This window comes from Aythya ferina (genome assembly GCF_964211825.1).
Source record: "Aythya ferina genome assembly, chromosome: 2".
Taxonomy (NCBI): Eukaryota; Metazoa; Chordata; class Aves; order Anseriformes; family Anatidae; genus Aythya; species Aythya ferina.
The window spans coordinates 149,953,742-150,242,099 of NC_140297.1; the positions used below are offsets into that span (position 1 = coordinate 149,953,742).

The 288,358-nt window shown below is 42.3% G+C and overlaps 4 protein-coding genes and 1 long non-coding RNA gene across 8 annotated transcripts in view; 3 read left to right on the forward strand and 2 right to left on the reverse strand.

Moving 5' to 3' along the window:
* SQLE (squalene epoxidase) overlaps nucleotides 1-15,575 on the forward strand; it is a 16,893-nt gene extending 1,318 nt beyond the window's left edge. The window contains exons 2-11 of the mRNA XM_084509006.1: nucleotides 1,757-2,009; nucleotides 2,291-2,471; nucleotides 5,166-5,262; nucleotides 8,962-9,075; nucleotides 11,480-11,651; nucleotides 11,960-12,055; nucleotides 12,621-12,763; nucleotides 13,866-13,962; nucleotides 14,319-14,406; nucleotides 15,046-15,575. Of these exons, the coding sequence (XP_084365132.1) occupies nucleotides 1,757-2,009; nucleotides 2,291-2,471; nucleotides 5,166-5,262; nucleotides 8,962-9,075; nucleotides 11,480-11,651; nucleotides 11,960-12,055; nucleotides 12,621-12,763; nucleotides 13,866-13,962; nucleotides 14,319-14,406; nucleotides 15,046-15,238 (1,434 nt within the window). The 3' untranslated portion in view covers nucleotides 15,239-15,575. The remainder of the gene's footprint in view (nucleotides 1-1,756; nucleotides 2,010-2,290; nucleotides 2,472-5,165; nucleotides 5,263-8,961; nucleotides 9,076-11,479; nucleotides 11,652-11,959; nucleotides 12,056-12,620; nucleotides 12,764-13,865; nucleotides 13,963-14,318; nucleotides 14,407-15,045) is intronic.
* A 7,939-nt stretch (nucleotides 15,576-23,514) lies between these two features.
* Nucleotides 23,515-52,373, reverse strand: WASHC5 (WASH complex subunit 5). Of its 3 annotated transcripts, none has more exons than XM_084507712.1 (29): nucleotides 52,240-52,373; nucleotides 51,067-51,362; nucleotides 48,816-48,961; nucleotides 47,149-47,233; nucleotides 46,777-46,877; nucleotides 45,662-45,854; nucleotides 43,933-44,085; nucleotides 40,890-41,003; nucleotides 39,618-39,789; nucleotides 38,644-38,771; nucleotides 37,837-37,966; nucleotides 36,609-36,721; nucleotides 35,986-36,152; nucleotides 35,286-35,361; nucleotides 34,454-34,564; nucleotides 34,198-34,338; nucleotides 32,642-32,722; nucleotides 31,884-31,985; nucleotides 31,067-31,246; nucleotides 30,211-30,335; nucleotides 29,720-29,882; nucleotides 28,900-29,002; nucleotides 28,738-28,817; nucleotides 27,602-27,705; nucleotides 26,556-26,685; nucleotides 26,371-26,467; nucleotides 25,822-25,975; nucleotides 25,467-25,554; nucleotides 23,515-23,930 (listed from the first exon to the last, which is right to left on the reverse strand). In XM_084507712.1, the coding sequence occupies exons 2-29, from the start codon at nucleotides 51,250-51,252 to the stop codon at nucleotides 23,874-23,876; spliced, it is 3,480 nt and encodes a 1,159-aa protein (XP_084363838.1). In that variant the 5' UTR covers nucleotides 51,253-51,362; nucleotides 52,240-52,373; the 3' UTR covers nucleotides 23,515-23,873. The 3 variants fall into 3 exon arrangements, with proteins under 3 accessions (XP_084363838.1, XP_084363839.1, XP_084363837.1); XM_084507713.1 differs by having other exon boundaries at nucleotides 52,264-52,368; XM_084507711.1 differs by having other exon boundaries at nucleotides 52,233-52,361.
* On the forward strand, nucleotides 52,293-180,409 carry NSMCE2 (NSE2 (MMS21) homolog, SMC5-SMC6 complex SUMO ligase). Of its 2 annotated transcripts, XM_084507729.1 has the most exons (8): nucleotides 52,400-52,566; nucleotides 52,947-53,048; nucleotides 55,792-55,936; nucleotides 81,515-81,621; nucleotides 111,407-111,560; nucleotides 176,701-176,804; nucleotides 177,124-177,230; nucleotides 180,030-180,409. In XM_084507729.1, the coding sequence occupies exons 3-8, from the start codon at nucleotides 55,807-55,809 to the stop codon at nucleotides 180,142-180,144; spliced, it is 717 nt and encodes a 238-aa protein (XP_084363855.1). In that variant the 5' UTR covers nucleotides 52,400-52,566; nucleotides 52,947-53,048; nucleotides 55,792-55,806; the 3' UTR covers nucleotides 180,145-180,409. The 2 variants fall into 2 exon arrangements, with proteins under 2 accessions (XP_084363854.1, XP_084363855.1); XM_084507728.1 differs by lacking the exon at nucleotides 52,947-53,048 and having other exon boundaries at nucleotides 52,293-52,566.
* On the reverse strand, nucleotides 121,720-124,458 carry LOC311430835. The gene is made up of 2 exons (XR_014689052.1): nucleotides 123,816-124,458; nucleotides 121,720-122,982 (listed from the first exon to the last, which is right to left on the reverse strand). It is a non-coding gene; the product is annotated as an uncharacterized lncRNA (long non-coding RNA).
* An 8,384-nt stretch (nucleotides 180,410-188,793) lies between the features above and the next one.
* On the forward strand, nucleotides 188,794-194,192 carry TRIB1 (tribbles pseudokinase 1). The gene is made up of 3 exons (XM_084509988.1): nucleotides 188,794-189,336; nucleotides 189,751-190,043; nucleotides 191,895-194,192. The coding sequence occupies exons 1-3, from the start codon at nucleotides 189,004-189,006 to the stop codon at nucleotides 192,361-192,363; spliced, it is 1,095 nt and encodes a 364-aa protein (XP_084366114.1). The 5' UTR covers nucleotides 188,794-189,003; the 3' UTR covers nucleotides 192,364-194,192.
* Nucleotides 194,193-288,358: the final 94,166 nt, after the last annotated feature.

Consider the following 288,358-nt stretch of genomic DNA (forward strand, 5'->3'; position numbering starts at 1 on the left):
ACGTTTGTCTGGAGAGCTGCAGATACATTTATTTGGGAGTTCCTGCTAAAACAGTGCTTGCACAATATCACAGAGCCCAAGCTCAAGTAGGCAGTGTGGTGAGCCGTGCCCAGCTTACCAGGCTTGCTGGGAGCACTGGGGAGAGCTGGGGTTTGGCAGCGGTGCTGCAATCTAAGAGCACCAAGTGGACATGCATATGCAGTACCTCTGCGGGTCAGCACTGCTTGGCTACCTGCCTGAGCACTTCTGGGCATGTTTCAGCTGAGCACTGACCCCTTGCACAAAAGAACTTGAAACTTTTTGGATGCGTGCCCCATGAAATTTTTTGGTAGGTCCCGGATTTTATTTGATTTTGCTGGTAAAAGCCTGCCTTTCCCCCCATTTCTTGCATTGCTCAAATTCATACTGTTATTTTTGCACGCCCTTGCTGAGTGGTAGGTATAAACATGACACAATGCCCCTAGAAATCCTGGTGTCTGCGTTGTTCTGGCCATTCATTTCACTGATGTAATCGTATTTTTACTGCTGTCAGCAACGAAGTGCTGAGGCATTTGTAAAAGAGTGGATTGGACTCCAGGCTTCATTCTAGTGGCTGGAGAAACAACTTGCAGGTTTGTGCTGGAACTTTTTCTCACTTTGAAGACTGAGTGATTAAATATTGCTATGAGGTTACTACAGCATATTTGGTCATCAGGTACCAGGTACACGTTAATTGGTGTGTAATGTGAAGTATGTCACATCTGGGCAGTTAAATGTCGGCCATTGTACCATGCAATATGGTAATTTTGCACGTATTTTTGACTGTTTGATGAGCTTTCATTCTAGGACCACTTCTTTATAACATTTCCTACATAGCAGTTTCTCCTGACATTTTTCCTTGCTGAGTATTTCCATTATTATTTTTTGACACACAGGTTCACTTACAATAAAATTAGAAAAATACATTTTCCAGTGGATATGGTAATTTTTTAAATTGCTCAGTGCAAAGTCCGCCATGTAGTAGGAACTCACTGATATGAAGGCATTGGAATATTACTTCATAGATCAAGAATATGGGGCGGCCTTGGTTTACTGCCTTTTGTAGGAACTTGACTTTGAGGATATCTGAGACCATGGTTATGTTAATGGTTCCTCTTTGATCAGGATGGCAGTTGTAAGCAGGTGTCTTAGAATCACAGAATGGGTTGGGTTGGAAGGGACCTTAAAGCCCATCTGATTCCAACCCCCTGCCCTGGGCAGGGACACCTCCCACCAGCCCAGGTTACCCAAAGCCCCATCCAGCCTGGCCTTGAACACCTCCAGGGATGGGGCATCCACAGCTTCTCTGGGCAGCCTGTGCCAGGGCCTCACTGCCCTCTGAGTGAAGAATTTATTCCATACATCTAATCTAAATGTACCCTTTTTTAGTTCAAAGCCTTTTCCCCTTGTCCTATCACTACACTCCCTGATAGAGTCTTCATTTGTTTGTTTTGTTTTCCCTGCTTGATTTGAGCAACCTGTCCCTGCCCGTGGCAGGGGGTTGGAGCTAGGTGATTTTTAAGGTCCCTTCCACCCAAATGGTTCTAGGATTTGTTTTTATTGCATTGTTGAGTGTGACTGGTCTCATTTTAAACAAAACTTAAACAGGAAGCTGCCGTCCAACCACAAAAGCTCTCAGTCTGCAGGATGAAAGTAGAACTAGTCCAAGGTCAGCCCTCTGGAAAGGTTTTGGTACAGATATTATCAGCACATGTAACTTTGTCTTTCTTTTCTGCAGGGTAAAATAGAAGTAAACTGCTCAGACATTCATCTGACAGAGACTGCCACAAATACAGCCTTATCACCGCAGTACGATCCAGAAATTATCATCGTGGGTTCGGGTGTCCTTGGTTCTTCCTTGGCCGCAGTGCTCTCACGGGATGGAAGGAAAGTGACTGTAATTGAGAGGGATCTGAAAGAACCCGACAGGATAGTTGGAGAATTGTTGCAACCTGGAGGCTTCAATGCACTTAGAGATTTGGGTCTTGAAGGTGAATGCATTTCAAACCGTACTTTTATCTATAACACAACAGGTACTGCACTCAACTATGTTTTTAGAAAAAGCATGTCTACGGGGAAGATGAAGAAATAGATTACCTGTGATGTATATTTGAATTAAATTAATTGAATTAAAAGCATTTTAAAATATTCTTTCCTCACTTGTTTATGTTTTGATTAAGAAAATGGGAGTTTACATAAATAAAAACTTATAATACATAATCAAGCTTTTAAAAGGCTTTTTAAAACTCTTCTGTTGGCTTTTATTTTGCAGATACGGTAGAAGGTATCGATGCACAAACAGTAAATGGCTACGTAATTCATGACATAGAGACCAAGTCGGAGGTTGAAATTCCTTATCCAACATCTGAAGATGGCCGTGTTGTCAGTGGAAGGTCTTTTCACCATGGCAAGTTCATCATGGGGCTCCGAAAGGCAGCTATGGCAGAGCCCAAGTGAGTCTCATTGTGGTAGTGAATGTCACAGGCTGGATCCTGAGATGCTGTAGCATGGTTCCCAGGGTCAGAGAGGTTCCCTGTCCATTTTGTTCTGTCCCAACACAGAGGGTTCCAGTGGATGAGGCTGAGACAAAGTGACAGCTGTAGTTACTCTTTCTGTTTTCTGTAGACAGACCCATGAATGGAGTATACTTCATACATTCACCTTTGGGATAAATTAATTGTAAGACTTATGGGAATATAGGCTTTAAATGTGAGGCAAGATGCTGGCCTGTCCATGTGAGAGAATAGTCCAGGGCTAAAAGCTGATTCTCTTCTTCTGATTCTTGGGTTTGATATTTACCAGAAGCAGCGACCTCTTCTCAGGGAGCAATGCATAGAACTTCTTTGGTAAAGAAATGTACGATACACCTGGTGTCATTTCTTCTAGAGGTGTTGTTTATGATGCATGCAAGAGAACAAACTTATTTTACATTTGCATGTTCTGCTTTTTCTGCTAACAAGAAGTCAAACGAAATAGCTAGAAATAGCACTAAATACCTGGAAAGAGCTACTGCCAGTAACCTCTGCATTTTAGAATCTTGAAGATGTGTCCTCTTCACAATGAAGCAAAAAGTAGTGTTTGGTATTTCCACTTTAACTGATCACTTCCTTGTATAAAAGAGATAGAAGGTAACTTTTCTTAAAACAGAATAGATTCTGGATGCTGTTTCTATTTGGTACTGTTTGTTTGTTTTTTTTTCTTTACATAAATACTGCTTACCAGAGAAATACACAAGGCATTATCTTCTTTTTACTTTGCATGTCTTTATTCTGAGCTGGAAAATTACTTTCTCTTATCATAGCTTTTATGTGATATGAATTATTAACACTAAAATACAGCAACTCTGAAATACAGTTAAAATCAATGACAATTGCATTTACTAGTGATAAAAGCTAAAGCTTTCTTCTTAAGGCTTCAAGTTCATTGAAATTTCGACATCTGTTGTTGAATTTGTAGGGTACTCCATGAGCTGTACATAAGCTTTTATAAATTTCTGCTTAAAAGGTTATATTTCAGTCATGAATATAATCTTTACCCCTTCTTCCACACTTTATTTAATGTTCATTTTGGATATGCTTGCTTTCCATTTTCATTATAGCACAGAAAACTTCATATTAAATCAAGGCTCAGGGGAGATCAAATAGTGCTGGGAAGCTTTCTTTTTCATCTTATAAGTTATGAAAATATAGGGAATAATTACTGATTAATATATATTTTCATATTTCCTTTATAGTTTTTATTTATTTAAGTGCTTCCTTTTCCGATTCTAGCCCACTATAAAAATAATTCGATGATTCTATATCCTCTTTATCTGTATTAAGCAATATAAATTAATTTCAGATGAGTGAAAATGATTTTGAGGAGAAAAGAGATAGGGCATCATTAATTAATTATTTTTTAGTGGATTAGAATCAGAAAGGGAAGTAAGCACTTCAAAAATGACATAACAGCTATAGAAGAAATATAAAAGCTAGTAGGATCCACAGAACTGGTTCACCTGCTGTTAACTAACAGGCTGCTGCGTTCCCTTGCTGTTGAAGTTCCTGTTGGTGTGCTTATGCATAACCATTCGTATTTTGATAAAGCCCACCCACTTGTTGCCTGGAAAAGTTAAGCTGGTCACTTCCACATCTTACTTGTGAGGTTTAATTTGATAGATGTACTCTGGGAACGCCTAGGAACATGAACTGCTTATGAAGCCCAAGCATGGCTAAGAAATTTTTGCACAACTGGCATGTGGATTAGGGCACTCAGCTGGGATGTGGGAGATCTGCTCTGAAATTTCTGTGGTGGCCAGCTGTAGCAAAGACATGAATTCAATCACTCGTGTTTCCCTTGAGAGCCTAAAGTACCAAGCTGTCATATTCTCATATGGGTCTTCATCTCATTTCTTGAAGCTGTGTTCCATATGGATATGAAAATATTTGTGAAGTAGAGAGAGTGTCTGTTTCAAGCTGGCCTGAACTGCTGGGATCAGATTTAACAGCTCAGACCCCACAAGGGATTTAAGTGGGCAGAAACATAGTTTGTGAAACCCAGGTAGCTCTGGTTGGGAGGTAAAATGCAAGGGATGCTCTGTTCAAACTCTGATCATAAGCGTTATCAGATCTTTATGTTTCTGTCCTAAACAGGTTAGATAGTTTACAGAACTCACAAAGAATAGTCCCAAATCATCTAGATTTTAAAATTAGGTTCCTGTTAATTATTGCAGTGCTGCTTTGGATCTTGCTCTTCTCTTGCACTTGGAGTGTCAGCATTTCTCACCATTCAGCAGAGATGACTCAGCTGGCTGACTTCTGACTGTAAATAGGTGTCAGACTCCTCCCTGTGTCTCTCACGTGGCCATGGAGCACCTAAGGCAAAACTGGGGATTCTGCCAAGTGGCAGGGTGTTTACATTAAGCATTATGGTTTTAGAATATCCTCAAATGTCAAGCCAAATGGCCATGGTGAACTGAAATTAATGAGAAGCACTTTTTGACACTTAGTATGGCTTTGGAATAGTGGTTGAGGACACTTCTTTGTAATATTTTAAAAAAATGTGTTGGCAGAGATTAGTGGAAATCAGTTTTTTCTTCTGTGCCTAGTGCCTTGAAATGCATCCTTAATCCTCTTCCCTTCTGTTCTAACTCCTCTGTTTTACTCCAGCGCAAAATTCATTGAAGGGACTGTGTTACAACTGCTTGAAGAAGATGATTGCGTTGTGGGTGTTCAGTACAAGGACAAGGAAACTGGAGATACCAAGGTGAGACAGTTTTCTGTTTTGAACTTCGTTTAACTGCTGTGGGAGTAGAATTATATGTATATAGCATTTCAGAAACATTGCTATTTCAGATCAGTGATGCAGAGAAACTGCAATTACCGAGGAGGTGAAAGCTTTAATAAAGGGAGATTGCTTTCTAGTGGATGCAGTCCTGGCATATGGGAATTCTTTTTATAACTTCTTGCGCAGCTTCTGATATCAGTGTCTCTGGAGAATTCAGTTTGTTTTTTTCTTCCGTATTTGTATGTCTGGAGCTTAAAATCTTTTGAAAGTTACTGATGGAAAAAGCAATTGATGCTTTGTTTGTACACAGTGGTCTACATTTCCACGTATACCTCCACCATTGACTGAGGTGTCTAAAGGTCAGAATATAGTTGTGTCCAGTCACTGAATCACAGAAAGAGAATTCTGGCCTATTTCAATTGCCTGTGATTGTTCTTTGCCCCAACTAACACTAAATTGCTGCCTAAATGCTATGAAACTGAGTGAAAATATAATAAGTTTAGGAGAGACCAGTTCTGAAGTTCTGGATATACTGCCTACTCTCTAGAAAAGCCAAATTTGAAAGTTTCCACTTTCATGGCTTTAAAATTCCTTTGCTGCCTAAAGTTATGTACTAAGTGTCTTCAGATGTGCTCTGATGGGGGAGGCAGGAATCTCCTGTCTGTGCTCTGCTGCCCTACGTACAAGATGCAGAAAGCTTCCGAGTAGTTGGCAGATTCAGTTCTAGGCATTGCTAACGAAATCTCTCATCTTTAGATCATTTAGAAATGAAAATGGAAATTCTCACATAAAATGTTTCCATAAAACACATTTATGGATTTTATTGTTGTAATTTTAAATATGACCTATGTGACCAGTGGTAGGGTGATAAGTGTTTTAGCTGATAATATTTCTGAGAGCATTGATGTTGTTCTTAAAGCCTTGAGTTTCCCGTCTGTACAATGGGGATATGCAAATTCACATTTTGCTTTGAATGCTGATGTTCCATGGCTGGAAAGAGTGATATTATTTGCTGTCCATTATAGCCTTTGATTATGGAAATGTGGGAAACACAGAAGAATTTTTTATCAGAATTTTCTTACACCATCTGTTAATTTTTACAGCTGGGGAACTACTGGGGTGGGGGAGAGCTTGTGTCTGTTCCTTAGCCTGCTTTCCTAAGGAAAGGAGGATAATGTATGTTGTATGTCTGTGACTTTCAATTCTCCACATCTCCAGTCTCCATCAAATTACCTTTGAGGTTTTTGTTCTGTTAAATGAGGTTTAATTTAGCCAGCATGATAAAAGCCAAGTTATAAAATTTATCAAAAAGAGGCAATTAAACAGAGGAAAGGTCTTAGTGTGTTGACTGTGGAAAAAATGTAGTATGAGTATTCAGCTCATTAAACAACAGGGAATCCATATGGGCAGGAGACCTTGCTCTAATTGCAGGAATAATTAGAGCTTGCAATAGGAAAGAGGTTATGTTAGCTCTGTCTCATGGGCTGTTTCTGAACTCACTTTTGTAAGCTCAGGGACTAGAAAAACATATATTATTCAGGGATATAAATACATTTTTAAAATATATATTACGTATATATTTACTCTCATTTTGTCCAAGTTCACTCAGAAAAAGTTGTAAAGATCGTGTCACACAAGTGACTGAGTCCCACTGCTCTGCAGGAGAGAACTGCGCTTAGAGGAGCTCATTCCATGTAGATGTACAGTTCACATCTACAAGCCCCTGCATGGGGCTTTTGGGCCAAGGTTTTGGTAGCAGGGGGCTGCAGGGGTGGCATCTGTGAGAAGCATCCAGCAGCTGCCTCATGTTAGATAAGGGCCAGTTTCAACCAGCTCCAAAGGGATCCACCACTACCCAGAACCAAGGCAGTAAGTGATGTTTGCACATCTGTGACAGCAGATTTAAGAAAGGGAAAGAAAAAACCTGCTGTGACACAGCAGCTGGGAGAGCAAGAAGTGAGAACCATCCTGCAGCCCCCAGGTGAGTGCAGCAGGAGGGCAGGAGGTGCTCCAGGCAGGCAGCAGCAGTTCCCCTGCAGCCTGTGGAGAGGCCCCTGGTGGAGCAGGCTGTCCCCCTGCAGCCCATGGCTCCCACATGGAGCAGGTCTCCACGCTGCAGCCCCCCCATGGGTGGAGGAGCCCCCGGTGGAGCAGGTGGATGTGGCCTGGAGGAGGCTGTGGCCTATGGAGAGCCCCCGCAGGAGCAGGCCCCGGGCCGGAGCTGCAGCCTGTGGAGAGGAGCCCACGCAGGAGCAGGGGGTCTGCCACCCACCCGTGGGGGACCCGTGCTGGAGCAGTTTGCTCCTGGGGGATGGACCCTGTGGGACGGAGCCGTGTGGGAGCAGTTCCTGAAGAGCTGCTGCCTGTGGGCAGCCCCCACAGGCTCAGTCTGGGAAGGACGGCATCCCGTGGGAGGGACCCCATGGGGAGCAGGGGCAGAGAGGGACCGTGAGGGAGCGGTGGAGACGAAGCGTCAGGGACTGACCACGGCCCCCATTGCCCATTCCCCTCTGGTGCTCATGGGGAGGAGGTGGAAGAGGGTGGGTGGTGTTTTCAGTTGTTTTTAATCTCTCGCTGTTCTAGTCTGTTAGTGATAGATAATAAATTTTATAATCTCTCTACTGTGAGTCTCTTTTGCCCGTGATGACGCCTGTTGTATGATCTCTCTGTCCTTATTTCAACCCTTGAGCCCTTTCTTTTGTATTTTCTCCCCTCTTCCCTTTGAGGAAGGGGAGAAGGAGAGTGGTTGTGGCGGATCTCGACCGCCCAACTGGGTAAAACCAGCACAGTGCCTCACCAGACACTTTTATCCAATAGTAATAATGAAGCACAGTATGCTTTTGTTTTGCCTTGTTGCTTACAACCTGGAAGCTTAAAAGGCAAATTATTTTTTCTGCTTATGCCAAGTGTGTGAAGACAAAGGACTAATGCTCATTATAAATCTATATATTCAGTTATGTATATTCAGTGATTTAACTGCAAATGGCAATGAGAATTCTGTACATAGACGGAAGAAACATCTACCTGTAAAAGCTTTCTCATTCTGGTGTTACATTATCATAACAATAAAATGCTTTAAAATATATTTTAAAAAACAGAATAATTCGCTCATGCTAGGAAACAGTGTATGTATTAAACATTAGGAATTTGTGCATGCGTTTAGGCTGAACCTAATCTGTTTACTCAGTTTTTATTTTGTATTTTCTCTATATACAGTATTTCTGTTTATAGTTCCTAAGTATACTAGGAACTGTTCAGAGTCCAGTGCTTGTTCTTTGAATGGAGATCTGGGCATGTTGACTGCATTTTGGTTTATTGCACTTTGGTTTTTGTTTTCCTGACCAGGATTTTAGGCTGAGTGAAGCAATTATTCTGTTTTTTGTCCCATTTTATCAGAGTTCTGACACAGTCCCCATTACTGTGTTATGTGATTGCATGTCTAAAAAAGCTGAAGAATATTGTTGGGCTAAATTTCAGAATAAATAGTTTAATGTCAAGATGAGGAAAGCAAAAGTATTTTATTTCTAACAGACATTTTATAGGTGTGGTCTGTGGACTTCTTACATGCTTATTGTTTTGAAGAGCATCTAACAGGCAACTGATAAGGAGGGCTTGAGTGTTGTTTCCCATTGTTCCGAAACAAAATTGAAAATATCCTGTCTTTCTATTATGCTGCAGGAACTTCATGCACCTCTTACTGTTGTAGCGGATGGACTTTTCTCCAAATTTAGAAAGAACCTGGTCTCCAACAACGTTACTGTTTCATCCCATTTTGTTGGTTGCATTTTGAAGGTAACTTCTGCGTATTACTGCATATAAGCCACTATGCTACCTCTTCTTAGTGTGGGCCTGGCTTTCACTCAATAATCTTTTATTGTCTTTGTTGTGAACTATACTGAGAAATGAGAAGAATCCCAGAGTCTGATGTCTTACAAAGGCCTTGCAGCATCCAAGTGTTCTTGGAAAGATCATTGCAAGGTGGTACCAAAAACCACCATTTAGTATATATGCTTTGGAAATTGCTTTTACCCGAAAAGGGGGCCAAGCATGTGTTTAGGGGGTACAGTAAGCATTGCTTGGAACACCTTTTATTCATTAATTTGTTGTTAATAACAGACTCATCTGCAGTTATTAATGGCAGATAACTATTCATGTACAGCACGCTGAGTTATTCACTCGTGTACCTGGCTCATGTTCAAAGTTGCTTGGCTGCAGCAGTGCTTAGCAGGCCAAACCTGTCTTTGTAATCAGGAGCAGAGGGTTGTAGTGATACTCCAGGAGCTTCTGAGTGGTGTTTGGAGAGTGCCTCGGGTGTATATAGTCCTGTGTGTATAATAAAGTATTATTAGCTCCTCTGGATCAACAGGTTGCTGGTCTCCACTGGCTGCCTGTTTGTCCTTGGGAAATGTTCACACGCTTTCTTTCCAACACCTCTTTGGCCTGTTTGTTTAGTGGCGTTGTTTTTTTTGTTGTTGTATGGTTGTTTTTTCCATCCAAATGTATAGATGCCTACAGAACCTGTTAATATGAGCTCCTACAGAAGGGGAGTTTATAGTAGAGCTTTGTGAAATGAAAGACATGTCCAGAAGTCTGTGAAAGGAGATTTATGCAAGAAATACTTTAATCAAATGTAACTGCAGAGTTACAGAAGTTTACGTAGGTAGAGAATATTTCAATGAAAGACTTAAGCACTCTTTGTTAAAGCAACTGTTGACACTTTATTGTAAGGACTGTCTTGAATTCTAACATTAAATGTTTTTCAACAGAATCAGTTAGAACAGTGCTTTTAAATATTTGTTCAGCTATTCTATCGGTTTCTCCGCCACACTGAAAAGTGCTTGGAAATTTGCATCTCTGTTTTTTAACTTTTAAATTATTGATGTATACTTTGTCCCATCTCTGGGATAGCTGAACTTGCAGATTTAGGATATTTGGTAAAAGTATAGGTCAGATTTTCAAAACATTTAAATATCTGTGAGCCATGTTTCTTTTTACATTAATATTGTGGTTAAAAGTTGGATTAAGAACAAACTCTACTCTTAAAGCCAGAAACCTAATCAGATAATTTCTCTGCAGTTGAGCAAGAGAGGGTTAAACAACTAGATTAGGTTTCAACATAGCTACTTTAAACTGAGCACTGAAGCAGATTATGGAAAATACTGAAGGAAAAAAAAGTTTCAGGATCTCACATAACCGTTTGCTACGTGTGCACTGGCTTTAATCTGTGGATTAGAGGTAGGCAGTGCTGGAACCTACTTTGTAAAGTTGTCACTCTGGATATGGGTGTTTTGAGTAGTTCACGTTAAGATATCTATACCAAAGATAGTAGCACAGGATTCTTATTATGGCACTTGTTCAGGGAGCAAAGACCTTGAGTTTTTGATATCCTAGCAGCTGTGGGTCAAACCATCTGTGTTTATATCTCAGAAGAATACCCAAAACTCTGTTCCTGCCTAAAAATGGGGTACCTTGTAACAGGGTACATATAAACCTTCAGGATCTATAAATGTGAGTGGGAAAAGTGTGAATTCAGGTTGGTAGCTGGATGGTTGACTGTGTTGTCCTCCAAAGCTGCTGTGTTAACTGTTGGATTAACAATAAAAAAATAATGGAGAGTGAACAAAAACTACAGAACTTCCACTGGCCTCAGAAGTCTGAGTTGGAGGAGCTTCAGCACTTTTGGGGTCCTTATCCCTATAATTATTGCTGCACAACTGCCTTCTTTTTCTGTACTTTTGGAAACTTGCTTAAGCATGAGAAGTGTAGTTGTCTACAGCTTAGTGCCAATCTTTCTCTCCTATAACTTTCTTCATAGAAGTAAAAATGATCCTATGAAAAGCCGCTACACTGATTACATTACAGGTTTTCAGTGGCATGTTTTAAATACTAGTGAGGCTTTCAAATGAAACATATAAAATGTATTTTAATTAATATTAAAATGTGTTGCCAAAATAATTGTAATTACACAGAAGTTCAGAACTTTCTTCTTGAAAACACTCTTATTGTTCATTTAAAGAAAAAAAAATAAATATATTAATAAATATTAATAAAATATTAATAATATTAATAAAAGGATATTATCTTAATATTGATACAGGATTTTATTTTGAAGTATGTCAGAAAATGATTTTGTATATCTGAAGTTTAGCATCCTTTTATTAATTAATTTCAACTGTTCTCCCCTTTTTCTTTTTAGGATGCATCACAGTTTAAAGCTAATTATGCTGAACTTGTTTTAGCTAAAACTAGTCCAGTGTTAATCTATCAGATTTCTTCAACTGAGACTCGAGTCCTTGTTGATATTCGAGGGAAAATGCCAAAAAACTTAAAAGAATATATGATTGAGAACATTCATCCACAACTACCTGGTAAGTTTGGAAAGCATTTATGAAATCCTTTCATGATTGTCCCAATTAGAGTCTGCCAAAAAGGCACGCTTCCTTCAATCCAATGAACTGTGTATTTGTGTTTTGTTTTGTTTTTTCCCATATGTACAGTTCCTGTTTCAGTAACTGTTCTCACGTAGATTCCACATCAAATAGCAGTTTGTTCAGTTGACATCCATGAGTTTAGATGTTTGGAAGGATTACATCTCTGAGAAGAGGTTAAAATGAATTGTATGCAAATTATTTAAGATTCTACCAAAGTAGGGTAACTGAAAAATTGGTTATTTCAGATCACCTGAAGGAACCATTTTTAGCAGCAGTTCAGAACGATCGTTTAAGGACTATGCCAGCAAGCTTCTTACCTCCTTCAGCTGTTAACAAAAAAGGTGTGTATTGTAAAATAAAGAGGGTGGGAGGGTGGCATTATAAACTTCTGGGACTTAAGGCCATGTTTGCACAAATCTATGCTTGTTGCTCAGTACAACTATTTCATCCTTTTATGAAAAAGATAATAGTTTGAAAATGTATGCATTTGGCACAGTTTAACTAGAATGCTTATTTATACACAAAACTTTGAATCAATGTCTGCTTCAGTTTTTAGTTTTAAATGACTCAGTTGCTCATGCTTATATAAGTTTTGTCTTTTTAAGGAAAACTTGTTCTTTAAAAAAGAAATTACCTTGAACTCTATGTATTTTTATTCTTTGATATACACGTATGCATACGTATAGGGGAAAATATTTTGAACTTTTTGTATTTTGAAGTTTTTAAATTTGTTAAAGTAAGGACATCTCTTTTTTCCCCCTTTATATTTATTTTTTCTCAGTTCCTAGTTATTCATCTTATTTCCTGATGGGATTGAATTCTCAATAAGCTTGGTAACAGACGGTTTGAGTTGTAAGATTATATAGTGATTGGGCAGTAGTCCATTAATCTTTTTCTTCTACTTAGGAGTTCTTCTTTTGGGAGATGCATATAATATAAGACACCCTCTGACTGGTGGAGGAATGAGTGTTGTTTTAAACGATGTCAAAATATGGAGGAGCTTGCTCCAGGATATTCCAGACCTGTATGAAGATTCTGATATTCTTAAGGTAAAGCTTTATTTTGGACTTCGTTCAGGTGACTTCTGTTCCACTTTAGATGACACACTTTAAAGTTTTATGCAGCAGGGGAACATGTAAGTTATTAGTGAGTCACGGTTCTTCATACTTCTTACAAATCATGCGTTAGGCATTCGTCAGTAACAGTGGTGATTACTGAGTGCTATGGCTGTGAGGCAGATACAAGACAGGGCTTACAGATCAATCTTGCTTCAGGAGACTGGTGTGTTGTGTCTCGTCATCGTGCTTTGCTAGCGTAGTACCTGATGCTCCTGCATTGGTAGTGTTTTTGTTAACGTAGAGTGAGCTCATATGGGATGGGTTTGGACGGGTTTGCACCATTACCTTGCATGAGTGTACTTAAGGAACAATGAGCACGTACACCTCGTTTGTCAAGGTGCCTCTTGACGCTCCACCAGCCTCTTGCCTGCCACGTTAATCTCACAATAGAGAGTTAGAAGACATCCTTCTTGCCCAGAAATCAGCACCATCACTAAGGTTTAGACCCAAAAATTCTGATCAGTGGATGGTAAGATTTCTGATTTATTTGTTTACCACTTTTGATCAGGGCAGGCATATTGATTTGGCTAAATGACAGCCAAAGTAATTACAGACCACAAATAAATTATTCAAAGAAAAAAGATTTTTGTTTTGTTTTGTTTTGAAGTGAGAAACATTTAAAAGGAACGTCAGGACAATACAGAACTTACCTGACCAAATGCAGATACCTATATCTCAGCTAATCACCTGAGACTTTCAGTTATTTTCTATTTATTCTCAGTCAAGAGGGAGAAATAAGCAAGTATTATCTTTCCAGTGTCTGAATTACTCCAGCCAACTACCATCGGATGAGATGAAGCACACCCTGAAACTGCCCTTTTTTTCTATGTTCAGTGTCAGAGGAGCCACATAACTGGTTTAACAAATATCCAAGGTCCCTTAATGACCTAGCTCGGAACATACCCAGTGTATCTCTAAATCCACTCTGTGTTTTCACATGGGTATGACTCATATCACCTACTTAGAAATCACTTCAATGCTGTTCTATATTGCCTGATATAAATATGGTGTTTGTTTTTTTTTTCTTTTGCAGGCAAAAAAATCATTTTACTGGTCAAGAAAAAAGTCTCATTCTTTTGTAGTGAATGTTCTTGCCCAAGCACTTTATGAACTTTTTGCTGCCACAGATGGTAAATATATTTTAAAGATAACTTCTGGTTAATTCAAATTTGGTAAATAGATATGTCTGGGGAGGGGATGTGTATGTAGAGGAGCATATTAGTATGTGTTTGTGTTTATATTGGTAACAAAACACAAAATAACTGAAATCACTTGTTCTTGTGTCAGTTAGTATTCAGGAATGTGTAGATACTCCATAAGATTAACCTGCACTTAAATAAAACCATCTCCAAATCCAACTGAATTTAACAGAGCAACAGCTACCAAAGTGCCAAAGGCCTGGATTTTATATCTTTGTTGCATTTTCTGAAAAGGTTTTCACTATCTGTTGACAGTCTTTGCTGAGTCATTTTAATTAATTTTATAGATTCCTTGCATCAGCTGAAGAAAGCCTGTTTCCATTACTTCAGACTTGGTGGAGAATGTGTCTCGGGGCCTGTTGGATTGCTGTCTGTGTAAGTTCAGTGCGCTGATAATAGCTAATGTCAGCCAGATCAAGCATTGTGAGCCTCGCTTAGAATCTGCTTTGCTCTCAGTCAGTCAATTTTGCATGGGGAGAACGCTCAACATGAGCCAATATTTTTAGAATTGTACTAAAGCCTGAAGTGTTATTTGCAGCCATGTCTTCGCTGCCTTTTTTAGCTTTTTTTAAAAGGTCCTCTAAAAGCTAGAGAGTTTATATAGGTGGCATGGGAGTTTGAGTGAGGAGCTGTTGGAGGTGTTTCATGCTTGAAAAGCTGAGAGTAGTGACAGCTGAGATCTCCCACAAGTCAGCAAAAGGAACAGCGAAACAGGTAAATATCTGTGTAACCTCTTGGGAGCTGCTGAAGACAGATACACCCCTGCTTTCTCTTCCTGTCCAGTAGTCTGTGCATTGGCTAACCTCTGGAAGGGAATACAGGGGGTGTTGCAGCCCCAGGACAATCAGACTCATTTATTATTTCTAGTTGAGATCACATTAGGATCCGAGCTGCCTACATCAGAGGGTTGTGTGTAATCTCGAGTAAACAGCTCAATTTGTAAATTGAAAATTTGACAATAATTTTTTTTGTTCTTTTTATTTACATATTTTATCTCTCCATTTTTTTATGCAGGTTATCTCCTAAGCCAATGGTACTGATTGGCCACTTCTTTGCTGTGGCACTATATGCTGTTTATTTCTGCTTTAAGTCAGAGTCCTGGATTACCACACCTCGAGCATTTTTCAGTAGTGGAGCTATACTTTACAGGAGTTGCTCTATAATATTTCCACTCATTTACTCTGAAATGAAATCCCTAATCTATTAAGGGGAAATGACTGGAAGAAGAAAACATGAAGATCACGATGCCTTTAAAATCTTTGGACATGTACTATTTAATATTGTATTATGTTTTCTTCAAAATGCGATTTCCTTGATCAGAATTTGACTTAATTTTGGTTTTGTGGTTATATACATATATATTATATGTAAATATTCTTTCCTTTGCAATTAAAATTCAAAGAGGAGTTAGCTGTTTACAAGGACCATAATTAAGTGTTGACATATGGTAGACAATTGCCAGTTTTGTCAGAATTTCACCCCTCGCTTTATCCATTGCAGACTGCACCACTAATATTAATAAACTGAAAAGTGAAAACTGTAAACCATATGCTGCTATTATCCTTCATGCTTCTTTCTGTTCAATAGTTCCATAAAATATTTCTTCATTTCTGTGAAATATTGTACGAAAATTCTTGATTTGGGTGATTTCATTAGGATCTGCTTCTGTTCTTTTTCATTTGCAGCTAAGATACTAGTATGCTGGCACTTAAAAGGACACTAAAGAATTTCAGATTCTGAATGTCACTGTATCTTTAATGTCAGTCACTGTTGCAAATGCCATATTACTCTTCTGAAATCATTCTTCACACCAGAATTACTTTAACCAAGTACTAATCAAACCATGGTCATGTTGACTACTGCATTGCACCCAGGTACTGAAAGCACATGGTTTTTGAAACTTTCTTCCCATCTTGCTTCCTTTTAAAAATGTAGAGGTTTTGCTTTGTTTTGCTTGGTGTGTGTGCAATTGGAGTTCAATACTGCCACTAACTGAAGCACAGCAACAAACTGTGTCCAATGCAACTTCAATCCAGGCTGTTTCCAGTAGACAGTAATCATTAATATTACTTCTAAAAAAAAAATGTGAAGTACCATGAAAGTGTCCTTTTAATACTTGGAATATATTTTCTTCTTCCTGTAGAAATTACTGCATGTTACTTGACAGTCCATGTATTCCACTGTTGGCCAATATTCCTCTCGATGTTACCTTAACCAGTACGCTTTCTTTTGTTCTTGTGTTCTTCCATTTTTTCCTTACCTTTCTTACGACTGCTTTGTGTATCACCATGTGGCTTTCCTGTTTTGGCTTGCCTAAACAATCATGCATCGGTGCAGCCAAGAGTTTAGAGAGCAGTAATATGTTTTTCTGTACTTAAAAAAACCTTTGGCTATATGTTTTAAAAATGACAGATTGCATAAGCTGTATATAATCCTACATTTTATGTTGGATTGTGGAAAAAAATCTGTGGAGGGGATATTTTAGTATTTTATTTGACAGTTATTTCAAATGACCATGTTTTTTTCTAGAAGAGACAAAAATGTATATATTTTTCTAACCATTATCACTTTTGATACCCTCTTGAAATTAAATATAAGCACATTCATGATGCATGTAAACTTTAGGGTGAAGTACTAATATTTTCAGATATCATTATTCATGGTAACTAAATGATGCCCATTTAAGGCTATACAAAGTTCACAGAATTTATACAAGTGTTTTCAAAATTTGTGACACTTTTAAAAGGATTGACTACTTTTCCTATTCTTTAATAGTATTTGCAGTCACTCTTTTTTAAATTTAAGGATAAGCAATCCTGAGCCAAATACACACCCTCAGCTAACTTAAATAAAATTTGATATCTGTAGATTTTTCGATTTCTCTTGTGTATCTCTGGATAATGAGCTTTAATTAGGGTCTGATTGATCAGGAAATATCAGTGTGCTTAGATTTACATACATGTTTAAGCACTTTAAAAAAAAATTTCCCTTTAAACCAGTGCATGGTTAACTGTCTTTGTGATGGGGTAAATATAGAGGAGAGAAAAAATCACGTGTATACATCTAAGGAAGAGCGACCTGAAACCGAGACTCATTAAATGACTCCTTATATATAGTTATTTAAGCTATATATAGTTACTTAAGCTATATATAATTATATAAGCTATATATAGTGAGGTTGTAGCTTTAAAAATAAAAAAGGCAACCAAATGCTAAAGGGGGGGAGGAAATAGGAAGCCAGTTGCCTTCTCTGCTCGTAGGTGGCTTGGTGGTAGTGTGGGGAGCTGAGCGATGCATTAAAGTATCACATTTCTTGGAGCTGGTCTGAGAAATTTGTCGTGTAGGTTAAGTGTTCCTGGTCTTCTGGGGATTGTTCACCTGGAACACAGAAACTACCTGATTAGTCTTGGGTCAGCCGCTGGATTTTGTAATGTATAACATGATTGTCCTGACAGTGGTAGTAAAATGTGATGTTAGATATCGCCAGCGTAATTATAGTGCCTCTTTGGGGAATGATGTGAGCAGAGGCTTAACTATTCTGTTCTGCAGCTGAAGCAAAGAGGAGTGCGTCATTTCCTGAAGATGTAAATGCTTTGTAATGGCTGAAGAGCACTCAAAGCCTTTACTCCTAGAACAATCCCACTAATACCTGGAGTAATGAAACAGTAACATGGGGTACTGCCCGAGCTCTGTTCCTGTTGAACAGCGACATGGTTTTGATTAAGCACGCTTGAGCGTGGTTATAATTGCTCCCTCCTGATAATGGGGATGTCTGTGTCATCTCTCTCCTTCACACTCAGGTCGTACGCCCCTGCTCTCCCATCCCTGCTGCTGGTTTTTCTGCTGTCTGGAACCAGCTTTTGTGTTCTGGACAAAAGCAAAGTCCACTCAATCCCGAATAAATATGGTCAGTTGATAAATTATGCATCCTGAAATTCAGGCTTGATCAGCATGACGTTACCACACGGAAAACAGCGTCAGCAGTTCCTAAATTGCTCCCTTTGGAGCTCCGCAGAGCTGTGCCAGCCCCTGGGTTGTGCATGGTGAGCAGCAGCACGACAGCTTGCTGAGATAAAGTTAGTCAAGGTACTGAAAATGAAAGCTGATGGGGGTATTTTGAGGGGCAATTGGAATCCATCAATGTAAGGGAAGGAACAGAGATCGGAAAAGGAGGCCTGGTGCTGGAGTGCAGCTGTAGGTGCTGAGGTGCTGCAGTCACCGTGACTCATCCTCCCCAAGCCTCTGCTCACCTCGCAGCAGCAGCCAGAAAGGTAAACAGGGTGCTGAAACTGGTAGTGGAGAGCTAAAGGAAAAATAAAAAGCATGGAGAACAAAATTCAGCATGAAACGAGCCTTTGCACCAAGTGGTATGCGTCACATCAGGAGCTAATGATGCTTTGGGCAGAGTCAAGTGAAGCTTTGGGCTTTGCTGGCTGCATTTTCAAAGAGTGAAGAGATAGTGAAGAGCCGTGGCTGAAGGATTTCAGGTTTTCAGCCATGTTTTAGAGCCAGTCTTCCAGCAGGGGTTACCAGGCCAGCCTGCCACAAACACAACCAGGAACCAAGCACTGAACTGGGCCGCTTGTCAACGCCACAGCGAGCAGTTGTGGAGAGGCACCCACACAACTTTGTGGGGCGTGTTGCTTTCTCACCCCTCATTTAGAAGTGGTTCCACCTATGCTATCACAGCGGGTAATTTGTTTTTCCACGGGAACTTTTAGGGTTTCTCCATCTCGATACCTCATTTACCTGTGGGCCGCTCTGAGACAAGTAGTGCATTTTCAGGTCTTTGAGGCACAGTTCTTTTCCTTCAGAAATTTGCCTCTAGCTTAACACCTGGGGATTTTTGGCATGAAGACGAGATCTTGGCCTCATCCCCACTGGGGGATGCACCGGGGCAGTGGCTGTTTGTCCCCCTTCATCGGGAGCCCTCTGTCCTTAGTGGTGCTGGCACAGGGCGGCTCACACAGGGGATCGTTGCCAGCGCTGGGTGGATCGGGCTGCCCTGCTTTGGGCGTGAGGGTTGTGAGGGATGACGAGCCACGCTGTGTCAGATCAGAGAATGGGTCCTGACGTGTTTTACGAGCTTTATGGAGTGAATACTGAGATCCTGGGCCCAAATGCCCACGTGAGGCTTGCTAGGCACAGCTCGGAGCCCAGAAGCCACTGGTTCACCCTTTGTGTGGAAAGTATGGCATAAACATTTCCCTCACCCATATTTCAGCATCCATATTAACCTTTTATTGTGTTTTATGTTACGAAGCCCTACTACCTTCGTTGTGACTGGAGATATTTGCTGCCTCTGTGCTTTCTGTGCTAGGACAATCATTTTACCATGTGCTTTGTCCTACAATCTGCTGGAGGATCAAAAGAGGATGCAAATAGCAAGAAATCGGCTGCTATTTTGAGAACATGCTGGGCATTGCTGTGGCCTTGAGCCATTTTTGCTTGGCTTTTTGAAACACGTGCAAGGCAGTGTCATCATCGAAGGATGGATTGAAACACCACTTGCTGACGATGACTGTGCTTCAGTGCACATCCCACTGCAGACACCAAAACGCCTCCGGCACCTGAGATGAGATGCTGTCACAGGCAGGAAATCCATCTTGGCTCTGTGTCCCTGCCCTTGCCTCTGTCTTCCCTCAAGTCCCCGTTACCATCCCTAGCGGGGGGAGGCGATTCCGTTAACCCTGAGCCTAACACTGCTTCTCCTGGACCAGTTCTCTCCGTCAGCTGGGAATCAACAGGAGGCAGGAGAAGCTTCTGCCACTGCCCCCCTCAGGATGTCTGTGGCCACTTTCTCTCCCCGTTGCCTCACCACATGCCTGAAAGCTTCTCAATCGATTGCCACCTACATTACATTGTGCTCCAAAGTCTCCATCTCCCCAGGAGCTCCTAATATCACCAGGCAGGGATCAGATTCAGCAGCAGTTTTCAACTCAAGTTTCCTTGTTTCTGTCATGGGGTGAGCGGTAAGTCAGCACGGCCTTGTGTTTGGCCACGCAGGAGTGCAGTGACTACAGGCAATCGTGCGGTGCTGGAAATTGGATGCTGGCTTCCCCCGGTTCCCTCGGTATCGGATGTGCTTGTAGCTCACAGCACAGCACCACAATGTCTCTCATATTCGGTGTCCGATCACATCAGCCTCAGCTGGCACCATTCGGCTCCATCCAGTGCCTTCGCAGCACCTCGCGGTTGCTGTGCCTGTCACCCGCCACCATTATGATCAGACAAATTAAGGCCTGTCCCTGGGAGGCGTTTCGGCTCTCAGACTTGCACATCACCAGTCACTCAGCTGCCCCGTGCTACCAGGGTGGCTCTTTGGATGCCCTGGAGCTGCACGCTGCAGAGATATCCCTATAACTGCTTTGAGGGCCCAGCATCCCTCCAGAAAGGACTGTCCCGATTTTAACCAGTTACATTCAAACGAGTAAATGAAGGTGGTTGTTTGCCAAATGCAACATGGAGACAAGCACAGTATTCACAGTTTTAAAAGACACAAGCACAAAGACATGGGATTGTATCTGTATTAGCCTAGGCTATACCATTAGCTTCAAGGGCGCAGTGTGTTTCTGCTAGTAAACAGCTTGAGGTTTTAGGATCCTTCACACCTGTTGCATCTCTGGGGAACGTGGCCAGGAGGGAGCCCTGCACTGGGACGTGCTTTTTTAGTGCTAGGGAGTCCCTACGGAGACTCAGATTAGGGTTTCCTGCTCTCCCTGGGAAGGCATTTCAAACGCCCTATTACTGTGCAGGAAAATTTCAGTTTTCCTTCATGTTTGGTACTTATTTTTTGCATTACAAAGATTTATAGATGGAGGATTTGAAGGTGGAGGACACTGTTGTTATTTCATTTGTATAATCTGGTCTTTATTAATATCTCATTTGTTGTTCCTTTCTAAAAATTACGGAATGTGAGAGCTGGAAGCCTTGTTTTCTGCAGATTTCTATTTATTTAGCTTATAGAAGGATTAAAAACTATGGATATAACCACTTGATGTCTCCTGGAATTATACATCTGATTATTTGAAGTATTCATCTTGCAGATTTTTGTTTAAAGAGACACAAATGTTAAAAATAAGCATTAATAACAAATACACTGATATTATAGTGTTTTCTCCAGATGTTAGCTTATCTAAAACCAACTTTAGGAAACCAATTCTGTGGTGGGGACAGGATATTTTCTTTTGTTTGGGGAAAATTCAGGGTTTTCTAAAGGAACTGCTTAAAAATATAAATAGGGATTTTTTTTTAATCTTTTTTTTTTTTTTTTTTTTTTTGATACCAACTTGTTTCCTTCCTTTGTTGCTCTTGGCCTTTTTGCTTTCTGATGGAGGTCATTCCTCCTCTGACTCTTCCTCCATTTCACCACATATCTTATTTATTTATTTATTTATTTATTTATTTTTACCTGCAATTTTACTATCACTGTGAACCTCCTTTCTCTCTCTCACTGTGAACCTCCTTTTGGAAGTAGGCAAACCAGCATCCCCCTGCAGCACTGAACTCCAAAGGTTCGTACTCCGTGCCTCAGAGGACCAGTTTGGGGAACATTTAACCAAGAAGGGTGTACCTGGAGCCTTAGGAGCTGGTGAGATGCACCCGTGGGTGCTGGGGGAGCCACCTGATGGCAGTGCAACGCCCCTCTCAAGTCTCTCGGAAAGATTGTGGTGATCCTGGATGGCAGCACACACTGCTCCTGTCTTCAGGAACAGCATGAAGGATGATCTGGGAAGCCACAGGAGAGCCAATCTTGCCTTGATACCTGGGAAGGTGTTGGAGCAAATCATCCCAGAAATCATTTCCAAACATGTGAAGGACAAGAAGGTGACTGGGAGTATTCAGTGTCGATTTAAGAGGGGAAAACCTCACTTAACCAGCCGGCTGAACTGCCTGCAACAGGGGTAGGATATCAGCAGCACCAGCTCCATCGACCTCTGGGGTTGGTGCTGGCACCAACACTGTCTGACCTCTTCATTAACGAACAGGATAATGGTGCGGGCTGCACCCAGCAATCCTACACAACACTGTACATCGACCTTTTTTGGGGCTCAGTTATAAATCATGTTTTTTTTTTTTTTTTGTTTTTTTTTTTTTTGTTTGTTTGTTTGTTTATTTGTTTGTTTTGCTTTGTTTTGCTTTTAGCAGATTCAGCCTTACTCCATCAGGAATTTGGTGATGCCTGAATTGTTTTATATCCTCGTATTGTTTTTATCCTTGTATGAATTTCCCAAGCATGTTCTTACATACTGTCCACAGCACTGCTTAGTGCCTCCCTGCCATCCTGCCTGCGGGCTCTGAGAGGGGTGTCACTGGTGTAAGGGGGCAGGTGACACCCTGGGGACAGGCAGCGCTCCTCCAGGTGCTGAGACAATCCCGTGTGGGGCTGTGTGGGTACCCCTGAGGCAGCACCATGCCCCCCCAGCCAGCCGGTGGTGTTTTAAGGCTTTAGGCACGGAGGGAAGGTCACCACAAGGGTTGCAGCCACGTTTTTTTCCCTGCCATGAGCTCCAGGTCTGAGCTGATCAGGTGCCAGCGCAAGATTTCCCCCCAGTGGCATAAAAAATATTTTGTGCAGACAGATCGTGCTCTGTGGTATGTTCAGGCACTCTCATAGTCCATGCCTGATCTGAGAAACAGCACAAAATTACAAGAACTTCATGATCTTCTTGCCCCTCATTAATTCATTTAGCATTCATCTGTCTATGCTGGGGGTGACAGGATGGATGCTTCATGAACTAAGGTTATTCCTGCCCTGGTAGCCAGGAGGGCCATAACCTGTTATTTATTGTACCAAATCCAATGCAGAACAAGTGGAAGGTGTGGGTGGCAGCTGCCCTGGACAGCCCCCTTCACCTGTCTTGGTGGAGGTGGACAAGACAACCCGTTGTTTCCAGGAAGAAAAGCCAGGGTATGCAGGAGCAGCTGAACAGGATGCATCCTCACTGGAGGCAGGGGGTGACACAGATAGGACCTGGGGCTTTGCCCTTTCTCCTCTATGCTTGCTTTCTCACACAGACTCCACAAACTGTGAGTTCGTTTGCCATCTATCTGCTCCCTACGCATTCCTGTCTGCATTAGTGTCAGAAACATCCTTCTGCTGCCTTTCCTTCTGCTGTTGCATTTGAAGTGCTTCAGAAAAAAAAAAAGAAAAAAGTCAAGACTCAGCCTGATAATGACCAAGCTGTGCCCTGGCAGGGTAACACCGCCCCTTGGCTTTCCCACAGCAGCCCCCAGTGAGGAAGTTATGCAGGAAGTTACGCTGGGTGCAAGAGTTTCCACACCAGCACTGAGAGTTACACAAACTTGCTTCTACCCTTAGTCATGCTACAGTTGCATGGAAAGAAATTTTTGTGCCTTTAAATAGTACAGCACAAAACGGAAAATTATTTTTTGTAGCACAGAGACAGACACCAAACATCTTTTCTCTTTTTCTCACTAACAGTCCTTTGGATACGAAACCCAACACTTGGGATTCAGGAGTCCTGGCAAAGAATCTGATACCTTTATTTCCAGTTTCATTGCTCGTTTGTGATACAAAAATCCAACTTCCACAAATAGTTATTCAGAACAAAAAACTAAATGATTTATACGTAAACAATTACATACAGCATTTATAATGTGCAGTACAAAATGTACACAGTTTGGATGAGATATGGTTTGCATTTCATGCCAAGATTCAAACAAGTGTTAATGATATAGACTTGTGCTGATGGTTATATTTTGTAGTGACAGTTGCAGGTATTGCCTCAAAGCACAGAAAAGATACAGTTCTGAAAAGCTTGGCCCATCCTCAATTCCTTGTTTCGGGCTTGGGGAAGAGCCTTGGTCTTTCTCCATTTTCAAAGAACAGTTCTGAACTCATCAAAAATGAAGCTAGGCACATGGGCTTCAACAACCTAGAGTAAAAAGGAAGTCGGTCAGATATTTTCTTCATTATTAATCTGTATGCTCTGCTCACCAATTAATACAGAATATCTAATCTATTAATCAAGCATGCAATACTATCGACCTGAACAAGGCAGGAACACGGTATCAGACATGTGAAGCTAGCTCAGGGATGGAAAAAGTTGTTGGGACCAGAGCTACTGTGCGAGACTGGAAGAACACTGACACCCTCTCCGCTGTTTCTTCACATAGCACCAGGCTGAAGTGGAAGCTGGCACAAGTACCAGACACATCAGCTGAAAGACCGACATGAGGACTTCCTGCTAGAACAAGGGTGAAGCTGGAAAAATCTCTTTTAGTCCTAAGTATTATCTAAGAAATATAAAATAGCTCATTCATGAATCATCTTTTCTTAACTGAGGCACAGACAATAGCAAAGAGGATTATGACTTATTTTTAATACCATGTATAAATATTATCTTCAAAAGGAGTTAAGTCACATTTAATCCTAAAAGAAAGTCTCTACAAGCACAATCTTCCAGAACTTCTTTGCACGTGAAATACAGAAGCTGCCTAGGAAGTCCTGCTTCTTTGGGAAGAAGGGAAGGAAAGGAAATCAAGGACTGGAGATTTACACTTCCTAAATAGCATTTAGCCCTGGATTTAGAATACTGATAAGCTTGTTATTATTTAATTCTGCAACTTCTCAGAACTTTTGTTGTAGCACTCCGTTTCCCAAAAGGCCCCCAGCAACAGACACAAAGATTAAATGGAAACAGGCTACTCTTGCACGCAAAACCAAAATCCATCTCGTATTTTCTATTCTTTCTGCATTTTCTAGAAAAATATTCTTTCCAATGACACTGAGATTAATATGAAAATAGTTACACAAAGTATACAAGTAACACAAGCTGTAAGTTGTACAGAGTAAGAGAGTCTGTTTTGACCATTTTCTATGAGGTAACAGATTTTTCGTCCACATTTCAGTTTGGTAACCTTTTACAGATCATCTGAAAAGGGCAAATACTGCTTTTTGGACATACTTCGCAAGCCCATTATTTTGCATATTCATTTACAGGTGATGCCACATTCTTGAGTAGGCACACGTGATCAAACTGCTGGTATGCAGCTGCAGCATAAAGCAAGATTTAGCTCCTCTGGGGAGGACTCCAGACACAAAAGAATGTATACACATCTCTCTCGAAACAGAAACAGCACTAATTATCTAGAAGACCTGATTACAGTTGTTTGTTTTGTGCTTTTTTTTTTTTTTTTTTGCATTTAAGAACATAACTGTAAGGAACAACGGGAGAAAAGAATTTACAGTGAGTAGCAGTTAAATAGTCTGAAAATAATCCAGACAAATTCAAGCTAATATAGGAAAGTGTTGTATCACTGGCTTCCACAACAGTTAATATCACATAAAGAAATGTCTCGTTATTTTAAATTCTCTTTCAGACACTGTCTTAGGATCTAGAGATATATTTAAGTCCAGAGGGGCCAGCGCTCCCAGTGCTTTCTACAGAAGACATGGAATTCTCTCTTACCTTTCTTGGTAATTTTGTGTAGCGAATGTAGTCTTCCAGGAACATGAGGGCAGCCACTACATCAGCAGGCATTTCTGGTATCTTCTGGCTAATATTAAGCAATCATGAAGACCACAGTCTTACTAGCTGGTCAGTTATTTGCATAACATTACATGAAAATCCCATTCTTCAAAAATGCTCATTCCACGAATTACCGTGTGGTTCAATTACAAGGAGAGAAACATTTTAATCTTGCACTTAAGTCAAATAATATTATTATTACGTCAAATATACTTTACTAAAAGAACACACTGAAAAAGCAGTAGTAAAAATACTGAAACCCTCTGCAGGTAAGTAGAAAGTGACATGTGGATACCTTGTGCACTGCTCCATCGTTGAACGAATAAACTGACCAATGAGAGTCAGAAATTGTTCTGTGTATCTTGAGTGAAACTGTTTCAACAAGGTAAGGAGGCCCAGCACTAGAGGAAGCCAGTCAATTTGATCAGCTGGCCGTTTGCACACCACTCCTGCAAAGGAAAAAGGAAAAAAAAAAAAAACAGACAAAAACAACACATGTTTATAAAACAATATATGTTTGTGGCAGGGACAAATATATATATTTTCATGAGGTTTTCTGCTGTGCCTCCCATTCTGCTTGCCCACAAGTAGGAAACAAAAAACAATGTAGCAACTGTATTTCTTCCACAGCAAATGGCTTAATGATATTAACTACGGCATAGGATGGAATGAGAAAGGAAGAAGCTTGGATTCTGTTTCCAACCCCTTTTTATTTTGCATTAATATTAAAATAAACCTGTCTGAACATGGTGGACTCAAGTCAAAAACCGAATGTCTTCAATGCAAGTGATTTCACATAGCTTTTCATCAGATTTACACAAACAATAAGCAACTTATACAATACCTAAATTTTTGTTGTACTGAAGTTTTGGAAACTGTGAAATCAGGAATAGGAAGTTGACAGTGGGAAAATATGGCAGACGTTTTGTTGTGATGTAGATCTGAGGGGAGAAAAAAAAAGCATGGTTTTTCCACATCTGTGAAAGCAAAAAAAGCAAACTATATCAAGCACTTAAATGTAAGCCTGACCTTATTTAAAGGATTGTGAATGCCAGCTGCTTCCAGGTAAGCTGTGATTTCATACAGAAGAGTGTTGTCTTCTTTAGGGTAAGGCAGAGATGGATTCTGATAATGTGCTTCTATATCAGCCAGTATTGCTCTAAAAGGGAAATAAATTATTTCCATTAAATACTTATTTGAACTATCCACAAGTAAAGCTAATGTGATGCCACTTTCCGTATTAATATAAAAGCTTCATGCACTCAAAACCTGTAAATGATCACTAGCAAGAGTGAACAACATTTTGTGAAATGTCTTCTTACAAAGATAATTTTTGCTTCAAAATAAGCTTTCATTGTTTTTATTTCTCATCCAAATATGAATTCAAGGCTAAGTAAAAGCAAATGCAGTTGAAAACCTGTGCTGTCCACTAATATGTTCATACAATTAGTAGCCGAGTTATTTATACTAGCAGAGTTACTACAATGACTCTGGTGTGTGGTCGACATGCTGAAGGGACTGGATGCTATCCAGAAGGACCTTGACAAGCTCAAGAAGCGGGCCCAACTGAACCTTGAAGTTCAACAAGGACAAGTGCAAGGTCCTGCATCTGAGTTGGGGCAATCTCAAGCATGAATACAGGCTGGGTGGGGAATCGATCGAGAGCAGCCCAGAGGAGAAGGACTTGGGGATGTTGGTGGATGAGAAATTCAATGTGAGCCAGCAATGTGTGCCTGCAGCCCAGAAAGCCAACTGTATCCGAGGTGCATCAAAAGAAGCATGGCCAGCAGGTCGAGGGAGGTGATTCACCCCCTCTACTCTGCTATCGTGAACTGTGTGAGCTTTAAGGTCCCTTCCGACCCAAGCCATTCTAGGATGATTCTACAATTCTATTCTATTTATTTTTAACCAGTTTTTGTTGGGTTCAAATTCAAATAACCATCAACAAGAACTGAAACCCAAGCAGACTCCATATTTTGCCATAATACAGATTTCACAGATCGTTTATCTGACAACAATCTGAATAACCACATCACAGTAACACACACAGCTCTTTAGCACATTTTACTTCTTACTTATTGAGATTTTCCAGTGCAGCAGCCAAATGCTTGGAGTCAAACCTGCAGGAATAATTTAACTCATTGGTAATCTGCCGTCTTAAAATCTGCATCTGACCAACCTGTTTGTGCAAACAAACAAACCAAAGTGGTGTTACACTGAATGCAATGGGGGAAGAAGAAAGACAAATTAAGGAAAAACTTAAAGCAACAGTAATTAATATTTAAATAGATTATATAAAGCCCTAATTACAACTAACAGCCTTTGCAGGGCTGCCCAAAGTAGGGACATACACAGTGGTTGGAGCTACTCTCTCATTTCTGTAAGAGAGCACTGATTCAGACTGCCCAAATTCAGAACTGACAGACCCCACCTGCGCAAAAGGGGGGGCACAGTCACATTGCTCAAGATTTTTATGCAGTTCATGACAGCAAATACAGACAGTGTGAAGAGGGCACTGAAAAGGTACCAGAAACAAAAACCCAGTTACTTGCTTGTTTTTCACTGGGAAGTGAAGATTCTTTTCCCCACCTCTCCCTAGACCTTAGGGTCAGCAATGGCAGGGATTAAATGACAACAGGGGATCATGGAGAGGCTTATTCCTGTCAACTTTCTTCTCCTTCTTTGCCTGCCCCTTCCTCTTCTCTTCATTAGCATAAGCAAATATTCTCAGGGCCCTCTAAAATGGCTGCAAAGCATCATTACAAATGCAAGGCAAACAGACGTGTTAATGACACAGTTTAAGTTTCTGGCATGTCAGACCACCCTCTGTGTGAAGGAGGCAAGCTCAGGACATGGCACTATTCAAAACTTTAGCCTTAGGTACACAAGTGTCCATGTGGCACTGTGAGGAGTGTCACAGCTCCTGATACCGAGCACTGCCTCAGTCTTCCCAGATCAGAACTCTAATGGTGTACTCAGTTTTAGTGAATTATTGGAATTTACATATGGATTCCAGTGCTAAGCACCTTGTGGAGGTTAAGCTGTGCATATAGTTGAAGCTCAGGAGCTATCAAAAATCCAGTCCTGCTTCATTTGTAATGTTACAGAATTCTATGTCAACATTACACAACACTGTAAAATAAGCAGACTGAGGTATATAACCAAAGTGCTTAGAACAGATTCCTTATATCACTGAATAACATGAGCCTACCTTCATTATGGAGTCCAAATATGCTGTCCAGATCTTCTGAGTTTTTGCAATTGCTGCAGAATAAACCTTGTTTGAGTTTGCTGAGAAAAGAAGAAGGGTGAGGCATAAATAAATGCAAATGTACTAAGACAACAGCTTTCTTCCATCCTAACCAGCACTTACCTATAATTCCTTTGAGAGGACTAACAGCATTCATAAGTGCTTTCAAGGTATCCTGTACTGTCCTGTCTCGTAATATATTTTTCTGAAACATGCTGAGGAAATTCTAAATAAAAGAAAGAAAAGTAAAATCCTCACACATGTATGCTATGCTTAATCTTGGTAGTACAACAGCCAAATTTTCAACAGCAGTCTTTTGTTGCTACAGAAGAATCAAGAAAAGACTATTTCCAGAAATTAAGAGTTGAGAAATGTAGTTAACCTTTTTGCTTTTCTGACTTACACTAATCAGTGCTAGGACAATTAGCAGATTCACCTCCTCAATACACATACCCACTGTAGTCAATGGGTATTCAATTTGCAAGGAAAAACTGTCTTCATCAATATTTGATTTTCTTTAAAATTTTTAACCAGACTAGATTTTTCAAAGAAAACAAAACAAAACAAAACACCTTGCTTGCACTCCTAGGTATTATGGAAAGGCATCATTGCATAGAATCGACACTTTATTCATATCATAGTAGACTTAAACAATCCATTGATATCTAGACATAAAAAACAAAAGCTGACCTGAATTTGTTTACCTCTGAGAGGCATCATCTAACATATAACCTACACTGCCTAGCTCAATTTACTCAAGAGCAACAAACCCAATAATTATATCTGCAACTCAGATTTTACCTTTGGGTTTGAAAGCACATTTTTCAAATGCTTTTGATTTGAATTTGCCATTTCAAAAGTTAATTGGATTTTTATTTCACTAGAAAAGTTACCAAGCAATAAAAGCAACATGATCTTGAGAAACTGAAGTTCAAAAGTTTACCTGCAGCTCCTTTACAATCATGAAACATAACAGCCTGTCTAAACCGTTGAGACCAAAGGTACCTAAAGTGTCTTGGATCTCTGAAAAGAGGCGACTATTGGTTACTTCCTGATGAGTTTTGATATCATACCAGGTGTTCATTTGGTCAATATAACACGTGATTCTAAGGAAAAATTAAACAAAGAAATAACGTATTTCAGAATAAGCTGCAGATGGTTTTTGTGATAAGAGTAATGAGTCATCTTGTTCTGGAAGACATTAGAAAGTCTCTCTGCAAGGGCTCATGCACAGTTTTGCTTTGTATACTCAAGTTGGAATTTTCTAAGCTAACATTTAAAATATACAGGGCAGATTGGGTAAGTTTGGTTTTAGATAAAGATGATGATATGGCAGTTGAAGGAAAGCTATTATATAGTTCATTTGCATATAGTGGTAGTGGTCCAATTCAATGCATGGAGCTAGTAATATGGCTTGTGATGTACAGTACTTACTTTGGGTCTGTGATCCTCAGGATTTCTCTACAGAGCCGACCAATAAATGTTACAGACTCATCTACAGGGGTGAATTTTGGTATAGGAATATGAGTAGATTGGTATATGCTTTGCCAGTCTTGAATCTGAAAAATAAATTTGAGTTTTTGCAGCGTTAACATTGCACATTTTTAATCTGCCCTATGAATTCTATTGATTTTGTTTAAGTTAAAGGAGTATAGTGTAAAACAATATAGTAATTATACAATGCAGGGTACTAAAACCAACCAACCAACCAAAAACAACAAAAGAAAAAACCATAAAAAAGCAGAGAACAGGTCTTAGGACAAAGGCAAGGAAAACCTAAGTGTGGAGGTTGAGAGAACTACCTCCACTCCTGCTCAGAATTCCATCTGGTCCTTTCTGCAGGAAAACTGTCTACCATTTTGTTTCCCAAATGTAAATGTATTCCTTCCACTGCTTGGGAAATATCACAAAAGAGCTGGTAACTACTGCAGTCTTCCTAAGCCTGCACACAGATAGCTAACCATAGATATAGAGAAGACTACTGGGATTCATTAGTTATTTTCTATTTTCTTTGAGAAAGAGAAGAAGGATATTGCTCACTGGCAAAAGACACTAAAATATTCTGGTTGGGGTTCTTTGCTCTTATGTACAACCAATGCAGGGGGGATGCTGAAATCGTTCAGAAAAAGCTGAGGCCAGATGTTTTTCAGAGCTGAGGCCAGATTTAGTTGAAGACACAACTCTATGGACCGTGCATGATTCATTACATGTTCCATCACTCACAAGCATGAACGTCCCAACATAAAAGCATTTATCATCTTTTTTGTTCATTTTTGGTTTTGACCAGCACCTTTGTTCTTAAGAAGTTATTGCACTCTTGTTCCACATTGTAGTTGATAATACGAGACACTTCCTCTTGCCAAATTTTTAAACCATATATGTTGACATAATCCTGGATATATTCAAATGATCGATGGAATCCATCCATTGTTGCTGCCATATCTTTCAATTTAGGCATCAGTTCGCTTGGCTACAGAGGGGAAGAAAGAAAAAGAAAAACAGAACTGTGAGCAGGCAGAATACAAGCTAAATGTATAGGCTTCTAAATGCCTTTTTACACAACAATCTCTCCAGGATTTCACTATATTCCATACAGAACTGAAAAAAAACACTGGGAGATGCATTACAGGTTGTTTAATATCTTAAGTGATTCTTCTTGTAAAATATTTTTTTCTTCCTGTTTCTAATTTTTTTTCTAGGCTTCAATAATACTATTGATTGATCTGGGACAGAGGCTTAACAATCTGGACAGAAATAAAACAAAGAGTCGTAATCCTTATTCTACTTTTTCTTTTTGTTTTTAACCTGACTTGTATAGATTATCACGTGTTGCCATGAATCATCACAAAGACAACTGTGAACTCAGCATTCATAGGACACTTGGAACAGAATACAAATAGGTTTTTGAATTCTGTGCACTCTTACCAGTTTATAAACTCATTGCAACATCAAATAAGATTGAGAATAACCTTTAAGAAAATGTATTTTACACAAAGGAAACCTGTACAGAAAATTAAGTATTATTTTCTAGAAAGTAGTACAGTAAAAGAAGCGTCAGCAAAACTGAGATACATAAAAAAATCAAAACAAATCAAGCTGTTACACACCTTGGCTCTAGGATTAAAGATGAGTCCCTTGTGAAGAGCTAGAGCTACCCGTTTTACTAGCTCCTTCCTTATTCCATCTTCTAGTAACTGTTTTGGGTCCACCTAAGTAGAAGAAACATTTTTTTCCTGAAAATTGGAAATGTATCAAAAATATGAAAAGATTTCAGGTTTACCAAGAAGTACATTAAATACTTATTTTCTGATAGGAAAGCAGTGCTAACACATCCACTCTCCCACCAGTTGCTTGTCCAGAAGATTAATATTTATGTACTTCTACTACATAATAAACCATTCCTTTAAGTTGAATGGCAAAGGTCTGTTCCCATATTCAGGCTTTGATAATGATCCATTAAGAATGTCGTACAACTATAAAAAGCCAGAATACGTTAAGAAGTATATATTGCTTCAAGAATGCTTGCTTCTGAAGTCCTGAAATAGGAATCTTAATGGAGGTAGAGCAGCCTTTGCCAGTGGAAGAAACAGCTCTTCAGAAACGCTTGCAGTCATTTTTCTCATAGAAAAAAAATGTGTCAATTAAGGTTGAGGAACCTATGCACAACGAGAACTGTGGGTTCTTAATGACCTTAAATAACACAGTTCATACCTAGATGCCACATCAGCCATCCCTGTTTGAAAACTAGTCTGCAAGCTCATTTTTTTCTTGTCTTTTTGTCTTCTGGGTCTTGCTTAGTGTGCTGAAATAGCTGTGCTTAAGTGCTAATTGCCACCAAATGACTACTGAAATAATGGAACGTTACCTTGATGATACCAACTAAAGTAGTTTTCATCATGAGGATACCTTCAGTGAAAATTGAAATTGCGTGGGTTAGCTTGGCAACCTTTAATAGAAAAAGAGGATACAATTTATTCAAGTGATTCAACAGATTCAGATAATCAAGCTAGAAAGATAAACATCTTCTCCAGTGGTAGTTTCCTGTCGCAGAATAATGCACTGATGTACTTTCAATTTCACATCTTGTTCTAAGCTTACTTATATAGTACACTAATAATCTATCTTCTGATTAGATCGATACAGATATGTTACCAGCACGAAAGAATAGTATTTCCCAGCAGCTTTATAAAGATGAGAGAAAAGACCGGGCTGGCTATATCACATGAGTACAAAACATCATAGATAAAACTACGTACACATTAGTAAGCACATTAGTAGCTTTGAGCAGGCAAGGGGCATGGCTTGAAGTAGTTATTCTGCAACAAAGCCTGCTGCCAGCAGCGAGACCACTTCAGCCTTTCCACTGACAAAATACAGAAGCACATTCACTTAGTATTAAATTATTAGGTAGGAATCCTTTTGCTCAGAGTTCAGGCAAGCCAGTCTTTTGCCTTTAAGACATTTACTATAGAGAATAGAAACAACACAGTTCAGACTTACAGTTCCACAGAAATCACAAGTACGAAGTTACCCTTCTCCTTCCTCAAAATTAAAGGAATGTTACTGAATACTGCCTCCTCTTCTATCCTTGCCCCCCACTCACTCCCAAATAAGCTATCTTTACAGAGTTTAATGGGAAAGCCTAAGCTAGTATTCAGGTTTGAATGTCAGCTTTGTTAGAGATCTCAACCTGGTTGTTTAAAACTCATAACACTTTCACAAAAACTGGTAAAAAAAAGATGGCGTCCTTACTGGTATTTGGGGAACTAAAATATTTAGGGGAAAAAGTTTATTTGAGGGGAAAAAATTACAGGTTTACTCATTTTTTTTGCTCCTCAATCTTCTGTGAAATATAAAACCAAATATATTTTTTATGTTTACTCACTCTTCCAAACCGGTAACAGTGCAGAAGTCAGAAACTTCACACAGACAGAAATTTCAACAAGCAATACCAGCTTCTTCACCTGATCAAATCAACGTGTCCCCATCCTCCCTTCACATTTGAAGACAACAAAAGGCTTAACCCTGCTGGTTTATTCAGTCTTCAACTTTCTCTTTCTTCCAGAACAAGCATTCCAAATATGATGGCTTAATTTCAGACTTGGATTTTTAGTGTCACTTCCACCACCATATAAATAAATCCAAAATCTCTATACTCATTTACAAATATATTTACTTTTCCTCTCCTTTTCTGCATGATCAAAAGTTGGACTTTTACAAACAAAAGAGGAGGTACTTATCTATCTTCAGGAAAACTAAGGTATTCTCATTGTAACAGGAGTCAGTTTTAATTTTTACTCAGTCAACAAACCCAGCTTCACTGTTAAAGTCTAACTCTGTGGAGTGGAACCTATTTAAACTTAGGCTGAAGGCGGCGACCCTTAAGACATGCTTTTTAAGAATTCCCTATTTTAACTGCACCTCGTATCGTGGTCCGAGCTGAGCATAATCTCGTAGCTTATCCTTATCAAGGCGAGTAGGTACTTCAATAATATCGTGAGTCTGAAGCTTTATAATTTTGAGAAGAGAAGTAAACATGCTTTCTGGAATTATCTGTAGAACCTTTGTAAAAAGAGAGATGAGACAAACACAGTCAGAACATCCTCCAAATAAAAAAATCGTCAACTGAGGAAAGGTAATTATGGAATGAGGCAATTATGTCTCTTCAAATGCCTACCTTTCTTACATAGGAAACCAACTCGCCAGAATAATACTGTGATACACTGAGAAGATCAGGACTGTTGGCTTGATTGATACGAAGAAGTGGCAGGTCAAGAGCAGAAGCAAGCTAGAAACAAAGTTAACATTTTAACTTCACCTTTGCTTTCCTAGTATAAATTAAATGCCTAAATTTTCTTCCTCAGGCTCTTAAACTATACCTTGAAGTACTACATTCTTCCTAAACACCAGTGTTACAACATCAGATTTGCCAATAAAAAAAGTAAAATATATACATTTTTGCTAAAATATCAGAAAAGTTCAGCAGTCTATAATGCCACATTCCCTGCATTCATTTTCCCTAATCTTATCAGTTATGTGAGGTATTTTCTTTCTGTAATTTTACCCTTCCCTTCCCATGCTACTTCCTATTCATGTTTCTAGAGAAAGTATTTTCATCTGATGCCAAATCTTCACCATGACAGAAAAAGGGCATAGCCACCCTATCTTTTGTAATTCCTTCAGTCTCTCCTGATACATATGCAGAGAATTCACCCTTTGGATATGATCTCTCCAGTAAGTAACTGTAATGAGTAGAGCCTGAATGATGAGACTAATTTGTCTAATGGTGGCAATGTCACTGGTTGTATAGACAAACATACATAACTGGATTTTATTTTCTTTAAAACTAACCTTGAGTTAATGTAATAATTTAATTCTAAAATAGCTGGATATAGAAAATGTTGGTAAAAAAAGATTTTAATCATTTGTGACTTCACAGCCTCAAGGTCTATTTAACAAATGCTCTGGTTAGCAAGTATTAAAGTACCTTCATTTTCTTTCTTACTTACCTTTAGAAAAGTAGCTCTGAGTTTAGTTACCATAGATGGACTGACTCTTATGCTTTCCTGCATAATAGATGTAAAGCTGGGGTAAGAAACAAAGAAAATGAATCAGTTCTTTCCCCTGAAACGTATTGTCAGCTCTTAATTCATACGTCACTAGCAGCAGCGTGATCCAGAAATGGCACAGGAGATCTGTGAAACTTTACTAAAGGGGAATTTTGGTCTGAAGAGCTACTGACTAGAAAAAAACTCTATGATAAAGGGGGAGATGGGGCAAAAGAAGGCGGCATCAGTAACAGCCAAACAAACGGAGTAGCAGCTTAGCAAAATCACACCATAGAAAAAGAAGTTCTGTAACATTTTTGTCTGGTTTTGGTTGAAACGAGAACTGGTATCTTGGAGAACACTTGACTATACTAAAGGGTGGAGATAGAAACTTAACAAAATTGTTTTAGTTGGAACAGGGTATAAACTAAAAAGTTATGGTATTACTTAGCCTGCAGCTAACAACATGCCAAGAATGGCTGTTAATTCTTATTCAAGTTGGTTAGAGCAAAATATTCTCAACAACTCATAGAATACTTCCAGTTGGAAGTGTCCTACAAAGGTTATCAAGTCCAACAGTGTTATAAAAAACGTTTACTCATGTTAATTCCTAAAAGTTTCACTAACGATGACTTAGAAGAAAGACCTCTTGCTAGGATACCTGTCAATTAATTGCCACGCGTAAGAAAGATCACCAACTATCTGCATGGTGATCAAGACCTCTTCTTTAATGTTGATAGTTCGGATCATCTGATGAAGAAATCTGCGGGTGTCAGCCAGAAACTGGCAAACTTGCAGATTATTTTCCAGCTGGTGAAACTCTTGGACCTGTATTTAAAAACAAAACCAAACAAAAAATTCCCCTTTTTGTCCATTCATCTTTAAAGACGACAACATTAATAAAATCAATAAACTGATCTCTCTCTTCAGGACTATGATACAGTAAAACACTTAACAAATCCTGGCCTACTATTTTTATTCTGCTTTCCAAATTATCCTCTCTAGCTTCAAATGAATTTATTTTCAGAATTTTTAATAAAATAGTATGTAATGTTGACAAAAAATGTTTACTATTGAACTCATTTCTCTGGAAAATCTTACTAATCATCAGTTGTATGTGGCATGGTTTTTCATACAGTATTCCTTATTTTACAATGATGAGGTCTACAGGCAAGTCCTGATGACTGTATATGCAAGACTGTGAGGATCCACAGATTTAACCTATTGTTAAAATGAAGATTTGTCTTGTAATTCATCACTTGTCTCAAGATTTCTTTGCCATACCTCTTCCAATGCCTGTATGAGCTGCACAGTTTTTCTGCCTGCTGCAGTGGAATCATCGTAGTTGAGAGACATGATTTGCTTGGAGATTTCTCTGAACCATGCCTGAAGATTTTCTATGTAAGAGCAAGAAAAATTTTATTAAATCTTTGCAAGTGCAGTAAACCATAAAGACACCAGGAACGTGCTAGACAATAAGAAGAACAAAAATATTCAACACTATACATACAGGGCACTATTTACAATGTTTTCATTTTACTTCTACAATTCTAGCCTTTCCAGACATAGACTCTTAAAGGAGCAAATGCTTAGGTAAGTGTCACACAGAACATTAAAAAAAACAATTATCAAAACAAATTGGCACAATAAAACCTATACAAAGAAGATAAAACCTTTTAAATTATGAATTTGTGTTTTATAAATGGTTTTACAATGGTAATTGTGTTGGCAGCTGCAATTTCTGTGTTTTAGCTGGAAGTTTGCTGACATCAAGATGATAGAGAGAAAGAATTCAGTAAGGTAATTCTGCTTTTATATGGAAGAAAGTGATAAAATTGTCTTCATTCTAAATTTAGTTCCACAATAGCTATCACTAATACTGCCCTTACACTGACATTATGCGGTGTTTGTGATCAAATGAGACAGTGATCTAAAATTCTCATTCTTACATCAACTGAGGGAAAAAAAAAAAAAAAGTTTCAAAAAACAGAGCAAGAAATTTGGAAATACAAATTCATGCTTTTAAGTCATTTCATTGGAGAATCTCAAAGATTCGGTGCAGAATAGAAGTAAATGAAGCTTTGAAAAAAATGCTGATAGAACAAATGCAGTTCATGACCAGGAAAAGAATGAAAGGAGACCTTAAAGCAACCCCATATTTAACAGATATGATTTTCCCACTCCTTTGAATATAGAACACAGTAACACCGACTCTGTAACTCTGTTACACATGGAAAAGTGAAATGGCATTTTGTTACCTTACCTAACATCTCTACACAAAGCAGTAAGAGAAAAATAATTTAAAATATAGCCATCTAAATATTAGGAATCTAAACACGGCTTACATATAGAACATATGGAAGACAGCCTGTAAGAAATGTCTGTGTCAGCTGAAGGACATGAATTTTTTTATTATCATCAGTATTAGCCTCATGAATTTTCTTTCAGTATTCATTTAGAAGTAAAAAAAGAAAAATATTTTTTTCCCATCACTTTAATTTTTATTAATTACCATTTTTCTCTACTCTTGTAAGAGGTTTAACTCCTGAGAAGACATCAGCGAGTTCAGTCATCCTTTCAGATCCCTCTTTTTTATAGTTCTCCCATTTTGTTTGTTTTTCTGACAGCATCTGTTTGAACATCTATTGAAAACAAAGCATTTGGTAAATGAAACTGTCAAGAAGGCAAACTACAATAAATGAAATGAAATACCGAAAACAGATGGAACTGACTTACAGGGAGTACTAAATAACTTCAAGACCTCACCAGAACATGAAATACAAAATTTAAAGCATTGAGAAATACAGCCAGTGGGATGTACATATGATGATATAAATTAACTGAATTTAAAAAATATATACGACAGATATTGTTGGCATTTAGACAGTTATAGAAATATCCAGTGACTTTTTTAGCTTAGAGATGCTAGAAGACTGATCTAATTTTGAGTTATACTTTGCATAGTCATCTCAGCCTATACACAGAAACTCAATTAAAAGAGAATATAATTGAAGTTAAGCATGCTTGTATGTATTTTACCAGATTAGTAGCACAGAATTAATTGGGAGTGTTTTTTACAGACGGCATAAATTTATATATAGATGTAAGAGTTTTCCTAGCAGCTTATCCTCAACATACAAGGGCTTTCTTCTTTGTTTTAAAGAAAGCCTGGAAAAGGGAAGTATGGGAGGATAAAAAGTTGTGCAGCATTTTCAACACATTTGAGCTTGCTGATTATCATGATATTCAGGCAAAATCAAGTCTTCATCTCTGCTCTGCTGTTCAGGGTAAAACACTGAAGAAAGCAGCAGCACATTACCTCTTTCAAAATGAATTCAAATTGAGCTGTATCCAGAAGAAGCTGGAAAAGGATCCTGGGATTGTACCTTGAGTCTGTTAGAATTTGATCCTTTATCTGGCGGAGTCGTTTATTATTTGGATCGCAAGCTGAAAATGGAAGGACAACATTTCTCCACTGTTACAGAATTTGGCCAAGCATTTAAATCTTTGTAAATAGACTCTTTAATAGGTTAATAGCAAAAACATTTTGTTCTGATATGTCAGTCCCCACTTGTTCTTCATTTACATGGTATCACTGCCCTTCCTTAGAAGAGGGAATAATTAAGGTTTCCGGGGTGCTTAAGCTTCATTAAAATTCTTCTGCGAGCTTCTGCAAACTAAGCGTGAATTTAGTACTCCTGTCCGAGAAGCCCAGAGATCAGCATTTCTGAGACTGTTACAGAGAACATGTGGAGGTACAACAGAAGATTTCACATACCAAGAAGTCACAAAGACAGCACAGGCATTCAACCAAGGCTATGCCTAAGCAAGTAAGTTCGCAGATCCAAACTCATGTCAGAGACATTATTCAACAGTTATCAGAATAAAAACTGCTTTCAAATAATTACTGAGATATTAAAAAGCTGGCTATGGCTTTCATTTTAGTGATACATACAATTCTCACAATGATGCTTCAAGTGATAAGGCACAAGAAGATAACACTCCCAGACTTTTTCTGCAGAATATTATTCAACAGGATCATGACTTCTCAAAGGTTGTTTTTATACCTGTACATGGTTTGCAAGATTTAAGGAAATGCATGTGTGTACATTTCAGCCAAAGATTTTAGGAGACTGTTAACAAAAGAAGAGCTCAACAAACCACTGAAAACAGTAAATTAAATTCTGCTGACTTCAACAGTAGCACACAGTGAACTTCTTTCAGGACCTAAGACGAAGCACCAGTAGAGCACGACTGACAACTCTGGAATAAAAATCTGGCACGAAGTCTTACCTGTGTCTGCAGTGTGAAGCATCAACCAGCGAATTGTCACGTTGCAGTCTCGTAGGCAATTCAGCAGCTTGGGAATATTGTCCAGCACCAGCTCTTCCCTTAGACAGCCTTCTTTGAGGAACTGCTGCACCTGAGTGTGCACCCGCTCAGTGACCGCAGCGTACCTGCTTGCCTTAGAATACACAATGCTTGCGTCAGTATGATCCTTGCCTCAAAAGGAATGCTTCATGTAAAATACAGCTGGGGCTTCTAAAAATTTAAGTGGTATCAGATCAGGAAAGTGATATAAAAAAATCACTATCATTTCTAGTAGGCAACATCATCAACTGCAGCTATGTGACAATGAATGCAAAGTGTATTTCAGGATCTTTGCTCTACAAAGGAATGCTTCAAAAATGCAGATTTGTGAACTTCCTGTATATTCACTTACATACTTGCTAGAAATCATTCCTAAACATGGTGATAAGAAAGGAAAGAAAATCTATGTGAGAATGGGATATACTTGTCATGAATTAAGTGCCAGTTCTACTTAGCAAACTCTTTCCCTGAAGACTAACAAGAAATGTCCGCTCATATTCCCTACGTTTAGAAGACAACGTATAACATGGTTCTTCTCATCAGACACTTCTGCATGGTGTTCTTTTCTGAACACTTTGTTCAAACCCTAAGGAGGCATTTAAACAATCATAAATCCAGCAAAATCCCCCAATTATTGTCTGGTTTTACAAACAGGCCAGTATTATTCACTGTTTTTTAGGCACAGAAAAATAATTTCACATAAAAACCCAGCAACTACATTGCAACGTTAAAGTATCATTCTTTTAAATCAGGTGGGTTTTCCAGATTATTGTTTGAGGCACAATGCACAACTATTTGGCTGAGTACCACGTTATCAAAATGAATGTATAACTTCTAAATTTTTTACCTATGGAAAACCAAACACCATAGTCAGCTTAAGATACGCCATACTGAACAAGATGGTGTTGAGCGCCAGCATCTATTTTGTCAAGTTGTGACCCAGGAACTTTTAGGGAAAAGGGAACCTTCTAGCCTCTTTTTCCACAAGAGGAAGGGAAACAAGCAATGATGAGCACACAAGATTTTGAGATCTTGAAGTATTTATAACTCAGTTTTATACAAAAGTTACATTCTCAAAGTATTGTACTAGTATACAATTCAAACAATTGTAGACAAGAGAAGAAAAATATAGATATTTGAGATAGCCACGCTGCCTGAAACCTTGCTAAAAATTTTGAATGCTGTCTTACATACCTGCTCTTTGACATTTGAAATATCCAGAGTGTAGTTGAGGGCGGTTTTAGCAGCTTTGTAGGGCTCCCATGCTTCTGCTAGATTTACAGTGATTCCCATGTAAATACTGATAACCTAAGCAGAAAACAAGCAGCTGTGTTTACAATTTTATTTAGACGACACACTTTTCATTTAGCAACATGAGTAGGGAGTGATATGTTGTAGGTATGAATAGGAGATAACTGTATTTCGTTTTATTTCTTCCTACCCTGGAGCAAAGAATACAGATATCAAAAAATATAGTTAATTAGTTAATTGAAGCTTAGTGCTGAAAACAAGCTGACAGCTTTTTCAGTCACTGTGTCTGATCCTCTGTCTCTCTTCCGCACTCCTGCCCAAGAATTTATGACTTCCTTTTCATTTCTGAATTTCCATGTTCCTGTGCACAAAACTGACAAAAGCAAGACTGACTGGGGAACTGACTATAACAGAAGAAAAAAAAAAAAACACAAAACACATCTAAATGAATCCTACTCTAAGAATGCCCAAAGTGCCAAACAGAAACGTAACGTGTCTTCCATTGCAAACACAAACAGAAGGAAGCTAAGATTCCACACTGATTTTCAAGGAACAAAGAGGAACTGTTTTCAGACCCCCAGACCAAGTTTAAATGTGATTAAAAATTGAATTGTGGTCGGCTTGCAAGTGTTTGTAAGATGCATGATTAAAAATGGAAGTCTTGGGTGACTGACAGATGAAGAATATACAGAGCTTTGGCATTATCAGCTTCATCACACTATCGCTCTAACTGGAGCAAAAAATATTGGTCCATCCTGGAGTGATCACATCTAGGTCACTGTCAACCACTGACCTTTTTGTAAAATGTCAAAAAAGAAGCCTGAAGAGGTAAATGAGATGCTGGTCTGCTGATGAGAAGATCCTTCTAATACTGCTGAAATAAAGCTCAGTGTTTCTTGCCGTCAGTTCCTTAAAAGGCTACAGTTCCACTGCTAAGACTGATTTGAAACGCTTCTGTATGATGCAGGTAACTCATCCATATCTGATCACAAGACAGGCGTTGTATTGAAGTAACAGTCTGTACAATGAAGTCAAGTGAATAAAAATGCTGGCATACTCAAAAATTTGAGTTCTCATCCCTAATATAAGCTTAAAGTTTTTCAGGAAAAAAAAGGTGAAAAAAACCTGATGAGTTGTAATGAGCTTATATTAAAATAGGCAGCTACTGCAGTTTCTTCACTCCTTTTTTCACTGTTCTATTAATGGTACAGAGGAATAAAATTTAAAACCAATGGATACACATAAATAAATTTCTAGTTTCTTCGTGAAGTCTGATTCCCTTTGATATAAACTACCCGGAGACTATACTGTTACATGCCAGCCTACTTCAGTAGCATTTTTGTCCAGATTAGGGCTTCTGGTTGGAGATCCTAAATCTTAGCACTGAGATGCACAGAAATGCCCTTTGGATCACTGCATCTTACCAGTCTATAGAATTGCACAGTGACAGGCTTTGATTCTAAGTTATTTGGACAATGGCACGGAATGTGTCCTCAAACTAGTTTTCAAACAACATGTGTGTGTGGGCGATTTGTTGGAGAGCAGGACTGCCATCCAGAGAGGCCTCTACAAATCAGTAGAATTCACCAGCAAAACGAGAGGAAGTTCAATAATGTTAAACACAAAGTCCTGTGGCTGGGGACAAAGCCAAATTCTTGCAACAGCACAGTCTGGGAACTGCCTGCTTGCCTAAGAATTCTCTAGAAAAGGACATATGTGTCCTGGTGGACAAACTGCACAGGAATCAGACACACAGCCTTACGACAATGAAGACTCATCATACACTAGACTATGCCAGCCAGACTGTGGCCAGCAGATTGAGGGAAGTGACTATTCCCTTTAGTCAGACCTCGTGAGGTTCCATTTAGAGTAACGTGTCTATGTTTAGGCTCCTCGGTACAAGACAGACATGGACAAAGGGGAGTGAATCGAATGGAAGGCTACTAGGATGGGACTCACAATGGAAGTAGAGTCTGAGGGAGCTGGCTTTGCTTATGCTACAGAAAAAAAAAAAAAAAAGGCTAAGGGAACTGACAGCAGCCTCCCACTATCTAAAAGGAGTTTGGGGATACAACAGAACCAGGCTCATCTCAGAGGTGCACAGTGAAAAGTCAAGAGGTAACAGTCATGAGCTACAAGGGAAATTCCAGTTGGACAGATGGAAGAAATTCCTCACCATGAGTGATTAAACTAGCTACAGGAGCCCCGAGGCTTTAGAATCTTAATTTTAGATATGTTGAAAATTCTACTGGATGAGACAGGAGCAACCTGATTTAACTCTAAAGCCAGCCCTGCTTTAAGGAGGTTGGACTAGAAGAAGCCTAAATGCACCTTCCAGCTGATGTTTTTTTTTTTGACTTTACCTTTGTGGTATCAGAATGTAGTTGAGTTAAACATTTGAGTTAAGCATCTTCAACCTTGAGAAGGCTGAGAGGGGATCTTATCAATGTTTACAAACCTTAAGTGTGGGAGACAGAGGGATTTGACCAACCTCTTTTCAGTGGTTTGTGGGGAAAGGACAAGGAGCAATGTCCACAAAATGGAGCCCAAGAAGTTCCACACCAACATGCGAAAGAAATTCATGGTGAGGGTGACGGAACACTGAGACAGGCTGCCCAGAGAGGTTGTGGAGTCTCCTTCTCTGGAGATGTTCAAGGCCCATCTAGATGCCTACCTGGGCAGCCTGCTCTAGGGAACCTACTTTGGCAGGAGCATTGGACCTGATGGTCTCTTGAGATTCTTTCCAACCCCTACAATTCTGTGATTTACAGTGATAATTCATATTTTCAATGGATAGCTTTCTGTGCTTACCCAGAAGATTTGACTCAGACTGCTTCATTCTGAGCAAAGTAAAACTTCACCAGAAAATAATAACAGATTCTTTAAGAACATTATTTTTTTCAGCAATGCATGCTGTAAAAATTAAGCATATTATTTCTGTAACATAAAATCAAGAGAACAGCTTTAAGACAAAATTAATTTTTACCCAATTATCTGGAAAGTATTTGTCCACTATCTCTCTCATTTTTGCTTGCTGTGTGTGAAGAATAGAAGGGTCAAAGTACAGAATCACATAGAGCATAGCAGCCTGAGTAGCCAGGGCAGTGCTGCGGTGTTCTGGCAAAGGATATGCAGAAACCTGGGGAAAGGGAACAAAATAAAACAAGATAATAATATACAGCAACATAAACCACTTGCAAATATCATGAGGCACATTAGAAAGCAATACGCATATTATATAGTAATACGTATTAGATAATAGTAACATATAGTAATATATGTTATAATATATATATCCTACAGGATATATATATGCTCTTTGTCTCATAGTAACCTATATATAATACATATATCCTATATATATACATCATATAATATATATATATGATAATTATTATATATCCTATATATATATATAGGATATATGTATTATATATAGGCTACTATGACACAAAGAGCATATGCATGTAAGTGGGACATGCTTATACATGCAGTGTATTTACCAGATATATTTTACAGGATATAAAAGTTGACTGTGTAGATATCTGCTAATTTAATAGGCTACCACAAGATATTACTGTGCCGTACATGAATCAAAGAAGGGACGAACAAAAGAGCTTAAGATTATATGAAAGGAACAGAGATAGAAATAAATATTACATAAGGACTGGGGATGCTGTAGTTCATTTCACATAAAAACAAAGATTAATTTAATAAAAGCAAGAGTAATTTAATAAAAGAGGCGATTAGAATGATCGTAATTTAATTATTCACGAATTCCGTCTATCAGCAAGACCAAAAAGATTCAAATTATCAATGATGATAATTTGAATTATCAAAAATGAAATTTCTGCAGTACAGTACCCGATGAGGCATTTTTCTCCTTTGAACATTAGTATGTCTGTCCACAGTCTGAAAGCATTTTCAGTAAGGTCCCTACTTTTATATTACTACTCCTACCTACAGACTTAAGCCTTTGCTCGTTTCTTCTATCTTTCATTAATCTTGAAACACTGTTTTTCTGGCATCTATATCCTGTTTCAGTCATCCAGGATTCACTAAATGTGTGCTAAAAGTTACAGATAAAAGGTTGTCCACGCTACAGATCAAATTCTGCTCAAAAGCAAATGTTTTTTTAAAGCTCTCTCAAAGGAGTCATATTAGAGGAGACAGACATTGTTCATACTTTGCTTCTTTTGTTTTGTTTTTCCCTTTATTAAATCAATTATCATAGTTAAGAACTGTGACATTAGGGTTTCTTTTTAATCAAGCTGTCTACTAAGGGATGATAAATCTCTTTGCTGTTATTTTAGTTAGTTACTACAATCTCTGAGGGGATTAGTTATTAGGAGTGACCAATCATTTAAGATTTAAAGACATTAAAGAAAAAGGGTGTTTTTTTTTTTGTTTGTTTGTTTGTTTGCTTCTTTTTTTACTGTGAGGTTAGTCAAACACTGGAATGGATTTTCTAGAGAAGTTCTGCATTCTCCAACCTCTGCAGATATTCAAAGCCCAAGTGGACGTGGTCCCAGGCAATCTGCCAGAGTTGACCCTGCTTGAGCCAGGAGCTCAGACTACATGATTGCAAAAAGTCCTTTCCGACCTCCACAATTCGGTGATTATGTATTTTCTTCTGTGCTTCATTGTTGAGTAGCTTACTTGAGAAATCATCTGCTAGTCTTTTTAGATCTCTCTTTTATCTCACAGTAACTTACCTGATTATAAATGTCGTCTGACCGCAGGCGGCCAATAACCATGCTGATGAATGTTTCACTGATGGGTACCCTGCTGAAGTAGCTCTCAGGGTAGTTTGGAGGTCTTTTAGCTCCAGGTTGGCTCGAGTACCCAGTGCTTCGAAGCAATTTACAGATATCATCTAAGTTGGAATCAGCAGAGGATCGGGCTGCACTGTTTTACAGAAGGAAGGAACAAAAATTGAGCTCTATGACCTAGTTATTTCCTCCTTTCCCTTCCCTTGTAATCATGACCTTCCTCTAAGAAAGTGATCAGATATTAAGGTCTGGGATGTTTTTGGATGTTTATCCCATGAATACAGTTTTCACCATTATAAGAGGACACTGATACATATCCTCACTGAAATCCCAGATAAACATACAAAGCACAAACAGAAAAATGAACTCTATTTAGGGACAGAAAAAATAGCTTTGCATTCAGAGGAATAGTTTTGTTCTGTTTCTTCCACCTGCCTTTTATGAATTCTGCTTGTTGCTCCGTTTCTGCATTCGGTGTAGTCAAAGCAGCACAGGCAAAGGATGCTCCCTTTCACTCTTTGAGACGCTACCTGTCCTATAGCAAAGCTGTCAGTCTTCCTAGGAAATCCCATTTTATTTTGTTTTTCCTTTTATGAATTCAGTTATCATAGTTAAGAACTGTGACATTAGTGTTTGGCGTGCCATAAAAAACACAACTTCCACTTGCCTAGCACTGTAACTATAAGAAGCCTGACTTGCATCTGCCATCTGGATAAAAATGACTTTTCACCAAGATTTGCTCACTTATCTATGACATCTTCACAGATGACATTTGCAATGCTAAAGCTTTAGCTGAAAGCTTATTTGTCAGTGGACTTCAAATCTCTATTGTGACAGCATGAAAAATTTGTTGCTGCAGTTTTACAGCCAGACCTGCAAAAACAGTGAATGCAAGGAGCCCTACTGGTATTCATAGAGCTCTGCACAATTATCAGTCTATATGTACAGTCAAACAGGTGCTGACATTTCCATCATCTTAACTCAGTAACCCAGTGAATTGAGTATACCGTGTCACATTCTTTCAGCCTTGAGTGCTTCTGAACACCAATATACCTTACCTGTATCTGTAGTAGGAAACCAACATTCTTTCTCTGACTTCTCCTTCAATTTTCTGGTCAATGACCAGTAGCATGACTCCATACAGATAGAGTGCTTCACACTGTTCAGAAACAGAAAGAACAAAGGGAAGAAACTGCATCAACACAATGTTGTAGTAACATTAAAAGACAAGCAAGTGATGATAAACTAACAGAATGGCAACTATGTAGTCAACACACTGTCAAAAATGGTAGACTGAAGATTTTTGGTCTTTGTCTTCCTCAAAATAAGCCATAGCATTACTGTGCATTTGGTGAATTTTCATTTTTGTCTAGAGTGGCACAGAACTGTTTGGTACCTTGTTTAATATTACAAAATTATTGAATACTTACTAGAAGTTGTTTTCCATCTTCATTAAGGAGGACGGTTTCTAATGTTTGCTGAATGTAAATTCCTTCATTGAGGTCATCTAAGTATCTAGGAATCACAACAGAGAGAGTTGGTCATTGACTGCTTTGCTCTCAAATTATGTTTCTTCATAACTCAATTGACCAAAATCCTTTGAAAGTCAAGAGAGGCGTCAGAAAATCTTTCTAGCACAAGCAGCATCAAGTTTTTCAAAGAGGACGAAATGCTAGTCTGAAATGAAAAGCTGGAACTCCTAGCTAGAGCCAACCAGCTGGCAAAATCCTCCTTTCATTTCCAGATGGTGTGTGTGAACTGTGCTGGAGGATACTCTGTACCTTACAGCTGACATCCTCTTAACCTTCAAATGGGTGGAAAACAGCCTGAGAACAAAATACTGAGAAAGAAAAGCTCCTCCCCCACTCTAGTAAAACTGTCACATTTTTAAGTTATCCCCAAAATATCCCCTGGAAATAGGTTAAATTTATCTCAACTGCAATATGGAAGGTGGAGCTCAGAACAGGGAATGTTCTTGTGGATTAACAGAGTTTCTTCTTATTAAAGGACTTCCCAGTAACACTACATATCACCCTACAATAAATCTTTTCAGATAAAATCAGCAACAAAAAAAACTTATGCTTAAGATTCTCAGGAACTTTTTCTCAGAGTGTTCCATGAACCTTTCATACTGCTTTTCCAAGTTTTGAAAACTTCAGGTAACTCAGTTGAAGAATTAAGTTCAGGAAAATAACAACAATGAAAGTTAAAGACAACGCACTCTCTGATAGATTGTTTTGCAAGACCACAAAAATTTAGGTTGACAACATGGAGTTTCCTTTTATTCAAAAATCTTCATGACAATATCAATGATAAAGGAGAAAAAATATCTCTAATTAGGAGAAAAAATATCTCTAATTAACAGGTTGAATGTTTTCAAGTAATGTATTAAGCTGGTAAGCAACAGTAGGAATAAACTGGTGAGACCATACCTTGAATATTGTGTTCAGTTTTGGGTCCCTCACTACGAGAAGGATATTGAGGTGCTTAAGTGTGTGCAGAGAAGAGCAGGGAAGGTACCAGAAAACAAGAGTTATGAGGAGCAGCTGAGAAAATTGGAATTGTTTAGTCTGGAGAAAAGGAGGCTGAGGGAAGACCTCATCAATCTCTGTAACTACCTGAAAGGAGGTTGCAGCAAGGAGGGTGGCAGTCTTTTATCTAGTGACAAGTTATAGGATGCAAGGAAACAAACTCAAGTTGTGCCAAGGGAGGTTTAGATTAGACATGAGGAAGATTTTCTACGTGGAGGGGGTGGTCAAGCATTGGAACAGGCGCCCAGGGAAGTGGCGGTGTCCCCATTCCTAAGGTATTTAAGAAACACGTTGATGTGGCACTAAGGGATATGGCTTAGTGATGGGACTCAGTAGATCATGCTGATGGTTAAACCTGTAGATCCTGAAGGTCTTTTCCAATCAAGAGGATTCTATGATTCTAAACATTAATGCTTACTCCAATAATCCAGGCTCCCAAGTGCACATCATTACATTTAAACAGTGAGCAAACTGGGTCTCTGAAGAAAAAGCTTACCATCATTAAAACTCAACAGTACTCCAGTCAGAAACTCTACATGTATATATATATATAAAATATACTATACCTGTTCAAATCTACAATGTATTTATGTACACTCTGAAAAGCTAGATAAAATCTTGTCAAAATTTCTATGTTGTTTTCACGAAATTCTTCATCTAAGTCAAGTAACTCAGGTTTGGCTTCCAGTTTGCCTTCACATGCCTCAGGCCCCTAAGAAAAGACATTCACGTTTAGAGACAGCATTTGACTGTGTTCATGACACACAATTAGATTTATACTTTGTTACACTTTTATTTTAAATATGATTTCTCTCACTTAAACAATAGAAAAGAATAGTTAACACTTTGGGTAAAACTTTGACGCATTTGAAGTTGCTGTGTGGTTCACAATGGACTTTCTGTAGTACTATCCATCTCCCTGTTGGAATTTCTTCCTTTACACATTTGATCTGATTGATTTCTCAGCTAGATTACATAGCATTGAGGCTCCACAAACAGTTGTGAGCTTAGTACTTTCTTATGCATTTGAACTGCTTGAAAGCATTAGACTTATCGGAGAGTTTTTACAGATTGGATCTAGCTCAGCAGCAGTTCCTGAAATTAATGCAAAAACTGTCACTAAGAACCACGTGAAAAAAGGGTAAGGGTGACAAGCCTGACCTTCTGAAAACAAGGCCACAAACTTTTCTTTCTAACTATTTAGCATGGTAAATATTTCTTATAATCTCTGTTTGGTCTCATCGCTAAGATCTAATTGAAAATATCACTTACGCTTAATTGAAAACATTAATATTTAATTGAAAATATTGTTGATATTCCACAGGCCACTTACCATGGCACAAGACCATGACTTCAAAGGATTCAATAAACATGAACTTGATTAAAAAAATAAATTGAGTTAAAATAAAATATCAAGCCTAATATCTGGTTGGTAATTGTTGTGTAGTTTGAAAATGGTCTTGTGTTTCACTTTTTCAAATTGCTACATAAAACAAAGGATAAAAGTAGGTTCCAAACTGCCTATGGATTTTTTCAAAATGTCAAATCTTTTCTCGTTAATTAATTTTAAGAATCATGTATATAGGAATGAAGTGTTAGCAGTGATATAATCTGTTTTTTAAGTATGTCTTTTTATATATTTTACTGATTTTGGTGCAATCACTCCGGAACGTAGCAGCACTGCTTTGTTTCCTTAATGTTAAAATCCTTCCAGTTTCCAGGATAACTGTATTTCTTACCAATTACACCTATCCGCTTTAAAATTTTCAAGTAGTTTGAAAAAAAAAAAAAAAAAAAAAAAAGAGTCTTGTAGAGAGACTTGAAACACTTAAATCTAAAGGTATCTGGGAAATCACCTGTGCTTAGGGTTTTCAGTGCCTGAGGTTCTGAGCCAGTACTCAAAGTTGACAACTCTTACCAATTCCTCTCCACCCCTGCCATATTGCTGTATTATTAACTTTTCTTTTATTCTACAATTCAGATAAAGTCAAATTAGATAGTCCCTACAGCTTCTTCTAAATCATGCTGGAGAAAGATAGAGGGAAATACATTCTACAAGAAGCTTTAAGTTTGTAAGGGAAACAGGGGCTTTTCATGTTCTCTGCTCTTTGATTTATTTGTTGATTCAGTGCACGTGACGAGTCCAGTGAATGAACAATCATGGTACTGTCAGACAGGAAAGCATGAAGCAGTTTTCACGGCTGCAAAGAATAAGCTACAGATAACCAAAGGAAGATGGGCATACTGCCCACAGTAGTGCTCCAAAGAAAAACAACCCACTGCACAGGCTCAGGACCTGCTGGTCAAAGCAAAATTTAAAGTTCCTTCAGGAAATAATAACCAAGGACTCGAGTCTTATATGATCAATACCCATCAAAATTTGCAGGCCAGATGACTCATCATACATTCTGAAAGACTGCTATTCTATGCATGCACTTAAAGTTGTCTCCACTTCTTGCCCTAAAACTCTCAGTGTGGGTACTGGTTAAATGTATATTCTGCCTAGGGGTCTAAGCACAGTGTGCTCACCAGACTGTTTCTGCTCACTCAAATGAGTAAGATGAGGCTAAGTGTGACCAAAACTATACAAAATACAAGACAGCCCAGAAGTGGAATGTTAGCATGTGAGCATATCCCAATTACTATCTCAGTCAGTAGATTTCTGGTAAGCACTAAGCAAATAGCAAGTCATTGCAGTCAATTCTGAAGCATGCTGGTAATAAAACAGAGCACTCAGGAATGGCTATTTTGTAGCCCTTATGCTCTACCAAGACAACACTTTAAAGTGAAGTTTAACAATAGAAGAAAAGGATTTACCTTAAAATAACTGAAATCAAATATGATATCTCCATACTTTTGTTGATCAGCCTTGTCCTTCAGCCTGAAAACACCAGGAATAAATTCTGAGAGTCTTAAGAGCTCTGCAATGATGGCATTTCCACAGGAGACAATCCGAAGAATTGCCTGACCACAGAGATTATTTTCAGCAAGAAAATCAACCATCGTGGAGCCGGAGGTGAACACGTAGCACAGGTCCTGTAGTCTGTTTCTGAATGTTAGTTTTCAGGTGATTTGAAGAAGAATGTGGAAACAAGCTGCTCCATCAACAGTGCCTGTAAAAACAAAACCACACACATTCAGTGCTTCATGTTTGTATTTTTGATAGTTCAATCCATGCAGATTTTAAGCACATGCTGAAATCTTTCAGTTGAAAGATAAATGCTCTGTTTAAAGCAGCTGGTGAAGTGAAAAAAGTGCATTTTAAATCATCTTTAGTATATACCCAGCCTTTGAATCAGTCACCTGTGCAACCAGGCAAGACAAGCACGGTTTCTTGGACCAGAAAATTTGAAGAGAATGGTTAAAGAATGAAACGATCACAAATATTGAAGCAATTGAGGCCAAGCAGGAGATGGTGGCAAGGAAAACAAAACACGTTAGGTGTCTATAATAGGTTAAAATACAAACAAAGTAACTGTAACGGGATTTAGCAAAACAAGGAAAACTTGTTGCAGCAAAAGGGCTAGCATTTGTGCTGCAGCCGTTTAGTTATTGACATTTTTTCCTTCAAGATATGCGGCACAGCACTATTAAAACTAAGCTTTGATTTTTTAGGAGCCTTTATGTGAGGCTTCGAGCCGACTTCAGTTTTTTAACCAAGACCTTTCCAAGCCCCTTGTGACAGCGGGGGCGCCCCTTCAGCCCCCTGACCCGACCCGGGAGCCTGCCCGTCCCGTCGTGTGGAGCCCAGCGGGGTGTAACAGGATGCAACCCCGATGGAACAGGACTGGGCTTTACATTTCATCTCCCCCACTCCTTGTCGGGCTGTAGGGTGCCTTTTTAGCCCGAATACCCCACCCAAGGCCCCCGAAACGCGCCCCCGGTGCAGCGCAGCCCCCTCAGCCCCGGGCGCTTCCCTATCCCTGTCCCTTCCCCTCAGCCCCGGGCGCTTCCCCCGGCCGCCCTGCCAGGCCCTCCCTCACCCCTCACCGCCTGGACGAGCCCCGGGGAGACCTCCTCGGAGCCAGCCCCATGCCTCAGGGCTGCCGACAGCGAGGCGAGCTCCGGCTTCTCCCCGCAAAAAACCCTCTTCCCCGCCGCGGCGGTGGCAGCACGGCGGGAGGCGGCGGCGGCCGTGCCCAGCCCTCCCATCACATGATGGCGCCGTCATGTGGAGAGGCGCCGGCTGATGAGGCGGTTCCGCCGCCTTCCCGGCCCGCCTCGCCAGCTCCTAGCACCGAGGGAAGGGTCGGTGGCCCTCGGGGACCCCTCTGAGACCCCTCCGGGACCCCTCCGGGCTGTGGCGGCTGGCTCTAGGTGAGCGGCGGGCGCTGCTGAGGGAGCCCCCCCCGCACGCCCCGTGCACCCTGTGAGGGGATGGAGGGGGACCGCTGCCCTCAGGGTGGGACTGGTGTAGGGCGGCCGGGCGGTCTCACATTGGGGTCGGGGGGCGAGATGAGGGGATGGAGGCATGGGGAAAGGAGCTTAATGCTTGGGGGGCTCCTCTCCACAGCGCTGTGGGAGGGGAGTAGCGGCCCCATGGGGCAGGCGGTCACCCAGGAGCCCGGGAGGTGGGCGCCTGTGGGTCCCCGCCTCGCGTGTTGGGAGGGTGAAGGGGGAGGAAGCCAGGTCGCTTGCTCAAATCTCAAAGTTATGTGGTAGAAGATGAAGTGTAATTTGAGGTTTCTGCTCTGCAGCCCTGTTTGGACCATTTGGTCGTTTATCGTGGAAAGAAACCTGCCTCGCTGCTTGCACTTGGTCGCTTTTTCAACTCTAGGTCTTGCTTGTGTCTTCCTGAGGTGAGGTGTGCTGGGGTGGGAGTTGCAAGCGGATGCACCCGCTTAAGACTTTTTCAGGCAAAAAAGGCTCAAAAGCTGTACAGGTTTACAAAACTGTATAGGTTTACAGCAGTAAAACCAGTGAGGATGTGGCTATTCCTCTGCTGGCAGCACGGACAACTGCAAGCTGATGTTGAAGAATTCACTTAGACAATTTGAGAGGGAAATCTTTGGGATCAAAAACAATTTCTATATATATAAAGCTTTTTTTTTTTTATATATATATATATACACACATATATATACGCATATATACATATGTATGTATTTTTGTTTGAGATAACTTACATTATCTTCCAAAACACAAATTGAGATACAGTGGTTTATATACCAATACAGTAGTATGACCTAATATTGTAAACAGTAACTTAAGTTTCTGTTTGGCTTGGTCAGTGCTTCCACAAATATTAAGAGAAAGAGGAAGCTGGTTTAATTTCTCACTATTGTTTTTTACAGATTCCTGTCTTTCAGTGTAAAAGTGTGAAATTCCCAAAAGAACAGCGGGCTTGCTTGATGAGTCAGATTTAGCAGGTTCACGAAGTCCATTAGGTTCTTGATGTTAACTTTGATGCTCTAAATAGGCCCAGAAGGATAAAGCTGATAACATGATTTTGTGTGACTATTTAACGGTGTATGAAATTTGGAGCACAGAGGTTCTTTACAAACAGTCTTGGTAAGATAGCAAACAGCTGCTTAAAAAAACAAAGCTAAAATAATAACACATGCTTTAAGTTGTTCTATTAAATATATCTCAAAGAGCATCTTTTTATTTCATTTTTTTTTAAACTTTCACAGAGTTCTGTCAGGAACTTTTTGTGTGTCTTCTGCTGTCAGTCTGACAGCATCCAGAGGTAACAATTGCTGTCTTTTGACAGGGAGAGCATGAACTGAGCTAACCGGAGCAATTGTTGAAGAGTGCTGCATCTTCTCTGGCAAGATGCTCCTTTAGAAGGGAAGGAGAGGAAGTTAGTTAATATGGAATTCAGAAATCCAAGCTGTGGCAAACGCAGAAAATCACTATGTGGTTAAAAGCTGTTGTAAGCCCATGACCTGAAAACAGTGTCATAAAAGATGGTCTTGAGTAGCCAAACACATTTTTGAAGCAGGAAAAAAACAAAAAGATATGAAAGAAAACATTAGGAGAGGAGAGACTGTGATGGCAGGTACTCAAGTCTCACAATTTGCACGATGTTAATGAGGAACATGGCAATGTTATTCATGTTAGGATGAGCATAAGATGTAGTTCTGGAATCCCAGGGTAAGTAGTAGAGGGAGAGGGGGAGATACAGCCTTAGATATGCAAACCATGGGCAAAGCTTTATCCTTTAATATTTTGCATATTTCTGTTGGATTGTGGCCTGTCAAAGGCTTTTGTTGATATACCAACTCATCCCCTTGTAATTTTGGGTACTATTTAGACAAAATTTCTACTATAAATCAGTTTTGGTTATGGATTCTGTTCTCTCCCTCCTTCAATACGATCAGAGTGTAGTCCCTGAAAATCTCAGTTACTGTTTACATGGACTGATACAGTATTTCTGTCTGTCCAAGACTTACTTTAATAAACAAGTGTGTTTTTAAAGCAGAGCAGAATTTTTCTTATCTCCTGGAACTTAAAGTATAAAACTGTGCGCACTGGATCCTTGTTTCTTATAATACCTTCATGTCGTCCAAGCAAGTTATGGTAAAGCATAAAAAAGGAAGGGTAGAAGCTGAAACTTTTGAGGGGAGATCACCAACTGATATGAACACTGTGGATAGGGATGGCGTAAGCAAACTGACTTGAGGGTTACGTTAATGACAGAGGAGAAGCAGTTAATCCCAGGAAAGTTGTAGGTTGTGGGTTTGTATTGGGGAAGGTGATGGTAAAGAAGCAAACGTGATTCTCATGTGATGCTGTTGTGTGCCAGTGGAACGTTGCTACTAACAACACAGCCTGTGACAACTTTGGGGTCAGCAGGCACCATTTGTAAGGTGGGCATTTATTTAAAAATGATGTTAGATGATTTACTGCTGAATACATTCTTAGAGCATTTGCCCTTTCTTTATTTATATTTTTTCCCCGCTGGATAAACTGTTGAAACGGGCTTGTAGATGGTGGGGCTGAATTTGATGTGAAAGTCGTATTTCTTACCAGCCTGGCTGCTAATGTGTCTAGAAAATGCAGGCAAATCTTAGGGCATGTGGGCTTTTTTCAGAGCTGAAATAGAGCAGTAATTTTCAAACTAGCATTATCACTGAGTTTAAATTTCATTGTGGTTTAGCAATGGAAATGAGCAGGTGAAAATGGCAAGTTGCTTTTTGGGGTTTAGTTTTGCTTAATATTTGCTTTATGTTGAATATGAAGGCAATTGAAAACCTCTGGTGAGTTGCAGTTCCACTGACACTGCAGAGAATCCTAGAATGGCTTGGATTGGAAGGGACCTTAAAGATCGTCTGGTTCCAACCCCCTGCCATGGGCAGGGACACCTCCCACCAGCCCAGGTTGCCCAAAGCCCCATCCAGCCTGGCCTTGAGCACCTCCAGGGATGGGGCATCCACAGTTTTCTCTGGTCAGCCTGTTCCAGTACATCACTCGTGAGCTAAGATTTTATCCCTGCTCTGTAGTGTTTCAGCCATCCTGTGAACACTGCTATTTGCATTTTTATCTTCCAAAGTCTTCAGGTGTAAACTGCATTCAGAATGTTCTATCTGTTATTTCCAGAGTAACGATTTCAAGATGCCAGGGCCTGTAATTTCGTTCAACTCCGTGGACTCCTCTCTCTCATCTCTGAAAAACTGCCAGTCTTACATAAATACTGGAATGGATATCGCCACTAACGTTGCCCTTGACCTCGTGGAAAGTTTCAGTAAGTAATCCCTCTGAGTATCTTCTTCTATTGCATCCTGAATCTCACAGGTGAATCCTAGGTCTACATGTTTTGACTTTATTACAGTCATTATCTATCTTTGTTGTAGGAACTGTAGCTCTGCTGGCTATACGGGGTGTTTTCATCCCACTCACTTCATTCCGTTCAATGGTAAATCCAAGGAAAATGTAAATACCAAGCAAACATTGTCAAAAAAAACCACATTGTTACAAAAAAAAATGTTACAAACATTGTTACAAAAAAAAGCTTTTGTAACAACTCAGACTAACAATGTTCCAGTGTTTATTATCCTATAGCTTTGTAAAAACTTTGGTATTACTGAAGAAGATACAGAAGGCCTTTTAAGGAGAATAAAATGACTTTTCTTTCCATTACTGCTTCTTTGTGTGTGTTTCATTTAATTTTTAGGGCAAGATATATTAAATAATGCTAACGATTTTGAGTACAAAGCTTGAGACGTCTGTTAGGGGATACAATTTTCTAAAATGCTGTCTGTTTCTCTGCTGAAAAACAGACCCTTTAAGGGTGCTTCAGTTTGGACATCTACAAACTGGGATACCATAAATGTCTAATCATTCCTAACAGTCTTGTCATTACTGTTTCACAGCAACAGGTGCAGTGCAAAGATACTTTTCAAAGACAAATATTATATATTACAATTTTACAAATACTACAAATATTCTGTAACTCCTTAGATCTGTGATAATATTTTCACTAGGAACAAAAAATCAAACCTTTAAAGCTTTAATTATGAGCAGAGAGTGAAAGTCCTCTAAAAGAAAAGATTTGTCATTCATTATAAATCTTGCACTGAACTAAGCCAAGGTTTCTGTACCATCAAGATGAATGCTTCTCTGGTTGTCTAGTGTGATAGTTCTCTCTCCTCTGACCTTTTTATCCATATTGCTGTCAGAGACAATTGACGTGCAGTTTCTGGATGGTAGAGGAAATGGAAAGCTTGTCTGAACAGTCAGCTGGGGATTCCCTTTGTGGCATGACGGGTAGAGCCAGTTCTGCTTCCCCGCTGCTTTTGCAGCCACCGTCCCTCCTACTTTTCCATAACAGATGGAAACGCACTGAACGTACTGAATTCCTGTAATCCCAGAATGATCTGCAGAAATTAGTTATTGGCGACACAAGTTAGAAGTTTTGATTAATATCGCCTTTCAGGTGAAACCAAATTAAGCCCCTGTGGCATTCAGGTTTGGAGCCATGACAGGCAACTTAAGCTTCACTGTGCAGGTTTGCAGCTGAAGGTCTGTGCATGATACTCCTAGGAAATCTCATTGTCTTTCTCAATCACCTACTTCTGGCATATTAGTCTTTAATTACAACCCTAAAGTTATTTTGTCCACTTCATTCAGGAACCAAAAGGACCTTATGTAATATATTTTCCTGAGAGGGGAGTACTCTTGATGAGCTTCTTATGGCCATTGTAACAATTAAGTTATATCATGTGACTGGAAACAGCTCCCAGACCATAACATTAATTTTATTTTATCAGGGGTAACATCCTGTAGAATTGTAATTCTGGGATTATGAAGCATGACCTTTTAACATAGTCCACCTTGTTGCGCTATAGAAAAGCTATTACAGACTTACTTTTGTAGTTTAAAAATTGTGTAGTTTAAATCCCTATGGTCTATGTGCTGTGGTGTTAACTCTACTTGTAGTAATTCTCTCCTTCACTCCTACTCTTTTCTTTGCTGATTTATGCACATGTGAAACAAGCAAATGAGTGAAGCTCCCTTACTGTTCTTTTACAAGGTTTGTTTTTAACTCCCTTAGCTGTATATATAAAGGTCATGCATCCTTTTAACTTGAGTTTCAATTTCTTATATTCCATATACAATGCCATCAGGAAGATACAAAGTTTCTGTGGTGTGACATACTTTTGGTAAATAACTGCTGTGGGTTTTTGTTTTTGAGTGTTTTTGAGGTAGCATCATCTGGTCTGCAATGCCTGGTTGTTAAGCTCGAATAACCAACTCATATGTGACAAGTTCTGTTAATATAACATTGTCACCCACCTATTCTTCTTAGCCTGCATATTCTGAGGCAAAGTATTTATTTAATTTTGAGACAGCTTTAGATAATATGCTTCTGCATTCTTGTTCTTGTCCATTTGCAGTTTGTTTTAATTTCCTTCACAAAATCTGGCTTCATCCAGCTTCTGACAGGTTTCATTGCTAGGCTTTGCAGTAGCAAAAGAATTCTATTGTGATTATGTGGTTTGTATTTTATTTTACAAGCACTGTTGCTGTGAAGATACTTGCACGTTACACAACTCTGCTTTTTGGGAGTAGTACTGGGGTAAAATTCTCCTAGGAAGTATGTGAGAGAGGTTGGATTTACATCTGAAGATAAATAATTGAAAAGGCAGGCAGAGTTAGCGCAGTAAGTGATGTCTGTTTCTTTTCTGAATTGCTGCTCTCCAAAAGCCCAATCCCCAAAACATTTACTGGTAGGCATATTTAGTAAATAATACACATAAGTGTTTGCTGGACTGGCTACTGTTAAATGCAGTGTCATGGAGGGATCCCCCATAAATGCACCTTATAGGAAGTTATTTTATTTATTTATTTATTAATTTTCATTTTTTTAAAAATCTCACTAGGTCACTTTTCCCTCTTCCTCTTTTCTTTAGATTATGACGGGGCTTTGCTCGTGTATTGTATTTGAGATGTTTTATAGGCAGCAAACGTTATGGTTTTTTTGTGTTTTTGTTTTTTTTCCCCCTAAGACTTAAGGGTGATTAATGAAAGAACCTGTGTGTGATTTTTTTAACTTCAGAGCTCTAATATAAGAATAATATGAAGAAGGAATATAAGTTAACATATGAATTTTCTTTGACATAAAATGCTTTTATGGTATTTCAGTCTTGAGGATGTTTTCCTGTTAAGTAAGTCACTTATTGCATACTAGCACTGTAGGGCTAGAAAATGCTCTTCGATTTCTGACATACTTAGTGGAAAAGGATGTAGGGAACAGTTCTGAAGAACATAAAAAGAAAACAGTTTGGTGTTTCAGGCCATTTGTGTGCATGTAAGTTACAAAGCAGCCAGGATCGTTCAGGTGGAGTGAAAACCAAAGCTCACTAGGGGGCAGGAGAAGATAGGAAGTAAACAGTACTTCCACTGAAGCTCCCAAAATACTGAAAAGAAACTGGCTGCTTTACCTCTGCTGATCTGGCCCGTGATCCATGAGCTGCCTAAAACCCTCTCCAGTTAAACCGTCTAGAGAACAAAGACCTCTTCTCCCAGTGGTTATGGGAGCTACAAAAATCTCTTGGGATGACTGAATATAAGCTCCTTAGCAGGTGGTGGTAGTGTTACGTGGAATAAAGAGGGAACAAGCCTGCTTGTTAGACCGTGAAGCCCCGAGGGCTGCCGAGAGGAAGAGGTGCCACTTGTGTGCCACAGTTGGCTCGGGATATTCCCTGCTTTATGGTAACCTTGCAACCCACAGTAACCTTTCTTTAGAGGATCTCGGCTGCTTTGCAAACACTGGATAAGCCTCTCTGCGAGGTAAATAATGGTTCCAAGGATTACTTCCTCTGCCAGGACTGAAATGAAAATCTTCTGAGGGAATCAGGGCTGCTATATAGTATCATTGTGACTCCATAATAATGAAAAAATAAGAATAAAGAAAAATAAGATTTCCTTCATCTGACTGAAACAGCAGAGAAAACTGAACTAGAGAAGATAGAAAGGGGTTTTTGAGTTGGACATTGGGGGCGTCAGATTAAAATTGCTTACTCCTGAGTAAATATCGCAATAGATCTTTTGTGGCTTTATGTTGATGTGTGCTTTGAAAAGTTTCAGAACAAAATCCAGCACTGGGTTTTAAGCAGTAATTTCCCACGGAGAATTCCTCCTACTGAAATCAGACTTCCCTTTCTCTCAGCACCGTAGTTCCCTTTAGGAAGCTGCCATCTACCCGCCGACTCACTTCAGTCCTGTTTAAAGGGATTTGATCTGTTTCTGGGGGAAGGTGGCATGGCTGCAAGCTAGTGCACATACCAGTGCTACCATGCATTATGTGCTGCTGTAGTTTTTCAGTTTTAAAAGCTGAAATAAAGCTGCAATAAATATTAGTCTGAGAAAGGTAGAAAATCGAGAGAACCTGTTTCACTTATATAAATTACAATTAAAATGGCTTTGAAGATTTAAGGATTTATAGCCTTTCATCGAATGATACCCCATTTTGCAATGCAGGACAAAATGTAGCAGTTAATCTACTTCTTCACAACCTGGAATGGGTTCATTTTACTACTTTCTGCAAATAATAATAGTAATAAAAATAATGCTTACCCATTTCACAGGAATATTGGAAAGATTTAATATCCAATATTTCCAAGCAGGTTGACAGTTATCTCTACGTATGCATATAGTTGTCCTGACATCTGCTTGCAGTCCATGATAGTAAGTTTAAAATGATTTCTGTCCATTTAATCCTTATTTAATGTTGTGAGGTGTTGTGGGAATCCTAGTGAGAGGTAATGTGTAAGTATGGGTATTTTTACTATGGAATTGACAATAATAACAGATGTCACACAAATAAGTCAAAAGAAAAATATTTTGCAGTAGAATTAAAGCAGTCTGAAATACCTCTGAGGCTTCTAATGATATGAACACCCAGAATCTGTTCCCAGCTTTTTACTACCTCCTCTTTCCTTTGTGCCTCCTGGCATCTCGTTCACTTGCTCAGCTCTGGAGGCAAATCTTCGGTGAGCTCCGATCACAGTGGTCCCCAAGTCTCTTTCCTCTAAGGAGCCTCCTGTTCACCCTGTGCTGTAGGGATGAGAGGGTTGTACTGATGTAAGCTTCACTTACCCAAGTCTTACTTTCATCAACATTTCTGTTACGTAGTCCCCTAGTATATTTAAGTCCATTTTGTTCTAGTCCTCTATAGACTTATGAAAAGAAAATGCGAGTATTAAATATTCAGGTCGGGCTTCACTCATTTGTGAATGTATATGATCGCTACCAAAGTAAGGCAATAGTGTTGTTCAGGGTGTCTGTTAAGCTCTGTTGATTTTAATGTGTCTGAACCTGAAGACCTCTTATTTCTCAAATAACTTTGATATCCATGAGGTTACATTGACAATTAAGATTTGGCTGTTCATAGAGAATTTGCAGATTTTTAACACGGAGCATCTTTGTGGCGCTGTGTTGTGAGCATGTGCTGGCAAATTGACAGAGTGAAATAGGATTTCTGAGGGATTGAGGATCCGAGCTAGAGATGAAAACTGGTTTCACCAAACTGAATGTGAAAGGGAAACAATTAATTTAAAAGTTTATTTTATTTAACAATATAAAATGAAAGATTAGTTTTATGTCCATCCCAGTCATCCTGCTGTTTATCTTTAGGTACTGACATTGTCTGAAGGTCACGCTGTTTTTTTGGTCCATTTTTGTTTTCCAAAATAGCATTGTGGTACACGGACACTTTAAAATGTCACTACAGAAAAGGCCACGTAAGCAGCAAAACAGAGTGTGCAGAGTTGGTTTCAGTGTGTCCTCTCTGCGCTCAAAATACTCTTGGGCGTTCTGTGGCCCAGTGCAGTGAAACACTGAAGGAAAGGATACATTTAAGTTCTGGAGTGAGCGCCAAATTTAAGAGTGATCTGTGTATTTTAAAGGTTAAATGCATTCTCATATCCTTTGGGATACGAGTCCTAATAGATACAGGAATTTGAAGGTGACACTGTTAGAATTGAGTTACAAGTGCGAGTAAAATCATCAAGTTTTACTGTAATTTCTGTCTTTCGAAATTCAGCCTCAGTCTTTTTGAGCTTTTGTAGTGTGACTGAAAAAAGCATTCACTGTCAGTACTTGCTTGGCAATTTCTCTCAGCTGTGACGTTCCTAGTATTGATCTTTAAGTCCCCTGTTAACACCTCTGCACACGGAGGAGCAGCTATTTGCATGGCTTACCTAACTCAGCATCTTGCTGTAGAGTTAGAAGGCACTGATGGATATCCATGCAAAGCACTTGAAGGATAAGTCTTTTTCCTCTTGTTGCGTTGCTATAAACTGCCATATGTATGGACTGATGTGCTGCTGATGCTATGGGTATGCCGTAACAAAGCAGACATCCCTTCCCAGCTCTGCTTGGCAGATTGGGATATGAATTCTGCCAGCTTGCTGAGGATGGCAGTTTCATCTGGCTCCTCGAATGCAGAACTTTCTCAAGAATCTGGGGCTGTGAAGGACACAGCTGTAGATGTTGGAGGAAAGAAGACTAATTCATGGTCACCTCCTGGCCTCCAGCCCAGCACTTTGCTCTTTAAAGGGGTAATTGCTTTTGTCTCTGGTCTGGAGCCAAAGCCATGTGGGACTGGGAAGAATGGCCAAAGCAAATTGGGAAATAATTGGAGGGACTGGAGATTGTGCTAGCTAGAGACAAGATGCTAAGAAATTCTTAGAATAAACCATCTAAAAAGTGTTATAAAGCATTAGCACATGGTGTTTTACTTGATGATTTGAACAGGTTTTCATGTAGACAGCAAGGTGCTTCCCTCATGTCTGGGACTTTCTCCCAGCTGCATGCTGCGTGCCCACGAAAATGCAGAGACCATGGAGTACAGAACAGGTGGGTGGGAAGCAGGCATCCACCTGAGGTCTAATCTGACTTTTTTTTTTTACCTCCTCAAAAACTTGCCCTAAAATCTCACGGTCAGTGTATCTTTGGCTGCTTGCTGTCGGTGTAACATAGCAGGAATCTTCCTGTTGCAATTCCCCTACGTGAGAGCTCCTCGCCCACACCCCATCCGCTTTCTTTCTCCGTGCTCTGAAGGATTTCTCTGCTCACTGCTCCGGACAGGGCAGGCCCGTGGCTCTTCCGGAGTATTAGTGATACAATTTTGTGGCATGTGCCCCAGATTAAGAGCCTTTTACGGCTCTGGCTCTTCCTGCTTGTCTGCTCTTGTTTCCTATTGCATAACCTGCTCCCTCTGCCGGAGCAGCTTCCCTCAGCCCTGGCTGCTCATCCCACTCGTCTGATTCCCCTTGCCCTAGAGCTGTCTCTGCACTTTTCAGTGCTGTGCTGCACCTCACACGAGTGACATCCTTCCCTTTACTGCTTTCTATTCACTAAATTCCTTGGGATCCTCTTGGGTTGTGATGCCTGTTGAATACCAGCCAAGGAGTAGTCGGTGATGTCGGATCTTTTCAACGTGGGTTTAGCTCTGTGAGACTGCCCACAGCACTTGGGTTTCTCTCACTGCTTTATGACAGTGGTGTTACACGGGAATCACTCTGAACATTGCTGACCCTTGTTGGCATAGGGAATATAGACGTGTAGGTCAGCCTGGTATTAAGAAATTGTTGGCAGCCTTTTAATAGACGGTTGATTCACAAGGTTCTACGGAACATCCACTATTTTTACATGCAGTGGCTTGCTGAAGACGTTGTGGCAACCTATAATGAACAAAAAGGCTCGAAGCCCAGAAGTTCGTTCATCACTGAGAGCAGGGATCCTTTCTGTGGAAGTTCCTCTGTCACTGACCTAAAGCTCTCCTGCTTGGAATGGTGCAAACACCAGCGTGAGGATGGAATCCCTCCTTGTGTTTCACTGTATAATGGTTTGTTTCATTTGTTTCCTTTGTCCTTTTTTTTTTTTTTTTTTTTTTTTTCTAGTTTATTTTGCAATGAAATTGCAAATGCAGGCGTCCTGCAGTGCCATAACAGGAATCTTAACCTTGGAGAAGGTCTTGGGTGTGAAGTGACCACAATGTCGTTGTTCTGAGATCCAGAAATGCTCCTGCTGATACCTGTGCTCATAAAATTGTCATTCTCTGTTAGTTTCCATGATGTTAGAGATCACTGCACTTCATAAAAATAATCAAAGCATAAGGTACTTGTCCTGAGAACAGGCTACAGTCTATCAGCTGGAATGACACTTCGCAATCTGCTTGGTAAAGAGGTAGGATGAAGATCTGCTGCATGAGGAAATGAGCAGGACTAAACTTTGACTTGTTATCCTGGCTGTCCTTGGCCAGGGAAGACAAGCTGTGATAAGATTTTTTCTTGCACATCCTACCTTCCTCTGCATTTGAGTTGTGGTTTGGTCAGGCTGCTGCCTACCTGCAGGATTAGTGGCCTTGTAATGGACAAAACTGGGGGCTGTGCTGCAGGGACTGTGCATGAGGAACCAGATCTTGTTTTCTCCCTATGTGCCCATAGATCTGGGAAGGAAATAACACACAATTTTACGTACTGTGAAGGGATAGTGTTAGAACTGAGCAATCCGTTACCTTTTTATGGACATGAGGGAACAATTTTACCTGGATTTGAAATGCCCAAGAGTGTGTCTCTCAGAATTTACTTTTCTTTAGGTTGGAGTAAATTCCAAGGAAGGGTTGTGGGATTTTTATTTTTTCTTGGTTAAGTGTAGACTGTCAAAGTCTGTCCTGGAGATTAATGGCTTTTCATGGACACTTGGTATACAAAAAAGTTTCCTAGGTATTGAGAGAAGGTATGGTAGAAAATGAAGCAAGACCAGTGATCCATTAAGTTCAGTAACCCTTCACCATGAGCCTCTACCAGGTGGTTTGCTGGAAGCTGCAAGAATTCCCCCACTGTACAAAGCTGTTCACAGGGGGAGTTTCGTTCTGATCCCAGGCATTTATCTTCCAGAAGCTGTTTGTTAACTGCTCTGCTTTGTTGCTGCACCAATGTCAGCGGTACTAATTGGTGCTAAGCACAACATCGGTGTGGGCACCAGAATTACTTTGTTTCTCTCGGGAAGGCTCTTTTCCTCTTGTTTAAAGTAAACTTGTATTTCCAAGGTATTTGAGATAAAATGCTTTGTATTCCCTTTCTCAAGAACACGGTGTTGTATTTCTTTCCTTCAAATCCTTCTCTGAAGCTTCATTCTTTCAGGATTTATTTTTTTTGTTTGTTTGTTTTTGTTTTTATAGTAACTTATGCTTGTGTCCTGTATTACATTGTGCTTCTTGGATTGTTTTTCAGGTATGTAACCTTTCAATTAACAGTAAGGAAGATATGTATATTTTCTTAAAGTAGGTAGGTGAATGGTATCGCCAATTAATATATTTCTTCAAGTAATTTCATTGTTTTGAAGCAGAAAGGATGCTTTGGTGTTTGTGAAATGCTTTTCCAAAGACAAAAAATTCCATTTTGGATGTTATACTCTTCAATCAATACCACAATTTTGAGAAGAGAGGGTTGGATTTTTTTTTTTTCTGACTTACACTTGTGCCTCAATGATTACAGTGGAAGAACTTCTTACGGCATTTATAGCCAGCACTGGCGAGCCCATTGCTGGAATACAGCTTGGTTTTGAAGGTTGTTCTTCAAAGAAGCTGTCTGAAAAATGCCAATTTGGAAACATGCCTCGTTTCAAAATCTGGAAACCGTGACTTGTAATGAAAGATTTGAGCTCCTTTGTATTTATCCAAAAACCACCCTGCCCGTAGTCTGTAATCTTCTCTAGTGGGAAGAAGCAAATAGGTGGGCTTGTTGCTATTTCCTAGCTGGAGTTCTGACTGCAAAAAGGACACGGTGCGGTGAGGGGAAAGCAGCTATGTTAGGCAACATGCTCTTTGTCCCGTTGCCTCTCTTTTCATTTTGGGTACTCAGCTGAATGCATCCAAGTGTCTTTGTTCCTCAGCTTTTGCAGTCCTTGAAGGAAAAGGAAACCCATTAGGTGGCAGCAGAGGCTTGCCTGCAGCTCGTGGAGTTCCTCATTCACCTGCTGTGATCAGCTGCGGCACTGCAGCAACTCATTCCTCGAATGGATTTCTGTAGCATTGTGCTCTTATATTTAGTAACACGAAAATATAGGTGGAGGGTTAAGGTTAACAGTGGGGAAAGAGAGTTAGCATTATCAGATCATAGGTTTTTAAAGCTGTTTGGGACCAACGTGATCTCCCAGTTTGACTTCCTCTGTAATACAGATCATTGCATTTCATCCAAGTATTCTTGCACGGAGCTGGTATGCTGTGGCTGAACTAGAGAGCATCACTCAGAGTGAAATCCAATCTTGATTTAAAGCTAGCTTGCTGAGTAACTGTCCTCAGTGTGTTCTCAGGGAAGCGTATTGCACCCGAACGGGAGGTCATACTCTGGACAGCCTCGGTTTTATCAGAGCTCTTGTGAGCTCTGAGATGAAACCTGCACAATTTTTAGTGCTCAGGTTTCAGTAGGTGGTTTTCGAGTACATACATGCATACATTTGTGTGTACTTGAAATGTATGTATATTTATACTTTTCTTTTTTTCTTATGAATTCCCTAACAAAGTGGGTAATTTTATTCCCCAAAGGTCATCAGGAGTTAGGAAGGCTTGCAGTCACCTGCTGGGTTACCTCATGTACCCATCCGTAGTCACTATAAATTTCTGTGTCCTAGACCTCATAAATCGGCAGCAGTTTGCAAAATAGATCATAAGTGGGATTTAAATGCTGTATAGACCTTTCTGCAGACCCTCTGCACGCCAGTGGAGTTAACCTTGAGAGAACGAGCACGCTTACAGCTGTAAGTTATAGGCTTGAAATTGCTGGGTGAGGTTCTTTGGCCTCTACTATGCATGAGATCAGAATAGATGATCCTAATGGTCTGTTCCAGCTTCAAAATACTATGAAGTACTGCAGAGGTCTTGTGTGGGCTCTTTAGCACGAAGATAAATCAACCTCTTTGAACAAAAGCCAGAGAGGAATATTTTATCTGAATAATTTACTGTATGAAAATATTCTCTGTAGTATATTAATCTGTCATTTTCTTATCGTCGTATTTCTGCCACAGAAATATGGCAATAAGAAAATACAGCTAGCTCCTGTTTAAATGTAGAGGCTTACAGTATATATAGAAAATAGTGTGGGCTTTGAAGAACCCACTCTGAAGCTTTAATTTTTATCAATTTGAGTAGATCAGTGTTTAGCTTTCGGTGATCTAATTGTCTGCCTAAGTAACTGGGGAGGGAGGAGGAACCCACAAAAGTTTTCTTAAAAAAAATAAAATCTGGGGTTGGCAGAATTCATCAAGATTAAGAAAATAAAGTAATTGTATTTCTTTTCTTGCCTTTTTTTTTTTTCCATCAGCAAAAGATTTATCTAAGTTAAAAGTAAGCATTGTGCAGATGTGTTTGGTCAAAGCACTAACGAAACAGTTCCATGGACATCATTCTGAAACCTTCATCCGGATCCCCTCCCAAGAGGCAGTGGGCACTCACCCTGTTTTTTCTTTTTTTAACTTCTATTTTCCCTTCATTTCCATCCTCATCTGTGCTCATCTCTTCAAGAATTCAAGAACTTGTAGCTGTTTGTTTTTTTTAACCTTGCTTTTTGTTACTCACAAATACCTTCTCTATCAGTGCAGGTAGAATTAATTATGAGCTTTTTAATACTTTCAGATAAAAAACGGTTTGAAAAAGGCAACTTAAAAATGCACTCTGACTGAAATCCAGGCTTTATGACATATTTCTGTTTACACCAGTGTTATGTGGCATACTGACACTCTAGTGAAGAATGAAGGCTGTAATATGTACTGATTAAATTCCAAGAATTTAAATGGGAATGTTTGCTTCATCAGTCAGAGTCTCACACAAGACGTGCATTTTTCTTATGACTGCTGAGAGTGAGACCTATGAAAAATTCCTGCCTTTGGAGAGCAGGCAGAAGTTGTTTGTTTGAACCGTAGGTTTAGATTATTTTTCCTTACACATTTCAGAGATTTTTTGTTTCCCTTTTCTTCTTTCCTATTTTGTCTCAGTAGGAACAAGGAGGACATAATGGGATTATATGAAGAGTGCAAACCAACTGAGATGGTCCCAGTCTGATTTTGCTGAGGCCTTGAGGCAAGGAACAGCTGTGCTCTCAGACTGGGGTTGTTGCTGTGTGGCCTTGGGGAAGTCATTCAAGCTTTGTTGGCATCATTTTCCCTTCTTTAAAAAGAGATGTCAGGAGTGTTTAGAGAAGATGTATTAACATTTGAATATCACATACCCCTGCGTAGGTATTTGCCTCCGTTGTTGCTTGTGTCTTCTGTGCTTGTGGAAATTATGTTGTGAGGGTCTGGAAAGAATTTCAGCTCAGTGGCGGTAGGTGGTTGGAAAAGGTAAGAGAGAGGTAGCCAGCAGAAATCATGTGTGCAGGGGAAAAACAGGCAGTGGAAACCAATAGCCTAGTTAAGATGTCAACTTCTCCTTTTGTGGATTAACGAGACGTACCACGGCTCCAGTAAGTCATCTCCAATATTGCATCTCTGAAATATGCATAGCACACTGAGTGAAGATTTGCACTTAGATGAATTTTTTGAGTGGACCTTTTGGCTATGTCTGTAGGAGGATAGATTGACATTTTAATAACGGGTCAATAAATAATACAATGTGAAACTGCTGAAAACTGCTTATCGAAAGAAAATTTATCAGTGAAACCCACGGTCCAGCAAAAAGTCAGCCAAAGTGAAAGACAATCCGCTTTATCTCTGAATACTTAGTTCAACTCTCGTTGACAGAGAACCACATATTTTCTTTCTTCATTAGCTTTGTTTCAGTTTCCAGGCACTGGATTGTATGTCGTTCTCTGCTAATCAGAGCCCAACACGTTGAGAAATCTTCAGGATGGTGGTGGTAGGTCACGAGCAAGTCACCTTTAACATCTCTTGCTCAAACTAGCCAAGTTAAGCAGCTTTAGCAAGTCTTGATGTAAGACGTGCTTTCCAGCCTTTGAGTAATTTGTGTTGCTCTTTCTTTGAAATACTGAAGGAGCTTACTGAAGAATGCGATTAGCAGGATTTAGTCTCCTGCTCGTTGATCTAGAAAGAGTCCTTTCCCAAATTATACAGTATGTGCCATATAAAGATAAGGACATAACTGCAAAGTTGTCAGCATACAATCAGCCCCCATTTTTATTTAAAAAAAACGACAAGACAAAACACAAACCTGCTTTAGATATTGAACAGGGGTCTGGCATTTATTGTGAATATCATAAAGCACAAATTTCTGTGTAGGGAATACAGGTAATCCATCATTGCTTGTGCTGTTGTCCCAGCCACGCTTTTAGGCATCGTTTTTTAGGCATCATTTATATTGTTAGTTCCCAAACTGTGAACTACAAAGCAGTTACTATTAATGAGTGGTGAGCTTATGTCTTATTTTTGTTTTCAGGTTTCCGTGTGTGTGTTAATGTACTTTTATGCCAATAAAACCGCTAAGAAAAGAGCTGTGAGCTGTTATATAGGAAGATGTGAGAAGGTAGGAGGTGACCCCAAGGACAGTGATCACCAGGAAGGTATCACTTGCTAAGAGAGAAAGAATCAAAAGCAGGCTAGTAAAAAAAGAGCAGAGACGGGGGAACTGGTTGCAGAGGAAGAGAAGGGGAGAGGAGGAAGTGGTAAAGGAAAGTATAATGAAGGAGAAAAGAGGTAAGAAATAAGAAAGCCACAGCAAGAGGATTAACCAGGACAGTACATTGATTGTGCTCTGGATGACGAAAGATACTCAGATGCTTTCCTAACGATGTTTTCCATGGAAGCAACTTCGGTAGTTTCTACAAAGCTGTTACACTTTCACAAAATGGGGAGAGGAGTCTGGCATGTAAGTTGAACGAGAGCTGGTTCACATGGCTGCAAATGAATCACAGATCACGGAAGTGTTGGGGTTGGAAGGGACCTCAGTACCTCTTCTGGTCCAACCCCTGCTTGAGCAGGGACACCCTGACCAGGTGTCGCTTTTGGATGAGAGGGCATACGTGGTCTTTTGGATTAGTCACGCACTGGGCTTGTTCAGGATATAGCAATGTGTGAAGCTCCTTGCTTTTTTGACATTATCAAAAAAAAAAAAATGCTGTAGCGTTCTGAAATAGGCATATGCTGTAGCGCTCAATAGAAGGTGACAATCTCAAACTGCTCCATAAATTACATATAATGAACTTCCATATGAGAAAAGGCTTAACAAAAGGAGCCAGCTGGCTGAAGGAGAAGGTGGCAGATGAAAAGAACACAATTCAAAGAAGTGTTCACACATTAAGGAAGTATTTTAACAGGCTTTCCCCAGACTGTAAGTGGGAATGGAATTATACATTGCATGTAAATGTCAAGTGACAATAATATCTTGTGAGTTAAATCAACCTTGCAAACTCTTTCCTATTTTTCTTAAGCAGATGAATAAAGTTTAACTTGTGATTTCCTTACTAATCATCTTAGTAAGCAGTGGGTGAGTAGACTTTTTCTGTATGGGTAGATTAATGTGACATTTTCACAATACTATTTTTTTTAAAGTTTATTACTTGTGGGTGTGGATCTAATTCACAGCTGCTTTTTGAGTGAATTAGGTATGCCATCACTTATTGAAATTCTGTATTTTTTTCAGTATTTTTAGATCCATCTTTTATCCATACTTAGTTGGAGGTGTGTAGTTTGTCCCGATGTCTCAAGGTAGTCTCTTAATTAAAAATGAAGACTTCTTTTCCACTGAAGGTACCTACTTCAGTGCACAGATTTGGCTCAGTCACTTTTACTGAAAGCCACGTTAAAATTAGACAAAATTAAAAAGTTTACTAATATAAGGGGGGGGGGATTCTCTGAGCTAGTACATTTCAGCTACACAAATCTCGAGCACAGTGATATGGTTCTGGATTTAATTTACTTTATTAACACAATGTCTCATAGCTATGTGATACTTTTCCAGTTCAGTTTGAGCACTGAACAGAGGGAGCCTTCCTGTATCTGATTACAGAACATTTCCACACCCGGTCTCAATTTATATTCTTTTTTTTTTTTTTCAAAACCACCCCTTTAAATGACACAAGGCCCCACAAAGTTCTTTCTTTTCTACCGTGGACAAAGATAACAGGGTTATCTAAAGAAATGCTGAGAGATCCTCTTCTGTAATGTACTTCAAGCTATGAAACAAATTCCTGTTTCCTCTCAAAATCATAAATACTTGTGCGTGTGTGAGAGACCTGGACAATATGGAATCGCACTGTTCTTTTTTTTGCACAGAGATGTGCATTTTCTGTATGATAACAAAACGGCAACTTCTAATAGTAGGAGAAATTCTAGTCTGAAGTTTGTGGAAAATGAAATTCCAGCCATGGAAAGATTTAGCTTTGTCACTTACCAGTATGCAAGCAACAGAATGAACGCCACATACCAGCGATTCATGCCAAAAAGGGGGAGATCTGCCAATTCACAGAAGAGATTTTATGCGAAAGAAGCCTGCTAGAGGCAGGATGAATTGCTGGTTTTCATTACGCCTGGAGTTTGTGACCAGACTTTGCCTTTGCCTCGTCTGTGTAAGAGGATTAGGTTGTGGGTGTGCTTTTTTTGTGTGTGTGTTTTTGTGTTTTTCTTTTCCAAGTCGTATTGAGGAATTATGGGCTCTGGAAGTCCTGTCTGTGATACTGCTGCATGGTTAGCACTTCGAGAGCACCGTATCAATCTGTGATTCGTGCTGAATTAGGTGTTTAGTGTGGGAGACATCACTTGACCTTCATTTACGTGAGGCTCTGGTTATCTGGGCTGCTATAGTCCAACCTTGTTTGCATCCTGTTATCAACAGAAACTAGAACATACCCAAGGCATGTGGAAGTATCTACATTTCCAAGAAAGAATTAACTTTGGAGAGGATACTAATTTATATTTTTCCAACCTTTACAAGACAGAGCCATTTCTGATATGCTAACAGATCGATATTTATGATATTAAAAACAAACCTTTGTATTGTTAGCTATCTATTCCAAAACCAATTTCTCTCTAATTTATTCCAGTGCACATGTGGACCAGTGTCAGCACTGCTGTGAGATCCATCACCGCTCTGTCCGTAGTGGTACAGAACTTCAGCTTGCCTGCCAGCCAAATTCATGTACAAATTTGAGCATAAAACTGGATAGTTGTTCTGTACTGAGCTGCTTGCTGCTGCAGCTGGAGTACATGTAGTCCTCTGGCTAGTTAGCTGAGGACCAGTCCTGCTCTGTCTGGGGCCACTGCTTCTCTTCTCTGGCTTCTGAAGTCAGCAGAGACAGGGGTTGTCGAGGCAGAAATAGGAAACCTTAGAATGGGAGACTGTGTGGGTTCAGAGGGGAAAAACAAAAAAAGTTATGTTTTCAAGTCTCTAATCAAAATATTTGACATTTAAAAAGCAGACTTATTTTGGCGTTTCTCCTCCCCCAGCTGTTTCACTTTAGGTCAATAATGTTAAAATTTCAGTGCTGGAACAGCGTTTGTTGGTGTCTGCCTGCTGCTGCTGCTGTTGGCTGGGGAAGACGAGCTTGGGCTCTGCGTTCCTTTTGCTTGGTAAAAGAACTATGGCCATTAAACCGAGTTGGAATAGGTCAGTGCTGGATTGCCTTGAAGTGAGGGCTTTCCTTTGTCTTACTTTCCCATTTGATATGTGTTCAACTGCTTTAACTTGCACCAGTGCAGTCTGCTGACTGGAGCTTTGCTTGCACGAGAAGGAGCAGCTCCGAGCCTCAGTGGTGCCACGTGGAGCATGTCTAGTCGGCGCAATTAGATTTTGAAGCTGATACATCAGCAGCAGACTCGGATATTATGGTAGCTGGAGCCCAGAACCAAGATTGTTGCATTTACTGAAACATTAGATCTGATTTAATGTGCTCTGATGAGGCCTTGTTGGCGTGCTCGCAGAGCTAGGCTGCCTCCAGTGCTCTACAGAGACACGATGCGTCTGAGAATTTTGAAGGACTTGGGTGAAAAAGGTTAATTTTCCTATCTTTGCTGTTTTTTTTTCCTCCTGTTTCCTCAAAAGTCAGTTTAAGACGGAGGAAATTCTCAGTAACTGCTGCATTTTGTTTGGTGAGGATGCAGTTTGAAGGAGATTCTCTCAGATGAGAGCTGTAACAGATTCATTAGTGGAAGCAAAGTTTATTTTGTAAAGATCCTAACAGTGTTGTTTACTGGTAGATAATAAGAAATATGCCTTATACTAAAGACAGACTTGCACTTCACCCAAAAGTATTTATTTTCCACGTGTTGATGAAATTTAAAGCAAGAAAAGAATCAGTTTTTGACAACAGGAAGCATTAACTGGTAAAGAAAGAAGGAGGGGATTATCTCTGTGGAACTTGTGGTGTGCAAGCAGAAATCTTGTGTTCATACAGAAGAAATTGTGCTTCCTAAAAAACAAAAACCCAGCCTGTTGGAAATGAGCAACGTGATTTTGCTGGTATTCCTTTACGAGGGAGGTGATAGGTACAGGAGCTTATGAACGTTTTATGGGAATTGGAAACTCTCATTAAAAGTCCTGGAATAAAAGACTTTAAGTAGCACTTTTAGCAAGGGCTCTGAGGGATCAAAGAAAAGCAATTACAGCACCGTAAGGAGGATTTCTCTGTTCCTGGTGAGGCAAGTATTTCATGCAGAGAAATTTTAGCCCCCTAAAATTCTGATCTTGCCAATGTCGGACCTCCAGAGGAGGACGAGGGCAGGAGGAGGACAGCATTGCTCTGTGTTTAAGCCTTGCCAGGCTTCCCATCTCCAGGCAGGCTGGGTCAGCAGCAGCTCGGGGCCCTGAACCATGCTCTGTTGGGTGGTGCAGACATGCCCACGCCTCCACAGGCAAGGAGCTTGTTAGTCATAGGAAAATCCTTTCCCATTAAAATTATGAGTGAACGTTGTTTTCAGCCTCAGTTGCGACGTATGTTGAAATCGACTGAGAAGAGAGGGTTGTATATATATATATATATATATATAGCTAGGAAAATAGGGGGATTTTAGAAATTACTGATTTCATGAGAGATTGAACTGAGATTCTGGTGTGGAGATAACGTATACCTTGTGCTTGCTTAGAAAACACAGGTGTGGTGCTTTCACCTTGTTCTTGGTGAATAATTTGGCTTTGGATGTTATCCCCCCCCCCCCCAGCAATTCCACCCGGCTACAGTTTGCCACCCCCTCGAGTGGGCTGGTACATCTGGTAACATACCTGCGCTTCAAATCCAGTTACTGGGACCATTGTTTGGGGGTTTCTTGTTGCTTTGGGGGGGACAATGCTATTTTTAGCTTGGATTGTTTCATCGATCCCATTTATAGTGTAATGGGGTGAAAAGTCATATGGTCCCAGCAGGGGAGGACGGTGGAGGAGCAGCAAGGATGGGCACTGTGACCTGTGGGACTGCCTCTGTTGCCAAGGGTACATGAACCTTGGTATTTAATTGCTACTTGTCTGTCAAATTAATTTCTGTTTCTGTTCTTCTTGGGTCTGTGGATATGGATGGTTTTGAGGAATGATGATGTACTCCTTATTTGAGCAGAGCACAGTATTCCCGAATGGACATCACCGTAATACCAGAAAACTAAGACAGGATTGTAGAAGCAAGTCAAGCTCTCCCCTCTCACAAACTCTTGCATCTTGTAAATGCTTTATGCTCCTTTCAGTGCTCCTGCCTACTAGTTAGACTTTGTTAACTTTAAATTTCTGTCTTTCTGCAGAACCAAATAGGCGTTAGTTGGTTAAATATAGATTAATGTCACCGTGTCCTTGTAATTTACTAAGGAGAGAATCACTGATTCATAGAATATTTCTAGTTGGAAGAGTCCCACAAGGATCATCGAGTCCAGCTCCTGGCTCCACACAGGACCACCCAAAAATCAGACCCTGTGTCTGAGAGCATTGTCCAAACACTTCTTGAACTCCAGCAGCTCGGTGCTGTGACCACTGCCCTGGGGAGCCTGTCCCAGTGCCCGACCAGTCTTTGTGTTGAATAACATTTTATTTAGGATTTTATACAGCAAAACCTCTCAGCACACATTGGAGTGTTTACAAAATCCAGCTCTCTGTGAGAACCCTGTTCGTTTCACTAGGTATCACCCCAGTGTCACCAAGTGTTTGGAGATGCTGCCCTTCCTTGCCACGCAGCCTGCTTGGAGACCGTGGCAGAAATATCTGGTGAGCTCTCAAATCTGAACTGGGATCGTTCTGACTTTTAGCCTTCCCCTGATCGTCTTTAAGAAAAACAAGCATTGTAAGGAAGGATCTTTCAAAAGCGCTGCTGGCCTACTTCTGCTGGCAGTGGAGTTTAAGGGAGTTTCATGTTGAGCAAAAGTTTCGTGATTACTTTGTTATAGAATAATATAGCAAGTTGTTTTCAAAAGCGCTTAGTAATACCGGGTACCTCCGCTGCTCCGTGCCCACTCTGAGATGACTCCTGTTTTCAGAACGTGTGCGACACCCACTCGCCGAAAATGCCGTCCCCTTGAATCGTTTCAGACTGGGCATTCGGAAAGCAGGCACCCTGCATCGTCCATTTGTCTTGAAGTTCGGACTCCGTCTACAATATAAAGCACTCGGGTTTCATTTCTATGGGATTGGCAAGAGCCTCCTGAGTCACTGAATCTTGTCTTCCCGTTTCAGACAGTCATAGCCTACAGGGAAATGGCTTGTAACATAGGAGGAGTTTTCTTGTCAGGAGCAGTTTGTAATCTAACAGCCACTCTTGGCTCATCTGACTTTAAAAAAAAATAAAATATAAGCATTGAGAACTGGATAATTGAAGAGTTTATTTTATTTTTTTTCTTTCAGTTGCTGTATAAAATAAATGTTTCAATGCAGACTGCGAACCACTGCCCTTTCCTCTGCAAAATAAAACCTCAGAAGACCTGACTCAGGTGGTGAAGCAAAATGTTTGACCTGAATCCAAGTATTGTAATGTGATCTGGATTTATTTTTTTTTTAAAAACAAAAGCCAAAGAGAAATTAAGGTGAAGTTTTAGGAACCATTCACAGGCGATAGTTTTGGTGGAGCCATGGGCATGATCAGCTAACAGATTTCTGCTGTGCTGCTTTGTCCCTGGCAGGTTCCAGCAGTCCTTTCTCCCACACTCATCTCTTTTCTTTCCCCTTTCTCTTTGCTAGAATATTGGAAACTCAGATTCAACTTCCCCCTTTCCTTGAGAGGACTTGCACTGCTATTTGTAGATGTGAACTCGCTTTCATCCACCTTCTAGAGGGGTGGTTTAGAGACAAGGTTGTTGGTTATCGAGGAGTAGTGCAGAATGGATGAGGGTGGAAGGCACCTCTGGAGGTCGTCTTCTCCAAACCCCTGCTCAAGAAGGGCCACCTACAGCTGGTTTCTCTTTCTGTCACTGATGCCATTTCACTTTGTAAGCCATACCTCATTTTCCCTAGAGTCCTGGTATCTAGGTGAAGGTGCAGGTCTGTAAAATCACTGTCACACACTCAGCCTGTAACTCTGTACAAAAGCTTTCTGCGTGAGTGGAATGACTTCATTAGGAAACAGCGAAGGAAATCCAGCTCGAAACACGCTGCAACCCTGCTAAGGCATTTCCTGAGAAGTTGGAGGCGTCTTTAGGACTGGCTTCAGCTGTAAGTAGCTTCTGATCATTGTATGGAAGGAAGTTTTGCAATTACTGCCCTGAGTTCCCTTTACTCCACCAATTGTCATTCCTCATATGGTTGTTGGCACTCTGATCAGCAATAATTGTTCTTCTCTTGCTAATTGCAGTGGTTAGTTCCATATCCAGAGGGCTTCCCTGCCATTTTGGGGCATTCCAGTTTCAACCATTTCTCTGCCTTTCACATGAAGACACCTGCATTCAGGAGATTCAATTCCAGGACACAAAACAGCTTTTTGCTGTTCCTTTGTATTACTTCCAATTTCTTTCTGTTCACAACTTTCTGTACTAGGCTGCTCTTTTTGCAGCCTAATAAATAAATGTGTTACAGATCAGGGGGATGAGGCTAAGAAAGAAATCTTCAGTGAGAGTTTTCTGAGGAGCTGTCCATATATCTGGAGGAGGAAAAGTGAAGGATTATCCTGAGTGCTGGAGAAGCGATCAGCCTCCTGTTTAAGTTCCTGATGGTCTGTATGGGCTGAGTACCATGACGAGTTTCAAGTACATCTGGACAGAGAAGGGAACTAACACTGTGTGGTCTCATCTGTAGGTCTGCCATCTCCACTGAGCATCTAGACAGTAGGAGGACATCTTGCTACTGTCTTCTCCAAATGTTTTGTGTGAATTTATTCGTAAAGATTCATAAAGCGTAGGCTGATAGCTTTATTTTTTATTTTTCCAGATGCGTTGTCCAACTTTAATTACAAACAGGTTTGAGTTGACTAGAACTGGGGGCAAGGAGATGGGGCAGGGGGAGTCTGCACTTCTTTTTTAATGTATTTGCTTAAAAAAAAAAAAAAAAAAAAAGCCAACAAAAATGCTTAGCTGTATCCTGAATTGAGCATGCACATTCTCCCGCAGAAGATGGAACTAAATCCAGGAGCCCTGGAGCCTGTATTCCCCTGCTGTCAGCAGTAACTTGAAACCTGCTGGCCAAGTGTGTGTTTTTTCATGCTGCTGGTGCATACGAAGACAGCTGCCTACTACTGCTATTGCTGCTGGCTCGAGTGGCAGATGTTTGTGTTGCATCTGTTTTAAAAGTCTGAAATCCGCTGTCAAAATCTGTGGGCAACGGTTTCCCATTCCTCTTTTGCCTCAATGATGGAAAAAACAGCATGCAGCCTGGAAATTCGGAGTAACCTAATATGTAGTGCAAGAGGTAGAACTCCCAGTGTCCTGTTTTGCTTAAAATTGGAAGCAAATCATTTTCGTTAGCCAATAATAGGAAGATGTCAATGTTGATATTTATGTTAATCCACGCTGTCTGTGCTTAACTGTTCATTTTATGGACTGTTATACTTGGAGGCTTGGAGCCCGCCTGTAATTTCATGATACTCCAGCCTACTTTGTGTTTCGGATAGTCTGCTGTGGAAGTGAATGATTATTTTAATTGGTACGCCTTGGCTGGAGGTCAGCTCTTACACCATAAATAAGCAAATAATGATGCGGTTAGTAACTTTTGCACAGAAAAAGAGAAAAATCCTTTTTTTTTTTCAGTGAAAAATCTTTAGAAATTTGCTAACTTGTGGATGTATACTGGGAACCAAACACTAAATATGAACTCAGATGTTAGAAGGAAAGCATGTTTGGGGCAAACGGGGGGCATTTTAGACGAGTGTTAATATAGAAAGTGTTAAAACAGAACTGATTTGACTATCCCATTACTTTAACTTCTGTTTTAGCACTTTGGGGTTCATGATATGTAACCCTGCCCTGATTGATGACAATTTGAATCAGCAGTGAGGCACCTGAGCAAGATCAGTTTGATCTCGTATTAGAAATGAGAAATCGAACTCTTGCTGATCTCTTTGTGTAGTTTTGTTACTCAATTTTTAGGGAGACTTTTCAGAGTAGTAGCCCCGTCGCTATTATAAAGAGCGTTCATGGAGTCATGTGAGCTTGAATTCATTCTTACGAAGAGGGGGGTATTCAGCCAGCCAATTTTAACATGAAGCACATGAGCCTTTGAAAATGAAAATTATGGCCTTGAACTGGGCTTTCTCTGAGTAAAAGATGTAACGTTGCAAAATGTGTAATCTCTGGGTGGTGAGGGTAAAGGCTTGTGGAGAAATGCTTACTAAACTCAACGTATTTAGCCTAGATAACAAGGAGACTTAACTACAGCATGCAACTTCAATGGTATTTTGTGGCAGTAGCCAAAAGCATATGCAGAGGGTTCGCAATGCATTCCTTAGATATGGATTAGAAACAAGATGAGGATAAATTTTGATTAGATAGCAGCGAGGCACCCATCCAGCACTCGCAGAGCGGCTGGTTTTGGCGTTGAGCTGGGCTGTTGGCCTGCAGAGGGAAAGGTCTGAGTGCTTTGGAGAGCTGGCTGGAGTCTGGTCAGAGGGCACTCAGCAGATAACGCGGTCCCAGTCTGGTGGGAGAGGGAGAGTGCCTCGAGTCTCTCTCTGCCGTGAACCTCCAGAGCCTTTCTCCAGGCTGAAATAAAGGTGGCGGTGGGGTTTGTGGAGAGGGTAACACACAGTGCCATTTCAATCTTCCAGAAGCCTGATGTCAGAAATAAATTTGGATTCCTCTTGTGATTATAGCGCTATTAAACTAGTGGGTTGGTGGAATTTGGTGCAGGATGGTGATTAGGAAAGAGAGGTAAGTCTTTCTTCCCTAATTTCTTGTTCCCCAGTAAGGTGAGGTCAGCTGGGATGTGCTCATTAGTCTGTGGGGGTGTCTGTTGTACGGAAACGTCGAAGCTTCTGGGATCCCTGCCTTGGTGAGCTGTAAAACTTCACATCCCCATACAGAAACCCACGGCTTCTCACCACGTGTGCTCAAGGTCTGCTCTGCTCCTTACCAGGGAGGGGCAGAAGTGATCTTAACTCACCAGGGGAAAGGAGAGTGTGGTGGGAGCCATGCACAGGAGGGCTATTGCCATGTCTAATGTACGGCTGTGATAGTTTTGTAAAGGCCAATGGGATACCCTGTAATGTTAAGTTTTCTTTTAGGTCTCCTTTAGGAGTTGGGAGATGAGTGGAGCAATGTGGGAGACCTCCTCTTAGCTCTCAGGAGCTTGAACTGCAGGTGGAAAACGTGCTCCAGTATCTGTCATGGGGCACAAATAGGGGCTGGCTGTCGCTGGCCTGTAGGCAGTCCTTCAGACCCATCTCTATTTCCATCGTGCCTTCAAGGGTGTGCTCTGGTTGTGTGTTAGGGTCGGACACATCCAGAGCTTTCACATTATATATAACATAACACAAAGAGCCTCATGGGCATGGAAGCCCAGGGAGACAGCATTGACTATCGCTGGGACTTAAACCAGGCCAGTGGATGGGAGGAACGGTCAGGACGTGAGGGATGTGGGGCAGGATATAGTTAGAGATCATGTCCCTCCTCCCTGAGCTGTTCCGGCTCGGTGTGCTTTATTTGAGCGCGCTTCCCCAGCGCAGTGGGATCAGGTGAAGCGTTATTATTCCTTACCTAAAACTTTTTGTGAAGTCAGGACAGGTGGCGTTCATGCAGCTCTCTCGGTGTTCAACAATGCACTTCTCTTCCCCTAAAAAAAAATAAAAATAAAATCGATTTAGGCCGCTGCAGTTTCTTTATGCCGTGGATGTGATTCATTCTGGCCATGGGAGGAGAATGACAGTCACTTGCTGCACAAACCTTTCCTGTGATTCACGGAGTGCCGTTTGTGGCAGCCTCCAAGGAGGCGCTTCATTCACATGCTTCCTAGCAGGAAGGAAGGAGCACGGTCACAGTTACCAGATAGGGCATGGAAACGGGGTGGGAGGGAAGGGAGAGGGGAGAGGGAAATGCCGATTATTCAGAAGAAAGATGCAGGGATGCCAAAACTGTCTGCGTTATTCATTCATCTGCTTAAAGAAAAATGGACACATACCAAGCCTGGATAGACTTACAGGAAACATCATGACTGTAGTTGCCGTGTTCACAAAATAGTATGGCTTATTATGGATCTTTTTGGGGTAAATGTGCCTTAGCACTTTTCCTTCTGTCTCCTGGATCCATTGGTGTGGTGTGCGGCTCCTCCCCGGGTGATGCATTTCAGCAACAACTCCAGGTTCTGCTCATACACCACGCACAGCTTTATGGTAGCGCTGTGCAGAAAGGGATGTTGGTGCTCCAGCACACTCACACGGTTAGCAACTTGAGAAGTGTGCTGCCTTGCCAAATAGGAAAACATTTCCCTGTATTCACACACACAAAAAAAAGCAGCTATACAGTGATTTTCTTCCTGAAAATACCACAATTTAAGGGCGCTTCCACTGCTTGTAAAGGAGAACCCTCCATTAAATGACTGCCCCCAAAATAATGCTGTGTGACAACCTGGGGGCTCTTTCACACCTTCCAGCTGTTTTTTCTGTACCTGAAAACTGCAGAGTGGGAATAAAAGGGAGCAGGAGAAGTAGAAACTTGTTTCCTAGCACCTTAATTTCCCGAATGGGTTAGGGGTTGTGGCTGGCTGTCCTCCCACAGGTGGCAGCATTTGGTGTGGTGCGTGCCCCTGTGGCAGGAGTTACTGCTGCCGCCTGTTCAGCCCTGCAGCACCCACCAAGAGCCCTCACCCAGCTGAGGAGATGCACGGCAGGTCAGAATGGGAAAGCAGAGGTGTAGGTAGAGATGAAAGGGGTGAAATTAGGAGCAGTGTGGCAGAGAATGAAAGTGGATGTGAATTACTAAGCACGTGGCCTTTATTCATTGATTTTTCACTGGCAATTAAAACGTTACTGTCTGATTCACCAATACTGTTCAGTTTTCCATTACTTCCTGGGTTATAAAATGCTGGTTCTGTTTTGATTTTGCACTAGCTGTGTTTATTGGGGACAAAGGGGTCTGGTTATAGCCGTGGACTATACTGTGCTGAGAGGGCAATTCAGTTTCTTCTGAGTACTTCTGAGGCAACGTGATGAGTCATGAAATACAACTTTTGCAGAAAATATCCTGATTGCCTAATGACTAGGTGCTGGTAGATGCAATTACACACACTCTCTCTTGTTCACATGAAACCAGGGAAGTGTCCTTCTGAGTAAATGTTTGTTCAAGTTACCCAAGAAATGTCAAGGTTTACAGTTGCAAAATAGGAAGGAGGTATATGTTTGAGGAGCTTGAAAACACCTGCTGTGCCTTACAGATGTTGTAAAAAATTCACATTAATGCCTGTCTTCATATCTGTAAAACAGAAATGCTGCCTGAGACTAACACAGCTGATCATCCCTGTATGAAATATTTTGTTTTGCAGATGATGCGGAGGATGTTAACAGTATGGAGAAAGTCATGTTAGAATACGCTGCAATGGACAGAGAACTTAATCACTATATGGAAGCAATCGAAGAAACAGTAAATCAGGTAAACTGTCACCTTCTATTAGTCACAAAAACATGTCCTTATCTAAACACCATCTTTTAGTAGATGCAAATGTTACATTAAAAAAACAGAATTTGGGAAAAATAGATCATCAAACGGTATGAAATACCAAAGTTGCCAGGACAACAATTAATTTTTCTTCCTGCATGCAGCATGATCCAGTTCCTAATTGCACGTTTTTGTGTTACTGCTTTCCCCAAAACTCTTGCACCAGTCAGAGTACGGGACGAGCAGTGCTTTGGGAACATTTGAGGACCATGTAGTTAGGTCACCGGTGTCTCAGATGGTACTGGTTTCACGTGCAGTGGGAGACAGGAGCTGTGTAAGGAGCGGGGCAGCTGATTTCAGGCATAAACGAGTGGTTGTGGTAGGAGAGGAACTAGTGAAACCTGGTTTCCAGTGTCTTTCAGCCCACATGGATTTGCTGATCCTTAATAAAGGCTTTCCCATGCTGTGCCCGTGCCCCTCACTGCCCACCAACCCCCAGGGGTGCCTTGTCCAGGCCACCAGGCCCCTGCTGCTGCTTCACCTCGCCAACAGCTCGGGGTTGTGGCCTTCAGCTCTCACCAGCACTGCCTGGCCAGCGGCAAGCAAGGCATCAAAAACTTGGATGCAACGGCAGATCCATGCATCGAGAGAATCAGTTTCAGTGCTGGCTACTTGATGGCTTTATTTTCATCAAGGGAGGTTCCAATGGACATCAGGAACAATGACGTTAACATGAGGGTGGTCCTGCACTGCAGCAGGCTTCCTGGAGAGGTGGGTATGCCCCGTGCCTGTCAGTGTGCAAGAGGCATTGGGATAATGTCCTCATAAATATGCTTTGGCTTTTGGTTAGTGCTGAAGAGGTCAGGCAGTGGGACTAGGTGGTCTTTGAAGGTCCCTTCCAATCGATTCCATCGCATCCCATTCTGTCCCATTCCATCCCGTCATACTCAGAGAACTCAACTTTAAAAGTAACCCATTTTTTGGTAGCTGCAAATAGACTTTCAAGCATCAATTCTGTAGGTATTTCTCTAGAGGAAGCAAATGCATGTCCCTGATTTCCCTTCAAGGTATAAAATCTGTGTTTCAAGGTACGAAGGCGTTAGAGCATTTCAGCTATTTTTTTTTTTTTTTTGCTATTTTTAAAACAAAGGAGAGGAAGCGATGCATTTTTGCACTAGCTCTATTCTGAGAAGTTCTGACAGGTTTTCTTTTAGTGAGTTTTATAAATCATCCTGAGTCAGATGCTCAGCTGAAAAATCTTCATCCAGGTAATTAAATATTGCATGTTTAAAAGGAGCTGGAGACTGTCTGCATCAGCAAATGTTGGACAGCATATTCAGTGTCCCCCATGCAGTATTTAAACATGCATTCAATGGACATGTCACCATCATTGCAGAACTCGTGGTTTACATTTCTCAGAAATGGGACAGGTCAGAACTTTTTCCTCTTCTTTGGAATATTCAGTATTTTTAAAGTTTCCCTAATAAAGCATAAGGTAGTGCTCACATCATCGGTGATTAATGGTGTATACCTGGACTTCAGTGACATGTGGTAGGTTTATATTTTGATTATAAGCTATTAACTAAATGGTTTGTTATTATTGTAACAATATCATAGGAATTTCAAGTAATTTTCAACATTCATTCTTTTCTTTCATTATTCCTGTGTATCAGCAAAACACTTTCTTCATATTTTAGGAGTATAAAGAGGAAGTCTGTGCCTTAGCTAGCAAAGCGCTCAAATCCTGTTTACATCAGTTGCCTTTACTCATGATCTTTAGGTTAAGCATAGGCTTAACTGTTTGTTGAAGCAAAGGCAATTTTGTGGGCTTAGGTAGGGCAGTGATACAGTCATGATTTTTGGACGGGCTTCAGCAGCATCTGTTGTGTGCACACCTATACTTGTGTGTAAAGAAAGCAAGTATTGGAAGCTTGGTTTGCTTTTTTTTTTTTTTTTTACCCCTCCCTAATTTAACTTGTTTAGATTGTGTCAGACTCCTCCTTGCTTTGCTGAAACAAGCTCCTTCCCTATTCTTTCATTCCTAAGACTTTAAAAACGCAGCTCCAAGATGTTGAGCACATTTAAGGGTTTGCGTGGATTATCAAGTCAGTAATGACTAATTTATTAGCCCCAAGCCATGCTTCTCCTATCTTTTTTTCCCTGCCTCACTCTAGGGAATTTTCTGTACTTTCCACTGCCTGCATTCTGAGCAAACCTTTCAGAATAAGAGAAAGAAATGCATATAGGGTTCTGCAGTAGAACAAAGATGTGAATTGTTCCCTAAAAACCAACAGCTCAAGCTTTGTTCTGGAGGGTAGCTGCACGCCGTGCCTCCAGAACTGCACAGCGGATCTCCAGTTACCTGTCAGAGATCAGCTTCAAATCTGCTTCTGGGAAACAAAGACACCGTTGCTGAATTTAGGGCTGCACCTGGAGGTAGCTGTAGCAAGGCTTGGGTTTAAAATAGCCTCGACTGGCTTGCTCCCTGGCTCCATCTGAATTCCTTGCCTGAGGGCTTTCCCTGCGAAGTTGCAGCAGGTCACTCAATTTCACAAGCAGACTGGGTTTTGTCTACTGTATTAATAGTGTTTATCTCAAGCTGGACAACACGTTTTATCCGATTATTTTGTCAGGGTTTCTGCTGTCATTTTTTTCTCATCTGTGTGTTTTTTTTTTTTCAGACAGCAGCGAATCTGAAAGTAGGTTGTACGCTGTGCTTTGCCTCCTAATCACCTGCTTGTAGTCCATGTCCAGCTGGGAGCTAGCAAGATAAGGAGGATGGCATCAGTTAAAATTCCTGATTTATGGTTTTATTATGTGTACGTTTAAATGACTCGCAGAAAGATACCGTACAAAAGAAGTATGTACTGTAAATAACAAGTAACTAGTACGAGATGCAGTTACGTGTTCTTAAACGTGGAGTTTTTATTGGTTTGGGCTGCAGTGGATGGAATGCAGAAGGTGGAAATTATCGGCATCGCCTTCTGGTTGAATCAGCAGCCTGTTGAGTAAGAAGTGAGCAATTCAATCACAGTGGTTCCAACAATAGGCTGTGGGAAACCCTTTGACTGTGGAAACTCCCTGTGCCACTGGATTTTCTTGTAACTGTGGAATGACTGGACTCCTACTGCTGCTGCCTTCTTGAGTTTTTTTTAATGAGTATTTTCAAAATAACTTAGCCAATGTTTGGGCCCTTTCCATGCAATGTCAGGGCAACACTCTTATTTTTTAATGTAGCAACAGCACCAGAGGACTGACGGAGCTGCAGTACCTCTTGCTGACTTCATACATTGGAGTGGCCCAAGCGATGGGGACCCAGGCTGGCTGGGCCAGCTCAAGTGTCCCCTACTGTGGGAGCGCTCTCGAGTGGCCAGAGTGCCAGCATATTGTGCCTGCTCTGTCTCCTACTCTGCTTTCTAGATTAGAAAGGGTGTTGGCCAAGGATTCCAATTGCTTTCTCATCTTTTCAAGCATTTAGATTCGTGGGGGGCTGAAAGAGCTGGGATAATTTTTCTGAAGTCCCCAGGCTTCTCTAAATAAAATGAATCACAAGATACTCTAGCTCTAGCTAGAGAGCAAGGAAGACATAACTAACACTCCTAATATTGCATTATTTGTGCCTCTCTTTTCTTCTCCTGCACCCCCATGTCTCATCTCTCCACTAAATTTGTCAAGGAAAGAGGATCTGGACTTTTTTTTTTTTTCTTTTTTCCCTTCAAATTAGAGAAGCGTTGATTTTGGTAGTGGCACACTGGCAAAGGTGACTTGGTGCTTCCTGCTGTAAGTTACTGCTTTGCCAAATGGAGATCGATCTTGCTTGCATCCTGTCTTCCTTTTGCTAAGTCTGAGCACTGTGAGGAAGCCTGAAATCTAAGCCTGAGTGATGTGGAAGGACAGCATAGGAGTTGTGTTTAAGAAGAGTTTTTAGCATCATATGAAAGAATGGCTGAGAGCTGGAAGAGGCAGACAGAAGGGTAAAGGGCATGGGCTTGGGACATTGGGAATTCATAGAGATATACAGAAAGGAGGCTGCTTGAAAGAGTACTCTGAAAATGAAGCTGTTAAGCTGGAAGAAATAGGTCGGAGTATTAGAACTTCTCATGTTGCTTGGGTTTTTATCCCTGCCCCAGCTTTCCCGTGCTGTTTCAGGTGAGTGATTTGTAGCAACGTGTCAGTGGCTGCTTGTGTCTTCTGTGTTTCCTGATTGTCCTGCACAGAAACAAGTGCTTGAGCTCAGCTTGTAAATGAAATGAATGGTAATTATAATCTGAACACACGAAGTGGAATTAAACACGTTCTTCGTTGTTTTTTGCCTATAAAAGTACATACAATCGGTGTAGGTGTGCATCTTGCATGGGAGTTGAAGCCTGGTTCACTCAGCCCCGTGTGCTGTTACCTCCCGTCAAGTGTTGAGTCTTCCCTTGACAGCAATGAGGGATGCTCCCGTGTTCCTTAAACAAAACCAGTTTTGTCTCTACAAAATATACAAGAACTACTCATATTTATTTTATATTTGTGGTAATAGTTCCTTTTTATTAATAAAATAAATATAAAAACTATTTATTTCTGGTGATAGCTCATTGCAGGGGCAGTAGGGGGATGTTTGTTAGCTTTGTCAGTAATGTAGAGCAGATTAGTAAGTATTGAGGTCTGTTATCTTCGTGGCCAAGTGTATAGGTTTTAATCCTGCTCAGGAATAATTCCATTCAGTGCAGTTTGTAACTGACCTAAGCAGCATTGCAGGATAGGAAAGAATCCTATTTAAAACTCAGGAAAGTCCAGGGGCTATATTTGACTCACAAACGGTTTAGAAGAATTCCAGCTTCTTGACTTCGCACATAATGCTCTCCTGACTTGGGCAATCCTCCTCGGCCTGAGAAAAATGAAAGGGACTTGCAGATAACATCTTTGTTACCCAGGCTCTGCCAGCGTAGCTGTGCTGGCACTGAATCCTGCTGGAGAAGGCTCTGCCACTATATCCAAGTCGTGCCTTTTGACCAAGCAAACAAAGCCAGCAAAACACGTTGAGGAGTGGTGGCTGCACCTGCAGCACGGGTTTTGAAGGAACAGCAAGGTCAGTCAGGGGATGTGGTGCCACCTGGCCCCCGTGCTCCTTGGTGGCACAGCTGTGGCAGCAGAGCTAACGTGGTGACCACATCCAGTTCGTGTAGCTGGCACTGAGATTAGTGTCATCAGTGACCCTGCTGCCTGTTAAGAGACAGGGCTGGGCCTCAAAATCAGGTTGTCACTTGATCTTCTAAGGGCTGAGTACTGGGAAGATCATGAATCCCTTGGGTTTGTTGTTTTTCAGTTGGTTCAGGACTCTGCCAACGCATGGTGATTGGCACTGGGACACCCCTTATGGTGCTGTCATTGAAACCATTTTTGACATGAAGCTTCCTAAGGCCTTACTGGGCTTGAGAGAAGCTCAAGAAACAGCCTGGTTTGGTGCAGATGCTTTCTTAATGAGCACTTTGCTCTTCTTTTTCTTCTTGCTACACTGTCATGACAGCATGTTTTAGGGCAAAATCCACTGGTGATATCTGTATCTGTAACTGTGACCTTTACTGTTCCAGCTGACTTCAGAGTACTGGCTCTGTTTGGTACGTGCAAGGTATCGGTGTTTCTTGGTCCTGAAACTTTGCATGCCAGTCAGGACAATTCTAAGACCTTCATTTCCTCAAAAAAAGCCTTCTGCTACACAGAAGCTGCTCAGGAATATGTCTTTGAAGTCTGCTACCATGAAAGTGGCTTTAGTGAAGTTGATAAATCATTTCTTGGGCTGGTAGGAAAAGTAGAAAGAGCTCTTGTAGTCTTTCACTGCACTTATTCTGACTCTGTAATTGTAGAAGCCAGTGAATCTATCTCAAAGTTCACATATAGTGTGCTGAAGTGCCCCATCAGCAGCAACATTCAGTCCCCTGGTGAAAGACACCGTATGGGTGCAGTGTTTTCTCTCTCATCAAATAGCAAATAGATTTCTGGAGAACTTGCTTCATATTTAAACTTACTGTTAACACTGGGTACCTCTATGGCCATTATTTTGGTACCGTGGATGCTAGTTGAAATTGCTCGTTACGTCTTGGTTCATGTGCTATTCACCAATGAAGCCACTTCAGACCAATAATTCATCTTACAGAATAAGCAAAATACAGACATTGGGTCAAATCCTTATCACCACTCATGCAGGACAGGAGAGGAAAATAATATGACTGTAATTGTGCCTTTGTGTGGGTATAATGCCATAGGGCTTGCTAAAACTTTTGCAGGCAGACTCAATTCTTGCATTTTCTGGCTTTGGAGTTCTTTAACTTTTTAAAGTTTGTTCTTTGCAATTCCTTTGACATAGTTTATTGTAATAGTGTAATGCTTGCTTTGTCCTACTGCAGTCCCCAAACTGCAATTCAAACAGTGGTGCTCTGTTGCAGTCATGTACTGCGTTTGCTGCGGAAACTGGGACAAGGATGCATTTCAACACATTTCTAACATTTACTTTCTAATATTTACTTTACCTTTTGTGTCTGTCTCTGTGTTGGGCTAAGCATTTGATGAAAGCTGTTTTTTATTATTATTTTTTTTGTTGTTTTTCCCAGAATTAGTAATCCATGTGTATAGTTCATTACAATAATCAGAGAGTGGTTTGGGTTGGAAGGGACCTTAAAGATCACCCAGTTCCAACCCCCTGCCGTGGGCAGAGATGCCACCCACTAGATCAGGTTGCCCAGGACCCCATCCAACATGACCTTGAGCACCTCCAGAGAGCGTTCATACATTAGAGTCCGCACGTAATAATCTGCAGTAAAAATGCTTTTCTAGTAAGCGGTATTTAAAGCAGTAGGAGTAGTGTTCTTTGATTTATGTGGGTTATGTAGCACATCTTCAGTAGTGTCTCTGAGTGTCTCGCAGCAAGCATAAAAACGTGTCCTACTTTTTGGATACTAGACCCTGGAAGCCCTTGCACACACGCATAGGTTTGTTTGACTTCGCTGTGATTATTTGCATTTGTCAAGCTAAATGTTTTGCTAAATATTTGCAGTGTCAACTCTGTAGCTGCTGAAACGTCTCTCGGCCTGTGAGGGTAGAGGTGAGGCAGCGGGGGCCACAGCTGGTGAGTAGAGCGAGGGTTTGAGGGGAAAGAAGTGTGCTGGACCTGGGACGGATGGAAACGGGACCTCTGTAAGTGGGGTGGGAGCAGGGAGAGTATTTAGAACAAACCTGCAAAATAAATCCTCAGGATTCAGTCTTAATGTGAAAGTTGCATTGGTTGTGCTGGGCAGCAGAGCTGCCCAATAGGTGGGAAACCAGCCTGGGATGAAGGAAGGACCGGGAACTGTTCTCAGGTCTGCGAAGCGCTTCTGTGGTTGACCCTTACAAATTGTTTTGCCCCGAGCCGTGGGCTACGGTCCCGTGTTCGTCAATACCACTGGTGTGCCGTGCCGAATCACCCGGTAGCACGTCCAAATAAGCCAGATCACACGATATCACCCTCCCGCTGGCTGCCAGCCACCTGCAGAAGGGCAGACGCTACCTGCTGCAGCATCACCCGGTGCAAAATTAGAATTGGCAGAGTGGGTTGCACTTCATCAGTGCGTCATGCAGCTGTGGTGCTTTTGATCTTGTGCTAGACATACTGAAACTGAATTTACTATCTGGTGCAACCACGATCCCCGTTTCCACATCTGTGAAATGCGAGCAGCATCCCATATCTCTGTCTGTAAAAGAGATTATTTTTCGTTTCTATCTGAAGCTTTCAAAGCAGTTTGAATTCTGCTTCGTTATGATTTTATTTGAATGCTCGGGATGGTAATTGGCAGCCTGAACTGTTTCTGGAATTCCAGAAGGTCACAGCAGAGAGCAACCGAAAGGCTCTGTGGTTTGGATCCCTGCTTTTCTAGGCAATGGCTGCGTTTCAGAGTCAACACGAGTTAATTCTGTCTGGCTTAGCTTAGCCTAGAGCAGGGAGATAAAAATATGAAATGTAGGTGTTGAGGTAGACGGGCAGTGCAAAGTAAAAGGCCATCTTCATCTCAAATCATGGATTTATTTTGTTGATGATGATGAAACTCATTACTGGAAACACTGGAGCTGGGGCTTCACTAGACCAGTAGTGAAAATAGCCTTTCCAATTAACCGCCTCATCTGAAAAGCTCCTGCTGACAGTCCAAGGATTTAAACGCTGGGGCCAGGCTTGGGGGGAGTGCTAAAGGCTGAGTGATTCTCAGCAGCGGGGGTTTTGACTTGCAATTAATTTCTCCTGTTAATTGAACACACCCAGTTTGATCAGTGTCTTTGGGGAGATCATTTTGGAGTGCTTTCCGTACTATGTCTCTCTCCAAATGTTTGGTATTGTTTTAATTAGTGTAATTGTTTCCAGAGATTATATGTGTATGTTTGGTATTTCCATATTCCTCCCCCAAAAGTTTAAATGTTAGGCCACTCGTTTAAACACGTGCTCTTTCTCCTGGTGTGTTTTTCCCCACCTTATCAATAAAAGCATTAAGCTCCACAGATTTTCCCTCTGCATAATTCCTAGCAGCTTTATAATAAATCACAGATAAAATGCTGCTTACAGCATTAACTGGATCATATTTTATTTTTTTTTTTTCGACTGTTTGGCTGCTACTACTGAATACACTGCATTCTTGTGACTTCATGACATGCATTGATCTGAGTGCCCATCTTTTACTGGATTACACACTTAGGGCCTTTGCTAAAATGGGCACAACTGAAGGTTTGTGGAGCGTTTCATGGTTTTCTTTTTTCACGCTGGGAGTTTAAGAGCAGCTTTTTGATGTTTCTTTTATTTCGCTGCCTTAAATAATGGATTGCTCAGGATTTTCAGCACTTGCAGGTAACCTGTTCTGCAGATGTGGAATTGTCTTTCCTTCTCACCTTTCTCATTGCTCCCGTTGATGGGAGGCAGTGCTTTGATTTAAAAGAAAAAAAAAAAAAGGAGCGTGCCTTCTTTGTGGTTGTGGTTTGCTGCAGTATGCAACTCTGCCTACTTTAATGCCTCTTAAAATTAATAAATGTATACATTTCTGCTTAAAAGCACATACACATTTAATCATCTTTCCAACTTGAGATAGAGGATTCAAAAAAAAAGACCTAAATCCTGCCAGAAATCAATACCAGCTGTCATGGTATCTCCTGAATGCAGTCCCGCTGTTGATAACCTGCTGTGAGTTACAAACACTGCGCTCGATAATAAAGCTTGGCAAACTGAACCAATTTCTGGGCTCTTGGATATTTAACCGAGCTAAGTGCGCGACCCGACCGAGCTGATTTAACCAGCTGAAGTATTTCATTTACCCCCAGACTTGTGTGTTAACACCGAAACATATTTTAAAAGCGTGTGCATCAATACACTCAGATCTTCCTCGTAAAGTGTATTGCTCACGTTAATGGGCTCACACACATGCACCTGATAAATTCCCCAAAAGCAGAGAAACTAAATCTCGGTGATGTTGCTACTTTTAACTCAGGCTTTTTTGGAAATGGTTGTGCCTTGCTGCCTTGCCACCGCTTCTGTGGGAACATTTCTCAGCGTTTGTTCCACTAGATGCTCATCCTTTGTTGAAAGCTGTTGCTGTGCTATTTTTTCCCCAGCAGTCTGGTGTGTGGGGAAAGGAGAGTAAAGTAAGGGCCTGGATGCAAAGGCACGGTGACAAGGGTTTCTGGAGAGATGGCAGCTTCTGCAGGGCAGTCTGGCAGGGTGTGGTTTTGTGGTGTGTGGTAATTGCTGTAATGAAGTGTGGGCTGTGGATGAAATGTTTCTCCACAGATATTTTTATGCTTACTTGGAGGTGATCAAGGGATACAGGTAAAGGCTGGGCTGTGCCAGAGGCAGTACGGTCCAGTTCAGTACAGTCTTGCAGTGAAATGGGGTGTTTATGGATTCAGCTATGAAAATCCCCACCGTACCCATTTATCATAAAACAACCCTGCCTTCCTCCACTCCAGGCTGCTAAACCCCACAAACTGCTGCAGTCACAGCCCTCACCACCACCTCTTTCCTCAGGAATCACAGAGTCATCGAGGCTGTAAAGACCTTCAGGACCATCAAGTCCAACCATCAACCTGACCTACCAAGTCCCGTCGCTAAACCACGTCCCTAAGTGCCACGTCCACAGGTCTCTTAAATACCTCCAGGGATGGGGACTCCACCATGTCCCTGGGCAGCCCCTTCCAATGCTTAATCACCCTCTCTATGAAGAAATTCTTCCTGATACCTGATATAAACTTCCCCGGTGCAACTTGAGACCGTTTCCTCATATCCTATCGTGTGTCACCTGAGAGAGGAGACCAACACCCTCCTGGCTGCAGCCTCCTTTTAGGTAGAGCCATGAGGTCTCCCCTCAGCCTCCTCTTCTCCAGATTAAACAACTCCAATTCCCTCAGCAGCTCCAAATAAGTCTTACTTTCTGGTCCCTTCACCAGCTTTGTTACACTTCTCTGAACGTGTTCCAGTAACTCAATGTCCTTCTCGTAGTGAGGGGCCCAAAGCTGAGCACAATATTCCAGCTGCAGCCTCAGCAATGTTGCATACAAGGTTGCCCTTCTCTCTCTCTGCTTCCCCTCCTACAGCCCTAGGATTTAGAATCCTGTTCTTGTGCTCTTTTGACCAAAACCAGAGGTGGCTGTTGTTAGTTTGATTGCATTCACTTGGAGAAGACTTACAGAAACATTGGCTTTTCCCCCATCCACAGCAGTGCATGGTATCTCGGTCCCAAGGACAGCTTGTCACCCTCCCTAATCTACCAGTTAAGTTTACATACACATATATAGGGCCTCCTTCTTCGGTCAGGCTTAAAAATGTACATCCCAAGAAATGTCATCAACCAGCTTTGTGTGTACAGCATAGAAAACTATAGTTGTAATGTGTCTTACAGCTCAAAATGACCCATTTCAAAAACCCTCAAACTGAAACCCAAACTCATTCCGCTTTAGATTAGTTCTTTCCATTGCTTATACGTCTGTTAATTTGTTAATAGAACAATGTTTGCGTTTTTTTTATGATAAGGAGAAACTCCAACTGAAGCAAAAAGCACCTCTGAAGGATCATAGGTGTGGCTTTACTGCTGTTCAAGGAGAAACTGACAATTCATTCAGATAAGAGGTGACTAAAATAGCTGTGAGTACAGTCATGGATGGAACAGAAATGCTTATTCACAATGTGTCACATAAAAACAAAGAGCCCTTTAGTGAAATTATCCAGCAGCACGTTTTAAACCAGCAAAAGGAAGTAAGGTTTTATGTAGTGAATGATTAAATTGTGGAATTAATTGCCATGGGATGTTATGGAGACCAGAAGTAATAACTGGTTCAAAAAGCTGCTAGACAAATTCATGGAAGAGAAGCTCCTTGATGACTATTGGACATAAGGATACAAACACAGTCACTGTCTTGGGAAATTGCTAAACTGAAGGCTGACAGAAGTAGGGAAAGTATATGGTGGGGAACAGAGGAATATCTTTTTATTTGCCACTCTTGTTATACTCCAGAATTTTGCTTCTGCCACTGTCAAAGATGAAAATATGCTAGATCCATCCCTGGTCTGATGCAGTTCTTGCATCTTCATGCAACAGAAATCAAACTACACAGAAAATATAGACTCTACAAGCACTACTGCATCCTGAAATCTATGTTGATTGCCTACTTAGCTTTAGAGGTATAACATTTACACTCTGTTTCAAACCTATTTTGTAACATAGTTCTATCTAAAAACTACCTTTCACCTCCATAATTTTAATATATGGAAAGTCTTCAAGGTATCTAGTAATTTATCTCTGTGTTCTTGCTCTTATACTTGATGATTTAAAAAAATCAGTAAATGAACATCTCCTGCTTTGGGCATTGTTACATAATTGAAAAATTCTTAATCTCAAAGCTCACTTCAAATCTGTATCATATAAAACCACACAAACCATTTAATAATTAGGTACCAGCAGATAAAATCCTCCTTGAAGTTAGCAGAGCTACACCCACTTGGACCAAAGAAGAGAGAAGTCTTCAGCTAGATCCTTGTCATGCAGCCAGTTTTCTCCCTTAATGCCCAAGAAAAACTTAATAACTTGTTCTAAATAACAAATCAAGCATGTAACATTGATGAGAGGAAGTGAGCTGCAGCTCTGGGTGTCTGACAGGGCCCTTTCTTATAAATTTGATGAAATTCCAACTTAAGCACCTGCTCTGATCTCAAGCACGTCAGATGGGATGAAGTGCTTTCCTGGGCAGTTAAGGTCCATACAGTGGAGGTTTTCTACTTATTTTAATAGATGAGAAACTGAAAGTTTTAAGAACAGTTCTTGAGATTCTTGGATCAGTAAACAAACAAACAAAAACGGCCTTTTATAGACCATCCAGCAGTGCTATAAACTAGAAAGGTCCAACTGAGGTTGTATATATTATCAACAAAGTTTTGGTATGGGTTGCTTATTACAGGGACAATAAGTAAGAGACCAGGCAGCACATGATATTATTTCTTTTTTTAATAGAAACACTTTAGTTGATAGCACTGTCAGAAAAAAATATGATTTTACACCTTTTCATTTGCAGAAGGAAGCTTGGGTCCAGCATTTTGTAACTCTTTTTCAGGTAATTTTTACCTCTTCCCAAACTCCAGTTTTGCCGTGCCCGTCTTGAACTGAGGAGCTCGAAACTGGGTGCAGCATTCCAGCAGCCTCCTAATCCATACTTCGTAGGGGGGAATAGTAACTTCCCTGCTCCTGCTGGCCACGCTGCTCCCAGTACTGCTGCTGCTGTCCTACGGACAAGAAGACTGCTGAGGGTGCATTGTTTCAGCAGCCAGGTTGGTCATGAAATTACTGAACATTTTCAGCCCGACTGTTCCCCACTGAAGTATTCCGCTAGGGTGCAGGCCACCAATTAGATGTCAAAGTAGTGTTTACCATCAGCCTGGCTGTCCCAGTAATTTCCAACCTACCGACCGGAGCGTTTGATTACATCCACCACCCTGCCCATGCCTGCACAGCGGGTCATTTCATCCCGTAAGGCAATCGGGTTGATCAAATGTGAGCTGCCCTTTGTGTGTCCACCTTGGTTATTGCTGATTGCCTTTTTGTTCCCTGCATGTTCGGAAGCGAGTTCCAGCAGGATGTGGTCCCTAATCTTTCCAGGGGCTGAGGTGAGGCCAACCTTGTACTTACCCGAGTCCTTTCTCGTGCCCTTTTTAAAGACAGGTGTAGCACTGGCCTTTCGCCATTTGTCACGGACCTGCTCTCTTGGTCGTGCTTTTTTGTAGGTACAGGTGTCTTGGAGTCATGTCAGCTATCTCTTTCAGCACTTTCAGGTGAATCTTGTCTGGCATCATGGTTTTGAACACATCCAGCTACTATTTAACTCATTCCTAACTTGTCTTCTGTAACTTATTCCTTGCCAAACAATCCTGGTACAGCTGGAAATCTTGGAGTAATCATTACCCATGAAGATTTAGGCAAAAATGTACTGAATACTTCAGCCTTTTCCATCCCAACAGCCACTAGGTTGTCTCCCCTGTTCAGTAACAACCCCACATTTCCTCTGAGTTTACAGAAATTCTTCTTGCTGCCCTCATTTTTGTTAACTCTAAATGGGCTTTGGGTTTCCCAGTTTTTTCCCTAAGTGTCAAAGCGCTACTTTTGTGTTCCTTTTTCACTACCTATTCTTGTTTCCTTTATGCTGTCCTTTCTCATTTCAGGTCATGAGGAAATCCTTGCTTTTTCAAGTGATCCTTCTACTGAAATTTCTAGCTTTCTTGTACAACAGGATTATTTATTCCTGACCTATCAAGAAGTTATCTGTAAAAGATTCACCACCTATCGTAGGCACCTTTTGTGTCTGTTTCCCAGGAGTTTCTGCTGAAGAATTCCTTGAATAACCCAGGGTCCACTTGCATAAAATCCTGAATCCTAAATCTCCTGCTTACCTTCCTGGCCTTTTTCTGGATCCTGAATGCAGTCAGCCTGTGGTCACTGATCCCAAGCTGCTATCTGTGACCACATTTGCCACTTGTTTGCGCGCAGAGGGCAAGTAGAGTGTTACCCTTGCTTGCTCTCTCTAACATCTGCATTAAAAAGTTATCACCAATGCAGCCTAGAAAGACCTCGGATTGCTTGCACAGTGCCATGGTGCCCACGTGGTTGAAATCCCCAGTGAGGACCAAGGCCAATAAGCGAGTTGTTTTGGGTTATCCACCTCTTCCCCTTGGTCAGATGGTCTGTAACAGACCCCACTGCTGTGTGACCAATATTGCCTTTGCTTTGGAGCAGAAGAGCCCTGGTGGATCAGTCTGTTTCACCCTGGAACTCTGTATGGACAATGAAACACTTTGTAAGCAGGTGCAATTGCCCTTTTTCTTGATTCTCCTGGGACACTATTCCAGCCACGAATGGTATCCCATTAATCTTCGTGATCCTGATCACAGTCATAACTCTCTGACTGCAAACAGGCTCTCAGCTTTTGGTATTTCCCTTAGTGCTGGTACTAATCCAAACACTTGAGATACCCGCTCAGGATTTTCTCCCCAAACACCCACTACAGTTCCTGAAGCAGGAGGAAGCAGAGCTTTATTCCTGTTCCCTGAAGTCCCAGGCTTCCAGCTTCCACCCTCTGCAAGTCCGTGTCTTCTTCCTTCCCTCACACCTTCCTTCTTCCCTGCTGGGGCCTTGGAGAAACCTCTTCCAAGCTCCTGCAGATCTCCAGAGGTCACCCCTGCTGTGGCAGAGCCTGCTTGCTTCCATGGAGGGACCTGAAGCACCAGAAGGGGCTGTGCTGCTGACTTGCGTTGTCTTTTCACCGTGTGGGGAGATTTCTTTGTGCTCCTCACCATCTAACAACCCTATTAACCACGTTGCTTCTGTCTTGGTGTCCTGATGGCGCGGCTCCTTGCTGCTGGTGCCCCCTGGGGTGCTGGAGGAGGAGGAAGCTGATACAGGTTAACTCTGCTCCTCCTGAGACTTCCACCTGGCAGCGAGCCTCCTATCCTGCCAGTTACTTCGATCCCTGCCCCGTTTGCCTGCTGTGGGATCACCGGCACCGCCACACATCGCTTCCTCCTGCCATTCGGCACAAGGGTTGGACACTGAGCGAGTTCTGCTGCTCTACCAGTGGGGCTAGCAGCCCTAGTTAGGGGTAGGCAAATTAAGGTGATTTATGCAGGATTTGTTTTTATGTGCTTTCCACAACAACCGTTCAATAAAGTAAATATACGTTGTTGTTTTCCTCCTGCAAAGTATTTTTAGTAAATCCTCGGTGCCGGTTTTATTGAATGACTAATGCATTTTGGTACATCTGAATTACATCTATCCTGAGTCATTTTGTTTTGTAATGACATATTTAAATGTTTAAATCTCTACAGAAATTAAATATTGTAAAAGACTTTAACCTTTTGTTCTGGGGGTTGGTTTGTGCCTGCATTATGTCACCACAAGCCTCTGCCATGGCCAAGAACTCCTGTAAGCTGAAGACTTTCAGCATGCTGTATAGCAAAAACATTTCTGGAAACCATAAGTGAGCCAACGTGTTTTTGCCAGCCAAAATTCTGTTTTTTTTTTTTTTTTGAATCAGATCTTCCCCTGCGTGCTGTGTAATGTTGTCACATGTAGCATTTCACAATACTCTTGTTGGACTCTGAAGTTTTCCTACGCCACTGTTCACCCAGCACTTCTAAAATTTTCCCTTGTCTCTTCTCAGCCTGCACCCAAGTTAAACTGGGGCTTGTTCGTGGGCAAGGTTTTGCCAGTGTCAGGAAACTAATATAGTTTTATCAGTGTTTCCTGCCTTCTTGCTCTGGGATGAGTGTTTTTTTGTTTGTTTGTTTGTTTTTCTTAATTATTTGTTTTTATTATTTTTGTTTTTATTTTGTTGAACTCACATCTAGGACATGTAAGCTGAAATAAAGGAAGAGGATCTGCAAGTTTTGTGCAGGGATAACTGTTTGCATTTATTGCATGTAAATTCCTTCCTTGAATTACTTCGTCATGTGGACTGCTTCTTGAACTATTTCTTCCCTAGTCTGCTATCTTTCTTATATCAGCTCGTAATGCTCTTTTAGTCCTTGAACAAATGCCTGTTATACCAGGCTGGCGTTATTTTGAAATACCTTACAAGCTTTCACTTGTGCTTCATTATCCTGGATTTGTAATCTGTGTTTTTCCTGACGTGTGGTTTATATTGCATCTTTGCTTGTCTGCCAGATCCATCATTTACTTTGTGAGCTCTTCAGAGCGGAGATCTGCTCATCCTATCATGTCCTTCTGAAAGCCATACCATATTTTTAGAATCCAAAGTGTGATCATCAGGGATTGTAAAAGACCGGTAAGCCTTTATTTTGCTGTCTATGAATACTGCTGGAGGCTTCTTGTTGTCTTCTCCAAGGCAGAAATCAAAAACAAGAACCAAGGAAAACCAACCAAGGAAAAGTTGGTTTTGTACTTGCAAAAATGGATTACGTTGTGACAAAATATTTGAAGTAGCATCCCTCCCTCACAGCTCCTGACAACAACCAGACAAAAAGCACCTACCTTCGAGTGAGTGAGCTGGGACTGTGTATGAGGAGAACTGGAGGTATTTGTAGTGGTAATTCTCAAATGAATGCGACTGTGTTCTGTGAGTCTTTGTATGTAAAATACAGAGAAAAGGATTTTCAGAAGTGCCTACATGATTCAAGAACCATTCAGAAACAAAATGAGAGAGTGAATCCTCAGCTAAATAGTTAGGCAATAACCTGGGATGTGGGAGAGTCAGGTTCAAGTACTTGCTCCAATTATCTTTTAATTAGTTATACAAAGTGGAACAACTTCAAACAGGAGAGATCGAGATGTCTTACCCCTGAATACCCAATAGCCTATGGGCTAGGACAACTCATATGGGATGAGCAGAGATTTGAAAACGGGTCACTCACCTTACTGATGACTGTTTCAACCACCGAGATATTAAATCTGATAGTGCGTGGGTCTTTCTCATCGTTGTTTGTTGGGAAGGATTTGGCTGGCTTAAGCATCTGACTCAAGGAAAGGGTTTGTGGTGGAGGCACCCATCCCCATTAGAGGAATGGGACTGCCTGTCCTATTGAGTCACTCAGACAACTTTTTGACTAGATAGATGGCTTTTGTGGTTCCTGCTTTTTGGCGCTTGTTTTTCTTCACCCATTTTATAAAAAGTCTGGCTGTCTGATTTAGGGAGGGGACTGCATTGGTTATTGGGGTGTCTAAAGTTGAAGTGCTACAATTTGCATCCCTGCTACAGCTTAGTCTCTTTGTGAATCTGGTTGCCTGCCACCAAGCAGGGGCTTATAAAGATGCTGGCAGACCGAACAGAAGGGCACAAAGGACTTTTACTAGGGCTGGCATATTAGACATAAAGGCTTTACACATTGTTGAAATGCATTTGCTGCTAAAGGAGGAAACCATGCTAACGTACTAATTACATCATCCTGAGAGACTCATAATTATCTCTGCAGGATTTCATGAGTCTGCATCCATTTGATTTGTCCTAATTCAGAGCCTTGTCATCCCCATCTGCAATCTCATACCCAGATTGAGCGTGGAAATCGACACAAGCGTTCCTAATATGCAAATAGAGATCTGCAGTTCCACTTCAAAGCAGTAGCTTCTGAAGTGGGAGTTTTAATTATTCCGTTTTGAGTTAGTGACTCTGCAAAAGGTATTTTCTTTTTTTTTTTTTTTTTTTTCTTCTTCTGGTGAGTTGGGTGTTCGTTTTCTTTTCAGCTGTGTTCCTGACACTTTGCAGTAGGCATGTCTCATTCTGTCTGTCAAGCAAACAATGAAATGATTGACCAGTTAATGATCCGTCTATTTACTGATTGTAATCCATAGCTTCCTCAGGGAGTTGTGTGTCCTGTTCTTGGGTTCTTTTCCATGTAATATCTTATATAACAGGATGAGATTCCTCATTCCTCCTCACAGGAGTCTGACATGAACTTCAAGAACAACGGCAGATATCAGCTGCGTATTTTGTAGAACTATGCCTGCTTCAAAACTAAGGTTCCTTGGACAACAGAGTGTGCCAGTGAGGTTGGTGGAGAAGAGATACTCATGAAGCAAGTAATAATATATCAAGACTGCTTATTGCATGGTAGAAGACGGGAACTAAGGGGCACAATCATGATGCAGATTCGTAACAGTTTGAAACGTCAAGTTATTCTCCAGGAACTACCCAAAATAGCTAGTGGTTTGCTGACTTCTGGCTGAAATCTTATCAGATTGTGAATATCTGTTTTCAAATCAAATTTTCAATGTTTTCAAATCCCTGTTGAAAAGTGAGATGCAATTATGAAGGGTAGTTACTTATGGCAAGTTATACTGCTTCACCTTGGACGGCGTATTTTCATTTTGTAGGGGGATGACTTAAGGAGGCCCCTGACTGCTGAGGGAAGCGTGCAGCAGCGGCACGCTCAGGATGAAATACTCCTAGAAGCCAACGCGTGCACTCGGGAGAGCACACACCGCGTGCGATATGCCCTAGGGTCAGCATAACCCGTCCGTGAGACTGGTGAGCCCTGCGTGGCAGGGAGGCACTCGCTCACTCCGCCTGCTCTCCAGCTTCTTTGCCAGTGAGTCAGGAGCCGGTGTTTGATGAGAATGTAATATAAAAAGGGAAGAATGGAGGCATCCCATAATTAAGGCTCGTAATAAGAGAGGAATCAGTTCGGCATGTGATATACAGTGAATGAGTCAGAGAAACGAAGGAAAAATGAGTTTGATAGATGTAAAAGGGAGAGTGCAGTACTGAGAAGTTGTGATGAATTGTGATGAGATGTTCAGAAGGAGCACAAAAAAAGGGAAAGCAAAGTAATAAGACAGGAAGGATAAGTTCAAAACCAGTATTAAATACAAGAGCTAGGACTGTAAATTCAGGGGAGAATTTGGAATGACAGGAGAAGTGAGATCAAGAGAGTTGGCTGGCATAGGGTTTATGCTAGCAGCCTGGGAGAGTTTGGGGAGACAAATTTGATAGCGTTGCAGAAACTGAAACAAGAAAAGATATGTCTATTGAGTTTGGAAATAACAGAAAGGAAATGCTTGCATGCACAGAGTGATATATTTGGAAGAAAATGACTTCTTTTCATGCTTTTAAATCTTACGCTAAGTGACAGAGCTTCTAGTCACGGACAACATCGAATGTCTAGGATTGTCAGCCAGCATAATGGGAATGTTGTTGATGGTCAGTACATACAAAAAATGTACTCATTTTTTGCAGTATTATGGCTAAACTGATGCCAGTTTGACGTCCTGAGTGAATAAATACTTACTGAGTCAGACATGATTTCTACTGTGTAACCTTTTCTTGTCAGCCGAGGCAATGTAAAGAAAAGTGTATTTAAATTTGAGGCTAAGCTTTTCAATTTGTTTTGTTTTTACAAAACAAAGCATTTCAGCAGTATATCTGAGGAGCACCTTCATTTAGGAATTCTTCTGTTTCATGCTCCTTTTTTTCCTGTTGGCATGCAGACACTCTCAGGTAGAGCCACCTCTTCTTCAGCCTTGTAGCTGCAGTAGAGGGCTCTCATTTTTCCCTGTTTCTTCTCACCAGGCTGTCACATTTTGCAGATGTACGTAAGTTAATGCTGCTGTGACACACCTGTCTCATTCACTGAAATTGTTATTTTGACTATGAACTATTTAAAAACTGTTTTAAATGAAAGTTGGATTTTAATTACTTCTAACAACGTGTAAAAATCAAGGGCTTATGTGCAATGGAGGAATCTATGCTGCTGTAGATTTGATATATAATTTCATTTTTATTCATAGTTTTAAGCCTTGTTTGATAATTTACCTTTACATTTTAAAAAAAAGCATCACATATAAATTTCAGGAGAACTGTAAAAGAAATGTCTATAAAAATTTAAAAACTCTTCTTCCATGCTTTCTATTCTGCAGTCAGATAGCAGATTACATCTGCTCTCCACCTTACAGTTAGTTATCACTATCACTACTACTTTGTTTAATTATAGCTTAATACAGTATTCATAAATTTTGAGGTTCGCTTTAATGCAGAAAGTATATAAGCAAGCTGGTTTTGAGCTACGATGTGCAAGTCAATATAAGGACCTGTAATAAAAAGGCTGTTCAGTCTTCATCATATTTCTGGGGACACAGTTTTGTGAGGTTCTGTATAAAAGGGGATGTTTCAGAAACAGGGAGTTGAGACCAGGCGCGCTGGACACACAGCTGACATGGCACAGCAGCAGGTGGAAAGTTGTGGAGGGGTTCGTGGGCATCACAGTAAAGGAGAATGTTTTTAAACGTTTTGATGTTGAAGAAGATTTTGAAGAAGGATTTAAAGATACATTCCCACATGTTTATGAAGAGCTTTCCCACAGCAGAAGAACCAGGATAGAGAAGATGCGAAGGCACTTATTTTGAAAATGGAAGAGGTGGAGTGCCAGCGACTGGCACCATCAGTTGGCAAGAAGCAGCCTCTTGGTGCTCTGACAGATAACAGGAAAGGTGGGGACAGATTCCAAGGATTTTGGAAAATCCATGGAGGGATGTGTAGGGTGGTAATGTAGACGAGATTAATCCAGGCTGCTACACAGCACATGTTGTCTTTGCAAAAATTGGTGACTACAGAGGAACATATAAGCAGCTTAATTTAGCATACAAAGGCTCCTTAATCCGAATTTTCTGACGCAGATCGGTTTCTGAGGCTTTGCTGAACTGTGTTAGCAACAGCGATGGGATCTGTAAGCAGAAAGGAGAAAAAGAACTGCAGCTGAAAATTCTGCCGTATTCTGTCGTATGATACGCTGCCTGCAGGGAACTTTTAAAAACTGGGGACACCTGCATAGCAAAAAGGGTATGTTAGCATTCCTGAGTGTCCTATGCAACTTCATAGAAGAGGATCACTTGTGCATGTACTAGGAAAGCCCACAGTGTTTGCTAAGACAGCATGAGAGATGCAAGCCGTCGGCCAGAACTGGTAAAACAAGAAGGATCAGAATGGAAGTAGGGCCTGGGATTTAGTGGCTAATCATTATATTGAGGACTGTCCCAATAGGAAGCCAGATAGGAAAACATTATTAATGATTGATGAATGTGATGTGTGGAAAGGCTCAAGGGAGAGATTTGTCACTAAGGCATTCCCAGTAACCTGCAAAGTTAAAGGCAGTTTTGCTCCAGGGCACAGACTGGGGCTGCCATTTAGGTGAGGTGCACCCACTTTAGCACCCACTGCAGGTGTAAGTTAGGTGCTATCTATTCCTATTGAACTCTTGGGGCAGCTGCAGTTGCACTCAGTTTTTTTTTTTTCGTTTTTTTTTTTTCTGGTTAGTGCAGCTCTGCACCATCACTGAAATCAGTCATCTGTGCTAAAGGTGGAGCTGGCTCTGATGGATTGATTGCCATCTTGATCCGCGTATTAATATAGATATATTAATTCAGTGAGGCTAGGCTGCAAGTGTCAGACAGGATATATGTTTTTCAACTAATGTCAATTCAAGTAAAGCATGAGTCTGTACTTAGAAATCTTATTGCTGTTTCCCACAAGTTTAAAGGTTACATTTAGTCTTAATAAAAAATGACAATATGACTCACATTGCTGTTTCAGAGAGTACGAAGAAGAAATGCTGTCAGTGCTAAAGAACTTTCAGGGGACAAGAATTTCATCAGATGAACAAAAAAGATTGGAAAAAAAAAAAAAAAAAGAGTAAAAATTGAAAATGTCTGCTTGACTTTCACTAAAGGTATACCTGAGCCATTTATTACACTGAGGAATGTGGAAAACATCCCTCTGGAAAATCAGCTGATTTTAACAATATATGATGTGTGCAGTTGTCCAACGAGAATAAGTCGCACTTTGTATTTGAACAGGGCTCGGCTTCACAGCTGGTATAAATCAACAGGATTTTCTAGGAGTTGATGAAGATAATACTGAATTGTGCTTGTTTTAGGATTTAGCCCTTTCCACACTATGGAAAACATGGGTTTTAGTGATCTCAGTCAACCAGGCAGAACCATACAAGAGTAAACAGGTTGTTAATCTGAAATTACCTTAGGGCCTTTTTCTTCTCCCACTGAAATCAATGTCTAAGTTCCCATCAGTTTGAGTGGGACATTAAACACACTCACACACATACACACAATACTAATATCCATGTTAATGTGTTTTCTAAATATATGAATTAATCAGCAACCTGGTAAACTGGTTCAACAGCCTGATGCATTTGCTGAATCAACCTTGCTAAAAGTGATGCACCACCTGCCTCCCACTTTCTAACATTCTGTGAAAACAAAGACACATTTTGATAAAAGTAGTTATTTTTGCCATTAAAGGCCTCAATCTGTGCTCAGGCAAAATTGCTTAGGACAAGATGTGTTGCACCTCTCCTGGGCCGTGTGTATAAACTATGTTTGTGGCAGAACTTTACGTAGAGAAATAAACGTTAGTATCTACATTGTGTCTTGAAACATAATTCTTGGATGTTTCCATAAGTATTTCCTAAATCCTGTGATTTGCTTGGTATATTTATACATCATATATTGAAAAGCTAAAGAGAAACAAGATGAGGACAGACTTCTAGTTGGTTATAGTCGCTAAGGAAATTCAGTCCAAGCCTTGAGGCAAACCACAGACAGTTGAGCTTTTAGGAATGCTGAAGGGATTAAGGTGCTACATATCCATTAACTTTCTTCACTTTGGTATTTTGGGAAAACCTCACCTGTAATGATTGCGTTTATTGCTGTCTTTATGAGCTAGTTTTACACTATTGGTAGCAAGTAGTTTCAGTGCTGATATTCAAATGTGATCCCCTTTCACTACTTCTTTTTACCCCTTTGGACTTTTCAAAGCAAGGCTCAGGGGGTCTTGGAGAGAAACACAAGGATGTTAACAATCTTGTCTCTACCATAGTGGGTAACAGGGGAAAATAGAGCATTTTATTTTCTGTTAAAATACATGAAGAGTACCACGTTTTACCTGAGGTGAAACTTGTAATGGCTGAGAACCCCAAAAAATCCTGTTCGGGCTGTAAACTTCGCATTTGCGCCCTGGCAATTTTGTTTCTTCACCTGGTGCTCACGTAGTTAATCCCACTCTGTATATGTGGTTCCTTTCCAAACAGGAGAAAGAAAAACAGAGTGGGCCAAAGTCCCTTCATAGCCTTAGTAAGATGACTCCAACGTACGAGGAGTTCACTTGGAAATACCCTAGTGAGCCCAGGAGCAGCACACAGCCTCTGTGCCTGCTTTATGAAGGTTAAACATCTCCAGCTGTGTTTTAGTAGGGAAAATAAGCCATGGATGGGTATAACCATATCATTACAGGGTAATACCTCAGCTGCAGCCGCCATTTTGACGTGCTGCTCCCCAGGCCCCGCAACCCTACCTCACCTTCAGACTGTTAACTCTGGCAGAGTTTTGGGATCTTCGAAACGTGCTGACAGCCATTTTCTGTTGTGCTGGCACGGTGTTAATAGGCCCTATGTGTCATAAGTATGGGTCAGCCCTCATAAATATGCCTCTCTTGGCGTTTCACAATTGTCTGCGAAGGTGTTGCTCAACCAGAGTCCCAGCCCTGCAGCCACGGTGTTGTAGAGGTGTTGGATCTCCTGGATCAGATGTGGGCCCTGAGGCAACCCTGGCTGCAGCAGAGCCGTGCTCAAACTAGCGCCGACCCTGCTGCTGAATGATGATATCCTTTCTGACCGCCCTTCTTGCAGACGTTTCCAAGAGCTGTGTTTTATTTGCGCATCAACAAATGACCTGATATTTGCTAAGGGTTTGAATCCAGCCATTGAAGAATAATAAATGACTGTTTAGGTTAAGCTGAAATTTTGCAGCCTGATTCAGTTACAGTGGTGACTCACTTAGAGTTGGTTCTCACATGATTCACAAAGAGTATGGGTGACTCAACCCACAAATTTACTTAGCTCCCATGTTATTTTCCTTCTCAGTGAAAAAAAAAATAAAAAAAATTGGTCGTAATAAATAATCACAGCAAACTTTGACTTACCCTGAGGTAAAATAAATGTGTGTGTTGAAAGGCTGCATATTTGTAATAATAAATTATTTACTGAGGTAAGGATGAAATAATAGGACGTAGGAATCATTAAGCAAGAAAGATATGTGCCATGCATTTTGGTTGATTCTGCTGCATAGCAGATCTAAATAAAGGAAGAAGAGTTATTTTTATCTGATGGAGGAGTTCAGCAAGGCTATTCTGACAATGTCCATATTTACTGCTACAGCTAGCCAGTCCTTGGCATTTGTTCTCTGAAATAAGTAGGTGTAGGTACCTCTGTGTCTGGGTCAGACAAGCGATGCCAATTCAGAAAGTGTGAGATACTGGAGTTCTGAAAACTGGGTCTTTGTAGGGTGTCTTCAGCTGGTCATGCAAAGTCCTGAAGTACCTAAAGTTGCCTGCAAAAGTGTTGACCGAGTTCCAATACAGTATCAAATTCACAGAGGTAAGCCATTCTGTCCCAACAGGAGCCATGAGACACCAAGTTTTTCTTCAAAAGGCACAACTGCTATCAGTGTTGCATAAGCATATTCACAGACACATGGCTGTAGTGTAAATACAGTCCACGTTGCTACAAGTTTTGAGCTTAGAGCTAGCCAGAGACTGCCAGCATATCCTTTTTTGGGTTGTCCCAAAAGGATATAAATATCTAGGTAGCTACATACCTCTGAGCTTCTTAGCACTGGGTGAGTAATCACTCTCCCTTTCATAAATGAAACAACAAAGAATCTGGAAAATTAAGAAATTATGCTACGTCAGCTGACTTGGTCATTAAAAAGGTCATTAGCAAACAGGATTATTTCTTTCCCTCACAAATACCAAATGTCAATAATATCCATAAATTAAACTTTACAAGTCCATATTTTTAAGGCATTAAATTATAGGGAACAAATAACCTGTGGCTTGAAAGATTAAGGAGATAATTCTGAATTCTTTGGAAAGAACAGTTCTTCTGCAGGTTGTGTCACTGGACAGGAAATGTCAGCATGGTTCAGGTGTGGGAAGAAATTTCAGCAAAATAAAATGAATGGCAATGGCAAATTCCTCGAAACCAAGGAACATAAACGATGACCCTGCGGGAGGGTACATAGGAACCGTGTCAGGATTTAAAACATGCAGCTAAAGGACTTCTGTGCTAGAGAGACAAGAAGGTAAAAGCTAGAAATTAACTTTGGAGTGTCACATGCTGAACAACTGCAACACAAAGTCCAGTGAAGCATTTTTGTGGTACAAAGAATGCCGTCCTTTTATCACAAAGTTTTCCAAGCAGCCACAAGCTGTTTTAGGGTTCTTTGATGAGAGTGAACCAAATGCATGTGTTAATTTGAACTTTCCCTCAACTAAAGGAGAAGGTAAAGGATGGGTTTGTGCTCAAAGTAGAGGACTGGGATTTATTTATTCTTGGTTCTGCCGCAGTCTCCCTGTGCAGGCTTAGGCCAAGCTATTCATCTCTTCATGCCACGGTCTCACTCTCTGTAAAATACAGTTAATTGTACATATGGCACAATGGATGTTTGAGGCTAAATTATTTAATGCTTGCAAAGTGCTTTGAGATGTAATACTGGGAAGGACAAATTGCTAAACACTGCAGTGCTGCATGCAGAGTTGTGCTCAGCAGTGCCTTGTTAGACACTGATGCTTACTGTGTATAGTTTGGTACTGCAAGCTGGTCCAACCTAACTGGTTCTGGGATTGATCTGGAACAGAACAGCTTATTTCCTTTTTTATTGTGCTAATCGATGAAATAAAAGCTCCCCAGACTGGCACTTAGGATTCCCAGAGTTTACAGATTTCTTAGATTTATGCAAGTTAGCATTGCAAAAAGCTTAATTTTGGGGGGCACAGTCTGTTTATGCATATACCATACACATCGTACCGGTGAAAGAACCTGCAAAAGGTTATTAGGGATATGTACTGATAGAAGTCAAAGACCTGACGTGAACTGGCTTCCTTCATAAGCATTGCCCATCAAACACACTAACCTCTGTCTATCTATCAGCTGTGATCATGCCATGAACAAATGTATCATTTGATAGGTATACCACAGCTACGTTTCTCTAAACACTACTTTTTGGTGTGTGTTTCTAAATTTGTTTTCCTATCAGCGCTGCTAGTAGATCACGTGTACCATTAATAATCATAACATACGACATGCCTGTTCTCATGGCTGAGCTTCCATGTAAATGCCTGTGTGGTTCTTTGCTGCTATGGGACTGTCACAGCAGATGCTTTTGCTTTTTCTATTGCTGTAAACAAGCTGTTGTGACTGATACTTCTTTTTACCATATGTCCCGAACACTCCCAGTTCATAGTTATATGTCATTTCCAGGATGCTTGGTAGGGTGTGTATGCCTCCGCCCCATTTCAAAATCAATGTTACTCTCAATGGATTGACTAACGACTGCAAGGTGTTGCTTAGCATGCTGGTTTTGGCTGACAGTGCTACTAAATGAACAGTCGTTTGCTTAACATGTCTTTCATGGTTCCCATGTGAAGTAATTTTTTCTGACAAATTGAACATGCTGGTGGCTTCAGGTTTGGTGGTGAGCGTTTATCTCACTGACTCCTGAGATCAAAAAGAAGTACGACCCCAACCTGTTACCCGGAATATTGATAATTTTGCCCCATCCCTTAGCTCTGCCCTATGTTTATATTGCCCTCCTTCATGTTGTTTTGCTGATCTCATCACTACATCCATCATGAATCTGTAGAGCAGGAGTGGGTGGTGAGTACTAAAGAAAACTGTGAGGTACCTGCAAGTGTGTCGTGCTGATGCAGTGCGTAAGATGTTGCAATGCTGTCCCACTGTGAGGAACTAGGATGGATGTCAAGTTTTCTTTCTTTTCTTGTCGTGTGTGTTGTTGAGTTAGACCATTCTTTACCCTATTCATGGCATAGGATGTGCAGCACCAAAGAGAAATTGCCTATGCACAGCAAATGTATTTACTTGTTATTACAGTGGGTGGACATGCCTTATTATTCACCTGTGACATGTTGACCTTCCAGAAGGTCTACCTGGCATTTTAGTAATAGCATATGTGACAATACAATATTGAGTGTGGTCAGGGATGGTGTCCCTGTTAATCATTTTAATGAAAGCAATCATCTGGAGGTGAACAGAAACTGAATTCAATCTTGTAAACACGTGAAATAAGTTAAACTACAGGAGGGAGCATTCTTTGACCATCTGTCTCATCTGACACTATAGATTTCTACATTAAGTGGTTGTCTGAGTCTGCGTCACGTACACTACGTTGCTGGACTGTCCCCGCAGCTTCATGCATTGCTATTGGGAAAATAGCTGGTGTGGACGACTTTTTTCCTTGATAAATGGTGGAATTGTTCACATTGCCATTAGAAAATAACGTATAGCTTGTACTTGGTTAGGTATCTGTCAAAAAGTGCATGTAGATATGCAGCTAAGGGGGGCTCCTGAGGTTAGTATGGATGTCTACACACAGCTTCTTGTAGCTCTACTGGTGCCAGGCCAAAACTTATTTGTATGGCTATAATGTGGCTTCTCAAACATCTGTCCTTTTTCTAAGTGTAAGTTATGGTTCCTGCTTTTGTTCTGCTCATGTGCAAAATCCTTTATCTGGGAGCTGGAGCTGAGGGAGTGGTGTTTGAGCCAACAGTGGCTGTGCCCTTCTCTGCACCTGCCACTCAGCCGGGATTACTGGAGACACTAAATTGGAGAATTTCTGCATTCACATCTTTTGTGAGTCTGGAAATAGATAAAAAGAGCCTGATGTAACCATATCGATGTGTGACATTAGTACCTGCGGAGAGGCAAAGATTATTGACGTTATCTTTGTGGCAAACGGATGTCTGTAATGAATGTCCAAGGCATTCCTTTCACTCTTTGTGTGAATATCAGCAACTTGAAGCACTCGGGGTTTTTTTAGGATGCACAACTGGATCTTGGGTATGTTATCAGGCCATGGTGCTCAGTCTTGATGAGGGCACCTCTTAGTGACTGGGCATTATTTGGGCTGTGCCTGTGAGTGTGGTCCTGTGTCAGGCTGTAAAAACAGCTCGACAGAGTTGTCCCAGAAAGGAGTATGTCTGCATATATTGTCCAAGACAAATTGTGATTTTATCATGTGTTGGATTTATAATATATTTAAAATGTATTTTGGCGTAGTAACTGCTTTCCCGTGCTTGCGTACAGCTGATGACCAAGTTTCTCATCCACCTTAGTGCAGATCAGTGTTGGCTTTCACTGTGATGGGGTCTCTTTTACAGCAGTTTGCAACGATGCTGAGACAGATCAATCTTTCGTGTGCGTATGATTGACCCATTGCCCCAGGCACAGGATGTCTGTTTTTCTTTGCTCCCTTTGCCAAATTCCTGAGGATGAGGACTGTAAGCGACTGCCTGGTGTTATGCAGTGGTCTAAGCAACCTGCTGTTGGTCTTTAATAGTGTGCTCCCCTGGTACAACGTCTGTCCCATTCGCAGTTGGATGTTGTAGCAGGTGATCTTTCATCTCCAGGTGCCTTTGAAAACTGCATGCTATCACCTGGCTGTGCATGTTGTTTTTTTCTTATTTTTTTTTTCTTGCCATAACTTGCACTTGCCTAAAGTAAATGTGCCAAACTGGCTTTGCTCTTGGAAGAAAACATAGTTCTATGGAACCGTCGTTACACAAACGTTTACTAATTCTTTAGGATTTCCAATTTCTCTATGAATGCTGGAACCAATAATCGATTTACTGAAGTTGACCATTTTTTCCTCAGGAGGCTCTTTGCGGTCCATGTGCTCAGGGGCAGAATTTAACGTGTGCGGCTGGGGAGGAGCAGCTCGGCAGAAATGGTGCTTACCTCCTTCTCTCTTGTTTTTCCTGATAGGCTAGAGTTGAAATAATCTTCGTCTGGTTCAGAAAGTGTTTAGGATTAAGGATTTGAGCGATACTGCTTTCTGTCAGGGTTTGTACTGATGCAGGTCATCACTGCACGGCACCACCCCTAGCCCAGCACTGGTAGCAGCTAGCTCTTAGGAAGACCTGCCAAAGGCGCAGTGCCCTAAAATTTAATGTTGGCTTGAGAAACAGAAGGGAACATTCTAATTATAGCTTTTTCGGGGGGTTCCCAAAGTCCTTTTTGCATCCTTGGAATAGCTTCGTATTGCCTATGTGGTGACATCCATATTATTTCCAGGCGTTTATTCTTCACATCATTCCAGAGGCAATACTGCAAGCAGGGGCTTTTAGGGAAATGGTGTGCCTGTATGGCACAATGCTTGTTGTTTACACGACACAAAGAAATTGAGGCGGTTTCCTTGTATGTTAGCTATCTGTATGGTGTATACTGATGTTATTACACCAATCATGCATAGAGATTATAAGATTCTGCAAACCTTATTGAAAAATGATGAGGGGGAGGTTTTTAACACTTAAAAATGTTATTTCTATTTTTCAGTCATCTTTACTCTTTGGAACAGAGTCGTATTCTTTGGTTCCATTCATGATCACTCATGCTGGTTGTTGTTGACCTTTACCACTCACGGAAGTAAATGTGACCACAGACATTTAGTTTTCCTTATTGTTAATGTAAGATATACCACATATACAGCAATTACATGAGTTAAATGACAATGGAGGTTAATCTCTACGTTTTATAGTTACTTCTCTTGAAATAAATAATTACCAGTTTATGGTTTCAGAGCAGAATGCCTAACTGGAGTCAAAAAAAAAAAAAGTAGGATTATGCTCATGAATTTTTGTTGGACATCTATTGCTTTGTATTGCAATATGTTTCATAGTGAATAACAGCATTCTCTTTTTTTGTTCCTTACAGATAAAACAAGAGAAACCAGAAAATATACCAGATTTAAAAAACTTAGTAAAAGAAAAATTCACTGCACTGGAGAGCAAGAACAGTGACTCAGATTTGGAAAAGAATGAAAAATACATATACTTTAAGGATCAACTTAAAGAGATGAGAAAACAATGTAAGTTTTTTTTTTTTTAATGATTCTTTGAACATTAAATGATAACATGTAGTAAATATCCTAAAATATAGAACTGCCAAACACAGTTTGTACTCAAACTGCTCAGTTTATGGCTCAAACTGAGGTCTGTTTCAAAACATATTTAAACTGATATTTGTGGAGCAAAAAGCCAGCGTAGTTACTTAGGTAGTTTTATTTAGACTCTCTCAGTTCCTGTCCTGCTTGGATACGAGTACCATGGAAATCTTGCTTCACATCTCTTTTTGTAAGGTGGGCTTTTTCATCTGAAGACAGGGTTTTTTCCTTAATTGATAGGATCTGCTAAAAGGATTAGGTAAGCTGTTTTCATTTGTCACTTAAACAAATTGCTCCTGTTTCACAACTTCGGATGTGTTGCAACTCTAAGAAGACCTTTGCTTTAATCGTAGAACTATATTGTCGGAAAATGCTTACTCTGTGTGTTCTCAGGTTTACAGCTTCTATGCACGCACCATCTAATGCTGCAACATATTAAGATCTGTTTTTCTTATTTTGTGCACATTTATCAAGTGGTAAAATTTTAAGTTACTTGTGCCTGAAATGCAAGAAAAGTTGGAGAGTTAACAGTTTTAGTATTTATGCAACACAACAAAGTAGTATACTTTTATTGCCCTGCACAAATAGCAGCTATTAAAAATCACTCTGATTACTGTTGGGAAAGAAAGTTCATGGGCTCTAACACTATTTGTGCTGTTCTTCCCCAATCATGATTATGTTTGAAATCATATAATTCTGCTTGCTATCCCTTGACCCCTGTACCTATTCCCTCCTAGCCCACATTTTGATTTCAACATAAACTGGTATCTCAGGAACTTCAGGAGTCACAGATTAATGATTTATACCATTGGAAACTGGTATTCTGGATTCTCTCCTGTAGCTCTCCTGAGTTCTGTTTTTTTTGGAGGCCAATCCAAAACCCGCTGAAACTAGCGGAAAGAATTTTCCTGCTGACTTCACTGGACTTTGGATTACTTCCCCATAGAGATTTATGCAGTGTGAGGACATGCTTGACAAGGTGAATTTTAGATCTGATATCTCAAGACTCGCTAGGACTAGAGCTTGAGGGCTTAATACGTTTGTTTCCCATCTTTATGGTTTTTAACATTTTGGATTTGAGTATTAGCAGTGATCTCTGAGGTTAATAGAGCTCTTGGCACCACTCTAAGGATGAACACAGCAAGCTGCAGACCACAAAAAAGTGTAATTTTCACTCCCTACATAACCATAAAATTATTACTGCCCCACCATTATGTTGTAATTCCTAATTTCCAGGTGTTTGTAACTGAGAAGATAAAATCCTGATAACTGACTTTGGATTTACTTTCCACCCTGTAATTGCCTGAGGAGGGGGTGTATGCCCTAGTAATATATTCAGTTCAAGCTATGTGACTGAGTTCTAACTGGCAGGCCTGTTGAAAAATCCCCAAATTAAATAATCCCCAAATCGAAAATCCCCCAAATAAATAAGTATTCTTTTTTTTTTTTTTTTTAAAAAAAGGAGTACAAGGACATCATTATCCTACAACTGCCTGAAATCCAGATCTGTCTTAGTAGCAATTTGGACTTTTGTTTTGGTTGGGCGCAGGGGTCAGACTGTGGCTGACAAGATAGAAAATGTTGGATGAACTGATGTGATCAGCATGCAGACTATTTATCAGCCGAGTCAGCTTAGGTTTAGTAGGATTCACAATGTTTTTGATAACATAAATCCATCACGTTTGTTCCTATTGCAGCATTTAATGAAATTCGAAAGGTTGAATGGAAAATCGTTGGTTAGTTTTCACAGGCAGTCTCGGTTGTGATACAATGTTCTCGTATTCAAAATAACGAGGTTGTGTTCAAATAAGCAATCTCATTCAGCATCCCCTTTTTTGAAATGGCAAACTAAATGCCACCTCAGGTCTGCAGATAGAAGTGAGACGAAAATTCAGAGGTGAATTTCTCAAAGCAAGAATTCTGCTGCCTTAGACGTGCATCAGTGCAGCCTCTTCTGCCTCAGTAATTTGTTGATCCACCATAAAGTCACTTTTGTGCTTCATTTTCCTCTCCAAAATGCTCTTTTACCAGGAAGGCTACCAGAAATTCTTGAGTAATAATGTGTGACTGAAGATCAGTGAAGTCTGTTTATATTCACATACATAAATTTGCTTCCATGTGATGTAGTGGCCTGGAACCAGTAAGGCTGCCCAATTTCTCTATTTTATGTAGTAATGTGATCTTCTTGCCATTACCCTCATCATCTCTCCCTCCTTTTATGAGTTTTCCCTGCCCATGTCTAGCCTTTAATCAGGCTGTAAACTCTAAACACGGAATTGAGTATTCACAAGCTTAAACATTACAGATACGTTCTCGTAGGATCAGGACCTCTGATCTTCACATCTTTGTGAGAGGCTCAACTGACTCGTGAACTCCAACGAGTACAAAAAATATTTTCTCATTGCTGGGCTCTATGTAAAAAAGCAGTATGTGGAGATGTGTAGTACAGCACTGTGAGTATTATATAAAATATCACATATACCAAGTAGAAGGAAGTGTTAATATACATAAAGCGGACTCAGAGTGTTGTATGTGTATTCCCTAGCTTCTCCTTTACGAGTTGTGCCTTTGTAAGCATGGGTCCTTCAATACATATCCATAATATAGCTTAGTATAGTGTGTCTGCAAATTCTGCTACAGACTTTAAAACTGCTTTTGGGGGGTTAAGTATATCAACAGCTTCATTAACAGCTAACCCGTTTGATACCTTCTTTTCAACTATTAGTGTTGCCAGGTTTGGGCACAACTCTGTGCATAACCCCTGGCCTGTTTAAAGCAGTGCAGAGACATATACAGTGTTGTCCAATTTTTAGCTCTTTCCTGGGATTTGGTTTTATTGCCAACTCAGATGAAATATCAGAACTGCAACCAAGTTTTCTCAGAGGAGTTTCATGGTATTCTCCTTTGTCCCAGCCTTTTCCACCTCAAAGGGGCAGAAGGGGTAGATGTAAAAATGATTTGCCTTGCATGATGAATTGCCATTAATCATTGCATATATTTTATGCAGGGTTTAACATTTGTATTCTGGAATAGCTGAACAAGGACACATTATGTCCTCATGTTATCTTGTTACTTGGGAATCAACTAGGATTTGAAGGAGAAAAACATTCTTGACACAAGGAATTCAGGTTCAATACAGAGCATGAAACAGTTAAATATAACCTTGCTTTCACAGAAAATGAAGAGAGCTAATACATTTTCCATCTTCGTGAGATTCTTGATGTTTACTGCCACAGCAAATGCGAGGGAAGGGGAGCTGCATGGCTCTTACCTGCCACCTGAGAGGTGATGTGCTGCAGAGGGCAGCTCTGATACTCAGGGAGGAGAAAGGCACCCTGTCACCTTCACGTTGTCCTCTTTAGGCAGTTCTGCAGGGAGGAGACCTTCTTGGCTTTGAACTTTAAGCAGCAGCAGATGATACAGTGCCTTAGAGCAGTTTCTGTTCTGCTCATCTTTCAGACAGTTTGCAGGCGTTTTCCCTCAATCTCTGAGCTACTTTAGCTGGAATTTGTGCAGAATGATGCAAAATCCCCACCTCTGATGGTATGTGTCAAAACACTGTCAGACAGGTTTTATGTGAACAGCAAGTGATTTTTGTGAAGTCTGTTTCCAGAACTATCTTACGTACCTAAATGCCCACTTCTTATTTTTAATGGGAAGCAGTTTCATTCTTCTACTTGAAGCTGATTAGATTGTAAACAATAAAACAGAAGTGTTGATTTTTTTAAATTATTATTTTTTTAACATTTCATGTAGCCTGGAATGACTGCATTATCTTTTCCAAATAATTGAGCTCTTGCAGCATATTCAGTAAATCTGGTTGTGCTAGAGAATTCAAAATGATCGTATGTGTGGTTTTTACGGAAATTTTTTTCTAACTTTACCCCTACATGACTGATGCACTCCTTACACGTAAGGGTCCTAGATCTGTGAAGTGCTTAGTGATCTACTTTTGATTAAGCAAAAAGCTTAAGCAAATTGCTTAAGCTAAATTGCATGAGTAGGTCCTTTGAAATGGGTGAAATTGCTGGCATGTTTCACTTCCTTGTTGGATTGTAACCACAGAACAGAACCTTGCAGGACCGAGCCCACAGGAGCTAAGTCATGATTACTGTAGGAATTGTAACTTTGCATTTTGTATCTTCTGTAAATTTAAAATCCCCCTTTCTGTTTAATGTAGTATTACCGAGTCGTTTTATTTCATGCCAGTGTATATATATCAAAGGCATCTTCTGGCACAGAGTATGAGAATTTTGCCTTCACAAAATGAAAGTAAATGCAGCCTTTAATCTGTATGTATCAGCTTAAGTTTCTGATACCCTGTGAAAAGAATGAATCAGAAGGTATAATCTTTACTCCTGTGACCCCAGTTACCACTGTTGTATTTGCTGAAGGTTCTTTGGTTTCACATTCAGTGCACAAAGTGGGACAGGTTTCATAGCCCTTTTATAGCAGCTGATAACTTGCACTTTGGAGTCCTTGATAACCACGTTCTGTGTGAATGCCCAACAGATGCACACTGAAGCAGTAGTCACTTTGTAGAAAGTGTTAAGATTTGAGTAAATGGCAATATCGCTGACTATGCCAAAGAGTTCAAGGAATGAATTTGGAAAGTGTAAAAATGATTTTATTTATTTATTTTTTTTTAATAGGGGACAAATCATTATGAGATGCAGTATTCGTTTTGGCAACCATTTGTTCATAGGAAACCAGTCATTGTAATGTAGTATGGAAGGTCTACAATGGGGTTGTAATGCTCTTCACTGAAGAAACAAAATCTCTAAGATTTTGAAAGGAAAACATATGTATCAGATTTAACATTTCACTGGGACAGGCTCATAGTTGTTACCAATCAGCAAATATATTCAAAGGAACAAACTTTAATACTTAATGTTCAAGTAGGACATCATTATGCACTGTTCATACATATATTTTAAAACCATGAATTGGCTGAAAGAAAGTGATGTACGCAGTGATACTTTAGATGCCGTTTGGGATAGAAGAAAACAACAGTGTGAAAGGAATTCTCTTTAAATTCCTAAAACAGTCTGTCTAGAGATTTCAGGAAAGACTAAAGTCTTTGGTTTGGTTTTATTAGGATAAAAAAAAAAAAAAACAAGCTGCAACATGACACTGTATAGCATAATCCTTGACAATTTTAATCCAATTAATCCTCTCAACATTGTACCGAGGTAGACAAGTTAATTTTATTCCTCACCATGTAACAGACATGCAACTTGAGTAAATAGTTACCTGTGTAAATAAATAAGTAAATGGAAACTTGAGAAAAACGTATTTGGGCAAAGTCACATCTTCATCTGTGTGCTTAGCTTTTCATCTTTATACTTGCACGTGTTGGCAGAAGATCAGCTAAAAAATAAGGTTAATTTATTCTTCTTTGTATTGTAAATAAAAAACACTCATTTAAGATCCCTTTACCAACTAATTACGGTAAAACAACGTCAGCACAAAAGTTGAAAATTCTAACTGAAAGTGGGATTGGTGTTATGACAGTTCAGGGGTGTGTGTGGGATATGCACTTTTCATTTATGTAGAGTTCCTTATAGGCAGCCCTGTAACTAGAAAAGAAATGAATGCTGATCTAAGACTTAGGAGGGTAGCTTGCAGTTTAGGATACTCGAGTTTAGTTCTTTGCTTTGTTACAGTCTTTTTGTGTTAGCTCAGGTCATTTAGGTTCAGAGCAGCAAAGCTTTCACTGGGAGTTAGGTCTAAAATCTCTGCGGGTCTGAACGTTACACCTGTGCCTGAAATTTGGTAAGTATATATTGAGTTTGTGGACAGTGCAGGAGAGGGTAATGAGCGTGGACTGGCTCGTGCCCATGCTGCTCAGGGCTGCTGCCCCGCGGAGCAAAGTAGCCACGTCCACTCTGTGCTGCAAAGCATTCAATTGGCCTGCTTCTCATGTGGCTCTCCTGTGGCACTAAATCATCGTCATTATTTTTTCAGATTTTTCAGTTCAAAGAGCTGGAAGCAATAACATAACTGTGCTCTAGCCTGCCAGAGAAATGTTTTCATGGCGTGATGCTGAGGAAGCAAATTGCGGACCCCGAAGAGTGACATGAAGATGTTTAGAGGCATTTGTGTGAATGAGACCTGACTTCTGGGTAGGACTAAAGGGCTGCCCTGATTAGAGAGAGAAAAACTTGGCATGGTTTTGTCCTTTTGGGACTATTCTGTCTGGATTTTTTCTGGGAGGAACTAGCTGGCTTGTTCAGAAGTGAGACAGCATGTTTGTAGTTGTGAAGGATTAGGAGATCAGGGCCTGGGAATGAAATTCAATGAGTTAGAGTGATGATAATTATGTCTGACATATAAACCCTCTGGTTCACAGAGTTATTGGAAAGAGAAACAAGCTAGAGAAACAAGAAGCTCAAATGCTACAACAGTGCAGTTACAGAGCACCTAAGATGAATATCCAAACTGCAAAATTACTATCAGAGCTTGTATTCTTGCCAGTTTGCAAGGAAGGAGCAATTCTAGAGTAAATGATGCCGTTGGAGTTCCTCTCATGCAATCTGGGGCAATTTTTCCAGGTCAAAAATTAACACATTGATAGGACAGCAGGCAAGAGCTTCCTATAGTAATAATTCTGTGAGTGGATTCATGGAGAATATCCGTTGCCAATGGATCTGGTGCAGGTTTCTTTGATGAAAAGATTGCCTCTGCAGTGTGATTTATCAAAGTACTTTCTGCAGAAGTTTATTGCTTTGGTGTTGACAGGTCTGAAGTGGAATTGGTAGTTAAAATGAAAGAGGAATCAACCCACCTCCTCAAACAGTCCTGCTCCGGGGTGTGGGAAACATGGGTTTTGGTCTCAGTGATTTAAAATCAAATCTGAACTGACTCTGGGTCTACTCTGTGATTGACTGGTAGGCTCTGGAGTCAGATTCTCCCTTTCTGTGTTCACTGTGTATTTAACTATATGTAAAAGTGGAAACAACTGCAGAAGAAAATCCAGTGTCAAGACATGGATCCTCTAGCCCTATGGCAAATGCACTCAGCTGAGAGGTATCTAAATCAGAAGGAGCATCAGATGAAGGTCTGTCTAGTTATAAATAACTGCCCTTCCAATCAGTGCATATTTAAGGGTGAACTCTTTTTATCTCTATGTCTCTCATCTGATCTATACATGTATATTTATAAGATCTACATTTCACTCCATTGCACAAGCCTTTGCAAGGTATAATTCTTGCTTTCCTACCAGCCCAGCTTTCAGGGCTTTCACATCAGCACTGAGTATATAAAGTCTAGGAAGGAAACGGAGTGTTGCATAGAAATATTTATTATTATTATTATACACTTAGGGATAATTCTTTGTTTGGGTAATTTAGTGTCATGGGATAATTCTCTTTTAAGCAAGCACATTGATGGCTACTAGTGTGGCATTTTTACTGAACATAGGTCAGGAAGGGCGTTTCTGGATGCTGATTCTGTTCCCTTGTTGTTGCAGTCAATCACAGCATCTAACAAAATGCCATACATTAACTTTTTCCCCTCTACTTATATGGGAAAAGTGATGGAGAACCTTAGAACCTTGTTCACATGGTGAGGAATGTTCAGGGAAAGTAAATCTTTGGTTAAATTTGTGCTCATTTGTTCTTGAGCTGGCACTGCACCCTAGCTTATGTAGATCTTCTCCCTCACTGGTGTGTAGTTTAATTCAGTCAGTTCCTGTATTTCTTGGCTGTATGGCAATCCTTTTGTTGCAACACTGAAACTTAAAAAAGCGTATGTCTTGTGACCATAAATGAAATAATCAGAAATGTTTTATACATTTCAGATGAGTAAGAGGTATAGAAATAGATGTCAAAGTTTGCCCACAGAATTCAGAAAACTTTAATAGAAGCATTATACCTTATGGAAAATCTGTTTTCTGGTAATAAAACATGAGCAATTTCACTTCTTTCGTGGTGTAAAGATCTTGTAAAAATCTGAGCAGTGAAAATGCAAGGACTGTGTCTGCCATCTCACTATAATTTTTCTTGCTTTATGTTTTTTGTATGTCATTCAGACAAATTTCAAAGGTAGAGAACAGAGGAATTCCATTCTTGTGCCATGAGTTTACAGCTTAAACTTCAAGTGTGATTACAGCAAATAAAGTGAAGAACTGCCCAAGGAGAAGGAGGCAATGAAAAAGGACGGGGAGAGAGCATCTTGGTCTTAGGGTTTTTCAGCTGAGACGTTCTCTTTTGGAGGTTAGGGTATTGATGAAGAAGTAGAAAAATAAGGCTCAATAGAGATTTAAACTTAAGGAACTTTCTTTTATTTACTCATTTATTCTGCTTATTAAGTATTTGTCTTACTCCAGGAGAGATAGTAGTTTCTTTTACCCTTCCTATGAGTTCATTTCAGTAATTTGGATGTGTGACTTTGTGCCACCAGTATGCATAGAGATCAAAAGAAATTCTAGTATAAGTAGAATTCACCCAAGTAAAACATTTGGATTGAGTGCCAGCACAAAAAGCATTTGACAAAGTACAGGGAAGTAGATCTGAGATAATGCTGACTAAATAATAATCCATCACTGCATATCGCACTGCATGGTAACTTCAGAGTACTCTAGTTCAGAGAAAGGAAAACATTTGGTGCTTTTATGGTTCCTGAAACTATTTGCTGTGTATCTCTTTGGTGTGCCCTTCAGAAGAGCTGCAGGTTGAGCTAGATCTTTGTTTGCTAAGCATCAGTGCAGCTTCTGAAGTCAACGGAATTTCCCTGAAAGATACAATAACATGCAAGCTAATAATGTGCAGGAAGATGAATAAACATCCTCTAATTTTTTAATCAGTGGTTCATGTGTATTGGCTGCTTCCCATAGTTTTTGATAATCTCGTTTCATTTCCCTCCTGAGAGCCTTAGGCACCAATAACCTTGCAGAAAAGCATAATTTCTTTCCATCTTAAATTTTACGCCGTGAAATTTACTGGAGATCTTCTTCACACTGCCCTGAGCTTGTTAAATAAATTGACCTGAAGAGAGCTAGAGAAATGCTGAAGGATTGCAAAACCCATCTTTAAGGTTTGTGGACCTCGGGCTGGATGCCAGAGCCCGGAGCTAAGTGCCTTGGCTCCCCCCAGGAGGGTTAGGGTACGTCTACGTGAATGACTTTGTTTAGTGAGGGATCTATTCTGTCAGCAGAATGTCAATCACAGGATTGCGTAAGATGGCTAAAAGCATGCCAAGTATAAAGTAACACAAAAGAAGAGAATTAAGAGCTTTAGCTGTAAGACTGAGCACACGTTTTATGTGGATGGAGGGGAAGCAGACCATGGCTCTAATCTGTGGTTTGGGGAATTGCAGGCGCTCAAACAATTACTGATGTCTGGGAGCTGAAGTGGTAATTGTGTGTATGGTCTCTTGGGGTAACCTGTGATATGCAGCCTTTCAGTCACCATTAGCATGAAATTGAAGTCAAACATCTTTGGTAGCATTTACACTTACTCTAAAACGGGCTAGGAGTGTTCAGATGCTGTCACAACTGAGGGAGGAGTGGTTTAAGCTGTCACCTTTCCGCTGTTACCAGCTCTCATCTGAGACACACCACCCGACTTGACAAGCGTGGATGGGTTTATCACATCGTAGCATCTCGAGTATGGATGCAGGTTTGTTGTGTTACCGGACCTGCCGTGAGCGATTGCAGGATTAAAGGCAAAGTTACTCAACAGGTGTGCCGGCAGCCACCAAAAATACCTCACGAGGGAGAGAAGTCACCCAGCAACTGCAAGTGGAGCAATGGTGGGAGTGCTTGTTTGGTAGGAGAGCGCCGTGTCTGCAGCACGTGCCCAGCAATGCAAACAAATCCACACATAAGACAAGTCACCCACGGGCTGTTAAATGTGAAGATGGCGCTTTTGGTTCCTTTGGATCCTCCAAATGCCTCTGCCCAGATTGCTGGTGGTGAGGCAAGGATACCAAGAAACATCGCTGTAGGCTTCCCCGGCCTCGTGCCTTCTGTAGGGATTTGCTATTATTCATCAGCAGACTCCGACGGCTGGGTGGGACGGGCCTGAAGTCTGACATCATGGACTTGCTCATGTGCTTGTAAGCAACCCCTTGGCTTTCGGCTAGTCTGCAGAGGGCACTCTTCAGCCCTTTGGCTGAAGCAAAGCTTGCCCAGTGTGCGGCAGGAGTGTGAGGGGGCAGGCAAGACCACAAGCAAGAGGGTGCGTGACTGTGCACTCCGGTGGTTAACACGGAACAAGGAGGTGGGTTCTCTGCATCTCCATTGCCGCTTTCTCTTCTGCCACTTGGATGGAGCTGCACCTCATTTCGAGAGCCAAAAAGGTCACAAGACAAAGCCCTGCTGCTCCTTACTGCGGCTGGGGCAGCTCTGGGCAAGGCAGAGCTTCAGATCCCCGGAGAACCTGGGAGGGACTTACCAGATTTAGATGCCTTCGGGGTTAGGAAGCCACTGAACAGGATTTTTCATCATTTTGGACTTCATTGTCTGTAGTTTGCTTCAGTTCTTTGGATTTGGCCCAGACTTTAGTATTTTCTCGCACTCCCTATCTGAAAGTTTATGGGTCAGCTCAAGACTTGATGAAATCAAAAGAAGCCTCTCCAGGAAGGCTTTCCAGGTTCGTAAGGATCTATCTATAAACTTCCAGTATAAACTAAGTAGCTAGTTTACAATCAGATAGGAACACAGGAAAAATAAAGCCCTGCGTATCGCAGCACGGAAGACTATGCAGAAAAGCAGAAGAGAGACTTCTTTGAGGGGAAAAATGTAAAAGCTGCCTGATTGCTTTATCAGCCTCTGCAGTAAAAATAGTAATTACTGCAATTTAAGACTAATGAATAAATCACTGTATTAAAATGTGAACAAAAAAGTTTAACAAGTAATCATATGTAATCGTTTGGCACCTCTGTTATTAGTGTGGGCAAAGAAAGGTATTCACCTAACCTTTGCTGTAGCATCCATTGTGTTTTTTCCCCCCCTGCAAGAAGGATAAGATGGTCTACATGGTCTGCATGTCTTCACCTAAGGAAACACCACTGTGCAGACAGCTCCACTGAAACTGTGTGGCTTTTGTCACATCTGTGACACGGCTGTGTCACGGACAGATATTTTCCAGCTCCGTCGTGTGCTCTTTACCACTTCCCTCATTTTACCCAACTGCTCCCCAGCTTGAATCAGCATCCTTCCTGGTTTTTCTGCAGCTGCTTTCCCTTTTCGCATGACGCCACAAAGCCTCCCGACCTTCCTCCCTGCAGTGCTCCTCTTCGCCTTGCCTCCCCGCTAGCTCCTCCTCGCAGTGTCACAGGACACGTTGCCCGTGATTGATGCGTTTAGTTTCACTGGTGAGGCCTTCATCGGTCTTGTTTTGTCCTGGAAAAAAAAAATAAAAATATCAGCGACGTAATTGCCTTGAAACTGCTTCATTTGCATTTGCTTTTGACTGCACAGCTGCTGATACGCTGGTGTGCTCCCAGGTCAGCTGTGTGCACAGCACAAGCCGTAATTTGGAGGAAAGTGGTGGTTATTGACCACTAACAGTACTGCTGGTGCTGTGCTAGCCATGGCTTTACATTTTTGTTCGAGTTGGAAAAACTGGTAGCCGAGTGAGTCATGAAACCCGCTGTAGCAAAATTCGGTTGTAAATGAAAGAGGAACATTTCCATATTCTTCATCTGGCTTAATTCCTCTGCCTAATGGCTGTGTATATACCATAAACATTGTGAAGGAGCAACCATGGAAACACTTGTTTTCTTGCATTGCTAAATTTACTCTGGGTTGAATATTAACACAGCGCCTGGCATTACTTTAAAAGCAAAAATAGCTAAAGCGTGACTCACTGTGAGTCATTTACTGCTCGTCCTGCTATACTGCCTAGAGCTTGACATTGAACAAGTTGGCAGCCTGCGTTGCTACATTTTTTTTCTAGGAACTTTGAACACATTTCATTCTTGTGAATTCTCTTGTGCAACAATATTAAACACAGCAATGTGTTTATTTTGCTTCCAAAGTCGAATGAATCAGAAAATGGTGAAACAAAGAGTATTTTTCTTGGAGATTCTGGAAGAGCTGGGTTCTGAGAATTATTTTTTAACTGCAATAACAAAGTGATTGCATGGATGTTAAAAGTTAATTACACTTTATCCAGATTATGTAGCATATATTTTAAACATTTTAACATTTTCTTTTTTATTATTATTATGTACACTTTCAGCAGAGGCATGCGTGGAATCGGAGTACGGAGCCTGTAGTTGAGAACGTTTTCTCTTTGGTTGGCAAAGGATTTCAGATGGGAAGTCAGACAGCTCTACGGGGCAGACAAAATGAGGCAACTGTGTTCCTATTGGCCTGGGTATTTCAAAGGCACACCCTAAATATGGTGCTTGGTATCCGACAGCGAGTAGCTCGCTGGCCGACTGTGGGAATGCCTCTGAAAGATCACCTGATTTCGGTCAGATGGGAAGGGGTAATGAGAGAGGGCTGAAACCAAAAGCAGCGTGCTGAGGCAACCATGTGATGATAGCCTGAAATACACTGGCAGGGCCAAATATCACTCATCAGTATGCTAAAACTCAGTTTCCAACTAAATGTCATTTCTAACTAAAAGTCACTTCTGAGAACAAAAGATAACAAAACCTTAACGTGCTTTAATATTTTCCATGCTCCTTTTTTACATTTTGAAATTATCACCATGGCTTGTGGAGAGCAAAAAATTCATTGAAGGGAAATGTTATGCTATCAGCATGCAACCATCTGCCTGTGTTTAAAGGATTTACCAGAAAACAAATTAAAATACCAATAAAGTAAGTTCAAAACATCTGGGCACAGTTAAGAAGGTTGTTATCTATCTCTTCCTTGAACTTCAGATGATGAGAATAGAGACTGGATGGTGTGTTCATCCCTGTGTTTAATAATACATGCTGTTGCAGGATCTTTATAAGCTAAAGAGTTTTCTCTGTCTAATCTGTTAGAAAACCAACCTCAGAAATTCGATTGCAGTGTTTTCTCTATAAAAAGTCTCATTTTGATGACTGAAGAGAGAAGCAAGAATGATTAGTTCAGCTTAACAGTGGCATCCTATGCATTGTCCTGATGTGCCCTGTTCTATAATATTTTAACACAGATTTATGAATAAAGGTACACAGATAACTACGCTGAAGAGAATTCTCTTCAAGACTTGAAATTGTTCAGTAAATTTAACTAAAATAAGGCTCAAGTCATTTTTCTATAGGTTTTCCTGACTAACAGTCATACCAAAAGTGATACTGTGTAATTTTCCTAGATTAAAAAAATGACTGTGTTATAGCAAACAGTGTAAAGTGGGACATGGTTCTGATGTTTTTCTGTGTTACCTCTTTGACAGTGACCCCCAAATCACTGCTATTAAAATGGTTTCAGTAGTTACTCATGATATATGCTCTTTAGCAATCTCTTCAAAGCCACTGAGGCTGTACCTCAGCCACACCTCCAGACATGTTATGCAGAATATAGACATGAGAATTTATGTTAAGAGTAAGACTGTGCCTTTTAAAAGACAGCTCTGTGTAGGAGGCTTTTCTGCTCTGAGGATCATCAGGAAGATTGGAGCTGCCTAAGGCATGATATCTCTTGGGCATCTCCTTACACGCCGTGTAAGTGATGTTTCTGTTAAGCTGCAGCAAATCATTGCCCTTACCGTGCGTGTGCTTCTGTGTACACCTTCACACTTATCAGCACGGAGAGGATGGGCAGGGCAGTGACGTGGAGTCTTGCTCTTTAGGACATACCAGAAGATGATGCGCTGAGCTCGAGGTTAAGCTCACGGGAGCAAGGTAGTCTATCACCAAACGTGAACTTTATTACCGAGTGCTAACTGTTTTCCATAAATGCCTAAGAAACACACTATTGAATTGAAACTGGCATCTTGTTACATCTACATCCTAAAGTGACAGATGAAAACTCTCAGTTCTCAAATCACTTTCTGTTCCAGTTATGAATCCAATCTGATTTTCTTTAATATTTTCAAGTGATAGAACAAACAGAACACATTTTATAAAGCTGTAAATCATGTGCACAGTGCTGAAAGACTTCACATCCACTCAGCTGCGAGGATGTCCACCTTGTTGCATTCTTCTCTTGGGTGTTCCAAGCGTGTTTGAAGTATAGGAACCAATATGACTGTAAGATGTCAATGGAAAAGTGACTAACAAAGCAGTAACAAATTGTATTCTACGGACATATTAAGTTTCAGCATTGCCCTCAGCTGCAGAATGAAGGCTTTTTTTTTCCCACCCTTCAAATTCATCTTATCAGGTCCATCTAACCTGGAGAACTCTTACTCATATATAATGGGTAGGATGCTTAGGATAAAATTCCTTATTGCCCATAAGCTTTGAATAATATTCTTATTACTAAGCAAATTTGACATAAAATGTAGTGCTTGCATAGCATAAGCTACAGATGGCCAGAAAAAAAACAACCAACTGTTCTTTGTCTTTTGCCCTGGTTTTTGTGACTGTGCCTTTGTAGAACCAACCTTACTGACTAAGGTTGTCCTTTGAGCCTTTAATCTAGAATGTAGTCCTTCTTACTGCAGCTCGTCAGAGGTTGATTCACAAGTACAGTCATACAAAATCCAGAAGCATCACTGGACTGACTTAATCACTATCACCTTTTGAGAAAAAGAGGCTCTGTGTTAAATTGCGCATTTCTAAGCAGCTGCCAAATTCCTCACTTTTTCAAAAGCCATTAGTCTAGCAGATTTCACTGCTGCTGCTTTTTTATTTTATTTTACTTTTTTTTCCTCACTTCTTAAAAACTCTGGCAAGACTTTTATACTAATAGTGGCAGGATTAGTGGACAAATTTGCCTGAGATTACCTAGAGAACAGAGACAGTTCAAAGATACTTGCAACTGAAAAGATCTACCAGTCATGAAATTCCACACTCTTGGAAAAGTCAAGTCACCAAGGAAGATGAGAAAGAGAAGAGAGATGCTATTCACTATGCAGGGTAGAGACTCCTACTTGAAGGCATACCTAGCTTGTGTATTTCAGATCTAGCTAGCTCGCTGTGCCACTTGAGATATTCAAGATCCTGAGAGTTAAGTTCTTGTATAGAGTGCACATTACAAAGTTAAGTTCCTAAATCCCCATATAGGAACCTAAAGAACCATTTAGGAGTCATGTTTTTGGTTTCTATATAAAGTATCACTTCAGGTTGAGAAGCTTGGTTAACATCTTTATTATGTTGCCCTCTGTATATCAGGGAAAGCCTGCAGCTCAGGGTGAGCATCTCCAGACATGTGCAGACATATTGCGTTCCTCTGCCTGCGTTGTCTCTTCATCTAGCCAGCTCAGTGCCATGCAAATGTGGCTGCACAAATTCTGAATCAGCAGCAGTCTCCATCTGCTCACCCAGGGGAATGGGTGAAGGAGCCGTGTTTACACCTACAACCATATGAGGTACATATGTCCTCAGATTCTTCAGAATTCCAGGGAACGAAGAGCATAATTAGAACAATGTGCTCATACTTCTGGGTATACAGATGTCTCTACATGTGGGTTAATTTGCTTTTACTGCTCGTACCTCCTGAGCAGAGGTCAAGCCCCTGCTTGAGACATCGGCATCATTACTATGACACTGGATATCTAACACGGCATCATTACTGTATTTTTTAAGCAGGTAATAATATGTGGCAGGAACTGAGAAAGAAGTTGTGAACCTACTGACGTACCTTCTCTTTAAAGAGGAACGAAAGAAAAAAGAACATTCTGTATGTAGGATGTATGAAGATTGTACCAAGATTACTTGAGTTGTTTAAAGAAAAAGGTCAAGATGTTTGTAGTTCAGGTATTGTCTTAGACCTTAGCAAAATACTACAAAATGTGAATCAGTTGATGAATATCTGTGATAAGCAGGTAAACAAAAGATTTATTTCCCAATGGCTTTTTCATATGATGGTGACAAACTCCATTGCACAACAATGGTCACATTCCAAAGTTGCAACCAGGTTCTGGAGGGCTTAATTTCACAACTGCTTACTGTGTCCTATTGCATTACAGTGACCTTTCAATAAAGAAGGGCGATTGCTGTTTGTTTTTTTGTTGTTGTTGTTGTTTTTTTAACTTAAAAAATGAATGAGGATATAGTGCACCACCCTACTTCTACATAGCAAATCTCATCCTTGATATTTTAAACTATGTCCTCTAGCTCTGAAACTTTCTGTATTTTCTGCCTTTTCAGTAATCTTATGATGTGCAGATATACTTAGGGTTTGCATTTACACTGGCAATAAAATCAAATGTAAACACAAAAAATGTAATTTTTGATATTGAGAGGCAGACCTTAAAAGTATGTGTCTCTGGTATCAAATCTATATCATCCTTCTGACATCAATACAACGAAATAATATATTATTTAGTGTGTTTTTGTTTTTTTTTCCTATTTTTTCTAAGGTGAACTCATGAAGCTCTGATTCCTAAAATCATTTGGTTGAAAAAATAATTACAACTCAAAAATTAAATCATATTAATATGATGCGAGAGGGAATATGAAAACTAATCTAATTATTATTTAGTTCTTGGCTTTTACAATTTATTTTGTGCTCGTAACTTTCACTACACAGTGACTTATTTTGAGGGTTGAATTTTAATAGCATGAAGCACTCTGCTACAAGTACACCTTACTTCACAACCAAAATGAGAGAAAAATCACCGGGAAGCTGATAAATGAAGACGGTATCCAACAAGCAGAGAGAGCACGCTGGAAAGGCAAGGTCTGCAATGAAGAATATTTTACTATTGGTCATAGGAGGGTCAGTTAGAGGGAAGCCCAGCAGACACTAGCCATAACCAAAAAAGACCAGCTAGATAGTTTCTTAAAACAGTTGGGTCTCAGATCATCTGTGGCTCAAAGGACAGTGTACATTTAGATGTGAGCGGGTATTGTGAATGGTGTTTAGATTGTGAAGTTTTTGAGTAAATTTGTTTGAGATGACTGAATAGTAAGCAGTGCATCCGTTCCCAGCTGCAGACGTAGGTCTGGCTCTGGGAGATGCTCTCAGCGAAGGAAGCGCGAGGCTGCTAGCACTGACCCCGAGCCCTCAGTCGTGTGGGCTGATCTGATCGGGTGCAGGCAGATCTGAGCATGTAACCACCGCAGCTCACCAGCAGATCCCATAACCTCTGCTGTGTGATTATGGCTTGGATGCTTTCAGCCTGAGCTGCAGCTGTGCTGGCAGCTGGCAGCCGTGACACCAAGCTTTGCCTTCAACCCACCGCTGATCTTCCAGCACAGGCAGAGGTCAAGCATCTCCCCCTGAATTCAGTGAGAATTAAGCTGAATGTATAACAGCAGCTTGGAAATGGTCTCTGTAGTCAGCATCAACAGAGGTCTTCAGCAGAGTCCGGCGCTGTAATGAAATTCCTAGCTGAGAGGAAAGGACTCTTCCAGACAGAAAGTCTCCCCCATTTCCACCCGAGAAGGAAGCTTTCCCTGGTGCCAGCGAGTCTGAAGGCAGTGTGAGCAATTAGCAAGAAAGAGCTTGAAAACACCGAAGCAAGAAGCCGGGCTGCTGAGGAGTGGAGACGCTTGGGATTTTTCAGCCTGATTAGCTCCGCTGACAGAGAGATGATGTACGCTAATTACAGCTCCTTAACCTCCTTAGAAGCGGTTGCATAAAAGCACACAGCATCTCCACGTCGAAACGTAAGGTGCTGCAGCGCTCCCCGCCTGCGCTGCTCTGCTCAGGCCGCCCGTACAACCCATGGACCGGCCGGGATGATGCAGGGGAAGGTGTGTCTGCGAGCCGGCCTGCCAGCGGTTGCGGGCAGGGGAACGGGAAAGTTTCTCATTAAGACGTGTGGCTGAGTAACATAAGCCCTGATAATATCTCTTTGGGTCAGTGAGCCTCTGAGCACGGATCACCACCACTGCAGCGCGTAGGCAGTGGTCTGTAGGGCAGCTCCCGTGCAGGTGTCGAGGGTAGAGAAGTGTTTTTCATGCAAAATACCATTTTCATTTTACCGCGTGATATTTTCCATTCTGGTGTGTTTTATATGCTGTCTTCCTCGTAACGAGAAGAAATGGTGACATTCGATTTATAATAGGCAGCGTAATGAATTCCGATCGCTCAGCATTGTTTCGAGGGGGAAGGAGAGATCAACACGTTATTTAAATTCCCTCTTTTTAAATAAAAAAGTCTCGTCATAGATAATGGCTGTCACCTTTTTTTTTTTTTTTTTTTTTCTTTTTTTTTTTTTCCAGGAATTATAATAATAGGATGTTTTCGAACGATTTCTCAGCACGTTTTTTCAGGTGGCTCATGAAACAGATTGTTTAAGGCTTAAAATAGAAAGTCAGTTTTCAGGAGGAAAATTGTTATTCTCCATAAAATAAACAACCAAAGACTTGAAAAAAAAGATCTGGTTTGAAGGAATGCATTCCGTTCTGCTTATTTGCTAGACTAGTTCTCTTTAAATTGCCGGTAACACCGTCACCGAGTTGTACCATCACAATGCATTTCCCTTACAGAAATTAATTCATAAACAGTAATTAATAAGGGATGTTTCATATACGTAGCACAACAATTTAATCTGGAAAACCTTGCATACTGCTTGGACTTAGTTGTATGAGACATTAGAGGAAAATGTGCCACAGCAAGCACTTCCCACCATCATAAAGTGTGCCTCGATTTTAGGCAGGTCATCAGTACTGCGGCAAATGCCATTCCGACTGTATGGGAAACGTTTTCCAAAAGTTCCATACACCTTTGGTTTAATGTTTGGTTTGGACATTATTTGTGTGAAAATGAATATTGAAGTGGAACCAGATGTCTGTAAACATGGCAAAGCTGTGTTAGTGCCGAGTTGTTTGTTGTTTTAATTGAGAAATTGCATCTTCTGATGGTTAGATGGTGGGTGAGGGGAGTTTCTTTTCCCCAGGTCCTGGTGTAACCATTGCCATCGAGTCTTTGGACTTCTCAGATTCCCTTCAAGAGCTGAGCTGGAAGCTATGTGATTGCTCTCTCTCCAAAACCTAGCAAAAGTACGGTATTTTGGTGTAGGAGTAAGTAGACAAATAATGTTCCCAGATGATACATGAATTTTTATGCTCAGAATTAAGTATGTGAAGCAAAGGAAGTAAAAAAGCATTTTGTTAGAAACACACATATTATGTTTGAACATGCTATCGACTAACTCAACGTTTGTCCAGAAACATGTAAGAATGCAAAATGTGTGGTCTAAGGCTCTACCCAGGGCCACTGCTGGTTTTCACCCAGCACCATTATTCTTAAAGCTTGTGCTTAAAAATACTCGTCCTTAAACCTTGCATCGCTTGTAGTTATCAGTGTGGTTGATTTAAGGAGGATTTTTTTCCTTTTACAAATGTCTTTGGGATACCCTGTGTATGTTACCTGATGGGTATACAGTCACTGACTGCTGTAACTACCTACCCTTGTCAAGCAGTGTTCCCACCAGGGGATTTACTGGTTTGAGCCCTATCTCAAGGCACTCCCTGCACTGCCTACTGCTCCTTTCTTTGCTTTACAACCCTGCAGTCTCTCCTTTTCTGGTCGGTGGCTGATGGATGGTGTTCTGCACTTTTGCTGTCGTGGTGGCTGTGCCATCAAACCAGACCCTGTGCTCGAGCAGATCTGCGAGAAGGTCCTTTGAGAAACAGCCTGGCACCAAAGCCCTCCCCAGACCTGCAGTCTGGTTTGTCCTTACTGAGGGGCCAGATCAGAGCCTGTGCTGTGATACCAGGCACGTGGAGGCTCGTGTATCTGTGCAGAGTTAACACTGAGCAGTAAGTAATGGCAGGCCCTACACACATCCTTGCTCTTCAACCTTGCCTGCTGTTGAAATAAAAGCAACAGGAGGTGCTTTCTGGGTGATTTCTGCTAATTCAGCTGATATTCCAGAAAGTCTTTTTAACTCTTCTGTAGAAAGCCTAGAGCAAGTGCTGTTAAATAGCCTTGTGTAACAGTCAATCAATTACACTGCTTTGGTAGTGTATTGAGACTGCAGTGGTTTGGGAAATAACAGTGAATAAAGAAGACATGCTTGAAACATTAGGAGAATAAAACACACACACAAAATCCCTTTTCTGCTATTTTTATTAAACTGGTGTTCTTGATTTACTTCCGTGAACTAATTTTCCTTGAAATAGATTTTGTGTTAAATCCTCCTGCTCACCACCAGTTGTTTGCTTATTATTTTTTTTTTAACTTAATTTTGCTTAAGCCATAGTCTGATCAGTAGTAGCTGTTCAGAGATTGTGTGATGAGGCTGCCCAGCACGAAGCCCATGTGCCAGCATAGTTCCTTCTATTTCTCAAGGCCTCAAATGGTCTTGCCAGGGCTTCTCTGTACCTAATTTGCCCCTAATTTTCATTTCACCATTTCCATTTCATTATTTTCAAGGGTATTCTTATTTTTCTACTTTTAGTTTTACTAGGTTATTTTTCATCCTTGATCAGTATTTTTGTTTTGTGATGCTGCAAGTGCACAGCTGTCTGTGGCAGCTGTGAATTTCCCCCAGATTTTGTCCTAAACACAGCAAATCTGCTGCTGCCTGTACCTATTCTGAAGCTGTGGTTATCTGTTGCTTGCTGCAGGGTAATGTTGAAGTCATGCAGTGCAACCACTCAGGGTATCCACCCATAACGTGAGCAAGCCCAGTGTGACTTTTTTTTAAAAAGCTGCCTTATCCTAACAGGATTTTGCAATACTGAGGCCTAAAGTTCAGCGAGCTGTTCTTCCTGCCCTAGCAGAAACTGAAAATAACTTACATTTCCAGAAAGGAGGGAGCGTGTAATCATGTAAAACACTGTATTTACAGAAAATGTCATGATAGAATTTTACATCTCTTTATTTAGCAGATGTTTTGCAGTGCTATAACCCTTTTTGCTAAACGTGGACATTGTGACTGATTAATCTGTAGTACCTGCTCAAGCAGTAGAGTGACTTATCAGAATGAATTGAAAATGAAATTTCAAGTTTTTCATTTCAGAACTGAAGCACACGTCTAAATCCATTGAGTAAGTTCTGGATCTACAGATTTAGACAGCTTGAAAGTGAGTAGTAAATGCCCAGCGTAGTTCAGCTGTTTAAAATAGCAGCCACCAGAGTAGTGAAGCAGCAGTTTATGTATTCTGATTTCCCATCCCCTGACAGACAGACATACTGTTTTGGAAGAAAGGACAGAAACCCAAGCAAGGAAACCCTAAGGAAAAAAAAAGTCTTGACTTCCTCATTGAGAGGTTCACGTATAACCCTGAAGAAATCCTTCTGGTTGCCTCACAGAGAGTGTGGGTGGGATATTTAGGCACTTCAGTTATGCATTTTCAGTTCTTTTTACATCACTCTCTGGGTGTTCACGCTTCCAATAACGAAGTCTGCATTTCACTGCAAATGATCTCGGTGCATTCTAAGAAGTACGAAGCAGCTGTGCCAACGGGCAGAGGTTATACACTGCCAGCTAAGATACTGTGAATGGAAATAGTAGTTCCCAGTCCATTGTGAATGAGAAAGAAAACCAGCTAGCTGGTTTTAGAGTATCTCTTTTTGGCTATTTAGGCCTTTCTGTGTATGATGTTATCTCATTACGTGCTTGACAGCTACCTTTGTTGCTGCTCTCAGTCTTCCACTTAAGCATCTTCATCCATGCCCTCATGACACCTTGCTAAGCATAGGAGAAGCTCCAGGACAAAGTCCTGTCCTCCTCCTCCAAGTGTCTCTTCACAACTGCTCTGTGGTACTGCATGGGGACAAGTCTAATCTAATTATGGGTGGGCAGATGGCATGTTGTGATTGCTCTTCCTCATCGGCTGCCAATCCTGTGCATCCTATTATTTGTTATTCCGTCTTTGCTACCACCCCCAGACCAACCCACTTGTTTGTCTCCTCCACCTGGTTTGTCTTGCCTTTTAGGTTGCTTGCTTTGGAGAAAAGATCGACGTTTTGCTTAGGATAATGCTGCTCGGACCAGGCTGGCATTCAGGTGCTGTGGCACTGTACGTGTTATATAATTGTAATACTTTTGCAGAGATGGATCAGGTTTATATAAAAAGAGCCCAATTATCTTCCAAGATGCACCACATGCAAACATGTTGTAGGCTTAACTATGAGCAGAAGCTTATATCACATACATCTAAATCGAGCTACTTTGGCAGACTCCCCGTGACAAGAGCCAGCATTCTATGAATGTAATTTAATCAATGAACTGTATTTAAACCACTGAAATTTATTCAGTCTAAACAAATCCAGACTCTTTCATGACAAATGTTTAATCCTGCAAGATTGCATAACTGGGGGATTTAGGGATTAGTTAGCTTTGAAAATAGGTCAGGGAAAACATCTACATTTGGTTAAAAGCTAATTAGCACGGAAATAAGTAAAATAGTAGAAAAGATTTAGAAAAAGTCTTTTGCAGAATGAGTTTTATGTAACAGTACAAAGAATATTTTCTATTTATATAAGTGATGCAAAGCCTTGTCCCCCACTTTGTTTACACTGGTATGATTCAATGGAAACCACTAAACCAGTGGTGCAACAATGGTGTGTCCAGTGCTTCAGAGTTACTGATGAACTTCATTCAATTTCCTAAAAACTTTAAGATTAGTATTAAAATCTGTGAATCTCAAATATAATCAATGTCAAAATTTGCAGTGAAAATTGGGGTGTCATGCTAGAAGTGGGGTTATGGCAGGAAAAACTTCGGAATCACTGCACTAGGACCAGCCACCAAAGTCTGAATTCCTTCCCTCAACTACTATTCATTCAACTTTTCTTCCTCATTTGACCTCTTTTGCCCTCTGAAACAGGCTCTCTGCTTTCCAGGGCTGCCTGGCATCTTGGAATGGCTTGTATTGTCAGAGGTTGTGTAGTCTGGGTTTGTGAGGGCTTTATTCTGCCAGGTTATTGGAGAAATAAGTTCCAAACCATCCTGCAAACAGGTGCTCGAAGCTTTATCTTTGTGATGCACAGAGAGGTGCTGTCTATGAGATGCACTGTGTAAGTCTTTGTAAATTTGTGCATTTGGGTGTTGCAAGAAGCAAAAAAATAATGGCAGTGTAGGTGACAATGCAAAATGTGTACCCATTAACAGGGATTGCACAGATATTTTTTTCACCTCATGAAATTTCTGTGTAACGCACTGAATGCTTAGCAAAGTAATGTTAACATCAGCAAGGCTAAAATCCACCACACCACTAGATCTGCACAATTTTCTAGGCAAATGAACAGTTGAAGAATATTCTAAAAAACAAAACAAACAAAGAAAAAAAAAGCAAACAAAAAAAACGACTTTTTATTGGCTACAGTGTCTCAATCTCCAACATATCACACATCAAAAAAAAGAATGTTCTCAACCTCTATGTAGTTTGCTGTAAAATTCCCTGGTATTGTAATTCAGACGAATGCAATTCCTGCAACCTTGTCCTTTCTCTAACAAAACAGGCATTTGCCCTGAGTAAGGACTGTGGGGATTAAGGCTACTGACAGGGCGTATGATTGTTTATTTGTCTGAGGTTTTTTAGCTTTCTAAAATTTTGTAGTTTCCAGGTGACATGAATGTAACTAACCAATTTGTCTCTTCCCTGAAATGGTTATATCCTGGGAACACATGCAGTCTTTTGTTTTCTACCTGAAAAAGAGTTTTAGTAAGTGACAGTGTGTATTGCAGGCGTGTAATATCCAGATGGCAGCTTTGTTATAGAAACACTGAAAAGTGTGCTAGAGGTTGAGCTGAGCATTCAAATTAGGTAAACTAATAATGAAATTCATTACTGGCCTGGGAAGATGAGAAAGGAGAAAAAATACTCAGCAACGTGTGAGTCATTCACCTGTGATCCAAAATTCAGCATCGCAGTCCCTTATAGTCCTATGAAAATCTTCCCCTCTTTGGTTCTGTAGAAATAATACCCCCTTTGTTCTCTGCTGTTTTCAAACCTCATTTTATAAGCTATTATCTTCTACGCGGTGCTTCTCAGTTACCTCACTCCCTGGTAGCCACCTGCTCAGATGGTTTTATGTGCATCTATTTTATTGTCTTTCCCAACAGAATGCATTAAATTGCGATTCAGCTGAGAAGCACAACTGCCCGGCTGCCTCGAGGTTGTCTGGGGGCCATCTGAGCAGCAAAAACCAGAGGAATGCAAAGATGGCCCGGGCCACTTGTCTGCTCTGTGACCCATGCTGTCAACATGAGGGCTGGATGCATGTGGCTCAGAGAGAAACGGCATTGTTTGGAGCTTTAATGTCTGAGCCACAAAGTTTGGAAAAAACATTGTGGAGTCTGCACAGATCTGTGCCTGATAGAAACCTGCGTAATTTCAGAGTTCGTTTGAGAACTGGAATGTCTTGGGTCATAAGTGCCATCTCATTCCTCTTGTCCTTTTGCTTGACAGAAGTGGCAAAAATAGCCCGGAGTAGGATTTTTGTTTGCTGAACAGATTAAAGTAGAAAATTTCCTATCTATTGGAAATTGTGAAAATACTTGCTGAGGAAGAAAAATGACAAGTTGCTCTGAACTGATACCCAACAGTTGACTTGAACTGTGCTGTTCTTGTTTGTGCAACCTCTACAGGGCTGGCAGGAATGGCACTTCCAGCTGCAGGAACACTAAGTCTTCCCTAACACACCCCCTCCTTCCAAAACCTACCTCCTGCTTCGTTGGCTTGCCATGTTAGAAGTCTTGAACTTTGTTCCTTGCTGGGACAAACAGTCCATTGTTGGGGCAGGCAGAGAAACTGTGATGGTGATGGAGATCCAACAACATGTCCCTGAAATTTGGGACACCTATGTGTGATGAGAATACTTCGTGTTCACGAAAGTTCCTCACCCCCGTCAGGAAATCAGAAACATGCTGGTGACATGAAGAAAGATGCACAAATCCAGAATGTGTTCCAAGAACATATGAAATTGGGCAGTTTTACATTTTCCTCTGAAACTCTTACATTGCAGAATTTGTGGCTGGCTTTAATTGATAATCACTTTCTCATGAATTTAAGACAGCAGCAGATTCAGAGCCACATCTGTTTTGTGGGACTTTCTGCAGCATCCTGTGTCAGCTGGCAGGATTTGCAGGAAATTGCAGGATATTAGAGAAATAGAGAACTGACGTTTAATACAAAGGTCTAGACAGCATTTATTTTCTGCTCTTGAGGATTTCATTTCAACATCTGTACTAAAATGTTGAATTTAGAAAGTTTCACTGAGAGACTCAGCCTGTTCTGTGGTATCCATCTTCGTCTTTTTGTAGTTCACCAGTCAAAAACAGCTTTTTTTTTTTTTTTTTTTCTCAAGACCATTCCAATTTCAGTTAATTCCAAGCATTAAATTTAATCCTGAATCCTCTGGTAAAACTGTGTACATAAAAATATTGATAACATAAAATACTTACTCACTGTGGACAATTTTCACAAAAGCCAACAGTTGAGTCTATGACACGGAGCGTACCAGCCTCCTCACGGGGCATTAAATCCGAGCAGCAGGGCTCGTTTTATGATGCAGTACTATGTGCTTTTGATGTTGTCTTTCATATGCAGTTGTTGACGACCCAGATTTTGGTTTTAGCTTTCAGTTACTGTCGAGTTCACTGCACTCTCTAATGAGAACTAACATAAAAGAATAACTGTTACTCTAATGGGGGAAAATGGCACAACAGGATGACCTTTTGGATACTTTACTGTCTAAAGACAAACAAATCAACACAAATTTGTTTGGTACACACACACACACAAAGATTTGTGCTAAAATCAACAACCTGAATTACAGTCCCAAAGCCAAGCTGTGGCTATTGCTGTTTCTGTGTTAACTTGAGCACATACTTGTCCTTTATTGTCCTCTGAGAAATATGGGAACACAATCACAATGACAGGTCAGTCATAACTAAATGCCGCTTGAAACATAATAGTCATTTTACAGTCAACTTTTTATATTTGTTGCGTCACAAAGATTTATTGAAGAGATAAAAGTGGTTATGGAAAACACTGTCCAGTAACTATGGCAACAGTTATTTGATCTCACAATAATTAGCTTAGCATTTGGTTGCACAATACTTTCACAATACCTCCTTGGTTAGTTCATTAAACAAAATTAGCTTTTGTTTGAACTTTCATCATTTGTTGTTTTAAGATTATTTTAAGTTCAAAAGAATTGAAAAATATATTTTCAAGCTGCTATTGTTCATGAGTAATTTATGCTATAAATGATTTTTTTAACTTCTTTGTGCAGTAACACTGAATGTATAGTTCTAGAGATATTTTATGGGTTTAGGGGAAAATTACTTAATATATGAGTATAGCTGTCTACACAATGTCAGTACAGAAGATTTGAGTGCCAGCATGAACATAGGTATGTACATACACATAATATGCTGTTAAGGGGATATCATAAATGCTGCAAAGGCAAGCTTGCACACTGAGAAGTGTCTGAATTAAAATGATTATTTTATCTCCCCCTCAGTCTCTACACCTAAGCAATCAGATATCCTTTAAGCCACATGGTCATGGTATACTTTTCTCTCTTAATTCTTACTCAGAATTTTGTATTCTTTACCTTGTTTTATATACAGGCAGTGCCTTTTTTCTAACAGCTGTTATGGGTATTGCTTAGTTATTAAATATCAAGACTTCATTGTATTAAACTCAAGATATAAACACAGAGAGCAAAAGGCTGGCTTGTTGTTTATTGCAGACCAATCAATCCTTGTTCTTAATGTGGAGAGAAATACTTCTGTTATGCTTTTTTTTTTAATGACACTCATTAATTGCAGTATCTGCAAGCACTAATGAATTTGTTTTTACATTACCCATATGAGAGGATTATTATTATTCCAATTTGACAGATGGAAAACTGAAATTTCAGAGAGATGAACATGGGTGCTTTTGGTAGTCTAGGACTTGGTTTATCAGCATTGTTAAATGGCATGCAGTTCCCACTGACTTCAGCATTTATGCTAGCAGGATGCAATCTTACATCAAGTTTCATAGGTCATCTCAATTCTCTCCTTTTCTGAATTTGGAATAAGGAAACTCCCTTTCTAACTTCCCTCTTCCTTCCCCTGCTAGTCTTCTTTCTGTTCATTCCACCTCCCGCAGGCTGATCTTTCCAATCTTCCTCTTCCCTTTCGAAGGCTTTCTTCTTATCCCATTTGGATCAGAAAGCCTTTTCCTCCACTCAGTTTAAGCAGGGGATTGATCATCATCCTTTTTTCTTTCTGGCCTTGTACCTAGTTGAGATGAAATCTCAGTATCACTAAGGCCAGATTTTTCTTATTTGAGAACGTGCAGACTTCAGGTTTTCAGAAAGTCATTGTGCGTGGACAGACAGATTCTTATAGGAAAGACAAAACATTATTCCCAACATAGAGATGACTTGAGTTTAACTACAGGTCCCTACTCAGCACAAAATGACCTTGGAGCTGTCCAAAGAACAAATTACCAGAATTATGGAGATAACATTGCATGATTTTCTTAGCTTCTTGGGTTTGGTGAACGGGATACACTTTTTTTGACTGAAATTCAGTCAGTCCATCAGTTTTAGTCGAAGTAAATACCATTTAGCAACATGTAGCCCAGTATTACTGTCTTACTAACATTGCCATTTCTAATAAAACAGCTAAATCCAATGTTTGCAAAAATATATATATTTTTGAGTATGAAATATACCTGAAATGTATATATATGAAATATACGTGTACAACATATATACAAATATACAATATACATGATATACATTTATATGAGATGAAATATATATATATTGAGTATGAAATATAATTAATTTACCTTACTTGATGCTATCTTTATAAGATACCTCTAAAATTTCATCTTGAGAGAAATGTATAGAACTCTTCCTGTAGTAATTACTCTTCTTTGATTGAAAATCTTCCTATGTATGCAATAGTATTTATGATTGTTACGATTTGGTCCTGTCTCAGCACACTTGCTGAGAAGATTGGAGAATTCTGCTTGATGGCCTCGTGCCTCACCAGAATATATCCTCAGTGGCAGAACTGATGTACTGCATTGGCATCAGCTTTGGTCAGGGCAGAAGCAGAAGCCAACTTTCATGTTTAACAAATGGTTTGTGTATCTCCGAGTATTGTAAACAGAAATCTTCCTAGGTAGCAATTCATAGCTTCTGGATTTCTGGGCTGAATTGCTGCCATGGGTTTTGTTACTGCTGGATGAGAAAGGTGATGAAATTAAGAAGGTTTAGTAGAAAAATGGTTTTCTACTTTTCTAACTGAAGCCAAACTGGAAAGAGATGTACATGTAGGCTTAAAGTGAGTTCAGAGTAGTGACTGATAGCTTCAAGAACAAAGATTATTTTTGAGGTGTAGGCCCTTCCAAAACAAACCTACGTCTCATGAAGGTTAGCTTGCTTCTCTGAAAGCTTGCAGTCTCACAGGCCACAGGCTGAAGATGGTTGACTTAAGGCTTTTTAGTGAATGGGGCCTTATCTTGCAAATCGTTGAACACAGAAATGATAGTGTCAAAACATTTATGAATGGCAGAGATGTACAGGGCACCAGAAAGATAAATACCATTTTAGCGTTTCAGGAATCTTATTATAAATGATATTTAGCTACAAAAGGAAATTTCAGAATTTCAAAAAATCACAGAGGTTTTACACAACATAACCAGGCATATAAAAAAGACCAGTATTACATTTAATTGTCCAAATTAGTACTTTGAGGTTTTTAAAGGAAGGTTACATTCTCTGTTTGTTACTAGCCTAAGGCTTGGCTGCCAGCTTCCCAGGTGTGCAGACCCCCATTGTTCAAAATATTTGCTTCTGAAATAGCTCTAGCTGTAGCAAAATACACGCTCTTTCTTAAAAAAATGCTTTCACTAATGATTGTAGTAGCCCCAAACCTTTCAGCTAAGGAACGTGTGTACATGTATATATACTCAGGTGTTGAGAGTATTCACCTCCACTTTTTAAGTTTGATTTTTTATGTCTGAATCTTCACTGAAACCTTTCAATTCTGTCAGAAGAGAGCTGAGTTCTGGGGTTGGTTGAGAAGGGATGAATTCGATGGTGCAAAGGGAGTGTGCTAATAGCTGCAGGAGTGCGAACCCTTTCTTTGCATAAATGAGAACAGAGGCTCATTTCCTGCAACTGCGTCCATATGGAAACTCACATTTACATGAGAGGTTGATTCCACAAGATAAGCAATTGTGGATTTACCTGTACGTCAGAGAGGCTTGCAGTAGGTACATGCTATTTTGTCCTCTTAAGAACCTCAGAAAGAAAGTATCTTGGCAACAGATCGTAGTTTGCTGATTTCAGTTGGATTTTCTGCTCTGGATATGGAAGTAACTCACATGGAAGTTCTTAACAACAGATTTTGATTCAAAAACTTACATATGAGGTCATGTTTTCTGAAATGTGTGCCCAGTCTTGTTCCTCTTTTCTCATTTTAAATTGTATTTCAGAAATATTTTACTTTTGGATTGGCTCCTTCAGAGCTGCATATTGAAAGAGTCAGTGTGGTCAACAGTATGGGAGGAACAATAACAGCATGAATGATTTTGTTCATGTTTCAATCACTTTTATTGTCTGTTCTCAAAAATCAGTTTTCAAGTTGGTTGTGAATCTGGGCATCTGGAAGATTTTAACTTCCTGTTCTTGAGTTTTAAGGAAGTTTGAATTTATTTTTCTTTGTCTTTCTAAGAAAAAAAATAGTCCAAAGTTCATGAAATTGTGGACTTCCAGTAATTGGTTTTCTGTAGTCCCCTACCTAGTACATGATTCCACAGAATACTTGTATCTAAGAGATGTTTTCAACCCTTCATGATTGTGAAGGTAAGATATGTAGCTTAGGATGTGTCCTGAACGTGTGAAAACTCTTCCAGGTGTTGTGCAGGTAGTCTAGCTGGAGCAGGCTGGAGGTTTTGCTGTGTGAAACATCAAAACGTGCTGTCCTACCATTTACATTAATAAAAATAATACATAAATCAAAAAAAAAAAAAAAGAAATTAAGATCAGGATCAAACCAAAGTTATTTGGTATTTACAATGAGATTTTGCTTTCTATTTCTCAACCTCTGTTTCATAGGAGAACTGTAAACTGAAATATGCTCTTTGAAAAGAAGAAAAAATCTTAAATGTGGTAACTAAATGTACATAATTCTTATGGCCTAATTAACAGTGACAGGTCCCTGCTCCAAGCAGCTTACAGTACAAATACTTGATGGAATGTGATGTGCAAGAGAAAGTGCACATTGTTTGTTAATTCTGGAATATTCGCTTTGGTGCATTTATATAGGATTAGTTATGGATTCGGTATCCACACTGTAGTGTGCATTTTCAGTCTCTTCTTACAGCACTGTGAATAAGCCTCTTATTTGGAGGAAAAGTGCTTAATTGATTTTTCTGTAAGCTGAATCTTTATTCTCTCGTGTTTCCTTTGATTGGGAACTCATCTGGGAGGGCATGAGCAAAACTTCCACATAAAACACCTTGTACAGTTTGGGTGCTGCTTGAATACAACCTGGAAAGTAACACATAATAAACTTGCTTATTCCCTTCCAGCTACACAGACTGATCAGAAAATATTTCATCTCATAGAACATCCTTGTGAGAAATGCTACTTGCCTGCAATCAAACTCAATCCATAGTAGAGACTGTGCTTGGCAAGATAATCGAGTGCTCAACATCAAACGCTGTGCTCCACACTTCTGTGTGTTATCAAGTAAGAGGCTCACAGGACTCCAAAAATAGGAACATGAGCGTATTGCTGACACAAGCAGCAAAGCTGAATGTCCAACCTTTGCGTAATCAAGGAAATATTTTTATTGCCCTATAAAATGTGGAGTTTGATAGGTGAATCAAGGCACGAAACCTACATCTGTTGGTGTGCCACTTGCCCATGCTGCTGATCCCTTACACAGTGCCCTGCCTCGATCCATTCGATTTCCTTTTTTCTGTGCTTGGGGTCTCATAAAAGGAGTGCAGCCTGCTAGGGCTAAACAGCAGTGAGATGGGCACCGGGTTCTGGAAGGGGATGCTGAACGTCAAAAAATGGTTAAATAATGCATGCTGCTTACCCTTGATTTCATCATTGCTTTTTCCTAAGCCTTTTTCGCTGGTAGAATTACATGTTTATTCAAGCTATTGCCAGCTGAAAATGGCTTCACATGTTGCCAAGTACATCTGTGAAACAACCTCTTGACAGCTGACTTGTCTGTTACTAGAATCATGTTTCTGAAGCAGAAAGTGGTAGAATACGCACTCGGATGATCCAAAGCAGCTTCTCACTTACTAACAGCTGCAGATGTGGCAAATGAAAACCTCGAACTGGAAAAAGGCCATCCCGTCAGGGAATTTCTTTTCTAAAAAAAAATAAAAGGGAAGTAGAAAGATTATAATTCCATTATTTAAAGTGTAGATAAATGCAGCAACATGGAAGCTTCTGCAATCTTTATCTACCAAGAGGAAAATGAAGCAGAGATGCTGGTATTCTGCTGCACTGCTGATGAATGTTTCAAGTATTACCCAAGAGACAAAATGCTTGAAAGCTTGACAGTTAATTTCCTGCAGATGAAGTGCAGGCACTGTTAAATGAAGAGTTTTGCTTCTGACTTCAGTGAGACCAAGATTTCATCTGTTGTGTTGTTTTTTCATTTAAGAGTAGAGAACAGTTTGGTTATTTTCCCCAAATTTGCCTGTCGGTGGTGTTTGGAAAGGTTCCAGGCCAGGTTTGGCTTTCCTTTGTGTTTTGTACAAGGTGGGTTGGTTGTGCATTCATCTCTTCCCTCTTAGCTCTAGGTCGTCGAATCATCACGTTTATGCTGAGTGCCTAGAAGAACGTTTGATTGTGGTTTATTGCTTGGGTGAATGAGGGACATGGCAGATAAGTTGTAGGCTATTCTTACACTTCACCACGCTTCTGAGAAAGGGCTCAGCAGGTACTGGCAGACAATTGTGTGTCGTCATCAGTTGTTTTGAAACGTAGCAGTCCTTAAGGCCATACCGTGCCTCGCAGGTAGTTTAATACAATGCCTTGCAGAGCCACCACTTCAGAATTTAGAAAAGAGACTCATCAGTATGCTGGTGAAACACAGACGTGTCTCTCTTTCCTCAGAAGAACCTGAAAGTTCAGCATCTCCCATGAAGTAATGCTTGGATGATACTGCCAGCTGGCTGTGTTAAAGCTACCTTGTTTTCAACCCTGGGAAAACTCAAGTGCTACTGCTGAGTAAAGGTCATTGATATAAGGAGGTTTATTCTGCCTTTGTCTCCTTGTTTATCCAGGCATTGTGTTCACAAGTAACAAAGCCAAGCTAAAGATTTCAGAATCTCCTAGGACCGTGCCCTTTTCACAGAAATCCCTACGTTGGGTTGCTACGACGTATGTTTTCTCACTACCCGGTTTGTGCTGTCTGGGGTTTATTTTGCTTGTAATTATGTCAGAATAGCAGCACTTTATGTATCAGTGCTCACAGATGGGCTTTTCTGCTGCCTGTAATTTGTTTTGATTCAACAACACAGCTGCTCGCCAGTTTGCACACACCTTTAAATATATGGCTCCTTTTCGGATTCCTTATGCTAGCTGTTACCAGAGTAACAGGTTAACCGTAGAGTTGCACCATTTCTTCTTAAAAGCTTATAATGAAGCTGATTCAGGCTGGGTATCTGCTTCTTTTGAGCTCTTCAGGCTGGTATCCATTACCCTCACATTAGTGTATCTAAATACACTAAACCTTCTTTAGCTCCATCCTTGGGGGCATACATACTCATGCTGCCTGCCACTAAGGCAGTCTTTTGTGATGTCTTCTTAAATCATCAGCTTGATCACAAGTTTAGTGCCTTGAGACAGTTAGCATGAAATGCATTCAGTTGACAATTCAATCATGAACTGAGAGGCGTAAGTCCTAAAAAGCGCTAAAAGAAAGGGCTTTGGCACTGCCGTAAGCATGCTGTATTAATGCGTTTCTTTGAAAAATGGATTGGTTTCTCTTTAATTTACAATCTTGCAGCCTCAGAATTCCAACTGTTCTGCAGACTGTTTGACCCCATACAGGGTAATTTCCATTGTATGTTACTGAACTTTTGCATAACACACACATTTTAATTTCTAGCAGGATGTGGAATTTCCAAACTCTCAGATGTCTGAAGGGCGGCTTGACTGTCATCAAGCCTAAGACCCATTTTACAGGGTCTGTTAGGACAGTTTGCTAATGAGTTGGGCATATGACAACTGCTCTCACCAATGTGACAGTTCATACAGGGAAAACTTTTTTCATACCTAATGAGATAACTGGATGCAGCAAAAGTCACTCTTGGCTCCATGTCTCTGCAACATGCTAGCAAGCAACTGCACTATAGATTCACAGTGAGGCAATACAAAATAGGTTCTAAAAATAACATAAATGTGACTCCTTCTGTCCTTAACCTCAGATCCTATGCTGAAGTGTTGATCCAACTGAATTTGATCGGTATTTTGCAAATAATTGTCATGTGTAGGATTTTATTTTTCTCTTAAAGTATCTATCAGTAAATATTTACTATAAATAGCCACTACAAGCAAGCTGTTGGAACGCTTAATGTGATTTTGATTATGTGCCTGCTGGAAAGGAGAGTTTAAATATGAACAGCAGGAAGTGGTAATAAATCAAATGCATGAAACTTAATGACAAGAATATTTGGGCAGAAAACCTTTGGTTCTGTTTCAAATGTAGAAATGTTTCTCTTTTCTATTAAGCTTGGAAAGGAAGGGTAGGTTGCTATAGCCTTGCTATATTATTTGGTTATCTCTCTTTTTCCCATGCTTAGCAGTGCCACTTGGGGTTTTGCTGTACTGTAATCTTCCTACCACCGCAGCATGGCAGAGAAACAGTGACACAGACGGCTGAGACACTGGGGCTGCTTATTTTAAATACAAGTACAGTTTTGGCACTGAAATGTGTTTTTCTAGGTCTCCCTTTCTCCTATTTGTATAATATCCCGCACAGCCAATATCTTTTTTAAATTCTTCTGTCCTGTGGATACTGACGGGGAATATATGAGCTGTCTCCGATGAAATGCTGTCTTGCAGCAATACCTATTGTGCAGATGGATAGCTGAGACCCAGAAAAACAAGATTTACTTCCACCAAAGTATTTTTGGGGACTCAACTCTCATGGGTTTCAGTGGAAGTTAGGCACATCATTATCTTTGTGGGTCTGGGTTTAAGTGTGTTGTACAGGAACTTTCAGAAAGTGTGTCAGAACAGAGAAATGAATCCATTTCTCTCCTGTCACAGGTTAATACTTTTTTCTTCTGAACAGTTCTTTCTCAACAATGTCTTTTCCTATTTTCCCTGGTCAGTCTGTCTCTATACACACCTTACAGCAGATCCTATGCCTGGAGGGGACTTGCTGCCAGGCATCTCTGGCTACAAGCACCAGATGAAATGTCTGTTCACCAGAAGGAAAGCTGTGCAGATGAAACTTATCCCTAATGAGCAGGGACATAATTTTCAGAATTAGAGCGGCAGAACCCAGAAAGCTTTCAGAAAGCCTTTAAAGTATTTCTGTTCAGGTGGTGAACAAGTTGACATTGTTGAGTTTCCTAAGTATGAGAATAATTTCAATAGATGTGCTATTGAACTCCAGAATTAGTCTGGTCTTCTGACCCGTGGGAAAAAAATCTGAAATTGTTGCGGGTAGTAAAGTCTTTACCAGATTTGGAAAAAATAAGTCCCTTTCTGTGCCATAGGAGGAGCTTTTTATTTCAAAAAGCAAGTAAATATGGACAAGGAGAGGATAAAATAAAGAAGAGAAGTAACAAATTTCATCATAAAGGAAAGTCAATTTAAGGTGACTTGGGAATCCGTTCAGGAAAAAACAGGTGTAACATAATAACTTGTTTTAATAAGTAAATTAAAAAATATAAAAAGAAACTAGATGAGATTTGAAGAAATGTGTGAACTGCAGTATACATCACCTTAGATTAATTCAGGGTAGCTGAGGTAAGTCTAGAGATAATGTCTGCAGAAAAGAGGACCTCAATATACGTAGGTGTGCTTGGGCTCTGAGAGTTGTGCCTGCAGCCACGGGCAGCTGGGCACTGCCAGCCCGGATCCAGCCCCTCACAGGCACAGGAGTGAGCGGGGTGCTTCTGCTTGGCAGCTGGCCAAATCCAGTCCCAAAGATTCGGTACCAAAAATCAAGGTGTTTCAGAAGGGTGAAATAAGTTATTTTCTGTAAGAGATTCTTCCTTGGCTGCCCCTCAAGTGCTGTGCTCAGCTCTGGGCCCCTCAGTACCAGAAGGACATCGAGGCCCTGGAGCGTGCCCAGAGCAGGGCTACGAAGCTGGGGAAGGGCCTGGGGCACAAGTCCTGTGAGGAGCGGCTGAGGGAGCTGGGGGTGGTTGGTGTGGGGAAGAGGAGGCTCAGGGGAGACCTCATTGCTCTCTGCAACTGCCTGAAAGGAAGGGGTGGGGAGCTGGGGGCCTCTTCTCACAGGTAACCAGTGATAGGACCAGAGGGAATGGCCTCAAGTTGTGCCAGGGGAGGTTCAGGTTGGAAATGAGGAGACATTTCTGCTCAGAAAGAGCAGTCAGGCACTGGGACGGGTTGCCCAGGGAGGTGGTGGAGTCCCCATCCCTGGGGGTGTTCAAGGAGAGGCTGGATGTGGTGCTTGGGGACATGGCTTAGTGGTGACATTGGTGGTAGGGGATGGTTGGACCAGATGATCACAGAATCACAGAATCACAGAATCACAGAATTTTCTAGGTTGGAAGAGACCTCAAGGTCATCGAGTCCAACCTCCAACCTAACGCTAACAGCCCTCCACTAAACCATATCCCTAAGCTCTACATCTAAGCGTCTTTTGAAGACTTCCAGGGATGGTGACTCCACCACCTCCCTGGGCAGCCTGTTCCAATGCCTCACAACCCTTTCTGTAAAGAAGTTCTTCCTAACATCTAACCTAAAACTCCCCTGGCTCAACTTAAGCCCATTCCCCCTCGTCCTGTCACCAGGCACGTGGGAGAACAGGCCAACCCCCACCTCTCTACAGCCTCCTTTAAGGTATCTGTAAAGAGCAATAAGGTCACCCCTGAGCCTCCTCTTCTCCAGGCTGAACAAGCCCAGCTCCCTCAGCCGCTCCTCGTAGGACTTGTTCTCCAGGCCCCTCACCAGCTTCGTCGCCCTTCTCTGCACCCGCTCAAGCACCTCGATGTCCTTCTTGTAGCGAGGGGCCCAAAACTGAACACAGTACTCGAGGTGCGGCCTCACCAGAGCTGAGTACAGGGGGAAATGTACAGGAGTACATGATCTTGGAGGTCGTTTCCTGCCTTAATGATTCTGTGATTCTATGACTCTAAAGTACACGTCAGAACAAGGACTCAGCTCATGAGGTCAAACGGGTGTTACAATCAGAAGCTTTGTCATCCTGCAGTTGTATTCTGAGGAATAACTCCAGGGAGGAGAGTTCTGACCTTCCCAAGAAGGGATCCCGGCAGCAGACTAACTTCCTTACGGAAAGCCTTCTGGATCCCATGCTTTTCTTCCCACACTCTTCAGAAGCAGACTTTCAGCCTAACCGTCTCCAGGCAGATGTTGCCTCATTTTGTTACTGACAAACTGGGGGAGGAGGAAGGCCCCAAACAACAAGTGTTTTCTTTTCTGCATCCCCAAGTTCAGACCTCTGACAGTACAGCAAGAGGAAAAGGATCATACTAAAAATGAACAGATAAACCTAAGAGATAATATACAAATTACACATCCTCTTCATGAATGCTGTATTCATCTGCAGGGATCTTATCTTCAAAGGGAAGCAGTTAAAGTAACATTCAGAGAGAGGCAGGAAAAAATATTAAAGACACAGAAAACTTTCTTGTATGTAGAAATCTAGACTGGAAATGAAAGAAGAGAGGACCATAAGATAATGAATCATGCCAAGAAAACAAATTAGAGAGTACGATTTACTCCTTATTTCAGATAGAGATGTACTCTGCAGTATTCAGGTAGGTTTTATTTAAACGTGCAGAGTGGAAAACTCTTCTCCATTTTAAATGCAGCAGCTTAGAGCAATTCAATATAAAAGAGGTGTTTTTGGAATAGCTCCTTGAATAAAAGCAAAAGATATTCTGAAAACCCAGAAGCAAAACCTTTACCAAAAAATTCAAATATCAAATAGGAAGAAATCTCATGAGAGGTTTTAAAAGACAAGAAGACTTTAGACCTCAGTCTGCCATGTTAAATAGCCAAATATTTAGATTGAAAGTGGTCATAACATATATGAGAAAAAGAGACTTATAAATAATTCCAAGAAATGCTCAAAAATTAACACATGAATGATTTGGGGTCACATTTCTAAAGGTATCCACATTATTTAAAGTAGATCTCATTCAAAAAGAGTTACTGGAGAACAGTGCTGCAAGGAAATTATTCAAGACTCTTGTTAACATCGAAACTATTGAGAGAAAAAAAATATTCTGCAGTGAATAGAGAAAAAGGTATACTCGTCAACAGTGATTACAGATGACAGAAATAGTTCTGGCTCGGTTATCAAGCTGTGTGCGTGCGGTCATAAATGCAGGGGTGAATTTAGTAACAGGGTAATGATCACCTCCAATTCAGCGATGGCTACTGCACTGCTGACAGGCGTGCAGCTGGAGCGTGATTACAAAAGTGTTCGATGTCCTTTCAGTCCACAGAGCAGCAGGTTCAGGTGCCATGCTGAGTCACAGGTTTTACAGGAAATCAGCGAGGAAATAAATGAACCTTTAACTGACGCTATAGATGTTCGCTGGGTTAAGAAAACTGGTGGAGGGTTAAAAAGAGGAAAACAACATTGTTTTTCTTAGAACTAGGATCCACCTTGTAAATCAAAGACAAGGGAAAATAATTCACTATCTTGATTTCTCCTAATAAACCTGAAAATACCACAAACATTTGTGCTGCAGAAGTTCTGTGAGCAATGTCAATAGCACTGTGTACTGAAGTGTTCATGTTCATATTTGTATTTCACTTTGTAGAAACTCAGCCCACCTGCCTGTATTTTGCAGTCTGCTAACTTACGAAGCGCATTTCTAGTATTGTTTGGAGGCTTTTCTTGAGTGATTGCTTTGTTGTTCCTATTGTGTTTATTTTCAAGTTCCTCGCCACCCACCAATCTGTTCCCATAGCTATACTGTTCATATTTATGTATGCATTTCTGATTTTTATAGGCAAATGGGTTCTGTTCATCTCAATTAAGATGGGTATCCCGTTAGACTAGGTACTGCATATACACATAGTAAAAAATAGCACCTGCTCAGAACAGATTTTAGTCTAGGTGCAGAAATTCAGTACTATTCCTAATTGTTCCTAATTTTTATAAAGCAAAATCCCCCAAACTGTGCTAATGGCCAGATCTCCTGAGTCCCAAACTATTGCTTTACCACAAGATTGATGTGAGCCTTGGGGTGCTCTTTGGGAGAAATATTGATGGCCTGTACTCATATTTTGTTGTTGTTGTTTTTTAATTATTATTATTACTGTGTGATGATTGGAGTGATGAAAAAGGTTCTTGTCTGGTTTTGTAAGTAATTAGTATTACACACTTTGAGCCCTATGTTAAAGTAATAGTGTTTAAACAAGATGGAAGATGATGAATGGAAGACCCAAATCTCAATTAACCAAGCAAAACCACCCTGTCAGGAGCTGTAGGACAGAACTGAGAGTAACATAAATTATTTTCTATTAAAGTTAACTCATTAGATTGAAGAGTTTTTTATTAAAATAGAGAAGCAAAATGTGATCATGTGCTATTTACTCATTTTAGCAGAAGTTTCATTAAGCATACTTTATTTCATAAGTACTTGGAAGTGAGGTTTCACATCCTTTCTGAGTGTTTTGAAATATGGGCTCTTTTTGACATGGTAAATATGCAGCAGTCCCTTTGTCTAGCAGCACTTTTATTATTTTACTGTACAGAAACTATAAGAATTAGGGATTTTATTTTGAAGCAGCAAGATCATCTTCTGTAGGAGTGTAATGGAGGGCATCTGTAAAGTCTTCCCTGGGTTGCAGCAGAGTTTCTGCTCTTCTAGTCTCTCATCCATCACTATTCTCACTGTGAGATTCTATGCTCGGATGGGGTTTTTAGGATGACAACCAGCTCATTACTTGGTTATTTTCTTTCACTGCCACTGTTTATGTTTTTTTTTTTCTCCTGACTACATACAACTCCGCTAAATATTTTGAGTGCATTTTGGAGTTTCCTTTAAAATTGTGAAACTGGAAAAAAAAAAATGGTAAAATTAGTTCCTCCTCAGCAGATTCATTCAGAACATATAGCACATGATGAATGGTCTTGAAGATGTCTACTGATTTTAGTATCCATCTTTGCTTGAAGTTGAATTTCTTTTCTTTAATCTAGTATTTCTCAGCATTGATACATGAAATAGCTTCTTTGATATTCATGTTCCAAAAATAACAATAGTCATTATCATGGGTACCATTGTGTCAGGACTGATGGGTGGCTGATGACTTTACAAGCCTCTGCAACATAAACACGTGATAACTGCCTTTTACTCAATTATTATTGTGTGTGTATATATATATATATATATATTGTTTTTAATCTATATATCTTGAAGTTTTTTACCAACAAAGTCACCTCAGATGAGGAAATTCAGACTCTGAAAGAGAAAGTGATTTGTTGAAGGTCACCCCAGCAGTTGGTGCAGCCTCAGGAATACAGCTAAATGTCATGGAAAAACCTATGAGGAAATGGATCTTTCTTTAATTTGGGTTTTGATGGCTGTAGTGAATGAGACGTTGAACCACGCTCTGAGTCATAATGACAGAATGATAAAGACTGATCTGTTCATTGGTCTCCAACTATCTTGTGCTATCAGCAGCACAGACATCCCATGGGGATTTTTGTTTGTTTTTCTAAAGTATGAAAATATGTATTTGAAAGACTGTTTTGTTATGCACACCAGAGCTTAGCTTCAGGAAAGAGCGATGCTTTTCAAATACGTAAGAAAAGTAGAGCTGTTACTCCTGATAGGCTCCACTGTGATCCTTCAGAAGACAGAAGTAATACATTTCAAAATTTATAAAGCAAAACCAAAAAAATATTTCTGTTTCAAGCTCAAGGGTCAAGTGCATTTGATTTTTAAGAGGAAAAACTTTACATATTTGTAGTAGACATTCCTTAGCTTTCTCTCTTTTCGTAACTTCATGGCAAATTGGTGGACAAGTTACTGACTTAATAAAAACATATAAGCTTACACAGAGGCTTTTAATATGGGGAAGAAAAAAAAAAAAGCCACAACCAAACCCTGAGAAGGTAGTTATGAAATAACTCATGATGAATTTATGTCTAAGGCATTTGGAAGAGCAAAACTATTAAATAGATCGTAAGCTATCCTCTTAAGAGATGATAGCCTTGTCCAAGTTCAATAGCTCTTCACATTCATCTGTTCAAAATGATTGTGAAATACTTGGATGGTAACGGGAACAGAGGACTGGCAGACTCTCATGTCGTGAATGCAGTGCAACAGCTATTAAGATTTATTTGATGTTTTACATCACTGAGTTTTAGATGAGTAGTCATTAAATTCACAGGAAGAAGGAGAACTTAATTGACTTTGTAGCTCTCTTTGCAGCAACAGAATAGATTTCTCTTGGTACCTTAGAGTTTTATGATGCATAGAAATATGTTAACAAAAAAATGAAATACTTTGGGTAGTTATCCTGTTAATGAATATTCTTGATATAATATGCTATTTCCTACCCTCTTCTTTGGATTCCAAGACTTAGGAAAATGTAATATGAAATACAAGATAGGCAGTAAAATGAATCATAGCTTGGGAAGAAACATATAGAAAGGACTTTATGTTGGTTACTTGGGGTGGATGTCTTTCTAAATGAGTATACAGGAGCACTTAAAACTGCTTGGAAGAAGATTTGTACGAATGCTTTTTTAATTGCATGTTTTTGAAATGAAGGACAAGGCACAAGTGGTGTCAAGGAGTATTTTAGCAAGATGTTTCAGAGTAATATTGCACAATTCCAGCCCTTCAAGGTGGAAGTATTTAATCACACTTGCTGTTATGAAATATTTTGTTATTCAAGTCAAAACTATAGATATGAATAAATATGAATGGAATTATATTTGGTTGTGGCTAACAAACTTAAGGGATTTTTAGTTTGATAATATCTTGAATAAAGATGCTTATTTGCTTAAACATGAGGTCAAAAGGGTAAATTCTAAATGCATAGAGGAACCACAAATATATTTATGAAGCTCAACGTTTTTAATTTTCTTGCTTTTTGATTTTGCTTTCAGTAAAAATCTCGGCCATATATGTTGAAAATGTTGAATATTACAAAACGTTATTTTGTAATAATATTTTGCATTAATGAGTAAGCAACTAATCAAACTAGGTCACAGTTTTCATCAAAGTAAATCCATTTTCTGATGAGAAAGAAAGCGATTGACTCTGTAATGCTTTGCCTGGTGCTTTGTGTTTTATCTTTGCAAGTGTTGTGTTTTACAATACCCATTTCTTCTCATACCAATGCTAAAAATGCCTGTCCATATAAGGTGGCTGTGGTGTGTTTACTGCCTCCTGACACCACGTACATGTGCGGAGTGCAACCTGTTGAAGTCTTGTCTTTGTGGTTAATATGGTCATCAGAAACCAAAATAAAAACATATCCTTGTGTCATAACGTTATACCTTGTAATTGGCATATCTTGTGCAATTCCTGCAGAGGGGATTTCCCTTTCTTTCCTGTAAACTGAAATCTTTCATGTAAGCACTGTTTAGACATACTCTTTTGTAAAACTGATCTTATCAGAATTATTCAGAGCTTCCCAATTCTCTACAGGCGTTAAGCAGTACTTACCACACTGGTATTTTAACTGGAAAATTGAGATACTTTGAAAAAGAGGTTTGTTTGTTTGTTTTTATGTCTTATATTTAATTTTTTGTAATGGAACAAAAGCTATTGTATTTCTGTGAAGACAGTATACCGAGTAGCATATGTGGAGTTAGACAACTCCCTCCTAGGGATGTAAGGAATCCCTTGTTAGTTTATTATTCATTATTGCAACAGCTTATAAACAGGCTGTAAGTATTTTGTAAGTTTTATTGATGCTGGAAAATGATTCATTGAAATGTCACAGAAATAGCTTTATAAAACTTCAGAAATATGTCTCATTGTTATGCCTTACTCCTCCCTTCTTTTCCACCTACCAACCTTCTGCCAGCCCACTACCCCACCTCGTGTGTATTGTCATGTCAGAAAGCAACAGAAGTCTCACAAGACTTGTAAGATGTTAGCTCTTAAAGTTAGGAAATGCTAGAACTGGCATCATTTTTGTCATTTTTTTGGTCTTTGTTTTTTGTATCGTTTTTGATCCCATATCACGTATAGTAAGATTAGAATTCACTGAACAAAAAATTCCAGTATTTTAAAAAAAACTTTGTACTCTATCTGAGAATGGAAACTAACAAATCTAATTTTTTTTTATTATTATTATTTTTTCCTCTGGGGAGGGGTGGTGGTGAAAAAAAATTCCAGAAATGTTTGAACAATTTTTATTCCATTATAAACCATAAAGCACAATGAAACAGCTGGTTTGTCCTCACCTTTTGAGAAGACGCCTCCAAACCTGCTGAAGGGAATATCAAGAAATGCCCAAGGAATTACCTGTCAGTGTGCTATTACAAGCAGTTTAATATATGTGGGACCATACAAAAAAGGTTGAAAGTCTAAAATTGTATTGGGCCTGTATGGTTACCACCTGCTTTGGATCATTTGGGTTTATGGTGTCCCCTGCACTGAAGGGGGAAGAAATACCAGCAGAAGCAACAGTTCACAGTTCTCTTTTTGACTAGCCACTGCTGAGAGATTTTCCCAGTGCTGAGCTTCTGGAATTTCAAGTTTAATTTCAGACACAAGGAAGAAATGAATTAGTAGAAACTCTGCTATTGCAGCTTTGGGTATTTCTCCTCAATTCCCTTTCCAGACTTTCCTGTCATTCTTCATCCCAGCCTCTGCCTGTCACTCCCACCTTTCCTCCTTCAACCCAACTGCTGCTACATTTTTCATCTTACCATCCTAATTCTTGCCCAACTAATCCGCCGTGTGCATTCCTACCACTTATCTGATTTCTTACCTGAATCTGCCTCCCTTCTCCTTCCATCTCCTGTTCCTAGTTTCCCGTTTCCATTCACTCATGTTCTCTTCAGACTCAGAATCTAAGCTACAGAAGAGATTCAGCCTCTTTCATTGGTGCTGCTTCAGGACAGGTAGTAACAACTCCAAGATCTCTTTCCTGATTTGCAGCTACGAGTACTAAATTCAGTACTGTGCAGCTGTGGTTTAGTTTATTTTCCCCTAGATTAATCGCCTTACACTTATCTGCTTATGAAGCTCTTCTGTCAACTTTTTGACCACTTCTGTAAAGTCTTAATGTAGTTCCTCATCATCAGGGCAGCGCTTGACCATTTGAAAGAGTTTAGCAGCATCCTCACGCTTGGAGATTTCACCACAGTCTCACTTCTCTGGGTCACTGGTGAAAATGTTGAAGAAAATTGGTTCCAGCAGTGATCCCTAGGAGAGATCCTGATCCTGCAGCAGACCCTTCTCCAGCTTCAGTGCATAAAAGGATCTTTGCTCAGTCCTGCAGAAACGTATTTTCTTTAATAGTCTTTGGCGTGGATACCTCAGCTCCTGCTTATGAGAAAACCTTTAGAAATTTTAGCTTCCAAAGTGATAATAATCTAGTAAAATAGTTGCAAAATTATTCTTTTCCTAAGTGTTTAACATGTCCAGTTCTGTGTGGGGATGTCAAGTGCCAAACCCATGGCACGATGGTGTCCATTTTATTACCAAATGTCTGATGCTGGAGGTTATTGAATTCATCAGCTGCAACACAGTTTTACCGATCTTTGAAATTCTAACTATGTCTTGGCCTAATTTCATCTCACAACAGACTTGTACCACATTTGCTGGATTTACTATTAAAATCAACAAAGCCAAAGGTTCAGGAAATTTCTGTCAGAAGCCCTCAAACCGCTAACAGCAGTGTATCAGCTGAAGATTGCAGTCGTTCTGCCCAGAATTTCTGTTGGTAAGCTCACGCTGTGGGAGAGCCTGCCTTCTGCTGGGAAGCAACGCAAAAGATGAAAGGTGTGAAATTTTGAAAACGTTATTTGGGAACAAAGATAGCTAATTAACAGAGATAGTGTGAGATTTAGTTAATTTAGATGAAGCATCATTCTCAGCACCGGTTCTGGTCCAAGGGAGGTCCAGAAATACTTGCAAAGCCATCTGTTGCTTGACGAAGGAGTTTCAGAGGGGCAGACCCTTTTGTCTTTGTGTTTGAATTGCAGAGAAGTGACCTTTCACAGTCTCATCGGGACAAATTTATTCACTTATAGTCCTGCACTTAAAACCCTTCTTCATGTATGTACAAGGTAGAATGCACAGTGAACCTTCCCCCTCCCGTTCCCTCACTTTGCCCACTCCAGCATGTGATTGATGTAATTTACGGCGGTGTTGAGCCAAAGGAGCTAATCGGGGAGCTGCACGGAGACTGAGCCTTGCTTAAATCAAGTTTTACCTCCTGTTTGGCCTCTGCTGGCAGAGGAAGATCTCTCCGTGGCCTTGCTGAGCTTGGCCAGAAGCAGTTGGCGGGATGCAGAGAGCAGATCCTCCGAGAGACAGTCATTAAGAGCAAACAATGCTAATTTGTGTCGCAAACCGAATTATTTGAAAACTAGGAAAAAATTCAAACGTTTTTAACTGTGCTTTTAGAAATATGGCAAGAATACTTGACTTCTGATGATGATGATCTCCAGAGGTCCCTTCCAACCTCAAGCAGCCTGTGATCCTGTGATTGTGCAAACTTTGCAGTTTTCCCTTGAACTTTAGGAATGGCCAGTGCTTTCTGTTAATCCTCTCGTGCACTGCAAAAATACTTAGGAAACTGTAACTGCTTACTTTCAAGATACTGTTTTATTGTCAGTAACAGTAAAATTTTTAACTTATTAAAGAAACAGATGTGGTTGTTAGGAATTGCTCTATACCTCTCCTTGTATCTGAGGACAGCTTGCCTATCTGCTTTTGATCCAAATACTTAGCACAGTTGTGCACAAACTTTTCTGAAGTAGAAATGTTACCATGAGGTTGGAATTTTTTATTATTCCTGTTTTACTTAGGGGAAATAATGTCTTAGAGACTGAGTATGTATTGGATAAGAAAAAAGCATTGTGCAGTAGGATTAGGAGCAGAAACTTGTATTCTCTGAGTCTTAAAGTCCACTATTCAATCAAAAGCTCTTCTTGAAAACATGAAGTGTGTGTACAGTGATTTGGTGGAATCAGGATGCTGTAATAGCTGTGTGCATTCTGTGAATGTGATTTCACACATTTCCATGAGCTTTAGAGTCATGATATATTATCATTTTTCCCATTCATTTTGAAAATTGAACTGTGGAAGTTAATCCTGTTCGGTTTTCTATTTTATTCACCCAGTCGTTGCAGTCAGATTCTTAAGGTCAAGACGGATTGGGGTGAGTGTGAGGGCTAAAATGTGTGATACAATTTAGTATATCTAGCCCAGAAATATTAAAAAGCCACATTTATTAGGTCAGCAGCTCCAGACTTCTGGGAGAAAAAAGGATAAACACTGAGGTAAGGTGCTTTAAAGTGTGCTTAAATAACTGAAGGTTGCTATTGGGAAAACACAAAAGCAAGACGGGAGGGGGCTATTTAATTCTATCCAGCTACTTTACTGAAAAGGTGAAAAATATCTTGATGTCAAAGACTAGCTACATATGCTTAATTTGAAATTTGTAATTATATGCAGAATTTGAAGGTCAAATCTACATTTCTCAGAGGAGATAAAGTCATATAATCAGTAGAAGAGCAGAGCTGACTGTGTTAACCTTGAATGTATTTGCCTTAGAGGATTTTGAGCAGATTGACTAAACTTTAATGACATGTATGACTTCATTATGTCTTCAGAGAATACTGCTATTTTATAGCCTTTGTGTTTATTTCTTGCCCCAAAAATAAGCACAGTGGGATTTGTTTTGAACGTGAGAAAATGTGGACTTCGGGAAAAGTAAAGAAGGTATTTTGGTAGCAGACATCGTGTTCCTTCTGTGTAAACAATTGCATTTGTTTGTGGATAAAGAGTCGGTTCTGTTAGAAAGATATGTCTGAAGAGAGGAAAATAATGTACAGAGAGATACTTCTGAGCATGTAGATAACTGATGTTCTAATCTGATGGCCAGTTTTAACATACGGTTTCATTCAGTGCATGAAGTAACTAGCAATACCGTTTCTTGGAAGAGATGCTGGTTCACTCTTATGGCATTTACTGGCATAAACTGAGCCAGTGTTTAGATATGTGAGTAGGTGTCCCGAGTTCCTAGAAACAGAGAGGCCCAAGTAAAACGAATTATACCTAATGACCACCTTGAGAATTAGGATATATTTGTTTGCAAAGTAAATGTTAGACAGATTTCAAGCTGTTGGTCTTTGTTCTGTAGGTTTCCTATCTGTACACATTTCTTTATCTTCCAACTCCGAAGATTTTATCCTCCACATTTGCTTGTTGAACAGTATCTCTGATCCTTATTTCCCCTTTCCCATTAGCTGTGTCCTCGTTTGAGAGAAAAAGTTGAAAGAGGCAGACACCGGCTTTGTCCACGGGGGTATGTCCATGCTGTGATCACAAGAGGGGCAGCAGTAGTTTGTGTTAAACTGGGCAGCTCAAGTACTGATATCAGAGATTTTAGCCCAGCTCAGGCTAACATGCCCATGGAAAAACAGAATATCAAAGGCAACAGTAATGTACACCCAACTGGAGACAGGTCGTGGACAAGTGTAGCAGTTCAAGAGGAAAAGTAAGGGGTGCTGTCTCTCTGGTGGTGTAAAACCAATACCAACTCACTAGATTCCCAGTTCTAGGAGCATAACAGCTACTTCTGCAGTTTGCTGAGAGGTAAAGGACCGTCACTGAACAGGCATCCCTGTATTCTTGTTATCCCCAGGCTCCAGAGTGGCTTCTTGGTATCACTGTTGGCTCTCATCAAGATCAGACAGACAATAGCTTCTCTGACTCGTGTTTGGTATTGGGCTCTAGAGAACATGAATATTTTTCACTTTCTTATTCCTTGCTTTATAGATGATTGTACGAATTGAACACTAGATGCTGGGCTAAGAACTGTATTTCAGCCTTTTCTGTGTTTATCCTGGTGCTGAAATGTGAAATGAGCTGGGAGAGAGATGGGTTGAGATACAGGAGCAAATGAAAAGAGAGGTCAGAAGTGGAAGCACATGTAGGATCTGTAGATAATAGGCAAAGCCATGTCAGTGGTTGAGGTCACTCCTTGAAAAAGGTGTAGTGACAGAATATAAAGATAGGAATTGTCTCTATGACAGAAATGTTATATTAGCAGAGTTTTTTAAATATAGTACATGAAAGTCTTTTTTTCATGCTATCTCTAAAGGATCTATCAGTGTATGCATACAAATGAAGCAGCCTAAAATGAGATGGTGATTAAAGCTTTAAATTAAATGGCTTATTTATACACACAGAAAAAGGAAATTAATTTTTTTTTTAATAACTGTTTTCCAGTATTTGTAGCTACAGTAAGGAAAAAGATATAATTGAATGAATTGGTCAACACAGTAAAAATGTTTACTATATCTCAGCTACTTGGTGTTTTCCACAATGAGTTTCTAAGCAAGTGTAGTTTAAGATTATATTTTTTTTTTGTTTTTTGTTATTATTTTCTCTTTTTTTTTTTTTTTTTTTACTTTCAATAAGCACATAAAATCTACACTTTTATGAGCTTGCTATAAAATACACAAAGCTATGCTAAAAGAGAGATGTGCCTTAGACTCCATGAAGCCCACTAAGGATTTAGGTCCTGAGAGGGTTGGACTAAAACCAAGGAGAGGCTGGGAGACATTTGTAGGTTTAGAGATACGTTCCTTGGAAACATCAGAAGACCAGATCACATTGCAGAATGCCTAATGCTGAGTTGGTGCCTACCCATTCTGTACAACGAATGGAAACAAACCTTTAATGATAGGATTTACAACACCTAGCAAGCTTGAGCAGCAGAGTGCTTAGACCCCCTGTGTGACCTGGACCACTAAATGGAGATGAAGCAGTGGAGGTACCTCGATCAGGGTTAGTGTGTGCCATTAGTGTGTTGTTCCTGGGAGGGACACTTAAATGTCTCTCATGAGCAATCCAAAAAGCCTGAGATGAGGAACTTCGTTTGTTTATTTGGGTAGAGATCCCTGCCTTCCTCTGCCCTTCAAAAAAGAACGGGTAACAAGAGAAGACCAAGCAAAAGGTAATATTTTTGCTTTTTGCTCTTTGGGGCATGCAGCTGGGTGTTGGCACTGGTGCTGCTCTCGAGATATGGAGGGCTGCATTTTACATGAGCCAGCCTGTGAATGCACACTAGAAAAACCCAGGGGACTATGAGAGAAGCTCAAAACTTCCTCCCTCCCTCCTTCCCAGCTGAATGCCCTGCTCTGGGAATTGCAAAATAGTGCTCTAGATTTTTGGCTTTCGTTTTCAGCTCGTTACTCCAGCTGCACAGTGACCCAACTTCAGTAGAAGATGTCAGAGTGTCTACATTTTCCTCGGTAGGGTTGCAAGCTACCCAAGCTTAATTACCTTGTTTTTCTATCTGAGTTACTGAAAGAAAGGGAACAGTGGCACTATTGCCTGCTCTTCCTGACGTATTTTGAAAGGAACAATATTGTCTCCTACTGTTTTGAAAGAAAGGACTTTGAACTCCAGAGAAGCCTCAAACCTCTAAATCTTCAGTGGTAGGAGGCTTTTTCAGAATCAGACACCAAGCTCCCAAAAATAAGGGACCTGAAATGCTGTCATCAGCGTTTGCTGTGTGCTACTTGAGCAGGTTTGAGGTTGGTGGTAGTCGTAGATCGCTTTGCCGGGTAGCTGACTTTCTTGAAGCACTGGAAGAAGCTTCAGCACCCAACTCGTCTCTCTCTTTCCTGCCACAGTGGCTGGGCACTTGAAGCCGTGGGTGGAATCGGCTCTAAAAATGTCTCAGCTTTACATATCTGGTACCCAAGCAAGGCAGTAATGGGAAGTTACAAATGTCTCCCCAGCCTCTCCTTGGTTTTAGTCCAACCCTCTCAGGACCTAAAACATACTCGGGGCTGGTTGGTGTGTCCTTTTTAGTAACACCTTCTCAGGCAGAGCTAACTTTGGCCAAGGGAACCAGATAGTTATCTCAGTCTATGCTGATGATTACTACACATCTTCAATTAGGTATTTGGACAATTATAACAAAGAACCTCTGTGACCATCCTGTATTAAAAGTCCATTATCAGCTCTCCCAGCCCACAGGTACATGCTGGGGTAGGGACCCACATTGCAATTGGTGTCCCCAGAAGAGACTCGCACCCTCAGTAATTTAGCAAAGCCTTGTAAATTGTACTGCATGGCAAGCTGGTGTGCCATACGTCCGATTGCAACAAATAGTAATTATAGGCATGCTTGAAGCAAGACTTTCATAAAACTGAATGAAAAGTATGATTCATCTCACAGAAGACCCACCCACCCATTCAGCCATTGACATGTCTGTCGTCTTCTTTTGCTTCTTCTTTTATTTTTTTAAAAAGTTTCAAAGGGAAGTAAGATGTCTGAAATATCAGACCTGCCTGAACATATTCCTCTTCAGTATTTAAATCAATTTGTAAAATAATATTTTGATTATAAGGTTTCCTAATTTCTAAAATGTTAATAACTCTGCGCATTTCCACCCATCTATTTGTGTAATAATCACAAGTATTGCTCAACGGATTAAATCTGATGCTAGCCTCTGATAAGGAAGTTTTCATCATTTCAAGTCATATTTGAATATAAGTTGCTAGTATTTGTTAAGTGCTCTATCTCAAACAGCTTTACATACAGCGTTAGAGCTGTGCATTCCCTCCAGTTAGTTAATTTCCTTTTGGAAGGAATGTGCGACGTTGTACTGCTAGCTAAGATTTCAGTTAGAAACTCATCTTTACATTATAATGCTCAACCCACTTTAAATGTTCAAGTATCCAATAACCAAATCTTTGTGATGCTGCATGCTAGAAAAGGTGCCTGTGGCTACCTATGCCAGACAAGTCTGCAGGATTAAAGCGGGAGTGCAGCGGGGTGGTGCTAATGCTACTGGTTTATACCAGTTTTAGTGTGTTAAACACTAAACACTGCCTGATTTCTGTTCCTTTTTCAGGGTTTTAGATCAGTGTGAGCATGCTTACCTGAAGGATTCTAATTACGTTCTCCAAGTAAAATTCCCCTGCATCTTCAAAAGCATTTTGCATTATTTGATATTTGTGGTATTTGATTTTTCATGCATAAATGTGCTTTGTATAAGTGTTCCTTAAATTCTAAATTTTGTGCGATCAACAAAGTAGATACAATTCTTCTCAGGACATTTGCCATGACAGCAGCACATGCAAACCAGGATTTCCATCCTTCAGTGAACTTTGGGACTACAAGATCTCTGTTGAACACAGTCAACAAGACTGCCCTCGTGGACCTTATTTCATGATCAGGATCATAATATACAGTAAATTTTCCTATGTAGTGAAAACAAACACACACTCCTTTTGTGATTTGAGAGAGGAGAAAACATTTTGTAAGGTCCTTAAAAATTCAGACTTGTCAAAAATGAAAAGTACATTTATATAATGTACGTTGTAGGATCCATTGCCATGTCAGTGTGCAGATAGCAGAACGCACAGTCTGTGTGGCAGCATGTGATATTGTTTATGATCAATGCAGATACGCCAAATGCAGCCCGAGTTTACCAAATCCATGTGATCAAAACACCCAATTAGTCAAAGATGTTTTCTTGCCTCCAGAATGAACTCAGCTGTTGTGGAGGGCTGATTAGTGTGCTTCGGAGACCTGTAATGAGGAAAAACTTAATTATTCAGATTCATCAGCTTGCAAAAGTGTTGGATGATGCCACAGAAGTCTGCTCAATCAGCATTCCAGACCATGTGCAACCTGAGCATTTAATAGTGGTCATGGGTTGTTTTAGGCATATACTTGAAGGTTAACCCAAGATTTCCAGTAATGTTTTCCATTTACTGAAGAGATCCCCTCTTCTAGGCAACTGGTTGTTAAAGCTTATCTGAGAAGCTTCGCTTTACATACTGAACAAATTGTTATTAATTATGTAGTGTCATAAAAGCACTGCCTCTTCGCTATATAAAGATGTGTTCTCTGCCCCAAAATGCTTGCAATCCAAGATAAGTGAGACGAGACAATGAGAAAGCTGTTAAAGAAAAGGAGGGTGTGGAGTGAGAGCAGAGGCAGATAAGATATAAAAGAAGAGCTTGCCAGATAGGACTCCTGCAGGAGCGGGCCATGAGCATGCACTACCCTTGGGGACCTTGGGAGAGCCGCCACACCTGCCGGAGCACTGTGTGATTTACGGATAAAAATCACCCACTTCCCTTCTGCTTGGGCAGAGCTGGCTGCCTTGATTGTCATCGTCGCTTGGTTCCCACTAAGTGTCCCTTTACTTCGTGTGTCTGTGCCCTGTCCCTTCCATGACAAACGCTCTCCAGAAGGACGGGAGCCCCGTGGCTTTCCCTCGGTGCCCCCAGTGTCGAAACAGCAGCAATCCCTGAGCTAGTGCTAAACTAAAGCTAATAATATAGCTTTGCTGATTGAAAGGAATCTTAAAATGCTCTGCAAGTACAAACTGTGCGCACAGCTAATCTGTAGAAACAAGCATGCTGCTTGGACACCATCTCTATCGCTCCACCATCTGTTAGCTTCACACACCTATTATGTTTTGTCTTTAGCGAAGTGTTTCTTGGCTTTTCTAGACAAAGCTGTTTTTAAACTTCAACAGCTTGGCAGCTGGACACATTTTGCGGCAGTAAAAATCAAGGAGAAAAGTGGGAGGTGCATTTGACAGAGAAGGAAGGGAACGTTCTGAGCCCAAAAGGAACGTACCCCGAAGTAGGCAGCAGGTTTGAAAATAGCACTAAAGAGGTACAAGAAGACTGAAAGTTGGAAGGAAGAAGCAAGCCATTTTTCCCCCTTTTGACAGAAACCTAGGGAATAATGAAACTAGCAGCTCCTCTTTTATGGAAACTCTAGCCATCAGCATAAGCAAGAATTTCCATTTCTAGCCAACGTGTAGCTTTCTGTCTGGGAACATTGGGTAAAATTCTCATTGTATCTTATCAGTGAGGTACCCAGAGTACCACAAAGTGAAATCAGAAGTCTTCTCTGATCATAGACAGCATAGCAGGGTCAGAGAGCTGAGGAAATGACTTTTTGAAGAGCTCTTCTGACATGTCAACCGGCATCGTCTTTTACAGGAAAGTAGGCTAAAGTCTTTGAGGGTAAAAAATGCGAACAGAAACGCTAACCAATTATTTTGTCTTTGAAAAACATAATGCCATATCTAGGTTTCAGCAAAGTGTGTTAGTCTAAAAGAAGTTGCTGCAGACACCTACTCCACATTTCATTTGTTTTCCTTGATTGTTAATTTTTTCTATATTTTCCTGTTCTTGAGATGGCTGCAGTAGCTCTCTGACAAAAGACTTCTCAGGGAAGATGCTTAGGGAGTCTGCAGGCCTGCGGATGCTGCCAGAGCCAGGGAAAATGTTGGGAATTTGGATGTTCCAGCAGGAGCTTGTGAACTGCTGCAAACAGTGCATCTTAGGTGTTCCACAGGACCAGCAGGAGAGGTACTGAAGCAACCACATATACATGCAAAGTAAATAGTTTGCTCTGCCACTGCATTAGCAAGGAAACCACTTCAAACAACTCTCTCTACCTAGGGAAAAATGTAGTAATAATAAGCAATCGCATAAGTCTCCACTCCTTGCCCCAGAGGTTGTCTACTAATCCTTAGGAGCCTTTGCACTCTGCAGGCTTCCTTTTTCTATCCTCGTCACTGCAAAAGTATTTGTATGGGTCAGAGGCATAGTACATGTAGAAGGAAAATATTATTATAGAAAAAAATGAACAGTTCTCCAGTGAATCCCTTTATCTGTGAGAAGTAAACAGCATAAAGTTTATCTTCCTGAAGGGAAACAGAAGCCTGTTAAAAGAAGTTTGAAATCCCTACTGCATGTGGGTTGCTGGAAGTCCAATGGGCTGCTACTTCTGGGAGGAAACTGACTGCACTTGTGAGGGTTTTCTTTCCTTTCATTTTAAAAGCCTCCTCTGGTTTGAGATCTCCCCGTAGCTAATTAAAACAGAAGGCAGAGAGACATTAGTTATGCACCAGAGTGGGAGTCAGAAGATGTAAGCGCAGTTCCCAGCCCTGCTACCGACTTCCTGGGTGACCTTGGGTAAGCCTCTTGATGTAGATTTTCAAAAGACCTTTGGGCCAAATTTTCATATTGAAGTTTGATTTTCAAAGGAGCTCAATATCTAGTGATTTCCATGCTGTTGATTACGGAGAGAATTTCAAGCGAGCTCAGCAGCAAATGTGCTGAGCTCATGTGAAAATCCAGCCCTTAATCTTTTTCTGCCTCAGTTTCCCATCTCTGACAGTGCTGGTAAGATATTTTCCTTGTCTGTCCTGATTATTTAGACTGTAGCTCCACAATGCAAGAAATTGTCTTTTCATGAACGCGTATATTGTCTTGTACAGTCTCGTTTGATCTCTATTGTGGTTTTTAGGCATTGCTACACCAGCGATATGTTTTAGAAGAAAAGAACCTGTAATCAGAAGAAAGGTTAATTGTTCTGTCAGTTTTGGATCTGGGTGAAGAGATATACTAATTCCTTTAGTTTGCTTGGGAGAATGTCATCTGGAGAACATCAAAAGCCGTATTTAAAATGAGAATATATATGTTAGCTGATTTCTCTTGTCCACCAAGGACAGTTAATCTATCAGAGAGGCAGGTTAGATGAGTTTGGCAGGATCTGATCTGGAAAAAAAAAAAAGTATTGACTGCCTCTTACTGCCTCGTTATTCTTGTGCTGCTTATAATTGAGTTGTTTAGCAATTTGCTGAAGCATATTTTCAGGTGCTGACTGGTGTGGAACTCCTTCTGCCTTCCTGCCCCCCTTGCTAAATAATGTCATCACCCCTGTAGTTCCTACTGCACCGACTCTGTTTGCACTTTTCCCACACTGCGTGCATGCTCTTGCGACATCTCTGCGCAATATAACATTCTCTGTTGGCAAAGGTATAGAGTGCTTCTTCGCTTCATAAATGCTGTTTGCTTCCCCGGACCCACTACAACCCATTCCTGAAATTCCAGATCAGCCCTGTCAGTGATAATCGAGCTCCTCGTTTCAAGCCCTGCGCTGTACAAGCCAGAGGCCAAATGTAGTAACCCAGGAATGCGTGATTGCAAAGACTGTCACTTCCCAGGGAGCAGGGCTGACTGCTGAACGACTGCCCTGTCCGCATACCTGTGGGTGTCACTAACACAGTGACTCTTCCCTGCCACGTTTGTCACCCATGGGTGGACGGCACCCCAAGCAGCTGAAAGTTCGGGAGTGATCATTTCCGATGGTGACAGGATGGGCACGCGACTCACTGCTGTTCCCTGCATTGCCCTCTACCCTCCTGCTGGAATTAGTTGTTGTTCCGAGGATGAGCCCTCTGGATTGCCCTTCTGAGACTTTGTGTGTTCTCATTTCTACAAAATAGGATGCTGAATCACGATCAGCCTCGCAGTGAGAAAACCGGCAGGCCACTTCTAGGAAGTCCATGGCTGTGGCAGTTTTTGGTTAAGGCTGAGTGTGTTTCGTCACGGGGAGCTTAGCTGTGTCTTTTGCCTGTGACTAGTGTTTTCTGCTGCTTTTTTTAAAGGATATCATCCCATTGTGGTCTGTACGGAAAGGCTATTTCAGCTTCATAATCTAATGAAAGATTTCCTAAATCGTGTTACTTGTTCTACTGTTAGCATGCAAGCCACACCAAGGCAGTATTTGATCCTGGAAAATGGCTGTCAGTGCTGGCATCTGCAAATAAAAACCTAGAATAAGGGAAATACTGAATCTGTCCTTAAAAATTTTCCACTCCTCCCCGATGCTGAACCCAATTCCCACACAGGTTTACTAGCTATAGCTAAACTTGTAGAAAAGGAGGAATTTGAACTGCCTCTATGAACTAGAGAGTCTCAGTAACTCTGACCTAAACTTAACTCTGGCCTGCAGGGCTGTGCTTGATTTCTGATGTAAAATGAGCACCGATCATGTCTTATCTTCAGAGTTTTGAAACAGGGTAGCTTCGTTGCATTCTTTTTTTTTTGTTTGTTTTTGCTTTTTGTTTTTGTTTTTTCCTTAAGCAGCGCATTTATTTCAAGAGACCAAATCCTGATCTTAGCACACGCAAAGGGATTGAGTGTGTTCCTGCTAGAGTTGATGTGCCAGCCAAAAAGCTGCAAGGGAAGCTAATAGTTCATTAAGAGGACAACAGCGATGTTACTCCATCCTGGTAATAAATAAAACATTGAAGAGGTGAGCTTTGTTAGAAAGATGAGGACTGCCACGTGGTTTAGCTGTGTGCTCACGTTGCCATTACTATGAAGTGCAAGTGACACTGCCACTGCTGTCCCATCAATTCAACGTAGCTGTGTCTTCCTGTGCTGTGTCTGTCCTTCTTAGCTGTTCATATTACTGCTGCTGTGCGTTTATGCTGAGGGTGTTGAAGTCCTTTCTTTGTCCCATTTCACTGCCTTGATCAGGAGAGGAAAATGCTGACATGGAGGAACCTTGAGAGGTTAAAAGACCTCATGCTTGACCTTAGTTAAGCCCATCACAGTCTGCCCACTCTCCGTAAAGCACAGCCATTTCCACATTATCCGGTTTTTGCACCATGCAAAAATGTCAAGGTGAAGTCTTTATACAGCACGTGTGTTGCTGTATAAATGACACCTATACAATGGTAATGCTTTTCGGATGCAAGTAGCATTAATGATGATGTGCTCTTCCAGCTACACTCCTGGCAAATAAGAATCTGCAGAAAGGGATTTTAAATAAATATTGATCAGTTTTTAAAGCTAACTACTAATTACCATCAGAAGCTACCAGGTTGCTGCAGTTATAATCCATAAATATTTATAGCTCTGGTCTTTAGCGTTACATTTTTTCTACTGACTGCCATTCAAGAAGCCTAATCTTAAATCACAGGTTGAGAAAAGTAACTGTTCAGCTGTTCCTAACTGCTGATAGCGTTATGTTTAGCTGCACAAGCCCCCATGACATTGTTTTGAAGGATGCTATATAAATTGGGATTGGCAACATTTTTTAATTTCTTTCAGGGAACAGTTTACTGAGGATTATTATAGTGAAGATCTGTTCAGTGTGCACAGCGTGGTTTATGCAGAATGTCTTTGTACACACACGTGCAATATGTCTCTGCCTTAACCTAAATGAAAACCTTGCAGTTTTGTGATTGAGCAATGGCAGATCTGTAAGTTCCTCTTAAAAAGAAAAAAAAAAAACCAACATAGCTGTGAGCTTTGTTTCTTAACTTGTTTCGATATGATGTTAAGTGTTGTGTGGTGTTATTTTTTTTTCATTTTCCCATGTATTTTAGCAAAAGAGCACGATTATATGAATATGGCTTACCAGAAATCGAGCACATGTTCTTCAGTACAAGTGATAGTTTTCTCAGAGTAAACAACCAGATATTGTGCAATTACTAGAAGATACTGGTTTCTGGATTATATTTTGTGCTTTTAGCATGGAGCTGAGACATTTGCTAAGAATGCATGTGGAAACTACTCACAGCCGTAGTAACTTGGGGGAAGGCATGGCCCCGAGCAGGTCCTGGTGAGCACCCAGGGCCATGGCTGCAGCGGGCACGAGGCCCAGGACGGCGCTGGAGGAATGGCCACGATACGTGGGCAGCCAAACCTCCTGGGCCACCCCAGGGGTGTTTCAGCAGAGGTAGTTCAGGCAGTGCAAACTGAGTTCTCATGGCGATGTGTGAAATACAGCGGAAATTCATTTCTATAGAAAAAGCTTGGGACGTCAGCACAGCCTCTTTCTCTATACATCTTAATCGTGTAACGCCAGCGAGCTGTGTGGAAATGTATGGTGCTTCAACTGTAATCGCTCGGCGCTGTGCATTTCTAACCGAAATAATTTCATTTCTGAAGTGGTTAAGAGTTCTTGAAAGCACTCCGAAGGACTGAGATGCATTACTAATAGCAGAATTGCGAATGTTGCTCTAACCATTCATTCATATTCATTCTGAAATGAAATATCTCGCCTAACAGTTTCTTTTAAATGTCTTGACATTGGGCTTTGGGGGATAGGAAAAAGAATATTTTGACCCCAGCACTTCTTCAGTTTCACTTTTTCTTTCTTGCGAGCTCACGTCTGTATTCACGAGCGATACCGTGCACCTGTTTGTTCCCATGAAAGATGGTTGGTGCCATCACAAAATCACCACGGTTGTGTTTAGGGGTTATAGCTTCGTGCCTTCTTGCCCTGTACCTCATACATATTCTTACCGATGCCCCAACACACAAACTATGTGCACAGCTCTCCTGACACTGGGTCCTGTGGCATTATTTTGGTGACTTTTTGAAGATGTTTTCCAGTAGGTCTAGTCAGGGAAGAACCACAGCTCTCTTTGCTTTCTGCCCCTCAGGTACCATGGAGCATTTCTGTCACAGGAATGTCTTCTAGCAGAAGCATGTTTCACATCAAAATACGTCACCAGTTCAGCTTTTCTGAAGTGAATGACTATGGGAATGCACAAATGATGTCCTAAAAGGCTCACAGTCATCTTCGATCATACAGGTTACAAGATACATGACAATACTTGTTGGTCAGAGACATCGTAGGTATGGTGTCTGCTCATGGGCTAATATGGGGATAATTTGGCATGGATTGTTCAGAGAGCATGTGAATTAAATTTTCAGAACAGACCATCCGAGGCCTGCTAGGGACTCATGTATAAATGGATGTGACTCCAAGGTGCTGTTAATGCCCGACAGCTGTCCTCTCAGCACTCCTGTCCAGCATCAACAGTGCCTTTCTCGAGTCCACTGTGGAAGTGGATTAGGCTAAACAGCCAAGAGGCACTCCTAGTGCAGAGCGAGAGCGTCCACACAGCGAGTGAATGCCAAGTAGCTAATGCATTCTGAATTCACACCCTCGCTTATTTTGCAACAGCTTCCCTGTGTAGGCAAGCCCTACATGTTCATGTCATTTGATGGTTAGCATTGCATCAGTGACATTCCAGATTCTGACCACAATGTTAGTAATGGAAAGTGGTTCATCTTCTAATGAAATGGTAGGGCTTTTTTTTTTGCTTTTTTTTTTTTTTCTGGTTGTTGCTTTTGCAACTTTTTGTTTCATGTGTGTGGGGTGAATTTCTTCTTCATTTTTCATGTGTGTTATTCTCCTTCTAATCTCCGATATATAAAATGATGCTCTTGAAGCATGGAAATTGCCTGTATACTGTATGAAGCCATGATTGTTAAGCCTTTTTTATTCCAAAGAGTAGGAGAAGACCCAAGTAATCTGTATGTACTTTTCACATCTTTGTAATTTAGTAGCTTATGCCTGTGTATCTTTTTTCCTCTAAGATATTCCAGTTTTTGTCTTTCTTTGCTCTTATTGTGGCATCCCTAATACTTTTGCTCAGCAGTCATATGCCTGGCACCCTTTCATGTAGACCTAGAGTTTCCTGGTTGTTTAAGTAATCTGTTTATCGGTTGGGTTTATTTTCAGCAAGCCTTTGGTGTTTAACTTGCTTATTAAGTTTGCACGTCACTGTGGGTGATGATAGTTAAGATGGGAGAGTATGGCCTTCTTAGATTTTCCAGAAATAGTGACTCCTCTGAGCTTACTGATGAGCCTCCATGACATCTTTTTAGGTAAGCTTCATCTCCCCCAGGAGCTTCTTCAGATCTAGTCCAGACTGTAGGGATGAGGAAACTGCTGTTTGAAATGTCATCCACGGACTTTGAAGTGCGGATTTCTCATGTTTGTATGCAATAACAAAGTAAGCAAGAAAGCTTCCTCTCTCTGTTTTCCAACCAAACTGTTCCAGTTGCATGGTTTACAATCAAAGGTACACTTTCTGTTCACATTCCTAGGGACACAGCTCCCGCTGCATGCAAGCCAAATTTCCCAAGATCTCAAGGCAAAGACAATGTCTTGCCTCTCGCTCTGAATAGTGCATGAGTTGAAGGTTTCATGGGACAATTCTCTGGAGTTTTTTTTTGCCTTTTTTTTTTTTTTTTTTTTCCTACATGGGTTTTGTAGTCACATTTTATTCATTAATGGATTAGACAGTAATTTTTCTCTAACTTCAAGTCTTGTTATGTCTCCTTTGCTCCCAGCTCTGTAACTGAGTGTCCCAAAACACGTCCATCAATTCATAGTCTATCTTCGTTATAAGGTCATTCTGGAAAACCGACATCAGCCAGCTCTACCCTGTAGTGAAAGGATAAAATGGGAACAGTATTTCCGTTAGGAAAAGTGTATTTTGAAAGACCTACAGCTTAGTGGGACAACGTAAGGTAAAATACACGAGCTGTGAATTTGATGGCATTGAAAAGGAGTTTATAGAGGACAGTTGCTTTGTGCAGGATACTGTCCTTTCCTTCCTCACTCTTATTATGTAAAGAAACTCACAATTTGCTAATTTGCTCATCTAAATTACTCTTCATACTCCAGGAAAATCGGAATGGCTTATAATCACAGGACTGTCATTTTATTTTGGGTGGACCAAGTCCACCTCTATATACTCCTTACAAAATTACGTGTAAAATGGGGCATATGTGAAGGACTTGTCAGTAGATTAACAGCAAATTGCTTGGCCTGGACAAGAGCAAGTAAATTTGCTATTGCAAGCTGGAGCAACATGTTAGAGGCCACCTTCCTTAGATCAACTTGTGTATTGCAACACCAGCAAGTAATCAAATTGTAATGTACTTTAATGCAAAGCCTAGTTTGGCTTGGTTGGCAAATTAAACTATCGTTCGCCTCTAGCAAAAGCAGAAAGCCTTTGAACTTTTTGACTGCAGCTGTAGCTTGCACACCTTATTTTCCCTTTTAAAAATCAAATTAAACTGTAACCTGCAGCCTCTGCGGTAAGTTTCAAGGAAAATTAAACTGTTGCTAACCTTTCTAGCAAAGATAACTGTCTCTAATCAAGCTGAAAAGTCCAGTCCTAAATTCCCCTTTCCAAGTTTAGAGAAATTCATTGCAGGAAAACTCCAGGGGCTATTAAGTACAAAGCTATTACCTCTGACTCAGGAAGTCCTTGGGCATGAATAACTAGAGACTGGGAAAGTTTATCGGGAATTTATTGCTCTGTGCTTCCCCTTCTCTTTCATTCCTCTTGCAGAGTTTACTGTGGATCTGTCTGGGAGGCAGGACACCACACAGCTGCTCTGCTCTGGTTCTCAGGCTCGAAGGCTGGTCCAAATTCAGGACACCGACAGGAGCGCTGCCCTTGCTCCTCAGCATTGCCCCGGTAGTCTCAGCAGCGTGTTTTGTGTAAAACAGCAATGGGGCTCGTTCCCTCCTTCTGACTTGTCCTTGGCCCTTTCTCACCTTGTGCTAGAAGTGGCCCAGGCCCAGTCACTGCCCCTTTCACTCATGTATCTAACTCTTGGATGCGATGCCCTTCAGCTCCCCCCCTCTCGTTATTTGCTTTGTCCTGCTGGCAGGAGCACTTGGCATTTGACTTGCCCTCACAACGTTCCTGTTTTGCTTGGAGCTCTCAGAGATAGGATTTTTCCCAGCCTGGGTGAGTTGCTGTTATTTCTATAGAGTCAGCAGTACAATAGACCCTCTTGGGAGCCAAGACCATGTCTGTCTGCTGGCTCAGTCTTACAAAGCCTCGATCCTGCATGCTTAACGTTATGCTTTGATTTCCGGGATTAGCGTCAGGCTGATGGCAGGTGAGAAGGCAGAGTGGTGCAGCACAAAAGGAAAGAAATCAATTAAGTTCACATTGCAACATGTACTTACTCGTGGCCAGGTTACAGCAAACTTCTCCGCCTTAGAGGAACAGGAATCGGGTAGAAGACGTTGTTATAGCTCTGGAAGCAGCGAGCAGACAGCAGTCCGTCTGTCATAAAAGTGGAAATGACGACAAAGAGGAGCTTTCCTCTGTTATTATTTTTTAATATGTGTACTATCCATGCTTAATATAATCCACAACATGGCAGGTAATATCTCTGCGCTATGGTTTTCTCCTTTTTTAAAAAGTTGGCTTAAAAGTTCGCAGCCTCTCGGCAGACTTGGTAAAAAACTGAGCTAAGGCACATTAGTCACTTTTTTATCAAGAGATGAAAGTGATTGAGATATAAAGTACAACCCGCTTTTAATTAAAATTGAATAAGTCAAAAACAGTTGGCAGTTGCAAAATTCATTATGATGTGTTACCAAAAATAGCTGCCTCTATGAGAATGCAGTTTTATTACAACAGTGGGCACTAATTACCTGTAAACAGCATTGCTGAGATAGCCAGATAGAAAATGTGTTAACACGCTCGTAACAGATTTCAGTTGGCTGGGATAGAAAACTAGAAACTCTTAAGTCTCTTAAAGTGTCATGCGTTAGAGTACTAAAATAGACGTATGTACTTCTGTTGCTTAAGGCAACATCTGAATTTCAGGAACAATAACTTAGTGTATTCTGCATCTGGTTTTAATTTGCAAGAAAAAGCCAGTTTTAGAAAAATGTAACCTGACTTAGCTGAAATATGCATGATTTGGTGTTCCTGTTTCTTCTTTCTATAGAGAAGTCATACTTAGAAACTTTTCTACATTTCATTTGGTAAAATTCCCTTAAAAAAACATCTTCTGATGTGAGTTTACAGGCGTCGATCTATGGTTTAGAACATCCTACTGACCGGTTTGGGATGTATGTATGTCTGTTCTTTTGTGTCATCTCTGCAAATTTTACTGTAATTGAAAAAGTTATTTTCCTCTCTCCTTCTGTAATCTAGAACATCAAGCAATAACAACAAATCTGTGGGTGTTTTATCTGATTTATGCTAATTTGCTATTGACATGTTTGAGGTATCACTTGCATCATCCCAGACTTATGTATTTATTATTAAAAATATTAGCTGCTTATGAAAAGGAAATATTTCAAGTAATTATTCATTTGTGCTGTGATGAAAACAGGGCCCTCTTGAAACCAGGGCCCTACTCTGGTAGACATCACTGCAAATGAAGTCCCAACGTGAAGTGCTTAAGATGAGCTTGCAGGAAGAGGAGAGTCTGAATCCATGAGGATTAATGTATCCCCCCTACCAGGAATGGGTCTCAACTTACCTTATTTCAGCCACTAAACGTGAGGCATCTAAATCACCTCCAAAGCCAGTAAGAGAGAGGTAAACCCAGACTATGACTTATCCCACATAATTTCGAGATCTGAGATGTTCAAGGGAAAGTCAAGCACCGGCACCCGAGCTTGAGCTAACATTTTCAGACTTGCATGCTTCACCAGTCTCTAAATTCTTGTGTTAGTACCTAAGTAAATGCATGCAGAAGTGATGAGTGAAGGGGTAACTCCTCAGCAAAGTCAAAAGGTGCTGCACAAGGTGAACGCTCCTCCAGAAGAGGCCACTTACGTGCCTGACTTGGAATGCTTAGATTAAAAGTAAAACCACAAGCCCCACATCTTAAAACCTTACCCAGCTTCTTTGGCATCTAAATATTATTGATTAAAAAAAAAAAAATCATCATCCTTTGTGATCAATCACCTGTGTGCTCCATCTTGCTAGCACTGCTGGATTCTAACTTGATGGGCTGCCACAATGTGCAGCCACACTGAGGGTACGTGCCAAGTTCATGAGGTGACACAAAGTACAGCACACTGAAATGGATGCTTCCAGATGTTTTCAGCAGGAAGGGCTGGAGCTGCAGTACGTCAAAATTTGCAGATACATGAATTTAAGGGAATTCTGAATCTCAGGTTCTTGGCTGGCATTACTCAGAGGAAGAAAATCAGTGTGGTATTTACATAAACCAGCCCGTGCAGAAACTTGCTCCTACCAATGTTGGGAATATTCTTTGGCCTTACTGTTTAAATGGGATTTTACCCATTGCCTTGTATTTCAAAAGCTTCCTTAATAATAAAAAAAAAAAAAAAAAGGAAAAAAGTTGTATTTTCTTTAAAATACTATGTGTTTATGATAGAATAACCCATATATATGAGCGGTCTAAAAATAATAGAAAACTGGTAACTGATGCAAGTCTTTTTCTGCTGTCTATACTATTGCAGTTTCAGTATTTATAGGTAACTTTTGCCCACTTTTTCCTTCGGATTTGCAAATACTTACTTCTGTTAGGGGGTCAGTATCAGATAAAGGTACGTTAATATTCTTGGAGATGAAAGCCGTACAATTATTACTGACATCTGATATTTGAGCCTCTCCTCCCCTTGCATCTGCACCCTACTGATTGAGTGAAGGCTTGCTAACAGAAAGAAGAATACCCTTGGTGCTTGCCTGCATAAGTATTTGCAGGAACCAGGGTCAGAAACTTTCCTGAGTGCTTGAGAAACTCTTGGTATGGGATGGAGGGAAGGGCAAGCTCTCTTAAGGAAGAAGAAAAACACACAAAGGAAGAAAACTGGCACAGCGAGAGGTGCTGTGGTGAAGTGATGGCTGCAGTCCCCATGCCAAGAGTCCCTCAACCAGAGATGTTCTTGCTCCATCCAGGCTAGGTGTGAGAGACTCTGCTTGCTCCAAGGGTGATGTCTTCTGTTGTCATCCGGAAGGTGATGGCATTGTACAGGCACGCGGGACAGACCCTAAGTTAGGAAACACTGGTCCTTAACAGATGTGGAGGACTGAATACCAGGGATGCAGAGATGGGCTGATAGCAAAGGGAGCCAAGGTTGGGACTTTGTAGAAGGCAAAATCCTAAAATGACTTTAAACCCTCGGTGTTGGCTTGTGTTTCTTTCTGCCTCATAGGCAGGCAAAGCAAACTCAGGCCATTGAATGATTTCGTCCTCTCTGAACTCTGTGTTCTTGCTTTGCAAACTGGCTTGTGCAGCTAGAGAGAAAAATGTCCCGTTCAGCTTGGGACACCTTGAGAAATACGCCCCGGGGCACTGCTGCAGAAACACTGCAGAGTTCCCCCAAAGGAATGGAAATGCAGGGCAGGTGTTAACTTCATTTGTATTCCCAGATAACACTGCAAGATAAACAAATGCGCTCCACTGACAGCCTAGATTCACAGTAACAGGACGAAGTTAGGAAAAGATGAAACAACGTGTAGACATTTATTAAGGCTACACTTAGCAACAAGGCACCCTCCTTAGCTGTTCTGGTGTCTCCGTTTTGACTCTGATTAATTAGTTTCTGCATGAAACCCCAGGCTGGCATGCCCGTGGGTACGCAGAGTTACACCTTGCCTTGCTGTTCTGGCAGAGGCAGGGACCTGCAGCATCTCTGGCTCAAGGTGGATTTCCTCCTGCCTGTCTGCCCTTCCTTCCCTGGCCCCGAGCCATCAGGTGTGCTCTGGGAGACGACGGTATTTCGTTTTGGTAACCTCCTTAAGGTTACTCCAATAACGTTCCTGTTGTCTATCTCAAATAGCACATCCCTAGCTTTTGTTTTTCACTAATTATAGTCTTAAAATACAGAGCCGTCACTTTACAAATGATGTATTATGATAAATAGCACAAATTCCTCTTAGAGCATATACTGTGTATCCAAGCTGTATAGCGAGCCCATCTATGACATTCAAACACAACCGATCTTGAGGGCAGGACTGCCAAATCTGCAAAAGCTTCACCTCATCTTTTATCAGATTTTGGGTACTCATCTGCAGGCTACTGGTCTTTGGTGAACTTGAAAAGGGGAAACCAGAGTCTTTACATATATATTTAGGCCATCTTGCTTTCTTTCCCAGCTCTCCATTCTAACATTGGCTATAAATAGCTACCAAAAAAAAAAAAAGGCTGCCATTAAAAAATCTACATTTTCTACCATAGACGGTATTTTTTGCACGGTATTTTTTGCATTATAGGGAGTGGATGCAGAAATATGTTGTGCTATATTAGATATCGCTGTGAGATAATGCTTGGCATATGCTGGACTTTATTTGCTTTTTTTAAAGTATTGACTATCTATATTAAATATTAAATGAAAATTGTCTTGTTTCCTATTATAGTTCGCCTTAAATCAGATAATAATGATAATGATGCCATTGAACAAATCGATGAAGATATAGCTGTGACTCAGAGTCAGGTGAACTTCATTTGTCCCATTACACAGGTATGCTATCACTGCTACTATAACAGATTGTGAAATAGCTATTTCGTAGTCTTCCTTGGATTGTTCATTACAAATCTGTAATACTTGTGAAAAACCAGGCAGTAAAAATTACAAGCATTATCAGAAAGGAGCAATGCTGCTTGGAAGAAAACACCTTACAGGTAGCAATGCAGTTCACCGTGTGGGACCTGACCCTGTAATCTCAGTGTAATGCAATGTATGAGTGGTAAACAGACTTCCTGCTGTTTCGCATACATTTCATAAGAAGCACTTTCATGGGCATTATCAGCTCCTCTAAATAAAACCTTATTGATTACAGATGGAAATGAAGAAGCCGGTTCGAAACAAAGTCTGTGGGCATTCCTATGAGCAAGATGCCATTCTAAAAATTATCCAGACTCGAAAGCAGCAAAAGAAAAAAGTCCGGTAAGCTAACAAGAATGTGTGGAAAAGCTATTTGCTTTGCTGTGTAAGTGGAATTTTACTCCACTTGTTCTAGGAAATGTATTTGGATTGGCAAGGCTGCAGGAAGTAATACTTCAGTGTCTGCCCAAGTCACAGTCTCCTCATTAGTACTGTATGCATGAAGGACCTTTTTTTTTTTTTTTTAATGAAAACAATGTGCAAGGAAATATTCAGGAAGTGTGTAGGGAAGTTACAGCTACTCACGGTACCTGCACAGCAGAATAAAAGAGATTTTATATAGCTGTGAACAACAAAGAGAAGCTTCATAAAATCCAGTTGCTCATTTTATTTCCGCTGCTTATTTAGCAAGCCTTAGGGTTAATGAAAAAATAAACGTCTCCGCTGTGCACTCTCTTTTGCAGTTATATTCCAATACAATTAGAAATAAGAAATAATAAAAGTCAGTCTCCTAGGTAGTATAGAGTTTAAGAATGATCAGATGGGATTGAGTACTTCTTACTGCAGTGCAGTGAGATAATTCTGACTTTATAGCACTAAAGCAGCTTGCCACTTTCCACATAGGACATATTTTGTTGAATGGAAACATGTAAAAGTTAAATTATTAAACCAGAAATTCTCCTTGAAAAGTTTAAAATTAGAATTGTTTTGTTTTTCCAAAAAGAACCCCAACACCTAAATGTAAAAGAGAAAAAAAAGGTCTCAAACACTTTTTAGAGCACATGGAGTGGACATGCTATGTCATCATGAACTGTCGTTATTAACTTCACATTTGTTTTTACACCAAAATTGCTAGAGCTTGATGTTTTGGGGGTTAATGACTTCACGGTAACTTCCAAGTTGTGATCTTCTTAATAAACACAGTTTGCTCAGGAAGGTCTGTAGAGAGACTATCAACCTGATTTCTCCAGAGATAATGCTGCAGTCAGCTGACTTCCTCCATCTGTAGCTCTGGCATTTCTGTTACTCCACACGCTCCTCCACATGGGTACAAAGGTGGAGCAGGACTTCTTATTCCACGCTTCTTCCTGGCTACAGGAAAGCGCTGCTACTAGATCAGGCACCCATGGGGATGGCTCTCTGAGGAAGGGGAGTTGGGAAACAGCTCCCAGGCTGGAGAGGACAAAGTGAGAGTTGTCGAGGACGGGGTCAGGCTCGGAAGCAGGTGCTCAACAGCCCCGAAGCACTACACAAAATACCTTCTGGAATATGGAGCTGAATTTAGGATGTCCATATCTAAACATTTCTCTGTGGTGTTAAATCCATCAGGAAAAGATCTGCTCTCTACTACCATGAAAATGAAGAGTAAAAATCTCCATCAAAGCTGTAAAATGCCCAGCTTTAAAGCTACGTTATACCCAAACTGCACTGATTTGAGCAGTCTGAATCCTGGCAGTTCTTAATCTTGGGTTTTGAGCTTGCAACCTTCCCTTTGTTACAGTAGTTACTCCAGCATGGTAGAAAAGCCAAAGCCCAGCATTAACCAGACCTCACTGTAACTAAAATAAGAAAGATTTCCTGCTTTTCCCTGCCCAATCTCACTGACTTGCTCTAATTTTAACGTTTCTTGAGAAAATGCAGTCTTTAAAAAACCATAGCCTGCCGTGGTGGGAAGCCAGGCTAGTGCATGCAAGGAGTTCCTCATTCAAGCACACCACCCTGGTCGTGCTGCTACTTTTCGGTGTGTTTGGCAGTCCCCTGGCTGAGCAGCAGCTCTCCAGCTGGCACAGGCACAGCCACCAGCTTTTGTGCTGGCAGACGTGCCGTATTCTTGAGGCCGTTCTGATGCATCTGGTTTGCTCACAATTTTCCACTGCGTGGAAGGACACGCTAACACTTTGTGTTTACAGCAAACCTTGGAAGCTTTTCTTCGGACTTGTTATTCATTAATCTGTGAAGTTATTGCTCTAATAAGGTGATAAATGGGAAAACTGAGGCACAGAGCAATTAAGTGGCTTACTCATGACAAACATAGTAAGCTGTGGGCACGTCTGGAATAAAAGCTGTGAGTACTGAATGTAAATAAGTTCAGCACCCGAGATAAAGATTATTCCTAATAGGGGAAAAAAATCAGAAAAAGTATGGTTTCTGACCACTGGCACGGTCTGTGAATGTTTAGGCCACTGCCAAAGGAAAATGACCTCTGGTCCCTGAATATTTTTCAACAGTAGTATCTTTCTATGGCTGTCTCAAGTAGTTGTAAGCCATTTTGTATTTGATCTTCATTTAGAGGCTGTTCATTTGACCCCGTCTCTCCTTTCTGTGCTTTCTCAGTTCATAAAAGGACTGGCAAATTTTCACACCGACTTGATGTTTCCCTGATTCATCAGTCAGCCCCTGCAAGTCTCCTTCTCTTCTATCTATTTCCCTAGAAATTAATTTCCCTATTTATCTATCAGCGAAGATTATACCGCTCCACTGCAGGTTAATATGGCAAGAAATAGTTACCTGCAGCTTAGAGAGGGCTTCAAAGGGAGAAAGCAGCACAGCAAGGTTTCTGTGCAGTGTTAGTACCCTTACTAATGCGGGCAGTTTGTGTACGGGGAGCAAGAGAGCGATCCCCAGGTGAGAGGCTCCACCTCTCCCCTCTTCCTTCCTTCAGCTGTTGATTCCCTCCGCTGTAGATAAACAGATTTATTTTTCCCAACAGAGAACTGGTGAAGCGGAAAAGAGGTAACAAGCTGCTGATAGAGAGAGTGAATCCCAGATAAATACAATAAAACAGCAGATATCGTTTAAAAGCCTGTATCTGACTAATACAATTCTTCTCATTTACCCGAGTCTCTCTTTTCTTTTTGACAGCTGCCCTAAAATTGGCTGTAGCCATGATGATGTAAAAGAATCAGATCTAGTGCAAGACGAAGCACTTAAAAGAGCGATTGACAGTCAGAATAAACAAAGCTGGTCAACGCTGTAGAAGTCAGCTGGATATGTTGCTGCCACAAAGAAAATTTGTTATTAGAGATCTTGTGAGATAAGCCGCTGATTGTAAGCAGGTTGTGTAACTGATTGTTATTTAAAGGGTTTCATTTATAGGCAAAGTTGAAGGTCTCAGCTGTAACTGGAAGTGCTTTCTTAAACTGCCAAATATGAGGGATTCCAGTGTAGCTCGTTGTTTTCTCCCCTTTCTGAAATTCAAAGATCTTATATTTGATAAATAAAATGTGGTTTCAGTCATGTAACCTTCCTTGTCAGCGTGTTAATTTTTTCAGCCTGTTAGAGGTGCAGATTCTGCCAGCATTTAACAGTGATTGCTTCGCTCAGTGTTTCAAGTAGCTCTGTTACTGTCTCTGTAAGTGCTGGGAACACACAGAGTTGGGCACTCTGACCACAGTTTACCCAAGCTATATGCCCTGCTTGGGAGTGCTTCCCTGTTTTGATACAAACCTCAAGACACTTCAGAGGAGCTTAATTTCCATGAAGTGCTACACGTCTGTACCTTGTGTATGGCCACACAAATTTACCGCTCACCTTTGGGGATCTTGGCCTTGTTCTTACAATTATTGAACACTCTGCACTAAATTATGCTTCTCTTTTGAAATGCAGAAGCTCTTATTTCAGATTTTGTGTGTGCGTGTGGAATTCCCAGGGAGCTTTGCAGTAACACTGTATGTTAGGAGACTCCAATTATTTACAGATGTGTTCCAGTAACTAATTTGTAGACAATACGAATATATTGTAACCATATGACTTGAATTTAAAAACAGATAACCAAATATTATATCCATGCATTTAGGTACAAATTCAATAAAAGATTTAAGCTTTGTGACACTCGGTATTTGCTCTTGAAATTGATCTGCAGACTAGCAGATAAGATGCTAGGTATATGCAGCAGAAATAGCCACAGGTAAAAAGAGCTGCCTTGGTTGGTGGTCAGGTGGCACGTACAGAATCACAGAGTGGGTTGGGTTGGAAGGGACCTTAAAGCCCGTCTGGTTTCAACCCCCTGCCCTGGGCAGGGACACCTCCCACCAGCCCAGGCTGCCCAAAGCCCCATCCAGCCTGGCCTTGAGCACCTCCAGGGATGGGGCATACACAGCTTCTCTGGGCAGCCTGTGCCAGGGCCTCACCACCCTCACAGTGAAGAATTTCTGCCTTATATCTCAATCTCAACCTACCCTCTTTTAGTTTAAAGCCATTCCCCTTTGCCCAATCACTACAATATCTTGGCATGTGTGAAACTGAAAATACAGGGCTCTTTGAGCTTTGGGATCCTTGGTGGGTTAGATGTTGTTTTCCCAGGTCATTTTTCTGAACTTACAACCTGACATTTAATATAAAATGCAACCACGTTACCAAAATGCTAAGCTTTTCATTCTGGGCTGCTGTTTGCTAACAGCTTTCCTTTATTAGACCGTTATTAACCCCAATTGCACTTCGAGTGCAAACCACTTCAAGATGAAATTATTATTTTGTAATTGAAGAATATTAATCTGCAAGCTGATTTCATAGCTAAAAAAGGGAACTGGGCCATTATTATTTGCACTGAGCTTTTGTGTTCAAAACACTTCATGGGAATTAGCTGGATAATTTTCATAATGTGGTTTAACCCCAAAGGTCTATCTTTTCAAAACTCAGTAGTGATCACGAGTACTTCTGTCTGGAAGCCCAGCTGAAATGTTTGAGAAAGGCCGGGAGGGAGACTTGAGCAGTGTGTACTTGTTTGTCTGCTTATGTGTGAAAGTCAGGTCCCTTTTCAGACATCTCGGGTCTCAGGCTTTTCAGAAGGTGGGTTGCTGAGTTTCAGGAAAGTGATACCATTAAATACCACAAGGGAGGATGTTAACTGTAGTATTGGAATAAAAAAAGTAAAAACCAAAACATAACAAAACAAAAGTGGTGGTTGTGGTGGTGGTGGTGGAGGGATGTCCTAAGCTGTTGGTAGCTTTTTCTCAGAAAGAGAAACCTGTGTGAAACCTACGGTGGCTCCACAGTTTGCAGTTTCTGATAGAGGTCTGTGCATGTTGTCCTCGTGGATCTAATTCCATCCTTACTGGTAATCAGGCTCCCAAGTTTTCAGAGGCAAAGATGCATCTACAACTTCCATGGCTGCAGCATCGCACCTCAAATTTAGTTCATGTAGGTGTTGGGATGTTTAAATATACCTTCAAATAATACATAACATTATAAATGCTAGATTATACCCAGATTAATTTGTACCTACAAGCTGCTGGCATGGTGACGGCAAAATACAGGATCTTCCTTTCCTTCTTTGCTAGCCTGAGCTGGGCAGCGTTAGTGAATCAGAGAGCCTATAAATTCTGAAATCCTTCCCAGCCTTCAGCTGGGAGGAATGGACTGATTTTTGGGAGTGCTTCTTTGCTTAGCTTTAATAACAGTGACATATGAGGTTATGAGGTGTGTGTAATTAAATAGAGGTAGGTTTCTTTAATCATCATACACCTCTTTTTCAAGTATGGCCACAGCCATATTATTCAGAAAAAGACAAATATTTGATGCACTTATGTCAGGATTGCTTAAAAGGGTCATGCCAAAATCAGTGATGTACTGTACAGATTCAACTGCTAGAGAAAACTTGTTGTATTTACTGCAATCAGTGAAGCTTTGGTCCCCCAAAAATTTGGCCCTTCTGAATTTAAACTGTGCCCAAGCAATCCTAGTACAATGAATGAATCTATTTTTCTCTGAACCCAGAATTTGAGCCATCCTGTTGCTTTTCCATGGCTGATTTTTTGATACTTGCAAGTACTTTTCCTTCTGAAATTGGAATAATCCAGGCTTGGTCACCAGTGTGAGTTGCAGCTGGCATTTACTGGGCGGAAGGACAGAATTGCCTCGGCAAATACAGAAGGCTTCTGTGCCTATCAACTGACCTGGTGGAAGCTATAAAACACTGCTGCTTCATCGGGGTGGCTGGAGTCAGTGGCAGCTCTGTGCTTTTCATTTGCAAGGTCTGGGCTTCGTTACACAGCAGTGACCTCCCCATTCCCACGTGTCCCACGGCCCACAGAGACTCTGCTCTGGGTAGAAGTAGCTTGCAAGAGTTAAAGAATAAAAATAAGTTTCTGGGATGAATAAGCTGATCTGTATGATTCACAGAAGTGGAAACAACAGCAGTTAAAGCTTCAAATCTTAATCTGTTTTGGCTGTAAGATATCATATGTAAACAGGCATATGTTAACAGTTCACAGGGTAATTTGTGTCTCATTGTTTGACGTCAGGAATTTTGCAACAATATTTAAGGAAAGAAACTCAGAGGTGAGGCTTTTTTTTTTTTTTTTTTTTTTTTTCCTGTTGCATAAGGGGTCCTTTAGAAGTACAGCAAACCTAGAGATAGTTGGGGTCCCGATGTTAGATGTAGTAAGGGTCTGTCACTGACCTTCCCTGTCGGCTGGGGAAGACCCATGGAGCATTTTGACTGATTAAAGAAACGCCTAATCAAACATTAAAACAACTAAAAGGCATGGAAGATCTATATGCAAAAGCTTTCAGTGGTACCCTGGGGCTCTAGCACAGCTCTCTCGCTGGAACAGATTCTCCATTTTAAAACCAGAGACTCCCTCTGAAGCCTTCAGATCAGCGGAGCCATGACGTGTGAAGAGAAGAAGTAATCAGGCAGGCATCTCATGGAAGATTTAGCACACTTGTGCTAAAAGGAGCACACATTCCTCTGAATCAAGGGTATATTCATCATTGCTGCTCCTGAGCTGTGATCTTATTCATTCCAGAAGCATCAAAAAGACTAAGGCTAAGCCAGTGCTCCCTTGAGAAATACCCAGAGCAAGAGCAGGGGCTGGAGGAAGTGATACCGATGACTCAACAGCCAAGGCCAACACACTGCCTTATTTTAGACAATGTCCTCTTGGATATACTCATGTTTCCTCATGAGTGGCTGATGACAAAGGTCTTACCTACCTGTGGTCACAAGTGCCTCATGACGTTTTTTTCTCAAGAATAGCTCTAGCGCTGTGGCCAAAGCGAGCGCAGGATTCACCGTGGGACTTGATTAACTTCCACTGCAGTTTCAAGTGAATGTCAAACTTCACCTGCCCTAAAAATCCCCCTGTGTGGACCCTGAGGTACTGTGTGGTCTGTCAGCTGAGCATTTCACTGAGGGGTGGTGCTCTGTGATGCAGTGGGGACGATGTACCTAGGAAATGTGTTTCCTGGAGTGGAAGCTGTTAGATTATCCCAAGGACAGTTCCTCCACTCTCATGCTGGTGCCAAAGCTTTAAAGCGATGTCTTCTCACTCCAAGTGCAGATTCTTCTGCAAAGCCATCAGTCAGCAAAGATTTTTTTCATTTTTAACATACAGGGTTCTGACTGCAAGCAGGGATTCCAAATCTTCCATAAATAACGATTTTATTTTCCGGCCCTAAAGCACTTGCAGTGAATGCACGTTATTTCAGACACGTGGCACGGTCACAGCAGTGCCCAGAGGAGGATCCTGTGTGTAGGTGCCAGCGGATTTTAGGCTGCAAGCCAGTGACAGTAAGAGGGAGGAATATCACATTGATCGTCAAGCAGGTAAAGTCCTGGGATGTGTGCAAATCATGTGATGGGTACCCATGGATGTGCTTCGCCTTCTGCGTGAGTAATCATCTTAACAGGATGGCATCAACATACCTAAAACCTGTGTGATTTGTTGTTTCAAAGCGCTTCCTAAAAACAGCAGCAGGGCTGGGGAGAGACTGTGCCTCACGCAGTTATTCAGATGTTAGTCCCGACCCGCAGACAGGGCATGAAAGCACGCACATGAATTGAATTGCATGGGAAGCTTACCAAAGGAAGTGTTTGCTTGTAAACTCGGTATGAATAGGATCTTCTCTGACCGCAAGGGAAATGGAGAGACGCTCATTCACTGTCCGCTTGTGCAATCAGCTTCTGAAGTAAAAACAGGGTTTGAGGTTTAAAACCTGAGCCTTCACACATCTCACCAGCAACAGAAGAAGCCTTCATGCTCCTCGGTCCACGCAGAAACAAAGTCAGGAGGCGCTGCTCATGAGACTCCCTGGATTCGATAACAGGGTTATCAAAAGGGAATTATTCGGCTTTCCTGGCGACAGCAGCCCTCAGAAGAGTTTCTGGGAGGGCTCGAGGGGAGACATCTGAACACCATTACATTTCAGTTCTTTTGATGTCACTACATGCCTGTCATGTGTTTTATATCTCAGCACTGAATCTGCCACTGAATTTCACAATGTGTAAGGCTGGCTGTAGGGTTACCGCAGATGCGATTCCTGCTATAAAACGGGGCTTTTAAGTTCTTTATCACCTGGCAGCGCAACTTCTCTGCGAGCCTTTTCTGTGTGGGGTGAGTCTATACAGAGACTCCGTGGCAGATCACGGGCTCTCTGCTGGTTATACACCACTGGCTAAAGTCTGATACAGTTAAAGTCTTAACAGTAGTTTAAATATCATTAAATGGCTTGAGATAACTTGTAAAATAAAGATAGTTACTTTACATCATTTGCCTGATAGTTTAATATTCACTGAGACATTTGTGTGTCATGCGTCCATCATCCGATAACTAAAATAATGACTTTTTAATTTCTTCCCATAGCAAGCACCCGGTTTATTTATAAGTGGCCTAATCTAATAGAGATTTACTCCGTGTGTCCCAGGAGACTCATTATCAAAGTAACCAGACCTGTCCCAAGCACTTGGGAAGTGGGGAGCTGGTTACACAATTCTCATTGCCGCCGGCTGCTCCAGTTACAAAGATAAAGGGTCAGAGAAGTGGAGCAGTGGAGATAACTCTGCGAGCATCTCGGGATAAGCCTAGGCACGGGCTGAGGGTGAGATGGGCAGATGCCTGAACGCCACAGAAGAGAAATTCCCTTAAAATAACATGCAAGGAGAGGGGATGCCTGAGGTTCCCATTGACTGGGAACTCCTCAGACTTCCTTGGGACATGGGAAGTGCCTGTTGCACAGTGTTGTCCTTTGCCAAGGTGTTCCCAAAGGCCACCCCTGCCCCACCTTCCTGCTCTTGGAGCATCCAAGGCCGGGTGTTTGGTTCCTTATATTTGCTGGGTAGAGCTGAATTTCTCTCTTTGTGTATGCTAAGCAGGTAGCTCAAGGAAAATCCTTTTTTGAGGGGGAGAGGGAGATGAGATGAGGAAGGCTTGAGCAGGGAGAAAAAGGCAGACCCCAATGGCTTGTGATTTCAGGACACCAATGTGGGCGATACACCTGGATGCCCAAATGAAGTGACCTGCAGTGTGGCTGAACACGAGTCCACTAATGGCAAGGGTAGGAGCCCCACGTCATGCAAAAAACTTCTAATGCTGAAATGCTGCAGCAGTTCTGCCCTTCACAAAGCTCTTCCTTGAATCCCTGCTTCTTTCTCCACTGGTCCATAAAAAAACAGGCTCGCATGCAAGCAGTGGCAGAGATGGTTGGGGAGGACAAGTTTCAGCCCTCCGAGAAGCACCAGTGCTGTGCAGCCAGCCACCCTTGGCATCCCTTTTTTTGGTTGGTGGTTTGGTTTTATTTTTGGATATATATATATTTTGTTTTGGGGATCGGCCAAAATTAGAAAAGACAGAAACCCCAAACTTGGAATCACTTCTCTTTCCGCTCAGTGGCTTGTTGGAAAGAACTTGGTGAGGGTAAGGAGGAGGCTGGATGTGGACCTTTCCCTATGATCCATACCCAAACCTAACTGGGGATTAGGTACTGAGCACTCTTAATTTGGTTAATTGTTAATTTTGCATCTCTACTACACATTTTTTCACGATATTAATGCTATGAGCACCCAGCAGCATGCCAGTTTTAAAGAAGCCATGAAGGTTTCCTGCTGGGAAGAGCTGCCCCCATCACACAGAGACCTTCTGCCGGCCAGATTTAACATATCTGGGTTCACCTGGGCCACATTTCGGTGGTAGAGCCGAAACTTTTCTGTCTGTGCAGCAGCCGGGGGGCACCGACCAGATGCTGCTGCACACTGACAGCACCCATGAATACCTTTCTGTAGGTCCATTGCTATTTTGGAGAAGTGCCTACACCATGCCCCTGTCCCCAAAACCCCTGACACGCTTTCCTCACCCCACCTCACGCTCTCTCGGATGCAGCAAGCGGTGCGTTAATGCAGAAGCCGCTGGCCCAGTTGAGCCGGCAGCGCTGTCCCCGTCATCAGCCTTCCAGGAGGGGAAACGTAAACCAAAAAAAGGCTGGCGGGCCCGCCTGCGTGCTTCACCTATAAGAGGAACGAAATAAACCAGCACGCTCTGGGTTGCGGTGAATCGCTCCGAAACAATCTGCAGACATTCGCCGAATTGTCTTTCTGTTACAAAAAAAAAAAAAAAAAAAAAAAAAAAAAAAAAAAAAGAAAGGAAAATGCAGCCCCTGGGATATCCCTTTATGGCATATGCATTTTATGTTTAAACGCATTAATGGGACTGCTATGCTGTGAGTCATCCAGCACCAGAGTTTCATGTGTTTCTTAAAATACACTACAAGGAGCTGAGGGCAGGCGGGGCTGTGCCGTGCAGTTATCTGCCAGGAATCCCGGCGGGTACCTGCGCTCGTGGCATCACCACCACGCTGGGGACCCCATCCCGCTCCCTGCCTGCGGCCAACGCAGGGGGACCGGAGCAGGATGGGTGCTGGGCCTGCAGGAACAAAACCGGGCTCCCTCAGTTATTAGGGAGCCTCAGCACCGGATTGCAGCATATTTGCATATATGTAAACAGCAAAGCTGGGAGAGTTTCCTTCTGGAGCACTCTTGTCAAAACTACAGCTGTCTGTGCTTTTTTTTTTTTTTTCAGTGGATGATTTGTTGTCTGTTTTTCTTTTTTTTTTTTTTTGCTTCCATTTCCTGGCAGTCCCAGCAGAACACCTCTTTAATATGGCTTTAAAGCCACACTTCTGAGCTGGACGGGGGTTCTTGGGGTTGATCCTGCTCCTCACCTGCCACCTCAGCTGCTCTTGGGGATGCTGGGCCTTTGGGGGATGCTGTTCTTTTTGGAGATGCTGTTCCTTTTGGGAATGCTGTGCCTTTTGGGGATGCTGTTCCTTTTGGGGATAGCACATGGTTTCGAAACGGGGGCTAAAATTATTTCTGGTGGTGATGCCCACGCTCACCGATGGTGAGCACGCACCAGCGCTGTGGGGCAGGCTTGGGGATGAGCAAAGGTTAAATAGTGGCTGGCGAGGCAACAGCGGGGCTGAGGTGGTGCTGAACCCATACAGGAGGGGTTCCTGGCATTGCAGCTTGTTTTTTTTTGGTTTCAGCCCCACGGAAAGCCTCGGCGATGCCGTCTCGAAGCCCCCCCCGAGCTTTCTGCCACCGCATCCCCGCAGCACCCCGCGGGCCGCCGACCCAAAGCATCGCTGCCACTTCCAGGGGGGGCTTCGCAGAGGCTCCCCTCTCCCTCGGCTGCCCCTTCCCTCGTCTCCAGCACCTCGGGCTCTCGGGGAAAAGGGTTTCGGGGTTTCGGGGACCCCCACGCAGCCCCGTGCCCAGCCCGGCGGGGCGCTGCGGGGCGCGGGGCGGAGCGGGGCGCAGCGAGGCGGGGCCGAGCCTTCCTCCCCTCCCACTTCCCCATGCGTCAGGGCCGGGGTAGGAGGGGGGAAAAGCGATTTTTTTTTTTTTTTTTAAACCAACTACTTTAACACCGACTCGGCGGCAGATGGTGGACACGGCGCGGGGCTGCGGCGGGGGCAGCGAGGGGATGCGCCAGCCGCGCTCCTTCCTCCTCCACCACCACCTCCACCTCCTCCTCCTCCCTTAACCCCACAGCCACCCCAAAACCACCCCAACCCCGGGCTCCTCTCGCCGATCCCGGCTCCCCTTTTCTCGGCTCCCCCCATGAGCCGCCCGGCTCCCCCGCCGCCTCGCCGGGCCGCCGCGCTCCTCCTGCCGGCCGCCCGCTGCCGCAGCGCCCCGGCCAAGCGCCTGCCGCCGCTCCCCGACGGCCCCAACGAGGAGGCTCCGGCTTCCAAGTGGCCTCGCCTGGCCGAGTGCCCCTCCGGCCCCCCGGATTGCCTCAGCGCCCCTTCTTCGCCCTGCGCCCCGTCCTCGCCCGCCGGAGGGGCTGCGGGACCCAGCCTCATCGCCTCCTACCTGCTGCTGCCGCTGGCCGAGCGGGAGCAGGTGTCGAGGGCGCTGAGCGTCAGCTCCGGCAGGGAGCTTCGCTGTAAGGTGAGTTGGGGGGCTCCGAGGGGGCGAGGAGTCTCGGTGTCCCTTCCCTTGGGGCTTCTTTTGGGGTAAAAGGCAGGGGAGCCTCGCCACGGAGCCGCCCGGTGAGGAGCGCCGCTCGCTAGGGGCTGGCGGAGGAATTGGGGTGAGCCCAAGGGGTTGGGGTAGCCCTGGAGGTCGTGGTGAGGCTTTAAGGGGTTTGGCTTTGGGGTTAGGTTTGGCGATTTGTGGGTTGTTTTTTTCGTTTTCCCCTCGCCGATGCGAGGAAAGGGGCTCGGAGCCCGCTGCGAGCGGCGCTCCCGCGGAGCCCTGGCTGCCCTCCAGCTCCCTCGTCATTGTTTGGGAAGAGTTGCTACGAGCGAGGCCGCTTCCAACGCCCTTGAAAACGAACTTTCTTTTTTAATTTCCTCTTCACAGGTGTTCCCTCTCAAACACTACCAGGACAAGATCCGGCCGTACATCCAGCTGCCGTCACACCGCAACATCACCGGGGTGGTGGAGGTGATCCTCGGGGACACCAAGGCCTATGTCTTCTTTGAAAAGGACTTTGGGGACATGCACTCCTATGTGAGGAGCTGCAAGAGGCTGAGGGAAGAGGAGGCTGCCCGGCTCTTCAAGCAGATCGTCTCGGCCGTAGCCCACTGCCACCAGTCGGCCATCGTCCTCGGTGACCTCAAGCTCAGGAAATTTGTCTTCTCCAATGAAGAAAGGTGAGCGGTTGTCGGTGGCCAGCCTCTGGGTGAGCGGGCGGGGAGGAAAGCCTCATCTGGGAAGGCAAAAAGCATCCCAGGGAGCGTGAATGGCAGTGTAAGCTGGGCATCACCTGCGTGATGCGGGCTGCGTCACGTGCGTGGAGCAGGTCAGGGATCCAGCTGGTGCGTGTCTGCTTGTAGTTGGGTCTCGACTGACGAAATGGAGGAAACTCGCCGTGAGGCTCCTCTCATTCAGCACACGTTCGGTGACACTCGCTGGGGGACAAAGGGGCGATAGTCAGGGCACTCGGTGCCAGATGTCGTGTGTGGGACTCTGCCGGGGTCGAATGAATCAAGGGCTGGGGCAGGGAGAGGAAGGAGGGGATGGAGAAACCCCACTGCGGAGCACGAGAGGGGTCTCCTCCCAAAATCTCTGCTGGTTAGGTGATCTGCTGCCTCTCCTGAGGCTGTTGGCTCCCTCCACGACCGGTGGTGGTGGTGCTCTGCCCGTGCCATGGATGCGGGCATGCACAGGAGGGAGGGCGGGACACGGTTAAATATCCTGTGAGGAAGAAAAGCGCTTTGGTAAAACTTAGCCTAAAGCCTCGGTTTATAGCGAGGAGGTTCCAATTTCCCCCCTTCCACAGGCATGCTTTTGGAATTAGTTTCTAAATTTAGGTCAGGGAAGATCATTCAGCGTTTTCCCTGGGGTGTTTGCTGCGCTTGTAGTCCATCACTGCACATGGCAGAGCCAGAAATACTGTGCTAATCGGCAAAACTGACTCTGACCAGCTGCTTGTCCCGTGGAAAGCTTAAAAAATAAGTAGAAGCTGTCATGGAGTTGTGCTTAATCTGATGAAACTGGAGATGATTTATTGAGACAGAAGAATTTTTTTATTTTTTTTTTAACTCTGCTAACGCTTCGTCAGGATATCGGTTATGAATGCGATAAGAAAACTAACCAGAACTGCCCCCCTTAAAACACAGCCAACCATATGTTGACATGCAAAGAAAGTAATTCCTTTGAAGGAAACTATTGCAGCTTTTCCCGCCCATAATAAGATGAAACATTTGTTGAAATGTTACATTGCACACAGCCTGGCTCATTTGGAAATACGCGTTGCACAGGCGAGTGTCATGTGCATCACATTTGGCAAGAAGAGGGTTAAGCAATGGCAAGGCAGGCTCTTGGGCTCACCAGCACAGGTGCAGTTTCAGTGCTCCCGCGGCCAATCCCGGGCCCACGGTTCGCATTGAGTCATATTTTCCGTTTACAGAACCGATGGGTATTTTGCATTGCAGCAGGAGGTCACGCTGAGGACAGGCTGCAGTTAGCACATCCACGCAGCGGCGCGGCCGGCGGAGCCCTGCCGCAGCACGTGAACGGAGGCGCTGCTGATGAAAGGCTCCCAGTTAACCCGGACGGGGGACGAGGTGGATATGGCACCACCTGGAAAGGGAACAAATAATAGTAAAAAAAAAAAAAATACAAATTAAAAAATCAGATGAGCTGGTGAGCACTGCGAATGCAGGATTTTGCATTTTAAAACTCACACAGACACACTGGTTCTGGCTCATCCCATGCAAGGAGCCTTGCTGGTGTCCCTGGAGAGCCTGGCACCTTGCTAAAATCCCCACTCACTAAGCAGGCATTGCCGAGCACATGCCCGATGCATGTCTCTGCGCTCGGGTCTGGGATAAACAACTTCTCTGCAGCAAATTAGAAAGTTGTTTCCACTGCTTTCCTCTGTGCTAATGTGTGAAAGGGAGCGGTGGCTGCTGTGGCGGACGGCTTTGCTGCCTGTAGCTCTGCCTGTGTTTCACCACCCCAAATCTCTAACCCGTGGCTCCTTTCCTTCCCCTCCACAGGACTCAGCTGAGGCTGGAGAGCCTGGAGGACACACACATCATCAAAGGCGAGGACGACGCGCTCTCAGATAAACACGGTTGTCCCGCCTACGTCAGCCCCGAGATCCTCAACACGACGGGGACTTACTCGGGGAAGTCGGCCGACGTGTGGAGTTTGGGAGTGATGCTCTACACCCTGCTCGTGGGACGCTATCCCTTCCATGACTCGGACCCTAGTACTCTGTTTTCCAAAATCCGCCGTGGACAGTTCTGTATTCCTGACCACGTCTCCCCCAAAGCCCGATGCCTCATCCGCAGCCTCCTGAGGCGGGAGCCCTCCGAAAGACTCACAGCCCCGGAGATCTTGCTTCATCCTTGGTTCGAGGCGGTCTTGGAGCCTGGATATACAGACCAGGAGACGGGAACTTCTGATCAAATTGTTCCAGAATACCATGGAGACAGTGACGATATTAGTTCCTTCTTCTGCTAATCGGAAATCTCAAGAACTTCGCTGTTTTCACCTCTGGCATCTCCGTAGGGTTTCATTATTTTATTTTATTTTTTTTTTCCACGTTACAAACTCACAGCATCTTAAAGTGCCAGTATGATCAGAAAAGTGACCTTGTTGAAAATAAACGTCAGCCCGTCGATCTCCGCTCCCTGAGCGTGTGCTCGGAGGCTCGCCCGCCTGCTCGCTCTGCCGCTGGGCTCGTCCCGCTGGCCCTGGAGGACCCGTGCAGCTTCACGAGAGCCTCCTGGCTCTTCTCCTGCCTCCCGTGCCCTCCACCGCTGTCACCGGCTGCGTTTTGGTTGCAGAGTCTTATTGCTGGCGACGTGAGAGACTCGAAGCCAGCCCTTGGCTTTCCCCTCCTGCCGCAGTGGCTCGGGGATGTGGACAGTGATGTGCAGAGGGTGGGGGGGGGCACAGGACATGTCTCTAATTGAGCAAATCTGACAAAAAATGTTTCTTTCGGGGAGGAAAAAAAAAAAAAGGTGGAGGGGGAATTGACTTGGCATCTTGCAAAGTAGCTTTCTGACTGTAAGTGCACTTTAGTGAGGGAAGGTCTCCACCGGCCACGTCCAGCTACCTGCTTGTTGCCCCAGCTGGTTGCTTTTCCCTAGGGACGAAGCTGTTAGATCCTCCTGTAAGGCAAATCGCTGCTGCGATCACTACTGTGACCCTTTCTGACGCAGAGCGTAGCTGATCTCCCAGCTGGATCCCCTCTGATGCCATTTGCTGAACACAAAATCATTTTAAATAGCCTTCAGCCTCAAGTTACCATGGCGTGTCCCGTACGACTTCGTGCCCTCAGCGAGCTGGTCAAGTAGCAGGTCTCGTTAGCTCCCAGTGCCAAAAGGTATCCGTTTACCAAAACGTAACACTATCGGGTGGGGCACCTTCCCTTGGACAGCGATAAGGGGTATCTTGTACAGTATATGTAAACACGTTCGTGTCTTCCTACGGGCTCAATTCTTAGGAACAGCACATCCCCTCTCCTTCCCCCCTTGCCCCCAGAAAGTTAGTCTTAAGAATAAAATCTCCGTACACTCTTAAGTTGATTATTCAGGTATGTTGTTGGCCTCTGGCTACGTATTTTTTCCCCCCCCTCCCCTTAAATTTTTTGTTTTGTTTTGCATGATTATTCATAGTCTTTCCAATGTGCGTGGATAACCAATAGACCTAAATCATTAGCTTCCTGGGTTTGGGGGTAAGTAAAGCTTAGTCCTGCATAAAACTTCTGCCATGTTTCCCATCTGGTGCCCGGCGGCTTAGATGAAGAGGTGGCCGTCTGCAGTGGGCGAGGAGGAGGCGTCTGTGGTGGCCCCGAGGTGGGTGACGGACCCCACGGGCGCGGCGCAGAGCGTGGACTTGTCCCGCGCGCTGCGCGAATACCATGTATACCTCATGGACTGTGTACTTTGTACATACCTTACTGTGTGGGGTTTTGTTGTTTTTTGTTTCTTTTTTTTTTTTTTTTTTTAATTGTACTTTGTTTGTCCTAATAAGAGGTGTCAAAGAGCAATTTAATGTGAATTATTGTTGGCAATACTAACTTGACAGAATCATGAGCATTAAGAGCAGGGCGCTACAGCTCTCCGTTGCACTAAACTTCTCATGATTGCTTGACTTTTGTATCTGTGATACAGTTTAACCCTTCTATGGAAAAGAACAGTACATCTGTGTATATATTGGTAGAAAAATCTGCCAGAAAAGCTAAAAACACTATGTCCAACTTGTAAATATCTGTATATATATGTGGAAACCTGGATGACAAAGTCTGACTTGTAGAAAGTTTTAATAAACTTGGTTTCATAATGCTTGCTCCCATTCCTCATGGTATCTTGGGGTCGACTTTGGGTGTCTCGGGGCTTCAGTGTTTGAAGTGTTTTGGCCTCAAAGCACGTCAGCCCGTCACTGTTGCCTGCACGTGCTCCATCACCCCTGAGCTCCCTGGTTGAGTCCGCATGAAGGTGAGAGGGGATGGGGGACTCTGTTCCCTGACTGTGGGGCTGGAGGGAGTGGAAAGAGCTATGTGGGACAGCGTGTCCCATTTACCTGAAAAACACAGGGCAGAAGAAGTGGCTCTGCTTTGGAAAAATCGATGTAGTTTGGCTGCCAGGTTTCAGCCGCCGAACTTGAGGCACCCGATTGCCTTTCAGCCTGCGTATTCATTTATAACTGGGCACAGACGGCGGCGAAAGGCTATCATCCTGCACCTGCGTGCACAGCCGGGGGATGTTCAAGGCAGTGGAAAATTGGGTCTCAGGTGTCTCTGAGGGAGAGGCTCGCAGAGCATCGCCTGTGCCGGGGGTGGGCTGGTGCTGGTGCCGCTGCCGGTGGAAGCGCAGAAGCCGCCCCGTGCTCCCGTTAAAAATGAGCTGAAAGATGACAGAGCTGCTGCGCTTTGTGGCTGGGAGTGAGGCGTATAAATAGCAGAAGTATCAAGGTTAGAGAATGTGCTTTCCTGAAAGAGCTCGAGCCACCCTTGTAATCCACCCCGAGCGGTGAGATCATCGCTTGCAAGTACAGAGGAGGAGGAAGAGAGGCTTGGTTTTTATTTATACTTTGCCTCATGTTTAACTTTGTCCTTTTGCTTGAAATCTGCTCACCAGAGCAACTGCTTCCAGGCAGGTCTTGGAGCTAGAGCGACTTTAAAAAGGCTCTGCTCTTAGAAAGTGAGCTGGGAGTGCAGAGAGGGGACAGGACCTGGTCAGTGGTGAAGAAAAGAGCCCTTGCTGTCATTAGGGAGCCAAGGTGCCTTGCCTCCCACTCTGACAAACCAGCAATCTGTGCAGTAAGCATATTTTCTTAGCGCTCGCTGAGTGAATGTCAGACACCAAAATATCTCAAGTTACTTTACTGGTGTTATTCTTGCAAGAGTTGTAAAAAGACATGCGCCGCATCGCATGGCTGATTGAATTACCCCTGCCCCGCCGTGCTTTCAGCCTTGGACTGGAGCCCTGATGCATCCGTTTAAAACAACTGCAGGAGGTTCATGTTTTGGTGAAACCTTGAAAATGTTCAAAACATTTCTTTCATTTCTTTCTTTCTTTTTTTCTTTTTTTTTTTTTTTTCTTGCCTGCAGTGAAGTCACCTGTAGTAGGTGAATGTGTAGGTCACCCCACGGTTTTATTTCACATGAGCTACACTGCAGAGCAATTAAAATAAATGCCAAATTGTAGTAACATCTGCAAACAGCCTCTGTGTTGCTTTAGGGATTATAATGCAACATCCGTTTGTACAGCAGAATAAATTGCTATTGCTTCGTAACCCCGTCGTTTGTATTATTGTATACAAAGTTTCAGAGCATGTTGAAAGACCAGCATATTAAGTGATTAAACTTTGATGGTGGGTGTGAGAACTTTGATTTATGCAATGCATACATTTCTTTTCGAGAGAGTCATAATTTGTCTATTTTTAAATGTCCCTTTTGGATGAGGGCTGTAGGAATCTCTTATTTACTTCTCAGAGCTGGTCACCCTTCTTGTCCTGAATCTGGAAGATGTTGTCAGCCTCTCTGGAAGGTGCTGGAAACCTTTGCTTCTTATCTGTTTGTTGCTGAAAACAAAAATAAAGCTGATTTTTTTTTTCCACTACACTGTGGGCTCTATCCTCAGCCAGTGCCCAACTGCCTCCCCATCAGGAAAGACCTTATCTCCTGAATACATATTTTTATCAACACTGGATTGATATTCAGCTGCATTTCAGCCCTCAGTTCAATAACTTTTAAAGCAGTGGAGCAGAGTGTGTAAAGCAGCTTCCTCATGGGGCGCCAGGTAAAGCAGCCAGCTCAGCACACTCGGATTGAAGGTCAACATCTCCTTGCCAAGCAGGTGACACTGCCGGGCTCATGTGCTGTTAATTAAGAAGTTTTGGGAGAGTTTCAGTTCCACATGCACTAAAAAGGGCCCTGATTTTAGGACAACACCTTAAATTCAGTTTAAGACACTTTTGCATCAGTTATTTATGAGGAAAAAGGAAAAAAACCTACACTTTTATAAAGATGCACAAGGGAGATTCATTGCGCTTGGCTGCATCACAAAGCCTGTGCAGGGCTCCTCTCGAGCTCTGCGTTAAAGGATTGAGGGCAGGCTCGAGAGAGAGCTTTAAACACACAAATTATTCAATCAGTGCTGAGTGCACTCTGTCAAGCAAATCTCTTCAGATTATCTCTTTATACAAAAGCAGATTTTTTTTTCCATTTTTTTTTCATGCTATTGCATTCTGTCAGGAAGAAAAAAAAAACATTTAGCATTACAGCACTGCACGGATTTAGCAGCACCAAGAAATATCCTATGCAAATGGCTCTTACAAATACAATGTTTCCCTGCAGAGCACCGAGAAGAATAGCCTGCCATACAGCCATGCTCTGAATTAATCCCTTGCAAAAATGTCTTTGTTAAATGCAACATCTCTCAGAACTATTGTTGGTAAAAGTACCGTGAAATTTGCAACAGTTCTTACACTGATTCCTCAGTAACTTGCAAAATCCTGCTCTCCAAGTGAAATTCAGGGTTCGTATTGCAGCCAGGATCAATCTTTGTTACGGCAAAACTACAAATCCTTCAGGATATGAGTTCACAGCTGGACCTTTTTTTTTTTTTTTTTTTTTTCCTTTTATGAACCCAGCTATTTAGAAAACGCCTTAAAGAAAACTCATTAGTTTTCATTGCACTGTATGTATTTATTTACAGTATTTAACCAGCTAAACAAGCTAATGTGCAGCACTTCATTTCCTAATTTGGCTTTGAAGCCGTCGCAGCAGAAGTATCAATTACATTCTGTCAAATGCAAACATTAACATAACTGTATGAAGCAATCATGTTTCTAACAACAGCAAGCGCTGCCCAGAGGACCAAAATAAATAAAATTCATAGAGCAAGAGGTAACGCTTTTCTTTACGGCAGGATTAGGGCTGGCAAGTGCCAGTTTGTTTTCCTCTCCGGGGACATTTTCCGAGGGATTGGTGCCCTGCACGGCTGCCGGGGTGAATCCAGCACCGAGGCATGGCTGATGAGCAGGGCCCTTGCTTGGCGAGGGCACAGCCTTGTCACAGTGGGTGTGGATTTCTGCACGCAACTCCCGCTGTTATTAATGCTTAATTAACGTGCAATTTGCAGAAAGAGATGAAACTCGGACCTCGGCGGCGCGCTGTGAGCACACACGCAGGCTTATCGTTCGAAGAAAGATCAGGGTGACACGGAGGGTGGATGACAGAAAATAAGTGCAGCGTGAATCAGCTGCCCCGTGTTTATCACACGGCGCTGCGGTGGGAAAACATTCACCTCCAGCGACTGCCGCCTCCTGCCAGCAACAAAAGTGGAGTTTGATAAATTATTAGTGGAGATGTTCTCAGTGGCTTTGCTTAGATTTTACTCCTCTTGCGCAAATTGCAGATTAGGAAAGGATTAAGTAACAACAGTGTGGCTAAAGTATTACACATCTCCCTGGCTATTAGCCAGAGAATGTAGCATGCAAAAGCTGACATTGCCTAAGAAATCAAATATAGCTCTGGTCACCACAGAAAATGACTCTTCCCCACCGCCGAAGGTAGTCGTTCAGTTTCTACTGTGTCACCCAGTGTCTTGCAGCAGAAAATTGTTCACTACGGCACTTTCTTTTCCTTTTTTCTCTCTTTTCTTAACTTCCAGGTAGTGACAAAGCCATAAACATTTAGATGAATCACAGAAACCATAAATGTAATTGAGTGTAAAGCCATTGTTAGGCCTTGTGATAATATCCCCATCCAGTCTCGACTTGTCAGAGTCTCTCTGAGGTTTAAATACTGCAAGTTCTCGTTGCTGTGCTGTCAACTGGGGGCAAAGTACCGAATAATTTGGGGCAGCAGCCTCATTGCTCAGGACTCTCATACCTGATGACAATGACCATGCAGATGGTGGCAGGAGGCCTGGTGTGAGTAAGAGTTTCCCCTGGTGAGTAAAGGCCGCAGAGTAAAGCTCACAAAGTTCACCCCTGAGCCTTAGTGACCAAGCAGGGGGACAACAGCACCCAAAGCCTAGGTGAAAGGGTGAAACCCACCCTGGCCTGGTGTGAAGTTGTTGCCTGACCAGCATGGTGGTGAATCCCTTCCTCCCCACACTGATACCTGTGCTCAAACTGCCTGAGGCTCAGGCCAACAGGTCTACCCGTCCCCCAGGAGAAGTACCAGCAGAGGCCTACAGAGGTGCATGGGAGCAGGGCAGGTGCCTGCTGGGCTCCTCCTGCGATGTCCTTCTCTGTACAGGGTCACAGTGGCCCACCAATGTCCACCTTGGTATTTAACCATCCTCCAAAGACTTTCTTTCAACCTCCTTTGACCCTCTGTGTACTTTCAAGTCTCAAAATCCTGCAGCAGCGAGCACCAGAGCTGAACTCGGTGCTTTTTCTTGTAAAGAAGGATATTCTCCAAAACACAAGAAGATGACAGGAACCACTGTGGAGGACCAACTGGCCCTGTTTCCGCAGGATGTTGTCCTGCCCTTGTTCCCTGCGGGGGCCGGAGGCGAAATGGGGCAGCTGCTGTGGGAGACGGCTGCAGAGCCCGGGGCAGTGGGGACTCAAGCCTGGCAGAAAGGCTTAATCAGCGAACTCATGGGATTTTGCATCACGGGTCTTGTGATCCTTAATATGTAAGAGCCCTGTCTGCTGAAGTTAATGATCTCCAGGAGATTTCCAGTTCTCATGGGAGGAAGAAAGAGCAAGTGCCCGGTCCTCGCTGCTGCAAAGAGGGATTTGAAAGTATGTGTCCTGTGAACCCTTTGGACTGTTCCCTGCTCTTCGCTGGTGTCCCGGCCAGATGCTCTGCACTGTAAAGGCATGCTTGAACGGCTGCCTCATTACAGCAGGCAGAGCTTTGTCCTTTTATCTGAGCAGCTGGCAAAACAATAAATTAAAAAATAAGGCCAAGTCAGCAAATAGCTTTCTTTCCACATACACGAGGTTAGAGGAACTGCTCCCCCTCCTCCAGAATTATTTCCTGACTTAGTAACATTTTTCTCAATCTCCTCTTCTTCTTTTTCTCCCGACGCGTGGGGAATAGCGGGATGAGTGGCTCAGCTGGAGGGGGAGAACCTCGACGAGCCACGCTGTGGCCCAGGCAGCTCGTGTCCACATGCCAACCACAGCCAAGGCCCTGGGAAGCCTTTCTTCAGCATGAAGCAAGGGCTGTGCCGGTACTTCATGTGGAGGGAGCTCTCAGCATGTCAGGATGGGACCCTGGCCTTGAGAGAAACCTTCCATCAGCTCCCTGTGTGATCGTGGAGATGTGCTTGCAGATGGCAGCACCACCTGGAGAAGGACATGATCCATACTTGGACAGTCCCGGAGCCAGGATTTCTGTGCTAGAGGGGAAAAGCTGGAGTTACACCTCGCTTCGGTCCAGCTCTGGGTATGGCTTGGAGTCCTCAGGCTGCTGGATATGGGCAGGGCTGTCCCCATGGGGCTCCGCGGGCGAGCCGGGGCCCAGGGCCGGCCTGTGATGCACATCCTGCTCATGCATGTGGGCATGAGTCAGAGCCCGGGAGGAAGAGGCCTCACCCAGTGCAGGCAGAGCACTGCAGGGCACTGGGGCTAGGTGCTGACAGAGGTGACAGCTCCTCACTGCTGGTGGCACCTGCACCTGCCGCGTGGAGAAAGGGGTTTGGAGCTAACCGGGTGCCCCGCCACCTTGTCAGGGTTTCAATGCAAACCCTACAGGATGGGTTTTTAGAGACGTTTTAAAGTCTCCTTTTGGTATCCGCATGCCTTGGAGCTGGAGGAGCTGCTCAGGGCTCCCATAAATCTTCCAGATCTCCTCCTGCAGCAAGGGCTGTATGTGCTGATCCACATCCATGACAGGCAGAGACCCCTGGAAGAGCCATGCAATCTTCACCCCTCTCCTTCCCATCGGCTTGGCCTCAGTCTTGCTATCTTCGGCAGCCGTCAGCTGCTTTTTACTCAGGTGCTAATCTGGCTCGGGCTCTGGGACAGCTGAGACAGACCAGACAGCCACCCCGCCGCCTTCTCAGGAAACAGGTGTCCAGAACTTTTGACCCCTGCAAATAATTGTGTTTGATTATTTCTGGACATTTACCGCCGTGGCCTTATGTGTGATTCCTCCAGAAATGAGATTCATCTTTGCTAGGAATCTGTTGCGTGTCTCAAGCAAAGGTCACGCCGAATCCTTTTGGAAAGCTCTACAGCCGCAAGGGGCTCCAGGACCACGTGAGTGGAAGCGTGTCCATGGTTTGGCACTTAAACACAAAGCCCTGAACATCCACAGTGCTTCTCAGAGTCAATGGGATGACTCTGAGTAACAGAGAGTAACAAATGCTGGGTATGACTGCAGCCAGCGGTAGATGGATCACGGTCTGGCAGCTGTGGCTTTAAAAGGGCTATTGATTCATTTGGAAACAACTAGCACGAGTGACTTTGTAACAGGCAGGATTATTTTGTCTCACCACGTGCCAAAGTACAGTACGGCCCTGAGATTTTTCCAGTGGCCATCACACCAGACACCCAGCAGGACACGGCAGCAATGCACCTTCCTTAGGTATGTCTGCAGCCCTCAAAAGCCAAGGGAGAAATTCTTCAATTAAAGACCAAACAGGGAGGGAGGGATTAAGTTGGGAAGCAATCAAACAAAACAAAAAAAGTATGCAGCTAATGATCCAGGCTGCTGCAGCAGTTCAAAGTAAGGATAAATAAATATGACTCTCTGTGTGTAGGTATAGAAAATACACCCTCTGAAAATACACAAGAGAAGCTTCTCATTTCTTTTCTGGTGTCAGTGCTGGGCAGCCTAAGGGAGCTGGAGTTTCCCTTCATGGGCCAACTGAGGATTATCCCTGTGACCAGGCCACGCAGCACGATACCTCTGGAGCCATCCCATATCCCAGTTGCCCCTCCTTTGCTAGCAAAGTGTCAAAAAATGCCCTTGTGGGTCCTACCCCACTGGTGCAAGTTAGAAAGGCTTCACTCAAACCAGATGCTGTTGAGAAGCAGGGAGCTGCGATGAAACCCTGGCAGCCCAGCCGTGTCTTCTGCAGACGAAGAGCCAGGCCCCATGCATGGGGCATCTGGTCCCATGTGCAGAACATCCCCAGCCAGATCTTTGGGGTACGTGCCGAAATTTTGTTCTGACATGATCTATAATTCAGCCACACTCGGGGATACATTCAGGGTTTTTGCTCTGACATAAATTGTAATGCAACCACTGTCACCTGGAGCAAAACCAGCCTCCCCCTGCCCAGCAGCACGCTGCATTGCCATCCTGCTTGCTGCCTGCTGGGTCAAACCTAGAGATCCTAACTGAGTTTTCTCTCTGCGGAGACTTAGCAGCAACCCGGGGACAAATTCTCCAGTGCATGCAACATTCCTGTGTAAATCAATGGGAACTGTAGAGTCTGGCCTGAAGTCAGGATTTCAGGATTTGACCCAATTTAACCTTGGCATAAATAGTTGCCCAACTCCTTTTTTTTTTTTTTTTTTTTTTTTTTTTTTTTTTTTTTTTGTGAGGCTCAACAATTAACTTTCAAAACAGCTTTAAAAAAAAAAAAAATCAGCTCGGGTTCAGAAGTGCTGTGCTAGCCAGCAATGTTTTGTTAAAGTTACTTCCACTATTATGGTATTTGTTGGCGTCAGCACTCTGTGCAAAGTAAAGTGCCGCTCTGGGCTCTCCATCCAGGGCAGAGCTGTATGAGCCCAGGGCAGAAGTCTGACTCTTCTCATATTTAGCACAGAAGCACGGTAGTTCCGTTCACCAGATTCAACCATCCGGTCTCTTCTTTTTATTTTATTTTTATTTTTATTTTTTAATTTTTTTTTACTAATCATTGCAATGAAATTCAGCCACATGCAAAATGCAAGGGTTGCTCATTGTGCTCATTGCTCAGATCAAATGGGTCCTGGTGGTTAAGCTGTAGTGGTGAGGCTTTGGGGAGGGGGAACTGGGAGATGAGAAGAAGCAGGAGATGCTTACAACATTGCAGAGGGCTAAGCTTGACCTCAGGAACTTGTACCCTCCCTGCCCCTTTTTGTTGCTGTGCAGAGAGAGGGTACTGCTTCTCAAGCCACTTCCAGGAGTCTCCTTCACAGGGCTGCTGCAGATGCAAAGCTGTTTTTCCCCTTGCCTTCCACCCACAACAAAAGGCATCATTTCAACCTTAAAGATTTTATTGCTTTAATTACTTCACTCTATTTTGGAGTTTACTATGCCATTACTTGTTAATGCACTTAATAGAGCACAGGGGATGCCAACACCATCGAAGCCTGCTGACATTTCATTTCACCTCCGATGCTCACTTGCAACCCTGCACCGGGCAGCCCAGCATCAGAAGCCACTATCAACCCTGCTGTGCCCATGAGGTAAATCCAAATGTATTTCCAGGGAAGGAGAAAACTGGTTTTATTTCCCCTGGGGCAAATACATGCAGTGTTTTGGGTTTAGAATAAAATCAGCAGAACGGCCACTTTGTGGGGTGTTAACCAGGAGTGGGTTTTAATATACACTGAAAAGTGCTTTTGCTTAGCTCTGATTAAAGATTTGTTTCCTTCACAGCAGATGAATTTGAGTATTTCCTTAATGTTTCAAAGCAGTATTTGAGTTTTAGACTTAAGAGTCTGAGCTTCTGCCCTCCACCAGAAAATGTCCTCAAAATTTGGCTGCAGATTTTCATCACTTCCAGCTATGATACATCCCTCCAGATTCTCCAGCCATGCTTTCCCTAGTGAAAATGAGGGAAAATTGTGATTTCAGCACTAAAGCCAGTTCACAGAGGTTTAAGAGGAACAGGACCTGTGCCACGTTTTTGGTGCTGAAAGCACCAAAGGTGTGTACCTTGGGACCCGCCAGTGTTTTGGGGCATCATTTGTGCTTCCAGGCCATCGCCTGCTTTGTTCCCACTGCCCCTCGCCTTGAGGAGCACTTGTAGCTCTGCCTCCAGACCTGCTGAGTTCAGGGACAGTAGCAAAGGGGCTAGTGCTGCTGGCATTGGGGTGGTCTCACCAAGCCAAGCAGCGCCTTTTGACTCACTCACCAGGCTTGCAACTGCAAGCAGAGAACAAGAGTGTTTCAGTAATAGTGAAAATCTCAGATTCACGTTGGAAACCTTTTACTTTTAGCCTTTTACTTCCCCCCCTCCCACCCCATCCGTGACTCAACGCCTTCTCCGCGCAGCAGCGTAACTCCAGGCGCACCGTCATTCTCCAAATATTACAACTGTCAGGCAAACAGATTGCTCACTGCTCCCCGTGCTCGGCTGAAAGGATTACAATATAGATTAGGATCAGGATTGCCTTCCTAAATGTTCTCAGCCTCAAAACAGGTGTAAGGGGAAAACACGTGAGGGAAATTATTTGCCACTGGAGAATCTCTCCAGGAGGAATTGTTGGATAAATACTAGCTGGAGATTGGGATCAGCAGCTGCCAAGCTGGGCTTTTCCCATCGGAGGTAGCCTGGGAGCAGCATTACGGGCTGCAGGCCCGTGCAAAGCAAAAATGCCACCGCATGCATGCATTACAGTAATTGCCTGTGCACTCACACGCTGTGTCCTGAGAGAATCTGGTGAAATGGCAAGTAACCAAGTCATGGAGAAGGAGCAATGGGAAAGCATGGTGGGAAAGGTGGGCAACAGAAGACACCCGCTACTGAAGACTGGGTTAGAGAACAGAGGGAAAAGCAGCATGATATCCCAAGGATTCATGCGTCTGTGCAGCCTTTTGTTGAGATAATCCAGCCTGTGTTGAGATTGTTTGAGAACTGCAAATGCAAGGAAGGCACTGCAGGTCCAAAGTCAATAGGCACTACTGAGAGCCTGGCGTCTTTGCTACGGAGCATTAACCCTAGCCCAAACGTGCGGTAGATCAGTTTAGGTTCTTTCCTGTAAATACATCCGTGCTGGAAAGCTCAGGTTGGATTCAGCACGGCTTTCTTGCTTGCTTTTTTCAGCTGGAGAGGCTTAAGCAAAGTGGGATCATGTGATTTGCCAAAACCACCCAGTGAGTCACTGGCTCAGCCCAGATTAGATCTCAGGAGCTTTCTAGCTTTGATCTAGCCACAAGACCACATGGCCTCTTTCTATAGTCTTTGATGAAAGGCTACATAAACACACATAAGGGAGTTTACTACATTTTTTGGAGGTTCTGAAAAAAAAAGTTTTGCCCCTAAGGCAGGCAAAATTGGAATGGGCTATAAACGGGTGCCTTATGCATTTCTGCTGGGGTAAAGAAAGTACCAGGGAGTACACGAGTACATGGCCGAAGAGCCACCAGGGAAGCCCTGCACAGAGGACAACAGGATGCTTTGGATCGTTGTGCTGCTAGCGCTGTACCTGCCATCTGGGTCTTTCCACAAGAGCTGGTTACCTTATACAGAGACGTGGTTGCGTCATCCTGCAGAAAGTATAAACACATTAAGCAATGTTATTCTCTAAAACATCAACACATGAGCTACTTACAATGGACTAAAAAGTCATTGTTGCTTTGAGGATATATTTGTCCCAAGTGATTCATAACAATCTGTGGCACTGAGGCTATGAAGACTTCTAAAGGATGCCTCCACTTCCAGGCAAGTATCCACGGAAACAAGCCCACAAGTTTGCTTTGTTTGCCTTCTTTTACCTAGGATAACCTTTTAAGCTACTTTGTATGCAGCCAGGCTCCCCGGCTGAAGCTGATGTTTGCCCCCTGCAAGCGCTGGGCTTCTCTTTCCATACCTGCTGCCTGCTGCCTTCACCATCCCCTCGTGGGGAAGGGCAGTGTGCCCGTTCATGGAGTCAGATGAAGGTGAGGGCACCTCGGTGGCAGTCTCTCCTGCAGCACAGTGTTGGTGTAGTGCCAGGAGCCGCTTGCCCGGGCCTGCCTGCAGCAGGAGTGACAAAAATGAAGGTAGCGGAGCGCAGGGGCTGTGCCACCACCACCTGGGGCTTGGAGCAGGACTGGGAGCAGTGGGACACCCTCATATTCACAGGATGGGCACCTTAGTTGTGCCAACTCCATCCTTTGGCATGGAAAATCTCACGATCATGGATGCCACCTTGTTTAGACCTGTAAATCACCTTTTTTTTTAATTATTATTTTTTCCTTTTATTTCTTTTTCTTCTCTGGCCTCACCGTCTTCCTGAAACTGCCTCTGACATGCAGGCAGCCACCCTGCAATGTTCTGGATCCCGTGAAACCCCCATGGCCGCTTGGAAGGGAGCTCTCAGCTCTCGGAGAGAGCCACGTCATGAGGGTGAAGCAGCATGTGTGTGTCTGTGTCAACACATAACAAAACACATTGTGCGCACCCTGAGCTCAGGAACTAATACGTGCTCTGGCAGGAAGACAGCTGTACCAGCAAGAGCACACGGTCAAAAGCAAAGGCAATATTATCTCCTGGGGGACTAATAAAGAGAAAAGACAAAGCAACTGTTTACAGTACCATTGAGCAGGCTGTTTGGGACACTGTACTGGGGAGCACAGCAGCTACTGTCACATGGATGTTAGGCACAGGTAAATGTTCAACCCAAAAAGCACACAGAAACTCACCCCTGACTGCACCGAGCTGCCCTGGGCAATGAGACAAGAGCATAACCTGCACATCAGAGGAGACTGTCTGCTGCGCTGTCCTACTAATATAACTCATCCTACCTTCTTGATTTGAACACATCTGGCAGAATACACACCAGCTCGTGCTTTCTGATAAGGTGGGCTGTAGAGGTGAGGAGCGAGCCCCTGGAAAACCTGGGATCTCCGTGCTTCTGCACCAGGACTGCAGTGCTGCCAAGCCCTGAAAGCCTGCAGAGCATTAGTGCCCAGTACCAGCAGGAAATGTCTTCCTTCTGGTGCTGCAAGTAATGAGATGTGATTTATGGAGTGAAGTTCTACTTAATAAAACTGGAAATGAGATACTGATGGGCGGCTGTGAAAAGACCACCTAGCTGCACAAGGGGACAGGGCGTTCAGTCCTCTAGTCACCTCTTCATAGCTCAGAGGGGGAAACCCCACCAGGATTTTAATTCAGCACACTGAATTCAAATCATTTTGTCCCTTCGTCCAGCCAACTGCAGCTCCCGGGAGTTAAAAGAAAAAAACACAACAGGGGCTTATTTCTTAAGCTTCATACAGCCCTGGGTAACTCAAAAGAGAGCCTCCTCCTGACAGAAATGGAAGGACTAATCACTCCATCTGAAAAGTAGAAGTAGCTTTTGTACCGCAGATCATAATCGAATTAGATTTATCTCGTGCAAGTAGATGAGAGTACTAATTATCAGCCTATGCATGTAGTGCATGCACACATATCTGTGGTCATAAACATTTAAACATCTGTATGTCCAGAAAAGCACACGAGGTTGAACCTAAAACCCACGTGGGGAAGGTTATTGGTGCCCTGAGCGGGGAGGAGGATCTCCGTCTCTGTGGTGCTGGACAATCTACGCTTCATCAATGGCTTTGGCTGCTTCAGCCACCTGGGCTCGTCCAGGAAGATGGTATCTTGGAGGTGGAGGATTGGGCAAAGCTTGTGGTGGTGGTGGAACAGCTAAGCCATAGACAAATGTATGGCCTGGTAGGAGAGGAAGAGATTGCGCTGGAGATTGGGTCTCTGCCAGTGTAACTTTAGTAGCCAGGAGGCAAGCTAAGCCCTTGTGACCTTGTGGTCAAATTTCTCGCTGTAGCTTCTGCAGGAGAGAATCCAAGTGATGCTGGTGCCCTTGCTGAAGTCAGCAGACCTGCAGAACATGTATCATTGTCAGAAGCCCGAGCACACGCTGACAAACTTCGTCACTTCTTGGAGACACAGGCTGGTACATCACATTACTTCACTGTGACTGATGGAACCGAGACCTCTGCGGAGCAGCAGAGAGCACCGTCCTGGAGGCAAAGATCACCGACTTTTTTTAGTAATGACATGACTGAAGGCCTGCTCACCATACTGAGGGTGGGCTAAACGCACTCCCTCGCTTCAGGGTCAATGCATTGCCAGTTCTCTTCTTCGGTGTTCCCACTTCATACAAATTACTGCTAACATGACCATTTATTATTTTCTTTTGTGGTCCCCTCGTGTCTGGGTTTTCAAGGTTGCACTGTGTTTATGTGTGTGTGCGCGCCTGCACGCACATATTTAAAGCAGTTGCTGGCATAGTTGACTGGAAACAGAAATGTAAAATGAGAAGTGTTAATGAAAACTGGAAATTATCCAAGAATATTCTGCTGGATGTTCAAAAATCCATGATCTCATGGAGATGGAAAATAGCTCTGTTGGGTAAGAAACAGCCCATTTAAAAAGAGATGTAGAAAGAGTAATATAACATGAAGAAATGATGTATAAAGAAGGAAAAATTAAAAAAAGAGGAAATAGAATGGCAATGATTATAAATTACAAGCTAAAACAATGTAAGGGATTGATAAAAGGAAACCAAAGGATTCATAAACTCTCAGCAGCCAGCAGAGCTAAAGAAATGCAGAAAACATTCCAAAAATCCTGTTGGGAACAATGCTGCCTCCTCTCCCAAACCATCCCCATGGCAGTATAGACCCATTGCTGAATGCAGATGGTAAAATCATAAACAGTGGAGCAAAAAAAAAAAGGCAGAAAAGTTTAATAGCTATTTCTGCTCTGCCTTTGGAAAGGAGCGGGATATTCATCCCATATGATGTTGCGGATGGAGCAGAGCATTTACCATCTGGAACAAAGGAGGATGTGAGGCAGCATCTGCTAAAATTAAACATTTTTCACATCATCTGGCCCGGCTATCTCTGCGTCTTAAAGGAGCCAGCTGAAATGCTTGGTGAAGTTTTATGTTTACAAAGCTGGGGAAATTCCAAAGGCATGGGAGGCTGCCAGGGCAGCTCTGGGACTGCACAAGCGTCAAAGGGACACTCTGGGGAGCAATCGGCTGGTTAGTGGGACAGCATCCCTCGACAGACTCACCAAAAGTTACTTCAGGCCTCCGACAGCAAGGAAATGGAGGCTAAAAATAAAACCAGTGCGAATCAGCAGTGTTTCGTGGAAGGTAAGTCTTATCAAAGAAACTTGTTGTCTTTTTTTTTTTTTTTTTTTTTCAAACAAGATTAGAGATCTGGTTGACATGGTGCTCTTGGCTTTCTCCACCACATGACAGCTTGATTAATGAGCTCACATTGTACAGGATGAATAGGGCACACACCACCTGGATTAAAAGTTGGCTGGGTGACAGACATGAAAATGTAGTTACTGACAGGGAAACAGGGATGTTGGACGGGATTAAGTGAGCCACATGGAGCTCAGTGTTTCTGTAGCTGCAGTCGGAGCAGCTCACACGTCTCCATCCCACACTGAAGGGTTTGAGAGCCCAGCGTCGCACATGTGCCTTGGCAAGGCCTGTCCTGTCTGTTTGCATAGCGCTGGGATGCATCTGCACAATTACCTCCATTAACCAGGTGGAAAAGCAGGGAGGTAACAGAGACGGGCTGACATTTCAGGAAGCTGTGAGAAATAATGGACCATGAGAAACCAGCTGCCGTCTCACGGGGCAGGCTGCACACGCAGCACTGTATTTCTGGCCTGACGAACCCACCAAGGCCATCAAGCAAAGCAGTAGCGGAGCTGGGAAGAGAGCTCAGCAGTCGCTGGCTCGGGGCCTGACCCAGGCTGACTCACGTATCTTACACATGTTGCATCTTTTCCATGCAGGGAGCAGCCATTGACATCAGCAGAGCCCAGAACTCCTCCCGCTGGCCAGCACTGGCTCTTTCCTCCCTTCCCAGCAGAAGCATCAGCTCCCACCATCACGTAACTGGAGCAGCACCTCGTAAAACAAACAAAGAAAGAAACTAAAACCATTACCGAGCAGCACTCCACTTCGATGGAAGACTGAAGAAGCATGTTCCTGTATGCTCGCCCACTGTTTCCTTGCAATTTACAACTTCATTTTGCCGTGTCTCCCGACAACTTCACTATTTAGTATTCATGGTACCTTAGAATTGAACACAGATGTAGGAACGAGCCAAGTAAGGAAAACTTTATTATGTGCATTCACATTTGCTTCCAGAGCTGGCAGAGCCAAAACCTGGTGTCCTGGTGTTGCCAGGACCCCTTCAGCAGCAGCTGGGGCTGCTAGTAGAGCCTCATCCTGAAGGTGAAGTCAAAATGGTCTTTACAAGAAAAGGAAGAGTGAAATGAGGTAAAGCAACTAGTTTGCAAATGTTTTATTATCTTTTGGAAATGAGCAAGATTAATTTCATTTCCTCTGCAGCGCTCCTGCTTGACGTGGGACAGCTGCCAGCTATGACATCTCCCCTACGATCAACAGCACAGAGACCAGGAATAACCGACAGCTGGACCCGTTCTGGCCTTCCTTTCATGAAAAAAAAATAGAACGCTGTGATTAATGAACAAAACACAGGGCAAAAAGCGAGTCACTGGGGATGCTCCAGGAAGGGCTGGCCTCCGTGGCCATTTCCCACCCCTACAAGAGGCAGGTGCCCTGAGGCAGGGACGGTCACCCCACTGCTGTGACCTCCTGGGGACGGTGGCAGGAGCAGCAGCAGGGTGTGAATGGACAGAAGTCCCCTCTTGGAGCAGGGTCCTTAGGGGCAGGGAGCTGAAACTCAGTGCCCATTGTGGAATGGAGTGGGCAGCGCAGCTGGGATGCCCTGCCTGCATGCAGAGCTGAAACCATGTGTTCTGGAGCTTGTTTTTGGAAGGAACATCCCTTTCCGAGCTGTAATTGCACCCAATTGCCTGGGAACATCTGCGGAAAGTCTAAGCCCTCCAGCTGTGTGACACATCACACAGCTACCTCCTGCCGTCCCAGCACAGTCCACCTTGACAGGATTAAATCCTCAGCCATCTTGTGTTAACTGGCTCTTTTTTGGAGACCTCAGCACGCGCCCACTTAGGTCCCATCATTGAATGCCAAGAGCACAGGCAGAGTAACAAACAAAGGAGAGGTGGCCAGGCTGGGAGATCTTTCCTGAGACCCCCAGGGGCTGGGTGTAGCTGCAGCATCGTGATGCAAGGTGACCCTTCCTCTGGTCAGCGGAGACGCCTCTGGGAGACACCCAGGTGGGGTGGGCAGGGCAAGAAGGCCTTGCCAGGCCCATGCCAAGGACCAGGGCACTTGCGGAGGTGTCCCAATACCCCGTGTGTTCATTCACCACACCCGTGGGTGAGGAAAGCCGTATTGTTCCCGGTTATCTCAAAATCACCCACAGTGCCAGCCAGACTGCAGATAAAAACACCGATGCACGATGGAAAAGAATAGCCAGGACTTGTTTCTTTGGGACAGGGTTGGAGAACCCCCTCCTTTATCTGCTTGTGCTGGGATGAAGCTGCAGATGCCACTTTGATGCCACCAGCGTGCGCTGCTTTTCCTGATGCGGAGGTGCTGGGGCTGCCACCGCTCTGACACCCCTGGGACAGCCAGGAAACCCCATCCTGGTGGATCTGAGTAGTTTCAGAGCCCACCTGCCCCTGGACATGGCAGAGGTTACCCATTTTCCCAGAAACTATGTAATTTCTTCCTATGCACGGGATGGGCTCGCAGCTCTTGGCTGAGATAAGCAAGACGTCACCTCGCTGCTGGCTCCACGGTGCTGCTGTTGGATGCATGCTCACTGACTGCAGTTCACAGAAAGATGGCAAATCCTCCTCCCTAAGCTCACGTACATATTTCAGGGGGAATCACCCCTTCCTGGAAGCATCACACTACAGCCATTGACACTGCATTGTAGCTGAAACTAAAATTTCAATGGGATCAAAGTGTGTCTGTTGGTGCTACGTCCTGATGGAGATCATTCCCTGTGAGAGCACGCAGGGAGCCCTCACTCCCATTTATTTCCTCTAGGAAAAGCTAAACCAAAGTTTCAAGAGCACTGGAGTGCCAGGGGAGTCCTGGAACCGTGGCTTTTCTGTTTCCACCTGGTACATGGACAACCCACCTGGTAGGACACTTCCCTATTTCCAAATAAGCCTAATTACTCTGAGTGACTTTGGAAGCACTGGAATTAGAAGGAATCATGAGCAAACTCAAAAGCTGTCCTCAGATGCTGTAACCCTGGGTTCACCAGCTGATATTACCAAGCATATGATGCCCAGCAGCTGCAGAAGCCTTGGAGATGATGATGCAGCTGTGCCAAGGGGGCAGGGCTGGCAGCCTTCACCTGGGTTCAGACCTCCCAAAAATGCCTTTGCAGTAGAGGAGGACATCAAGAGGCTCAGTGCTGAGCTCAGGAGAGGTGAAACATCTTTTCCTTGTGAACAAGCAGTGGGATGCAGAGGTTCACGGGGAGGCTGGGGGACAAACTGCCCCAGAGCTGACAGTCACAGCACCACAGACACAGGAGGGGGCTTAGGGGGATGTGGGCTCCACAGCTGAGATCAGACGTTTTGCAGGAGCAGAACCTGTGAATAAATGCAGGGGATGTAACAAGCACCTTGTGAGACCACGAATAGATGAGCAGTGGCTATGGCTGTGGTGTTGAGCGGTGAGCATGCTGGAGCAGGAGGCTCTGTTTTTGCTACGACCAGGCTGTGTAATCTTTCCAGATTGCTTGGTGCTGCTTTTTTTTTTCATCACTGAGAAAAATTTCAATAATTTTCAAAGGGTATGATAAAGGGCAAAGACTTTCTCTTATTTTTTGTATGAAATATGTTTTGCAATATAAAAAATAATTCCGATGCCTATGGCAAAATATCATGCTGATTCACTTGTGGATCAAGGACAACTCAACCTGGCTGATGCTGACAGCTTCAAGAGTAATTTAAGTTTGTGCTGCTGAATGTTTTTCACTTACTAATTCAGCTGGTGTTAACCACGGGCTCTCCCAGACACATGTTTTCATGTGGTGGTCAGACACACAGGGCTTCCCATGGCACAGAAATAGCTGGGGGAGCTCCACGGGTGAGTCGTGCAGCCTGTGTTGAGCTCTGGCAAACTCCGAAACAGAGACACCTCTGCTGCTCCAACATGGACATGTCCCAGCCGTGCTGGCTGGGGGCTGCATGCTCGGAGGACACCGGCATAGAGGGAGGGCACATCCATTGTGTGGAACGAGGTGCAGCAAAGATCTGGCTGTCTCCAGGTTGAAGAATTCAGGCTGTATTTACATGATGTTGTCCATGAGCTCCCAAGCCCCAGCTCTTGGCAGCTACAGCCTGATTTGTCTAGACTGCATCTGGACTCCACCTGGCTCCCGGCCAGCCTGAATGAATCTCTCAACACCACGCTTCCCACATGGCCAATCCTGGGATTAGCATGGGCAGAGAGAGCTCCCATCTATCTGCAGCAGCCAAAGCAGTCAGTCCTGTAGATGCTGATGATGCTGGAGTTGCTAGAACGCTTATCTCCCAAACCCTTTGAAGCAGACACATCTTGTTTTGCATCTGCAAGGGATGCCTGTCCTTGACTGGCATGCCTTGGTGATACTGCAACATAAATACTAACAACATGCCTATAAATATATATTTTCTAGCAGCTGAGCCAAAAGTGAATGAGGTCCATAGACAGGCATAGAGAGCTTTCACTGGTTTTACAGTGAGACATTTATTTTTGTTCTGGATTAAAAAAAAAACAAACAAAAACCAAAAACCAAAAAAAAAAAAAAAACATAGATTTCAGGTCATAACTGACTCTCAGGCGATGTCCATATTAGTATATTAAGTAGCATGCATTCCTGGGCCCTATACACAATCATCCATGCTATTTAGTAGTTAAAATGTTCCATTGTGCAGTTCTGGCCAGTGTTAACTACTAGGCTCCCAAACAATTCCCAGGCATGGTTGTTTGGGAGTCAATACAGGCTGTTCAGCTTACAGTGGGCAGGTTGGATATGGCTACCTTGTTTTGATGGATGAGGGAATTTAACTGTACGGACGTGGTGCTCCATGCCATCTGGCCTCAGGGCCAGAAATGGTCCCAAGCACATTTATTTTACTGTACAGACATAGCCTTTGGTTGGACCACTTAGTTAAGTGTGCATAAACAGGTAATTAGGATTGCACAATTGTTGCTTGGATTAATTTTGAAAGCCAGATCTTTAAAAGAGGGTGGGTGCCCAGCACCCAATACGCACCCTCTTTTAAACCAGAAGCAGTAATTGAGTGTAATAAGCACTTGAAAACCTGGCCCCAGGGGTCTATGTAAGGCTGGTAGAATTCAATAGGAGCAGTTGACTTGGCTATTTCCATGGTGGTTTGGGTTGGGGCTTTTTGTTTGTTTGTTTTATCTTTATGGCAGTTTTTGAAATTTGTGGCTTATTGTGGCTGGCCAGATGGATGTGAAAGTAAAGAAAACAGGCTCAACATTTTTCTTCAGAGAAAACTGCCAAGCTAGAAAGTGGAATCCTTGAGATTCCAGAAGAGAAAAAGAACACTAATGGTCAAAAAAGAAGGCCTGCAGCTATTGGAGCATCATCAGTTCTGGCTGCTTGAGGCCTGGTCCACAGGACTAGGATCATGGAAGCAGGTGAATTAAAGTGATTATTTTGATAGCGTTAATTAGCTCTCTTAAAACAAAACACAACACAACAAACAAACAAAAAAAAAATTACATTTTTCATTAAGAATCATAATAGGATTTCTTTCTCTAAGCAAAATACTTTTTTTTTTTCTTTTTCATATTTCTTCAGCTTATTAAATTACCTAATGTTCTTTAACCTACATTAAGTTAATAGCAAGGGAGATTTTAAATGGAACTGGATGTGATTTAGCATGTTTTCCCTTCATCAGTCTGATTACTTGGAGACCACATTCCTCAAACTCTTTCCTGCCGTGTTGGTCATTCAGCATAGCCCCAGGACTGGGATAAATCCTGGATTACAGTGAGTTGCTGTCAGACTCATGACCCTGCACGTAGCTGCAGACGCTCTAGTTGGGCTTTTGACCCCTTTTATTGGGAACCATGGTGTTAGTGTCAAATTCTTGAAAGTGTTCTTCAGTTGCAGTTGGCTCTGTCTTAAGTGGGCAGAAAAGGTTGAGGGCTTTCTGATTCAGTTTATCTGTTTGCAAAATGAATATAATGCTGATTAATCATGCACAAAATCTTATTCTGTATATGGAGCCTTTTATCCCTCCTTGTAGGATCTCAAAACCTCTTGAAAATGTCACAAATAGTTCCCAGAGGTCACTTTATCTCCTGCTGAAGTACAGCCAGCTTTGGAGTGATCTGAGGCAAATATTTAACATTCCAGAGCAACAATTTAGGCTAGGAAGTGGAAAGGAAAGCCTCATTCAATTGAAACTAGAGAGAGATTTCAGATAGGCGGGATGTAAATACCTAAATTGTGCTTTGATTAATTACAGCTACCTCCCTGAGGTAGTCATAAGCTCGGTCACCTTTTATAAACAGTCATAAGAGGAAAGGAACTATAGAAAGGGAATTCCAGAATCATCCTTCGCAAACATGAATGAGTTAAACACTATCTGATAAGAAGGCAGTGTTTTGGGTTTTATTTTCAAAACATCCCATGTGTAAATGAGTAATGCAACGTTCAACCTCTTGAGCAAGTGGCCATGTACATAACAAGCTGTTTACTCAAGATACTTCCATCAAACACTATCAGGTTGCCTAACTAAGTTTGCAAGCAAATGTTACAAGACCCCCATTGCAACAGGTACCGACTGCAAAGGCCTCACAAAAAAGTCTAAGAAAGGATTAAAGCTAAATGTGACACAGCTAGATAGTGGGCATTGACGTACAGAAATGTTATCTCTGGGAAAACAGGGGCTGGTGACAGTCGGGCTGCTGGAAAATAAAGCCTGTCAGGGAGCCAGCAAGTGTAATACTGGAGGGAAAACCTGCCAGTCAGGGGAAAGGTGAGAGAGGGGAAAGGTTTAGTGGGAGATTTTGCCCTTTTCTGAGACTGATTAGATCCTTCACAGCACATAGCCTGGAGCGATTTGATTTGATTTGACTGCTCAAGGCAGTCTGGCCTGGAAGTACATGTACTCTGCAAGAGCATGCACGATTTACTTTTAAAACTACATCTGATAAACGAGACCCATGATAAAATGTACCAGTTTACCTCAAAAAGAAAAAAAAAGAAAAAAAAAAAAAGAAGCAAAAGCAGAGCAATAATCAGGAGAAAGTTCATAACAAAATGCCAGAATATAGATATATTATTCTGAAGCCAATTACTCTCCAGGACTGGAAATCTAAGATACCTGCATATTAAAATTCTCAGTCTTTCCATGTTTTGGCACAGGAGCCATCAATTTTTGTTAGTCAGACATTATTCCCCAAGTGCTGACATTTAGAGGTAGGCATTTTGAAGGTGTTATTCAAATTTACCCATACATTAGTAGGTCAATGCCCTCTGTCATAATCAAAACAGGAAGGGATAACTCATGCATCAGAGACTTGGACCTGGGACAAGAGTCCCAGAAACCTGGTCAGTACTGAGGTTCTGATCTGAAGCTTTGATCCATCTGCATCTTTTACACATCTTTTTTCTCTCTAGTCCCTCCCATGAAGTAGCCATCCTTTTGGCAACATTAACATCAGATAAATGTTTAAAATAAGGAATATAGGTGTGGAGAAGGAAGAGATAGAATCATGACCACTTTCCAAATCCTGAAAAAACTCTGGAACAAATATCAAACAAACCATCTGCAAGCACAAGAGATGGACAGCAGTCAACATGGAGCTGTTAAAGCAACTCATGTAAAATTGGTCTTTCCTTTTATAGTAGGGTAAAAGGTTTAGGGAATAGGGAGAGTTTCCATCTCAACTTTTGTCTTGACATAGTCCCGTATGCAAATAAGTCCCATAAGTCCCATAGTCCCATAAGCAAATATGCTCTAGAATAAATTACTGATGTTGTAGCTAGCTTGTTTCCTAGCTTGTCCTTGGAAAATATTCTATTAGTTTAACCATGAATTAATCACTATCAGTATGAAAAACTGTAGCCAGTGGAGTTCTGAAAGGGTCTGCCCTGGGGTCATACTCTTCTATAATGATTTGGGTAATGATAAAGCTGCACATATTCTGGAGGTTGTGGTCAGAATTCAAAATGTTTGGGACAAATTACAGAAATGAAATGAAAAAGGAAGAATTTAGTGGTGCAGGTGCAAAATGCTACACATGAGCAGAAATAGAGTAACAAGACCAATTTTGGACATGGAACAATTTTTTAACCTTCATTTATTTCTCTTTTGAGAAGACTCTAGGGTTATAGTAGATCACATGCTGAACATGAATCAGATGTGTCATTGGATTGCAAAAGAAGCAAACATTGTATTAGGTTCTGGTAAAAGGAATGTAGCTTGCAAGATGGGTGAAGTCATCCTTCTGCTCCACTTATCATTAGTGAGGCCTTGGCTGTGGTATTATATTGAGTCTGGGGCACTTCAGTAAAGATATGGGCCAACCGGGAAGAGCCCAGAAGGAGGAAATAGAAAAGATCAGCCATCTGAAAAGAATTACTTTGTCATGCTGAGACTGAAGAAATTGCAGTCAGCTTAAAGAGAAGATTGACAGGGAACACAACAGCATTCTGCAAACACAGAAGGACTATTTAACCTTTTGGAAATGTAGGATGCACTATGGAAAACAAAAACAGTGGCTTAAATTTCATCAGGAAAGATTCAGATTAGTCACTGGGAAAAAAAAATCTAATGATGAAAGACAATGAAACACTAGAATCAATTGTTACGGTAGAGCTTGCAGGACAAGATGCACAAATGCGTCAGGAATTACACAGGTACAGCTTATTCTTTTAAAAGAAGGCTATTGTTGTGAAACAAGAAGGATCATCTTTAGAGATCCTACCAGTTTTCCTGGGGTGTGAGACGCCATGCTTTAGGCAATCCAGAATCAGAGTATCACATGGCTGAGGTTGGAAGGGACCTCTTGCGATGGCCCAGCCCAACTGGCTGCTCAAAGTGGAAGCACCTAGATAAGGTTGCTTAGGACCCCATCCAGTCGAGTTTTGAGTATCTGCAGAGATGGAGACTCTACAAACTCTCTGGGAAATCTCTTCCAGGATTTGACAAATCATAATTTACAAAGTTTTTGTTTGTTTGTTTGTAAGTTTAAATGGAATTTCCCGTATTTCATTTCTTTTCCCCTTCGCATCTTGTCCTATCCCTTTGTGCCACTGAGAAGAGTCTGGCTCCATCTTCTTAAGGCCCCCAATCAGGTGTTTATAAACAGGGATAAGATGTCCCTGAGCCTTCTCTTCTCCAGGCTGAACAGTCTCAGTTCTCTCAGTCTTTTCTTATATAACAAATGCTCCAGTCCCTCAGTTATCTTTGTGGCCTTGCAATGGATTCATTCCGGTATGGCAAATGCACCCAACACTGGACACAGCACTCCAGATGTGCTTCACCAAGGCTGAACAGATGGGAAGGATCAACTTGCAATGATGTTTTCCATCATCTGGGTCATCAATGAAAATCTTAGAGTATTGACCCCAGTATCAACTGCTGAGGTGCACCACTAATGACTGCCCTCGAGCTGGGTTTATGCTACTGATCACAATCCTTTAAGCCTGGCAACTCAGTCAGTTTTCAGTTCACATCACTATCCAGTTATCTGGTCTGTATTTCATCAGTTTGTCTATGAGTATATTGTGGGAGACAATGTTGAGAGTCTTTCTAAAGTCAAGATAAACAACATCCACTGCTCTCCCTTCATCCACAAAGCCAGTCATCTTATTGTAGAAAGCTGTTTTGTTGGTTAATACAATTTTCCATTCATAAATCCATGCTGTCTACTCACAGTTACCTTCTTTCCATTCAAATATTTGGAAATGGTTTCTGAGACCATTTGCTCCATCAGTTTACCAGGGACTGAGGTGAATCTCAGTAGTCTGTTATCTCCCAGTTCCTCCTTCTTGCCCTTCCTGAAGATAGCATTAACACTTACTATCTTGCAGTCCTGAGGAACCTCCACAACTGCCACAACCTTTCAGATGTAATCTAGAGTGAGATGACACTGACATTGGCCAGCTCCCTCAGTACAAAAGGGTGCATCCCATCAGGCCCATGAACTTGCATATGTTCATTTTGTTTAAATTCCCTAACCTGGACCTTACCCACCAATAGTAAACCTTCTGTGCTCCAGACTTTCCCTCCAGTCTAAGAGCTGTGGGATTCTTGATTGTAGGTAATCTTAAATCAAACTGACCAGTAAAGACTGAGGTGAAGAAGACATCAAGGAGCTTGGCTTTTTCCATGTCCTTTTCACCAGGTCCCCAAACCCATTCAGCTTTGGGTACGTATTTTCCCTAGTCTTCTTTCTGATGGTGATGTACCCTGAAGTCCAGGTTGTGATCCTTCTTTTTCCTTTGCTCCCACATTTCAGGATCCTGCACTCCACCATCTCATGGTCAAGGAAGCCAAGACTTCTCCTGACCTTCACATCCCAGACCAGTCCTTCCATGTTGGTGACCATGAGGTCTATCGCTATATAAAGGTGCATCACTGTGTGGGGAAGTGGAAATTGCCATGTGGGATCTTCAGGGGATTTGTTTCCTGACTGTGGTCTGAAAAAATAGAGGATTAAAGTATGGATCTCCTTATTTTCATCCCATCTGCCTGCACCACCTCTGCTACTGCATCAAGACAAGAGCTACCTCTGGATTTGTTGCTGTCTGTCAGGAGATCAGGAAGGATTGGGCAGGTGTCTGTATTAAATGAGACTAGTTCACTACAGGCCATCTGACTCACCTTTCCCAAGTCCTCTTGCTGGACTAGGTAAAGAGAATTATCAGAAACTTCTGGAGATGTAAGAGATGGTAAAATGACTGTGGAAATGGTGAGGATGGGGATTGGAGAAGGGATGAGTAACTGAGAACAGGTAAAAAGAAGAAGGAAAAAAAAGCAAGACAAGTAAATCTTTGTGTGTAGAACATTACCATGGCTGCCAGAAGGCTGATTCAAGCCATACCTCCACTACTGATCTGGAATATATCTTTAGGTAAGGCCTACCATTTCTTAAGGTTGTTCTTCCCCCTTTCTCCAGCTGCAGATGTGCTGAAGGCAGGATAGGGAAGAGGAAGGGCTTGGCCAAGGAAGATCTAGCCATACTTCCATGCTGCTAAGCCTGCACACAGTAGGCACGTGCCTTCTGTCATGTGAAGTTAGCAGTTATGCGGCTGTGTAGCTCTCTTCCCTGTGTGCCTCAAACAGATACACAAGCTTCTCTACTGCAGGAGCTTTTCCTCATTCTTGTAATGAGGTTGTGACCTCAGCCTCCACTGATCTTCTGTCTGAGTCGTGGATGTTCACTGCAGAGGGACAGGTTTGGTCCATCTTCCCCATGCTCGGCAATGGATTGAATTCAGCGCTGTGGTGGTGCTTCTTCTTTCCCTTTCTTCTTTTCCTGGGAGCGTGTTTGGGAGGCTGAAAATGAATGGGGTGTTTTGGAGGATATGGAGGTGACTTTGTTAGGGAAATAGAACAGATTGGTTTATTTTTCTTGTTTCCAGGGAGATATTTTCTTGTCTCCTAGGGTAGATAGTTGTTACTCCTCTGCATAGATAGGTGCACTTTACATGAGCTTGTCCAGTGTTTGTCAGGTTACTCTGAGATACGATCACAGGAATAAATAAATAAATAAATATTAGAATGAGAGAACTCCCTTGTTCTGCAAATAGAACATGCAAAATAAAACCTAAATGAGATGTAAGGGAGAGCAGGATGGGCAGAATTATCACCGGCTGTAGTCAAATGGCACAGCCCCAAGAAGGGATATGGCTTACACGTACACAAACAGGCATTGCCTATTGCCCTTGCTAGAAGTGACTCAGCCACAAATATCACCTGCAATTGATTGTTACCCCAGAAAAACAAATGATTCAAACTTTGTAGAGGGGCATGTGCAAGGCACTGTAGACCAGCCACAGGACAAAAGAGAGATCAACAATCTGCTTGCAATAGGAGTCTTTGTAAAGACCACAACAGCCTCTTAAGCACACTTTAAGGTACAGAGTAGCACTGCAAACAGGCAAATAAAACCTGGCTCTCCATGAAGTTAATGAAAGTATTTCCACTGGCCAGTTTCCTGGGGAACAGGCTGGGAACTGTACAGCAGCCTGTAAACCAGGATAATATACACTGCAGCAGTACTTACTGGCCTTGGCATACGAATAAACAGCAGGAATAAGTTTCTATGCAATGAGCAATGGAGAAATATTTACCTCCCTGAAAAGTCAATATTTTAGCACAAACAGGATTGGGAGAGTTTATGAAGGTATTTTGTTTGTAAGCAAACTTCAAAGCTTTTTATGAGTTATTTTTTTAGCTACTATTATTTACATTTTTAATGGCAAAACAGTTCCCAGAAGACTGAATGGGATGAGTTCATGGCTCCAGCAAACAGAGGGAGTGACACACAACACTTCAGCGCCGGCTGTGCAGTGGGAGCTGAGCGTGCTAGGATGATGGGCCAACCCTTTTCTCAAGGAGATGCTCAAAGTGATGTCCTCAGCCTGGGTTTCTGGCTCCTTCCATGTGACATAGTGTGCAAATAGCCTGCAGATTAAAGACAGTTTTCCGGTGCTCCCACTTCTGAAAACTGTGCACATGGGCTCAAAGTTTGGGGTCTGGTTTTTAAAATCCTTGTCAAATCTATCCTTCACAAATTCCTCTACAGGAATACTTTTTTTGATATCATAAGAGTTATTGTAAGGTTCCCAATCCTGTCAGAAAAATTGAGGGATTAGAGAAGGGTGACCTTAGACACAGAGGGAACAAGGCCAGGCACCCACCTTTAGCTAGCAGGTGTCCCTACAGGCCATGTTGCCCTGCTCTTTATAGACCCTGAATTTAGGCAGTAATTCAGAGTTATTACCTCTTTTTATTGACAGTGCAGGGAGCTGAGGTAACCATTTTCCCAGTTTAGCAAAGTACTGAAAGCTGAGTGATGAGGTGGCTAATCTGATGCTACTGGGCGAGCCGAAGGCTGGAGTCTTCTCCCCCAGTCTCCTTCATGCCTTGCTGGGCAGACTCCCTGCTTAGCTCTGTAAAACTGCTTAGAGACAAACATCAGGCTCCACTCCCTCTAACTTCCTTAACAAAACCTCACACTTTAATCTTGAAATGCTGTAAGAAAAGGGATCCAGGCATGTGCTTCATACCCAGCCCTGCGGCTCTAAATAGATAGTTTAAATAAAAGATGAGGTGCAAAACTGAAAGGTCACGGAGAGATCATTAACCACTCGGGACTGTAGAGTCTACAGTGTTTTCTTCTATCCCACAGATTGTTTGTTTCCTGCTTTGATGACTTTAAATGTAAATGTGATATTTGTGTGGACTTCCTGGTCACCTTTGTCCCATAGATTCCTGAGAAAAATATATGCCATGACTTGCATTACTCTGCTGCCTTTGCAATGAGAGATTTCTCACACGTAGTGCTTCAGCACTGCCCCACTTAAAACTGTCCTGATAACTCTGTCTAAGCAAATCCCAGCTGTATAGCTGTTGCTGCTGCTGCTATACCCTGCCCTGTAGATGGCTAATAGGACAAAGACATCAGGGTTTCCTGGAGTATCTCAGTGGTTAGGATGCTGGCAGATGACTCAGGCACAGAGGGGTTTAATTTTACTTCTATTCAGTGACCTTGCATAAATCATTTCCCACCCTCTGAAAGTGCTTTGAAAACGATGGCTGACAAGTGGTATATAAGAGCTTGGTGTTTTAGCAGGGCCTGGTAGTCATTTCAACACAGCCATTTTGTAATCAGAGAGACAATGGTTTATACTGGTGCCAATGTATTTCATTAGGGCCCTCCAGTACTGTGTGATTCCCAGTGGTACAGCTCACTGCTGCGCCATGAACACCTCAGCTCTCTTTGCCATTATCCCAAGCTCCCCATGCCCGTATTACTTGGTGAGAATGATGATTCCAGCTTTAAGGGAAAGCTAACATGATAGGTGGGCACACGCAGCTTTAGGTCCCCCTCATCCAAAGGAAGTGTGCAGCACCGGAGGACAGCAGGCAGTTAGGGAAAAGGAATGTGAGGATGGATTTCAGGAGAAAGCTTTCTGACAATGAGTTTTGAAGCAAGAAGCTCATGCAACAAGGACCCAAACCACACAGAAATTCCTGGCTTGTTTCTGAGTGCCAAATTAGTGGGAACTCTTGGGAACAGAGTGAAAAGGAAGCACTTGGCACTCAGAGGAGGGCTATAGATGCCTCAGGGAATTTATGCTTCTTACCTAAGCTTCCCTGCTTGTAGAGAAAACCCAGTGTTTTACTATACAGTCACTTCATGTTTTGATTTATTCTAGATCTTTCTGGTCTTTTTTAATGCCATAAACTAAGTGTCCATGGTTGTACTCTGCATAACAGCTCAGCCAGGCTGTTATGTTGGGAAGCAGGTGGGGCACAAGCAAGGTTTATACTTTCCTTTCTCACTTTTTCTTATTTGTGGCAGGATTTTCACATTAAACTACTTGGTTGTTTCTTAATCTTAGTCTATATCCCTCCCTGCCATCTTGCCTGTTTTTCTTGGTCTTCTCTATATGCAAATCACCACCTCTGTTGGCTTAGAGACCAGACTGAACAAGGGACATCTCTCTGAAGGACATCTCTCTGTTTCAGTATCAGGAGACACAGCAAGCTGACTGCAAATAGCATTGACCTACTACAACTCCTCCCTATGTTCTTCAGAGAACAGGCAAATATGAATTTTAGAGCTAGATTACACCAATGCCCATTTTATCACATTGCTAAAAAGGTCAGAGAACACTAGAAATGAGCATTTTTCCATGACCTGCCTACCTCTTTCACACCTGAATTCTCCCTGCTCTTGCTCATTGCTTCAGACAGGCTCCTGAGATCCATGGCTATTCTTTTTACACTGCCTGATCACACACTCTGGTAGACTGTAATCTAGTTTTGTACATTGTTTTGAAACACTGCTCATATAAAAGTTGCCCAAGATGATGTGATGGCCCTGAGTCTCTTTATATGTATTCCAACTCCATGCTCTGCCGTGACTGCAGCTGTCTGTTTGAGTGCTCCTTTTTATAACACCTGGAGGCCTAACAGGTATCTCAAGGTTATGGGTGAAAAGCATCCAGAGTGCTGAGGAAACATGCTTGATTGCTATGATCTTTCTATTCTACCAAGCCTATGTGTCTCTTTGCATCCTCTACCATGTAGTCATGAAGAGGCAAACTGTTGGCCCAGTGAGCTACAAGCTGTGTTTAACCAAGTAGGAAGCCAACATTGCTTCTGCTTGTGTTAAGCACCTTGAACTTTGAAATACTATTTCCATGCCAGGATGGTGGATTAGGAAGAATCCCAGAGTGAGAAAGCAAATAAATGATTTGCAGCCTCTGCAGGAATGCAGTGAGATGCAAGCAGATGTTTGATCATTGTCATCTGTGAAGGCGTACTATGGAGGGATCCAAATTCAGCTGATATACCACACTATTGTACAAGTCAGCCTAGCTCCTAGCTACTTCCAGCTGTTTTTCAATCCCATTTTGCACACCGACTTTGCTGTGAATGTTGAGCAGTATTCATTCAGGCCTGATTTCTGTGAAGCGTTTTGTCTTTTTTCTTTTGTCTATACATGACAAACTTTATGATAAGAACTTTCTGAAGGCCTTTGGTGCTCCAGCATGTGTAATTGTCAATATTCCCCTCCTTTCCCAGGGAAGGGGCACTTTGAGAGAGTGCAGTCCAAAAGCCTTGTTTCATAGTGTGCCAAATGCACAGAGCTCTGCTAATTTCATCTGAATATCAGATGACTTGAAACCGGTTATAAATCTGATCCCAATCTGGAGTTGCTCCCGTGTAACTCCATGGATATGTAACAGCACAGGTTGAAGGTAACACAGGAGTGAAGAGGAACCCACACAGTTCCTGTGATAAAGATGCCCCTATTCTGACAGCCTAGGGACAGCCTGTGGATTACCCTGTGTCTTCATTACATTAGGGAGCAGCCTGGAACAAGCAACTCCCATGGGTTCAACAGGTCTGGAAGCTGTGGCAGCTTCTTTGCCAGAAAAGGAGCTCATCATCTGACCCTACAGATTCTACTTGAAAATTCTTTTAAGGGTAGCTGTGAACACCGAAAGATGTCCTGGTCCCTATCCAGACCCACAGGTCTCTTCACTGCATTTGGGCTTGTGTGGTGGAGGCATAGGGCCTGGGCAAGGAAATCTCCCTAGGTGTGGGGGAAATGAGCCCTATATATGAACCACAGTTCTGGGAGGCTGTTTAGGTGTAGAAGGGCTAAACCCCATGTGCTTATGTGTGCCCTGAGCCATCCTTCAGATAGTCCTCAGCAGGGTGCTGCAGAGCGGACACATACTAGGCTGCAGGTACAGTAAGAACTGTAGAGCTGGGCCCAAGATGAAAATGGGGAAAGAATAGGACACTGGTATAAAGTGAATGGAAAACCACTCCTACCCTCCAGCCATGTCTTAGCTGCTCAGTTTAAAAGTAAAGGAAAACAGCTCGGCAAAATACAAAAGAAAAAAAAAGAGCCCTTACAGATTTGTCTCCCTTTTTTCGTTGAGTTTGCACATTTCACTTCTACAGGGGGAATAACAGCTGCAATCTTTCCTCATCACAATTGCAAAGAAATGATCATCCCCTTTTGCTGCATTTCCTAACTCCCCCAGTTCCTCTTTCAGGTTTATGCCTTTTCTGTATGAAGTTCTCTCGGTGGCATGGAAATTAATTGAAATGAGTGTGACTAAGAGGGGAAGACCCAATAATGTCAGGATTTCAGTAGTAGCTCCTGAATTGCGTAAGTACTATTTTTACAGAGATTGCAGACAATCTCATGAATCATTGCAAATGTACACAGCTAAACACAAGCTGTTTCTTCCCAAAGGCTGGGCCTGAGTGGTTAAAGCTTGTACATCCACAGTGCATTGGTGCTAATAATAACCACTACATTTAGACAGTGCCGTGAGCTGGTGTCACTCAAAAACATGATGGGGCCTGATCCATAGAGGTGTAGTGAAACCACAGCGCTCATAGAAACAAATCTCCTGCAAGCAACTACTTGGACTTCCTGCAAAATACCTCACCCCCACAGACCATTAAGAATGTCACTGCCAGAAGTCTAGAGGCAAAAAAACACATCCAAATCCTCACCTGTGGTATTAGTCCTTTCCTTCCTTTGTCAGTACATTATTTGTCTTCCCCTTTCCTTGAAGGCCAGCTATAACCCTTAGAGGCCCCTATTTGAGGCAACTGCTGTAGTTCGTATACTGTTCGTCCAACTTTCCTGCAGAGGTATTTGAACTTTCTTCCATCTGCTGCCATCTGTACCGGGAACTTCTTCCTGAATTGAGATCAGCTCATTGTTCACTGCCCATCTGCAGAATTATGCTATTCTTCAAAAGGAATTAAAACAGGAAAAGGGAGAGAAAAAGCTATCCTCTTTACTACATCATGACAGACAGTAATCCTTACTAAATTCCTCTGTAATCTCTACTGCTATTACCACTTGCTTTCCTCTGCTCTGCATTCCTTTTTTCCTTCTTTCACTCTGAACAAGCTGAGAGTTTTACTCTGCTGTGGCTTTTCATTCATACTGACCTTGAGATGGCATATTTCATTTTGGGAGAGGCAGTATTAATCAGTGTGGCTGCATGAGTATCTCTAATGCCTCATGGAGAAGGCTTCTTGTGCTTCCAGTCTCAGCTCCTCTTGGGCCTCTTGGCCCTGTGGCCACATTACATTACCCTTACTTACCACACCATAGTCTCCATGCTGTCTATGCTACCAGGATGCATCATGGCAATTTGATGACTGCAGTACATTACGGAGATGCACTCGAGCCAGGGAGTCTAGCACATGCAGCAGGAAGCAGGCGTGGAGCTAGCAAATGATGGGGACTGGGAGCAGAAATGACATTGGCTGGGACAGAGAGGTGTGGGGACAGATGGGAGACTCACTTTCATGCAAAGACTCTGTTTGGCCTTGCCCATGCTGCTTTAAGGGTTGTGCAGGTATTAATGGGGTCAGAAACCATAAAATATAGGGTCAGAAAGACAGTGTTTGTCCATTCCCCAGCCAATAGGTGGGAATCAGTGACTCAGTGGTGAGGGACAGAGGAATGTCATTCTTGCGCCACTTATACAGCTGCCAGACTGCAGCTCAGAAGATGAGATTGCTTGGAGTCAGTTTTACAATGTCGCTGTCCTCCTCCAGGCATTTGTGAAGCATAAGGGTGTATGCTAAGAACATTGCAGATGGAGAACGTGTTTCCATCGAGATGCATATTTACAGTTTGCTGTTGCTCTTAAACCGGATTGGTTTCCTGTTTTTCATCTGGCAGCTCTGACTCTGGATGGCCAAGTGTGCTGCTCCTCTTTTGCTGCCTGTTCGCTTTTCTACTGGAGAGCAGCAGAAGGAGACTGAAAATTCTTAAATCTGAAGGCTAAACTAGATTGCAAATTGCTTTTCCCAACCCTATTATTAGGATTAACAGAGAGAGAGTTACCCATAAATCATGACATATCTTTTTTTCTACAGAAGATGTATAGCTGTGTTTATAGCTTTTAAGAGACTGTACAGACACTGCAAGCATGCTTCCCCAGCCAGAAGCAAAAGATGCTTGAATATAAATTGGAGTAGGACATTTTATTACTAATGTACATCTATTTGCAAAAATACTGTACAACAATGATGTAAAGTATTCTGCTTTTAAGAAATACCTACATAGCCACAGGGGACACAAAGTATTTTTTATCTATGTATGAAGTAGAAATAAGATAACAACAATGTAATATAGATGTGCATGTATATTTATTGTAATATGTAACTGTATTAGTCTCAAAGCATTGGACTTACAGTGAATAAAACATTAACTTCTGTGTTAGGGAGCTAGGGCTCTGGGACTATCTGTGCATTGATATGTATCAATGCAGTGTCTGATATGATATGTACATTCAATAAAATTTCTCCAGCCTTGAAGCTTCTGCTTCTCTCTGACCATCTGTATATTTGCTTGCAACATTTTAATTCCTGCAATTTTGAAGGAACATCAAGATTTTAAATTTCATTCAAGGTGAGGTTACAAATCTCTTCAAGTCTTTCCACTGTGGATTGCTGACTCTGAAAGCTGTATACTATTTCACACAAAGGCTGCTGAGGAATAGAATGGAAAAGCACAAATGTTGTTTTAGTACTTTTAGAAATGAGTGTCTCAAACACTCAGTGATACATTGCTACAGCAGAGAGCTTGATGACGATACAGCTCGATCAAGTCCCTATGTGGGATTTAAATTCGGTTCCTTCCCTGGCCTCTACAAGTTTCTTGACATTGCTGTGCTAATGAATCCCCTAAATATTAATGACAGTGAAGACGTGAGGAACAATAGACCTTAAGTGCAACATACATCAACGTTCAGGGTGTATTCCTTCTTGGATCCCTGATAAATAATCTAGTTTGCTACTCCTTATCTTAATCTTATCCAATACTAATTACAGCAGCCTGGTCTCTGTTGGGACTGGGGATTTTTGCAGTAGGAACTACTCAAGGACAAACCAGTGGAAACCAAAGACTTAGCAGTACAATTACATGCAATCTGCTCTTGTTCTTCCTCTAAAATGGCCTTTCAAAGGTGCAAGCTGGGGAATTGGCCACTGCACTGAGTCAGCCAGGAAGGATTCACAAGGGGTTTAGATTAAAACCTGAGCTCTTAAAAATGGTGTCAGGGGGTCACTGGGGAGCAGAGGGTGCTGGCACCCATGCCCGAGAGAGCGGGGTGCTGCTGGGGAGCGTCTGGCAGCACTGGTGAATCACCCGTGCTCGCTCTTTGTTGTCCTGCCCGGCAGCTGGCCGAGGCACTCAGCCATTTTCTCCGAGGTGATCTGACAAGATCACAGCACGAGGAGGGCAGGCCGCCTGCCAGGAGCCAGCAATTTCATTCTTTGCAGATACTGATCCCGGGCCTGCTCCTGAGGGCAGGTGGCCGCTCGGCCCCGGTGGCTGCGTCACCGTCCCATGCCTGCCGCCAGCTCGGGGGCTGGTCAGGTCTTGCATACTGAGCGCCATCAGCCCTCAACGGCCCTCACCTCATGCCTTTGGCCCACGGAGGCCGGTGTGCTGGCTGCGATGGCAGCAATATCCCACAGGGCAGTTCTGGCCAGCCGCCATCTCAGCCCTGAAGCTGAGGAAGGTGCTGGAGTGGAGTCCCACTGCCTCCATCCGGCCTTTGTCCCCCAAATGCCATCTGTCACACTCCACCTCAGCCTTAGGCGGCAGCTCGCTTCTCCTCCATTGCCAGCCACATGGCTGCAGTGCCCTGGCATCTCAGTGGGCTGTGGCCATGACTGTCTGTCCCTGAAAACAATTACCATGGTCCTTTCTCCTGCAAATACACGCCTGGTAACCTGTGCAGCAATCCAGTCTGCTTCCCTCATCAAGACAGTTGCACATCCCAGCTCTCATTAATCATACCGCCTGCAGCCATTCACCGCGGTGGCTGCTGTGTACACAGCGGGTAAACGGCTCTCCTCCCCATACCACTCACACTGATGTCACCCTGGGTTGCTCCCGCACACCGTGAAATGCCTCCCTTGGTGCTCTGATGGGCTCTCACTTCCTGACAAAAACACCTGGGGATCTGCTGGCCTTGTGTGGCTCCCCTCGTGCTGCTCGAGGCAGAGACCCAGGGAGGCTGCAAATGGCTCTGTTGTGGTCATGCTGGAGAGTTTGCTGAGGAAATTCAGGGTGCAAGAGCAGAAGAATTGAAGGACACATGCAACCTTGCAAGGAGAAGCCCAGTCACTGCAATGCAGGCTGGGTGGGGGGAATTTGGCCTATGCCTTGTATCTCATTCTGCCTATCCACCATGAAGCTTCTGGTAGGACAGGTGAACACCAAGGGTGACTGTGCTTTACATTGCACAGAGGGGCATTTTCTCCCTAATTCCTCTTGCTGACAAAAAACCCTGCTTTGGGGGATGCTGAGAAGAGAAATATCTTGCCTCTTTGCCTGCAAAGCTCATAGTTCAATTCTGTTTGCTGGCGAAGCAAAATTGTCTTGCTGGATGAAATCCACCTTTAAATCAAGGTGCAAAGGAGTATCTCACTATTTTGCTGAGCTGGTACCCAGGGGTGAGTGATCTGCTTGGTCAGTATAAAAAGAGGCTTTCTAAAATGCTGCTTATTGAGCTGCATGAAAGAATTCATTTCTCTGAATTTAAGGAGAGTCTGTGGTATTGAACATATCAAGGAAAATCATACAAGCATAGAAGTTCACAAAGTGTGAGAGACCGTCATTTAGCTTAATGTGTTTAATTTGTGGTATGACATTGTATTTCATTATCCACAGACATAGTCCACATAGGTTAGAAATACCCCGGGGACCAGATAAATCAGGAGAGTGCTTGGTTAAATGTTATCTGCGGGGACTCCCACAAATTGATGCAACTGGTAATTCCTGGGGAACGTAGCAAAAAGGAAAGTATGAAGTTCTCAGATTCTGAGTAGTTCTTTGGTATCACTTCCAGACTGATATCATGGTATCACCACCATCAAGATGACGAGGCATGAATAGGGTTAGAAGAGCAAACTTAAGTGGAAGACAAAACTGAAATGCCTTGGGCCAGCACTGGAAAGTTCATTTGTCCTCACTGATATATGCTACCAGGTCTCTGCTGCGGTGTGCATCATACACCTCCTACTTGAATGTGAAATAGTAGGTTTCAACAGGCAGACTCTTTCTTCATGGGACGTTACTCCATTCAGAGGCTTTATATCACTATGTACTCTGGAATTTCTGAAATGTTCTGGGGAACGAGTGATGACTGCCTGGAGCTGAATATAGACGGGCAGAAAGAGAGCAGATCTTTATATTCAGCTTTGCTTCTGATACACTTCTGGGCGTGGGGAAGTAGAAGGATTGCCTTTTTACTGAAGCACCCTTACAAGCATCAAGCAGCAGGTTGCCTTCCCATGACACATACGAAGGCAGGTTACAACAGGGTTTGTCGGTTATGTCACACAGCGTGATGTGGTGTGGTAATACAGTGTGACAGCAAGACAAAATGCAAGACCCTGTGTCAGAGGTCTGCTTTCAAAACATAGCCTGCTCCTTACCATCCCACGGTGCAAGAAGCTTTTCACCCAGATGTCACATGTTCTCTTGTTGGTTTGTCCATCTGTTAGGGTTGTATCTCCGGAACTTACTTCCCGTGGCTGAACAGCAGCTTAAGAGAGGTCAAAAAGACATCAAGCAAAGCCTTTGTATTTTTGCTATTTCCTCCCTCTGCTCCGACATCTACATCATTTTAACAAGAACAGAAGCACATTAACAGCTTTGAACGTTTTCTTGGGTATTTCTGAAAGCGCTGCTCGTCCCAGTGTTGTGCTGCCAAATTCACAAGATTTTGACAGGAAGCACAAGCCAACATCTAATGTGTAGGGAAAAAATGCCCTCCAGTACCCCAGGGAGTATAACACTAGTTATGCTTTCCATGCTGCTTTGGTGATGGCCCTCAGCTCTGTCCTGGAGGTATTTACCTGTGTGGGCAAGACTGTGGTGTTAATTACAATGCACCAGGAAATAAGCAATTGTGTAATATGTTAAGGAATAGTACCCCTCAACCCAATAACCACTTTCCATTTCATCTTGTTACCTTTTCCAAGGCAGTATCCAGCATTTAAGTTTGTGTGTGAAGTAGAGAATATAATGATGCCTTGAACCTAATTGTCCTGCCTGACTACTTGCATTTATATCCATGCATTTAACGGATGGAATAGTTTATTTGCCTTTTTCTAATGACCTCATTTGTTGCGAGGGTGATGTATGGAGACAGCAATATCAGTATTGCTTCTACTATGCAAACACTGGTAGTGCAGGAAGGTGTTGACCTGCTGTAAGTAGAAGTTTACCTAAGGCCCACATGATCTAGAAGGATGGAAACATACTTGAAAGAAGGATTTAAGCACCTAACTGCCAACTTAGACTCTCAAAACCTCTCTTATTTTTTGTTTGTCAGCATTGGCATTTCTGCCAAGAATATTTTGCTCCATTGCTCTGTTGCTCCATTACTTCTACACATGCTTCTCTGGACAGCTCTCTGGAGAAAACTGGCTCTGATTTGTTTCTTTGATAACGAGGTTCACAAGGTAGGTGTACTTCCACCTGTCTGACTGTGAGGGTTTAATTTTACTCTGAAAAGAGAAGCCCTGACCAGATTCCCTCCTGTCTGGAGAGAATGAGAGTGTTGAGGAACACTTACATGTGTAGGAGGCCAGGACTCAAATCTGCTCTTTGCTGGTGGTAGAGCACTAGAGTGTGCATACAGCTTTATGACAGCTGGGTCTTTATGAATCATTATGAATTCGTCTGGAATACAGGCTTCTGTTTTACATTAAGAATATTATTTGGAGCAGGGATTGAAACGTGAGTCTCCCAGATGTTGTTGTTGGGTTCCTAGTACAGTAGCCATTCAGTTATAGTCACACTGAATCCACCAAAAGACTTCAGCATTGAAGTCTTATCCCCAGAGGAGAGTAAACTCAGACATTAAATTAACTCACTTGCTCATTTCAAACAAATTAGGAGGTACATAAAGCTAGTAGGCATCAGGTTTTACCAAGAAAGTTCTGTCAGTCTCTAACATTCCTGCTTCTAGGCACGTCTGCTTCATGTCTCCTTATGCTTTGCATCGGGTTGAGGAATGCCTATGGCCCTACACGATCCACTGTTTCTCCTGCCCATTTTTGCCACCTAGGGCCTGAACCGAAAGGCATCTCAGAGCACACATATGAAAACAGAACTTCCCTTAAAAGTTGCATCCAGGTATTCCTGTGGCTAAAACACTCAGACAGAACACGGAATGTGAGCGTGCCATCAATTTGTCTACCAGAGAAGGTCTGAGCCAGCCCCGTTCTGCAGGCAGCGGTCAGGGCATTGCCTGGAAGGATGCTGAGGTTCCAGCCCCTCTCTACAGCCCGAAACCATCCCTTTGGGAGCTGATGGGGACACGTCGCCCGAGTTGGGTGAGTGCAGAGCTGGGCCTGACACATGGTGGCAGTGTGGAGCTGGCTCCACCGCGGTGGGCTCTGGGCAGAGCTGGTCCTCTGGTGAGGACCTCGGGGCGCTGCTCTAAGGGCTGGAGGAGGTCAGCTGGGAAGGATCACTGCCGCCTGGACCCTCAGGGAAGCAAAAGGAAAAGTTCAAGTGCCCTGGCAATGGCTCAAGCCAACCCTTTAATGAGATGGACTGGAATAAGAGGGTGGACTGAATTCCTGATGCACAGATTAGACTTGTTTATTTTCATCTCCATAAGCATACAGAGGGCTATCAGAGGGCTATCATCTTACTATTGTTGTCCCATCAAACATAAAGGTACTTGTGACTCCACATGCCTAACTGCTGCCTGAGCTCTGTATGCATTCATCAGGGATGGCAGAGGTGACCAGGGGATTTAATTTTACTTTCCTAGAGCCACTTTTTGAGTGCGAGCTTATGCTGTAGTCTTACTTAACTAGCCACAAGGACCTCCAGGCTGACTGAGCAAAAGCATCAGAAGTGCTAAAGAGAGAGTTTCTCTGGCAAATGCTCTGTGAAAGCACTTCTGTGATGTGGGCAATAAATGACCCTTTTGAGAGCAAGTGACATTGGGCTTTCTGTTATGGTGTTTGGCCTTTTCATGCTGAGGAGACTGCAGTTGCCAGAGGGAAGCTGGGACATTTTGTTGCTGCTAGACTTTCTGGGAAGACATAGGGCAGCTTTTCTTTATTTTATTTTATTTTATTATTTTATTTTATTTTATTTTATTTTATTTTATTTTATTTTATTTTATTTTATTTTATTTTATTTTATTTTATTTTATTTTATTTTATTTTATTTTATTTTATTTTATTTTATTTTATTATTTTTTTTCCTGAGGAAAGAGTTAAGCAAGAACATTTTGCTGAAGAAGCAGCTTTGGAATGACTTGATATAATGTCAGGTAGAGTGCAAAGTGGTCCAGTTCTTGGGTCAGATTTTGGTTGGAGATATCAGGAGGTAGCCATTTACAAATCCATGAATAGAGGAAGGCTTATTTGGGAGCAGCTTATCCATTGTGGGATGGAAGAATAGGAACTCTTTCTTTCTTTCTTTCTTTCTTTCTTTCTTTCTTTCTTTCTTTCTTTCTTTCTTTCTTTCTTTCTTTCTTTCTTTCTTTCTTTCTTTCTCTCTTTCTCTCTTTCTCTCTTTCTCTCTTTCTCTCTTTCTCTCTTTCTCTCTTTCTCTCTTTCTCTCTTTCTCTCTTTCTCTCTTTCTCTCTTTCTCTCTTTCTCTCTTTTTTCTTTCTCTCTTTCTTTCTCTCTTTCTCTTCCTTCCTTCCTTCCTTCCTTCCTTCCTTCCTTCCTTCCTTCCTTCCTTCCTTCCTTCCTTCCTTCCTTCCTTCCTTCCTTCCTTCCTTCGTCTTACTTTTATTTTTATTTTTATTTTTATTTTTGATTTTCCCAGTAAAGAGGGCTGAAAATACTAAACATTAAGTATATGTAAAACCTTCTTTTCTACTAATTGATTGGAAAGAGCTCATACTTTAGTAAAACTATCAGGTTCTTTAATCACCAGGAAATCTGAAAAAATAACCAATTAGCAAAATAACAAAAGGTGGGATGCTTTTTTTTTTTTTTTTTTTTTTTTTTTTTTAAGGGACTCAGTTTATGCTTGTTGTGCAGAAAAATTTCAGATGGATGTAGTTTAGGGAAAGCTTTTTTTTTGCCAGTGTGCCTGAGATGGGATATCATGGTATTAGTTCTGTAAGATGTGGAAATATGAAGAGAAATACAATTTTAAACCAGAATACTTAATCTCAATGATGTCTATGGTGGAGAATCTGTCATACTATGACCCTTTCAAATCCTGCAGCGTGAGGCAATGTTCTAGCAAGAAACTTCCCCAAAATGCTCCAGTCCTCTAAATTGCCTAATATGCTCTATTTACATTCTGAAAAGGAGAAAAAGAAATCTATGAAAACAACAACAACAAAAAAAACCATCAACAGTATATTTTAAACACATTGGCAGGATTTCCTACTAGTCTTAGCACTACCTGATTATAAGTTTTACAGTGGCTTGAGTTTGACCTCCGTGCAGGGAATTAGCATCAGTCAGGCACCACTTGAATCCTTCCACCCAGGGGTGAATTTTAGCCTGTATAATTTTATTATTCCTTTGACTATCGCAATCAGGGACATTTGCATAGAGGGCACACTTTGAAGAGGTTATTACTGAGCACTCATCGTTCACTTAAATCCTCAGATCTTTTTCATGTAGCTATAGAGAAAACACTTTCATGAGCTTGACGACTTTTTCTTCTAGCTGTTTTTCATTTCCAAGGAAACAAATAAGAATGACTTTGAAGAGCTGATTAGCCTATGAGCTAATTTATGGATTTTTCATAGTCTAGTAATTTTGAGCCTCTTGCATGGGACTGATTTTTGTTTGGAGTTAGACTGTAGATTGTAGTCAATAGAGACAGGGTTTTTAAAGTAGCTTAGCACTGGCTGCAGCATTCCCCTCAAGTTTAATGGGACTTTTTCTGCTAATTTTAATGAAAATAACAGTGAGGGCTCTTGAAAATCCAATTTTTCCTGCTTGCTGAGCCCTGTGTGTTCACATAGATTTACTTAAAGCTCTTTTTTATGAAAGACAGACCATGTTCCATCACCAGTAAGTTGGCATTAAGATATTTGATGGCAAAATGTAGGCCAGCATACTCATGGATAAAGCTTTGTACGGAGTTGGGGAAGAGTGAAGTACTGTGGATGGGGAAAAGTGTTGATTCCTTTTTATTTATTTATTTATTTATTTATTTTTTCCCCAGGTGATTGTAGGCAAAATTGCCCAAAAGCTGATATATGGGATGTGTCACAGCCTGTGCTTGCAGTGGCAATCAACAGGCTAACAGGATTCTCATATTTGGGTATGTTTGACTACGGAGCTGGATTCAAGGACATACTTGGAAGACAACTAAGACCAGGCCTCCTGTAAAATACATTTGGAGAAAGCTTGTTGATGTTGTCTGGAAAGTGACCACTGAATATTGCACACCCATTGGTGAGGCATTACTCTGGTACATGGGAGATTTGAAGGCCACTCCATTTCTTTTCAATAAGAAATCTGAATCCAAGAACTGTAACTGCTGGATTGGTGGGTCCTTTTTCCTTTCCTTTCCTTTCCTTTCCTTTCCTTTCCTTTCCTTTCCTTTCCTTTCCTTTCCTTTCCTTTCCTTTCCTTTCCTTTCCTTTCCTTTCCTTTCCTTTCCTTTCCTTTCCTTTCCTTTCCTTTCCTTTCCTTTCCTTTCCTTTCCTTTCCTTTCCTTTCCTTTCCTTTCCTTTCCTTTCCTTTCCTTTCCTTTCCTTTCCTTTCCTTTCTCCTCTCCTCTCCTCTCCTCTCCTCTCCTCTCCTCTCCTCTCCTCTCCTCTCCTCTCCTCTCCTCTCCTCTCCTCTCCTCTCCTCTCCTCTCCTCTCCTCTCCTCTCCTCTCCTCTCCTCTCCTCTCCTCTCCTCTCCTCTCCTCTCCTCTCCTTTTTTTTTTTTTTTTTTTTTTTTTTTCCCTCCACTACTTTTTATTAAGATAAGGCTGTCTTGGAAGCTTCACTCCAGGAACAAATCCTGACTGACAGTTCTGGGAGTGCATAGGTGTGTCCTTCTGACATGGAATCAGACTGAAACATCTCATTTAAAACATCTCATGTTCAATTAATTTCTGCTGAACGTACAACCTCACCCAGCAAAACCTCACCTGGCTCCCTGGCAGGCCTTTTGTTAGAGAACTTACAGCCTCCACATTCAGTGAGTGAACATGGGGGTGTGCACCCAAATTTTTGCCCACCCAAATAGTTACAAGTATCTGAGCCTTAGAGGGCATTTTAGACTGCTCCTTCCCCCACTGTTTTTCCCTCTTACTTTCTGGTGGTTACTAGCAAAGGAGGCAATCAAGGACCCATTAGAGCAGAAAACGTGTGCTGTTCTTTGCTGATGTCTTGAGCCTTATCATTTATTTTGAATGCTGTGGGCAGAATACAGTACTCTAGAAAACTATGCCTATTGCTCAGTGGTTGTGAGAAAAGCAGCCTTGGTCCTACTGCTGACCCAGTAGATGGCCTGAAATAATTTGGTCCTTACTTTCTCATCCGCGAAATAGGAAAGCTAACTTGGGAGTCTGATGCAAGATGACCCTCTCCAGTGTGCTCTATTCAGATAAAGTACTGTGGTCTCACCAGCAGCTTGCTGTCTCCATGCAGACCTGGGGTACTTTTTCCCCCTTTATCTCTTCTTGCACATGGGCAGCTCTTGGTGGCTCTGACACAGCAGAAGCTGCTGCTTCTGGTTCTGGTGGCAACACTTTGCCCTGCTGGCATCGGTATTACCTTTTTCCTTTGCTTTGTCATGGCAGGCTCATGAGGGGGAATTTGTATTTGTTTGCCTGGCTAAAGGTAGAGCAATGGATAAAGTCTATAAATGCTGAGGACCTCAAAAAATAAGAGAAAAGGGGACAATAAGATGCATAATTTTTAAGATGAATGACAAGTGGTGCAAGGGAAACATCCTTTATGGTTTTTGGTTTCCTTAAGTATCCTGGTACATTGGAACCACAAACTATAACATGGAGAGTGAAACAAAGTCAGCCAAACAGCTAAATTGGTGCTTTGAATCCAGGGCAGGATCTGTCTGATTACCCTTTGCAACTTAACTGATAGGGTTTGCTCTATTTATGGCTGAGAAGTTCTGTGATCTTGCAGGAAATTGCTTCCTGTACACGCCATTCTTAATAGATTTTTAAATTCATAGCTGCTCTAGGAAAGTGAATTGTAATGCAAGAGATTATGCATTTTTCCCCAGCTTTTAAGGAGCAGCCTTAATGATGGTTATTGTTGATGAGGGCATTACAGAGTATTCGTGTAGCAACCACCTTGAATAGCTTAGTGTTGAGAGCTTTAATTTTCCATTTAATAATAGTGAAACTAGTTAATACTAATTTTATACAATCACTTCCTAAGCTTCTTAGAAAGCATGCAGTCATGGATTTAGTCTGTGCCATGGGGGAATGCCATACATCATGAGGCTCAAAAAAAACCCCAGAGCTATTAGAGCTATGTGTAATATTTTACATCCCGCCTCGGATCCACTTTGTAAGGCCTCTGATTCACGGGCGAGGATGACTTACCCGGAGATGGCTGTGGCGATTCCTGCTGCCGGCTGTCTGCCCCACCTCTCTCTCGGAAGTTTTCATCCGTGCTGCGAAGGTGGCTCAGCTGTTTTGGAGGCAGCTGTTGAACCAGCACGGTTTGCAGAGCAGTAATATTAATAGAAAAACTGGCACCAGCTTTGGCTGCCTTTAATACACCCAGCTGTAATTTGCAGCGGTTCAATTCCTGCCGCACAAGCAGCTGAGGTGTCTTGAAGCAGGGGCAGGGCTCGGAGGTGAAGATGGGAACCCCTACAGCCATCCCCGGCCATCCCTATTCGTCAGCCAGATACCCAGAGCTGGGCTGGGGTTTGCAAATTCATGCAGCGCTGCCTGCCTCCATTCAGCTGTCTATTTTCTCAGACTGACTTCCCATTGTGTCCTGTGAGGACTCGTGGGGGTCTGTGGTCTCTCTGCATCCCACTGGGATTTTGGGGAAAAGGAGCATTTCCCCCAAGAAAAGCATTTCTACTTTTGGATACACAAGGGCCCCATAGAGTGCCAGGGCCATGGGAGGCACGATATGTGCTTCTTCACACAGGGCCTTGCTGGGCCTTAGCCCTACGTATTTATCGTTGAAACCTGCTTTTGAGGTTTCTGTGGTAACTTCTTCAAAAGCAAATGTCAGATGGTAATACTGGGTTGGGGATTTCGCAATTCACTCTTACCTAAGATGCCCAGTCAAGGGGCAGCGTCAACGCTGTGTTATTTAACCAGCTTATGTGGGACACACCAGCCTCTTGCTGGTTCACGGGAAAGCCTCTCCTCCCATGGCCGTCTCGCTGAGGTTGCCAATAACCAACACCCAAGACTGCCTCGCTGCTGAAAATCACTTGCATTTTTTCCCCACAAGTCACTCACAGGCTGATGATTTGTGTTGTGAACAGCTTGTGCTTTCCGCCTGCGTTTGGCCTCAGCAGCGGGATGGAGCATCGTGTTTCCCATCCCGTCAGACAGTATCTCATGGCTACTTTTAGAAAAGGGAGGCAAAGAAATAAAAAAGGAAAGGGGAGGGGAACAAACCCCAGTTTTGAGGACTTCAACAGCTCTTGTTTTTCATCAGGCATATCTTTTCCATCTCTTTTCAGGTGTCACTGGGGGTGATTTTTTTGAGAAGTGTGGCCGATGTCCTAATTGCACCTTTCAGAGCAAGAACCGAAACTTTTTTATGTGGGAAGAGCAGGCCAGGATTGTGCTCGGTTATGGCAACCAGCCCTGCCAGCTGCAGTTACTGCCCTCCTCGGGGCAAGTCTATGGATGAGCAGCCTCTCTGAGCCCTCCAGCCTCTATGAGAGGGGGCCAGGGGGGAGGAGAGGGAGAATTCAGGACTGGGGTGCCTGAACCATTGGAATGATTTAAGAGGGGACGTGGAAGTAGAGAGGAGTGTCTGGCAGAAGAAGAGACAGGGACTTTCCTGGGGTTTGTAGCTGAGGGTGGTGGGGGATGCTCTGGTTTAGAGTCTGGGGGCAAGGGGATGTGTGTATGGGGAGAGAGGGACTGAATCCTGAGGACTGTGAGGTGAAAACTAGGATACTGCAACAGTACAAGCAGGGCATGCAGAGAATAAGGCATCCTCCTCTGCTCCTTCCCACAGCCCTGGCTCTTCTTGGCTTGGAAGCAGGACACACACAAAAGCCTACCAGAAGCTCCCAACCTTTTTTTTTTTTTTTCTTTCGCTGCAGGAAGCAAAGCAGTCCTAGTTGCATATTCAGTAGTAATTTACATGGTTTTGGTTAGTTACACAAGATATGTGGAGTTTCTCTTCCCCTAACTTGAATGTCTTGCATAACTAGTCAGCATAGTGTGAATTGTCAGTGTGAATTGTCAGCCCTACAATCAGGACTACCAACTGCAGTTTGCCTTGACAAAGGAGACAGCAGAAACTCAGGGGGGTTGAGAACAGGCAACAAAAATAATTAAGCACGGACAGACTTCCCTCAGGAAGAAACTGAAAAGAATAGGACTACTTTGTTAGAGAGCAGATGACTAAGAGCTATACAAATTAATGAATGGGATAGAGAAAGTCAGGGGGGTGTTCCTGTTTACCCTCTTGAGCTATAAAAGAACAAGGCAACACTCAATTAAAGGGGAAGCAAAAAGTATCAGGTGACAAAACCCACTTTACTTAGGATGCGATTGAGTTGCATTTGAGGACTCTGTCTCACCACCCAGCGTGGAGGGAGCCTCAAGGACTGCACTGCGGAGGGTGCAGCTTGTAGGCACTTACTTATGTGGATGAATCCCACAGTGTTGTTTTTTTAAGGCAATACTTGTTTACATGGAAAAAAATAAGGGATGGAACTTGTTTGAAAGTGTTAAGATTTCTTTTTTCCAACTGCTGGTTTCATGAATACAGGGTAAAAATTTCCTTTGTGCACTAATTTATAATTTTTAAACATTTCTCTACGGCAGCAGAGTGCTTTTTATTGGTTCCAGCAGCCCTCCTCTACCACTATCTGACAGTTATATAGTTATTTGAAATGACATTTTCCTTTGTGTTAATTTCCTGCCATTAGCCTCCTAGTATGGGATGTCTTGGCTCCCTCACTTGCAGAAGGTATAAGCATTTCCATTACAGGGACTAGGAAGCTGTAGTTTCAGAACAGAGGCTGTATGAACAGAATGAAGGGCTGATAAATACTGAACAGAAAGACTGTCTCTTCTTCAAAGAACTAGTTAACACAAGAGACAAAGGATGAAAAGAAATGGGAAAGCACCTAACATTATGATCATGTGTAGGGTCATAGATTGAAACTGGAACTCTACTAGGTACTTCAGATTCTGTTCCTATGATCTAAAATGGTATTGAAAACTCATCTGAAATGCTGGGGAGCATTTTGGGGTTGCAGCAACCAATTCATCTTAGATGCAGCAGATGATATTAAGGCTCTCTGCTACCTGAATTAACTAGAACTTGAATTATTTGAAATGTTTTACAGTGTCTTGCACAAACATGATCTGATGCCTAAAGGCTCCAATTAGGAAAGGGAATACAAAATGAGCTGCTCACCCTATTGAGATGGTGCTCAGCCACCAGCGTAAATATGGGTGAGGTAGAAACGAACTGATTACTAACTACATGGGAAGATAAAGGACTTGGCAGCACTGGACTAGTGCCCAAGCCAGCCTCCATAATGAGAGAGGGGAGGTTTCCTTCCGTGTGTAGTGGTCACACACTGACATATAATCACAACAGAAACTCTCCGTGTGCTTGCAGGGCTCTAGGACAGTTCTTCTTGGCCTAGAGGTCATGCCCCAAGAGGGTTACAAGTGGCGTCCTGACTCAACAGATACTAAACTGTTTGGTTTAATATTTAGAGTCATGAGAATGTCAGAAACTACATTTTAACAGGGAAGTGCTTGAGAACTGCTTTGTGAAGAGCTTTGTCCTATAAGATGTTGCATACCCAGCATACCTGTCCCAGCAAAGTCAATGAAGACATACCTGTGTGCTGAGTCGAGCATGTGTTTAAGCACCTAGCAGGATCACTGCCAGCACTTACAGCCCTGAGCCAAATCCTAGGCAGTTTCTGGTGCTTCATCCCCCAGTCCCCAAATTTAAAAATATATTCATGTAGATCTAAAAGTATTAAGTGAAGGAAAATATTATTCACAAAGTTCTAAATGAAAATATGACTTCTAATGAATGCAAATAACTAATATTGAGTTTGGAAGAAAACTGTAAGTTTCAGACAGTTACAAAATTATAAAGCAGGAAGCCAGCCTATAGCCTGAAAACTCCTGACATTAGTAGAAGGGTGATGAGACAGGTGGGGATGCCAGGGATATATTATCTCTCTACGTTTCCAATAGGTTTACCATAAAACTGATATTTGGCCTAAAGAAGACAAAGACTGTATTTTAAGAGTTGCCTAAATTTTGACATGTGACGAGTGGTTTGACTTTCAGAGATGCTGATCCTAACGGTAGAATCTGGAAGCTAGAGCATGTTTTTTGTAATTTTAGGGTCAGCTGGGTCAGGCAGATCATCTCATCCAGCTTCTTGAAATGGGCCATACCATTTAACTTAGTAATTCTTTCTGCTGAAGGAATTCTCCTTTGTGTAAGCAAACACGGCAGAGCTCAACAGTACATGACAATTTTTCAGTTCCTTAATACCTAGAGTAAACAGGACTGATGGTAAGAGGAAAAATAAGGAGGTTGTTCTTGCCTGGTGTTTCTTTCCCCAGTAAATATGGGCAGTGTTCATCTTCAGCATGTTTTCTCCTATCAACAAGATATTTTTACAGTTTCCGAGCTATGTCCCTTTTATACAATTGTCCTACATTTCTTTACTTCCTGTGGCCTCTCTGCTCAGCTCTCTGTGCCCTGTTCCTACTGTAAAGCCCACAAAAAAAGCAACTTTCACGCAACAGATGTTATCTTTGGACTTTGCCTTAACTGAAATGAGAAGAAAGTTTACTTGGAAACGGTTGTAGGAAACAGGTGAAATTGGACTAGAAAGTTCAGTTGCAGTAGAAGACCACAAGGAAGATTTCTTCAGTATTTACCTGGATTTAGATGCCAGCCCAAATTTTGTTGGCACAAACAGTGCCTACAAGCAGATGTGTATCACCCAAAATGTTGGGATATATCTTTTAAATGCTTGTTCACAGCATGTTTCCAATTTTCTGCACTGTGCTTAAAAATCAGGATTTACTAGTAAAAGAGGAAGGTGATATTTCTCTAGCAATCTATGTTGGAGCAAACAGGTCTTGTAATAGAGACCTCCATCAGTGTTGAAAAACACGTTAATTGCTGAATCTTTAGATTCACAAAGAGATTTTCTGCCTTATCCTTGCCCTGCTCCCTGCTTATTGGTCACAAAAATATAGCTTCTGCCTAAAATTTGATTTTTTTTCCTTCAGTTGTGCTTATCCCATTGCAGTATTACACCACAAGAAGACAAATGAAGGGAAGTGTATATTTTGTGTGTGTGTGTGGACACTTTAGGACTATTTTATCTTTAAAAACAAATGTCCATTAGTAATCTGAATCTCCCATTAGAGCTTCTTGCCAGCATCAGCCACTTTGTGTATGAAGGCAGGCACCTCATTGTATTCAGATTGTATGAAAGCACTTGAGTTAAGCAGTGTAAGCACAAGCACAAAATGGGGAAAGACTCACAATGGCCTTGATTCCAACTTCAGGGATCAGTCTTAAGGATCTGTGACTAAACCACCATTGGCTGTGTGATGAAGGGTACATGAGTGTGTGACACAGGGTAGAGACTCAGGTCTGACCTAATCAACAGTGAATCTTTTGTATTAATTCTATGGGAAGAAGGCATTGGGGTGAAATTATTTTCAACTCCCCATACAGTGAGCCTTAAGTGATTAGGGAAGTCCTTGGTGTTTAACTTCTGGGTGGTGAAGTGGAGGTGAAGGAAACTTAACACAGTCGTAGCAAGGTGGTCAGCACTGCCACATATGCTGAAAGCAAAGATGCTGTAATGAATTCTGAGGATTTTGCTTATCTGGAATGTTTCTCAGAGCTGTAGTAACTTATTGCAGTAACAAACTGCTGTTTTCTGAGGAAATCTGACCTTGTGCAATTCAATTCTAACAGAAAGTGTATTCAAGGTTGAGACAGTGCAGACTTCCCATGCACCCAGGAAGCCTTTCTTGCAGTCCAGTGAGTGTTAAAAGATTCTAATTAACTTATTTTCTTAGCATCTCATGTAAATGGAATGATGAGGACCTCACAAAATCATCTGCCTTGGCAGTACATGGGCCTCCTTGAAATCCAGCTACTGCCGGCTGCACTCACACCAGCGCTGAAGAATAAAGACATACAAAAAAAATGAGAGGAATGATTTCCAGTCTCCAAAGCTAAAAGAAGTTTCAGCCTGAGGATTGTGTTTTAGTCTATCATTAATAGCTGGCTATTTTAAATTCCCCTAGGTGGACAGTTGCATCATTTAAGCTTTAAAACTCTCCAGTTTGTATCAGTCTTCTTCTGTACTAAGCAAAAGAGTTCACACTAATAAGAAGCAGCCTTCCTCTTGAAGAATTCTGTCTAAAAAGAGCAAGATATGACAGAACTGGGGATGGGAAATAGCATCCCAAAGAGACAAAGGTCATGCAGTAAATCAGTGTCAGAGCCAGGACCAGAACCGAAGTCGTGGTGTGCTGGACCAGGCCATTTTCAACTTCTTCTATCAGCTGGTAGAGTGCAAAGGGTAGTGTGGAACAGTCTGTCAAATATGGAAAAAGCACTTGTCTGTTTCACTAACCTGCTGATAGCGGTTCTTGTGAGAGAATTTTCTCTAATGAGCCATGTACATTCTTTAATGGTAGGGGACAGGGGAAAAATAAAGCATTTATAAAATGTTCAGCCTAGTGTTGAGAATGTTGCAGTTTCAAGACACGTGTCAGTCAGTAGAAAGCACAAGATGCCAATGCTTGTATTCACCAGCAATTTGCTCTGAAAATCAGCTGACTTTGCAGTTTCTGATGGCAAGTGTTGCAATGGTCAGAGGCTCTGTTTCATTTCTCTGTGAAATACCTCTGAGGCCCTTTGGGCTAACTCCTTATGTGATCATGGACACTGTATTGCCTAACTTCCAGGCATCCCGCTGTCTCGTGGCATCCCCAGCCCTGTGTTAGGCAGCCAGACTTCCTTCTCTTGCAAAGCCTGGACATTTAAAGACATTAAAGACATTAAAACTCCAGCACAGGATTTATAGAAAACCTCAAGTTGAGCAAGGAACTTTGATTTGCCTGGAGGGGAAACCCAACAGCTAGACCCCTTCAAAGGGGTGTCTTTCTCCAGGACAGTCTTGATGTAGACTGTAAGTGATGGTGATCTCTTATGTTATTAAGGCATGCCAGCACTTTCCCACTATGTTGCGGGATGTCTTCTCAATGCTACCCTGACAGTCAGAGCTAGGCCTGTCATTTGGGAGTCAAGGAACCTATTTTCCAATTCTTCCACCTCCTGAGTTGCTGGAAAAAGGAAAGAACCTAGGTTTTCCCCATTCTAGGGGAATCACCTTGGTAAAACTTAAATTAGGATGTGGATAATCATAAAACAGCCTTCTCACCAGTGGTCTTTTGTGATGCCTGGCCATGAAGCCCCATATAGCTGAGCAAGTACAGAGTATACCTAGAATATACCTGTTGGTTTGGGACAGTGGAGACAAGTGGGAGAATATCTAGGTTCAATCCTGCCCAGACAGGATTTGGGCATTAGCTAAGATGCTATCAAATGGTTTGATAGTGTCAGAAGCAAGAGGTTGCTGCTGGCATGAACTTGGTTGCCTGCAGCTCTAGATGTCAGCTGAGCAGGGTTTTTGAAGATCCTAGTGATAGTAAGATGCTTAAGCTCTACTGAAAGTAAGCCTTTTTGAGTCACACTCTCCTTGTCCAGTCTTGCCACTGTTTTAGTTCACTTTGCAAATAATAAATACAAGTTTTATTTGGTACTAGCAAACTCTGAGGGACAAGATGTTAATGTCATAATTTGAACATAAATAATCTCCTTCACTGAAGTTTAAAAAGTTGTAGTTTCTCTTTTTCTTTCTTTCTTTCTTTCTTTCTTTCTTTCTTTCTTTCTTTCTTTCTTTCTTTCTTTCTTTCTCTCTTTCTTTCTTTCTTTCTTTCTTTCTTTCTTTCTTTCTTTCTTTCTTTCTTTCTTTCTTTCTTTCTTTCTTTCTTTCTTTCTTTCTTTCTTTTCCTTCCTTCCTTCCTTCCTTCCTTCCTTCCTTCCTTCCTTCCTTCCTTCCTTCCTTCCTTCCTTCCTTCCTTCCTTCCTTCCTTCCTTCCTTCCTTCCTTCCATTATCTAAGAGCTGAAAACGTATTTCAAAGCCTGGCTGGCTAATTATAACACAATGTCCTTTTAATGGAAAAAAGTAGCTCTGCACATGGCAGGGCAACTGTCTCCTCTGTATTGAGATCTATTTCTTTTCACAGAACTGAAATATGCTGGGCTGGATAAATGAGACATTCCCTGAACTTTTTGTTTACTTCAGAAATGTAATATATGTTTATGGGCAAAAACCTCTGACTGCAGAGATATTGAGGGATCAGGAAAATGTATGAGCACTGCTTTCTTCCATTTAGGGCAAGAAAGCTGACTTGTGTATATAGAAATGTACTGCACGCATTGCATGCAGTTGTCGTTTGGGGGCACAGGCAGAGAACTGTCTTTCCATTGCCTTTTTTTTTTTTTTTTTTTTTGTACAATCCTTTACAGTAGTGCAGAAAGGATGGACCATCATTTGCATGTGACAGCACAATATCCTACCTCTGCAGCACTCAGCTGTCCTGGTCCAGGACAATGGCAAGTTGGACAGTCCATGTGGGGTGAAATGGAGCTGAAGAAGTGATTATACTCCATAAGGAGTTATTAATAAAATGTAAGGTGTAATAGGAAGGGAGATGGTAGAGGAATGCAGTCTTTGAAGAGGTTAATGACCAACTTACCCTACAGGTGAACAGTTCTGAAAAGTGGAGAGATGTTCTAGCCAAGGTGTTGCCTCACATCCCTGCTGTTGTAGAATAACATCAGTTTATGGTTCTAAGTGAATTCAAGAGCTTAGAAAACAGACAAATGCTGAGATACAATGAGATACTCAAATGTCAAACTGCTGAGATACACTAGAGGCTGACACAGTGAAGGCAGTCCCTTTGGGGTGAAGCCCATGTCCCAGTAAGTGTGATATTAGTCAAAATAGAGTAGAGAAAGCACAAGCTCTGCAACAAAACATATGGGAACACCTCTGATCTAGGTATCATTTAGGACTTTTCACTGATTAGTGTTTGCAGCACCCAGTAATAGTACTCCCGTGAGACAACCTGGTGATGGGTGCTCTAACCTGGCTCATTGAGAGTGGGGTCATGGAGAAGCTGGAAACATTTGTCAACTGAAAGACTAAGACCTATCAAGCTTGTGTTTAATTACCCAAGCCTTTCTGCTGATGGAAGCAGTAGGATATTCTAAGGATATTGCTGGTCATCATTTAATGTCCAAGTAATATACCTCTTCTGTAACCACACAAAGAAAACTGCACCTGTGGGAATAAATATGCAAACACAAACTGTCCACAAGAAAGCTTTCATTTTGTTCCCCCTTCTCCTCCCCCCCTTTTTCTTTTCCCCAGAAAAAAAGAGAGCCAGAAAGTTTCTGCTACTTGTAATCCTAACTCTACAGCATTCAGCTGATTTGATGTAGTTACTTCTGATTTACATCTATATGAATGAGTAACGATTCAGGCCCTGGTTGAGAAATACATATTTCCACAGCACCACATTACAAGACTCCTTAATTCCCTGATCCTAACCCTGGAATGCAAAGAAGACTCAAAGTTTGGCAAAGGTTGTAGCCAGATGCAGTGTGCTTCTGTGTTCACACCCTCCCTAATTATTACTCTTTAAAAAATAATAATAAAATGCAAATAACTTACACCTGGTAAAGCTGGAAAGGCAAAGAAAAGCAGTGAGGAACCCGGAGGTTGTGGGAGTGTTATTATTATTATTTTTAATCAGACGAATACACACCTGTCTAAAAGTTCCTCAAACATTGTCTGCTATTGCTTTGGTATCCACTATTAATACATTGAGGTAATGTCCTTTGGTTGCATTACTTAATTGAACAGATGACGGGGGGTGGAGGAAGCTATGCAGGGAAACATGCTAGAGATAGAAGAGAAGAATTCCCACCCACGCAGAAGGCATGTACTGTAATAATGGAATAATTATGTGCAGTTTGTTTATAGCTGTCTTCCCCTAGCATCGATGCCTTGGGCTAGAAGTGAAGCAGGACGGGTCCTGCAATCAGTTTTCACAATCGTGTTTTCGCTGCGATTTGTATTTTATTCCCCATTAGAAAGCAAAGCACATCTAAAGCAAATGCTGTGCCTTCAATTCTTTGGGGTACTGCAGATTTGCTTGAATTTGGGTGGGCTTTTCTTGGGTGACTGGTTTGGATTTGTCCCATGTCCTGTGGACCCCCAAATCTGTAATGATGGTTCTCACTCCACACTCCCAATCTGCCCAGAGTTGCTTGGAGCTGGATCTGTCTTGGCCAGAGACATTTGCCAGCCTTTCAAATAATGAGCGCTGGCCTGTGGATAAAAACCAAAGCCAGATGGCTTTGTGTGGTGGAGATAGCTCAGTAACTGTTACTGCAATGGGCTGTGCGGCAGGGATCCGCTCTTCTGGACTTTGAAGCAGGTTAGGAATTGTTCTTGTGGATTCCTCCTGCCACTTGTTAATAAAATTAATCAAGTCCTGGTTTTCGCGTTTCAGCATGCACTCTCAAGCTGCTGATGGTAAAATGCTGATGATTTTCCTTCTGCTGACCTTCTAAATTTATTAAAGGCTGTTTTAGGCTTCATGCAGCTGCCATTTTGTGTTCAATTCAGCTGCAGTCTGCCACGGATGTAGACAGAGCATTTCATTTCCACTGGCATTTGAGGAAATATTTCCAGACAAGTGGAGTGTCAGCATGATGAACATTATCTTTCCCTTGCAGAAGGCTGCATACCATGCCCGTGCAGTCAAGAAGAGAAATGGGAAGTATTTGCAGATTAACTGCAGGGAGGTCAATAAACAGACATTCAAACAGGAAACAACTGGAGAACTCCCAAGATAGTTCTTGACACGACAGCCACACCTGCTGCATCAGATCTGTCGTGCAGGTTGTGAACTTTGGCAGCGAATGGTTTATTACACATGCATCTGTGCAGCACGTGACACAACGAAGATCTTGACTTGAGGTTTAGTGAATATAGCTTGGAGAGTCAGAGCAAACTTCAGGTACAAACTAATGAAATCCCCCCATCCTATTTATATGCAGAGCAGACAAGAATGTGTACGCCATGTGCTGGCTTTGAAAAGCCTTGGAAATTCAATAGACCTGTTATTTAAGTGGCCAGAGAAGTAGTAACCATGAGCTGACAACGAACAATATACCAGGCAGCTGTTAACATCACGTTACATATAAGGCAGACAAGCCCCTTTCCTGAGGATGTTACAAGCTGAAATGTTATTTTAATAGCTAAAACTGCTGCAGTGATAGTAGCAAAACACGACTTCATTATCAAAACCCTTTCCAAGCTGGAAAGAAAAATCAGCGTTGCTACATAAGAAAATTATAGATCTCATTTTAAAAACAGGTTTGGAGTAGATGATTTTTAATTGCTTAAAGAATTCTGGTGCTGATGGCTTGGCTTCAGTGGGAGGTGGCTTGAAAGAAGGGGCAATGGAAATCCTGCAGGTTTGCAGGTGGATGGCAGCCACCACCATGGACATGCCTGTTTCCTGGAGTGTTGCTCAAGTTGACTAACAGGAACGAAGCAAGCAAAGAGCATGCCAGCTGCCTTGAGTACCACTGGGGATTTTGTTGGAATGAGCACACCTTTGTGCAATACTGATCTCAATCAGCCCTTTCAGATGGGCAACCTTTCTGCTGAAAAGCAGTTGCTGTGTCTCACAGTTTTATACCTTGGATCCCATCGTGGATAAGTCCATGTGATCGTTAACAGTGGCCTTCTTCTCTTTTTATTTCCACTCCATGTGTAAGAAACTACCTAAGGGTGAATGGGTGAATGAAGAACAAATAGCAAGGTGTGGTGGGCTAGCAGACATTTAGGAACTAGCAATTCTCTGTTTGACTTGCTATCAATGATTTACCATGAGGCTCTGGGTAAGTCACTTCATATTTCTATGACTCAGTTTCTGTCTCTGAAACAACTGTCTGCTGATCTCACTGGGGTAGTTTTAAAGCTTAATTTACTTATATTTTATAGCACTTTGAAGATGTGAACTACAACATATTATGGGAAACATTGGGAGTCATAAAAGAAAGAGTCGGTGTTGCAAGAGGAGGTATGATAATGAAGCCTAAAGTCAGAGACTTAATGCCTCAGTTCTTTGCTGAATCAAAGCCTAAGACTGCGAGTTCTTTGAAACAGACTCTCCTCAATTAGAGGCCTGCTCAGTGCTGAACATAATAGCACTACGACATAGCTGGGGCCTCTGAGCCCTTCTGTAATAAATGATTAGGAACAAAAGCTTGAAGATGGCACCAGCTGTAGGACTGCAACAGATCCCTGTAGGGTCTATCTCTTTCTCTCACGGCTCTTAGGTTTTTTATTATCTTCAAATCTCTGTACCTTACTTCTTGTTCCATTCTCCAGGTCATTAAAGCATTGTTCTTGTTATAAATAAAGAAGATGAAATTACAGGGTACTTATATGCACACTAGCGAGGAAGCTGAATGGGCATGAAAGGGCTTCCTGGTTTCCTTCCAATTCAAAATGTTATTGAGTTACTATGTAATCAGATAAATGAGTTGTTAATCAAAGTGATGTCAGCTTGGGACATACTATAGAAAAATGATTCCGTTGTAATCAGAACTGTATAATTAAGCAATGAGGCATGACAGGGCTTGAATTATAGTGCGATAATTTTCACCTCAATGCTACTGATGAGGGCTGTGGCTGTCTGCCATCCAAGTACCCGAGTGTGTCTTGCTGTACAACAACCCCAACGCTGAAACATCTGAGGAAAACTGGAGCAAAAATTGTTCTTTCATCTTCCCCCTGCTCCAGGGTGAAGCATTTCTGTGATCAGCTGGGTCAGGCTGAGCCTAGTGCATCTAGGAGCAAGTTTGTCTACGTGTCTGCCTGCTGTTAGAATATTTATGGCACAAATGCATTTTGCTTAACACGAGTTTAATATGATAGTGGGGAATGGGATCCTTCATAGGGACAATGATTTGAGCTGTAGCTACTATTAGCTGAACGTTAGCAAAATGCTTAATGTTAAAGAATAGGCCCTTTTAAAAATGGTCCGTTCCCAGCAGTGCTTACAGTATTTAAGATTTAAGCCCCTTTTCTCACTCTGAGAAATTTAAATGAGGATTAAAATTAAGCATTCAGAATTCTCTCTTTATTTCCCTACTACCCTTGGGATAGAGAGAAAATAAGACTTAAAAGAAAAGCTTTGAGGAAGCATCAGAATAATGTGGGCTTTTGGCAACCTCTTCCACAAACAGGGGAGAAGTCAGCATGTGAGTGAAAAATACTTTCCCAAATCCCTACTTCATGTGTTGCAGTGACCAAAGCCTGCAGTCATCGCTTGGGCAGAAGTCCCACTGAAAACACTGGGTGTTTGTCTGAGTCAGCAGCTCGAAGTTTGTTCCACAGACTCAGTTTGGAGGTGAAAATGCCAGGGCTGCGAAGTTCCCCTTTCTAACGGAGGGAAAAAACGTCACATTAAGAAAAATAAAACCATGCCACCTCATTTTTCCCCATTCAGTGCTGGCTGTGCTGACGGGGGTGGGGAATATTATGCAATGCACCCTTTCCCTCAACGAACTCTCTCCTGTCACGTCACCACCAGGCCTTGCTCCACATGAGCTCCGTGTGCTCACACTGCTGCCTTACGAGTGGGATTTGCTGGGGAGCACTTCCACGTGGGCCTCCGTGTGGTTTGGGATCTCTGGGGCTGTGGGAAAAAAGTGTCATAACCAAATAAAGCACTTTTACAGCTTCCCTGAGGTCTATTCCAAAGTGTCCCCTGTGGTGGCAGTTCATGGAGCTTCAGAGGTGGCGTGGGGCTGGTCTGCCCTGGTGCTGGAGGGCATGTCACACCTGCACTGGACATTTTGGCTTGAGTCCCTGCTTGATGGCTGCAAATACGTTTATGAACCCCAATCAAGACTGGTGAAGCACATCATTCTCCCACCGTCACCTCTGTTGCAAAAATGATGTGCTCTTGGTGATACTGTCAGGAAACTCTGTTCCCTAGGCTAGGTGCATGCAAAGCAAAGCTTTCCTTCTGACACACAAAATAAAAATATCCTCATCTTGGCTGCAATAGCAAAAAATGCTCCTGGCCTAGTAAAGTTATGTCATTGAAAGAAGTGTCTCTGTGTCTGCTGGTGTACCTGTAAATCAGTTCAAGTGAATGGTCCTTTGAAACTCATTTCAGCTGATATATATGCTCTTGAGGATGAATGAACTTTTGAGCTGTTAGTGCTGCCATCCCTCATAAGTCAAATCTCTTCTCCAGATACTTGAATCCCACGGTGATAGTAAAAACTGGGAGTTTACAAGATACATAAGCATCATTTTTTTGAGAGCTTTCACCTTGGAAGGCAAGCAGCGTCCTTGGGTTGAGTGCCTGTCAAACGAGTGCAGCTGTGATAAAGGATGAGAGGGAATTTTTTTTGCTCTCTCCCTTCAGTGCTGGCAGGAGGAGCGTGCTTGAGACATCCTCCATTAATTAAAGAAGAGGTAGAAAGCAGGTAGTCATGATACAAGCTTCTCTCTGGTGTATACCTGGATTATATCCACATTGCTTTGAATCTGGCCACCAGAAAAGCTTTAATTACAGCATGCTCAGAGTACTGCCTGCTTTCCCTTCCCATAGTAAGGAAAGCAGCAAATCTGGGAGGGAAACCTGAAGCCCCTCTGGACTGAGAGCTTGGGCAGAAACATTTTTTTCTGTGTATGATGTTCCAAAACCTTGTGTGTCCCTGCTAGTTATTATTCCTGATATCTGATGACAAAAGGAACCGGTGAAACTGAGGGCGACAGATCCGTATTTGGTGCAAGAGGAGGATGTTTTCGTAACAGTGTCTGACACATAGGACTTCCTGCCACATGGTGCTCTTGAAACAGTGCTTTTCAGGTCTCAGAAAGCTTGTGAATCTGCTATTGCAACAGTAGTGTATTAACCTTCACAAGACAGGTTACGTACTGGATATAAGAGAGATAGGGTCAGCAGGAAAACATCGTATACTGCTGCCATTTTTATACATGCTTGGATTTGCGTGGGACAGTGCCAGCCCATGGCTAAGCAGCCCACTGACACCTTGGATTTGGCTCTGACAGCTTGGTTTTGAGGGGAGCTTCTTGCACCCGTGTTAACACCTGCAACGTAGATGTGCTGTTGTGTGGGTCTGGAGATGGATGCCCAGGGCCGATATGGGTTGAACATCCCCCTGAGTCCCCAGGGAATCCTTCCTTTGCCCTCCAGATGTTTATTTTCATCAGTTGCATCTCTGGTTTTCCTACTCACAGCTGCCTCTCCTGGTTTGCTGCAAATAACAGGATGTGTCAGTAGGTCTGGGAAAGGACAAATGGCTCTTCTGCCACAAGAGGTGCACCTTGGGTCTTGTGGTATTCTCACAGAGGTATCTGCAAGGCACTGAAATTGCTAGCAGAAGCCAACTGTAGGCAGCACAGCTATCTAACACAGGCTGGGAGCTGAAAGCATGTGTTTTATACTGGGGTAAGGAACGGCTCTGACACATCCACGTATCACTGTGTAACCGAGACAGCAGCAATATCCTACAATTGTGATCCTGAGAGGGAATCAGAGCCAGAGGTCTCTGTCTGCACTGAACTCCTTGCAGGAAAGCATTCAGTTAATGACATGAATACAAGCCATGACCTTACATTTCTTTTTCCCCTAGACTTTCACTGACTGCAGGATCAGGCACGCACTCCTTTGTGTCTGTGTGAAGCACGCTGCTGTGACAGGGAAGTGGCTTGCATGGTTTAGCTTTTCCATTCAGATAAGATTACTAAATAACCGAGAACTTCAGTCAGAGTTCACAAAATCCACTTTTGTTAAAAAATTTAGCACTGCCACCTACAGGAAAGCGGCAGCAAGCTCCACGACCGTCCTCTACCTGCAGGTCTGCCCGTCCTGCTGCCCCTGCGCCCTGCTGTCAGTGCGGTGCTCCCCTGGAGAGCGCCTTTCTCAGCGACATCAAAGGGAGATCGGCACGCACAGATAACGCAGAATACCTGAGAGCAGAACTTTGTCTTTGATAACCATAGCTATTGCATTTTGATTTCAAGAACATTTTTTTTTTTTTTTTTACACCATGTGTTGCACCTAAGCTCTGCTCCAACTCCCGATGGAAACGATGGCACCTCTCCACCGAGTAGGATCCAGTCCTTAACGCCTTTCATGCATGCCAGTGAAAACTCTTTATCTTGCACACTAGCGCTCTTTAAAGGCTCGCGAGTAGATAGACAGATTAGATTATTTAGCACCACACAGAGCTGCAGAAGTGGTGCTGGTGAGTCACTAAATGGCATTCTTCCTTCTGACTCAGTGCAGAGTCAATGCCCGAGCATGTTGCTATGGGGCTCTGTGTTGTTGGAGGTGCTCTTTTTTGGAGAAGCAAAAACCAAGGTCCTGACCCACTATTCTTGCAACAGAGTCCATTTGCCTGTGAGCCACTTGGTTGAACTTTATAGAAATTTTTGCCTTAGAACAAGTTATCCTTCACTTCCACGAGAAAACTATTGTTCTCATTGCCAGGAGGGACCAGGGTTTTGAGCTATCTGGAACAAAATGTTTTTGAAACAAGAATGGGTTGTTGCAAATACACTGTGGGGTTTAAATCCTTAATATTGAAGGAAAACCTACATGGGCACTTACTGCACATTAATATTTAGCGTTCTGGTTTTGTTTACCACTTCAATGGCTGTTTTCAATTACTGTTGCCTGCATGAAACCACTTTACTCAAGCCTGCTGCATATGCAGGAGAATTGACTTAGAAGACAACTATTCTGTTTTGCAGTAATTTTCAAGGTTTCAGACTTTTTTTTTTTTTTTTTTTTTTTTTTTTTTTTTTTTTTATTGTTGTTCCCTATCTTTAAGGCACTCAGTGCCTGGAGTGTGAGAGACTTTTTCAAGCCCCAGCTGTCTTCCTGGCTAAAAGATTTCATTGCAGCTCTTTCTCAACTGCGCAGGGAGAGGAGTTTCACCTGGCTTTTTCATCTCCTGGCCACTGTCCTAACCACCAGGATGTAAATTACATGACTCTCTTGCAAGAAAACTTTCTCAAAACCTGATGTCTTGACAAGAACATTTCAGTTTTGAAATCTCACTTTGTGGAAAATGTCCTGACCAGCTTCGGTATGCTGCCGAGTTTGCTTAACAAATTACAGCAGCAGCCCTGAGATGTCCATACAGCTCCTTCCAAGGAGAAGAGCCACTCCAGCAAAATTCCTGTGTGCCTTGGGGCAGCTCTATTCTTTTGGTAATGCCCCAAATTCCCTTCTCAAGGAGATAAGTGGGTTCCCTACATCTCTTCCCACAAATAAATCCACTTTTTTTTTTTTTTTTTCTCCTGTAAGTGAGGAAGCAGCCTAATTTCAGAGAGTAGCAGATGAACCTTAGATATGATGCCATCTGCTCCCCTGCATCCTTTTGCAGGCTTGCTTCCAGCCTTGGAGAGAGTATTTTAAATCTCTCAATGGAGATCACAAGGAGTTATTTTAGGTTTGGGATGTTGCGAGTGAGATGATTCATTCCTCTTCAGTAAGAGCTACTGAGATGGAGCAGGCTCCTTAGAGGCACATCAGCACAGGTGAGATGAAGACGAGGAACTGAAGATGGATGGAGGCCAGGGAGGACTGGTGGCAGCAGGTCTTAAGTTGAACTGACTTGTTTCACAGCATAGCATGTCTGGCTACCCCAGCATCTGCCTTTGTCCCTGGTAACATTTCTACAAACCCAGGATGACAAAACACCCAAAATGGCATATTTTATCTGTATTCAGTTCTTATGTGATTCCAAAGGAAAACAGATTATAAAAAAACAGCACAACAACAACATTAAAATAATGCCTCATCTGGGAAAGGCATCTTAATCATCTGCCTGCATTTTTACTATTGTCTGTAACTCTATTGTCTGTTAGTATCCATTAAAGATTAGCTATGAAATTCAGAGTATTCATAAACAGATTTTTTATTAAGAATCATTTAATCAAAATAGATAAATGATATAATGGTAAAATGCTAGATCCCAAAGCTTAACTTGAAGAAGCTAACTTTAGGGGGGGGGGGAAACTGTATTTGGGATTGTGCTCTCCACTAGTTTTATGTGAAATCTGCAGCAGTTGGAGGAGATATTTCCCCATTGCTTTGGACTTTCAGCTCAGCTGTGTAGATGCTTTCTCAGAACCTAATTGTTCTCATATGAACTCGAAGGGGGACAGAGCTATTGAAATTATTTTGATTGCCCGAGGAAGCATTCAGAAGTTCCAAAGGAAAAATTTTCTGCTAGGTCACAGAGCAAAAAATACCTCCTGAAAATCTTCTTGCTTAAGCACCCTTTAGTGCAGGGAAATTAATACCGAGTAAAAGAAGGAGACTGGCATTTTTAATCCCACAGTTATGACATGCAAAAATTGACTTAGATGTATTGTATAAAGGCACATGTAACAGCACATTTTTCAACCTAGTCAGAGATATTTTTTTAAACACCTATTAGGGGGCTGTTCCTGCAATGAAGCATTGATAAATGAGAGAAGTTGGGAGGAAAGCAATAACTTGTTTCCAAAAGATAGAGCTGATTTGGGATCAAGGGAATTAGAAAAAAGTGTGTGTGCCTGAGCCAGGAGCCTGATGCAGAAGTCCAGCCTCAAGGTTACCTGCAGCACCATTCATTGTACTCAGAGCCTTTACAGCTTGGCGACATTTGTGCTGCTCAATGACTGCTAAATGACAAATGCAGTTGGACAAAAGTAGCCCTGGAAAGACATGGGTGTGCTAAGCCAAATTCCACTGGATTTATACCACATTAGATGAGAACAGAGTGTGGCTTTGAATTTTGTGGTTTATGTGATATATGGCACACACCACAAGCAATAACAAAAAATACTCTAGTGCTTTCATCTGAGTTACTTCTGCTTTACACCAAAGGACACGAGACATTCTCAATATTTACATCTTGGTAAAAGAAGACACTCCAGAGTATAAGATCAGGAAATGAAGTCCACCAGTTCTGTAACGCCAGAACTAAAATTGTTCCTGTTCAGTATTTTGGTGCAAATTTTCTCCCTCTCTGTGTTGGCTGCGTATTATTCAGGGAAGAAGACATAAAGATGGTGCAGAAGAGATATGTAGTTACTAGACTGAAGTTTGCTCACTCTTTACAAGAGGAGGAAAGTGAGTGAGTGTGAGATGACTCACGTACATATCTCCAACAGATCAGGCTTAACTGCTCTGAAAAGCAAACTGCAAATGATCCTTCCCTACGTGCAAATTCTACCCTCTGTCTGCAAACACCTGCTGGCGACTTCAGTGGGAGCTGCATATTGGGAGGAAGGATTTACATCTCCAGACTTTATCACAAGAAGAGGTGGTTGCAGGAGCAGAAATAAAGGTCTGCCTCCTGTGTGAGGGCCCACGCATCGATTCCCGTAATATCTCGGCTTCTTTTTGGCTCAGAGGTTTCAATTTGGACTCTCCCGGATAGATGCAGACACTAGCAAGGGACAAGAATACAGTGAGATGAATGATACAGGCTTTGTTAATCTAGGAAAAAGGAAAGTACAGGAGGGAAAGCACATTGAGGAAGAACAGCATCTGTTGATCCATGGCTGGGAGAGAGGAGGTCACAAGCATGTGTGTGAGCATGTCCTGAGAACATGCCGGTGGCCACAACATTGCTGTTGTGTCACATCTCCCTTCCTCATGACCTTTCCTTAAGGGATATTTGTAAGAGCAGTGCCATCAAAGCCCATGGTGGCAGCTTGGGTCTTTCCTCTGGAGCTGAAGAGCCTTTCTGTCAAACTAGAGCTGCTGCAGGCTTGTCTCCGTACACCAGTAATACATGCCCTAACCAGATGTACCATGCAGTTTGTTGCTGAATTAAGGAGCCAAAGACTATCTGCTCGCCAGTCGCTCAGGCTACATCTCAGCACTAGTATTAGAAAAAAGGTGCAAATCTGGGAATACAGCCTAACCATCCCGGGAAGAGGACGAAAGGGTTTTACATGAATGCAAGTCTGTTGCTTTGTAAAAGAGGCAATTACACTGCCCAAACAGAAAAGAGAAAGAGTTCTCACAGTTTTTTTCCACAATTGGTATGAGTAATGTTTCCAGTTGCTTGGTTTGTGTTGTGCATAATGAAATATAAATACTGCATGGAATGCTTTGTCATAGAAAAATATTTATTAATAGCAGATTTGCAATCATCATCTTGTCTTTGATTTGAGCAGGTTTTTTCTTCTCATAAGGTTCTTTCGGGCTGCTGAGCGGTGACTGATGTGTGCTTATTTCAGTTGAGTCATCAGAATCATTAATATTATCTTATTTACCAATGTTTGTCATTTTATAGCATTTAACTGGTAGGGTGACTCACCTAGGAGAGAAATGAGAACATGAATATAACAGGCTTTTTTCCTTCTTCCCCTTTGGCTTAGGCTAGGAACCGAGAATGACCTTTGAGGCGCAGCCTGACTCACACAGTTATCATATTTACCTCTGCTGTTGTGAGATTAATAATTACAAACATCCCTACGCGCAAGGGAAAAAGCTCAGGCTTTTGTCCGCAACTTTCGCTTGCCTTTCACCACCTCATGATGCGGGAGACCTTTTGAGTAGATCAGGGGGAAAGGCGGGTGTTGGGTGCCTCCCTGCACCAGAGCAAAAGGAGCAGCAGAGGCAGGGCTGGGAGGGAGCGGAGGAGGAAGGCTCCTGCCGGCAGCCGTCCTGCTGGCCCTGCGTGAACTCCATGAAATTCGCTCAGGGCAACTCTGAAACATTTGCATTTGCTTTTTCAGTTCGAGTGTGGGAACAGCCTTAGCAGAACCTCAGCCAAACCTGCTTCTTCACCACTAGAAGGGACCTTTTTCTCTCTGTATCTGTGTGCTGCTAATGACTGCAGCGTGCTGCTCGCGTTGCACTGCCTGTGGACTCCCAGGCGAAACATGGGGCCTCTTGTAACAGACTCTGCCAAAGCAGCCTGGGAGCACCTTGGGTAGAGGGATACCACTTATGAGAAGGGCACTGAAAGCAAAGACCCAGCAAAGGACACCTAAAAGTCAGGTGATGAGGGAGATGAGCAAAATCCAGCATCCTTGCTGCCTCCATTATAAGAAAGATCTCAAAAAGGGGTTTACTAATGGACCCCATAGCATCTCCTTTCTGGGGACACTTTCTTCTTATACAACCTGCTCATACACAGCTGTGCTGCCCTTCTAGATAAGGGCTGAGGCAAAGAAAAGCTGATGGCCCCAGAAAGCTGGTGCATTAAGCAGGGAATTGCCCAGAGTCAATGCATTTGGCATGCACCTGCCTACAGCTCATTAGTCAGCGTGGCTGAGAACAGGGGTGGGTGGCAAATCCCAGCCCCAGAAGCCTTAATTCAAACACCTCCCTCTAGTCCTGTGCCTACTGGGAAACCCTTGTCCTGAAACGAGGGAGGTGAGTGGTGGAGACAGGAAAAAGGCTGGGAAATACACGTCCTTTCTAGTTTTTTTGAGTGGGATTTTCATTTTTCTGTTCAGCAAAGGGCTTAGGAGGTAACACCAACCCCCTTGTGACAGCACAGCAGCTATGGAGAAGCTGTTCCTCCCTGAGCCACAGGTCTTTCAAATCTGAAAATCATACTTCCTTGATAAATGCTCTAAATCTCACAGTGCAGGCTGTTACGTGGGCATGGCACCCTTCTTTTCTCTTACAGCCTTGCCACTGTGCAGGAAAGAAAGCGACACTTGCTGGATCAGAAAGGGCATCAAACAGCACTGGTTTTATGTAAAACTGACACGGACTGAAGCCCAGCCTGGCAAACTCCCAAACTATTGGGCTAAAACTGCATTTATGCCTCAGTTTATAAACACGTGTTTGAATGGATAATCTTCTGGGGGAGAATCAGGTCTTTTCATTTCTGCCAGCAAAAGCAATAATTCGACTTTCAGCCTCCCACTTATTGGCCAAGGGTGTTAATGATTAGACTGTTGCTTTAAAAGAACAGAATCAGGTGCTGCAGCTTCCCTGAGGGGCTGATCCTGCCCATGAATGAGCTGGGACTGAACACCTGGATTCTGGCTTCAGGCTTGAATAAAGCCTGAAATTGCTCAACCTCCCCAAAACCCAGCATTTTGTCAGAAGGTTGTTGGGTCATGACCTGAGATGCCCATGTGGCAGGGATGTTCACAACTTTGAACTGAGCTCACAAGTATTTCTAATGTGGCTGCTGGACCCAGAATAAACATAGGATTTGATGATGTGCCCAAAATCATGCCGGGAGGCTATGGCAAAGCAAGGGATAGAACAGACAGCAGCTTCCCTGTGCCTTAGCTGAGCACTGTGAACCCAGAAACCTTCATTTCAGAGCCCTTTTCTACAAGTAGGCTGTTGCAGTTATATTTCATTGCAAACCTTTGTCCTGCAGATTATTGCAACATGTAAGTTAAGTGATAGGATCCTGAGTTCCTCTTATCGAGCAGCCGCACCCTGACTCTCTGCTCTGCAGAGGAAGCCGTTGGATAAGGGGTTCTTTCCATCGCTGCTACCTGCTTCCTAACACATCTGTGTATTTACAGGGCTGTCATCTTAAAGGAGTTTCTTTCTGATGTGCTTGTCAAGGAACTGATAACTGGGCAGAGATAAGTAATCGTGGTCTTGCTGTTGCCAAATGTAACGTTTTATTCCTGGAACAAAACTGCTTTTTTGTCCAAGCAGACAGAGCTTTAATTTCCCCCCTTTTAAGTTTTGCCACCCAGGCTCACCCAAGGGTTTGGTGAGTCCAAGCTTTGGCACACCATAATCATGCTGAAATAATACTAACTTTTATGGTCTTCTGCAGATCTTCTACTGATATGGGAATATATTAGAAAAAAGGAGAGAAGAAATTCTTTGGTTTTATCTACTTTGGGCACTTTTCAAGATGTGGCTGTCTACTGAAAAAAGCTCCCCCTATTACTCAGAGTTGCCTCACACAGGTACAGTCATTTTCTTTGAAGGTTTTATCAAAATTCACTTAAAGCTATGCGATAAACTGACTCATTCACAACTGCTTGGAGAACATTTATTTTCACCTGGTCCAAATCTGGATCCATTGCAGAACTGGATTAGGTTATTAAAGCCTTTGCTATGCTGATGTGATGAGCGTTGCTACCCTTTTATTATCATGTGGGAACCAAAATCTCACGCCTAGATTCAGAGGGCATGACTCACTGCTCGCCTCTGTGTGCACCGCACCGGCCCTGCACTGGGCTGGTTGCCTCAAGACCTCCTGGCTGGGTGGCTGCAAGTGCTGGGCCACAAGGGCAGGTGTTTCTGGCTGACTCAAAGCCTGGCTGCAAGCTCTCAAGGCAGGGAAAGATGAGGAGGGACTGTGTTTTTCCTCCTTCCTGCCCTGCCGGTGCAGCAGGGTACAAGGCACTGCTGTCGCTCTCCCCACTGCCCACCCTCGCAACAAGGGGGAATCAAAAGTGCCAGTGTCAAAATTCCAGGAGCCCATGTCTCAGATATTAATTCTTAGGTTTTTCCTTTACACTCAGACAAGGATACATCTACGCTGGAGGTTTTTTCACCACAAATTGACCGAGTTTAACTCAAAACTAATGCTCACCAAGGTTAATCTAGGTGTCTGCTTCCCTAACCTTCTTGTTCCTTTCCAACTGCCCACTCTTCCCTCCCGTACCTTTCACCTGCTGTATTCCACAACAGCCTCAGTAATCAATCACAGGCCCTAATTATCCTAATCTGCCTCCTTTTCTGACTTATTAAAGCCTAATTAGTTTATAACAACATAGAGGCTGGAAGTAATTTTGAAACTCACAGGAAAAAAAAAGCCAGCAACAATTGAACTGCAATAATGAAGCTTCAGGAGATCCCAAGTCCACAGCTATGTTTATGCTGCCAGGTTTTAGGAAACATGGATGCAACTGCCCGCAGGGTGTGAGGAAAGGGCAGTGGTGGTGCTCTGGGGCAGGTTGGACAACTTGGTGTTAGAGGATGCTACCAGCTCTCCCTGGTGCTTCCGTGTGCTGCTGATGCTCTCTGCAGTGCAGCTGTGTTTTTGGTCTGGTAAGGTGTGTGATAAGGGTGCAATGTGGCCAGGGTGCTCAAGGTCTTGGGTAAGCACTGCTAGTGCCTCCTGAGGCCTGTGGGTAGAGAAAATGGTGAAAGGAGGCTGAGGTTAGGAGCTGAGGTGTGGTGAGAGAGAACTGCTGGGTGCTGCTTGTCACCATGCTGGTGGAGGGAACGGGGATGGAAAGATATTATTTGGCTCTTTGCCTAATGGTAAACCCAAACAATTTTGGTTGTGAGTACAGTGCTACTGCTAAACTGATTTGAGAAATGCTTATTGAAGCTGGAGACTTATAGTAGTGGTATTATAAGGAGGGAATTAGAGCCTAGATAGGAACAGGGTTGTAGAGAGAAACCTCCGCTTCCTGCCCCACCAGGGGCCTGCCTCTGCCTGAGCAGTGGTGGGGCAAAGCATCAGGAATACTGCAGCCAGCAGGACCAGGGAGGTGATCGTCCCCCTGTGCTGAGGTCTGTGAGGCCGCCCCTCGAGTGCTGTGCTCAGCTCTGGGCCCCTCAGTACCAGAAGGACATCGAGGCCCTGGAGTGTGCCCAGAGCAGGGCTACGAAGCTGGGGAAGGTCCTGGGGCACAAGTCCTGTGAGGAGCGGCTGAGGGAGCTGGGGGTGGTTGGTGTGGGGAAGAGGAGGCTCAGGGGAGACCTCATTGCTCTCTGCAACTGCCTGAAAGGAAGGGGTGGGGAACTGGGGGTCAGCTTCTGCTCACGGGTAACCAGTGATAGGACCAGAGGGAATAGCCTCAAGTTGTGCCAGGGGAGGTTCAGGTTGGAAACGAGGAGACATTTCTGCTCAGAAAGAGCAGTCAGGCACTGGGACGGGTTGCCCAGGGAGGTGGTGGAGTCCCTGTCCCTGGGGGTGTTCAAGGAGAGGTTGGACGTGGTGCTTGGGGACATGGTTTAGTGGGTGACATTGGTGGCAGGGGGGTGGTTGGACCAGATGATCTTGGAGGGCTTTTCCAACCTGAATGATTCTGTGAAAGAAATGCTCCTCAGAAACCTCTCCTGCAGAGGCAGATTTCCAGTATCAGCATGACTGCTGGCCATCAGTGACATCAGTACAGGCTTATTAAATACGGCTATTGAGTGATATAGCTGGCATTTAGCTTTTCACAATTAGTAGGGTGTTTCACATGACACACTTTACGTATTTGAGTACTAAAACAGAAGTGGAAATGTTTGCATCTCGAAACTATTTACATTTCTGATAGTGCACATACCACTTAAATGAAGATCCCTGATTCCTTAGACACAAATATCTAATCAACCTTGCAGTAGTGCCCATGAGTACTCACTTGGAGCTGGTTTGGGCTCTTGCAAGCTCATTTAAATATAGGGAATGCAGAATAGAGATCAGATGCACAGAGAGTTTTGCTAAACCCTGCACTCAGCAGGGCAATGACCTTGTTTTTGTAACAGCTCACAGTTTTTGCAACCCTGATGCTGTAAAATAAATACAAATGAATAATGGAGAGACTCAAAGGGGTATGGGAAACATAAACAATGCAAGCAGTAGCAATGTGTGTCTGACTCATTCCCTCTGTTATCATCCAGATGCTGTTACAGATTTCAGTTTCTCTTGCAGAATATCTCTGTTCCAGTAGACAAAGTTGAAGAGTTAGAGTTTTTTTTTTTTTTTCCCCTGTCAGTGTCACCAACTTCATTTTTCTTGAGAAACTGGTGCTGATATTCCAGGAATGCAGTGGCCAGGGTAGGTGGGGTGATATCTCAAGAACACCAGTGACGCCAGGCTCTTGCTTTGGCAGTCCTCTTCGACATGGATGTCCCTATTCACTGCCTATACTTGGAAGCTGCGGAATTCTTCCAAAGAAAATGAATGCTGCACAGCCTTTCTGTGCATACCACAAAGATGTATCTAATCTACAAAAACTCTCTAGGAATGACAAGACTTTTCCAAGATGCCTGTGCTGGTTTAAGTGCTTTTTGAATCCACATTGCAGTGGGCTTTACACAGGTTGGCTTCTGATTGCTGCTTTTTCAAATATAACACAAATGTAGACAAAATAATACTGAATTCCCCTCAAAAGGATCACATATCGCTGTGCTGTGACAGAGGAGCAACCTGATGTGCGGGAGAGTTCTCTAAATATGTATTTTTCTTGCCGTTCCAAAGCAAGTGTTGAATCCCAAATTGTAACCTGTTTCTCATTTTATATTCCCACCCAACTCTTCTGATTGTTAAAGTAGCTTGAAAACAAGCCAGGCACAGCCTGCCCTTTCACATGTGTTAGGCAAAACCACAAACAACAACTGCGCTAAAACTTGCCTGGAACAAGTTCATTAACACAGCCCAACGAGACCTGACATACAACCAGAAAAACAGGAAAATATTTTAGCATTTGGGATTCATTATTAGAACTGTCTTTTTTTCTTTTTTCTTCCCCCCCCCCCCCCTTTTTTTTTTTCCTCCTCCCTTCTTTCTCCTCCCCTTGGGGTTAACATCTGTAAAAGGCATTATTTTTCAAAGGCATCCAGTGAAGTGGGAAGATGAAGCCCTGGTGCTGAAGGTACTGGGGTGTCCCAGCTGGCTCAGCATCTGCCCTCCCTGTCTGGGCTGCATGAGGGGCTCCTCCAGAGGCTGATTCAGAGCATCTAATTTAACCTCTTCTGGAGAGCATTCAGAGGTGTCTGCCTCTTTGATGAGTGAAGTAAAAGACTGAGGGCAATGACTGGTTAATCTTAGGGGAATTCATACCACACACGGAGGTGCCAGAGGCATTTTAATAATGGGACTTGAAACCCTTGGCTCCTGATAACCGGACTCGGTTCGCTTCTGCCAAGGTGAGCATCCAACATTAAGGCACTCCAAATCATTAATATCCCTAGCGTAAACCTGCGCCTGGCTGGCTCCGAGCTCCTCTGAGGGAGGGGACCAGGCTTTCTTTCCACAACCCCTGCTCAGAATATTTGCACTCCATAAAGCATATCTTTCCGTGTACAAACTCATGTTTGCATGAAGGACGTAGTGATTTCAGCATCACAGAGCCAGTCAGCTCCAGCCTCTGCTCTGGTCCTCTGAGAGAAGCTGGGAATATTGCCTACTATAAAAGGGCTGGATCCACGTCTGGCTTTAGACTGGAGTGTGGTTTAAGGTCAACACCTTCTTGGGCTTTCATAAATGTTCTCCTCTTCTGACTCAGACAGTAAATATCTGTGTTCATCCAGCTATCTTCACCCTTTCTGAACATAATAGTTTCCATATTTAAAGGTGGGACTGCAAGAACAGGATTTGGTTGAAATCTAACTACTTATTTCTTTCCATGCAGCAGCTTGAGCCAAAGAGCGAGTAGCGGGATCCCCAGGGCCAGAGAAACTTGTATTAACAATTCATTTAGCCTTTTTTTTTTTTTTTTTTTTTTTTTTTTTTTTTTTTTTTCCAAACAGCAGGGGGAGCTCAAATTCTGCCTGAATCCCCAAAAGCAGAGAAAGTACAGTCTGCTGACATTCTTTCTATTTTAACCAGAGGGGAAAAAAAAAATACTTGTGGGGTTTTTCTTACAAAATTGCATTCCCCCCCCAGTATGCCACAGGGAGACAATTAGAACATGTAAAACAGATAATACAGTAATTAACACGAACAGTTGTGTAACAGGAGCATTGCCTGCATGGGCCTTGGTAGCTGTTTAATGTGTATATTTCATCTTCCTACTTTCATGGAAAAAGGTCCAGAGCAGTTTTAACACCCATCTCCTTGAATCAGTACCCAGCAAGTTCAGAACTTGGGAGAAGCTGAAATCAGTGCTGCTTGGGTGAAAAGCAATATTTGTGAATGATGGAGCAAATCCATTCCTGGACTCAGCTGGCCAGAGGTGACTTTGGTTTGGAGGTATTTAGCCATACAAGGCTCCTGTGTTCTTGGAGTGCCACGTAAGCACTATTAAAGCCACACCACATCCCCACACTTCTGTAGGTGGATGAGCACCATCAGGCTCTGTTTGGTACAGGAGAAATCTTCACACATGGATGGCAGTGACTTGTGCAAGATCATGCTGTCAGGACAGGACCGGGAGATTATGATCTTGCTTCTCGGTGTTTCCCTCAGAAAGGCTGGTGCAGTTGTTGTCAAGCTCTTTCATCCAGGATCCAAAATCCATTCATAATTGCTTCCCCATAATCCCCTGAGATCCCACAGCCTTCAGATCTCTGTGCAGGCAGGTGTGGAGGCTCGGTGGGGGCTGGCAGAGGATGACAGGGGGAATGAATGGGTTTTGGATGGGTGCAGTTTCAGGGAAGATAGGAAGCATGTTAATTTTCCTCCCTGGTTCTGCTCCAGTGGGGAACCCTGTGGGAACATGGTGGTTTTGCTCTCCCTAACGCCACTGGATGCAACATGGAATATTCTCCCATATCCATAGTGTGTGTCCTCTGATTTGGAAATTTTTCTTTGAACTGAATGATCTCCAGTTGTGCAGGATTATGGCTGTTCAGGGCTCTGTTGGCAAGGTGAGTCCCTGCTGCCATTTATGTAGCAGGGAAGCAAATACTCCACAGAGCCAAGAAAAGACAGAGTAGCCCCTGGTGTCAAGCTCAAATCACAGTCTCCTCTTTCTTTTATTTGTGATATTTCTTTACCTACTGTATCCTTATGAATGGCTTTGATGGCAACAGACGGAGCAGGCTAACTACCGTATCCAGTGCAAACAATGCTGATGCAGTCTCCAAGGGGATAAATTACACTGGCTAATAAGGAAACGCAGTGATAAAGCTGAAACCTTTGCTTTCAGGGTTTCTGTTCATTGTCTCCTCAACCAATGTGCTGTCATCAATTAGTAGGAACTGGGATCTCTTAGACAATCTAAAGCTAGGTGCATTTCTTTGGCTAAAGTTGGCCCATCTCTTAACTTGTGAAAACCAGCTCTGCATTTCATGGAGTCCTACTTGTGTTAACAGAATTTGTAATAAACCTACAGGTGAGCAGAGGAATAGTAGTGGGAGACAAAATATGGGATATTAATGATGAATTCATTATTCCTATTAAAAATCAGAGGGATTTTGGACAGAGAAAACATAGCTAGAGCAAGGATTTCATCCTTTCAATTGGATAGGAGTTGGGAGCAAACATTTACTCTTAAGAGGCTGAACAGAGAAAGCCAAGGCTGGATGACCATCCCCAAGCCCATGCAATGACCTTCCAGCCAATGAGGTGTCCCAGGAAGAAGAAAGACCCAAGAAGGAAGAGCCCCACACTCCCAGAGCGGGGTCAGCAGGTGCCACCAGCAGCGTGTGAGTAGTGTCTGGCGTGGCCTGTGAGCGTGGCGTGTGCCCTCCCTGATCTAGGCAGGAACTGTGTCCTTACATGCAGTGCCGCACGCAGCCTCCCTATCGCACGTAATGAATGCCAGACTGCTGTCTGTGAATGGGTAATGGTACTTCCCCACCACTTCAAAGTCGATGTGTTTCACTATTTTTTTTTCAACCGTGATGTTGAAAGAGATGATTTTTCTCCTCTAAAAACCGCAGCTGCTGAGAAGTTAATGAAGGGCGCTGTTTTTGAAACTCCCGGGGGGCTGATGCTGCCTCCTCCAGCTTTGCTGTGACTTTTGCTTGGGAACCAAGCACTGGGCTGGATCCTTACTGCTGATTAACACTCGTAACCGCAAGCACAAGTGGCTGAGAAAGTGCGATGGTGGAGTCAGCACCTGACGTTGAATTGGCACAAGAAGACACCAGCCCCACTGTAGGTTTGTGTGCTTAGCTGCTTGGTGGTGCAGAGCACCAGGGTTATTGGCACTTCATCCCATGGGTGAGATCTCTGTACATTTGTCTGTATACCTGTTCGGTTACCTAAAGTTTTTTTTTTTTTTTAAAAAAAGAGATGGGTAAAGGTGGGAGACATGGAAAAGGCATTGTCGGGTTGCATCTTTGTGATCTGTATGATGCTGATGGCAAATATCTGTGACCTTTCTGTGCCAAGGCAGTGTGACAGCAAAGTCCTGTCTTGGAGGGGTCATGAAGGGGAATGGGAACCAGCTGAGACAAATGCCATGGCTGGCTGGCTTTTTGTTCTTCATATAATGGTGAGGGAGCTTTAGGTCTGCTGAGTCCTGTAATAAGTAAATTAAATAAGAAAAAATGAATAAAAGAATGAGAAAAGGGGGAGTGGTCATTGACAAGGGGCAGAAAAGAAGCCCAGGGGGTTGAATTGAAGAAATGCATCTTGTGCATGGTGGGAAAGGGCTGTGGAGGAGCAGAAGCTGTGGTCCCAGGGAGGTGTCATCCACCCAGTGCTGCAGGCAGCAGCCCAGTTCTGTCACCCTTGCCTGACTCCTCCAAGAGCAGGGCTTGCTGCCACCTCCTGCACCCCGGGCTGGTTTCCCCGGGTGCCAGTTGCCAAGCTGGTGATGCTGGGAGGAGTGGGAGCCCCGGAGCCACAGGGAACACGGTACCTCCCTTCTGTGTGTGTGGTCTCCCCTACATAAGCCTGGCCCCGGAGGCATTTGTGGAAAAGGGCAGTCCCTGCTAGGACATGTTGCTGCTTCTTTATCAGTTGCTGTGGCTGTTGCTGGTTGCTTTATTGCGAGCAGATGCCGTTTGCTCAGCTTATTGACTGGAGATTACATACAGCTGCACTGTATAAAAGGGAGCCTGAATTATCTTACCTGCAAAGGCTATTTAAATGGGAAGCTTCAAACTCCCCTTCATCCTCCCATAACCGTATTTAATTTATAATTGAGACCTAGATGCAGAAAGCTTTTGAAATGTACTTATAAGGTAGTGGTGAATTGAGATTTGGGCAAAACTGAACCTCCCTTAGCATTGCTTTGCTGTTACATGCCTCACATCCATCAGACAATATGGGATTACAGAGCACCTGATGCTACCGAGCTGCCTGCTGCAAAAAGAAGTAATGTACTCCTTTTTGATTAACTTCTTCAAATGCATCAGGTCTATTAACTACCCCCCTCAAGACATATCGCTATCATTGAAAGAGCACTTTGAAAGCATGTGACTACAGAGAATGGCTCCCCATTAATTTAAGAGAAAGCATATAGCTAAAGTCAGAGTGTGAACCTGACTCACCGCTTTTTTAATAAAGCTCACTATTTGGGGGATGAAGTATTCAAGCAGAGGAGAGTTTAACTTTTCCAGAAGAGAATTTATGATGATGTGTTGGAATACCTGGTTTATTGTTTGCTTAAATTAAAGATTTTAATGAGAAAAGTTAATTCAGACTGCAGATACCACATCAGAGCTACAACTACATCTGCATTCTTTGTTCTTTTTCAAATAAAGAAATGATTTTGGGGAGGCAAGTGAGGAGATACTGCCTAGCTATCCACATCTGATTCAGGAGTCTCTAGGACAGGAGCCTACATAATCAGTGGAGATCAACAACCTTCTCCAGAATGTAGTTCGTGTAATCTGAGGTAGATCTCTACTGTGGAAGGACTAAGGTTTATCCACGGGATGTGTCCTACAGCAGAGATCTGAAATCAGTCTGAAAATCCCATTTGCCTTTTCTGTAAATAGGTTTAAAAAATAAAAATTTGAACATGCACCTTTACAGCCATATTTTTTTTTCTTGTAAATGTACAATCTTCATAAAAATTAAACTAATACACTATCAGTCTTCTGTTTAAATGGGTCTGTTTAGTGAGGTTGGTACAGTTCAGATCAGCGTGAGACGTCCTTCCACTGTGTCCTGCTTAGCAGAAGCAACAGTTACTTTAAGGTCAGCTATTAGAAGCCATTACAGGACTTTTATGGACATTGTTGCAATCATTTCTATAAGGTGATGTTCACGCTGAAGTACTTTTCTCATTCAGAGATGTGCGATGATGCCAGTTCTGCCTGTCCAGTGGAAAAGTTGGAAACAGTAATGTTGAGCCACTTCTCCAAGAAAATCTTAATCTACTCTGTTGTGAAAGCAGTTCTCGACTCACATTTATATTCCAGACAACAGGTTAATGCATCACTGAAATGTCAAAGGACACAATATTTCTGGTACTTATAAGAAGAATTACCAACATTACTGGTAAATGGGAAACCTTTGTGTTTAAGCTGTGATGTGCTTAGTAGTGTGCAAGATGTATATAGGAACTGCCTCAAGGGACCCGACAAATAAAAAATAGCAAGAGGAGATTAACACAAAGGCTTATGCAAAAGATAAGCAAGGAAAGAATTAACTTTTATTTTTTCCCTAAAGTAGAACCAGGCATTTCAAAGGAATTCATACCTGTAGTTGGTAAACAGATAAATCCTTTTTGTCCTATTGCTCGTGAGAGAGCGAAGAAGGCTTGTTGGTGTAGCCTGGCAAAATTGCAAGGACTCATTTTTTTTGGCCAGTGCTCACTGTGGGACTACAATTCTCCTTTCTGTATGCATCAGGCTGGTGCACTGCACACACGGAGAAAAAGTTCTGCTCTGAATAACTCAGGGAAAGTATTAGGATGGTTCATTAGGGAATTTTTCACTAACATGCCTATGCAGAGTAGTAAGAAAATATATTTAGTACATTAATCTATTTCCTTAGAAATTGATGTTGCTGTATAGGATGTGCCAGAGTGAGGCTACTGCAAGCGTTTCTAAGACTAGCACAGACCTTGACAAACTAAGCATAATTACAGCATATGTAGAGTTCTTGGTTTTCAAATGCCATGCATTTGGAAATACGTCTATTTCAATAGACCAGCATGGAGGAGAGGATTTGCAAAAGGTCGCAATATGAAGCTACAGGAATTTTCTAGGATGAGGAAAACTCTGCCTTTAAATACACCACTATGGCTTTATCAGCATCCCCTACAGTTTTGTGGCTGCAGCAGTACAAACAACAGCAACAACAAACAAACAAAACAACAAAACAAAACAAAACAAAAAACCCCACCAACCTTGAATAACTCCATGGGAAGGCTGCAATGAAGAGAAAAACAAGGCTTAGTTGTGGTAAATGTCTTTTCAATCTAACTATGCAGTACGTGCAGGGGGAACAGTCAAGAAGTCAGAACTTCTTATCCAGTGGGCAATGAGATACAGTGTCATGAAACTAGAGAAATTCAAACTTTGGAGAGGAAAAAGGAAATCATCTCTAAATGGTCCAGCAGAAAAAAAGACTACTGGGCTTTCTTTGGGGAATTCAGCTGCTCTGAGTCCTCAGGTAGATGTGAGAGTGGAAACCATAAAACACCGATCTTGGGGAAGAGGGAAGTTTTGGAACTCTTGGAAGTTTTTCTGGTCTGGTGGTCTACAAAAAGTAATGTCCCATTCTCAGCTCCACATTCCCTGTGGCTCCTGATGTTTGCTTCATAACAGATATTCTCACATCTCTGGATCAGATGAACCATGATGCTTGAGGTCAAAGGTTTCCAGCACTAAATAAGGATCTTTCCCCAAAACCATGTGCCCTTAAGACTGTTATCCTAATTACAGTGTGAAAGGCTGAAACACTCTAGGGGAAAAAAAAAAAAGACAATTACAATGAATTTTGTATTTTTTAAACAACCACCAAGCCTATATAAAGATTTTAGGAAACAATTGTAAAGAAAGGCTGAATAACAGTAACATTAAAGAAATGAAGAACAGATAGACTCTATTTTGAACTGCAGCAAAATAAATCCAGCTCTAAGTGGTATAGCAATACACAAGAGCTCAACATCAGCAGCAGCAGATCACACTTTGTATGGTGGATTTGTAATGGTGGATTTTTCACATGTTCTGCACCTTGAGTGTAGAAGGTAACACAGAAGTATGTGTTTGCCTTTCAGCTTTCTGATCAGTATTTTCACCCTTCCCAAAGCCACTGATCAGCTCAAGCCCTTGTGCTTTTGTCTTCTGATCTGCTGACTGAAATCATTGCATTGCACCTCATGTGAAATCCCTCATCTTTGGATTTTTATTTTTAGACTGCCTGCCTGAAGACATGATCATTCTCTGAGATGGTTTCCACATAAGGAACTTAGCTGCAGCCAGCCAAGGAATGGATGGGTGTTATAGGAAGATTACATGGCAGATGGAAGAAGACATGCATTTCTATTTTGATGCAGTGGTAGATATAAGGAATGGATCTCTAAAGCAGCTCACTTCAGAATAGGATTGGAGCACAGCAAATAGGCAGAATGGACCCCCAGATCTTCATCCATCAAGAGAAGGGTGGCATCACTTGGACAGGAGGGTGTCGGGGGGCTGGTTGGGTGATCTGGCCCCTCCTTCAGTGAGAGGAAGGCACAGCAAAGCTTGGTATTATGTATACATGCACATATACTCTCCTGACAGAGCACAACCACCCAGAAACAGGAGCAGAACTGAGCATCTGCTCTTCTTTCCATGCAAGACCAAGGTAGTATTCAGTTATCTACAGATTTTCTCTTTCAGCTTTCCTGGCTGTTCTGCAAAATGTCCTTTCCCAAGCCAAGAGACACAGGCTTGAACCACTTTAGGGTTTCTGCCGGCAGTGGCAGCAGCCTGCTGCTATCAGCACTGGCCAGGGAGCTGGCGAGAGGCCAGGGCTGTGGCACTCTGAGCTCTGCTCCTGATCGCAATGTCTTGAGTGAGTTCAAAATTGGGCAAAATTCCTTCATATCTGTGAACACAAGCTTTTCACTTTATTTTTTTAAATTAATTTATTATTTTATGTATTTTTCTACAGCCAATATGTGTTTCTACATAAAGATACTGCAGAGTCTGGTGTTAACAGTCCTATCTGTTGCTATAATAAATTACTGATGTCGCACAAAAATGCAGGTAAACTTCTAAGGAACCACTCCAAGCCCTGGCCCAGTCCATGACGAACATTTCTGTAGGATGTACTAATGGGGGAGCAGAAGTCACCATCAATATGGAGAGCTGTATGTGATCAAAAGCCAAATGCTGACTCCTTGAATGGGCCCACCTTTTGTTCCCATTAATACCACCAAAGTGGGAGACCCTCAGAATCTACAGGGACCTGTCCCATAATAGACTATGATTGTCAGTGTGAAATGTTTTTATATTTCTCAATAAGGATGATCCTATTAATTGGATCTGATCTTGTGAAGCACAGGAGGACATGAAGCTGTCAGGCAAATCACCTAATCCCCATTCAGACATTAGCAGAGGCAGTGTAGTTAGGGAAATTAAATGCTAAATGTCCCTCCTGCTGTATATTGCAAGTAACAAGATCTTTGTCTAAAACTCCAAATGATCTTCCTTCCGGTACACTGAAAACCTACCAGAATGACCTTATAGTCCCATCTGACCAAGGTTTATCACTATTCCTACATAATCTAAAGGGTGTTTAGCTTTGCAGCATCTATAAAACAAGCCCCAGAATTTCACAAACTGAGGTTTGTGGGAAGCCCCTAGCATAATGTCTGTATAACATAGCATTACTACATCTTGCAGAACTGTGAATTTCCACAAATTCTGCTTCCCTACCTTGCATAGGAGCAGTATCAGACCTCAAAGCCTGTTGTTTAAGTATGTTACATTGTTTAGAAAGATAACTTTACAGACAACATTGTGACAAGAGGAAATTCCTTACTCTCTGTGATAAACTACTCCCAGCATTTTCCCATTGATTTTTCTAACTGGGTTAATGTTTTGAACCTTTTCTTTTGCTCCATCACAGTTAAAAATCCATCAATTTCTGCTCAATAATGCATTTTTTTAGAACTGTTTTTAAAAGAAGCTGTTAGCTTTTTGCTTTGTTTTTACATGGTTGCATGTAAACTTAGAAACAGATTTAAAACAAACTGAAAACATCAAATAACTGAGTAAGAATTTGGGATCTTTTAAAGTCTGTTGACTGAGGAACCATTTTCAACCACATTTTCTCAGTGCTAGGATTTTTCTCCCAAGGTCCTTAACTTCTTAAATGAAGAATGAAAACAGCAAGATTTGCTTTTCTATTGATGTGTAGTCAAAATTTTCCTTAACATAAATCTCAGAATAAATTAATTCTGTGCTATGCTTTTATTCAATGACTCTGTAATCTGGATAGTGTGATAGTGATCTACAGGCTGTAAAATAGTATGGAAAATAGCTCTCAGAAGACTCTGCTTAGACCCTGATATATGCTGCTTTTACTTGGCTTTATTTCTTCAGCTGATTTCTTCTTCCTTATACTTTTAATTGGTTGCTCCAGTGGCTTTTTTAAATGCTGAATTAAATTTGTAAAGCTGCTGAGCATGGTGCAGATGGAGACCTCATGCTGAACTCCAGCAAATAAGGCAGATGCCAGAAACACGGAACTGCCACAGATGGTGAAATCTGGATCCGGCACTACCTGAGGAACCAAAACTGTTTGCTTCGTGCTTGATTCCTACGGATGTCCAGAGGATGGTGCTACTTGTCTTGTTAAGAATTTCTTGTCTGAGCAAAAACTAATGAGAACCTCTCTCCAGTATGGCATTGTACCCTTGGCACTCTGTTTGTCAAAAGCATCCATTACCCTCTTTCCCAGAAACAAAAAGTAATGATGGGATCATCACAAATATTGACATGACTGCTTTAATCAGTTTAAGATGAACTATAGGGGTTTTGGTGGGAAATTTGCTTTAGGAATAAAATTCACAGGGGGAAATGCCATTGTAGTAGATTTTTTGATTCAATGTAATTCTCACTTTCTGTCCTGTGGGCCAGGATCCTTATGAGAATGTGTTTTCAAAACATACTGCAGACCTTCTGGTGGCAAGGGACAGAAATGCTATTCAAGCCTGGTCCAGACACATCTTGTCTTGACCACGAAATGGCCTTTAGAGATCTCCTTGTAGCATAGGATGGGAGATGTAAAACTAGCTAATAAAGCATATGGAAGTTTTTAGAGAGTTTTTTTTTTTTTTTTTTTTTTTTTTTTTTTTTTTTTCCCCCAGTGGAAAGCAGATTTTTCACAAGTCAAAAACAAAAACTAAAACCAAATTTTATTTTGGTAACAAAAAAATGTAACAGCTTTGACAGCTTGTTTAGATTCACCTTCATGTTGGATGCAATGTATGGAGGGAGGAAAAGAGCAAGCCAGCTTAGTGATCCCCCTGGAATCCTCTGGCAAATGATGTCAAGAATAAAACTGCAAAATACACATTTTCTACCTCTCCTTGAACTTGGGACATCATCTGTTGCTAAACTCCTTGTACTGCTGCACAGCTGTCACGTTTTTCTCAGGTTAAGTTGGTCCCATAGAAAGAGAGAGCATGTGTTGCTGCTGACTTGTTATTTCCATCCCTCCCAAAGTCTGTTTCTCACAGAAGTGTGAGGTTTTCAGATCTGAAAACTGCTCTTGTCTCTGGCACCTCCTGTTCTCTCTCCAGCCAGAACTTGCGAGACAGCCCAAAGACACCCTCACAGCTCTCTCTCGCTGTCTTGCATTTCTTGAGTGAGGGAAGGGGTCTGTCCAGCAGTGCTCACGTCTGAGACAGACATTAAGCAAGATCCATGACTAAAAGCATTTCATGCATGCTTCTGGGTGGCAGGCAAGGCTGTCCCTGGGGCCATGAAGCTGTGGTGGGGAGATGGAGTATGGGATGCCAGTGGCTTCCCCATCCCTGCCTACCTGACCTGAAAGCTTTGTGCTTCAGCAGAGTACTTTTGGACTTTGTAGCAGATGTTCAGCTCATTCTGCATTAGCCACTCGTAGCTGTGAACCTGACAACTGGCTTTTGAATTCCTTTCTTTTGCCCCCCTTTCTTTTTCTTGGAAATCAGTAGGAGCCACCAAGCTCTAACTTGGCTGACATATGATCAAAAGTGAACTCAATCATTGCGTCCCTGCTTGTTCCCTGCATACAGTTTTCTTTTTTCCTCTGATTTCAGGAACATATGTAAATAATTAACTTAGAAATTATACAAGCTTATCACACTACATCCCAACAGATGGAGAAAAACCATTAAGTTGATTTGCTCAGGCAGCCACATGCTAGACGCAGACCCAGAAAAAACAAGGAAATGAGAAGTTACCACTCCTAACGGCATGTAACTGATCTCATGGCTGCAATTGCTGCGTGCGATGTTACAGCCTGCTTGCTGTAATCTTAACTCTGACCCACCCACCCCTTTTATTGTACTCTTTTTCATATCAAATAGCCATTGTGAAAGTTCATTTTTCACTGCAACAGGGAGATGTACTTGCAGCATGCATCCAAACCATGTGTAACCTAGCTGATGCACATCACTCCAACAATAGCCCAGAGATGTGGGCATCAGTCCAGTCCTGCTGTTTTAACACTTCTTCCAGCATGGCAAGTGATCATGGCTAAACTGCTTGACATCTTGACCTGGTGAACTCGTATACCAGCCTTACCCCCTGATTGTAGTGGTAGCCATGAGACAAAGATGCTTTAATGCTGGGAAATGCTCTAGCACTGTGATGCTCAGAGGAAGGGCTACATAAAATGTGGATGTCACTTGGGTGGGGGAGAACTGTCAACTAGAGTAGAAAAAATTGTTTTTTTCAAACTAACTTTCAAAGAGTAGCTCTTGCCAGAGTGTCAGAGACATATTGAAGCTGGGACGTTAATGAAAGCAAACCCATTTGCTGTTACAAGTGATACCAGCAGTGGTTGGATAAGTAGTATATGTTATAGTGGGCACAGTTCTTATGGAGCATTAACATTTCTCTTCCTTTCATTTGCCAAGGGAAATAAGTGCATCACTCAGGTAATTGTAGTGGGTTTACATGGCAAAGTTTTGGTAGCAGGGGGCCATAGGGGTGGTTTCTGTGAGAAAGATCTAGAAGCTGCCCCATGTTTGGGAAGGGCCCCATTGTTTTCCAGAGCTGAGCCAATAAGCGATGTTGTTTTGCGCCTCTGTGAGAGCATATTTAAGACAGGGAAAAAAACGCTGCACCACACAGCAGCTGGGAGAGTGAAGGGAGTGAGAAAACAGCCTTGCAGGTGCCAAGGTCAGCGTAGAAGGAGGGGGAGAGGTGCTCTAGGTGCCGGAGCAGAAGTCCCCTGCGGCCTGTGGTGAGGACCATGGTGAAGCAGGATGTCCCCCTGCAGCCCATGGAGTACCACGGTGGAGCAGGGTTCCACGCTGCAGCCCGTGGAGGAGACCACGGTGGAGCAGGTGGCCCTGCACCGACGGAGGCTGCCGCCTGTGGAAGACCCCTGCTGGAGCAGATTCCAGGCCGGACCTGTAGCCCGTGGAGAGGAGCCCACGCAGGAGCAGGTGACCTGGCAGGAGCTGCTGCCCATGGGGGAGCCAGGTTGGAGCAGTTTCCTCCTGAGGGATGGACCCCGTGGTACGGACCCATATCTGGAGCAGTTCTGGAAGAGCTGCTGCCTGTGGGAAGCCCACGCCGGATCAGTTCATCAAGGACTGCATCCCGTGGGTGGGACCCCACAGCACAGGGGACGAGAGTGATCGAGAAGGAGCGGCAGAGAAGAAGTGCTGTAGACTGACCATAACCCCCATTCCCCCGTTCCCCTGCACCGCTCGGGGGGAGGAGGTGGAAGACGGTGGATGGGGGGGAGGTGCTTTTGGTTTCTTTCCTTTGTTTCTCACTTCTCTAGCTTGTTAGTAATGAGCAATAAATCTTACTATCTTCTTATGCCGAGTCTGTTTTGCCTGTTACAATAATTATTGCGTGATTTTCTCGTCCTTATCTCAACCCTTGAGCCCTTTTCACATATTTTCTCCCCATTCCTCTTTGAGGAGGTGGAGGGAGAGAGCGGCTGTGGTGGAGCTCGGCTGCCCACTCGAGTGGAACCAAGACAGTAATCTAGTCAGTTACATGTAAATTTGATACCTGTCTTTTGCTTGACAGTGAATATAAGAACAAAGCAACACTTGGCAACTTGAAATTCTTTTTTTTTTTTTTTTTTTTTTTTAGGGAAGGGACAATATGTTGCTCGATATCCACTGTTTTTCTTTGGAAATTGCGCCAGGACATCACAGAAACATCATGCAGAGATGCTAAATGGCTTTTCACTTGCTGGCTGTTAGCAGCAGCAAACTAGCCAGAGCAGAGCACAGCTCAGGTGAACTTGCTGTGCCTCTTAGGGTGGGCTGCAGAAGCTACTTTGACATTGCAGCTGAACTTCTCCAAATTGTTTGTGGGGACCCAGCACAGAGTCAGGGATGAAGCAAGTGCCAAGGGGATCTGTGCCCTTTGCCTTCATGTTGGCCTTTGAGCCAGTCCTATAGGATCTTCCTATAACTGATCACAGCTGCAGCTCTGAGATTGCATTGAGTGCTGAGATGGTTATTCTGTGTAACTGGCTTTCTTCTGGGGACAGAGCTGAATTTGTGAAAATCTGTCTTACAAGGGAAATATATGCATCTACATGGATGAAATTTTCCTCCCTCCCTCCCTCCCTTCCTTCCTTCCTTCCTTCCTTCCTTCCTTCCTTCCTTCCTCCCTCCCTCCCTCCCTCCCTCCATTCCTTCCTTCCTTCCTTCCTTCCTTCCTTCCTTCCTTCCTTCCTTCCTTCCTTCCTTCCTTCCTTCCTTCCTTCCTTCCTTCCTTCCTTCCTTCCTTCCTTCCTTCCTCCCTCCCTCCCTCCCTCCCTCCCTCCCTCCCTCCCTTCCTTCCTTCCTTCCTTCCTTCCTTCCTTCCTTCCTTCCTTCCTTCCTTCCTTCCTTCCTTCCTTTTTCTCTTTCTCTCTTTCTTTTGAATGTTTATTACTAGGACCAGCTTTTCTTCTCTCTGCTCCCTGCCAGAGCAGTCCATATTGTCACACTCTCCAGAAGACAGCAATGCCCTGGCAGGGGAGGTGATGGGTCTCTGAAAGTGCTTTCTATGTGCCTATGTGGGCACTGTAAAGAAGTCTGTGGCTGTTTCCTGACATGGGAAAGATTCTTGCTGGTTTGTTTGCTTGGCTCTATGCTACTGCTGCTAACTGAAAGTCAAGTCAGAGAGGGGGTTTCACTGCTTTGGAGATTGCTTAAGTATGCATGAACAATCTTGGGTTGGGATTTTGAAGTTCTTCACAGTTCTAGCCTCTGGGCTACTCTCTTTTGGTCTCTCCAAGGCTTTTCCTAAGGGCTTTCACCCTGTCCACCTGCAAATGTGTGTGCACTATTTACTTCTTTTCTTTCTCACCTGACTATATATAAATCTTACACAGATATGGTTGGATTTCTAACTGATACCCCAAGCCTAATTCACCAAATGGCTTGCTGTTTCCAGTGCTGGTACTTACTTCTTTCCTTGCTCATACTTCCCTAATTCCACAGCTTCTGTACTCACTTGGCGTAGATTTGCTTGTCTCTCTTCTAAATTTCTTTTCTGATGGCAAAGCTACAGTAGTTTCTGTTCCCCTGATAAATCCTAGAATCGTAGAATACCCCAGACTGCAAAGATCATCAAGTCCAACTCCTGGCTCCACACCAGACCACCCAAAAATCAGACCACATGTCTCAGAGCTTTGTCCAAATGATCCTTGAACCCCAGCAGGCTTGGTGCTGTGACCACTGCCCTGGGGAGCCTGTCCCAGTGCCCGACCACCTCTGGGTGCAGAACCTTTCCCTAATCCCCAGCCTGACCCTCCCCTGTCCCAGCTCCATGCCGTTCCCTCGGGTCCTGTTGCTGTCCCCAGAGAGCAGAGCTCAGCACCTGCCCCTCCGCTCCCCTCGTGAGGGAGCTGCAGGCCGCCATGAGGCCTCCCCTCCACCTGCTCTGCCCCAGGCTGAACAAACCAAGGGACCCCATCTGCTCCTCATAAATCTTACCCTCTAGGCCTTTCACCATCTTCGTTGCCCTCCTTTGCACACCCTCTAATAGTTTTATGTCTTTCTTGTGTTGTGGTGTTCCAAATGGCACACAGTAGTGTGTATGAAACTCTTTGACACTTGGGGGACATTTGGTGGGATGCAGCACTGGTCTGTGGCCCATCCTCTGCTGCTGCCATCTCTCAGCTGTCCCGTTTTTACACCTCCATCCCAGTGGGGAAGCAAACAGGCAGCACTGCAAGCACATCCCTCAGACCTTGTAAAATCCCTTTCCCCTTGAACTTTGCAAAGGAAAGCCTGTATTTTTTATTTATTTTTTTTTTTTCTGGCTTATTGTTTCTCTGAGGCCAGTGCAACAGCACAAATGGGAGGCAGCAGAGCTGAGCAGAGCTTGGAGGCCATACAGCACAGTACCGCAGCCTTGCTGTGTCCCGCACTGCGGTTGGTGTTGGGAGTGCTGCCCGTGCCTCGGTACATGTTTTATGCCAAATTGAGTGAACAGTTGGGCTTGGCCTATTTGGAGTGCAATAGCCTCAATTTAGCTTTATGATGGAGGGCTGTGTTATTTGCTGGTAATTAGTATGCTAAGTGCTGTGCTGAAATGCCACTAAAATACCAGTTGTTGCTGGGGATCTAAGCTTGGCTTTTGTCTGTTGGGATGGTAATGAGGTGATTCAAACACCATGACATCCTGTGCTGGACCCTGCTTTGCCTACCTGCTCATTAACACCTACCTTAGTGGCTCACTTGTGCAATGCCTGTTTTTTTTTTTTTTTTTTTTTTTTTTTCCTGTTACTATTTGAGTTACTCTGCCATTACTCTGTGCAACTGGGAGAGAGACTTTATTGAGATGTATTCCAGGCAATATTTTCAATATAAATATTTATGGGTAGAATATTCAAGTATTATCTAGGAGCACAAACCCTGCTGAATGTCAGTGTGATTCATATTCCTACAAGAACACTGGGAAATGCAGCTCTACACATTAATAATGACGACAAAAAAAAAAAAAAAAAAAGATTAAGAAAATGGCTGTTGCTCTGGTCTGAGTAGATGGCAGGCTAATGTGAGCTCCCTGTAGAAACACCTGTAGCCCCAACTTGGGCTCTATGGCATTTAGCTGAGAATGAAGTAGATTCTGAATTCTAAATTCTGAAGTTGCAATGTAGCATTTAGAAATGAAAAGAAAAAAAAAAAAAAAACAACACACATTATTATTCCTAGTTTTTATTCAGTAAAAAGACCTGCTGCTTTTGAGACTTTTCTAAGGCTTTCTTTTTAGTACAGATGCTACTACTTTTTTAAGCCTTTAAGCTTTCTTTTCAAATGGTCTTATGACTGCCAGCCATTCTAACTAGGAAGTGTTTGCAAATCAAAAAAAGGTACGCGTGATGGTTGCTCACAGCATCTGCATCCACAGAGGAAGGTTGGAAAAGGAGGGCAAAGAAAGAAAAGAAGAAGTGTTTTTCCTGACTCACTGTTTGAATAATAAAATGTCCATTAATAGGATCATATTATAGAATTATAATTCTAACCTTTTCAAAGGATTTCCATCATTGCAGATCTTGCAGCTGGTGCAATTACAGTATGGCATAAACATTTTGCTGGCGAGTTTGATTTAATTACACAAAGACTTTTTGTAAGGTCAGTGCTGTGGTACAGAACGTATGTTCTTCAGGCAGTTGCTCTAATTATAGTGTTGTTTTTGATGCTGGGCCTGACTGATATTACGTGGAGTCATTTCTATGCTGTATCAGTGTTAGAGGCAACACTTACTGCTAAGAGATAGCAAATCTAGGGTCCAGTTTTATCTCTGGGGGACCCTGCTTGCTTACATTTTCCCTCCATGTCCTGTTCCCCCAGTGGGTAGGACCTCATGTGTCTGGTCATGCAGTACGGATGTTGAGCTGTATCATGTAGCACAGGTGCCACACATGCGGTAAGACCCAACCAGATGTCATATCCCACGTACTGCCTCCCTCCTGCACCATGACCCCATGTGCCAGGTTGCTTGGTGGATCTGGGTCAGCAGCTGAGTTTCTTGTGAAGGGGATGTGAAGCTGAAGGGAAGCCATAGATCTGTCCTGTTCATGTGTGAGGTATGGGCCAAGCACATGGTAGGAGTGACCTCTGTGAATCTTGATGCCTGGGTGGTCAGATTTGGCTGGCCTACAGGCATGATTATGTACTTTGAGTCTTCCTTTCTGTCCCAAAATTCCTTTGCAATGCTGCCCATCCCCTGTTAGCACTGGTTTTGGTGGAGGACTGACAAACATCTAGATCCTAATGAAGCCATTATGTCAGAGTGACTTCACAACAGTACCTGAAAGTTTTTACTCCTTTTCAAGAGAAGAGATTTTCTTTTTTTTTTTTTTTTTTTTTTTCCCCTATATAACTGCACAATTTGATGTCATTGGGAGCAGTACAAGCAGGTTTGCTGATGTTTCAGTATAGTTTATGTGTTCTAGAGACAAACTGAGGGAAAGCTGGGAAGGACATAAAAACAGATGCAGAGGGTGTGGGTGTTGGGACATACCATGCTGCATCTGCTTCATGTCATGTTTCCTCAATGACTAATGGAGGGACGCAAATACATCCCTTAACATCCCTTTCTCATCCGTTTTCCTGTCCCCAGCAAAAAATCCCTGTAAAAGCCATCTAGTAGCCCCTTCATCAAGTGTTATATATCTATTATATGTGTTATAGTTATTTCTTTCCAGTTAAGGACTATTCTCTACAGTGTATTTCATATATGTTCCTCCACAACATGACATCTTGTTTTAAAAGTTTCAATCAATTGGACTTCTGACACTTCCCTCAGGAGTCTATTCCAATCTTGTTCTAAAGAAAGCAGTATTAGAATTTTTCTCCAATAGTCAGCAAAATTTTTTCCTTCTTTAAGCCAGTAAACAGTGCTATAGGAGAGGGACTGTAATGGAAGGGGAAAAAAGGGTGAACTGAGGGGGAAAAAATAAAGAAATGAGAAAGAAAAAGAGCATAAGGGAAGAGATACTGAAAATTGTCTGGACATCTGAGACCCTGGTGAAATTAAGCATTTCATCTTTGTTATCTTTGTTTCCTTCATCCTCTACTTTTCATAGCAGCAGGAAGGAAGATGTTCTCCCATTAAAAAAAAAAAAAAAAAAAAAAAAGAAATTAAAACTCTACTGATCTTTTCTGGTGTTTAAGAATTCTGAAGTGTGAGCATAGAAAAGGGAAATGGGTTAATCACCAGGGCTGGCATTTCTGAAGGTACCTAAAAAACTTCAGTGCTGAGCTCTCCCTAAAGACCTGGCAGACCAGAGTGGCAAGCTACATAAGCTGTTTTTGAAAATCCTCTTCTTAAAGAATGTATTAAAGCAGAGGTGGAAAGCAGAAGGCAGATGCAGTGGTACAGATATCTATGTAGTGATTATTCCTGTGGTTGGCTGAAGTAATAATTGATTGTTTGTTCTGCATCTTTTTCTCTGAACTGCATGTTTGTGCCAGGGCCCCACTGGGCAAACACATGGGGAAGAGAAAGTCCCAAGGAACTTGCTGAAATATTTTATTCATTGCATTAATTTTTGCTTTAAGATTTTTTTTCCCCTTGGGGATGGAAGACTTAAGACATGACTCTAAGTAGTGTGTGGGGACGAGCCAAGAAGCTGTTCCTAAAATTTACAGCAGAGTTGAACTAAACCTGTTGTGGCATTTGGAAGACTGCCACTGCCATTCAGAGAGGTTTGCCCCATGGTAAAAACCTTTTACTTCCTAGTGACTGAATTGTCCTTTTGGGTTCGCTCTAAAGGCTAAACATACCCCACAGTGCTATTCAGTACTGCAAGTGTATGGCAGGTGGGAGATAGAACCAAGTGACTTCAAGACATATGAATTACTGTGGCCTTTTGCATAGCATGAAGCTATGAGCTGTGTTTGGCTCATGGAAGCTGGCCCTGCCCTTCACATTTAGACACATCAATGCAAGAGCTTAGATTTCAGAGCAGTGCTGGCAGTTGAACTCAGGACTGGGATCTGCAGCTGTGTCTGTTCAGGGAGTGTAGAAATCTTCAGAAATGCTTAAAAGATCAACCATGAGAATGGCTGTTTCAAAACAATATCAGGTGGATTTAAAGTCCAGATAATGCCGGTGCTTTCCTCTGCTTTTGCTGTCATCCCCAGAACAGCTGTGCTTGATAGCTCCCCACAGGCAGGACGGCTTTGAAAGCCAAGCAGCTTGGGTTTGTAGGGTCAGACTTCCTGGTGTGTCTTGAGGATGTGACTGCTTCAGCTGGGATTGTGAGGACCACAAGAGCTTGCCGGGGTGCTGGGAAACTGGCAATAGTCAGGAGAGGTGGGTGTGGGAGTGCTCTTGACCATACCTGCCAGCTTTTGTAGCAATGCTTTGGTGGATGTTTCACATCTTGAAGCAGAGCTCCACCGCAACTTAGGTGAAGGTGCAAGAGTAAGACTGCAGCCAGGCCCTACAATACTTGAGAGACATTGTCTGTGCTGGGAGGGGGAACAAATCTGCAGGACGCTGTGAGTTTAACATGTTAATAGGTATTTCATGTGTGACCTAGTGAGGCTCCTGGGCAGGTCCTGTGGCTCTTCTGCAGAGTAGGTTGCTGACTCCTTTCCAGCTCCTGAGGACCGCCTGCCTGCATAGTCCAAAATCTTGCTCTGAAATTTCACAGGACCAGCACAGGGGAAATTCATCCATGTTGAAAACACTTCAGCAAGGAGGTCCTGAGATACAGCCCTCTTCTCTCCATCCTCATACTTTCTTTGTCCATATCCTTGTTCCCTGCCCCAAAAGACAAATGAAGGGAACCGTCTCCACTTCTCTGAGCCTTTTCTCTTGGTGTGTTGAGAACCAGATCTTTGCCCAAGGGAAGTCCAAAAAGGCTGCAGGTAGTCTTCAAATTGAAAAATTGAAAAGAAGTTGGGCTAAGGACTTTTGGCAGAGGAAAGATGAAAAGTATGGGTGGAGTAAGGGGACAGGGAGATGATTACAGTGAAGGGGCTCTGGTTAGTCCTTCAGGCTCCTTTTTTTTTTTTTTTTAGTTTTAAGCTAGATCTAATGGGTGCAGAAGAGGAAGAGGAGTAAGTGTGACGCCACTGGATGTTTTTTCCCTTTTTATTGCTAGACCCATGCTCTCTAACTCTCTCCTGTTAAACTGCTGCAGATGTTGGGATCCCTTAGAAGCTACCTCACTGTACATGGAAATTAGACAAAGGGACATAACCAACTCAGATCTTTTTGGCTCTGACAACCTGGACTATGCTGATGTGTTGCTGCAGCAGGAAGGCTTGTGGACCAAGTCCATGAACAGTTCTTGAGTCATGGGGCTAATCTTACAATTTCATATGCTGCCAGCATTTGCCCTTTTGCTTATCTCATTTGTGCCCTAATTCCTGATGATTACACCCTTCACAATGGTAGGTGGGAACATCCATTGTGCGCTGTTGGTGGAAGCCTTCTCTAATCTAGTAGATGTTTCCCATGGTATCCCGGTGAGTCAGACTTCTTCCAGAATAGGGCTGTGCTTGGAAAACTTCAAGCATTGCTCTGTGCAGTGGGACACACCTTCCCTCTAGATATAATGCTCCAGAGTTTTGCCTTGGTGTGCCGTTCTGCGGTGAACACATGGGCTGAGTTGCACTATTAACAGTGTCAGAGTTTGTTTTTGACCAGGCGGACCAAGTGCCACCTTCAGAACCAACCAACCGTCGAAGAAGGCAAAGTTGTAGGGCTGAGTGTATATTTTCTTTAGCCATTAGCTCCATCCCCTTTATATTCCAGACTAACATCATCCCCACTGTTTTCTGACTCAAAGCAATATATCCCCTTAACACATGGTGTGCCAACATTAACCCCTGGGCAACAAAGCAACAGGACACAAAGGGTTGTTTGTTAAACAAAAATCTATTTATTCAGGATCAGACATCCAGACATGACAAAATAAGTTCCTGTGTTTATCAGTCATTGTGTAATCCTACTTTGAAGCTGCCATAATGAACCTATAAAGATGAATGCATTTTTGGGTTAAAAGAAGACCTGTCTTAGAAATGGATGATTTTGCAGTCAGGACAGAAGGTAAAAACAGCCAGATGTTCAGCAGATGAAAGTTAGCCTAATTCTCTTCAAAAGTTCTGGTTATGGCCACACCCGCTGAGAATCCAGCCGAGAGTATTTCAAACTATAAAGACTGTCCAAATTTGAAGAAAATGATTCTTTAAGGCCAAGCCTGACTTTCTTGATTTTGTTAGAAGATCCCCTATGCTGGAAGTAGCAAGGTGAGCTTTGTTATGTTTAGGTATTGTCTCCAACTTATATGGACTCAAACTGCAAGCTGGAGGGAGGTTGTTTTCATGGTTTTCCCCTTTTTAAAATGCTGGCAGAGCATCAGTGAGCAGTAGGGCGAGCAGAATCAGTCCTCTCTGCCTTTGTTGTTGCCTCAAGCTGAAAAGCCCTGTTGTGTTACATTTTATACAATGCTCAGTAAGACCTTGAAGTACAGTTGCTGAACAGACTGTTCAGAAAGTTTCTCTCTCCTCTTGCTTTTTGTTTCCCTGTGCCTTGTTCTGCCCCATGAGGTATGCTTTTTAGAATCTGACTGCTTTCCTGGCTTGGAGGAATTCCCATTTTTCTGGGAATGAATCCATCTTTCTGAATCCCTCTGTTGGCAGGTAATGTCTTCTTCCTGCTGCATCAGTGTAGGTGTCCTCAGTGTTCACAGAGCTTCTTGAGGATTACATGGATACAATCACAAATATGAAGAGGAGAAACCCTGTCTTGGAAAAGAAACAGCAAATTGCATGTTGTTATTTTGTGCTGGAAAATAGAAGAAGGATGGCTTGCATATATTTTGCCTTGCCATGGTAGACTAAGTAACCTTTCAAAGTCCTTTCTGTCTCTGTTTTCCCTTAGCCTGATGAACAAGTGTTGTGACACATGAGAAGACCTGGGCATTGTGTGTATATTTTGTTTGTGTCCTCCTGAGTGGCTTTTCCTTTAAGATCTCCCTCTTTCCTTCCTTCTTTGTCTTGAGCATGTACTCTCTGTGAGGAAAAAAGGGGGAGGAAATCTTTTTCAAGTCTGTCCTGCATATCACTACTGTCCCCTCTCCTCTCTCACTAATTGAACTTGAAATGGCTGGAGAGGAGAGGCGGAAGGCATTAGATTAGGGTGTCTCACACTTCAGTGAGCTGCCTTGATCTGAAAGGGAGTGAAGAGGCAGAGGGGTTCATGCTCAGAGACTGTGGATCTGGTATGGAAGTATCGTTTTGCTGTTTTGCAGATCATGCCACAGAAAAGTCTAAAAAATGAGTTGATCAAATGGATGAGCTTTCTTCACAGTGAAGGAGCCTCGAAGCAAGAGTTTTTGAGAGGTGTGTTGAGAGTCCCAGGGAAGGGCTCAGTAAGTTAAATATTGACAGCTCTATTCATTGCTTGACACTTACACTTTGCAGTGCTTACTGATGTGCAAAGGTGGGACCTGTTGTGCTTGGTGCTGTACAGAGCAAGGAAAATTGAAAATTGCCTTTGCAAAGACCTTGAAGTTGTAATGAATAAGGAGTATGCAAATGTGCCTGTAGCTTCTAGAGCAAGGAGCTTCACTGTGAAGGAATGAAGGTAAACAGGAACAGCTTTAATTTGTTACAATGAACTGATGAGATACGCTGGTGGGGTGAATGGTGAGAGTTTGTTTCAAAAGACAGAAGGTGTGGTGGTGCAGGGCTTTTGATTGTTGTATAAACTGATCAGGATGTAGGCTCTACTGCTAATCTGACATTGCAGCAAGCAGTTTTTGGTTCCAGAAGTTAAGCAACTTCTCCTGTGGGGATTATTTAGGAGGTGGAGACCAGAGGGAGATGTGCAGATAACACTTCATATAATGGCATATCTCACATTTTTGAGTTCTTCATGTTGGAGGAAGCAGTCATTGGTCAGATTTTCATCTCGGGGTTGCTGCTGAGCTTAAAGCAGCTTGAGAAAGATAATTGCACAGTGTGAAGGAAAGGAAGAAGTTCTGAGCAGGCAGCAAGACGAAAGTACATGTCTCAGGCACAATGGGGAGGGGGAAGATATTTCACCAGAAAAAGAAGGGTGATGTGTGAGAAATCTTTGTAGTTAGCTTGTGAGAATTGGAATAGGAAGAAGCTATGTGACCAGGGCAAGAAAACAGTCTGTGATAAGTCCTCTGAACAAGTGATAGCAAAAAAAGGCTATAAAGATGAAAAAACAACAGTAATCAACAATTAGAGGGACCAGAGTGCTGGAAACTCACAGCATAGATATCTTTACAGATGTTTCCACCTGAAGATGAGCAATGGGAGTCGTTGGAAGATAACAGACTGACATCTTGTTGGAAGGCAGAAGTTGCTATATGTAGTCTCTGGATGTGGAGGAACCATTGCTCAGGTGTGACCTGGTAAGGGCAGGTAATTTGAATTGCATAGCTGGTGGTACTACATCCATGGTCTGAGTCTCCACGGGTTTTGAAACACAGGGCATGGTCTTTGGCATGAGTGAATTACAAAAACTGCACATCTGAGGTAGTTACCAATACTGACACATGGCCTCATGGTCTCCTTACTGTGAGTAAGGAGAGGCTAATGAGCTCATGTGTCTCTGTGACAGGTTGTTCTTGTTTCTTCCCGTGTAAATCATCGTGGTCTTTTATTACCTCCATTGTTGGCTTTCCCCGTCGCTTAGATTTGTTTTGTTCCCCTAGGCTTCGGTACTGTTGTCTGCATCATTTTCTGTCAGCAGCAGATTTTGCCACTAAACAGTTCCCAAAATCAAAATCCATAACCTTTCCAGGGAAGGGGCAAGAGGAGAAAGTCAGATACAATATGTGCATTTAAAGGCTACGGCAGTATGTGAGAAAACTTCCTGACAAAGCTACATTAGGAGAAACAAAGAGAGAAGACTACAAACTGGCATTTCTCCCATGCCAAGAGACTTGCTAACAAGTTGCAGGTGGTCACAGCAGGAGCATGGGAAGAGCACGATTATGATGGGACGTGGTGACAGCTTGTGTGCACTTGCACATTTCACCTGCTTGTTTTTTTCCCAGCTGTTCTTAAAATATTTTACACAGCTTTCTATTTTGTTCAGGTAGAGTGCAAATTGTGAATCACCAGAGTGCAAAGCCCATTTTGACTGCTTGACTGTGCTTTACCCTCCTACTGTCCTTTACTTTGAACTTGGTCCCCCTAGGGGAGGCTGGCCTTGCTGCAGTAATCCTTTCTCATGGCACAGACCTACTGAGGTGACTCATGAGGGTATTCAGTGAAGATCATCGATCTGAGAGTGCTCCCTTCAAATTGTAAATACTCCAAACTGCTGGTTTGCTTCTCCTCAGGAGAAAGAAAACAGGTGTTTTCACGTGAGAAATGAGCTGGCAACTAACCCCTTATTACAGGACACTTGTTGCTTTTTGGAGCTCATTACCTGAGAATGAGAGCTGTGCTTGTGCATTGGGCAGAAGCTTCTCTAGCTGCTCTGTTGAGTATTCC

Coding starts and splice junctions, on each gene's coding strand:
- WASHC5 (XM_084507712.1), bottom strand. CDS start 51,252: ATGGTTGATTTTCTTGCTGAAAATAATCTCTGTGGTCAGGCAATTCTT. Junction 41,004..43,932: donor AATACTTTCCAGATAATTGG/GTAAAAATTAAT, acceptor TTTTCTGCTTAG/GTTATCAGTATTTACATGGG. Junction 34,565..35,285: donor TCAGAGCTACTTTTCTAAAG/GTAAGTAAGAAA, acceptor CTTTGTTTCTAG/CTTGCTTCTGCTCTTGACCT.
- NSMCE2 (XM_084507728.1), top strand. CDS start 55,807: ATGCCAGGGCCTGTAATTTCGTTCAACTCCGTGGACTCCTCTCTCTCA. Junction 55,937..81,514: donor TGACCTCGTGGAAAGTTTCA/GTAAGTAATCCC, acceptor TTTGTTTTGCAG/ATGATGCGGAGGATGTTAAC. Junction 81,622..111,406: donor TCGAAGAAACAGTAAATCAG/GTAAACTGTCAC, acceptor TGTTCCTTACAG/ATAAAACAAGAGAAACCAGA.
- TRIB1 (XM_084509988.1), top strand. CDS start 189,004: ATGAGCCGCCCGGCTCCCCCGCCGCCTCGCCGGGCCGCCGCGCTCCTC. Junction 189,337..189,750: donor GCAGGGAGCTTCGCTGTAAG/GTGAGTTGGGGG, acceptor TCCTCTTCACAG/GTGTTCCCTCTCAAACACTA. Junction 190,044..191,894: donor GTCTTCTCCAATGAAGAAAG/GTGAGCGGTTGT, acceptor TCCCCTCCACAG/GACTCAGCTGAGGCTGGAGA.